This window comes from Acinonyx jubatus, chromosome B2, assembly GCF_027475565.1.
Source record: "Acinonyx jubatus isolate Ajub_Pintada_27869175 chromosome B2, VMU_Ajub_asm_v1.0, whole genome shotgun sequence".
NCBI classification, from domain to species: Eukaryota; Metazoa; Chordata; class Mammalia; order Carnivora; family Felidae; genus Acinonyx; species Acinonyx jubatus.
In genome coordinates this window covers 56,349,753-56,593,217 of record NC_069385.1, presented here as the reverse complement: position 1 = coordinate 56,593,217, position 243,465 = coordinate 56,349,753, and the positions used below count along the sequence as shown (strand labels likewise).

Here is a 243,465-nt window from a genome sequence, read left to right as displayed (position 1 = left end):
AGAATCCGAAGCAGGCTCCAGGCTCTCAGCTGTCAGCACAGAGCCCCATGCAGGGCTTGAACTCATGCACAGTGAGATCATGACCTCAGCCAAAGTCGGCTGCTTAACTGACTGAGCCACCCAGGTGCCCCTGTATGTAAGTTTCTTATCACTAACATATGAATACTAGTTCTATAGAATTTAAAATAAGAAGTCTAGGCACAAAAATTGGTTTGGGGAATGCCTTTTAGGCTCCCTGGTGTCTTCATGCTGTGGAGAAAGGTCAGATTGAAAGATTCTGAGCACTATTTGAAAACTGATATGATGCAAGGAAGTAACTTGCACAGAAGTATAGAAGGAAAAGCACACAAGGCGTAAGTATATGTATATGTATACTGTCTCCTCTGCCAAAACTCTGGCTAACACAGCTTAAATTGACATAATTGTTTCTCCCTTTATTTCTCTATGGGCATCCTAGTCTGCTTTTACTATTTGGACAAAGCCTCGATGAGATATCAAAATTCAGACAGAATAGGTTTTGTGAAAATAAAACAAGACCTGAGGGAGTCACTGGTTTTAGAAGTGCATAGCCTTATATTTCATATCCATGTCTGCCATGGTTGACATCAGTGTAGACTTTCTTATTGTATGGAGACCATTGCTCCTTCTGTCAGGTCTCGAGGCAGACAGTTCTGATCAAACATGGATTATTAAACAAAAACTCAATTATATTCTTTCTATACCTAAGTTCCTGTCATTAAATGTTGCATTAACCTTTTCATTGATCAGTTTGACAACCAATCTGATTGACTTTTAAAATTTATTTCTTTAAAAAAATTAATAAAAAACTTTTAATAATTAATAGACTTTGTTTTGTTAGAGCAGTTTTAGTTTTACAGGTGATTGAGCAGGTGGTATAGAAATTTTCTATATATCCCTTTATCCCTTGCTCACAGTTTCTCCTGTTATTAACATCTTGCATTAGTGTGATACATTTGTCACAATTAGAGAACCAATATTGATACATCACTATTAACAAACTTTACATTACGATTGTTGTATAGTCCTGCGGGTTTTGCCAAGTGTATGATATCATGTATCCATCTGTGACATGATAAGAAATATGTATTTGGGGTTTTTTTCCTAGTTCCTCATACAAAGCTTCTAAAACCCTTATATGTAAAATCCTGAGACCTAGGGGTTTTAGGGGCATCTTTTGTTCTAATGTTTAGTCTTTGACCCTCAATTCCTGACATAGAACTTCTGAAACCTTTGTGATTTCCTGAGGGATGGGGATGATAAGACCATCGCATACAGAGCTCCTAGATCCCTTGGAATATCCCGGGTGAGAGGAGCATCTTTTGTTCTAATGAAATGACTCTGGGTAGACTCCTGCATAGCTTCTGGATGGGACCTAGTCACCAGCAAGACCCAAGCCATGATTAAAAGCTTAGAACTTCAACCCCACCCTCCATCCCCTGGGAAAGGGAGAGGGACTGGAGACTGAATGAATGATTGATCTTGCCTACATGATGAAGCCTCCATAAAAAATCCCTAAACTAAGGTGTTTGGAGAACTTCCAGGTTGGTGAGCACATCCACATACTGGAAGGGTGATGTACCATAATGCCACAGGGACAAAAGCTCCTGCACTAGGGAACTTTCTGGACCTTACCCTGTATAAGTCCTCATCTGGTTGTTCATTTATATATTTTATTATATCCTTTATAATATACCAGTAAATGTGTTTCCCTGCATTCTGTGAGTCATTATAGCAGATTATCAAACTTGAGGACAAGGTCATGGGAACCCCAATTTATAGCCACACCAAATAGATTTGTGACCCTGGGGCTCACTGCTTGTGATTGGCATCTGGAATAAAGAGATATTCTTGTGGAACTGAGACCTTAACCTGTGGGAACTGCACTAACTCTGGGTAGTCAGTGTCAGAATTGAATTGTAGGACACCCTTTTGATGTCTAGAGAGTTGGAGAAATGGTTGGGTGGGGAACACCCATCCCCCACCCCCCCCCACACTTGGTGTCTAGTGTTGAGTAGAAGAAATAGACTTTCCTTTAGTAATGTCATGAACCCACCATTACAGTATCATACCAAATAGTTTCACTGCTCTCCTGTGCTCTAACCATTCGTTGCTCTCTTTCCTCTCCTCCCTAACTCCTGGCAACCTTTGGTATTCTTTACTGTCTCTATAGTTTTACCTTTTCCAAAATGTCATATAGCTGGCATCATACAGAATATTGACTTTTCAGACTGGCTTCTTTCACTAAGATATATGCATTTAAGGTTCCTCCATGTTTTTTTTTAAAGTCTTAATAGCTCATTTTTAAAGTCACTGAATAATATTCCACAGGATGGATGTACCACAGTTTATCCATTTACCATTTTATGAGTATATGGTTTCTTTCAGATTTTGGCAATTATGAATAAATCAGGGCACCTGGGTGGCTCAGTGGATCAAGTGTCTGACTTTTGATTTCAGTTCAGGTCATGATCTCATGGTTCATGAGTTCAAGCCCAGCATTGGGCTCTGCACTGACAGTGTGGAGCCTGCTTGGGATTCTGTCTCTCCCTCTGTCTCTGCCCTTCCCCTGCTCATGCTCACTCGCTCTCTAAATAAATAAATAAATAAACTTAAAAACATTTTAAATTATCAATAAGTGTGCTATAAACATTTGTGTGCAGGTTTTTGAGTGGACAAGTTTACAACTCATTTTGGTAGATTTCAAGGAGAGCAATTGCTAGATTGCATAGTAAGACTATGTTAGCTTTATATGAAATTGCCAAACTGCCTTCCAAAGTCGCTGTGCCATTTTCCATTCCCACCAGCAATGAGTGAGAGATCTTGCTGTTTCACATTCTTGCTAGCATTTGGTATTATCACAGTTTTTTATTTTAGTCATTTTAATGGGTATTTTTTTTTTTTACTTTTTAAACTGACTCAGTTGATTCATTTGTTCAAAATTAATAACCAAATTGGTTATGCACTGAACAGGTGTTTTATATCCTGGCTAAATACAAAACAAAAAACATGTCAAAGCGAAGGGATATGATCTTTCATATTATTGCTGCATTGTTGCATGCCAAAGCTCACAGTCTTAAGAAATGGTTTAAACAGTGTCTAAGTATTTCTAAATTCATGGAGAAGCTCCATAAAAAGAAGTTGGATCACATTTGATTCATCAAAAAATGAGCTTTTACCCCAAAGGTAAAACTACTAAATGAAAAGTGACCCAGAACTTTAAGAAGACAGTGAATTGTGAAGGCAGTCAAAAGCGGTGGGGGCAGGGATTGGAATTTTGGAACCAGCAGCTGGATTTGAACCATGGTTTTATATTTAATAAGCTGGGTGAATTCAAATCATTTATTAAACTTTTCTGAGCCTCAATACTTGCCTATAAACCCAGGAAAATGATTCTTAGTTGACAGGATTATCTTGACCTTTAGAGACCATGTTTTTGAAAAATGTCTGACATCAAGTTTTTGGTAGCTTAATTGTACATTTTTCCTATCCCCCTGATAGTGCTCTGCACATGGAATAGGTTCAATAAAAATTATTAGAATTTCAATCATCGAAATTCCCTAGCCTGATGAAATAATTGAAATATCCCATGAACACATGAAATAGCTAAGAGGTAGTTTTATATTTTTGCCTGTTTTAAGTAGATGGAATATAGCACACATACAAGACTGATGTTTCAAACAAAATTTGTAAACTGCAAGACTTTGGCACATGCTAAAATTGCCAGTGGTTTGGGGTTTCCCTGGAGTAGCCAGAAATGAGATATTGGCTTCAAAAGCAAACTCATGAAATATGCAGTAGTATAGATTCTAGAAACCGGGCACTTGGCAGAGCTAAGTTACAGTAATTTACCATCGTGGGGTTGGCAGAAACATGCATACAGTGACTGTAATGTCAAAAACTAGAGGCCTGACGTTCCTTCTGTCTATTCTTCCTCATGTCACTTTCCTTTTAAACTAGAAGAGTTGCATTTGTGAATTATTTGCTTTAAATATTAACAGCAACAAGTAAAGGCCCTAGATGAAACATGTCATAGGATTTCCTAATCTTTTGGGAAGTTATTTCAAAGAGAATGAATTTATTATAAGGAGCTAAGTGTAACAGAATCATGGTTTTTTAAAAAGTGTGCAAAAATGATCAGAGAAGTAGTTCTGAATTCACAATCGATTCCCAAAGAAACCTCAAACCGGGGCCCAGGTTGGCTTCTGAAAACAAAACTGGGCCTTGGGCCTGGGCAGATACCCCAGAAGAGCAGTTTCAGAAGACTGGTTCCAACCACCGTGACGACTGCTCTTGTGTTTTGTTCTTTCCCTTTTGGGACTTTCTAGAAATTCACAGACCATTGAACCTTGTCTCTGAATTCCCAGTTCAGCACCTCTACTTTTAGAGAAGAGAAACACAACTCTGAAGAGGACACTTTGAAAGGTACTGTTTTTTGTGGTGTGTAAATAACTTCTTTATGAGAGGCATTTGGTGGTTATAAAGGAAAAGTTGCTAATGATAGAAAAATAATTTCTGGGGGTGCCTGGGCGGCTCACTCAGTTAAGCGTCTGACTTCGGCTCAGGTCATGATCTCATGGTTCATGAGTTCGAGCCCCACTTCGGCTCTGTGCTGACACCTCAGAGCCTGGAGTCTGCTTTGGAGTCTGTGTCTCCCTCTCTCTCTGCCCCTCCCCTGCTCATGCTCTGTCTCTCAAAAATAAATAAATGTTAAAAAAAAAAAAAAACCTTAAAAAAATAACTTCTGGCAACTCTTGATAACAATGTCATTCGTGGTATAGGTAAGATTTTGATGGACAGTGAAGCCATGCCTGACTTTTAATCTATATCTGGTGAAAGCGGAACTTCAGTCATAGAGTTTCTACTGCGCAGTATCATTCTGTTATGTGATTAATCCTCAAAAAGGGCTAGTTTTGGAGGCAAATGTGAGGTCCAATAATAGCCAGCCTGGTAATTGACATCAGCTAGAAACAAAACCCAGAGCAACACATTATGAAGATGGAATAATAAAATAAAGTTGGGAATAATGACCCTGCCATCCGGCATTAATTGATGTGCAAAAGCACTCAGAGTTCTCGGGAGAAAAGAATCATATAAATGCAAATTATTATTATTACTACTACTTAAATTGTTGTCATCAATTCATGAAAATAAGACACTTCCTGAGTTTCATGCATATATAAAACCTAATAAAATATTTGTGAGCCCACTACCAGCAGTTTTTATCATTTGGCATAAAAAATGGTAAACAACATGAAATATATGTTTAGTCCAAGATCAAAGATATTTGGTACAATCTAGAACCACACGAAATGATTACGATGGTATTTGACTTGAAATCTACAGAGACCCTCACACACTTCCATGGGAGAAAAGGTTGTGCTTTGACAAGGTAAGGATTTTAGAGTCACTGTGCCTCTGAAGTATGGGAAGGATAGAAATACTTTGGATAAGCACATTTTCTGACAGAACACCAATTTGGTTTACACACCATGTACAAAACTATTCTTATGCGGTTGTAATGCATGCCACCACAAAGGGATTTCTTAATATTTTTTTTACATCAACGGCACTGTTTCAAGCTCTCTGAAGAGAAGTATAATGAATATATTATAAGCTCAGAAAATGGCATCTAAAAGCAACAAAGCATCTCAAAGTGACTCAGGAAATCTTGCAGATTACTTCATATAACAGTTTGAATCAACAAATAAAACTCCAGTACCTAGAAAATTTATGTTGAATAGGGAAAAAAATCTAGTAGAAAATATTGCTATTAATGACCATTAGAAGATGCCATATGATGAAATCATTAAAAATGCCTTGGAATTTGGTACTTACATTATTAATGATTAATGTGTGGGTATGTGATTCTCGTGTGTTTCAAAGTGAAATTACAGAAACGTTATTCTGCAGAGCAGTTAGTCTCTATCTCTGTTATGGCTTTTGTTGTTTGCTATCTTTTGCCTATCTATGTACAAGTCATTTCTTCTTCTAAGTTGTAAATTTCTGGAGGGTACGAAGTGTGTCTGATTAATCTTTCACATCTCCATGGTACTCAGCACGTGATTTCCATGTACTTGGAACTCAGTAATTATTGGTTGATGGAATAATTGAGTGCATTTGTTTCAAGTACTATTATTCTCCAATAGAGGAAAGACTAAATATTTAAAAATGTTGATATTTGGAGCACTTGGATGGCTCAGTTGGTTAAGGCGTCCAACTTCAGCATGGGTCATGATCTCGTGGTTTGTGAGTTTGAGCCCCACATCAGGCTCTGTGCTGACAATTCAGAGCCTGGAGCCTGCTTCAGATTCTGTTTTCCTTTCTCTGCCCCTCTCCTGCTTGTGCTCTTTCTCTCTCTCAAAAATAAACATTAAAATTTTATTAATTTTGTTTCATAACTTAAGTTATTATGAATGGGGAAAATAACAGAAGAAATATATACCAATATGTTAATAGATGTTGTGTTGGAGTCGTGGAATTATTGTCTTTTTTTCCCATTCCAATTTATTTATAATATGGTCACATTATTTTTCTAATAAGAGGCATAAATAACCACAAAATGACGCTTAATGTTCTACTAGACTAGATCACTTTATTAGAATTATGGTGACCTCTCTGCCATAATAATGACACTTCATTCCCCTGCCCACCCTCATACTCCCCCCTCCACCACCTTCCTCTCCTCCGCCTTCCTGTCTAGCTGCTTTATGATGGAACAGGAACAAGTTGGAAAAGATAGGTTTGGAAGGAGGGAAAGAGATGGTGGCTTAACCCTGAGATGTATTCATTCATTCATTTAGAAACACTGAATGGTTTAATGGTGAAAATTGCCTGGGGTCAGGGTGCAGTGGAGGAAGAAGGCAGAGACATCAATGTCAGAGGCAGGGGCAGGACCAGCCATACTCTTGGGGCCATCAGCCCAGAGTCCTAGAGACCAAGGGGCCAAACAACATTGCAGTCCGTCCAGAGAGGACTCAGAAGGCAGAGAGAGGCTAAACATGCTCCTGCTCTGCCGGGGTGCCTTGTAAACTTGCTTCTGCACCTAGAGCAAGGAGAGAAGCAGAAAGGCCGATGGAATTATTTTAAATGACTGTTTAAAATGGGAAGAAACTACTTTTAAGGGTCAGGATCAAGAATTTTCTGCTATCACAGGGGAGACGGTATGAGAACAGGATGAAGTCAATAACAGGCTAAAAGAAAGGTGTGTTGGGGCTCTTGGGTGGCTCAGTTGGTTGAGCGTCTGACTTTGGCTCAGGTCATGATCTCACCGTTCATGAGTTCAAGCCCTGCATGGGACTCCGTGCTGACAGGTCAGAGACTGGAGCCTGCTTAGGATTCTGTGCCTCCTTCTCTCTACCCTTCCTCTGCTGGCTCTCGGTCTCTCTCTCAAAAATATATAAACATTAAAAAAATAAATAAATAAAATAAAGGTATGTTTTGCACATATCTGATCAATGTTTTCTCATTTTATATCTGCTGCATATTTTATTCATTAAAAATAATTTAATGAACACTTAATGGTTTTTGCACAGGAAAAGTATAATTAGAATAAAAGTTTGGAAACTGGCTTCAAGAGTGGTTAGAGGAGCTCAAACTATACAAACTCTATTTTTGAGAAACGTGAAATACAAAAACTGTTATCTTATTTAATGGAATTACTCTCAGGGGACACAATAATCCTTTGCATGTTTCTAACACCAAGAGTCTCTAAGCTAAATCAGCTTGCAGATTTTCAACCCATAGAGTGATCTTGGAACCTGAAAACTAATAACCGTGCATGGCTCAAACTCCCTTCAACAATATCAGCGGGAAGAATGTGGCTTTGAAATCATGTAAAGATATGATAGTTCTGTATCATGCAGAAAAAAAATGACATGTAGGAAAAAATGATATTATCACAGGTCTTTAATTTTATTTCTTGAGAAAACTGTTGATGGCACTGCATAGTTGAAGTCCAGTTGGCACAGGGAGTCAGTGTTAAAATTCAGATATGGATTCAGGGACAGATGCAATTACTTTCCCTCTACTCAACAACTATTTACAAAGCAACCACCATGTGCAGGCATGGTTCCTAAACAGATATAGACCAGTGGGGGAGTTTGTAAAGAAAATTCTTTTTTCTCAGAAAAATAGATATTGTGCTCATCCATTGGCTAAACTTTTATCTCAGATGAACCAATTTATAGCCCATAGTTATACCCTGTTCTTCAGAAACGTCCACCAGAAAATATCTTTTGTATCTTGGGGACCATACTGGCTACTATTTGAAGATGCCTCATTTTACAGAGTTTCACTGTACATAAAGTTTTATTCCATCTTAGAAAAGAGAGAGTGAAACAGCACTACAAGGGGACACTAAATGAATTTACCTGTAAGTTGGGGAGCTGGTGCATCAAGCCCTCTCAGTAAATTTCTGGTGAGATCTCAAATGAGACGTGGAAATATCTGAAGTGATATTGGACAGATTCAAAATTGCAAGGAATGTATTTTAAACTGCATCAAAGAATGTTGGCCATGCTCTTTCATTACATAAACATATAGCCATTTTAATAGAGTTATATTTAATTACACATTTTACTTGTAAACCACACTTAGCTCAAGCTAGTTGCTGATGTTTCTGAAGAAGAAAGGTTCATGTTTAGGTAACATTCCCTGGACTATCACCAACAAATACAGCAGATGTGTAACTAGCATTTTGGCTTTGACTTTTCTTTCAGTTCAGATTGGGGGCATTTTAGTTGTCTTCAAATCACTCAGCGCCATTGGTCAGTGTAGCATGACAAATGCAAGGACACTGATTTGGAAGAACTGGCTTAAGTTGAGTGTCACCATTTACTGTGATTCAGCCTCTCTGCTCTTTTTCCATAAAGTGGGATTCTCCCAAGAAACAAGCAAATGAAATCATATGTAGGCATGCTGTGTAATCTATGAAGTGTTAAACCAATGTAAGATATTGTTTTGTAATTGTATAATTTGGGAGATAATTTTATATTTAATGAAAGTGGCAATCACAAGTTAGAGGGTTCAAAATATCTTGTGTTATATCAAGTGGAGCTAAAATCCTACCATAAAATTATGTAAAAACAAATAGTTTTGGAATCCAATAAATAAAATTACATTTATTAAGATCACTAATGGCTGAATTGAAATACAGTAATGGGAAAAATTATACTTCAAGACACAAATGATCAGTTCTTCAGGGAGGAAAAAAACTCCCTGTCAATCTTTAATTGCTAGCAGATTTTAAAACTAGTCAAATTTAGCATAATAATAAAGCTTCAAATTACTTTGAAACCATGCTGATGTTATATGCAAAGGCACAATCCAGCATTAGAATGATGGTAATACTCACAGTGAGATGACTGTAGGAGCTAAAGTAATATTTTGGTCTTGACACATCTTTTCATTATTGTAAGATTTTTTTGAACCTGAAATAATATGCAGTTCTATCAAATTAAACCTATATTTTATTATCTATAGGATACTGGTGTTTATTTGTAATTTTTATTGTTATATACATATTGAAATTTTGGTAGAATGAATAAAAATAATGGAATTGGGCCCACTGATGGCCCACAGTTTAGTAAGCTGTCATTTCCTAAAAAATATTAATTTGGGAACACCATTTCAGAAAGATAATTTCTTCTATAACCATATGTAGTATAACAGTGTGGAACCCAGTTGGTACAATCCAATACCACATGTATATTTATGCCCTTGGTCAAACCAGGAGTCTCAAGTATATGATGTATAATGTATTTCTCTTATAATTTGTACTGTCTGCTTGGTATGTTTTTCTTATGGCTCTTGCCAGCTTAGCTGGGGGATTCCACTTCGTAACTATTCTGTCAAATCAATTCTGTCCTTCTGCTTCTGTGCAGTGTAACAAAATGACATCCAGAGCTTATCCAGATGAGCAGAGAGCAACTGAATTGCCTTCTGCTCCTTTGTTGAAGAAGAGAGAAAATTCTTCAACCAGTAAGTGCTGAGAGCGCATCATACTATGCTTTATGGTAGATTAATTACAGCACCATGAGTTCCTAGGGGGTGCAGAGTCCGGGGCAAATCATATGGGTGCTTTTGTACAGAGGTCAAATCAAGTTCAGACGAGGAGCTCTCGGGGATAATGAGAAGCCTCCAAATATCCGGTTGAAGTGAAGGCTGTACAAACTGGGAACTTTTTGGCGACTGAGATGAAGGTGTTCGTGGGCTCATTTTAAGCCACTTCTTTACCCCCTCAGGCTACTTCTCAGGGTCCTTCCTGACCACAAAATTTAGGACAGAAAATCCCAGCCACCCTAATTCCTTTAGGTCACAGGGACAACCCCTGCCCAGGGCAAGCTTCATGGGCACACAAAGGGCGTCAGACTTGCAAAAGCCCTGCACTTGGTTCACTGGTCTACTTTCTTGGTCTTAAAATTCTTAATACTATACATACACAAATCTCGTGTACAAAGCCATAAAGCATTTTTAACAAAAGAAAACAACCAGTTCCTCATCTTATTATACTTTTACCAGTGATAAATGAATCAAAGGAATTTAAGGCTGGAAACAATTAGGCTGAGATTACAATGAGCCCAATTTTTAATAGAAATTAAAATTTAAATGCACTGTGATATTGCACTTCAGGGGTACTTTTTTTTTTTTTTTTTTTTTTTTTTATATCTCTGGCTTCTTCTTTCCATCTTTGCTGATCAGAGGATTTTGAGATAGTAAAATGTGCTTGCTAGACTTTCCAAACCAAACATGTGGAGTATCTATATAGAGGTTACTCTAGAGTTTTTGGTATTTTGTTGTTGCTGAAGTGAGAACAACAGAGTGTAAACCAAGATATTGGATAATAGGTTATCTGTTCCTACCGAGGAGGGCTGGTTCCAGCCTGACACACAAGTGTGAAGATGGTGAGGTTCATCTCTGTACCTCCTCTTTCAACATCCCTTTATCCTGTTCTGTTTGTATTCCTTTCTCCTCATCCTAAACATGGTTAGATTTCTTGATAACTCATTTGTAAATTCTTCTTCTCCCTTCACCAACACGATTTGAGCCAAAAATTTACATCCCATTTCTGTGTGGCTTTGTTCCCAGTGGACTTTCCTGGTCAGATAGCATTCTGATAATTAACCCCTGCTAAGTTATCTAGCTGGTACTAACTTAAGGTGTGGATTCTCCTTGGAGAGCTCTGGACTTTAATATTTGAGAGCCTTCAGTTGTACCTAGCAGAGGGTGGCTATTGTGTTTGCTTGTGTGATGGCTGCCCATGATGGCTGTGCATGTCTGGGAGGCAGAACCCCTCTGACTATTCTTTCAGCTCATGCTGAACTTAACGAGCTCAGTAGCTCATCCAGACTAATGATTCAGACCTTGTCACATCATCACACTTAAGGCAGATGCTAATGTACAGAAAAGTAATGTACTTTACATAACCCCAAATACTTCTTCCCTCACCCTCCTTGCTGACTTTGCCTCCTAGGTCACTGAGAACGTAGAAGTAATTATGAGAGAACTTTCACAAGCTCCCAGTACATCTCTCACTTGCCAGCAACTGTGCTCCCACTTATTTTCTGCCTGCTCTCCTTCCTAATGGTTGATTGTCCATGTTCCTATTTAAGGTCACTGGATCCTATTATCACTCACCTGTTCAAAGTCATCCCTCCAGCAATTTACCCCTCTTTTCTGGACCAGGCCCATCAGTTTACAAATATACTATTATTTCTCTTATGTTCAAAACAACAACAACAAAATGTCCTCTTTCTTGACCCCACTTCCTGCTCAGGAAGTTTCTACTTTCTGTCACATCAAAACAGCTTGAAAAGCTTACTTATACTTGCTCTTCCCACTTCTTGCCTCTCATTTCCCTTCAACCTACTTTAGTCGAGTGTTTGTTCCCAATCACTCCACTAAAATTGTTCCTGTCATGTTCACCAGTGACCTCCATGCTGCTCAACCCCGGGGTTTATTCTCAGCCTTCATATCACCTGACCTGTCAGCCACATTTGAGACAGTTCACTGCTCCCTTCTCCTTGAACACTTTCTTCACTTGGCTTCCAGGCCCCCAACGCTCCTGATTTTCTTCCTACCTCAGTAGCTGCTCCTTCTCGTGTCTTTTGCTGCTTCTTCCCCATATCCCTGTCCTCTGAACAATGGAGCACTCCAAGGAAAGGTCCTCCAACATTTTTTCTTCTGAATCTACACTTGGTCCCTTGGCCATCTCATCTACTTTCATGGCTTTAAGCGTCATCTGTAGGTGACATACTCCCCAAATCTTTATCTCTAGCCCAGACCTTTCTCTAGAACTCTAGACTCATCCAACTATTTATTCTACATCAGTGTCTCATAGTAGGCATCTTGTGCTTGACTTTGATCTCCCCTTTCAAGTCCACTCTTGTCCCCCTTTCCCCCAGGCTAGTCTCACTAGGCTAGCCAATGTAATTCTATTGAATAGGGCAGATCACACCGTGCTTCTAGTTAAAATTCCCCAGTGACTTCTGGTCACTTTCAGAATAAAAGTCAAAGTCCTTACTGTGACTTGCCCAATTACCTCTTTGCCTTCTCTCCCTAGTGCTCATTCCGCTGTAGCCATCCTGGCCATCTAGCTGCTCCTGCTCATGTTTAAGGGTCTCCTCGTTTGCTCTTCTCTCTGTTTCCCGCCGATTGCTCATTCCCCAGATGTCTGCATGGATTGTTCCTCTGCTTTTTTTCAGGTCTTTGTTCAAACGTTACCTTCTCACTCAGGCCTTCTTTGACCATCCTATTAAAATTACAGTGCTCCTTCCCACCCACCTTCCCTAATTTATCTTTAGGACACTCTGACTCCAGCCTTTTCTGTTTTATTTTACTATCTGGTTCTCTCACCCCAAGAATGCAAGTTCTATGAGGGATGGAATCTCTGTTACTTGATACATCCCTAGTGCCAAGGTCAGCACCTAGAGCCATTGTAGGTGCTCAATACATATTTGTTAAATGCATGATGATTTATCTTTCTACCTAACAACATGGCCTGCACATGATCTCCAGAAAACGAGTTTTCCAAAGATAGGGATCAGATTTGTGACTGAGGATCTGTTAGCTCTCTTTACAATGCTGAAGGGACTGCTGTAAGGCAGACTCCCGTATAGTTTTTGTTGTTGTTGTTTTTTTTTACTTTGAGAGAGAGAGGGAGAGAGAGCAGGGGAGAGGGGCAGAGGCAAAGAGAGGAGAGAACCTTAAGCAGGCTACATGCTCAGCTTGAGGTAGGGCTTGATCCCAAGATCCTGGAATCATGACCTGAATTGTCACAACCTGAGCCAAAATCAAGAGCCGGTCAACCGACTGAGCCTCTCATGTGCCCTGGCAGACTCCTATGTTTGTGTGGTGAACAGAGCATTCACTGTGAGTCCCTCACTATCCAGCCAAACCACTTACTCCTGCTCGTTCGGCTAAGCATGTGAAATTGAAATACCACAGAACGCTTTTACTATTTGTTCATGGGTATTCTTTTTACTCAGTAATTATCATGCAGCTTTGTTTTTCATGAAATGCCTTTTTAAAAATATGTTATTGTAAAGACGAAGCTGATAGATTACTGCAGCAATAAAGTAGACTTCAAGATTGACATGTTATCATCTCTTGCATTTATTCTACTTTCCACTCATATTAAATAACTTTACATTTAAAATAAATAATTGCTGCCCACCACAAGACTACATCTTGCTTTCCTCAGAGGCTGTAGCAAAAAGTGAATTCTGGAAACACTGATGTGGACGGTGGCAACCTGCTCTCATGCTGAGAGTACGTTCTGGCTGCTTCTTGAGAAGCAGTGCCTAACTCAATAGGGCAAGACATAAGATTTGAATAAATCTGAGGAAATATTCGAGAACGCAAAATTTCATTTCCCAGTTCTGACACAGAAAAGGACAAACTTCCCATAGTTATTCATCTCCCCCCCATTTATTCCAATAAGAAATACAGAGAAATTTGTAAACTTTATTCGCAACGCAAAAGTTGAGATGAATAAAGCAGCTGGCAGCGGCACCTTGCCTCAGAGTCTGAGTTATAAAAATACTGGTGAGCACAATTTACTGTATTTCATCTGGGGAATGATGAAGAGAGTCTTTTTATAATTAAAAAACTTCACACTTCAAAGTCATTTATCACAATACGGTCTGGAGTTCCGAAAATGTTCTGTCAGGGGTGATTTGGGTAGTTTTGGACTTGACATTTGATAGAAGTTGGGTAACCGAATATCGTAGTGGTATGTTTTCCCTGTATATACTCTGTCATTCAAGGCATAGAGTTTATCTGCAATGTCACTTCCAATTAAAACTGAAAACAGGCGGGAGATGTAACGATGCTGAGCAAAGAGCAAATATAATTTCTTTCTCCTCCAAGACACATATCGACAATCAGTCTCTGCTGTGAGGGTCACCTACGAAAACGTAAGGCCACAGAGAAGACAAAGATTAGGAAGCAAGACAAGTTCTGCCACTTCTTTTTTGCCCCAGTTTTAAATAAATTTCACTGGCTGATTTTTTAGGTTAAAAAAGTTCACTGACCCACAATATATGGTAAAAACAGAGAAAAACTACTATATATATTTATACTACATATATATGTACATATATATATATATGCACATATAATTTATAATGCAAACAATCACAATGTTTTGCCCGTTTCCAATTTAACTATTTTAAAACCTGCCTTTTACTAAAGTGAGAGCTACCTGATGTGAAAAACTAATAAAGTTGGCTAATGGTTAGAGAAGTATTTCCAAGTCAGCCCCCCAAACTGCAGACATTTAACTCTAATTGTTTCTGCAGTACAAAGCACAATGTGTTTACCTATTCTGCACATGTATATGATTTTATATTTGTATACACACATGTATGTTGCATGTATTAATCAATACACCATAATAGGTAGAATCCATTGAAATGATTACCTTTCAAAAGTACCAGACACAGTAGCAGAGTAGTGACAGTAAGGTTGCCACTTTTTTTCTCTTTTCTTTTTTGCTGGAGAATAACTGGAATCTATTAGCATTTAAAATTTTAAGCATCACTTACTTTGTAATAAGGGCAGACTTTTAAATTCTTGGTGTTTTTCTAAACCGTCAAAATGGCAGTGTTTACAGTCAAATCTCAATTAATCATATTTTAATCCCCATATATGCAGTTAAGCAGAAGAAAATTTAAGAATATCTATCATAGACTCCTTTCTGTCATACACAATGCCCATCTTCTTCATGTCACTGGACCTGTACAGGGACAGTCATCAGCAAGGGTCAAACAGAACCGGGAAGTCGTGTATCCTGCAAAGTACATTCCAGAGTTGGGTATAAATTATTGCTCTGTCACCTGCTGTTTTGTTTGTTTGCCTGTTTTTAAACAAACGTTGTTTGGGAGAGGCAGTGTTCACTGTGGGGCCCAGTTATCCCTTACCTGAAAAATGCCTTCCTCTGTGGGTCTCAGGGAGTCCCACTCGGGAGAATCCAGGAACTGGAAGGGGAAAATGTAATGCAGAAATTCGCCGTCAACGGTCACTCGAATCCTACCCAAACACAAAGAACGTCACTTATGAGAGAAGGAGAAAGCAAGCACATGATTGGGGGCAAGTGCAGAGTGCAGTATTTCAAATCTCTCATAACCTTTTTGGCTTTTAAAATTTCGTAGGATGAATCTTAAACTCATGCATGCTAGTAAGTGACAAAATCTGTAAGATTCATGGACTGATATTCCTCACACAGTTAGGATTCTGGAATATTGGTGAAATTCATCAGAAACTATGTCACGGTGTACCTTGATGACATGGGCCCATCTGTGTGCATACGTTATACTTCCAGAAAAAGTTTCAATGCGCTCAGATTTTAAATTTAGTAGAACACTGAAGAACATAAAGGAGTACTACTGTAAATGCCTCTGTAAACTAAATGTTTACACTTCTTAAAGACATGAATCATCACATTATTGTTTCCTCCCCCAAACTTTGTTTTCAAAATTTACATACAAATATAAATATAACATATATGTATGTGTATATATACGTCTATATATACACATACATATATATGTATATATATATGTATATATATATGTGTGTATATATAGACGTATATATACACATACATATATATGGTGCACCCCCTGCTTGTAAAAAGTGGACAATTCTAGAATTCTCCGAAAAACATCGATCATTATAAACCTTAAATGTTCTGTATTACCTAAAAGAGCACCCTATCAGAGACTATTTAAAGTACTTTGCATGCCAACATAAGTATTCTGTTCATTCAAGCTGGCATCATCCTCTTCCTGACCCTCTGTGATTACCTTGGAAACAAACAGCACATGCAGACAAACCCATTTGTTCATCTTATTTCTAAGAAGAAATATTAAGGCTCTAGATTATATCCTGCTTCAAGTAAATAACAGCATGCACTCTAAATGCCTACGTATGTGTCATGGGGTTTCTCGTACCTCCCAGTGCCACATATTATCCTCTGTTGAGATGCAAAAGTGCAGCAGAAAGAAACACCAGCTAGTAACTAACAGAGGAAATAACTGAGATAGAGCAAGCAGCAAGAGTACAAACCTTCCCGAAACAAGAAGGGAGAGCTTATCAATGGAGGTTTTCCCCTGCATGGCGTAACAGTGTTCCTTTTCCAAAGTAACCACTTCAGAGCTCAGAGCAATTGTTCTGAAGACAGGCAAAGAGGTCCCCAGAGGCTGGAAAAGGGAGCTGTACAATAGCTGGAATTCGCGAGAAAAAGTTATGCTGCGAACTTGATAGGCAATGTGGACAAACTGCATGAAGCAGATGACGAACAGTACAAAATTCCAGGAAAATATGTCGGCTGCACAGACGTCGACCCAAGCCCAGACGGCAGAGCAGAGAAAACCCAAACCCAGCAAACTGAAGACGTAAAGGAGCCCAAAGAATCCACTGCCACCCATGAAACCTACTACAAATAAAATACTGGCGAGATGATAAATGGCTCCTTCGGCCTCTTCTTTCCAGGTGCTGCAGATTGGGTGCTCATCTATTAGGTTCTTCCATAAGCTTGAATTTCTTTCCATGGCGGTACTACTGTCTGGTTCACTTTTCCGTTGACGTTGAATGATATCGAAGCAAGTAATTAAGTCCTTCACTTTTCCATCATCAGAGTTTCGCAAAGTCTTTAGAAAACCCGCAAAAGCCTGGGCAATGGAGTTATAGTGATTAAGGGTTTTGTGTGTATGGATCTTGAGAAACTAAAAATCCCATGCTAGCTTCTTTAAGTTCATTTGGGCTCCTGATTTAGATCTAGTCCAAAAATGTTTTGTGGTTTCCTGGACAAGAAAAAAGGAAGGATCTAATTACACAAAAATCGAGAGGTATATTTAATGAATCACCAGCATTCAAACTGACATCCTATTTTCTGTGAAGTTGGAATATATTAAGCATGAATGCTGTCAAATGTTAAGTTTCTAGGATATAAAATTTATATATTTAGGGTTATGCTTAATAATAATAATAATATTATTTACAGAATTTTAGTATTTGTTAGAATTAGCTACCCACATATTTTCCTAGGAAACTAGGTGCTATAATCAACTAGTCTTCATAATAATAGCTCGGTGTACCTCAGAATCACTTATGACAGTGACTAAAAATACAGATTCTAGGCTGTTTCCAGGCATATTGAGTCAGAATCTCTGAGGGTGAGGCCTATGTGTTGGTATTTTGACAATGCCCCCCACATGATTTTGATGTATCAACCCATGGCATTTCATGGCCCACCCTTTGAGGGATAACTGTTTGACAATGTTATTTTCTCTTTACAAATGAAGAATTCAAGGCTCAGAGAGGTCAAGTAATTTATCCCAGGTCGCACAGTGGTTGGGGTAGAGCAGAACTTCAGCACATAAGCCTGTATGCTGGATCCAAACATGTGGCCTCTCATGAAAGATATTTTAAGTTAGGCACTGTAAGGAGCCCCTGATAAAACAATAAACATAAGAAACACGTGATTAGGTGTTGGATTTTAAGAGCATAATAGTAGACTATGAATATGTTTAATGAGTTAGATAAAAAATATTTGAGAAATGTAAATTCAATTCTACTTTACTGTGTTAGAGCCTGTCTCAGGTCAAAGGTGGCGTCCATGTAACTAAATAAATATTAAAATTCCTGCTACTTACACATTTATTTACCAGATGGTCAAAAAATGTTACCGACTTGTTCCTCTGCGCATATATTCTCTACCCTTTGAGCCATATGGTAAGAATGCTAATGTGTGATCTGAGTCAGGAGGGATTTAACCAGGATGATGGAGCTGTAGGATGTGCATCATTTACCACTAGGTTTCTTAACAATAAATAGTTTCGGTGTGAAGCATTCATTAGCTTGAATTTTTAAGTCATAATAACATTCAGAAGCCTTGAACTTGAGTGCTATATTTAGTGTTTTTATTTTGGGGCTAGATTATCTCCAGAACACCTGTTAATGAAGTATCAGATAGCACAGATCTTGTCTCGTAGGAAAAAACAAAACAAAACACATAGACGTGAAAATGACTTAGCTGAAGTAAAAAAGGGAACCGTAAGTATGATCACCAACAGGACTGGAGATAGAAATAAAGGAGCCGCTGTTGTTGGTTTTTCATCTTGGACAGTGATTCTTTTCTCAGCAAATAACGACTTTAAGAACACTGCCAGGTGAATCATTACAAAAAGAAAAACCAAGAAAACAACAAATCTATAACTTACACTGTTATTTTTACTTAAGCTACTTTCCAAGGCACTTTAAACATCTCATGGCCCCTAATTACTGCCTCCCCCTGTCACTCTGTGAGATGATGAGGTTCGGGGCAGACCAGCACCCTGAACATGTTTAATTTCTCCTCTTTAAACACAACACAAAATTATATATACTACTGGATATTCACAACAAAGAAAACAAATTTTTAAACACAATGAGCAGTGAGAACGGCAAAATACCAGACTGCAAATGTCAGTCTCCCTGCTGTTTTACTTTTAAAATGAGGGTGTTTTAAATTAATCAGTTCCTCAGGATACCAAACGTAGCCACTAAAGCCAATGTTAAAAAGCACTGCTGGCAGGGCTCTGAACTTCGGTTTGAACTTCCTTAAAAATTTATAATCCTCAACAAAAATGTTAAAATGATGCTAATAGAAAAAGGCCATGCAAAACCCTTGTGGCAATTCTGAAAGGAGCTTATGGGAATCTTGTGCCCTGAAGACCCTGACTTGGGGGGATAGATTGGGCCACCTGCATTCCAGGACCGTGACCCATTATGATCACAAGCACCGCGCTTCCGGCCCTTTCCAGTGGCTCCTATTTCCGAAAGCTGCTACCAAACCATCCTCCTATCCTTGACACTGTATCGCTCAACTCAGAGTGCTGACTTGCCCTGATTAAATTACTCCACACCCAGCCTTTCTCCACATGGTGTTTTTATTCAGTCACCAACACAGATGTATTTTATTAGAAGAGAAAGAACTGACAGGGGCAGGTGACGGGCATGAGTGTTCCTCTGACATGTGCCAGCAGTACTATAGGAACGCCGAACATGATTCATCAACCAGCTGCCTGCTTGAAAGGCCTGGAGGCCTTAAGTCATGTTTTTGGGTAAATAAACGCCGAAATGCCAGAGGGGCAAGATGGATTTCTCAGGCAAAAAAAGCCCATCTTCCCTGCAAAAGAAGCTAGCGCACGGACATACAAAATGATGGAGGCAACATTAAGTGCAAATAAACACAGCAATTCCAACCTGCCACTTTTCTACTCTTTAAATCGTATGGCCCTGAGTTATAAAGGAATAAGGAAATTTAAAGGAAGGTACAAGGGTGCTACCTGAAATGTGACATAAGCTTGGTGCCAAATGATTAAGACTAGCTCAGAAATTGCACGTATCTGTTCAGAACTCGTACATTTATTATCTCATTGCATCACACTTGTTGCCACGAGAGAAGCAGAATCTAAATCATCATGCCCTGCTTACAAATGGAAAAAGCAGGCCACAGGATTGTCTGAGTAACTGGCTTCAGGCAAAAGAGGCAGTAAGTCATAGCAGCAAGGGAGAAGACCCTCTCCACTCAGCTCCCTGTGCTCTCCACCAGGAAGTGCAGCCTTTTAAGGCTATGAACCTGACATGAATGTATTGGGAGACAGTGGGATATTCCGTCAGGACGGGTTTGCCAGGAAAATAATAATTCTAACAGTGAATATTTAAGATCTTCCATATCCACTCGCACTGCTCAATCCATAATGTTTAGGGTAGAGCCAGGGAAATAGACATAGAAAGCCGCTCATGAAATAATTTGCTCTATTATTCAACATTGACTGACCACCTCTCCTAGACTCTGAAATTCTTAAGGGGCAAAGACAAATGGTTTTGTATTTCTGATTCCTGGCATGCAATGAATGTTGATTGAATATGCTGGTTTCAAGGTGCAAGGACTCTGCCTTCTCCGTTCCTACTCTCTATCCAATTTAATGAATGTTGTAACATCTTCTGCCACCCAGGGGAAAAGAAGCAGGGAATATTTCAACATCCAAGACAGTTCAGTACAGAATCACTAAGGAATTGGGACACTACTTATTTAAATGTCTGGCACAGCTCCAGATTCATAGGGGAATCCTTTCGTCTTCCTACAAATTGAGTTCCTTTAGAGCAGCTGAATACTTAATCTGATTAAAAACAACAACTCTCATAGCTAGTGGTATTTAGTGTTGGTTGCTAGGCAACTCAGAAGATAAAAATTCCATCAATATTCTACCAATTAATTGGAAGAGGTCCTAACTTTGGCATGTGTTTCATATGCAAAATCATAATTTACTTAAAGCTGGTTTTCTCTACTTCTCCTCAAGGAGGTACATTTACTCAGGACTTATGTGCCAGACATACTTAAAAATGATCTCATTTAATCTTCACAACAAGCCCATAAGAAAGGTATTATATCTCAATCTTACAGATGAGGAAATTAAGACTTAGAGAAGGTAAGTAAATTGTTCAAGGTCACACTACTAATATTGGTTCTAAAATTCCACCCAGTTCTGCCTGATTCTGAAGCTCACAGTCTAAACCACATTTATTATTCTGCTTCCACAGCACTAGGATTTAGAAAACATAGGCATTAGTTTCCTCCTTGCCACCTAGGTGAACCCAGGCATGTTTATTCATTAGTAAAACAGAGGTAATATCACCTATTCTGTCTACTCTGACGGGTGCTAGAAGATTCAAATGAGAAAATCTATATTAAAACTTCGTGGCAAATTTTAAAATAATATAGACATGGAATCACTGTACTTGTTGCTTATATTTTACAGAGCTGAGCCATTCGCAGAATATAGTTTTTAAAAACTTTCTTTCACCCAGAGGATTACAATTGAAGACAGACATACAAATGTTACTTTTAGCTGCTACCCAACTTTACATTTTAAATTATAAATTTACTCATTCCTGCAGGGGCGATCTCTTATTCTTCTCTATCTGTGTCCTGACCTCCTACTGCTGGTAGATGTAGTCCCATAACCAGCCCACCCTTGAGTCTTTACTCTCCCATGGCCAAGAGGCCAGTCTCTGGAAGCCAACAATAATCTTCTACCCATGATTAGTGTTCCGGGCTTCCCAGCAGGTATCCTCAAACCACTTACATCAGAATCACCTGGGTGGCCTGGTAGACTATCCCTTCCCTGGCCCCATGCCAGAATCACTGAGCTGGGAAGGACCTGGAAATACACCTTTCTAATAAGCTCCCAGTTGATTATTATGCACACTAAAGTTTATTCTACATTCTACCTTTATTCTACATTGTTCCTGAATGATTTCTGAATTATTCTTGCTTGTTTGCAGGACCTCAGCTTTGTTCATTCCTGGCTGTGCTTCTATGCTGATTACTCTGTGTGTTTTTGATCCCTCACTGTCTGCCCAGGGTGGTAGTCCTGGTGTTAGGGAACCATTCTGTGTCTAGTGTGTTCAGTTAGCATTATTACTTAAAAGAAAGGTTCTAGTCTTAGCTATGCCCCTAAATAGCTGTGTGACTGTAATCTTTCTAGACCTGTTTCCTCATTGGTAAAATGAAAGAGTTGGACAAAATAATGTGAGGTCCCTTTTAGCTTTAAAATAACATGACTCTAGATGATAAGGAATGGGAGACTTTTTCTAGCATGAGTTAAAATACAGAGCTGAGTGGCAGAACTGAATTAAGACTGTAGATCTTAACACCAGGGTTGTGAGAGGGGCCCCACTCTCAAATTGCTTACTTAATTACTTACAGCCTGTGCTGGGGCCCAGGCACTGGCATTTTCTGATGTACAACCAGGGTGAAGAACTATCAAGGGGGTTGAGTGAGAGACACCAGAACATTCTGTGGAGTAAAGGATCTAATTTTAATTCACTGTAAAGGCACATTTTCTCCTTCTGTGTTCTCATTTGCATGCTTTGCTCAGGTGAGGAGGCATTTTCCTTCCTCAGCACTCATCATTCCAAGAGGGCTCCAGGCTGGTGGATATTCTGCAGTAGCCTTTCCTTAACAGGGTGGCCTGAAGTGCACCTTCTAGCTCTGAATGTTTATGGCCTTTGTTACCTGTCAGCATGGTTTCCATCACGTTATATTGACCATTATATGTATTTCCCTTTTAAAGCATCATAATTTGTTTACTCTTTTAGTCAGGGTACATATTCAAGTAATTTTCTAAAAGAAGTGAATAGTATTTTATTTTATTTATTTAAGTTTATTTATTTTGAGAGAGAGTGTGTGCACGCTAGCACGGGCAGGAGAGGGGCAGAGGAAGAGGGAGAGAGAATCCTAGGCAGGCTGTGTGCTGACAAGGCACAGCTCGAACTCACAAACTGAGACGTGACCTAAGCTGAAATCAAGAGTTGGACGGACACTTAACTGGCTACCCAGACACACCAAGCATTTTAAAATATCAGCTTTAATGTTTGGTTATTTTATGTGTGTGTGTGTATGTATGTATGTGTATATACATATATATAGAAATATATATGGAATTTCCCTCTGTCTAGAACACAGCGAGTCCTCAATAAATGTTCATGGACTGATAAGGACAAAAAATGCTTGGGTATAAAAGCCGTGTTCGGAATACAGTTTTGGAACAAACAGGAAGCCCAGGTGAGATCTAACCAATACCTGAATCAATGATTTATTTGTTAGACTAGAAAGAAAGGAAAGCATATATTATACTACGAGGAAGAAGTGACAGGAAGAAGTGTTTCTATTGACATAGAGGAACAAAGAAGGGTTGAAGACCCTTTGGAATTGTAAGAGATCCCAAAGTTCAGAAAGAAATTAGAGGAAAGGGGAACACGGTTTTATCCTCAAGTAACCTAATACTCTTGGTCTAGCAACATAGTTCACAGCAGAAGATAAGGGGGAAGATGGAAGGATCTTTAGCAGTTACTATTACACAGAACAATACTTAAGAAATAATGGGGTTGGCAAGATTATCTAGAAAGTGAGTGCAGAGAGAATTGAGAGTTGAAATTAAATGCCCATGATCAGAGGGCTTAGAACTCTAGAGGTGTGCTGTCCAATATGGTAGCTGTTAGCCACACGTGACTGGTCTGAATTGAAATGTGTCATACACATGGATTTCAAAGACTTAGAGCAAAGATAAAGAATATGTCATTAATAACTTTGATCTTGATTATATGCTGAAATGATAATGTTTTAGAAATGGTCGGTTAAATAAAACATCAAAAGTTAATTTCGCCCTTGTCTTATTTTTCAATGTTGCTACTAGAAAATTTAATATTGTGGGATGCCTGTGTGGCTCAGTTGGTTAAGCATCCCACTATTGATTTTGGCTCATTTCACGATCTCATGGTTTGTGGGTATGAGACCCACACTGGACTCTGTGCTGACAGCGTGGAGCCTGCTTGGGATTCTCTCTCCCTCTCTCTCTGCCCCTCTCCTGCTTGTGTGCATGCATTCTCTATCCCCATCTCTCAAAATAAGTAAACACACAAACAAACAAATAAATAATAAAATTTTTTAAAAACGAAAATTTTTAATTACATATGTGGTTCACATTATATTTCTCTTGGACAGTGCTGGTCTAGAGCCTCTCACGTAACAGAAAAAGGAAATGAAAAAGATTTGGCATGACACTGTGCAAACAGTGCATATGTATAATGTATAATATAAGTGCATAAATATGGAAGAAATATCTAAGATTAAGAACAGAGTTGATATAAATGTAAATGATATTGGCTACAATATTCATATGCTACAGTCATCAGATGTTATCCATGGCATAGATATCACCATCTGGTTTCTGCCTACATAGGTGGCCAACCCCACTATAGCTCTTGGCCTCTTTATCCTACCAAGGAAGTCACTACTTTTTCCTCTTGCCAAGCAATTATATCACAGTTTTATTTTTCACTGGAAATCTCAGACAGATAATCTCCTAAATTTCATAGTGGAGACTGAATTGTGGCCTTCTGGATTTCATAGGGTCCATACCAGCCTTTGCTTTCATATAACATATGAGTTTCTTCATGCACCATTAGGCTCCTTAGGCTAGAGTATGCCTTTGACCTTCCATACCAATGAGAGGTTGGCTTCTCTTGAGACTTGAGAAAATTAGAAAACATGCCTACAGTCTACGCTGGACTTCCCTGCTTCTCACGTCTTATCTAAAGTCCATTGATTAACTCCATCTGTGTCTGACTTCTCACTTTATCACATAGGCAGAATTGTAAGATGGTGCTCAAGATTCCTATCTCATTCGTGCACACATGCTATAATCCTTTATCCTTGAGTGTGGCAGAACCTATGAATGAGATGGGACAGATGCTTTCTTGATTAGATAACATGATACAGTAAATGATGCTGGAATAGTCACCTGTGATTATATTAAGTTACATAAGACTGTAGAACTGGAGAGGGACTGAAAATTAGAGATACATGTTCCTACTGGCCTGGAAGAAAGCAAACACCATGTTGTGAACTGCTTATGGGAGCAACAAGACAAGGGATGGTTGGCAGGCTCTGTAAGCTGAAAGAAGTCCCCAACTAACAGTTACCAAGAAAATGGGTATGTCAGTCTTACAACTGCAAGGGGCTTAATTCTGCCAACCATCTGAAAAGCTTGGAAGAGGACCCCAGACTCTAAAGGGGAGTGCAGTGTGCCTGAAACCGGGGTTGTAGGCTTTCAATGCCCTGAGCAGAGGATCCAGTTCAGCCATGCTTGGACTCCTGATCCACAAAACCTGTGTGATATTGAGCACCCAGGGTAGCTCAGCTGGTTAAGCATCCGACTTTGGCTCAGGTCATGATCTTGCAGTTTGTGGGTTCAAGCCCTGCATCAGGCTCTGTGCTGACAGCTCAGAGCCTGGAGCCTACTTCGGATTCTGTCTCCCTCTCTCTCTGCCCCTCTCCCACTCGCACTGTCTCTCTCTCTGTCTCAAAAATAACATTAAAAAAAATTAAAAAACAATAAAATAAAATCTAAAAAAAACCCAACCCAAACTGTGTGATAATGGATTTGTGGTGTTTTCAGCCGCTAGTTTGTGGTACTTCGTTACAAAACAGTAGAAAACAAAACACACACACACACACACACACACACACACACACACAATTATGAGTACTCACTATGCACAAGGCTTTTCATTAATCTAATAATCTACATTTTATGATGGAGTTGGAATACAGATCAACGGAGCAGAAGACACTCAATCCTGGCTAGATTTAAGTCTGGACAATCAGATAAGAACAGTAATACTTTTAAAGAATAGAGTGTGGAAAACAAGACACTGAGAGATGCCCTGGGAATTACATTTATTCACTGTGGTTCCCAGGACTATATTATAGGTTCTCCCTTCATGGAATCAGATAGCCCCAACACTATAAAGCCTCTGGTCACATGGGCAATTTCCAGAATCATTATGTCATTCATTCACAACCTCTAGAATTCCTGGAATACCACGTTTCCTTGGGTGACTTCCAGCTTCGTCAGTTCTTGGTCAACTTGAGCCATACATATGGACTTGATGTCTACAGACAGGGCAAATACTTGAGGTCTCAGACACATCTGGAGAGTCACACTCAAAAGACAGACTACACTCAGACAGCTCTGTAATTCTTCTCATTGTGTGACTCCGCCAAGTTCAGAGGAGTTGAGCAATGGGGAATTAATGCAGTATCTAGTTGTCATCTTCTTTAACCTCATTTACTGCTATTACTACTACTATCACCAGCATCTAACAGTTAACCGAACACTTACTATGTGCCAGACACATTTCTAAGAATTTTTAAATATTATGAATATTATAATTTAAAATATTAAAATATTTAAAATATTAAAATATTATGAATATTATGAATTCCCACGACTTTTTGAAGTGTACAGCTTTATTGTTCCCATTTTACTGATGAGAAAACTGAGGTACAGGGAAGTTAAGTAAGTTGCCTAAGGACACACAAGTGATGCAGCTCAGATTCACTCCCAGGCAGACAGATGCAAATAACGCAACCATTTGCCCTTTTAGCCACTGTGACACACTGCTTCATGTACAGTTTGGAGTCTAAGTATCTGGACTTACTGGAACAAATCAAACATTCTTGGTTTCTCCCTTCTGTTCTAGATTCAATGAACTTACATATCTTCTTAAGAAATTACAATTTTTGAGCAACACAGATGGATGGGAAGGTGGGTCCTATGTTGAATCACTGTGCCCTATAACTGTTGATTTGAAGAAACAACAGTAAACCGATTCTTCTCACGTATGTCATTTGGTCCCTTGTAATAAACAATCCCCGGGGCGCCTGGGTGGCTCCGTCAGTTAAGCATCCAACTCTTGATATCAGCTCAGGTCATGATTTCTTGGTTTGTGAGATCAAGCCCTGCACCGAGATCCGTGCTGACAGGACACAGCCTGCTTGGGATTCTCTCTCCCCTCTCTCTCTGCCCCTCCCCCCACTCTCACACACACGCTGTTTCTCAAAATAAACATTAAAACAACAACAACAACAACAACAACAACAATCTCCATGCTCTGCTTCAAGCTCTTCTGACTTCTCCACAGGCTAGAAATGGCATGAGCAGGCCATTCCTTTCTGAGCAGCTGCTACCAAGTCAGGCAGAAGTTCACCGGAGATTCCTGATGAAAACACAAGACAAGCCGGACCCATGGATCCATGAAACAGTCTCCCCTTGATATGAATCAAAGGTAGACACTTCCCCTTCCCTTTCTTCCAAGTGACTTCTATGCAACAAATGAACTCACTTTTCTTATGTTTATTTAGTTCAGGTCCTCATGTTTCTTCCTGGCAAACATGCCTATCAAGTTCATGTGACCCAGCTAAATGGCTATGGTCATTTTTTTCTGGCTAAATAAGCAGGTGGACCACACACCAGGGTCAGTGATGTTTGAAACCAAACCACCCACTACTAGTGCGAAAAGGAGCACGTGTGCAGGGTATGGTGATTTCCTTTCAAGGTGTTTACATGGAGACAGGAGCTTTCTCTTTGACTGTGGGAGACTGTTCCCTGTTTGGTCCTGAATCCACATGCTCCTCAATCTTTCCATTTCTTCTCTTTCTTTCAGCCTTGTTATTGGCTTTGTAATACTTGAAGTTATTCCAACCATAGAGGTTTCTTTTTTTGCGGCACTGCCTGTGGATAAGCAATGTGGATTGTTCCCTTATTTCTGCTGCTCAGGAAATACACAAATTCTCTTGATTCTTTCAGAATGTTTGATTATTTCAAGTTTCTCTTCAATATTGAAACTTTCCTTTTGCATGCACTATTTGACATTATGAATCAAGAGGCTTAGACATTCTTGGTATGTTAAAGGAGTGTTTTTTTTTGTTTTAATTTTTTTTAACGTTTATTCATTTTTGAGAGATAGAGACAGAGTGCGAGTGCGGGAGGGGCAGAGAGAGAGGGAGACACAGAATCCGAAGCAGGCTCCAGGCTCTGAACGGTCAGCACAGGGCCCGACGCGGGGCTCAAACCCACAAACTGTGAGATCATGACCTGAGCTGAAGTCAGATGCCTAACCAACTGAGCCACCCAGGTGCCCCAAGGAATGTGTTTTTATACAGAAAAGTTCACAGGTGCAAAGGAATAGCAAAACACAGGATAATGTGTGGTGAACCAAGGTAGCTGGTAGATGTTTCAGGTATATGTGTATTTGTGTTTTGTGTACTCCTACCTAGCTTAGGTCAACTGGCTATAGCTTAATGTGTCCACCTGGTATTCTGGCTGAGTAAATGATGCATGAGCAAGCACAAAATGTGTGCTATCCTCACATTGTTCCCTGTGATTTCAATTGCATTGGCATTGATGCTTATTTTCAAAACAAACATAATTGTGTTATCAACTTTCAAATGGCCAGGAAAATATTAGGAATATGCAATAATTCAATAAATCCCTGCCCTCCCGGAGCTTGCATTTTAGTGAAATTCAAATGTTGCTACAATTTAAGCCTCCTCTAAATTATGAGATCTATTTTAAATAGCTAAAAATATCTCTGATATGCAAATAAACTTAGGCTACTTAAAACTCATTTAAAGTCAGTTGTTGCATACTAAATTTTTAAATAAATACTGTACTACATTTTAGGAGATCGTCTAAAGTCTTAAAAATCAAATGCAAACAAGCTTGTTTTTTAGAATATCCACCAAAGATTGAAAACAAACAAACAGGCAAACAAACCCTAGAACATTGTTATGTGTCCCTGGAGTAGCACGTAACACATTAATACATATGTATTAATTAATACATGATCGATATCCTTCTATTTGTATAAATGAAAATAAAGACATAGAACCATCTTAATGTCAAAGATGATGATTTCTGGATGGTGGGATACTACTTTACTTTTGTCTTTGTATATATCTGGATTGTCTTCATTCTTTATAATAATTTCATAAAACAATAAGGTGATTTTGTATTAATTTGAAAAATTTTAAATACAAAAATCCCGAATAATTAAAACCCAGGAACCCAACAACCAGAAGTAAAAAACATCACTGTCTTTTAACAAATCTTTTTTATAATAAAAAAAATTTCACAAAAAACTGAAGATCACCATGACTATTCTCAGGTACCATTCTCCATCCACTCACTCCTTATATATAATTGTGTTTACCCTTCCAGTCCATGCAAAGTAATTTTAAAATTGCAATTTAAAATGAAATGCAAGATTAGAAATGTATTTTATGTGTTTTTTCCCAGATCCATACTTAAATTTTTTTTCTGATGAATAATTTTAAACATATATAAAAACAGAGAAAATACTATATAATAAATCTCAATACACCCATTACTCAGATTCAACAATTATCAAGATTTTGCTACACAGAGTTTTTGAAATTAAAAGCAAAAATTGTAACTACTGTTTCATACTATAGTTTGCTCAGTCCATAAACACAACACCTACTAAGGGAGACAGGGAAAATGACGATTAATTGTGCTCATACTATGTGCCAGGCACTAGGTCTTCCATTTACTGACCCTTTAAGGAGTCACAAAAACTGTGCAACTTTAGTAGTTTTATCAGCATTGCTGAGAGTGAAAAATGAGGCTCAGAGCAATGAAGATTTTTGCATAGGCTCAACCAGTTGATTGTCTTTCTAGAACCCATTTCATAGTGTGTGTAAGAGTCACCAGAGATTATGATTCTGTTGAAGAACACAAAATGAGAATATCTCACTTTGGGTCTGTGTGAATCAATCCCTGTATTCTTTGGGTTGGAGGAGGATCCAGTATTGATGCAGAGGCTTTAAGTCAGCAACTTTTGGTTATTTATTTAATTTTTAAAAATACCTGTTAAAACTTTTACTTTAAGACATTTTCCTATAACTACTTAGATAAAAGAGAGAAACATTTCCCCTTTTCCTTTAAAAAGTCAAATTAATGATTCAATATACTCTTGTAAACTCTTACTCTCTATAGCTCATAATCACTGTTGACCAACAACCACAATTGGGAAAAACAATTTCAACTGCAATTTGCAGGCTTGCAGATCTATCATGGAGATTTCCAAAGCAGTTTTGAAACTTCTTGCCTGCCATGTTGCTTACGTGTTGTTACACTCATACATTACAGCAAACACTTCATAACCATCCCAACGATTCTTGAGCTTGACTATTTTAAGATAAGCAGATGTGAATGCTCCAGTGGGTCAATGCTATTAGTCAGTCTTGCCATAAGAAGCATAAGAGTTTGGTTTTCCATGACACATTTTTATTTAATGGCATAGAATGTCACCGTTTAGAAGCACAGGATGCACAATGATTCAGCTATTTTGAGACACTGTGGAGACTGCAGAAACTCAAGTATCCAGTGCCTCCCAGTTTATGTGTATAAAATTTTAGGACAGAAAACTGTCTTACTCTAGATTGCGACTTGTATTTGTATCCTAAACTCTCCAGTTTTGACGGAAGGAAGCCTTAAAGATCATCTGGGATCAGCCAGACTTCTTCATTTTGCACATGTGGAAAGAGAGCCAATTTCTGTTTTATTTATGTCTTCTTTCATGTAGTCCTTGTTTGGTTTTCTTTTGCCACAAAGAACAATGCCAAGTTACTGTAGTGTACTGTCACACAAGGGACATGAGCATGCACCAGTCCCTGGTAACAGAAAAGAAAACAGCCACCACCAAACCTTAATATAAGCAGAGACCAAGAATTTTTCAAGGCTGCCGTTAAGATGCAATTGCTCTGTCCAAGCTTACAAATTCAAAATACCTAACTACAAGAGTTAGAATAAAAAGTCCGGAAGGGAGACTTCCCATTCTTGCCGCTGACTAAATAAAATTAAATTATGTTCAAAAGTGGGCTTCTAATTCTACTTTTCCATTTATTATTCACATGTAGAACTTTTTCACTTTTTGCAAATGTCTTCTGGCTAAAACCAAATTTTTTTTTTTTTTTGCCATAGTCCCATTACTGTGCCTTTAATCTTTTTCTAAAATACAGACCCTCAAAATGTATTATACCTCTGTAAACGACCTTGGTGGTGGGGTAATTTAGTGGTTTTGTTACCCCCCTCCTTTTTTTCTTTCTTTTTTTTTTTTTTTTTTGCAAGGAGAATCCCCAAATAGAGAAAACAGGTCAGCGTGACCTTTTTTGAGGCAGCTTTCCAGTGTTCCCAATTCAGTGTGAAAACACTGACCCTAGTCGGGCCCTTTGCAGACGAGGGACAGGAACTCCCTACCGCTGCACGACTTCCCCAAGGTGAAGCCTAAGACGGTCAGGGATCCCCTTGGACCAGCTTTTCTCCCTCGGAAATGCGGTCTCTTTCCTTGGGCTCCAAGGTGTCTGGGGCAAGAGTGGGACCAACAGAAGATCCGGGGGAGAGACTCGCCCCCAGGGCAGACGACAGGAGTTCCCAGCGGCCGGCGCGCGCGGAGCCCGCAGCAGCGGACCCTCAGCCGGCGGAGCTGCGAGCGGCGCCGCCCGAACTCCCGGGCTCGAATTGGCTTGAGCGGGGCCGGGCGCGGAGGGGCGGCGCGGAACACAGCGCGGCGAAGCAAAAGCGCTCCCGGGGGTCGGCGGCCACAGAGCCCACACCCCGGGGCGGGGCCGGGGTGGAAGCCGCGCCAGCAAAGTTGCAGCGAAGCGCGAAAGGTGCGATGGTGCGGACAGCTCCCGGGAGGCGGCAGCCGACGCGCCCCGTGGCTCCCCTCCTTACCTTTCCTTCCCCGGCCCTGCGCCGAGCTCCGGCCTTGCGCCCTCAGAAGTTTCCCAGCCGAGCACGCTGGGCCCGGCTGGCCGGCGCCGAAGCCCCGAGCGCCCGGCTGGCGCGCTCCTCGCCGCCCACCCGGCCGCCGCCGCCCGCCCCGCGCCGGGACGCACAGTGACCGAAGCCCATTCCGGTGCGGCGCGGCGGCGCGGGCGGGGGCCGGGCACGGGCGCGCGCCCCGGGGCGCAGGGGGAGGGCGGGGGCGGCGGCGGCCGGCGCGCTGGGGCCGGGGCGCCCGAGCTTCCCGGGAGCAGGCGGCGCGGCCACCAGCTTGTAGGACTGCCGATAGACCGGGCGGCCGCTGCGGACCAAAGTTTGCAAAGACGGGTTTCCCCAAGTGGACACTGATCACGGTTAGAAAATAAGCCTAGCATTCGCTGTTCTAGGCAGAGAGCGTTGGAATTGATGACTGGGATGAAAAGCAACTCTTTGTGTGCCCTCTCCTTCCCGCACGCCCCACCCCCCACACCACAAACAAGATGAGATAAATGACCACAGTGGGGATGGAAATTTGGGGTGTATAGGACAAAGAAAGGTTAATTTCTTTTTTTAGAATTAAGTTTATTTTGGGGCGCCTGGGTTAAGCTTCGGACTTGGGCTCAGGTCATGATCTCACGCACTCAGGTGATGATCTCACGGGTTTGTGGGTTCGTGCCCTGCATCAGGCTCTGTGCTGACAGCTCAGAGCCTGGAGCCTGCTTCAGATTCTGTGTCTCCCTCTCTCTCTCTGCGCCCTCCCTGCTGTGAGCTCTCTCTCTCTGTCTCTCTCAAAAGTAAATAACATCAAAAAAAATTTTTTTAAATAAAAAATAAAATTAAGTTTATTTTGAGAGAGAGATTGCAAGTTGAGGAGGGCCAGAGAGAGAGGGCAAGCCACAATCCTGAGCAGGCTCTATGCTATCACATGTCGGGGCAGAGCCCAACCCTCATTTGACTGAGCCACCCAGGAGCTAGGGAAGGTTAGCTTCTTGATTCAAATCAGTGGGCTTCTCAAAAAAAGCAAATGGGTGAAAAGCATAGACAACCATAGAAGGAACAATTTAAAAATACAAATGGTTTTTAAAAAAAGTTCAAATTAGTATTAAACCAAATGCATGCAATTTAAGGCAAAGCTCAAATGTATTTTTCCTCCTATGAAATTAGTGAAGTTTTGTTTTGTGTCGGTGATCAAACCATAGGGTGGTCCGTGAGGGACCAGCCAAACACATAACTTACATAGGGATTTCTGGTCCCTTCTCTTGGCACCCTCACTTGCCCTTCGTATAACCACAATGGGGACAGTCATTCCAGAAACAAACATTTGCTGAATAATCAATGTCTCTTTCTGTCCCCAGAATAACTGCAAAAGTAGTTAATATAAACTGTAAAATTAACCTCCTTTAACTGTGCTGAAACTGAGGGTAAAAAAAAAAAAAAGCCATATTCCTACACACTATACATAGTTAGAAAGCAGTCCACTGCTATGTCTTTGCTCTTACCTTCATTCTAGAGATTTACTCAGAAATGTTGAAATAATAGTTGGAACTGGATCTAGTCCAAGATTTCAAATATGTTTATATATTTGAAATATGGCCAGGGAAGTGAGAAGGTCACAAGTTTACCAGATGTACTCTGGGCTTAGACTTCACTTCTTATTTAGTGTTGCACATCACATTTTTTAAGGATTATGTTCGATTTAAAAACTCAGAAGCAGCAAGGATGTGCTTGTATGACAGATGCTACGGTGGCCCCATGATTCCCGCACCTAATGGTTTCACACCTTTGTGGGATCCCCTCCTTTTGAGTGCAGTTGGGACCTGTGACTCACTTATAAACAGTAAGTATAGCACAGGTGATGGATGTCACTTCTGTGACTCATTTACGTTACAAAAGACTCTCAGTAGAGACTGCCATCTCTGGCTTGATGAAATAAGTGGCCTTGTTGGGGAAGTCCATGTAGCAGGAACTGTAAATGGCCTTTAGGAGCTAAAAGCAGCCTCCAGCCAATAGCCAGCAAGAAGTCAGGGCCTTCAGTTCTACAAACACAAAGAAATGAATTCTGTCAACCATCTAAGTAACCTTGTAAATAGAATCTTCCCCAGTCAAGCCTCCAGATGTGAGTGCAGACCAGAGGATACCTTAACTGTGGCTTTGTGAAACCCTAAGCAGAGGATCCAGTTAAGTCGTGCCTGGACTCCTGACCCACCAAAATTGTGAGTTAATAAATGTGTGCTATTTTAAGCCATTCAGTTTGTGGTAACTAGTACAGCTTATATGTGTTGTTTAGATATTCAGCATGTTAGTACACATGGTATTGTGCCTTCCTTGGAAAATTTTGTGTTAAATATTGCTGCTCTTTTGCATCCTGATTTTTCTGTTTATTATTCTTTCACATACGTATCCCTGCCTGGATCTTCATTGCAGAGTCTCTCTGAAACAAAAACTCCAATGAAATGATACCCTATAGATCAAGCACAGGTCTAGGGCTCCCTAGGATTTCCAGCTGCATTTTTTTTTTATTTTAAAAATTTTAATTTAATGTTTATTTTTGAGAAACAGAGAGAGACAGAGAACGAGCAGTGGAGGAACAGAGAGACAGGGAGACACAGAATCCAAAGCAGGCTCCAGGCCCTAAGCTGTCAGCACAGAGCCTGACGTGGGGCTTGAACCCACAAACCATGAGATCATGACCTGAGCTGAAGTCAGTTGCTTAACTGAGCCACCCAGGTGCCCCTTTCCAGCTGCATTTCTACTTCAGAGATTACGTGTCCACAATCTATAGGTTTCATCCCTTCAGGTCCTTTGGGATATTCTCTTGGCTAAGCCTCTGAGGCTGGACAGAACCACAGTCAACTGAGCTCATGCAACTCAGAGTTGCAACACCAGTGTGAGGAATACTGTGATAAAGAAATTAGGAGCAGATTAAGTACTGAACCAGGATTCATTTAATCCACTTACTCTGGGAAAGCTTTAATATGAGGCTTCCAGAGTCTTCCTCTTTCCTCCTCCTTGACCTCAAATTGTTCCTCTTCTAAACCTCAGTCCCCGAGATTTGTGCATTTGCTTGTGAATTGCCCCTGCGTCCAGATGTGAATCCAGCCTGGCTTGTTCACCAGCCCTGCTTCTTCCTTCCTCCTTCCCTCCCTCCTTCCTTCATTCCTTTCATCTTTCCTGCCTTCTTTCTTTCATGATTCTTTCATTTTTTAATCCCCATATAATTGTGCATAGGTCTCTTTCTCTATATCCTCTATATTCCTTATTTGCTTTTTATTTTATGAATCTTTCATTATACAAGTAATACATTAATAGAACATCATATACTAATGTATATTGTGTGGCATCAAACTACATTTGTCAGCTCTCTTTCTCAGGCAAAGTAATTGGAGCTTGTTTTTCCTTTCCTACATAATCATTCTTTAAAACTACTGCATGATTTTATCATATTATTAGTACATCACAATGTATCTATCCCCTTAACAATGTTTACCTTGTTGCTATTATAAGCAAATAATGTGTGCATGATTCCTTGGTCACATGAGTGATGATCTGCCCAAGGTAGATACCAGAAGTGGAATTCTGGGTACGATCATTTTATGTTTTAATTTCTTGTATTGAGGTATAATTGGCATATAACATGATGCTACTTTCAGATGTACAGCACAACGATTTGATATTTGTTTATTTTGTGAAATGGTCATCACAATAACTATAGTTAACATCATCACCATACACAGTTACAGAATTTTTTCTTAGGATGAGAACTTTTAAGCTTTACGGTCTTAACTTTCAAATATGCAATAAAGTGTTATTAACTGCAGTCACCATGCTATAAATTACTATGTCCATTCTAATTTTATTAACTACTGACAAATTATCCTCCAGTGTGGCCCCGGAAGCTTACACTCCTACCAACTATGTCGGAGAGAGCTCCTTTGTCCATTTTCTTTTCTGCACAGCCCCGCTGACACTTGATATTACCCGACTTAAAGATTTTTGCTCTGGCTCTCCTATTTCTTTTCTCCTATTTTCTCATCCTTTTCTTCCTCCTCCTTTTCTTTCTTCCCCTCTCTCATTTTCCCCGGCTCTTGTTCTCTCTCTCTCTCTCTCTCTTGCTCTTTTGTTTCCTCTCTCTTTTTAAAAGTTTTATAAATTTAATTTGTAAACTCATTTATTACTTAATGAAGATCATGAAAAGATGTGTCCGCAAATGTTCATTTACAAAGTCATTGTCAAAGGCTGCAGCATATTCTGTTTCACTGTGCCACCATACTTTGTTTTAGTTGGGGTAAAGTACGCATTACATAAAATTAACCATTTTAAAGTGTACAATTCAGTGGCACTTAGCACACTTAACAATGGTATACAACCACCACCTCTATCACATTCCTAAATATCTTCATCATCCCCAAAGAAATGGGTATGGGGATCCCATACCCACAGAACCATCACTCCCCATTTCTCCCTTCTCCCAGCCCCTAGAGACTACTAATCTGCTTTCTGCCTCTAGGGATTTACCTATTCTTGATAGTTCCTACAAATGGAGTCCACAATATGTGACATCGTATGTGTGCTTCTTTCACTTTGCATAATGCTTTTGGGGTGCATCCCTGCTGTAGAGTGTATCAGTACTCCATCCTCTTTATGGCTGAATAATGTTCCACTGAACGGATATGCACCCATTTGTTTATCCACTTACCAGCTGATGAATATTTAGGTTATTTTCACCTTTCGACCCTGGAGAATAGTGTTCCTATGAACATTTGTGTATAAGATTTTGTTTGTGAATATCTGTTTGTAATCCTTTTGGATTCATACCTAGGGTAGGAATTGTTAGATCATATGGCAAATTTTTTGTCTACCTTTTTAAGGAATTGCCAAACTGTTTTCTAGAGCACATGAACAATTTTACATTTCCACCAGCAAAGTCTGAGCATTCTTATATCTCCACATCCTTGACAACACTGGTTATTTCCTGTTTTTTTTTTTTTTAAATTATCCTAGCAGGTAGGAAGTAGTGTCTTGTTTTGAAATGTATTCCCCAATGACTAATGATTTTGAACATCTTTTCATATGTTTTTGGCCACTTGCACACCTTCTTTGGAGAAATGTCTATTCACGTCCTTTGTTTATTTTTAAATGGGTTGTTTGTCTTTTTGTTGTTGGGTTGTAAGAGTTGTTTCTATATTTCAAATAATGGACGATGCCTATCAGATATATAATTTTCAAATAATTTTTCCCATTTCGTGGAATCTTTCCACTGTCTAAATGTTTGTGTCTATTGTGAGGCAGGGGTCCAGTTTCATTTTTTAAAAGTTTCTTTATTTGTTTTGAGAGAGAGAGGGCATGAGCAGGGGAGTGACAGAGAGAATTCCAAGCAGGCTCCATGCTGTCAGTGCAGAACCATGAGATCGTGACCTGAGCCCAAGTGGGACGTGTAACTGACTGAGCCACCAAGGCGCCCCCTAGTTCAAAGCACTTCTTAAAGATGTCTAGACTTCACCTTCTTACTCTTCCAGTGCTCTTCTTATAGAAAGTCCTCGAGGCTTCTCTTCTGTGTGCACATGTCTGAGTCAAGGCTGTCAGAGCTGCTTCCAGAGCTGAAAGTAGCAATGTTTTTAAGTGGGTAGGAGCCCACGAGGCCCTAGGGCAGCAACAGCTGGGCTGGGGATTTGGTCAGGAGAATAGGAAACATTTTGAGGTGCAGTCCTGCAGAGTGAGCCATCCTGAGTAGCTGGATGACCCCTCAGCACCCATAAGAAACCTCAATCCTTTCTGTTTCTGTCTGAAACAAGTGCTGTGTGGTGTGCGTAGCCTGTTCTTTAGTTTGTTTTTGGCTTTTTCCCCCCTTTGTTTTTCCAAAGCTTTGTGAGTCATCTCTGTTTGAACATGCTGCTGGAGTCAGTTCCTTGAGAGATTTGAACACTCCAGCTTTTAGGCGAAGGTCACATCTTGTCAAAGAAGTCTGAACATTTTTCCACCCAGAAGCCCTTAGGCTCTGTGTTTCATAGTGGGAATACCTGCTTGGAGGAGATTGGGGATCTCTGAGGCATTCAAGATTCTTACAAGTTTACTGAACACTGATACCTGGAGAGGCTCTGGTTAGTTTAGAATTTCCACATTGAGATATTTCCTGAGACATGAACAGTGAACTTCTGCATGTCCCAGTGAGGCCCAGGCAATTTTCAAAGTTTTACTCCTCATTTCAGGATATATCCTTATGTCTCATTAAGAATATGCCATCATTATCATTATGTAAGTTTTTTCCTGAAGAAGACCTAAAATCAAGAAATTAAGGATATAAATGAACAATAGTTACTTTTTAAACGGTAAGTGAAACTTATTGCTGTAAAGGTTACAGTTTGATCTAGACTGTCATTATGGAGCTGATTAAAGAAACGTAAACACTGATCTATGAACGCATGGGTGAGAACCAACTGTAGGATATTCCTGTTCCAACTGACCAAATAAAAAATTAATTGTATTCAATTATATCTCAACAAAAAATTTAAAAACAATTGTAAAGAAAAGAAGGGAGAAAATGACAATAGTCAATACATGAAGAATAAATAATAATAAAGAAATGTATTTAAATGTTCCCTTATCAATTGAATTGGTTCAGATATATTCATTTGCCAACTAGACACTTTTTCTAATGTTTATTTATTTTTGAGAGCGAGAAAGACAGAGTGTGAGTGGGGTAGGGGCAGAGAGAGGGAGACACAGAATCGGAAGCAGGCTCCAGGCTCTGAGCTGTCAGCACAGAGCCTGATGTGGGCCTCGAACTCACAAACTGTAAGATCATGACCTGAGCTAAGTCGGACGCTTAACTGACTGAGCCACCCAGGTGCCCCACCAACTAAATACTTTTTAAAGTATTATAACCATTCTAAAAGAAAGTTCTTCTGTGCATCCTGTAAGGACGATAAATAGCTCTAGTTAGAACACAAATCTTAATGTCTAGGTCATATAAGCAATTGTTCTTTCCCAGAAAATTGGATAGCTAACTGCTGTCCAACCTCTATTTCTCTTCCTTGTGTCAGAGAGGTTCTTAGAAAAAATATGAGGTCAGCAGTTGAGGTCCAGGTCAGCATTTGTGAAGAGGTCTCATTCTGCTCCATGGCAAAATCCCCACACTCAGCCAGTCTTTGTGGCCAAGAGCAAATGACTGGGGTGGCACTGCCATTTATGGGACCTGGGAAGAACTGAGGTTTTCTTGGCTTGGTTCATGGTAGGGGGTAGAGATCAGAGTTGTCCACGTCTGTCTGTGCTCCTCAAATCACTATATCCGTTGCAAATTCATTCATTCAACAAATATTTATAAAGTACCACCCTGTGGCACTGCTCTGGACACAAATGGGCTGTCTCCCAAATCCTGCACTATGGCTCTCCGGTCCACTGTCATGGCATGGCCACAGTTTGAGGTTGGCAGCTCATTCCAAAATCCAAATTCCAAGGAAAATATACTCAGGAAAGCAAGTAAATTAGCCTTTAAACATATTCTGCTTACATCTCATCTTTTTTTTTAATTAAAATTTTTTTTTAGTGTTCTTTATTTTTTGAGAGAGAGAGAGAGAGAGAGAGAGAGAGAGAGAGAGAGAGAGTGCAGGGGAGAGGCAGAGAGAGAGGAGGACAGAGGATCGGAAGTGGGCTCCACATTGACAGGCTGACAGCAGCAAGCCCGATGCGGGGCTTGAATGCACAAACCACAAGGTCATGACCTGCGCCAAAGCTGGACACCCAACCAACTGAGCCACCCAGGCGCCCCCCATATTTTTAAACCTGACTTGAATCACTTGATATAGTTGCTTTAAAGTATGGGAATAGTGAGTGGGGCCTGTCTAATTCTGCCTTATAGGTGATAGTGGGAATGGAGGCACAATGCAAAGAGAAAAAATTATTATGTATAAGTGTCTCACCACAGTAAGCCCTCTGGTAGGCCTTGTTTTTTGCTATGGTTTTAATTAAGAAAGCACATTTTAAAATTCAGTAGCCTTAAAGGATTTTTAAATTACAAATTATCTCTGAGTTCCAGAGGAGAGAATTAATGTTAAGAGTTAGTAGAGAAATGGAAAAACACTGAAAAATATAAATACAAATAAAAACACCACCAACTAGAGTGAAGAGAAAACAAGACGATGGAAATGTGGATTCCTCTATAATGACTTTAGATTTTGAGGGGATTCTTTTTCAGTATTTTTCTACATTCCATACACAATTCTGTTTAGAAATTATAGATGAAAACTTTATTGTTTAGATGTGTGGGTCTTTCTTATTATACTTTCATAAAGTTTAGTAAAATGTTTATATTGGCATGTTTAATCATGACACAACCATGGGGCGCGTGAGTGGGCCATCCGAGGGCATCCCACTCTTGATTTCAGCTCAGGTCACAATCTCACGGTTCATGAGATTGAGCCCCCTTGGAACACACAGAGCCTGTTTAGGATTCTCCCACTCCCTCCCCAGTGTGCACTCTCTCTCTCAAAATAAATAAATAAACCTTTAAAAAAAACACAATTACATGACTAACAATTGCAGAATGATAAAGCACAGTAGACCTTCCCAGAAGGTCATCAAAATTAAGTGGGACTGAAGCACAAACTCTATAAACAGTTCTGAAATTAGACTGATAAATTCTCCATTGGCCTGGTGATTAGGTGTGGTGGGCCATTGTTGAATTTTCAGATTAGCAGAGGCTAGAGGGGCCTTACAGATCCAGGGCTTATCATTCATGTTAATTTTTGTTTTTTTCTTCTTAGGTTTTGTTTTGTTGTGTTATGTTTTGTTTGTTTTTTTGAGGGGGTGCAAGTGAGCAAGGGGCACAGAGAGAGAGAGAGAGAGAGAGAGAGAGAGAGAGAGAGAGACAGAATGAGAGAGAGGGAGAGAGAGAGAGAGAGAAGCAGTGCTCGCCCAAAGTGGGGCATGGGCTCACCCGATGCAGGGCTCAAGCTCATGAACCATGAGATCATGACCTGAGCCAAAGTCAGATGCTTAACCAACTGAGCCACCCAGGCACCCTGTTCTTAGATTTTAATATTAACCATACCTCTGAGGCTGTCATTAAGATGATAAACTGATCTAGCTCATTTCGATGTAGTGTATCATTAGATTTTTTTTTTTTTTTGGCTTTTTTTCCTTTCTTTCTTTTTTCTTTTTCTTTTGTTTTGCTAAAGAAAGGGGGAAAAATCTGACTCCTTTAAAGTGCCATACTGGATTGGACCTGGAGAAAGTGTCAAGGATTTCCTGTCCAGGATTGCTTTCATTAAGTGAGATGATGCAACTCAAGCCCATAGCACAGCATCTGGCATGCCAGCTACTTCATCATTACCACTCCCGCTCTTATCCATGTCGCAAACTGTTATATATCTAAGTTTTGTAAAGAAACATATATGTAGTAAATATATGGTCTTCTTTATAGTGTTTATCTTATTTTGTACACTTTTCTGCTTTTTCTTCTTTTTTGTATTAAGTATATTGTATGTATAATCTGAAAAAAAAAAGCAATGAAAAGGAAAAGAACCCTTTAGAAAGAACAAGACCACAAGAAAGGATCCTGGGGCGCCTGGGTGGCTCAGTCGGTTAAGCATCTGACTTCAGCTCAGGTCATCATCTCGTGGTTTGTGGGTTCAAGCCCCGCGTCGGGCTCTGTGCTGACGGTGCAGAGCCTGGAGCCTGCTTTGGATTCTGTGTCTCCCTCTCTCTATGCCCCTCCCCTGCTCATGTTCTGTCTCTCTCTCTCTTTCAAAAATAAACATTAAAAAAAAAAAGAAGAAGAAAGGATCCTGCCTTTATTGTGGTCCAGCAATTTGAGTAAATGGTCTCTTTTACAGGCCCATTTATACAAAGGTGAGGGGCTGCTCTGGTGGCCTCAGGTAGATGGGACCAGCCCTGGGGAACATTCCTCTGATTGTGCCCTGCTGACCTCCTTCAGACAGGTAGGGGCTTACGAGGTGTGCCTTATATACTTCGTCCAGGACTGGAGGGTAGGTGTGGGTACTCTCACTGATGTTCTTGAAGCCCTGCACAGGAAACCAGTACATTAGGCTGGTATCCGTAAGGCTGCCTGTAGAATAGTCACTTTCCCTTGAAATGAGTGTCTGAGTCTCATTTCTCCATCATTAAATGAGAGGAAGACAGTAATGTCTGGTTCCCCTTCAGAACAGCATTCCAGGAATCGGCTGAGTGATATCTGTAGCTAGCCTCTGCCAAAAACCTCTCAGACTCTCCTACAGCTCTTAGTCATGCTCCCAGTGGATTCCTAGAACCATGAGATGGAACAGAGCTCAGGAGGCCCCCATGCAGCCCTGTCTTCAAGGAGGGCTGCCACCAAGCTACATAGATGTCCCGGCTGATTCCTCCTCAGCTTCCCTGCATGAGTTATTTGTCTCTAAAACCCAGTGGAGTCAATAATGTCCTTTCTATCCCTTCCTAAATCTTTCCACTCTTAAACCGAAGCCCTCCTGGGACTTTTTTCAAACCAGTTCCTTAGTCTTTGGATTTCCTCCAGCTTCTTTGTATTCAGTTCAAGTTGAGGAGATCCAAATGCAGTGTTTCCTCTAAGAGATGCTGAGTAGTCTTGAGCAGAGTAAAGGACAATTTGTCTCCTTCACTGCCATGCAAGAGTGATTGTAAGCAGAGTGAACATGTAGAGGGAAAATAGGGGCTTCTGGATCCATGGGAAACTGAGAGTAAAATTCTGTTTCACAGTCTTACCTGCTGGTGTCCATCGGCAAGTCATTTACTTTGCTTTGCCTCAGTTTTTCACAGGCAAAAAGGAATTACTAATACTTCCTAAGGTTAACTGTGAGGAGTTAATGAGACAGTATATGTAAAGTGCTTGGTTTATGTTGTACATGTTTTTTATACAAAACTGGCTTAAATACAAACCAGTTATTTTATCTGGTTTTCAACAGAAGAAATGTGATCTGTTCTAGAGCCTGGGAAAAAAACTATAGTGGAATTACTGAAAAACAAAAACAAAAACAGAACTGTCCTGTATATTGAGATATGTTCAAGAATAATTTTAACTATCTTTATCTTTTCACCTTAAATGCTGACTTTAAAGTCAAGCTCCATGCTAAGATCCAACTTCCCCAGCTAAGAGCTTACCTTACAGGGGTGTCTGGGGGGGCTCATTCAATTAAGCATCTGACTCTTGATTTCGGCTCAGGTCATGATCTCACAGTTTGTGAGTTTGAGGCCCACATCGCTCTGTGCTGACAGCACAGAGCCTTCTTGGGATTCTTTCTCTCCCTCTCTCTCTCTTCCCCTCCCCTGCCTATGCTGTCTAAATAAATAAATAAACAAACAAACAAACAAACATTAAAGAAAAGAGCTTACTTTACAATTGCACAGTTCTCAGCAGTTTACAAAAAGTTGCGATGACCCATTTTTTTAAGCCTTAGTGATTTTGAAACCATTGCCCCAAAGATAACACTTACAGTCTTCAAGGAGGGATAACTTGATTTAGAAATATCTCCTTTAATCCCCAGAAATCCCTGTGAAATAGGAAGAAAAAAAAAGAAATATGAGCTGTGTTTGAAGTAGTGAATGCATAAGAGATAAAAGGCATATCCCCAGATTTTTAGGACAAAGTAAAAAGTTTGTTGCAAATGAGTCAATGTCCCTGAGATCTAATAACAAACAAACGAAGAAGGAAACAAAAGTTAGGATCTTTCCCATATGTCCATCAAGATAAATAACAGGTAGCAACTGCTATTATAGGACAGGTGCTACTCTAAGCAGATTGCATATATTGGGGTATTTAATCCTCCTATGAATTTATGAGCAAGTATTGTTTCCATCCTCACTTTCCAGAGAAGGAAGCTCAGGTACAGAGATTAAGTAGTTTTCCAAAGGTTTTATAGCACATGTGGCAGGGCTGGATTCAAACCCTCTTGGGCAGTGGGTTCTAGCAGGCCACACCTTTTGCCCCTGTACCACATTGCTTCTCTCTAGTGTTGCTGGCTGGGAACTTCTGGCACAGCCCTGACTTTATCCCTGACCTGGGGAAGCAGCATAGTACAGTAGTTAAATGCACATACTTGGGTGTCAAAAAGATTCATCTTTTAATCCCAGCTCCACCACTTAGTGGAGAAGCAGGAAGCGGCAAGCAATTGCCTTCCTGGCTCCCTGCATCTGAAACTGTGGCTGGTGAAGAAACTGAGGTTTAAAGGATTAAGATATTTAGAATAGAAACTATGTTCCATACCCAAACACTGAGTTGTTTTGCCACTTTCCGAGTCAGCTTGCTGTAGTCAAATCATCATGTGTTCAGAAAGCTTCCTGGACATCAGCTGTCTCAGATGCACTAAGTGTTTTTTGTTTTTTTTTTTAATCATCTACTAAGCATACATGGATAAGGCAGTGTGAATTATGGAGAAGATTCATGTATTAACACTTTGAGTTACGGCTAATTCAAATGAGATAAACTCTTATTGTTTCCTCCAATTTGCTGCATAATCTTCATTATCACTTCCAGCATAGTTACAATGTGCATGGAATTAGTTAAGCAGCCAGTAGGAATAGCGACCACTTGGTGGGTACTCAACTTTGTGCTAGGAGCTTTACTTAAACTATCTCATTCAGGTTCTCAATGAGGTTGGTAGGTATCTTGATCCTTCTTTGTTGATGGGAAATTGGGGCATAGAGAGTCTCCAGCAGATTGCTTCAGTTCCCAATGTAGCCTAAAGTGATGGCGGCATTGTAAAAACCTTGAATCATTCTGATGCCCATGTGTGTATATTTCACTGCAATCCTCTGCTGCTTCCCAAAGAATAGATAAAAGCCAGGCTATGTTTATAGCTTCTGGCTTGCTATGCTGTGACTTTAAAGGTCGGTGTCTAGTATGTATCTAATACCTCTTTTGTTACAAAATTTGCATAATTGTTGATGCCCCCTTCTAAGTATCCTGCATCTCCAAATTAATCTCTAATCTGGCAGATTCCATTGTGTGATCCTCACTAAAAAATACCTTCAAACTGAAAAAATAAAAACAAAACAAGAGGCCAAGAGGTTTATTTATGGTTCTCTCCAACGCTATTATGCAGAAAGGGAAATCAGGTGATACCTTTCTTCAAATGTGGACAAAAGATTAGCTCTGATCAACTCAGCCTCTGGCTCTGAGTTATTTCACAGTTGCAGGGGCAAAAATTTTTGGCTTGAGGTTAATCACATTTGGATGAAACATCGAGCTTTATAGAAATCGTCCCCAGATTGTTGTTCTTTCTGGCATATTAATACAACTAATTCATTAGAAGAATGAGCAAAAGCCATTCTTGCAGCAAAGCAGGGCTTCCTTTGATGAAACAGAGCATCGCCACAAGCTGTTCTCTGGAATCCGGGGAAGGGCTGTATTAGTCTGTGTTATGCATGTTTTGCTTTTGAATCCCGTGGCCCACAACAAGTACATGATGGTAATAGATGTTTAATGCAACAGGGAAACTAGTTAGAGGACAGCAGTTCCAAGCTCTTCCTGGTTCATCTTTCACATACATTTTTTTTTCTGAATTACCAAAATAACACACCCAGAGACATATGCACATTCACACACCATTTCAGGCCATATGAATTTCTTCATTATGTTCACTAACCAAAATGGATGTTTGAGAGAAGGAAGCACAAGTGAACCGATCCACAGTTCAACGTTGTTGCCATTTCCCCTCCATCTTGGAGGCACGCAGACACAAGTCACATCTGGTTTTCAGGTGTGCAGACGGGCAGTGGCACTTCTCTGCTAGCACTGAGCTGACACAGGAGACTTAGAGAGCAAAGATGGGTGGTGAGGGGTGGTGAGGAAGGTTGTTCCTCCTTGCAGTCTTTCAGGAAACCCCAGTTTCTTATGGAGCAAAAGAAAACAGAACTTGTCAACATGCGTGTGGCCCTATGACACATTCCTAGAAGATAAGTCTTCCAGCAAGGTAAATTTTATCAAGTATATATGGTGCATGATTCTCCTGATGAATTAGGATTATTGGCTTAAAGAGTACATTGCAGAGCTCCTGGTGGCTCAGTCGGTTGACCGTTCGACTCTTGATTTCGCCTCAGGTCATGATCTCATGGTTGTGGGACCGAGCCCCGCATCAGGCTCTGTGCTGGGCATGGAGTTTGCTTGAGATTCCTTCTCTTTCCCTCTGCCCCTGCCCTGCTCTCTCTCTCTCTCTCTCTCTCTCAAAACAAAACAAAACAAAAAATAGAGGTACCTGGATGGCTTATTCTGCTCAGGTCATGATCTCACGGTTCATGGGTTTGAGCCCCGCATCCAGCTCTGTGCTGGCAGTGCAGAGCCTGCTTGAGTTTTTTTCTCTCTCTCTCTCTCTCTCTTTGCCCCTGCCCCTCTCATAAGCTTTCTATCTCTCTCTCTCTCTCTCGCTCACACACACACACACACACACACAATAAATAAATAAACTTAAAAATAAATAAATAAATAAATAAGTAAATAGTCAGTTGATCTTTGGGACTAGAGTGGACAGCTGCTCTTGGGAAGCTATATTAATTCTTAGGTACAAGGGTGCATTATTTGTTCCTGTGGAATAAGGTTGACTAAAAGGTACAGTTATGTTCTAGGAGGGACAAGAGAACTGGGCCAGAGTCACAACAGGAGGGTATGACAGGTAGGGTTTGTGACAGCTGCAGGAAGGAAACAAGTGAAGTAGGGGCTCAAGAAGATACTCAAATGTAAAATTATCCTTCAGATGGTCCTGGGTATGAAACTCTTGAGTTAATTCTGCTTATACCATATAGAAAAACAAGTTTGGATCAGACAAAGGAAAAGTCAGGAGAATTCATCTCAACGGCTAAAAAACAGGATTATGTAGACTACCTCTCAATTGTGGCTTAAAAAAAAAATCCACACAGAATGGCTGGTTATTCAGCTCCTTTGGGATTCATCCCCAAAACTCTTTTTTTCTTTCTTGATCTGCACAGAAATCAATTTAAAATGTTGAATTGACATGTTAAGTACCAATCTCGAATTTAACTGAAACTATTTCGTGCCTTCCTGAAGCATAATAATCCATTATGTTGTTTTGTCTTAAATATGGAAGACCAAAAGAGGCAGAAATTTAAAAAAATAAATAAAAGCTTTTCTCAAATTTTTTTTACCATGTCAAGAACAAAGGAATGAGGGAAATTGAGATTTGTAGGATTTCTGGTTAGTACTTGAGCTACTTAAGAAGATACCTTAGGAGCACCTGGGTGGCTCAGTAGGTTGAGCATCTGACTCTTGATTTTGGCTCAGGCCATGATCCCAGGGTCATGGGATCAAGCCCCACGTTGGGCTCCACACTGACCGTAGATTCTCTCTTTCTCCCTCTGCCCTTCATCCCCGCTCATATTCTCTCTCTCTCTCTCTCTCTCTCTCTCTCTCTCTCTCTCTCTCTCTCAACAAAACAAACAGAGATACCTTAAGTTGGGTGAGGCCACACAGGAAACCCCCCATTATTTTGTGCCCTTTAGACATGATGGGGCTCCCTCATAGGAGATCACCATGCCCCATCTGAATTCACTGAAGTGACAGAGTTTATGTCAAAATGTGCTCCGAGTAATGTATGTGTCCCTACAGAAACAGCCATGTTTCTGGGTGTGCTTTGCCCTCCTTTGGCTCTAGCCTCTCCACCCCATGCTGGGAAAGGCAGCCAGTGAGTGAGGGAACAAGGAAACATTCCATTTGCTTGTGGTAGTGGAGTGAGTGAGGGAAGGATCTGCCCCCTCCATTCAAAGGAGCCTCTCTTAAAATGTGAGAACTGTCTGCTTTCTACCTGGAGCAGAGGATCTAGACCAATTAGACATTCAGTTCCCTAGGCTTTGATTTTCATTTGTTTTCAGCCTTACCATAATCCAGTGAGGGACGTGGGAGCTGGCAAAATGGAGTACAGAACCCTGCTATTTATTGACCATGAACCATGAGCTGGGTACTCTGCTAGGACCATGCATACAAAGTAGCTATAAAGAGGTCCCTGTTCTGAAGGGAGTGGCCTGCATTCTAGGGGGTATATAGTGGGGAAAATGAGACCAGAAATTGCTGTTAGTATTGGTATCCTAGAAAGAGGCTGAGTTTGGACATAAGGATTCAGACTGAGCAAGAAGATAGGGGGGTTTGGTGTTTTTCACACAAGGAAAACGATTAGTTATAGATGTTTTAGTCTAAAAAGTATTTGAAGTGTGTACAAAGATAAAACTACCATGTATTTTCCCTAAAACATATATATAAGAGGGATCCAAGTTATCTAAGAAGGTGTATCAAATTTATGTTGGCAATGCTGAGTTCACTTTTAAATGCTTTTAATTAACTAATAAATGGATCAAAATAATATTTACAAAAATATATGTAAGCTATGGTTTCATCCCTGGGAACTTAAAAAATTCTGCTATGAAAAATGTCAAGTGTATACAAAAATGAAGAGAAGGATATCACGAACCCCTGTACCTCCATCTACCTTCATCAGCTATCAGTATACGGCCAGTCTTATGACCCCCACCTATTTCATTACTTTAAAGGAAATTCCTTCATATCATTTCCTCCATAAATAATTTAAAATGTACCTCTAAAAGATAAAGACTTGTCTTTAAACATAATACCAGAATCAGATCTAAAATTAGTCATAATTCCAGGGGGCGCCTGGGTGGCTTAGTCGGTTGAGCATCCGACTTCAACTCAGGTCATGATCTCGTGGTTGACGAGTTTGAGCCCCATGTTGGGCTTTGTGCTGATGGCTCGGAGCCTGGAGCCAGGTTCGGATTCTGTGTCTCCCTCTCTCTCTGCCCCTCCCCTGCTCATGCTCTGTCTCTCTTTGTCTCGAAAATAAATACACATTAAAAAATTTTGTTTTGGTAAAATTAATCATAATTCCTTAATATCAGTGTCTAGTTTGTGTTCCAATTTACCTAGAGACCTTTATCACAGATATGGATATTGTGGTGTCCTAATGCTGCTTGACAAACTGCTCCAAAATATGGAGGCTTTGAAAAAGAACCTGTTGTTATCTCTCATATAGGAAGGTTTTGACCATCAAGTCAATTTCCTTAGGAGGATTCAGATATTTCATTTATTTTGAGTCAGTCTTGGTAAGTTTTCATTTTCTAGGACTCTGTCTATTTTACCTAAGTTTTAAAATTTGTTAGTATACAGTCACTCATGATACTCTTTTGTTATGTCTATAGTACCTATAGTTATGTCTCCTTTTTCATTCCTATTATTGTTTATTTGTGCCTCTTTTTTTCTTTATCAGTCTTAGCAGAAGTTTGTCAATTTTATTAATCATACTAAAGAACTGACTTCTGTATTTGTTAATTTTCACTATTGTTAATTTGTTTTCTGATTTTTAATTTCTGCTTTTATCACTATTATTTCTTACCTCCATCTTTTTTTCCTGGATTTATCTTGCTATTCTTTCACTAATTTCTTAAAAATTTTAAAAATGTTTTATTTACTTTTGAGAGAGACAAAGCATGAGGAAGGGAGAGGAGCAGAGAGAGAGAGAGAGAGAGAGAGAGAGAGAGAATCCAAAGCAGGCTCCAGGCTCTGAGCTGTCAGCACAGAGCTTGACGTGGGGCTCAAACCCACAAGCCGTGAGATCGTGACCTGAGCTGAAGTTGGATGGTTAACTGACTGAGGCACCCAGGCACCCTACATTCACTAAATTTTTAAGTTGAATTCTTCGTTCACTAATATGTGGCCTTTTTTTCATTCCTAATAGATGCAGCAAGGGTTATATATCTCTCCATTGTTTTAGCTGCATGCCAAAATTTTTGATATATAGAATTTTCATTATTATTTAGTTTTAAATGGTGCCTACTTTGTTATAATTTCTTCCTTGAGCAATTATTTAGAAGTGTATTTCTTTATTTTCAAATATAGGATATTCCTGGTTATTATTTTGTTGCTGGTTTCTATGCTATGAGTTTGTCTGATACCATTCCTTTGAAACTTGTTGAGACTTACTTTATGGTCTATATGGAGTTATTATTTTTTTTTTAGTATTTATTTACTTTTGGGGAGAGTGCAAGCAGGGGAGAGGTGGAGAGAGGGGGACAGAGGATCTGCAGTGGGCTCTGCATTGAAAGCAATGAACCTGATATGGGGCTCAAGCTCATGAGCCACAAGATCATGACCTGAGCTAAAGTCAGATACTCAACCGACTGAGCCACCCAGGTGCCCTAAATGGAGTTATTTTTTATTACATTTTTTTTTCATCTTCTTCCACTCATTGCCAGTTATCTTTGCAATTTCCTGGGAGGCAGGGGATATTTCTAGTTTATCCTTCCAATGAGGGTATACCGTTTGGGTCCTGGGTTTTATCTCTGTCCCCACCCCCCAGCTCCAGAAGGCTGTGCATACCAAGGCTCCTGTTCACCCACTTCAGGAAAAACCTGCAAGATGAAAGCCACGTCAGTGCTCCCTCCTCTCTGCATGCTCCCCTTTCGTTTTTTGACCTGAGTGTTCCTTGCAGTCTATTCTAGCCAGTTTGTCAATGCATTACAATGCAGTATCATTCAGTACTTTTTATTGGTCGTGAACCTCATCTGCCATACGTCCATTAATAGAAGTCTGTACTAGCATCTTCTTTGATCACTGTCAAATTCCTGTAACATGCACCAAGTAACATGTTCAAGGAGCTGAAGGCTTTGCCATGTCCTAAGACAATCACTGGAAACACTGTTAGGGAAACATTTTAAATAAAATACATAGAGTAAATGTTCTCAAGTATTAACCACCATCTCATAAAGGAATACACACTGAAAAGAGAGGAAAGATATGGTTTAAAAAAATTTTTTTTAACATTTGTTTATTTTTTAGAGACAGAGAGAGACAGAGCATGAGTCGGGGAAGGGCAGGGACAGACGGAGGCACAGAATCCAAAGCAGGCTTCAGGCTCTGAGCTGTCAGCACAGAGCCCGATCTGGGGCTTGAATTCACGAGCAGTGAGATCATGACCTGAGCCGAAGTCAGATGCTTAACTGACTGAGCCACCCAGTGTGCCGAAAAGATATAGTTTTAAGTTCCATTCAAAATCATAAAAAATATAGCCAATAAATCCAAAATGACTCCTCATGTTTCCCAAAAAGATACATAGAAGAATTCATAGCACTGTTTTTCCTACCAAAAATGGAAGAAAAATGGGAATGCAAGCTGGTGCAGCTACTCTGGAAAACAGAATGGAGGTTCCTCAAAAACCTAAAAATAGAACTACCCTATGACCCAGCAATTGCACTATTAGGCATTTATCCATGGGATACAGGTGTGCTGTTTTGAAGGGACACATGCACCCCCATGTTTATAGAAGCACTATCAATAATAGCCAAAGTATGGAAAGAGCCCAAATGTCCACTGATGGATGAATGGATAAAGAAAATGTGGTGTATACACACACACACACACACAATGGAGTATTACTCGGCAATCAAAAAGAATGAAATCTTGGCCATTTGCAACTACGTGGATGGAACTAGAGGGTATTATGCTAAGTGCAATTAGTCAGAGAAAGACAAAAATCCTATGACTTCACTCATATGAGGACTTTAAGAGACAAAACAGATGAACATAAGGGAAGGGAAACAAAAATAATATAAAAACAGGGAGGGGGACAAAACAGAAGAGACTCATAAATATGGAGAACAAACAGAGAGTTACTAGAGGGGCTGTGGGAGGGGGAATGGGCTAAATGGGTAAGGGGAACTAAGGAATCTACTCCTGAAATCATTGTTGCACTATATGCTAACTAATTTGGATGTAAATTTTAAAAAATAAAAAATAAAATTAAAAAAAAATGGAAGAAAAAAACCCAACAAATACCTATCAATCAGTGGTAGGATAGATATATAAATTGTGCACAGTAATGAAAATGAACAAACTGGAACCACAGGCAACTATAGAAATGAATCCAGCAAGGTTGAATGAGATAAGCTCAACATAATAGTATATAAAGTTGTGTGGTTCTCTTTCTATGAAGTTCAAAAACAGACAAAACAAGTTTATTGTGTTACAGTTCAAAGTGATTGTGACCCTTGAGAGAAGGTGAGTGACTGGGATGGGCACAAGGGGACTTCTGTGGGTCTGACCATATTCTAGTTCTTTATCTGAAAGCTTGTTACATAGATGTGTTCAATTTGTGAAAATTAATTGAACTGTCCACTTTTTATGTGTGCACATTCCATATATACACTTTAATAAAATTTACGTTACAAAAAAAAATCCAAAATGAAACATAAAAAGCCATGAATCAGTACCTGATACTGCTCTGGTTTAAAAAGAAAAAAGGGCTGTGCTAACAAACTGTTACCATAATGAAATTTTAGTTGTTTAATGACTTCTTCCAGAAAGCGTGGGGCCTTGATCTTGGAAAGTGGGAATAGGATAAGTGGAGATACTTTTCCTTTTAAGCGTAGAAAAACACTGCTTTCCCCAAGTAAGTTACACCGTTGAATTCTGGAACACTCTTCTCATTTGGACATCAGAGCTCAGAGCTGTGGTAACTGATCTTTTATTTTGGTTATTAATAATATTAGAATACCATCAAATTTCAAGCCTGGTTCTAGGTTGTTTTTATTTGATTTCTGCAATGACTCATCACCTGAGTGCAGTGATCTCTCTGGGAACCCTAAATTATTCCTCTGCATGAAGCACAAAGAAAGATCTAAGTGGCTTCCCTGCCCTGCTCTGGCCCTCTCTGTAAAATCTTTGCCACCAATAAAGTGTCATCATTTTATTAAGAAAGGCAGTGGGTCATTTCATTCTAGATCTATGGTATGTCTCAGGCTAGAGAAAAATCCCAAGTTGTCTAAAGAAAAATTCCAACTCCGTTTACTCGCCAAGACTTGTCAGTAGATTCCTGGATTCCTTACAAGAATTTTGGTTCTTCATTTTAATTTATGCCCTTCTTTTAAACATAGATTATCTCTTGTCCTGTTGTTTGTCAAGATTCTTACATTTTTCATTTTAACCTCATTTTCTGCATCATAGGCTTCCATTCTGAGATGGAGATAAATCACACTGTCCCAGCCTGTTTGTAGTGTATTAATCATCCAGTTCTCTTCAATGGGCTCTTCATCTGGTTGCCTGTTTTACATCTGTTCATTCTTTTCTCATACAAGATGCACAGACTACTCCTATTTTCTATTTCCTTTTAAAATCTGTTATCAAATAGTGTATTTTTCTCCACAACATTTCCATTGATTGAAGACATCAGAAACTATTTTAATTAGAAGGACTCCATAATTTCTATTTAATTATTTCTTTGCATGTTGTAGTATTTCATCTCTTCCCAAACCCCTCAAGGAAAGCAGCTCCCGCAGTGACCTCTTGAGCTGACTTTCTGGAACTTTCCTTCTCTGAGAACAGGCAGGTCTCAAATTTCCTCAGGGCAGAGATTACCTCATTTCATTTATCAGCTAATCCCCAGGTAAATCTAGGGATTCTTTTGTTATGGTAAGATATAGACAGAAATTGATTTGCAAGGCAACCCTCCCCCCCACCCCCCAAACCAAAACAAAAAAACAACCAAAAACCAAAAACCAAACAAAACAAAAAAACCCTTGTATAGTCTTAAAACAGTATGTTAGGAGAAACTTTTTGTTCAAAAATGTATATCTTTTCTGAAGACTCAGTTATTTCTGAAGTGAACATAAACTATAATTTTTACTTTAGAATTAAGCTAGAAACTATTATTAAAGTCATAGAGAAATTCTGCTACTGCCTGTTACATTACTTTAGTCATATCATAATAACCATGACCTCATTGATATAATCTAATATTCCTTTGCATTTTGGGTTATGTTTTGACAGTGGCTTTTATTTGTATTTTCTAAAAGATAAGAGATTGTTGTGTTCTCCCACCCCCACCCCAGGCAAACGTTTGAAGGCTATTATTGGTATGTTTCAAGACTAAGGTTTCTATTGTTATTGAAATAAACAGTAACATTATAAGACACACTTGTGAGTATTCTCAAACTCTGTATCTACAATTTGTACATCTGGGATTTCTTGGGGAGCTTAATTTTCTCTGTTCTTTCCATTTCCCTGGTTCTCCAGCTTTTCTGTTAAATGTCAGTGTTCCTAGGGATCCATCCTTGGACCTTTTCCTTCTGTTATACACTCTCCTTGTGCCTACAGTTATCACCACCACCCACACCCCCTGACTCCCACATCTCCATATCTACTTATAAGCCTCCAACTGATGGTTAGTCCTGGAAGATGCTTCCCATTGGATCTCAACACCTGGGAATGGGTGGTTCTCTGGACTCGCTTACTTGCTTTTAACCTAGGGTCTCAATGAAATATATGCTTAATTGTACTTCCCTCTACTTTGCAACTGGGAGGTCCAGGGCAGAGTTGGTGGCCTATCTATAGTTGTTGCTTAAGGTCTGTCTGTTGACTTTTGTGTATTAACCTCACCTCTCTCTTAATTCTTTTCACCTGAGTTTTTCATCCATTTATTTATTTTTATCCTGCTATAATGTATGTATTTATATAGCTTTGTTTCAGGATAGTCAGTGTATGAATATTAAGTAATATGATATGTTATAGTAGATAACACATATGTTTATATTGCATATATATATACCGTTTCTGAATATCTCCATCCTGATGATCCATGTAGGCATACCTTTATTTCAACATGCTGGAAATGTATCCCCTTCCTAAAATTATCTGCCATGATCTAGTCCAACTAGTCTCCCAAACTAGTAGTAACCTTACTCTGACTCCTTTCTCCCTTTCCCACCATCACATCTAATTAGTTATTAAATCATCCCAATTTATTGTTGGCTTTCCTCTCCATCCCCATTGTCACTGTCCCAAGTGGATTATTGTAACAGTCTTTTGCCACTCCACTTAATTCTGTGTTCTGCTTCCAGAACAACCTTCCCAAATATATATCAGATCTTGTTAGTGCCCTAGTTAAAACTTTCCCTATCTCCCCATTGCCTATGCAATAAGTGCAAAAAAACTTAGTGTGATGAACAAGGCTCTTGATGGTTTGAACAGTGAGCTCTTTTCTCTGATGGGAGCTTATTCTCCCTTCTGGGGGTCCACCACTTTCCTGAGTTGCCATTTGTTCCAGGTTGAATTTCCTTGGAAGCAGACTCTGAGACAGAGATTGGAGTCCAAGAGTGTACACAGGGTGTGGTCTTGGCATCACCACCTCTAGATGAGAAGGGAAGAAAGCAGAAAGGGGCTGAGAGAGAAGTTGGGCTGTGACAAGTGGTATGTTGGAACTTGTGTGCTTGGAAATTGGCAAATGTTATAAATCAGGGCTTCCCCCTTCTCCAGAGAGCCCAGTTTATCAGCTAACCTCTGACTGCAGTGCAGTCTCAGTCAAGGCTTCCTCAACTAAATCCACAAAGTGTGGATTGATGTGAGGGATGTGAGGGAGCTGGACATCTATAGCCCTGTGTCATCAGTCATGGGATGTGGACTTCCCCTGGAAGGGGACATGACCTTAGGCAAACCCTCTTCAGCTAAGGCAATTCCAAAAGAGGGCTGGCAGCTAAAGGCTGTCTGTAGGCTCCCCCACCCCCAGAAATGGGGAAGGCAAGTCCTTCAAAAGAAGCTTGCCTCAGGTTCCAAATGGCTTCCTGTTTGCAGCATTCTGGGCACTACTGGCTTTGCTGGGGTGGAAGCCACATGGCAGAGCAAGGCTCAAGTGTGAGATTGGCCTTTGGCTCTCATAGCCTGGCAGCTGTAACTGGTAAAGGAGTTTTTGACAAAGTCAGATGGCATCCCTGGTCTTCTCTCCATCCCTTGAACTAAGAATTTAAGAATTATGGATTGTCACTCTCCTTTAGCAAGCTGTCCACCCCAACGTCCCTTAATTCATCCACTTTTTCACACTCTTTTATGATGGTGGTTCTCAACTGGGGACGATTTTGCCCCTGAAGGGACATTTGGCAATGTCAGGAGACATTTTTATTTGTCACAGCTGTGGGAAGGGGTACTACTGGCATCTTGTGGGCAGAGCCAGGATGCTCCCAAACACCCTACAACGCACACACGGGACAGCCCTCACAACAAAGAATGATCCAGCCCCAAATGTCAATAGTGCTGAAGCTGAGAAACTGATCTATGGCAATATCACTCAATGGGCACTTCATGAGTGCCCCCTTATGACCCTGGGGGAACCGGGGAAATGCATTGTTTCACCTCTGCAGTTTCTGAGACATCACAGTTGCCCAGCAGCCCCTCCCCAATCTTTCAATCATGGCTGAATTGTTACTGCCTTTTACCTTGACCAGGCCAAGTAATCAATCTCAGATTCAGCCCTATTTCTCTGGGAATCTATTGCCTGCAGCTGTTCCCTTGTCGGTTAGGATGCTGTTGCAAGAAACATAAACCAACTCACCTTGACTTAAATAGAAAAGAAATTTATTGGGAGAATATGGGGTAACTCACAGAAGCACCAAGGGGGCTGGATTCTGGTATCCCCGTTGAAATCAGGTAGCCCAATTCATCTGTATCCTAGCCACCTAAAATTATACTACAAAGTCGTTCCAGTGAGGACACTTCCACTGGCTCCCTGAACATCGACTTGCACAGAGTGTGGATTGGACAGAACGCTGCGACCCTGGTGTCAGGCCACTGCAGCCCCTCAGCCCCTCCACGCTGGGTGCCCCTAATACTCCTCTTGCCGCTGCTGGAGAAAATACCCTACTGTTCCTGCTTCTCCGTGTCCCCCGTCAAAGTCTGGGGCAGGTGTCTGCAAATGACGCTGTGAGAGTGATGATCTGGCAGTTTTAGCTGGGATGCTGGGAGGTGGCCTTCACCTGTGACCTGAACTTGTAAGGAGGGGAGTTTCCCAGACACGAAAAGTGTTTAGGCGCTAGAGAGCAAAACAGTGATAACTTACAGGTGAAAATGGTGTTAATTCCTCCTAACATTTGTGTACACTTCTGGCCATTTTGTTGTGAACATGTCCAATAGTGAAAGCTTACATGTATATAGGTCTCTCTATTTTTGCCAATGTATCATCTCAGGTTAATTTATGGGTTTCTGACCCTGTCATAACTGCTCTTCATTACACACACACACACACACACACACACACACACACACACACACCTTGGTGTGATAGCCAAATTCCTCAGTATAAAAATAGGTATGTCTCCTAAAGATCTTACCTTTATTATTCAAATCCATTTCAACATATGTTAGCGGTGCCAAAACAAACAACACTGAAAATAGTTTCCTAATGAGATAAAAGTAGACGGCATGACTTTTCATTTCTGTCATTGATTGTGTGCTTTTCTCTTTTATGAAAGATAAATCCATATGTAAAGCTACATCGAGGCAGAAAAACAAAGAGACTCTTTTAAAAAGTTCTTAGTTTTAGTGTAACGTTTTTTTTCTCATTGTCCCTTGATGAATATTTCCACTCACCTTTTCTGACAACATCTGAGATGAAATGTTTTGTGCTTCAGAGATGAGCCAGTGATACCCTGACAGGGCTCTGCAAGAGTTTCTTGTTAGCCTGTCTTATAAAGTACCAGCATTGTCTAGAAGGCTCAGAAATTGCCAGTATGGTAGGGTAGTTCCTTTTTTTAAAGGTGAGTTTAATGAGGCCTTCTGAAGGAACGATCCACCAGCAGGTCCATGTTGACTTTCACGTGAAGATAAGTGACAGCCAATTTGCCTGTCACTGTTAGAGATGTTTGGCTGTGTTGGTAAGAACCCATTTTTATAGGTTAACATACCCAGACACAGGATTACTTTTTCGGCATTGCTCAAGGTGTCTTACCATACTGCCATCTATCATCTGTCCAGTTTTATAGATGGAGAAACTGACTTGTAGGAAAAGCAGACCACAGACTCAGAATTAAAGGTCGAAAGTTAAAAAACAGTGATCAAATGAAAAAACCCAGTGCTTTTCCATTTATAAAGACCAGTGCGGGATGGAAGAAGGGGAATCTCTATCAGTCAGAAGCTGGAGATCACCAGCCCCAGTTTAACTCATCAGAAGAGCAAACTTTCTTCAACTTCTTTTTAAATAAACTTATTTTAGAATAGATTTAGGTTTATAGAAAAGTTGCAAAGATAATATAGAGAGTTCCTATATACCCCACACCTGGTTTCCCTTAATGTTAACATCTTATGATAGTATGGTATATTTATCAGAATTAGTGAGCCAATGTGATATACCATTATTAATGAAAACCAATATATTTTATTCAAATTTCCTTAGTTTTTTAAAAATTGAGATATAATTGACACATAAGATTATATTAAGTTCAGGTGTACAGCATAATGATTTGATATTTGTATATATTGTGAAATGATTGCCATAAGTCTAGTTAATATTATTAACACATAGATACAGATTTTTTTCTTGTGATGAGAACTTTTAAGATCTACTCTTTTAGCAACTTTCACATATACAATACAGTCTCATTAACCATGGTCATTATGCTGTACAAGACATGCCCATGACAATTATTTTATAAGCAGAAGTTTGTATGTACATTTTGACCAGTTTCACCCATTTCTCCCACCCTTTCCACCCCTGCCTCTGGTGACCATCAATCTGTTTTCTTATATCTATAAATTTGGCATTTTTGTTTTTGTTTTTGTTTTTGTTTTTGTTTTAGGTTCTACATATGGGTGAGATCAGATGGTATTTGCCTTTCTTTGATTTATTTCACTTAGCGTAATGCCCTCCATCTCTGTGGTCACAAATGGCAGGATTTTCTTCTGTCTTAAGGGCTGACTGATATTCCATTGTGTATGGGTGTGCATATGTATGTATATATGTATGTATATATACATGTACATTTCATGTCTGTCTACTCTTCCTACAAGCGAGTTTTTCCATCCATAAAACTGGAGTGATGATGTATGGCAGTGTGGAAAGATACCTTGAGCAGTAACGGAAAAACAATCCTGTGTGTGTATACATACACCACATTTTCTGTATGCATCCATACTTAGGTAGCTTCTATGTCTTGGCTATTGTAAATAATGCTGCAGTAAACATGGGGGAACATAGATATTTTGGTGTTTTCATTGCCTTCAGACAAATACTCAGAAGTGAAATTTGTGGATCATATGGTAGTTCTGTTATTGATTTTTTAGTTTGATCTAGTCCCACTGTTTTATTTTTGCTTTTGTTGCCTTTGCTTTTGGTTACAAATCCAAAAAGTCACTGCCAAGAATGTCAAGGAGCTTACTGCCTCTGCTTTCTTCTAGGAGTTTTATGGTTTCAGGTCTTAATTTTTGTGTATGGTATAAAAAAGTGGTCCAGTTTAATTCTTTTGTATGTGGCAGTCCAGTTTTCCCAATACAGTAGTATATTCTTGGCTCCTTTGTTATAAATTAATTGACCATAGGTATGTGGGCTTATTTCTGGGCTCTCTATTTTGTTTCACTGATCCACTTGTCTGGTTTTAGGCCAATACCATACTGTTTTTATTACTATAACCTTGTAAGATAGTTTGAAATCATGATGCCTCTAGCTTTGTTCTTTTTTTTTTTTTTTCCCAAGATTTTTCAAGATCATATTCAGGGTCTTTTGTAGTTTCATACAAATTTTAGGATTATACATTCTATTTCTGTGAAAAATGCCATTGGGACTTTGATAGAAATTGCACTATATTTGTACATTGCTTTGGGTGGTATGGACATTTTAACATATTCATTCTTCTAATTCATAAGCATAGATTTTCTTTCTATTTATTTGTGTCTTTTTCAGTTTCTTTCATTAATCTCTTATAGTTTTCAGTGTATAGAGGTCTTTCACCTCTTTGGTTAAATATGTACCTAGTTATTTTATTCATTTTGATTCAGTTGTAAGTGGGATTGTTTTCTTAATTTCTCTTTCTAATATTTTGTTATTAATGTATAAATACAACAGAGTTTTATATATTGATTTTGTATCCTGCAACTTTAATGAATTCATTTATTAGTTCTAATAGTTTTTTGGTGGAATCTTTAGAGTTTTTTTATATATATAATATCCTGTGACCTGCAAATAGTGACAGGTATTTAAAAAAAAAAACTTATTTTTAAGTTTATTTATTTTTGACAGAGACAGAGTGCGAGCATGAGTTGGGGAGGGGCCGAGAGAGAGGGAGACACAGAATCCGAAGCAGGCTCCAGGCTCCAAGCTGTCAGCACAGAGCCTGACACGGGCCTCGAACTCACGAACTGTGAGATCATGACCTGAGCTGAAGTCAGACACATAATGGACTGAGTCACCCAGGCGCCCCGACGTTTTTTTTTTTTTAAATGTTTATTTATTTTTGAGAGAGAGAGAGACAGAGTGTAAGCAGGGGGAGGGGCAGAGAGAGAGAGGGAGACACAGAATCCGAAGCAGGATCCAGGTTCTGAGCCATCAGCACAGAGCCAGAGGCAGGGCTTGAACTCACGAACCACGAGATCATGACCTGAGCCAAAGTCAGATGTTTAACCGACTGAGCCACCCAGATGCCCCAAATAGTGACAGTTTTACTTCTTCCTTTCTGATTAGGGTAACTTTTGTTTCTTTCTCTTGCCTACTTGCTCTCGGTAAAGCTTCCAATAGTATGTTGAATAAAAGTGGCAACAGTAGGCATTCTTGTCTTGTTCCTTTTCTAAGCTAAAAGCTTTTCATTGTTGAGTATAATGTTAGGCATGGGCTTGTCACATATAGACTTTATTTTGTTGAGGTACTTTATTTTGTTGAGGTTTCCTCTATACCCATTTTGTTGAGGGTTTTATCACAAATGGATGTTGAGTTTTATGAAATTCTTTTTCTATATTTATGATTTTTACCTTTCATTTTGTTAATGTGATGTAGCACGTTGATTGATTTGCAAATGGTGAACCATCCTTACATCACTGGAATAAATCCCACTTAATCATGGTGTATGATTTCATTCTAGGTCATTGGATAGGTTCCTTGTTAAAGTTGCACAAAAAGAAAAAGGTTCCATTGAGCCAATAGATAGCAGTGATTGTGCCAGTGATAGCGAAAGTCATCCTACACAATAAACCTCCTCTCATCTCCCTCACACCAGCCACAAGGGTTTTCAAAGGTAAGTGCAGGTTTATTTTTCTTTATATTTTGTATTTTCTTTATTATTTTATGTTATATTACAGTATTTTAATCATTTTTATATAAATGTTTTTGAGTTGTGGAACGAATCATCCGAGTTTCTATGATTTCTTATGGGGAAGTTTGCTTTGATATACAAGTGCTTTGCATTACAAGCTTGTTTCTGTAATGAATTGTGTTAGCAAACCAAGGTTTTGCTGTATTTGGAGAATCCATAGTGCAGATCCGATTGCACCATAGTTGCTAAGAATCAGGTGTGCTGCATGCAGCAATGAATGGCCTCTTACCTTCCCTTTCCCTGTATCTGCGCTTTTCTTTCCCATGTCCTCACACAGCTCCTGCCTTACTCTTAGGTCTGTCCTCACAGAGCCCTCTCATGATCACCAGACCTGAAATGGCCCCTGCTTTCCTCTATGCCCGACCCTGGTTTAGGTTTCTTCACAACATTTATTCATTTATCACATTATAAAAATATGTGTTTTTTTAAATTTTAATTGTCTGCTGCTGCCTCCCTGACCTCTGTGCTACAACATATGAGCCCAGTGGGAGCCAGGAATCTATCTGCTTTGCTCACCACATTATCAGTGAGTCACTGCTTACTCAATTAAAATGCCTTGCTTCATTTTTGCAATATATAGCACTAGTGATTTGGTAGCACAAACTACTTTTCAACTTTATTTTCATGAGAAGAAATTCAAGAAGGCTATATTCTAGCTCATGTTTTTGCACTAATTTTTTTGTTTGAGAGTTCTTTTTGTATCTAAGTATATTTTCTTTTCAAGGTTTTTTAAAGTTTATTTAGAGAGAGAGAGAGAGAGAGAGAGAGAGAGAGAGAGAGAGAGGAAGGGACAGAGGGAGAGGGAGAGAGAGAATCCTGAGCAGGCTTTGTGGTGACAGCCCAGAGCCAGACATGGGGCTTGATCCCACGAACCTCGAGATCATGGCCTGAGCAGAAACCAAGAGTTGGACACTTAACCCACTCTTGGTTTAGATAGTTACATACAGGTGCACCTGTTATCTAACTATATTTTAAACATTGTACTAATTGACAAATATAGAAGACATATATCAGAGTTTCTCAGAGATTGGGATTTGGAATGTTTTCTTCCTCATGTTTTTTTCTCTATTTTTTGTTTAAGAATTTTTTATTTTTAAGTAATCTCTACCCCTAACATGGGACTCAAATTTACAATGCTGAGATTAGGAGTCACATGCTCTACTGACTGAGCCAGCCAGGTGCCCCTGTTTTATTTCTTGTTTTGTTTTATGTTTCAAATATTTATTTAGACCTTCAAACATTGTACATGATCTAAAATATTCAATTTTAATATTTTAAATATTAAATATTCAATTTTAACTTTATAGTAATTATATAAAAAACCCACTGTTCCTAAGGAGCCAGCTTGCAAAGGGCAGGGAATAAAAAGCCAGAAGGTGATATTAAGATGGTGCCTTATTCACCATATTCAAAAAGGAATGAAAATTGCTTAAATATAAAAGAAATCTTATCTGAGAGGAAAATAAAGAGTGACTTTTCTAAAAAGGAGACATGTTTAAACCATGTCTACCGTAATAGTGGAGATGTAATACTGACCCTGATAATCATACCATGTTCATTCTTTACCAAATTCTTTAGGCTTTTAAATGTCATTTTCTTGTATTACTTTAACCAAAATCATGGTCAGTCCACCATCTGGACATTTTCATAGTGATGACACTTGGATGCATCTAATCAAAATTCAGCAACTAACTGTTAAAAAAGTAGAAATAAAGCCGCTCCACTGCTCATGCTCTTTCTGCCTCTCTCTCTCTCAAAAATAAACATTAAAATTAAAAAAAATTTTTTCAAATGTTTATTTATTTTTGAGAGAGAGACAGAGCATGAGTGGCGGAGGGGCAGAGAGAGAGGGAAACACAGAATCCGAAGCAGGCTCCAGGCTCTGAGCTGTCAGCACAGAGCCTGATGCACGGCTTGAACTCACGAATCGTGAGATCATGACCTGAGCCAAAGTAAGACATTTAACGACTGAGCCACCCAGGTGCCCCAAACATTAAACATTTTTAAAATAACTGGTTTATTCTTTTTTTAAAAGTTTTTATTTTAATCACCCAGTACTCATCATGACAAGTGCGCTCCTTAATCCCCATCACATATTTCACCCATCACCCACTCACCTTCCTTCTGGTAACCATCAATTTGTTCTCTGTAGTTGAGTCTCTTTCTTGATTCATCTCCCTCTTTTTTTTCTCTTTGCTCCTTTGTTTCATTTCTTAAATTCCACATATGTGTGAAATCATATGGCATCTGTCTTTGTCTGATTGACTTATTTCACTTAGCATTAATATTCTCTAGCTCTCTCCATGTTGTTGCAAATGGCAAGATTTCATTCTTTTATATACATATATATCACATCTTCTTGATCCATTCATCAATCAGTGGACTCTTGGGCTACTTCCATATCTTGGCTATTGTAAATAATAGGGGTGCATATAAATATAGGGGTGCATGTATCCCTTTTAATTACTGTTTTTATATTCCTTAGGTAAATACCCAGTAGTGTGATCGTTGGATCCTGGGGTAGTTCTATTTTTAACTTTTTGAAGAACCCCTGTACTATTTTCCAGCGTGGCTGCACCAGTTTACATTCCTACCAACAGTGTAAGAGGATTCCTTTTTCTCTACATCTCCACCAACACTTGTCTTTCTGGGTTTGATTTTAGGCATTCTGAGAGATGTGAGGGGATATCTCATGGTGTTCTGATTTGCATTTCCCTGGCAATGAATGATGTTGAGCATCTTTTCATGTGTCTGTTGGCCACCTGTATGTCTTTTTTGGAGAAATGTCTGTTCATGTCTTCTGCTCATTTTTTAATTGGATTATTTGGTTTTTTGGGTGTTGTTTTATAAGTACTTTGGCTATTTTGGATACTAACCCTTTATTGGATATGTCATTTGCAAATATCTTCTCCCATTCCATAGGCTGCCTTTTAGTTTTGTTGATTGTTTCCTTTGCTGTGCAGAAGGTTTTTATTCTGATGTAGTTCCAATAGTTTATTTTTGCTTTTGTTTCCCTTACCTCAGGGGATCTAGCCTAGAAAAAAGTTGCTATGGCCAATGTCAGCGAAATTACCGTCTGTGCTTTCTGCTAGGATTTTTATGGTTTCACATGTCACATTTAGGTCTTTAATACATTTTGAGTTTATTTTTGTGTATGATATAAGACAGTGGTCCAGTTTCATTCTTTTGCTTGTAGCTCTCAAGTTTTCCCAACTTCATTTGTTGAAATGAATGTGTTTTTGGAATTTCCATTGGATACTCTTTCCTGCTTCATTGAAGATCAGGTGACCATAGGGTTGAGGGTCCATTTCTGTGTCCTCTACTCTACTCCATTGATTTATGTGTCTAATTTTGTGCTAGTATCATACTGTTTTGATTGCTACAACTTTGTAATATAACTTGAATTGTGATGCCTTAACTTAGCTTTTCTTTTTCAAGATTGCTTTGGCTACTCAGGGTCTTTTGTAGTTCCATACAAATTTTAACATTTTAAAAAAGACTTTGTTTTAAAGAAATTTCTATACCCAACGTGGGGCTCAGACTCGCAACCCTAAGATCAAGGCCCAACTGAGCCAGACAGGCACCGCCATGCAAATTTTAGGATTGTTTTTTCCAGTTCTGTGAAATATGCTGTTGCTGTTTTGATAGGGATTGCATTACATGGGTAGATTGCTTGGGGTGGTATAGACATTTAAACAAAATTTGTTCTTCCAATCCATGAGCATGGAGTATCTTTCCATTTCTTTGGGTTGTCTTCAATTTCTTTCATCAGTGTTTTAGAGTTTTCAGAGTATGGGTCTTTCATCTCTTTGGTTAGGTTTATTCCTAGGTATCTTATTATTTTTGGTACAACTGTAAATGGGATTCTTTTCTTAATTTCTCATACAGATGTTTCATTATTGGTATATAGAAATGCAACAGATTTATGTGTATTGATTTTGTATCCTGATACTTTACTGAATCCATTTATCAGTTCTAGCCATTTTTTGATGAAGTCTTTTGGGTTTTCTCTATACATGGTATCATGTCATTTGCAAATAGTGGAAGTTTTAGTTCTTCCTTACTGATTTGGATACCTTTTTTTTCCTTTTGTTGTCTGTTTGCTGTGTCTAGGACTTCTAATACTATGTTGAATAGAAGTGGTGAGAGTAGACACCCTTGTCTTGTTCCTGACCTTAGGGGAAAGGCTCTCAGTTTTTCCCCATTGACGATGATGTTAGTTGTGGATTTTTCATATTCGTTGGTTTATTCTTATCTACTAAGAAATAATAGAGAGATGTGATAAGTTTAATAATTTCAATGTAATATGAAATCTACAATGTATATTTAAATGTTCATTAAAGGAGCATGGCATATTGGTGAGTGCTGATTTCCATTTCATCTCTTTGGTTGGTTATCATTACAAATAATAACTTATTGGACATAAGTTATTTTTCTTATTACAGCTAGGAATTGGAATTACATGAACAGAATAGGAATAATAAGGGGGAAAGTTGATAGGAAAAAACTCAAATGAGATTAATTTATACTGTGAATCTCATAGTAAGAAATAAAGAATAAAACAAACTGGGTATTTCTGAGAAGTCTTAGAAATCACAGTCCATGCAGGCTGGTTCTGTTGCTGCCTGTTAATAAGCTGGCCACTTTCTGAACTCAGATTGAGAAAGTCATTATTTTTCTTTGTTGGTTGTAATTCTGCTGATGCTGGTACTCTTATTATAGCAGTCCTGTAACTCAGTTGGCTAGGATTGATTTGTAGACTCTGGGTCTTTATAGATAACCTTTAATGACCTTGTCAGATTCACAGATCCTCATTATGACCAAAGTCCAAAGTGCTTCATGAAACAAAATGTTTTGGCACAAGCTTGTGATTCTGTGAACACTGGCCTGAATAGAGTTGCCCTGCAATGAGAGACCATTGCTACCTAAACCAACAATTTTCCTTGAAAACCCAGTGTAAAATGTGTACATATATGTATTTGTTTCTTCTCCAGCAGGGCACGTCTCGCTCCCTATTCCTGCATTCTCTGTACTCCAAGGAAATTAAAGCATGCCTTGAATTCTGATAATGACTGCATCAACACACAAAAAAAATGCTAAATTGTATCCATCTCAGTGTTGACACAGATTGAGGTCTTTTATAGCTTTTACAGCAAAATTGAATTCCTGCATAAAAAAATTGTTTCATGCAATAAACCTTTTACCTTTTACCTTTGGTTACTTCTCATTGAATTTAGAGAATTATGTTTTGAGAATATGAATGTGTTAGTGAAGAAAATAATGTTTTGAAACCCAGAGGAGCATCTTTTTATTGGTATTCATAAAAATCAAGTTCTTATTTCCTGGAAGAGGAAAGCAAATGATGACATTCCCTGCAGTAACTTCATCAATTAGTTCATAAATTTCCCTGAGTATCCACCCACAGTGTGTAGAAGCCTACTTTACATGCTCTGGAGCATTAGGAGAAAAATACTGGAGGAGGTGTTTTGCCCCCAAGGATTGTAATTTTTCTTAATATTAAATGAGAAACATATAAGAACACAATGTTTGTGTGTACATACACACATATCTACGTTATCTATTTTCATCATCATCGTCATCATTATTGAACTTCTGCAGCTAAATACAGAGATTATAACCAGGGGTGCTGGTTGTGTTTAGGACAAAGGGGAAGAACTGGGTTGGAAAGTGCAGTTAACATAATTTTTAAAAGTCTTTGCTACTATTGTCATAGTCCTCTACTTCTTCCTTTTCAAGGCAATGCCTTAGTTTGACCATGTATCAGACTTTAAATAGACATAGGCGACTCTCCTACAGCAAGAGTAGAGAAAGAACTTGCAGCAGGAGAGTAACAAAGGACCCACTCAGACCTTCAGTGTTCCCCTTTTTATTTTACGAAGGACTGTAGTCTGGAGTTGACACTGGCAGAAGAATTTGTGATGTCTTTTAGTGTACCCACTATTTTTTTTTCCAAGGTGTCTTACTAGTTGGGATCTAAAGACCAAGCTGATATTTCAAGGAGGACCTCTGACACTTAGTGCAGAAGCCACTCCTGTTTTATAGAGCTGTCCACCAGGATACTTGTAGCTCTCCCCTGCCACCTAGACACCTAGACTTTCTTAGGAACATCCCAGGATACCAGTACATTTTTCCAAACCTGGAGCCTTGAAAAAAAATAAGACCTTGAAAAATCTTTTCCTTCCAGTAGGCTTCTTGTCTCCTTATAAAAGTAACCACCCATTTAAAAAAAAACTTCAAACTCTACATAGTAATAGCAGTGGAGGTGTGTGTGACGCCTTCAGATTCACCAAGACCTTACTAAACCAGAGGCATGTTAAACCTGCCCATCTACATCCTCTTCACCTTATACAAGACGTATAACTTAGGGAAGCTTAGGATCAAATTTAAAGCTGTCTGCTAAGTATTTTATCTGAAAATATTGTGCAAAGTAATCACTTTTATGTATATATAGCCACATTTAACATCAAAACACTTTTTCAATTTTTGTTTAATCTCTCAAATACCTAAGTAAAATTGACAACTTAGGAAAGATCTCATGTTTACCCTATGGTTTTGCCTAAATCCTAGTCCATTGTCAATGTATTTAAGTTTGAAAAGGACGGAAGTGCTAATTGGCTTGCAAAAATTACAAAATAAGTGCTTTAGAAACTCATGGGAGGAATAAAACTTCTGTTTGGAAAATATTCAAGGAAAACTTGATGGAAGAAAGTTTATTTTGAATTTTGCCATCACCTTGTGGACATATCTTTTATCTGTGCAATGCTTCTCCCTTCCCAGCCCTTCTGTATCCATTTCAAGATGGCAGTTTGTGTGGAATTTTCAACAATGGTCAAAGGATGGATATAATGAAAGGTGTGGTGTTGAAAAAGTGCAGGTTGGGGATGCCTGGTTGGCTCAGTTGGTTAAGCATCCAACTCGTGATCTTGGTTCAGGTCATGATCTCACAGTTCATGGGTTTGAGCCCCATGTAGGGCTCTGTGCTGATGGTGATGGCACAGAGCCTGCTTGGGATTCTGTCTTTCCTTCTCGGCCCCTCCCTTGATTGTGCTCTCTCTCTCTCTCTCCCTCAAAAATAATAAAGTTAAAAAAAAGTTTAGGTTGTATTTGTAGAAAGGATAGGATGTTTTAGCTGAAATATGTCAGGTTTATGGTGTCAGGTTAAAGGAGGGGTGACACTCAAGTATGAAGAGCACAGGTGATAAGACCTTTCAGATCATACAAGTCTTTGGGAGAAGAAAGACCCTTTCTCCCACCACAAAAAGCAGACTGCAGACTTCTCTGCCTGCTTCCATTATGGTTTTTAATTTTTTAATTGTTTTAACGTTTATTTATTTTTGAGACAGAGAGAGACAGAGTGTGAGCAGGAAAGGGGCAGAGAGAGAGAGGGAGACACAGAATCCGAAGCAGGCTCCAGGCTCCGAGCCATTAGCACAGAGCCTGATGTGAGACTTGAGCTCACAAACTGTGAGATCATGACCTGAGCTGAAGTTGGATGCCCAACTGACTGAGCCGCCCAGGCACCCCTTTATTTTTTTTTTCAGAGGGTGAGGATATTATTGTAAGTCTGTGGATTTTTAAAAAACATAGTATCATCAGCCACTGATAGGTATAAAATATCTCATTATTTTATAAGAGATTGCAAAATGGTGATATTCTAGCTCTATCATGTCTTTGTCATGTATTAACTTACAGAATGCCAATTTTATTTTTTTCTCCTTCATCCATTTGGTCACCCTATGAATTAACTAAGTTCCCTAGAAACCAAAGTTTGAGGCAAAGTTTGCATGCTAAAGTTTTATTGGCAGATGCAATTCAAGGACAGCATGAGTGAAAGAAAAAGGGAAGCGAGGCAAGGAAGGAGGAAAAGCAAATGCAAAGAGGCATGTTACTGAGCTAGTCTAGCCTCCCAGGGATATACAACTGGTTGTCTGGTCACATAGGACATCTTCCAGAGGTGTGAATCATTACCTCTTGGAACAGTCCATAGGGAGGAGAGGAGGCAAATCTATTTGCTGATGATTTCCCATATCGTGTCTCTCATTGGTCAAAACTCAGAGTTCACTTCAAGAGCTGTCAACGCCCCTAACCTTGGAAGTTGAGCTATCAAACTGCCCAGGGCAGTGTTTGGGGAAGCCAGGTCCCATGCCTTAGTGTTTAACTCTATATCTGGGCCCAGAAGCAGATGGAGGAGGCAGCATCTTTATGCTCATGCTATCAGGTTGACCCGGGCACTCGGTGCCCCACAGCAGAAGATATGGCAGCCACATCCTCTGAGCCCAGCTCTTACCTCAGGGGAGGCTGAGACAGTTGCTGTGTTAGAGCAGGCAACAATGGTAGTGGTGGGGATGTCCACTGAAGAAGGGCAAGGTGAGGTACAGGTGAAGCTGTGAAAATATGGGAAGGTGCATAAGCCCAGCTTTACATTCTCTGGAGTATACTTCATACAAAAACCAGTAGGATAAATGCTTGGCTTTTTCCCTTTCAGACCATCTTTTAGAATAGTGAATTGGTTCCATAGATCCTATGATTAATGAGGTAATCAATGAGGTTCTTAATTTTGTTTTCTTTTTTTTAATAAATATTTTTAGGTTTATTTATTTATTTTTGAGAAAGGGAGAGCATGGGCAGGGGAGGGGGGGGAGAGAGAGAGAGAGAGAGAGAGAGAGAGAGAGAGAGAGATTGAGAGAATCCCAGACAGGCTCTGCACTGTTCAGCATGGAGTCCCATGTGGGGCTTGAACTCACTAACCTTGAGATCATGACCTGAGCCGAAACCAAGAGTCAGACGCTTAACCAACTGAGCCACCCAAGCATCTCTATTTTCTTTTTTTTAAGGGTGGGTATATAATTACAAATCAGTGGGTTTTTAAACTTCTTAATTGATTTATTTCAAACCACTGAAATTTATATTTCTCATAAATGCGTATTTTATAGGTGTCCAAATTGTCCCTCTTTGGCTAGTGAAAGCCACTTCAAATTGCTTCCTTATTCTTATTGACTTGTCTCCAAAAGTCTTTGAGAGTTCTCTTGCTCTTTGGTATGACAGGATATCTTATACGCTTCCTGTCTCAGACCTGGAAATCAGCCATTTCTGCTCTGGTTCATTTTGGTGGGAATGGTATTAAGAACCCAGATCTGGGCACTGAGGGTAAAGTAGGAGAATACTGAAGATAAATCCAAGTGTTAGGAAGATTCTATTAAACATTTCAAAGAATAGAAAAAATAAATTCTCAACAGGAAAATTAAAATTTTGACAAGTGCATATAATGGAAATGGATCTATATTTTAAATCTAGCAGAAAATTCAAATTTTTCCTTGAGCGAATTGGCAGACTCCTATTTAAAAACTCCTTAAGGAACACCTTTCATTCAAATGATCAATCAACATTATTTTGGTACCTTCTGTTTGCAAATTATTTAGGCCCTTTGAGTGCTTCTAGGTTCTTTAAAAGCATTCACGGGTCCTGAGGATGGGAGCTGGCAAACAGCCAGGAATCGGTGTACATATGTTTTACAAAGGAAGCTTAGTTAAGTATAATAGTAAGTATAAATGGGCCCGAGGAGAGTGGGGTGGAAGAGAAAATTGATTTATTTAGCAAACAGCCACTTACCTTCCATGTGGCTGGGCTCTGCCATGGAGAGTTCAAAGGTAAATTTATCTATCTATTTATTTATTTTTATTATTACTTGTATTTATTTTATTTTAATTTAATTCCAGTATAGTTAACATACAGTATTATATTAGTTTCAGGTGTACAATCTAGTGACTCAAAAATTCCACCCACCATCCAGTGCTCATCATAACAAGTGTCCTCCTTAATCCCCATCACCTATTTCCCCTGTCCCTCCCCTTGCCAACCTCCCCTCTGGTAACCATTATTTTGTTATCTAAGAGTCTGTTTCTTGGTTTGCCTCCTTTTTTATCCTTTGCTCATTTGTTTTGTTTCTCAAAGGTAAATTTAAATATAAGGTTTATCCCTCTACATATTTCTAGATAATTTGAAAGTAAGAGAAGAAAATAATTAAAATACTGCATCCTATGACGAGATGGACCTGGGGTAAGGCTTCTGGGAGAAAGAAGCATTGAATTTGGTCTTGAAGAGTGACTCCCCAGGTAGAGAAAGGCTGTTATTCTGGCAAACAGAGCACTCAAGCTATAGGAAAAAGCACATGTCAAGCCAAAGAAAAGGGGCAAGAGAATATCCCAAAGGAATGGCACAACATTTTGTGCAGGGTATGTGAAGCAGGCCTGTGAAGAGGAGGCGAGCAAGGGTGGGCAGCCTGGAGACGCCTTAAGTAGTCAGATTGACACTGGGGTCATATGTGCCACGCCATTTGAGAAGTAGATCAGATTGAGTTCACGTGGAAAATATCATTTACGAATGTGATTCTATTATTTCCTTCGTAGATAAGATGTTGATCTTGAAACAGCTTTGGAGCTTAGATGGACAGGGCAAAGACCACCGCGTTCTGAACAAGCCAGTGGACACTGCGAGGACAGGGGTTCGGGCTGGCGGTATGGGGAATGCAGTTGGGAGATATGTGCTCCAGACAGCCATTAGGGTCCCAGACCTTTCTTTACTGTAGCTCTCATCTCATCCACTGTAGTTCCTCTCTTGACTTCCAGTCCTGACTCCTGAGTGACTTTTCATTAGGAACTCTCTTTTCCAGCTCCTGACTTTGCTGGTGATTTTCGAGTGGCCTAATCTTCTAGGACAAGGATCACTAGTTACTAGTGCAAGCAAGCCGTCTTTGGGTCCTGAACTCTCACCTGGTAGATCTTTGAGCTGATAAGAGTACAGACCTATAGCAGGGTTTTAAGATGGATCCCTTTGAGGATAGGAACTTTCATGCAAAGCTGAGTTTAAGGTCTGACAAATAAGGCTCTGTGGACAGTGTCACACTATTTGTATTCGGATAATCTAAGTCTCATAATAAAGACACTCCAAAATAGCATGAATTTAATGAAACAATATCAATAATAATAATAATAATAATAGTTTTTTAATGTTTATTTGTGTGTAAGAGAGAGACAGAGAGACACAGTGCAAGTGGGGAGGGGCAGAGAGAGAGAGGGAGACACAGAATCCGAAGCAGGTTCCAGTTTCTGAGCTGTCAGCACAGAGTCCGATGCGGGGCTCGAACTCACGAACTGTGAGATCATGACCTGAGCTGAAATCGGACACTTAACCGACTGAGCCACTCAGGCACCCCACTAGTTTTTTTTTTTTTTTTAAGTTTCTTTCTCTCATCTAGTCGTTTCAAAGTGAGTGTGGCAGGTCAGTGTGCTAGCTTTGTTCATCTCAGGACCCAGGTTGGTTCCAAGTCATGGCTCTGCCATCTCCTGGCTGATATGCCTTCAGCTTCAGTGTGCATAGGAAGTCCCCAAGGATTTTGTTAAAATGCAGATTATATTTTAGAAGGTCTGGCATGGGACCTGAGATTCTGCATTTCTAACAGTTCCCTGATGATGCAGTGCTACTGTTCCCTGACCTCCTTGGGGTAGCAAGACCCTCGGGCGTTATTATTGCCTACATTGTCAAAGCTGAGCCACTGACACATCCGGGGTCTGCCCCACAAGAAAGGGAGAGGCAGGGTGGCAGAGGTCCCTTTGATGACTTGGAGGTGGAACATATCACATCTGCTCACATTCCTTGGGTGAAATCTCTATTACATAGCCACACTTCACTGCAAGAACATCTGGGAAGTGTAATCTTGCTGGGCAGCCGTGTGCACAGCTACAATTCTATTACTTTTGAAGAATAAAGAGCAGATGTTGGCAGACAGCTCCCAGTCCCTGTCATATTACTCTATCTCAAGTTCTCTTGTGCACCTCCCAGAGACCAAGGAAGGTGAGGCGTACCCAGAGAGGTGTCCAGGATGCTTTCCAGACCTGCACTTCACAGCATTCTTTCTTTCAGCACCTTCTCGAATCCTCTGGAATTTCCTGAGTACAGAGGTGGTCTCTTTGGGAGAGAATGCATGAACAGACTTTCTTTCTACTTTCATGACTTGGAAAGTGGACAAAATGACCAGATTATACTTCAAGATTGACGTGTTTAATGCTTCCTGTTTTGGCGAGAATAAATCGATGCTTCAAACCCAGTATCACATCATCCCAGCAAAGACAGTCTTGCTGGGCTGGATCAACTGTGCCTGCAGGTTTTCCCATCCAGTGAGTGAGATAAAATAATAAACGAGTCCAGGCCATTGGCAAGATGCACAGGCAGTCTGAGAATGAATCATAATCACAGTACATTTACAATAAAGCCCCAGTTTATATGCAGACAGACAACAACATTAGATGGTCAAATAGCTCAAGGATGAAAATGAAAATTGAATGAAAAACTTATTGTTTATGAGGGATGATATTTGTCCTACTATTTTTATTTACCTGATTGAAAAGTGTCCAGCTTATTCACTGAAGGAAAATTTCATTTCCTGATACTCTTCTCAATACTCGAGCAAATGAAATAGAATTAACTAAAAATGGAATGATATAATCTGCTTTAGCCAAAAGGCTAGAAGGGCAAGGAATGATTGAGTAAGCACTCCATGGCTACTCTAATATGTCCCGAATAAATGAATGTGTAGCGAGAGATACTAAGCGACTCTCTGAAAAAAAAATTAAATATGTATATTATCCCCTCAAAGTACAGACCAAGGGAACAATGAGCCTTTAGTTGGATTTTCTCCCCGGCATGGTATTTCTATGCTGTCTTTCACTGAAATAAAAAAATCTCAAAATAAGAAGAAACCCTGAAATATTCCTTTTGAAATCAAATAAGGCTATTGCATGCTTGCATTAGCCCCAACAGTTGCTTCCAATTATTGTGACCAAATTGTCTCATCTGCGTTTTTTAGAGAAACAATATTTATATTTCAGGAGGAAAACTGAGAATTGAATCATTTTATGTAGATGTTTGGGACTGCAGCAGCAGTCTAGAAGAGACGGAAGAATTCTCCCTAGATTATGAGTCAAAGGATGCAGATTTAAATCCCAGCCACTTTGTTTTCAAGTAATCACAATAATGATGACAATAGCAACAAAGAGGATGCTGATGACGACAATAGCCGGCATCTGTAGAGCCCTTACTGAGGACATGGCACACTGTTCAAAAGCTTTCATGTTGACACATGAATTGTCCTAGAAGCTCTTTGAGGCAAGTAATATTATAAACCCCACTTTACAGATGAGAAAAAATGAGGCAGAGATGCTACTAACCGCCCCCCCCCCCCCCACCGTCCGAGGTCCTATAGCTAGTATAGCAGACAATGTTCACCCAAAACCTGTTTCTTCCTCCTGGACACAAAGCCAACCTGACATTTCCCAGCCTCTTTGGCACTAAGAGCGGCCCCTGGACCAAGTACCAGCTGATGGAATAGGAGAGATGTGTGCCATTTTTAGAAGCTGGTGTGCCCCCCCCCTGCCCCCCGCCATGCACCTGCCGCTGGCTAGATGAAGATGATGATGAGGCACTGGGGGGTAGCAGAGCCATGGGTGGAAGGGGTCTAGGTTCCTGAATCACTCCCATCAATCAGGAACAGCCTCCTTGGAGAATAACATAGATGAAAAACAAACCTATACTTTGTCTGAACTGTTATACTTTCAGGGGTCTACCTGTTACCATGGGATAGCCAGCACTAGCTAACACTGCAGGAAGTGGTGGAATCTGAATTTGAATTCAGGTAGTCTGGCTGCAGAGTCTACCTTGGTTCTATCACTTAACCTACTTCTCTGTTTGAAAAATGGCAGTGACTGTTACAAGCCTTTTCTCCAGGCTTCTAAGCTGACATCCTGAGGTCTTCAGAAGAAGACTGAATTCTGTAGAGTTTCTGAGACAATCTAGGACAGGGTAAGAGGTGCCCAGTGAGGTGTTCTGCATTCTACCCAGAGACAGAGGCTGGCCATATCTAGGGCCATGATACTTTCTCTCTCTGGGGACCTTAGTCATCCATCAACTGGGCTTCTCTGTAGGCTCTAGGATGTTCTTCCTGCTATTCCCCATCTCCAGATGAGATGTCTTCTGGCCCAGGCCAGATGCAGGATATCCCTTCTCTGTAATGTGTGCCATGGTTTTCACTTGAGGGGGTTTGCATGTTACATGGCCAGTTCAGGGGCACCTGGGTGGCTCAGTCGGTTGAGCGTCTGACTTCGGCTCAGACCATGATCTCGCAGTTCTCGAGTTTAAGCCCCACATGGGGCTCACTGCTGTTAGCACAGAGCCTGCTTTGGATCCTGTCTCCCTCTCTCTGCTCCTGCTTCACTTGTGCTCTCTCTCTCTCAAAAATAAATAAACATTAAAAAAATTTTTTAAATGCTGCTTGTCCTAACTCCAGTCCTTCCCACTATAGCTTTTTCCTATCTCCCACTTGTCTGCTGCTGAGAGCCCAGTGTAGCATAAGCCAACTTGCCTGGCTTTTCACCCTAACAGTATTTGTCCAGTCTACATGGAAGGGTTATTATAAGGATGATTGTAGGTATACAAAGGTATATATTTGTGTCGCAAATATATAGCATGAAATTAGTAACATGTTTAAATCTTTAAGTTCCATGTAAAAGAGGCAATTTTATTTTTTCAAATAGATATTATTTGAAGAAATCACCCAAATATATTTTAAATTATAGTTTTTAAAATTTGATTTTGCAGGTAAAATTAATCAAATACACTATGTGTTACATGAGCATTTTAGAAAGAAGTGAAGTGAATACTGAATATGATGTTGGAGTATAAAAGTAATTATCAAAGATCAAAATTGGAAAGTGTTAATAACTGAAAATAACACATTCACTGACAATTCTTAATGGCAAAGACTGCTGGTTCCTTTGTGGTTTCTTTTATGCTGAATTATGGCACTGAAGCAAACTGTTAATTACAAAAGGCGGAGATGAAGTCTTCTCGACACAGACCTATAACTTTTGGTTGCTCATCTTTGGCAGATGCTGTCCTGGGGCATCATAGGATCTACCCATGGGGTTGAAAGTATTTCCATATACTCACTTTAGTTCATGAGGAAAGAGCTGTTTTCTATATCCACTCATTCTGGTTGATTTTCAGGAATCAGGTTTCAGCTTCCAGGTAAAGCAAATTCAGAATGAATAAAGTAGAAACACCAAGATGGAGAGGGTGCTTTTTATAATATATTATATATAACAACACTTTATTTATATAATAAGTGTATTAAATATTATAATATATCAGATATATTTTTATTTTGGAGCATTTCTTGATTTATAGAAAATTGCAAATATAGAACAGGGAGTTCCTATATACTCTTCATTTGCTTCCTCTGATGTTAACATCTTACATAATCTATGATATATTTGTCAAACTAAGAAATTAACATTGGAATACTCTTAACAAAACTGCAGACCTTATTCAGATTTAACAAGCTTTCCCACTACTATCCCTTGTCTGGTCCAGGGTCCCGTCCAAGATGTCCTGTTGCATCTGGTTGTCATGTCTCCCTGATCTCCTTTGGTCTGGGACAGTTTCTGTCTTTCTTTGTTTATCTTGGCCTTGATAGTTTTGAAGAGTACTGGTCAGGCATTTTATAGATTGCACCTCAGTTGTGGTTTGTCTGATGTTTCCTCATGACTAGAGTGGGGTTAAGGGTTTGGGGGACAAATATTAAGAGGGAAAGTGTCATTCTCATCACATCATATCAGAGAGTACACATGATCAATTTGGCTTATCATGAGTGATATTAACCTTGACCACCTGGCCAGGGTCATATTTGCTAGTTTGTTCCTCTGTAAAGTTACTTCCCCCACCTTGCCATGGTCTTGTCCTTTGGAAGCACATAGAGATGGGAATTGGAGGTGTGGGGGAAAGAAGATTAAGCTTTATTTACTTGAGGCCGGAGTATCTGTATACATTAACTTCCTTTGTAAGGAACATTTTAAGGAAGATTTGTCTGTTCTCCTACATTTATTTCCTCAATCACTTATTTTTATCAGTATGGACCCATGGATATTTATGTTACACTTTGGGTTATAACCCAATGTCATGTTATTGATTTCTTTGCTGAAATTATTGCAGCTTTGTCCACTAGGAGCTCTTTCAGATTCATTCTTGAGTCCCTTTAACATGCCCTGTCTTTTAAATTTGTATTTTTTTTTTGAGCACTTTCTTCCTTTCTGGCACTGAAAGATTCTTCCCATTGATCTTGAATTTTCATTGCCTAAAATTAGCTATTATTTTAAGAAACCCTGGTTGCTTTTATTGGAGAATCATGTCTTATATTTAATAGTACTCTAGGGGGACCTGGGTGTCTCAGTCGGTTAAGTGTCTGACTTTGGCTCATGTCATGATCTCACAGCTGGCGAGTTCGAGCCCCACATCAGGATCTGTGCTGACAGCTCAGAACCTGGAGCTTACTTAGCATTCTGTGTCCCCTTCTCTCTCTTCCCCTCCCCCACTCATGCTCTCTCTCTCTCTCTCAAAAATAAATAAAACATTTCAAAAATTAAAAAAAAAAATAATAGTACTCCAGATGCTTTAACAGTGTTCTCTACAGAGAAAACCTTGGCACAAAGTGGATCCACCTTGGACCCAGACTGGGAATTAAAACACAGTACTATTAAGTGGCCCTCCAAGGGGCTAGTGGGCATGGTTCCACAGGATTTGAATTGTGTGTGAGGTATCAGAGACACCTCTTCTTGGCCTCTTAGAATTGATGCGGAGAAATGCGAATCCTTTTTGCCCAGGCTCTCAACAGGAATTAGGATGCCAAAGATAAATATATCTAAATCAAATATGCTTTTGTGGTTGTTATCTGTGATTGTTAGTCTTCCAGAATTAATCTTAATGCCACTATCCCAATAGTTGTTTCAGTTAGAAATCTCTTTTCTCAGACATAAATTGTTGTTGGAAGTTGTCTGTGGATGTTATAAACAAAAAACAGACTGGAGATATCCTGTGGAGATTATATGTTAGAGAAAGGTTGAGAAATAGTGAATTGTCGGCTAGTAGTAGAGAGATGATATTGAAGAAAAATTGCTGACTGATACTAATAAGTAAATGACTTTGGTCACAGTGTTCCTTAAAAAAAGTCAAGTTTACTATTTTTGTAGCAGGGTAACCTATTGATATATAATTTTTATGCTTTATTCATACTGTTGTAGAAGAGTCAAATAATAAAGGACTAATTCCCACTCACTCTTCTCTGATACTGTGATATAATAAGAAATATGTATTTGGTCCTTGTCCTCAGTTCCTGGCACAAACTCCTAAAATATTTAGAATTTCCTGAGTGATAGGGATGAGAGGAGCATCTTTGTTTTCATAATAAGCCCCTTTCAGCCATACCTGTTTATGCTAAGAGCTGACCCCTTGAGGATGAGGGCTGGTTCTCAGAGGTGCCAGCCATACCATTAGAGGGTTAGAACCTTCAGACGCACCCCCTGAGGACAGGAGAGGAGCCAGAGAGCAACTTCATCACCAATAGCCAAAGATTTCATCAATCGTGTTTACGTAATGAAGCCTTCATTAAAACTTTAAGTGATGGCGGCGGGGGGTGAGGGGGGCAGGGTGCAGTGGGTGTGCGCCTGGGTGACTCATTCGGTTAAACGTCTGCTCAGGTAGTGATCTCATGGTTGTGGTCCCGGGTCAGACTCGAACAGAGGCTGCTTGGGATCCTCAGTCTCCCTCTCTCTGCGCATCCTCCATTTGCACTGTCTCTCAAAAACAAAAAATAAATAAAAAAAAAATAAAAGACTTTAAGTGATGGGGTTCAGAGACCTTCCAGGTCAGTGAACAAACACATCATGTGTTGAGAGGCTGACACACCCAACTTCACAGGGATAGAAGCTTCTGTGCTCTGGACTCTTCTGGACCTTGTTCTAGGTACCTCTTTATTTGGTTGTTTATCCATATATCCTTGATACTAAACCAGTCATACTAAGTAAAATGTTTCCCTAATTCCCGTGAACCATTACATAGCAAATTATCTAATCTAAGGAGGAGATTGTGCGAATGAACCTCTGATTTGTAGCCAAGTCAGTCAGAAGCCTGGAGGCCCAGGACTTGCGAGTAGCATCTAAAATCGTGGTACTCTTACAGGACTGAGTCCTTGATATATAGGGTCTGATGCTAACTTTTGGCAGTCAGTGTCAGAATTAAATCAAATTTTAGGACACCCAATTAGGGTCCAGAGAGTTGAAAAATTGGTTGGTGTGGGTAAACATCCCATACATTTGGTGTCAAATGTATTGTAAATAGAGAAATGGTTTTTCGTTTATCCCCATTTATTCTCTCTCTGCTTTCTTAACACACACACACACACACACACACACCCTCACCCCCATATATTAGATATTAGATCTTTGCCCTGGTGCTCTGGGATCCATAGCCCCTGGGAAGAATTAAATTATTAAAAACTGGAGCCCAAACTCTGAGGAGTAAGGATTTCAACTAATTGTCTGAAAAACAGAGAAAAGAAGGGACTGGGATGGAATATCTAGAAACTATATTATCCTGGAGTTGCCTGAACTGTGATGCCCGGGATGTGAGGGGGTGGAGTGGAATGTCCATACCTGAGCTTGTGGGCAGCAGGAAGCACCACTGAAAGGGACACCACCGAAGAGTGCCTGGGCCCCAGGAAAGGAAGCAATAGTGAAATAGCAGCCACATACTGAGAGCTTCTTGCAGGGCTCTTCCATAATTCTAGGGAGAGCAAGGAACCTTGAAAATGATGACAGTATATATCAGCCTTGGTGAATGATGGATGTGGGCCAGAATTGCTTTGATTAGAAAAGTAAGGACAAATTACAGCATCTGAACTGGAAGAATGGCTATCATGACTCACAGGATTCAGCTCATAGTTGTTCTCATGACTATGATTTACTACAGTGAAAGGATACCAAATGCAATCAGCAAAGGGGAAAAGTACATGGGGGGAAATCCAAGGAGACCAGGCGCAAGATTCTCAGGGTCCTTTCCCAGTGGAGCCGCATAGCATGTGCTTAATTCTCTCAACCATGAGTTATGACAACACATGTGAATGCTGCAAACCAGGGAGGCTCATCAGAGACCCAGCATCCAGGGTTTTTACTGGGAACACCCTCTGCTTGGCAGATGCCAAAATCCAGACTCCCAGAAGGAAAATATGTGTTTTCCATAAACCACATTGTTTATACAAATAGTTCAGACAGAGTGAGACACTCTTATCAGCTAATGGTGGGAGCCCTTCTAAAATCGAATGTCCCAGACATTAGACAAGGGTCAAATTAGCAGGCCTTTTAAAAAAATAGTATTAGGCATCGTATATTAACTTCTTTCTGTACAGCATGATTTAGATTCTGTTTGGACAGAACAAGTTGATAGAAGAATCTTTGCATAACTCTCTCTCCTCTTTGGAATATATGGATACCATTGGTGGTTTTGACTGGCCTTTTGTCTCAATTGTCCCTTCAGAATTTTTAATTTAGGGAAGTCTCTGGGTGACAATACAAAGAGGAACCTCACTGAAAGAAGATTTTTTTCCTTATAGTTCCTAAGAGGAGGACATGTAAGGGCATGCCATGCCTGGCAAGCCCACCTGGGAAAGCACCAGGTAGGGTTGGGAGGCAGAAGGAGTGAAAAGAAAGCACAGTACAGAGCCCTTTTTTTGTTTCCTGCAGGAAAGACAAAGTAGGGTAGGAGGAACAGTTTAGAATTAGCTAGTGTGGATAATCTCAGTGGGCTCTGGGCTATATGGCTTGTCTCTGGTATTCTGATACCTGGCCCTGGGATGATTTAGGGCAGAGGAAGTATTGGCTTGGTGTGTGAGTTAGATAAAGGGGGTGGTTGGGAATATGGACTTGGAATTGGTTGGTTTGTATATGCAAAGCATGTTTGCAGGTGAGTTATTTATTATCTCTAGGAATTAGCTAGGCCTAGGAGGGACATTCTTTTCCCAGCCAGCAAGGCCTTTAGGATGTTGAAATATCATGAAATAAAAAAATAAATAGGGGCGCCTGGGTGGCTCAGTCGGTTAAGCGTCCGACTTCAGCTCAGGTCATGATCTCACGGTTTGTGAGTTCGAGCCCCACATCAGGCTCTGTGCTGACAGCTCAGAGCCTGGAGCCTGCTTTGGATTCTGTGTCTCCCTCCCTTTCTGTCCCTCCCCTGCTCATGCTCTGTCTCTCTCACTCTCAAAAATGAATAAAAACATTAAAAAACAAACAAACAACAAACATGATTACTACACATTTATTCCAACTTCTTACTTGTACAATAACCATACGGCCATTGGACCAGTTAGCCCCATCTGTCTCCATACATCATATTACCACAAATAGGCAGATCCACTTACAAACACCAAGAAAGACCAAGAGTATTGTTGGTACAGTTAGTGACAACCAGGCATTGTCCTAGAGTCTTAAGGAAAATGATTTATTAACATTCAATGAAATGTTTTAGGAGTGTTTGAGAAGATGATTGGAAAGAGAGGAAGAGAAGCATTCTAACTAGGTAGAGGCTAACTATTTGGGTTGCGTGAACCAGAGTATAGACTGAAATAAATCCAGTTGAGTTAGGGCAAGGGGAAGGAGAGTATATCACCCATTGTTCTTAGATGAGTGAATTGAGATGCAGCTGGGAATTACCTTTTGTGTTGAAAGATGAAGGGTTCAAAATCATATGGGAGAAAGAAGAGTCTTGTATCTGAGAGTGAGAGAATGAGAATGATTAAAGAAGCCTAGAATAATGTGCAGGTAGGAGGGTCAGTGATGAGGCTTGTAGAGAAACAAGCCAGGAACAAATAGGGGCTAAATGCTAAGAATAAAAGAAGTGAAGACAAATCCTCCACTCTTGGCAATGTGAAGATTGCATGGCAAAAAGGTAGGAACAACCTAAGTGTGCATCAATAGACGCATGGATAAGCAAAGTGTGGTATATATATACAATAGAATATTATTCAGACATAAAAAGAGTGAAATTCTGATAAATTCATGGATAAACCTTGAAAACATTATGCTAAGTGAAATAAGTCAGACACAAAATGACAAATACTGTATGATGCACTTACATAAGGTACCTAGAATAGGCAAGTTTATAGAGACAGCAAGTAGAGTAGTGATTACCATGGGACTAATGGGGAGGAAGGAATAGGGAGTTATTTTAATGTGTACAGAATTTCTGTTTGGGATGATTATAAACTTACGGACAGAGATAGCAGTGATGGTTACACAACATGTGAATGTACTTAATGACTCTAAATTATGTACTTAAAAATGGTTAAAATGATAAATTTTAGATTATGTATATTTTACCAGAATAAAAGCAAAAGAAAAAAAGGTGCCCACAAATTGGACAATCTAGAAGAAATAGTTAAATTCCCTAAAATATACAGTCTTCCAAAACTAAATCAGAAAGCAATGGAAAATATGAACAGACCAATTACTAGTAATGAATCTGAATCAGTAATCAAACACTACCAAAATATAAAAGTCCAGGCACTAATGGATCCACAGGTGAATTCTACCAAACATTTAAAAAGAGATAGTAACTATTCTCCTCAAAGCTTCCAAATTCATTCTATGAGGCCAGCATTACTCAATACTAAAACTAGACAATGACACTACAAAAAAAAAAAAAAAAAAAAAAGGAAAGAAAGAAAGGAAGGAAGGAAGGAAGAAGGCCAGTATCCCTGATGAATATAGATGTAAAAATCCTCAACAAAATATTAGCAAACCACACTCAAAAACACATTAGGAAGATCATTCATCACAATCAAGTGAGATTTATTCTGGGGATACACAGATGGTTCAATATTCACAAATCAATCAACATGGTACACCACATTAACAAAACAAAGGATAAGAATCATATGATCATCTCAGTAGATGCAGAAAAAGCACTTGAGAAAATCCAACATTTTGGTATCCATTTACCAAAATCCATTCGTAGTAAAAACTCAACAAAGTAGCTTTAGAGAAAACATACCTCAATATAATAAAAGGCCGTATATAAAAAACCCACAGGTAATGTCATGCTCAATGATGAAAAACTGAACTTTTTTCTATGATCAGGAACAAGACAAAGATGTCCACTCTCAAACTTACTCAACATAGTCCTGGAAGTCCTAGCCACAGCAATCAGACAAGAAAAGGAAGTAAGAGGCACTCATATTGATAAGGAAGAAGTTAAACAGTCATGATTTGCCGAGGACATGATACTATACATACTATACCCTAAAGACTGCACCAAAAACCCACTAGAACTAATAAACAAATTTAGTAAAGTTATAGGATACAAAATTAATGTACAGAATTCCATAGTGTTTCTATACACTAATAGTAAAGAATCAAGAAAGCAATCCCGTTTACAATTGCACCATAAAGAATAAAATACCTAGGAATAAACTTAACTAAGGAGGTGAAAGACCTACACTCTGAAAAATTATGAAACACTGATGAAAGAAATTGAAGATAACATAAAGAAATGGAAAGATATTTCATGCACATGGATCAGAAGAACTAATGTGGTTAAAGATGTCCATACTACCCAAAGCATCTGTAGGTTTAATTCAATTTCTATCAAAATATCAATTTTTTTTTACAGAACTAGAACAAATAATCTTGAAATTTGTATGGAACCACAAAAGACCCCAAATAGGCAAAGCAATCTTGAGAAAGAAGAACAAAGCTGGAAGTATTACAATCCCATATTTTAAGATATACTACAAAGCTATAGTAATGAAAACAGTATGGTACTAGCATACACACACACACACACACACACACACACACACACACAGATCAATAGAATAGAGTAGACAGCCCAGTAATAAACTATGCTTGTATGGTCAATTAATCTAAGGAGGCAAGAATGTACAATGGGGAGAAAATAGTCTCCTCAATAAATGGTGCTGAGACATGCAAAAGAATGAAACTGGACCATTTTCTAACATCATCCACAAAAATAAACTCAAAATGGGTTAAAGACCTAAATGTGAGATCTGAAACCATAAAATTATTAGAAGAAAACATTGGCAGAAATCTCTTTGACATAGGCCTTAGCAACGTTTTTCTAGATAGGTCTCCACAAGCCACAGAAACAAAAGCAAAAATATTGAGACTATACCAAAATAAAAAAGCTTCTGCACAGCAAGGGAAACCATCAACAAAACAAAGAGGCAACCACTGATTGGGAGAAGGTATTTGCAAATGATATATACAGTATGGGGTTAATATCCAAAATATATAAAGAACACCAAACTCCCCCAAACAGTTTGATTAAAAATGAGCAGAGGACCTGAATGGGCATTTTTTTCCAAAGCAGACATACAGATGAGCAACAGACACATGAAAAGATGCTCAACATCACTCATCAGCAGGGGAATAAAGATCAAAACCACAATGAGATATCACCTCACACCTGTCATAATGGCTAAAATAACAAAGGTAAGAAATAACAAGTGTTGGCAAGGGTGTAGAGAAAAGGGAACCCTCACGCACTAATAATGGAAGTGTAGATTTGTGCAGCCACTGTGGAAACAGTATGGAGGTTCCTCAAAAAATAAAAAATGGAAATACTATAAGATTCAATAATTTCACTACTGGATATTTACCCAAAGAAAATGAAAACACTAATTTAAAAAGATACATGGACCCCTATATTTATTGCAGCATTATTTATAGTAACCAGAATATGGAAAAAAAACCTGTGTCCATTGTTAGATGAATGGATAGGGAAGATGTGAAATAGATGGATGGACAGATAGATAGATAGGTAGATAAATAGATATAATGGAATATTACTCAGTCATAAAAAAGGATGAGATCACACCATTTGAGGCAACATGAGTGGACCTAGCGGGTATAATGCTAAGTGAAATAAGTCAGTCAGAGAAAGACAAATACCATATGATGTCACTCATATGTATAATCTAAAAAAAAAACCCAAGTGAATAAACAAACAAAAAGCAAAATCAGACCTATAGATACAGAGAACAAACCAGTGGTTTCCAGAGGGAAGGGAGTTAAGGGGATTAGCAAAATGGGTGAAAGGGAGTGGGAGGTATAAGCTTCCAGTTATAATGGCATGAATAAGTCACAGGAATAAAAGTCACAGCATAGGGATTATCATCAATGATATTATAATAGTGTTTTATGACAGATGTTAGCTACACTTGTGGTGAGCAAAGCATAAGGTATAGAGGAGTTGAATCACTATGTTGTACATGTGAAACGAATGCAACATTGTGTGTCAAGTATTCGAAAAAAAATTAAAGAAAGACAATTAAAAAAACACGAATGAATGGCAGTTGAACAATGACTCTGAGATGATAGCATGAAGAACAAGATGGGTAGTGGTGGACTCTGAGAGATGTGGGAATTTGATGGTTGGTAAAGCTGATACCAAGGTCATAGACTGCATTCATATGGACCTGTAAGCTTTCTTTACTGGACATTGACTATTCCATTACCCCTAGTTAAGTACCATGTGAATGCATAGTTTGGGTCTAAAGAAGATGGGAAGGAGGACTGACAGAACAATATAACTTTATCATTGCTCCTGAAGAATAAAAAAATACACTGTGACAGTGAATCAGGAGGTTAGGGTGTGTGTGTGTGTGTGTGTGTGTGTGTGTGTGTGTGTGTATGAGGGAGAGAGAGAGAGAGAGAGGGAAAGAAAGAAAGACTATTCACTTAATGGTAGTAATAAAACCATTGGGTATACCAATACGAACAATAAACCAAAAGGCTGGCTGTTTTTGTGGAAAAAGTTCTAGATTAGGCAACCAGATCTGTGAGTGCCAGTTTTCTGTCTTAACTGTGTGACCTTGGATGAGTCACTTTGCCTTTGTGAATCTGTTCCCTAAATTGTCCTTTATTTAAATCCAAAATAAGGAAATTATTCACTTTATTTCTATTTTTTTGTAGTTATCCTTAAATTTTAGAATTCATACTTGTTCATTTTGTCCAATGTTGATACCCAAATCCAAAGGTGAATCTTCAGATCTTTGTTGTCATAGAGTTTGCCTCCCACTAAGGTGTTGAAAATACCAAATGCTGGCTTTGCCAGATCTATCTACTAACAAGAACATAAGCATGTGACAGAATCCTCACCTGCGGGTTTGAGGGGAAGTCGGCTGGATACAAAAAGGGCCCCTACCTGGCAGCAAGAGAAAAAAGAGGAGCAATGCTGCTATTCCTCATCTAGCCCACTCTTCTTCAGTAGGGTACTGTTAACGGCTGGAGCAGCCATCTTGCAAATATGAAGGGACACATTGGAAATCCCAGTCAAAACCCTGACGACTACGAGTGGAAATTCAGTAAGAGCCTAGATCCTCTGAGTCATTTCTGAGCTACTGAAAAAAACCTTGAACTGTCTATCTTGGAATTTCTTGTAATGATCCCCATTATATAAGCCACTTTTGGTTGGGTATTTTGCTTTTTCCAGCCAAAGATATTCTACACGATGCAATCCACTTCCTGAAAAATGTAAGAACCTTATAAAATAGAAACAATTCAAAAGTGACTACAACACACCTCCATTAAATCTACAAATCTGCTCCTTTGTGTACCTACACCCTGCTTCTGTTCTGCTACAGTGGATGACTGTCCATGCTCCTGTATAAAGGCTACCCCTCCATTTGTGCGTGAATGCCATCCTTTTCTGCTTGCTCAAGGATATCAGTCTCTTTCCTCATTGTCAGCTTTTTATTCACTTCTGATTATTCTGATCATCACACAAATAGAGGGTAATATATAAACCACATCTTCTTTATCCATTCATCAGTTGATGGACATTTAGTTTCTTTCCATAATTTGGCTATGGTTGAAAGTGCTGCTCTAAACATTGTGGGGGAGGGGGCAGCAATGTGAATGGAACTGGAAGGTATTATGCTGAGTGAAATAAGTCAGTCAGAGAAAGACATATATCATGTTTCACTCATGTGGCACTTGAGAAACTTAACAGAAGACCATGGGGGAAGGGAAGGGGAATAAAATAGTTACAAACAAGAAGGGAGGCAAACCATAAGAGACTCTTAAATACAGAGAGCAAACTGAGGGTTGATGGGGGGTGGAGGAGAGGGGAAAGTGGGTGATGGGCATTGAGGAGGGCACCTGTTGGGATGAGCACTGGGTGTTGTATGTAAGCGATGACTCTACCCCCCAAAACCAAGAGCACACTGTATACACTGTATGTTAGCCAAATTGACAATAAATATATATATATATGTGTATATATATATATATATATATATAGAGAGAGAGAGAGAGAGAGAGAGAGAGAGAGAGTAATATCTTCCATTCAAAACAGAGCAGAACAAAACAATAAAAATCTGCTTGACTTCCTTTCCCATTACAGTCACTACTCCATTTTCTTACCAATGCACCAAAATTCTTTGAGATACCCATCTATACTTCATATTCTCCACTTGACTTTCTCCTCTCTTAAGCCCCCTCCATTCAGGCGTTTTTCTTGGCCACTCTTCAGGGACACTTATCAAAGTCACCAATGACTTCCGTGTCACCAAGTCCAATAGCTATTTCTCAGTTCACGCGTTGTTACTTTCTCTTGGAAACATTTTATTCACTTGACTAACTTTACCCATCTCTTCTGTCTTTCTACATACTGGGGCTCCTTCTCAATCTGCTTTGAGAGTTCCTTTCAACTTCCTGAGCAGTATTCAGAACTCTCAGGGATCACTATTCAGAACTCTCCATTTACATTCCCCAGGTGATTTTCTTTCATTACATTCCATCACTACAATGGTGAATCCCAAATATCTTGGATGAGAATGACAGCTCAGTATATCCGACTGTCTAGTAGACATCTAGGTTTAGTTGTCTAAGGGGCATTTCAAATTTAACATTGTTGAAAGCTGTACTCTTTATTTTCCCCTTCTAACTGCTTTTCTCATTCCTCATCCTCAGCAAATGGTCTGGCCAAAACCTTGGAGTCATCCTTGATGCATTTTCAAAAAATTTACATTCTATATCGAGTCAACCAGCAAATGCCTCTTGGTGCCACTTCTACTGTTATCTTCCTTGTCCAGACCACTATCAACTCTCACCCATATTATTGCAACAGATCCTCAGCCACTTAAAGATTGAATCTGGCTATGAGTAAATTGTTAAAAAAAAGTACTCTCTTCTTGGCCTAGAATTGTCCAGATAGCGGAGGGTACTTAATACCACAAGAAAGTACGGAGGCCAGCTGGATGTAAGATCTCTTTCCCAGCATAATCACAAGGATTTCCAATTGCTTCTCTTTCCTGACATTGTTGTCCTTCCCCCACGTAAGTGAGTGAAGACCGTAAATGCTGGATCTACATTTTGGGTTTCCTCAAAGATGGCTCCTGATTCTTAACACTACTTCACTAGGACAGGCATGTGACCTCCTGTTATTCTCTCCACGTTTACAGTGCTACAGAGGATGTGCCAAAGATTGTCTTGGTTTGACCTTGATTTCTCCCACTTTAATAAACCTGAGGGAATCGTAAATTGCAGGGAGCAGCAGGCAGCCATAACCTGACCCTTGCTTGGTCCCTCGCAGAGCAAAATACTGTGGCACTCATTAAATATTCAGCAATCTATTCCCAGTTTAAAACAAACAGAGTTGATCTGTTCAGACCATCTAGTGGGTCTTTGTTACAACTGAAGAATGACTTTCCGGCTTCATTAAACATTTAGGCTATTTCTTGGCTTGGTGTAGCTGCCGTAATCGTGACAGCAGATCGAGTGTGGCCATGTAGACTCTCTTTAATGCAAGGAAACTTCCATTATATTCTTACTGATGATCTTTGGCAAAGATGACAGGAGGGGAGATGGAAGCATCAGAAAGCTAAGTACAGAAAACATCCCAGAAAATTGGCATGTGTTCTCAAGAAACAAGTGTTAGAGCTATCTAATGTGTGGGATGTTTGATGATAACATCATTACCACTTATTTGTTTTGAAATGCCTTCCCTTGCTCCTTAGTCTGGATGAAAGTACAAGGGAAGTTTTAGCTAAAACCATTCCTAAACTCCTGCCAGTATTGTTACTAATGATGACCTAAAAGATACTACAAATGTAAGCTCTTCCAGTACCTTCAACTTGCTGCTTTGCATTTACAGCAGTTTGGTCCTCCATCAATAAATATTTTTTATTTTGTCATATTAATTGTTTTAAGAGCCCATCTCTGGTTATGGTTATCAACTTCTGCTTTTGTAGCATGTGTTCAGATGTCCTCAAGTAAGTGTTGAGTCTGTTGGGAATTCAGAGAACCCGTATTCCCATTGAGGTGGTTGAACGATAAAAATGGGAACTACTATATATATTTGTGAAGTGCTTTAAAGTTGTGCTACTTTTTAAAAAAAAATTTTTAATGTTTATTTATTTTTGAGAGAGAGAGAGAGAACACAAGTGGGGGAAGGGCAGAGAGGGAGTGAGACACAGAATCTGAAGCAGGCTCCAGGCTTCGAGCTGTCAGCACAGAGCCTGATGTGGGGCTCAGACTCATGAACCGTGAGATCATGACCTGAGCCAAAGTCAGATGCTTAAGCAATTGAGCCACCCAGGCGCCCTGTGCTAGCTACTTAAAAAAAAAAAATTATGAGACACCTTTACATTTTTCTTCCATCCCCCCAAACCAATGAAAATTTAAAACATTAAATATGAATTCATTGTAAATATAAGGTAAAAAAATTTTGTTTTCCTTATGTGTTCTCTCTCATCCATCAACCTGTTCTAGCCTTGTAGCTTCCTCCTCATGCTGCCTGAGAACCAACGTCTAAAAGTCTTTGTTGCATATCCCCCACTGCTTCATGTTTTGCTCAAACTCTGCCTGGGAGCAGTGGCTTTTTATTGGTTTTAATGTAGTTTGTCATAGAACACATTTCACGGGATAACTCTCAGCTTTGGTGTAATTCTTCTGCATTCTTCTGGTCCTTAAATACCATTTAGTCATGAAATTTCAAGCTGAATCTGATCTCAGGGATTGTCTATCTAACGTACTTATTTTATGGATGTGAATCTAAGGTTTAGACAGGCAACCGGCCCAGCCTTGAAGATTGTTTCAGCTCCTTCTCAGTTTTCTCAACCTATTTTCTTTCCCCTGGGTTAAGATTTTTCCTATTTGTTGACCTTAATGATGTTCCACTTTGTTCCACTTACCATGACCTTTTTCAGGGTATGCCTTTCTGGGTTATACACATCTTTCTTCCCTTCTGTTGTATCTCCCCAGCTCCAGCTCCATCATTTTGTGTGTGGGTCGGGGGTGAGAGGAGGTTTGACTTTTTATACCCACATCTTGTCATCTTCTGCCTTAAACACATCTATCTATCTATCTATCTATCTATCTATCTATCTATCTAGAGAGCTGGAGAGAGGGGCAGGCTGGGGGAGAGAGAATGAGAGAGAGAAAGAGAGAGAGAGAGAGAGAGAGAGAGAGAGGAAGAATCTTAAGAAGGCTCCACTCTCAGTGCAGAGCCTGATGTGGGGCTCAATCCCACAGCCCTGGGATCATGATGTGGGCTGAAATCAAGAGTTGGAGGCTGGACACTCAACTGACTGGGCCACACAGGCACCTGTTAAACACATTTATTAAACCAAGAACAAAAAGTATATAAACAATGTCCCACTTCCCATGAGTGTAGAATCAAGAAATGTGTTGAATCTTTGTCCTCATATAGCTGGCTACAAAGTTTTCTATCTATCAGATCTCCATACCTTGTTTCCATTTTTGCTTCACACCCAGCAAGGAGCCCAACACCAGGCTCACGCTAAAGCCTGTTTGATCAAGACAGGAGCCCAGATCTGGAGCTGGCCTCTTAACCAACTGAGCCCCCCAGGCGGCCCCACCATACCCTATTTGTATGAGCCATATGTAACTAACACACAGAAAGTTGCTACTAAGAAACTGCGCAAGTTTCCTCCTGCTTCCTTCGGTTAATGTCCAATTTTACCATTTAGATTTTATTCTTTCTACTTAATGCTTGTGTCACAGATTTTTTTTTCACATTCTATCTAAAGTATGTGGCAAAAATATTCACTGGCTCAGCTCCCATGCATACATCTTCAGTAAAGTCCCTTTTTTCCACTTTCTTTTGTGGTTTTGCATTTTGCTTTGTTGACTCTTGCTTCAGATTCTCTGGGTTAAGATCCAAATGGCAAGCCAGAACACCAATTTCTTCATTTGCATGGAGACATAAAATGTCTAGAATCAGCATCCCCTTCCCTGTACAGAATTGGCTAAACCTCACATACCTGGCCCCTTGACTAACTTTTTTTAGACTTTGGGCTGAACAAAAATTTCCTGAGCATGTTATTCCTGCTGTCAGATTACGCTACAATGAAGTAAAGTACATTAGCCACATTCCAGGCCCAGGGCTGTACCCTGGTCATTGTGATAGGGCTTTGCCAGCTCCGGGCACATGATGTGAAATAAGAGACCCTTAGGTGTTTATTTAAGTGGATCTATTTTAATTTTCAAATTCCTAACAACATTTTCCCAATGAATATTTGGGTTCCTTATTTCCTTTTTGCTTGATTTCTTTCCCAGTATATTTATTAGCTTCCCTCCAGCAGTGTGTTTTCTAGTTCTTAACTCCTGTACCTCCTTTAAAGGACTTATTCTGAGTTTATCAAAATACATAGCAGTTCCTGGATCCAGTATTTAGTGCTGTCTGTGGTCTCCAGTTTTGCATATTCTCCTTATTTGCCTTTACCGTGAACACTTGCTGGCTCTCCTTGTTTCATCGTGCTCTTCATCCTGCTCTTTGTAACCTGTCTGCCCTCCATCTGGACGAAGACTCTGGGCATAAAGGAAGTGGTCTCAGGTTTCATGGCACAACAGCAACCTTGCCCTCCACTTATCTGGTTTCCGAAGCACATGTCCGCTTTCAGTCAGCAACTTAGAACATCACCTAGAACTGCAGCAGGCTTCTACACCAGCCACTGGAGTCTACCAGCTTCTAACCAAGCTTGCCACAGGGAAGTGCCATTTGGTCTGAGGCTCCTGCTGGTGCTTCAACTTCCTCCGCTTGACCAGAAGCCAATGGACTTGAACCACGATGGTTGGTTTGAGGTGGTTTTATTAGTGGCCACTGGGAGAACTCAGTGTCATGGAGGCCACTTCCCTACTCCCTGCAAATCAGCCATCAGGGCATCTCCCAGCATGTGGCTCAGTGTCGCCTCTATGAGATTATGTGTGAGAAGTGCCCTTTAGGATTCACCGTTAGCACTTCCGTTGCATGTTGTCTTCCATTGTTTCACAGCTGATCGTGGAGTTGCTCATCTCCCCTCTTGTGCCCTCATTAGATGATAAATTCCAGGCATGCAGGCCCCGACTTACTCATCTCCACATGCCTCCCGCCTACAGCACTGTGTCCAGGGAGGAGTGGAAGAAAATGTCTGTAAAAGGAATTTCATGGAACTGTGATTGAGAACATACAGAATCTTTTAGGGGTGGTCATGCATCGTTAGGCTAGCAAAGGACCTTTCTGTAGCCGTGAGAGGTTTGGAAATCTGTTCTCAAGTTCTTGTAGCAGGGGACACATCATGTTTTGCAAAAGTATTTAAAGGAAAGGAGACTGCGTGTTCTGATTGAGCCATCTGAGGATATACACATGCAAAAGGCAGGAGTTGATGCAGGGAAGCAAAACCCCCCCGTCTTGCTTCATCCTCAACCATCCCCTTTCTCTCTGTTTTCCCCCAAGTCCCCAGTTTGAGCTAATCTTCTTAGGGGAACTTTTTAGCCCTGTTTAATCAGGAGACAGGAAATGTGAGGTGGAGAGAGGAATTTACAGGGGGAGGCATGACATTCTGAAAACTCTGTATGTTCTTTGAAATATATTAAAATACAGATTCGCATTTTCGGACCCAAAATATCCGGGTTGCCTTGAAGGAGGATTAGGAGTGTCACAGCAGGGATGCAAAGAGAAAGATTCAACATCCACCCTTTGACATCTAGAGGAGGGCTTCTGGGTCGCAGAAAAGCATTCGTTTTGAAAGTCAAGTTTTGTGGCGAGAGAATTTCTTTAGCACCTGTCAAGAGCCATCCTGCGGACTAGATCATAATAAAAGGCAGGGATAGAGAGAAGTCAGCGTATGACAGAAGGTAGGTGGCATGTGTGAAAGAGAAGAGAAAATGAGGAGAAGCAGGCAGTGAGGCACGGTGTCGTAACCACCCCTCTTTGGGCTGATGTCCGAGCAACCAAGGTGAATTGGCGGAGACAAAAGTAAAGGGCTTTGTGCCCTGAACGTTCTGGATCCCTGGGAGGTTGGCAACATCGCCTGTTGGCACATCTACCAAGGCTCACCCCTGAAGGAGAAGTTGTCGTGACAGATGGGCCCGAGGCGGCGCCCAGAGCTCCACAGCCTACCAGGCAGTTTGCAGGGAGCCAGAGGTCCCTGAGAGGCCCACTGCAGAAATTCAGAGATCTGGGGAGGACTGCCTGGAGGCGGAGGTCAGGAGGAAGAAGCTGCAGAGGAAGGGGAAGTGGCCAGCACGCTGGAGCCTGGTGGCAGATGGTAGAATGCTGTTCCCAGCGGGCAGGTGGATGGGCCCATTGAGCCTCAGCAGTCACTGGTGTAGGGCCCAGACCAGATCTTTACTGTGACCACGGCCTGGCCCCTGGAAGGAAGGTGAGAGATAGATCAGCTAGAGGAGAAGAGTGCCTTTAGTTAGTGAAGCCATTCGCACATTGAAGCCATGTGGGGTAAATAGTACTTTTATTTTGTGTCTGAAGACGCTGCGGCTCCAGAAGTTGAGGTGATTTACCCAAATTCATCCAGGGGCCAGCAGACTCCGGTCAGGATTCAGCACTCACCCCCAGCAGTGCAACCAGGTGCTGAGCATCACTTTCTCTGCTCCATTGAAGCTTTTGATGTTTTCTGGTTTCTACTTTTAGCTGTCTTGCTTAATTTGGAAAGATGCCCAGAATTCCTCCCAGATGCACACCCCAAACAAGTAAAATGCAACGTGGCTTGGTACTGTGGTAATGACTCAATCAATTACCTTAAAAATTTTTTTTAAAGTTTATTTATTTTTGAGAGAGAGAGAGAGCACGAGCGAGGGAGGGGCAGAGACAGAGAGGGAGACACAGAATCTGAAACAGACTCCATGCTCTGAGCTGTCAGCACAGAGCCCGATGAAGGGCTTTAAGTCAGAGAAAGGTGAGATCATGACCTGAGCCGAAGTCAGATGCTTAACCGACCGAGTCACCCAGGTGCCCCATCAATCAGTTACCTTTTAATAAAAATGCTGCAGTAATTCCAAAAAACAAAAAACAAAAAAACAAAAAAAAAAAAACCCCAAACTCCACATGGGACAAAAGTGGTTATTGGGGGAATCCCTTGATGAGTTCTCTCAGTTGATTTTATGACTCACTTATTTGGAGCTTATTGGATTTACATTTTATATTCCAAACTCAAAAGGAAATCGTTAAACATAGCAGAATGTTGAATGTTCACACTTCATGCCTTTTCCATTTTTCTTTGTTTTTCATGTGGTCAGAGCCTGTGATAAAGACCTATCACAGTACCTATATTTTTCTCATTAACCAATGTAGAAACTCTGTTGCTTAATCGGGATTTTGTCATATTTTACATTTCAAGTTTTTCTTGGGAGTTAAAAAAATATATACGCTTGTCATCAGACAAAGCCAACACAGAAAGAGGTGGCAAAGGAGTTAGCGCGTGTGGCCTGAGTGGGAGGCACCTGTGGTCTGACTGAGGTCAGGGGAGCTTAGAGAACTGGGTATGGCAGCTCATCCCAGGCCAGTACACAGACCCCCCGCTCCCCACCTCCTCTCCACCAGCATTTGCCCAGTAAGTTCAGCCGCAAAGTAGGTGACACTGGAAGTGGAGGGAGGTGCGTGGTGACTGTACACAAGTGTGATTAAAAGCCACTCCTGGGGCGCCTGGGTGGCGCAGTCGGTTAAGCGTCCGACTTCAGCCAGGTCACGATCTCGCGGTCCGTGAGTTCGAGCCCCACGTCAGGCTCTGGGCTGATGGCTCAGAGCCTGGAGCCTGTTTCCGATTCTGTGTCTCCCTCTCTCTCTGCCCCTCCCCCGTTCATGCTCTGTCTCTCTCTGTCCCAAAAAAAAAAAAAAAACATTGAAAAAAAAATTAAAAAAAAAAATAAAATAAAAGCCACTCCTTTTATTCTGTCTGGAGACAAAATAGCTTCCTAGATCAAATGTTTATGATTTGAACTTGAAATGTCATTGGTGGAATATGTATTTTGCTTACAAATGAGACTAAGGGAGTTGTATGGAGGCTTCCGTAAGTCAGACATAGGGGTTTGGGAATGTATTGACCCCTATCAAAGTACAATAAACTTGACATTAATAATTCCTTGCTGGGTTTTTTGAAATTTCTTAACTTTTATTTAGATTTGAAAATATTGGGAAGGACTAAAATGACATATGTAGTGCTGGACTGTATTTGTCCTTGGGTACCCACATGACATGTAGCATCTGTGCTCCATGGCCAGACATACTGCTCCACCTGGGTTTTAAAATACAGGGAGCAGAGTGGGGTGCCTGGGTGGCTCAGTCCAGCTTAAGTGTCCAGCTTCAATTCAGATCATGATCTCATGGTTCGTGGGTTCGAGTCCTGCGTCAGGCTCTGTGCTGACAGCTCGGAGCCTGGAGCCTGCTTCGGATTCTGTGTCTTCCTCTCTCTCTGCCCCTCCCCAACTCATTTGTGCACGCACACGCTCTCCTTCTCTCTCTCAAAGATAAATAAACATTAAATAATAATAATAAAATAAAATATGGGGAGCAGAGTTTGGTAAACGCCTTGGCTGGACATTAAAGTAAGACAGTAAGACTTCATATCGTGATCCCAAAAGGATTAAATCCACATCACTAGGGAGTTCAATTTAATGAGTCTTAGAAAATAGATGATCACCTTTCTTAAGGAAATGTATAGCATCCTTCTAATACATGCAAATTCAACAGAAGTTAGAATATACCAGGATTTCTCATTTAGCTGATTTTTTATTTAACGTAATTTCAAACAAATTTAGGCATATGATAATTACAGCAGGATTGCAACAGTTTTATAGAAATTGAGAATTATAGAATTGTGAATTAGGAGACAAGAGAAAAAAAATTCTCACACATCCCCCTAAGAGCTAACATCATTTTGGTGTGTTAATCATTGATTCCTCAGCTGACCCCCCACATGGGAATCACCTGGGAAGCTTGTTACAGTGCAGATCTCAGGTTCCTTCTCTGAGTCAGAGTCACTGCAGGTAAGACCCCACAAATTTATATTTTTAACAAGCTCCCAGGGTTGATTCTGATTTGCAGCTGGGATATTAGCTTGTTTAGCTACTCAGGGGATAGTTTTACCACCAGTTCATCTGGAGGGCTCATTCCAGGCTTTGTACACAGATCACCTCTGATGAAGGCAATGGGAAGCCACTAAAGGCTCCAAGCAGGAGGTGACCCAATCTTATTTGCTTTTAAAAGCTTATTCTGGAATCAGTTCATATGAGGGGAGGCAGACTTGGATTCAGGGGGACTGATTATGAAACATGGTGGACACAGCTGAGGCATATTTAGAAGGTGGATTTGGTAGAACCTGGTGATGACTGAATTTCACAAGGAAATAGCAAGACATCTTCTAGACTCAGGGAATAATATAGATGGTAAAGACTACTCATGGAGATAGGGCACACAAGAACTTTATTTCTCTCAAATACTTTTTATTATAATTTATTATTTTTCTCTCAAATACTTTTATTAAATTTTCTCTCAAATTATTGAGAGAAAATATAATTTATTTATAATTTCTCTCAAATACTTTTCCAAAAGGTGGTATTTAAATAATGTATTTTAGTTTAGGCAAAATATAACTGCCATTATATTATAATGAAATCTTTAAGAGGGAAAAGTAGTAACTTCACAGTGGAGAAATCAGGTAGACTTCACCTTAACCAAGAGATCCAAATTAATGTCACCAGGAATGACACATATCCATACCATGTACCCCTGATGTGATGCAGTGAGAAGGGCAGAGCATCACATCTGGGGTATTCTTACCAAAAGTACATAACCTTGTTTCTGTAATGAGAAAACCTCAAACTAAAAATGAGGGACATTCTACAAAATAACGGGCCGGTCCTCTTCAAATGTGTCAAGGGCAATGGAAGGCAAAGAAAAAGAGGCACTGTCATTAACAGAAGACTAAGGAGACATGACAGCCAAATAAAATGTGGAGCCTGGGACAGAAAAAGGATATTTAGTGGGAAAACTGACAAAATTTGAATAAGGTGTGTAAGTTATTTAATAGTGTTATAGCGTGTGATGGTCCCCAGGTTTTGATAATTATACTATGATTATGGAAGATGTTAGATTTAGGGAAATCTGAGTGAAGGGCGTATGTGTTTTCCGCTACTTTAGCCACTTTTCTGTTTATCTAAATTACAAAGTTAAAAAATTACAAACAACATTCATTTTTGTAACAATTAAAAAATATAGAGTAAAAGACACCTTTAAAGGGTTTACAGCTTCTGTGATAAAGTCACTGGTGCTTGAAACAATGTGTATGTAGAGTACAAAATCTATGTGAATTGGTTCCAGTTCCTGTGTGTCTAGTAATTTTCCTCTTCACTAGTTTGGACTGGTTTAGGCTACAAAACCTCTGTATTTCCACTATCTTCATCATTGGTCTCAGCTGAACCTTTTGATATTGTGGGATTCCTGGGGGTAAATTCCTGTGTGACAGGTGAGGCCACATAACAGCACTCCTAGGCTGAAACGCTGAGATCAAGAGTGAAAGGCAAACTGTCCGCAATATCTATTCCTTAATTTCCCTTCTGGAAACATCTCTTCCCAGAACTACCTTCCTACTCTGACCATTCTCTCCCTCACTGAGTAAACCTGAAACCCACTTTAACCCACTTGTTATCCCTCACAGCTATGGAGGGATAACTTGGAAATAGCAAAATCAACTCACAAGTTCAGGTGTTAACAAGCAAGGAAGCCCCTCCTAGTTTTCTTCCCTCTCAAAAGACATTTGCATTTAACAACTATCCGGGATGAACTGGAGGGAATTTTACACTCTGAGGCAAGACCAGAGCAGTGCAGAGCTGGGTGGGGAGTTGCCAGTGTTTCTGGAGTCATTCAGGTACGTGAAACTTCTGGAGCTAAGATTGCAGGGATCTTTGCACTCTGGAACTGGCCTGTTGTAGGGCCAACACCTAAATGTCCTGGGAGAAGTAACATGAGGTTACCTGTGTTAACTTCCATTGTTTTTGCCAGAATTGAGGCTTGTTATGTTTTGATGCTGACCTTGTTTTCAAGTTAACCTTGGTTTGACTCTCTCTTCCTTTGATACTTACCAACACCATTAATATTTTGGGACCAGAGAACAGTATTATATTTTCATTGCCAACTCAAATGTAAATCGTGTTCTAAATCCCATATTAAAAATAAATTTTTTTAATGTTTATTTATTTTTGAGAGAGACAGAGACAGAGTGTGAGTTGGGGAGGGGCAGAGAGAAAGGGAGACAGAATCCGGAACGGGCTCCAGGCTCCAAGTTGTCAGCACAGAGCCTGACGCGGGGCTCGAACTCACAAACCGTGAGATCATGACCTGAGCTGTAGTGGGATGCTCAACCGACTGAGCCACTCAGGCACCCCTCTAAATCCCATATTACCATTAAGGTAGTTTGTTTACAATTCCTAGTGTTATTTGGCATTAACCTCTCCCACAAATGGCCATCAGGACATTTTCTCTTGAACAGTAGAGATGGTGATAGCTTTCTTAGTTGTTTACCCAGCATTATATGAAGCCTCCTTGCCTTTGTGTCCCCTGCCTGCCTTCAGCTGATGCAGTAAAGAGTCTGCCCGAGGCCCTGGGCTTCTTAGCAGAGAGAAGCCTGGCAAGTGGATTCAGGGCATTATTTGCAGGACCGGTACCAGAGTCTGAGCCTTAGGAGCAGACTCAGGAGAGGGAGAGCTGTGCCCCGAGAGCTGAACTCTGACTGCTCAAAATAGTCCTCATAGTCTTTGTCCTCCAAGCCCGAACCTGATAAGCAAGCTTTAATCTCAATTGCTCCCTGTCACCTGCCTTTTACTTGACACTGCAATTCTCCAGGTGGCTATTCCTGGAGGGTGCTTATCCAGAGATTCATTTCTTCCTTTTTATCTCACTGCCAATGTTAACTTTGACTTTATGGAAGTATAATTTATAAGCCATAAAATTCGCCATGTCAAGTGTGCAATTCAAGGACTTCTTTTGTAGAAGTAAGAACTTTTTTACTGGGTTGTGCATCCATTGCTGCAATCCAGTTTTAGAACATTTCAGCATCCTAGCAAAATTCCTTTATGTCCGTCAACCCCCAACTCCAGGCAACCTCTTATCTATGTTCTTCTGTGTTAATAGAGTGTTAATATAGACCTTTTTTTTGCATTTCATAGAAGTGGAATAATATGGTATGTGGTCATTTGTGTCTGGCTTCTTTAACTTAGCATAATGTTTTTGAGGTTCTTCCATGAGGTAAGCAGGTCAGTGCTGATGGCAGGTTCCTACTACCCCAACCTCAAAATTCCTTAAAGCTGCTAAGACCACCTGCTCGTTAGGTGGTCCTCCCACTTCTCTTCCTGTTCCCCTAACGTCAGTTTTCCACGTTATTGGGTCTGATCTGTTCTTCTCCCTGCTCAGCATGGATGACCTCACCTGGGCTCAGCTGCCTGGCCCTGCCCTCTCCAGTCCACCTCACCACATTCAGGTCTTGTTCAAATGATACTTCCTTAAAGGGGTCCTCTCTGACCTCCTTGACTAAAATAACATCATTTGTCCTGAACTATTAGCTTGCCCTGCTCTGTTTCTTCATAGTTTATTAATTCTTTAAATTATATTTTCTGTTTATCTTTAAAAATATTTTTGAGTTATAATTGCCATATAACATTAGTTTCAAGTGTACGTGATTCAATAGATGTTTACATTGCAAAATTATCACCACAGTAAGTCTAGTTAATACCCATTATCATACTAACATATATATTTTTTTCCTTGTGGTAAGAACTTTTAAAATCTACTTTCTTAGCAGCTTTCAAATATACAGTGCAATGTTATTAACTATAGTCTTCATGCTGTTCATTATATACCCAGGACTAACTTATTTTATGACGAGAAGTTTGTGTTTGTTGACCACCTTCACCCATTCTGCACCCTCTGCCTTCCACCCCATCTCTGGCAACCACCAATCTGTTCTCTGTATCTGTGAGTTCATTTTTTCTTTTTAAAGATTTCACTATTAGGGGTGCCCGGGTGGCTTAGTCAGTTAAGTGTCTGACTTCAACTTGTTAATGATCTCACCGTTTGTGAGTTTGAGCCCTGCATCGGGCTCTGCTCTCAGCACAGAGCCTGCTTCAGATCCTTTGTCCCCCTCTCTGTCTTAGGCTGTGGCGGGCTTAGGTGATAGATACACTCCAGAGGTTAATAGGACAAAAAATTGAGAAGCCGTGCTTCTAGAGGATTTAGGGAATGGATGCCAGTGGGTGGTCGGCAACCAGAAGCTAGTAAAAAAAGATCTCTGAAATAATGAAAAGAGTTATTCCATCCTGAAGCCCTTTTTGAACAATTGGTATGTGGTGACCTTGGAATGTACTTTCTCAGGTAATGTCTCATCATCATTGATACATAGTCAAGACATTAGTTATGTCTAAGGATAAGAGGAATATTAAGTTAAAGTAAAATCATATTATTAGACATGATTTTATAAGGAGAGCTGAGAGAGTGCCTGGAAGTGGTTGGGGGCAGTCGTTTACTGTATGGTATGTGGGGATTGTCATTAGGTGTTATCATGTAAGGGAAAGGCTTACTAGTAGAGTGAATACGTAAGCTTGAATCAAGGCCATAGTGAATTCAAGGATAGTAGAATAAGAATAATGAAGGTTAATGAGAGCCTTGGTGAGCTAATGTTCATTAAGGCAAGGCTTCCTCCTCCAAATAAATGGATGAGTAGGTGTTCAGCAGCGATATGGGCAGTTTGTACTAGATACAGCTAGTGCTCTTGGTTGGATGAAAAGACTAATGGTTTCGTTAACTACTAGTACTGGAATGAGTGGGATGGGTGTCCCTTGAGATAGAAAGTAGACTAAGGATGCTTTTGTTTTGTGACGCAAACCGTTAATTACTGTCCCTACTTAAGGTGGAATGGCTATTCCCAGATTCACTGAAAGTTGTATGGTAGGTGTAAATGAGTGTGGTAGTAGGCCCAGGGGTTTGCTGGGTCAATAAAAGGATGAGGAATAGAATATTAGGGTTCAGTTTTGTCCTTGATTTTGTCCTATGATTATGGATAGTTATTATTTGTTTTTTTTTTTAATATATGAAATGTGTTGTCGGATTGGTTTCCATACAACACCCAGTGCTCATCCCAAAAGATGCCCTCTTCAATACCTATCACCCACCTTCCCCACCTTCTCACCCCCCATCAATGCTCAGTTCTCAGTTTTTAAGAGTCTCTTATGCTTTGGCTCTCTCCCACTCTAACCTTTTTTTCCCTTCCCCTACCCCATGGGTTTCTGTTAAGTTTCTCAGGATCCACATAAGAGTGAACACATATGGTATCTGTCTTTTTCTGTATGGCTTATTGGATAGTTATTATTTGGTCTGATGTTAACTGACTTAGTCATTGTTTGATAGCAATTAGACAGTTGTTGATTAGCTGGTTAGGTATAGGGGACATAACGAATAAAACTTTAATAGATAACCCTATCATTATTGGGGTACTGAAAGAGGCACATAGATTTTCATTTACTTTTTCTCTCAAGAGGTGAGGTACTCCAGTGTCGTCGTCGTTTTTAATTCTGAGCTTGATGGGTAGTAATGTTTTGAAATGTTTAGTTGAAATATAACAAATAGGGTTATAATGATTGATATGAAGGTGATAAATTATGTTGATGTGTCTAGTTGTGGCATATCATTAAAAAGAGGCTTAAACTCTGTCTTTAACTTATAAGGTTAATGCTATTTAGCTTCTTAATGACATTACAGTACAGTTGCAGATCATTTTTCTAAGTGTTTTAGTGGCATTAATTCAGGAATGATTGGTATAAAACTGATTTAACCCACATATTTCTGAGCACTGCCCATAATATAGGCCTGGATGTATAGGTATTCTGGTTGATTTAATTGTCTGGAGATGGCATCTATTTTTAGGCCTAGAGAGGGATGGATCATGAGTGTAAGATGTCTGCTAATGAGATTAATATTTGGATTTTTATTTCTATGCAAAAACAACTTGGTTGTCAACCTTTACTCGTTGTAGTTCTCCTGGTGTTAGGTGTTGTGTGGGGATCAAAGTTTAAGAAGTCAAAGAAGTCAAGAAATAGAAGTCACAGTTTAAGTCTTCATAGTCTGTATATTCATAGCTTCAGTATCATTGATGGCCCATAGTTTTTACAGTTAGTGAGGGGTTGTTGATCTCAATTAGGATTAGGATAGTCGCTGGTAGGATAGTCTATATTGTTTCTACTTCTTGTACACCTATTGTATTTAGGTTAATTTAGCTGTTAATATTAGTGAAATGATATAAAGAACTAGAGAGCTGATTAAGAAGATGATTATGTATGGTTGTTAAAGTGTAGGAGTTCTTCTATGATGGGGGATGTTGTACCTTAGAAGCCTAGTTGAATGGATATGCCATGGAGATATAAAGAACCTACACCCAGGAGAGCCCGGGTGGCTCAGTTGGTTGAGCATCTGACTTTGGCTCAGGTGATGATCTCCCAGTCTGTGGGTTCAGGCCCCACATTGGGTTCTGTGCTGACAGCTCAGAGCCTGGAGCCTGCTTTGGATTCAGTGTCTCCCTCTCTCTTCCCCTCCCCCACGTGTGCTCGCTCTCTCTCTCCCTCTCAAAAATAAATAAACATAAAAAAATTTTTAAATGACTTACACCCATAATTTAACTTTGACAAAGTTATGTAATTTTTACTAATATTTCACTTTTGAGAAAGACATAATGGTTATGGTATTGACTTGAAACCATTTTGAGAGGGTTCTATTTTTTCCTTTCTTATTTTAGACTTATATAAGTGGGTTCTTCAAATGAATGATATTGTAGAGGGTAGCCATGTAGTCATTCAAGATTAGTGTTAGTTAATTCCACTATTGCTACTTCTCATTTAGATGCAAATGCTTCTCAAATTATGAATATAATTAATATTACTGCTGTTAGGGAGATAAATAAACCTAGAGATGGCGTAGTATTTCATGTTGTGTATGCATCTGGATAGTCAGTGCAATGTCAGAGTATTCTTGAGAGGCCAAGAAAGTGCTATGGGAAGAAAGTTATATTAGCTTCAATTTCTATGATTGTAAAGAGGCTTTTGCCCAAGTATGGTTGAATGTGTAGCCTGAAAATAATGGGAATAGTGACTAAATCTTCCTATGATGGTGAATAATGCTCCTATTGATAATACATAGTAAAAATGTCTTACCAAACGTATGTGTCCTGGAGAATAATGTCTAGGGATGAGTTGGCAAAGACAATTCCTGTTAGACCTCCTACTGTGAATAGGCAGATAAAAGTTATAGTATGGCTAGTAATCATTTAATGTTTCTATGAAGGGTTTCTAGTTAACTAAATACTTTTATTCCTGTAGGGATGACAATAATTCTATTAGCTGATGTAAAACATGCTTGCGTATCAACATCTGTGCCTACTGTTAATATATGATAGGCTCATACAATAAAACCTAGGAATCCAGGAGATATTATCACTCAGACTATTCCTATATGTCCAAAAGGTTCTTTTTTACCTGAATAATACATCATACCACATGAAATTATTCTAAATTCAGGGAAGATAAGAATATAAACTTTGGGATATCTGGAGAATTGAAATCAAAATAGGTATTGGTGGGGCACCTGGGAGGCTCAGTCAGTTAAGTGTCTGACTCTTGATTTCGGCTCAGGTCATGATCTCACAGTTGTGGGATTAAGCCCCATGTCGGGCTCCATGCTGGGTAAGAATCCTGCTTAGGATTCTCTCTGTCCCTCTCCCTCTGATTCTCCCCTGCTTTCTTTCTCTCTGAAACAACAACAACCACCACCAAACAAAAAAACTCAAAGTAGGTATTGGTATCAACTTGGGTTGCCTCCTCCTATAGGATCAAAGAATGTGGTGTGTAGGTTATGGTCTGTTAGTAATATGGTAATTCAGACTAAGACTGGATGTGATAGTAGTCGCAGGATGGTTGTGGTTAGGAGGGATCCAATGAATGAAGGTGTTGGGTATTGAGATATAGCTGGGTGGTTTTATATTGATAATTATGGTAATATGATTGATAGCCCCTAAAATTGAGGCTACACATAGATGCAGAGAGAAGATGTTAAATTGATTGAGGCTTCTATGTGAGCTAGGTTGCTGGCTAGGGGTGCTTATACTGTTCAACTGGTTCCTGTACGTGCTCCAACTGTTGGTGAGTAAGAGCAGAAATGATGGTGGTTATAGTCAAAGCTCATGTTATTTATTTGGGGGAATGCTTTATTAGGTGCTCTGATTGTTAAGGGGACTAAACAGTTCCCAAATTCTCTGATTATAATAGGTAATACTCTAAAGAAGATTACCACAAGTGCATGGGCAATTGTGAGTACATTATAAATTAAGTCATCTCCCGATAAACTCCAGGTTGGCCAAGTTACATATGGGTTAAAAGCTTCAGGCAGTTCCTCCTATTTTAGTTAATGAACCAGATAGTAGGTATAGAGTGCTGATATCTTTTTGGTTTGTGGAGAATAGTGGGCAGTTTATGAACATAAGTAAAATGGCTGAGTAAGCAGTAACCTCTAAATCTAAAGTCAGAGGTTGAGTCTTCTTTTTGTCAAGCCCTGTGGTGAATATCCTACTGAATTACAAATTCAAAGAAGCAGCTCCAACACTGCTGGGCTTCTCCTGCCCTTTCCCCCCCACCCCAGATGGTGAGAGGCGTAATTGAAGCCAACTGATTAGGGTATTAACCACCAACTAAAATTTCATGGGGTGGAAACCCACCAATCTAGTAAGGTTTTAGCTTAAAGAACTTGATTTGCATTCAATTGATGTAGGATAGAGTTTTGCAATCCCTGTACTTTTTAGGAATTAAGTGAATATACTTGCTTAGGACTTTGAAGGGTTTTGGTCTTTTCTAACCTAAATTTCTAGTCCAAGATTGATAGGTGCAGGTGGGAGGACTGTTGTTGATGTTATAATTAGTGGTGTTAAAAGAGTTAATCATTTTGTACTTTCAAAATGTCCTTTTATGTTGTTTATTGATGGAAATATAATTAGCGATGTGAAGTTAATTGCATGTAGAAGTACAGATTGAGCAGTGTTATAATGGCTATTAATGTTGGTATAATAAGATCTTTTTTTTTTGTCATTTCCTGGATAATTATCCATTTGGGCAGGAATCCTTAGGAGGAAGGCCTATTGATAGTATGGTAGTGAAGATTAATATAGTGATTAAGGGTATTTTGTTTCATATATATGAGAGTGATAGTGTTGTGGTGGATGAATTACACATAATATATATGTGGTGAGTGTCATCGTGATGTCATTGTAAGGTATTATTCATCTCATGTGGGCAACTGATGAATAGGATATGATTTTTCACAGTTGGGTTTGGTTAAGCCCACTTCATCTTCCAGTTACAATTGATGTAATAGCTATGATTAGAATTAAGTTTGGATTAATGGATGGTGAGATTTGGCATAAGACTGACATTGGTGCAGGGTTTTGTTGTATTAATAAAATTAACATGAAGATAAGGGAATTCCTTGTGTTACTTCAAAGTAAAAAAAAATTTTTTAATGTTTATATATTTTTGAGAGAGAGAGTGAGCGAGCAAGGGAGGGGCAGTGAGGGAGACACAGAATCTGAAGCAGGCTCCAGGCTCTGACCTGTTAGCATAGGGCCCAATGCAGGGCTTGAACTCACAAACGGTGAGACCATGACCTGAGTCTAAGTCAGACGCTTAGCTGTCTGAGCCACCCAGGCACCCCTCTTGTGTTACTTCAGGTACTTAGAAGTGGAAAGGGGGAAGTCCAAGTTTTATAATGAGAGCTATTGTTACAATGGCAGATGGATGCTGTAGGATTAAAGATTTTTGTAATTGCTCATTGTCCATAGTATATTAAGTTAATAATGGCCATTATAAGCAGTATTGATGTGGTTGCTTGTGTTAGAAAATATTTAGTAGATACTGCTATGTCTCAGGGGTTAATCGTTTAATTCTTAAAAGTAGTTTGATTCCTATAATTCCAGAAATAAGGTCTAAACATCTATTATTTACATTTACTCTGTCAAGGAAATTCTTTGTCAGACATATTTTTGGGATTGTGATGCCATACCTGGTGTAATTATAGGCAAGGATATGTATTCCATACAAAGGGCTAATGTAATGATAGAAAGTTTTTTCACAAGAGATATATCAGTTAGTTGTTTTGGAATTGTGGGTAAAATGTCCGGATTCATGGGAAGGTAATGGTTAGTAGGAGGGTTTTGATAATAAAATTAACTGTATGTAGTTCTGGCATGTAGTTCTGGCATTCCTAAATGTTTCTAGGAATATGATTGTTGTGAAAATGTTTATTAGGATGATTTTGGCCTATTCTGCTAGGAAAAATAGGGCAAAAGGGCCTTCTGCATATTCAGTGCTGAAGCTAGTGACTAGTTCTGATTCTGAGGCTCTGTTGGTTTCTGGTGGGGTTGAAATGAATCATATCATGGCTAGGAGTCATGATAGAAAAATTAATCATAAGAATTCTTGATTAGTGATTAATGTTGGTAGTATAAACAATCCATTTATTAACAGTACTGATAGTAAGATAATTACTAGAGTTACTTTATATGAAATTCTCTGGGCTACTGCTCCTACAGCTCCAGTTAAAGCATATTTGAATTTGAGGCCCATCCAAGTCAGAGGATGGAATATATAACTGAATTTGACATAGCTAGCATGAATAGGTTCTCCTAGGTTTATATTGACTAGTGGATATAGTATAGGCAGGGGAATTTATATTGTTGTTGCTATGGTGAGGGCTAAGATTGGTTCACTCATGGATATGGATATTGATGATGTTAGCATTTCATTGGTTCTTTAATGAATAGTTTTATAGCATCAACAATGGGTTGTAATAGACCATGAGGGCCAATAATTTTTGGTCCTTTGCAAAGTTGTATATATTCTAGCACTTTTCATTTGATTAGTTGAGGAATGCTATGGCAAGTGGGGTTGGGGATAACCAATGAGATAATATTAATTCTAAACATGTTGTTAGGAAGAGGAATTGAACCTCTGACTATAAGGGTTTAAGTTTTACACAATTACTGGGCTCTGACACCCTACAAAAACCTGTTCTTGGGCAGGGAATATGTAAATTAACTAAATTAAGATTATACAATCTATTAGTTTGAGGGTACTTCAAACTAATGAAGTAGGCTTCAGTTTTCTTGTCCTTCCATATTGGGAGAAATTTATAATAGAAAGGAACTAACCTGGACTACTTCTGGTCTGAACTCAGATCATGTAGGATTTTAATCATTGAATAAATGAACCATTTATAGTGGCTGCACCTTTTGGATGTCCTGATGTAACTGATAAACTCTATTGTTGATATGAACCCTAGAATAGGATTGCACTGTTATCCAAGGGTGACTTGTTCCGTCAATCAATATCTTGCATCAATAAGTGATGTAATATTTTGATTAGTGAGTCTAGATTTTAATCACTCAAAGGTTATTTTGTTCTTTAAGGTCACTCCAACCAAAACTGCTAGTCCACTTAAAGTCTTGTTATCCCTTATCACCTGATACAGTTCTATAGATCCCTTAACTTGTTTTTACTTTTTAAAATTCTTTTTTCTTTTTACTGATCTGTTTGTGTCAGTTCCACTGTACTTTCTTCCAGGTCACTGACTCTTTTGTCTGCTTCATCTAGTCTGCTATTGAATCCCTATAGTGTATTTTTCAGTTGTTGTATTCTTTCGCTTTATAACTTCTGTTTGGTACTTTCTTATACTTTCTCTTTGTTGAACTTCTCTTCATGTTCATCCATTCTTTTCTCAAGACTGATGAGCATCTTTGTGACTGTTACTTTGAACTCTTCATCAGGTAAATTACTTATCTCTGTTTCAGTAAGGTTTTATTCTGGAATTTTAGCTTGTTCTTTTCTTTGGAACGTATTTCTTTGTTTCCTCATTTTGCTTACTCTATGCTTCTTATTTTCTTAAATATTTATTTATTTATTTTGAGAGAGAGCACAAGCAGGAGAGGGCCAGAGAGAGAGAGAGAGAGAGAGACAGAGGATCCCAAGCAGGTTCCACACTGTCAGTGCAGAGCCCCATGTGGTACTAGATCTCAGGAACCATGAGATCATGACCTGAACTGAGTGAGATCAAGAGTCAGACACGTAACAGACTGAGCCACACAAGCACCCCTCTGTGTTTGTTTCTATATATCAAGTCAAAGAGCTATCTCTCCCAGTCTTGAAGGAGTAGTCACAGGAAGACTGGAGATGTGTTTCAGTCTGCTGTCTGTGTAGTACCCTGGGGGTGGTAGCCTACCAAGGACTGTCTCGCCAATTGTTTTAGCCCCGTGGGGTACAGAAACACAAGCCCCCCTAGCCACAAGAGCCAGGTGTTCAAGGGGCATTTTCTGTAGGGATTGCATGTGCCTGTTGGGTTTTAGTGAGTGGGGTTACAGGAGAGTGCTGAGCTGGGATATGTCTGCCTGCTGAATTTAGTGAGGTAGGCTGTGAGGGAGCATGGTATCTCTTTTTATTTCTTCTTTGACCCATGATTGTTCAGTAGCATGTTGTTTAATCTTCACATATTTGTGAGTTTTCCAGTTCTCTTATAATTGATTTCTACTTTCATATCATTGTGATTGGAAAAGATGCTTGATAGGATTTCAATATTCTTACATTTAAGACTTCTGCCCTAACATGACCTGTTTTTGAGAATGTTTCGTGTTTTCTTGAGAAGAATGTGTATTCTAGTGCTTTTGGATGGAATATTCTGTACACGTCAACTCCATTTGGTCTAATGTGGCATTTAGGGCAGTGTTTCCTTAATTTCTGTCTGAATGATGGATACATTGATGAAAGTGGGGTATTAAAGTCTATGAGTGCTGATGCATAGGGGCACTTGTGCCCCAATGTTTATAACAGCGCTTTCAACAATAGTCAAATGATGGAAAGAGCCTAAATGTCCATCAACTGATGAATGGATAAAGAAGTTGTGGTTTATATACACAATGGAGTACTAGGTGGCAATGAGAAAGAATGAAATATGGCCTTTTGTAGCAATATGGATGGAACTGGAGAGTGTTAATGCTAAGTGAAATAAGTCATACAGAGAAACACAGATACCATATGTTTTCACTCTTATGTGGATTCTGAGAAATTTAACAGAAGACCATGGGGGAGGGGAAGGGGGAAAAAGTTACAGAGAGGGAAGGAGGCAAACCATAAGAGACTCTTAAAAACTGAAAATAAACCGAGGGTTGATGGGGGGGGGCGAGGGGGTGGGGAGTGGGTGATGGGCATTGAGGAGGGCACCTGTTGGGATGAGCACTGGGTGTTGTGTGGAAACCAATTTGCCAATAAATTTCATATTAAAAAAAAATAAAGTCTTCTATGATTAATGTTTATTTCTGCCTTTAGGTCTGCTAATCTTTGCTTTATATATTTAGGCACTCTTATGTTTGGGTACATAAATATTGAATATTATATCCTCTTATTATATTGACACCTTTATCATTACCTAATTGCCTTCTTTGTCTCATTACAGTTTTTGTCTTCAAGTCTATTTTGTCTGATATAAGTATAGCTACCCCAAATTTCTTTTGGTTTCATTTGCATGGAGTATCTTTTCTCATTCTTTTACTTCCAGTCCGTGTGTGTCCTTCTCTCTGAAGTGAATCTCTTGTAGGCAGCAGATAGGTGGGGTTTTTAAAAACTTTTTATTTGAGTGTTACATGTAACATGTAACGATGTTACATTAGTTTCAGGTGTACAAAATAGTGATTCGACTTTTTTATATATTATGCTATGCTCATCAGGAGTGCAGACTACCATGTGTCACCATACAATACTATTACAGTATCATTGATTATATTACCTATGTTGTGCCTTTTTATTCTCATGACTTATGATTCCATAAGTAGAAGCCTGTATCTCCATCTTCCCTTCATTCTGTCCATCCTCCTACCTACCTTTCCTCTGACAACCATCAATTTGTTTTCTATATAAGTCTGATTCCGATTTTTTGTTTGTTTAGTAGATTATACATGAAGTGACATTATACAGTATTTGCCTTTGCCATTCTGACATTTCACTTAGTATAATATCCTCCAGGTTCATCGTATTGTCTAAAATGAAAATACCTCATCCTTTCTTATGACTATGTAATATTCCATTGTATGTATATACCACATCTTCCCTATCCCTTCATCTATTGATGGACACTTACATTTCTTTCATATCTTGGTTACTGTAAATAATGCTATAATAAACATAGGGTTGCATATATATTTTCTGATTGATGTTTTCATTTTCTTTGGGTAAATAACCCAGTAGGGGAATTATTGAATCATAGGATATTTCTATTTTTAATTTTTTGAAGAAATCTCATACTGTTTTCCACAATGAGTGGAAATTAATTTCCACCAACAGTGTATTAGAGTCCCTTTTTCTTCACATCCTCACTAACACTTGTTATTTCTTGTCTTTTGGATTTAGCCATTCTGATAGGTGTAAGGTGATATCTCATCGCGGTTTTGATTTGTATTTCCCTGATGATGAGTGATGTTGAACATCTCTTCATGTGTCTGTTGGCCATCTGTATGTCTTCTTTGGAAAAATATCCAGGTCCTCTGTCCGTTTTTTAATCAGATCATTTGGGGGTTGTTGAGTTGTAGAAATTCTTTATGTATTTTTGATATTAACCTCTTATCTGATATATCATTTGTAATTGTCTTCTTCCATTCAGTAGGTTGCCTTTTTGCTTTGTTGATGGTTTCCTTCACTGTGCAAGAACTTATTTTGACATAGTCCCTTTATTTTTTGGTTTTGTTTCCCATGCCAAAGGAGACATCTAGAAAATGTTGCTAAGGCCAATGTCAGTGACATTACTTCCTGTATTCTTCTAAAGGATTTTTATGACTTCAGGTCTCACATTTAGGTCTGTAAACCATTTTGAGTTTATTTTTGTGTATGGTGTGAGAAAGTGGTCCAGTTTCATTCTTTTATATGTAGCTGTCCAGTTTTCCCTAGGACCATTTATTGAAAAGACTATCTTTTCCCCATTGTATATTTTTTTCCTCCTTTCTCATAGATTACTTGGCTATATATGCATAGATTTATTGCTGGGCTGTCTATTCTGTTCTATGGGTTTATGTGTATCTGTTTTTGTGCCAGTACTATTCTGTTTTGATTACTATATCTTTGTAGTATGTCTTGAAATCTGGGATTGTGATGCCTCCAGCTGATCTTCTTGCTCAAGATTGCTTTGGCTATTCAGGGTCTTTTGTGCTCGTATACAAACTTTTGCATTATTTATTTTAATTCTGTGAAAAATGCCATTAGTATTTTGACAGGGATTGTATTGAATCTGTAATTTCTTTGGGGAGTATGGACATTTTAACGATATTCTTCCAATACATGAGCATGGAGGATCTTTCCATTTGTGTCATCTTTAATTTCTTTCATCAGTGTTTTATAGTTTTCAGAGTATAGGTCTTTCACCTCCTTGATTAAGTTTATTTCTAGGTTTTTATTCATTTTAGTGCAATTGTAAATGGAATTGTTTTCTTAATTTCTTTTTCTGCTTTTGCACTATTGGTATATAGGAATACTACTGATTTCTGGGTATTAATTTTGTATCCTACAACTTTACTGAATTCATTTATTCAAATAGTTTTTTGGTGGAGTCTTTTTTTTTTTCTATGTATAGTATCATGTCATCTGCAAATAGTGACAGTTTAATTTATTCCTTAACCATTTGGATGCCTTTTTTTGGTCTTATTTCTGTGGCTAGGACTGCCAGTACTACATTTGGAATAAAAGTTTGAAAGTGGATATCCTTGTTTTGTTCCTGATCTTAGAGAGAAAGTTCTAAGTTTTTCACTACTGAGTATATTAACTGTGGGGCTTTTTTATGTATGACCCTTATTATGTTGAAGTGTGTTACCTCTAAACCCACTTGTGAGAGTTTTTATGATGAATAGATGTTGAATTTTGTCACATGATTTTTCTGTATCTATTGAAACGGTCATATGATTTTTATCCTTCATTTTATTTATGTGGTATAACATGTTGATTGATTTGCAAATATTGAACCATCTTTGCATCCCTAGAATAAATCCTATTTGTGGTAAATGATTTTTTAATGTATTTTTGAATACAGTTTGCTAATATTTTGAGTATTTTTTTGCATCTGTGTTCATCAGGATATTGGCCTATAATTGTGTGTGTGTGTGTGTGTGTGTGTGTGTGTGTGTGTGTGTGGTATCTTTGTCTTGTTTTGATATCAGGGTAAAGCTGGCCTCATAGAATGTATTTGGAAGCTTTTCTTCCACTTCTGTTTTTTGGAATAGTGTGAGGAGAACAGTTATTAACTCATCTTTAAATGTTTGGTAGAATTCACCTTTGAATCCCTGTGGTCCTGAACTTTTATTTTTTGGTAGTGGTTTAACTAACAATTCAGTTTTGTTGCTAGTGACCAGTCTCTTCCAATTATCTATTTCTTCTTGAATCAGTTTTGGAAGATTGTATATTTCTAGGAATTTATCCATTTCTTCTAAGTTGTCCAATTTGCCATATAATTTTTCATGATATTCTCTTACAATCCTTTGTATTTCCATGGTGTCCATTGTTAATTCTTTTTCATTTCTGATTTCATTGTTTTGGGTCCTTTCTCTTTTTTTCTTCATGATTCTGGCTGTTTATTAATTTTATCTTTTCAAAGGACCAGCTCTTTCATTTTTTCTATTGTGTTTTTTAATCTTTACTTTGTTTACTTCTGCTCTGATTTATAATTTCCTTCTTCTACTCACCTTGGGCTGTATTTGTTCTTTTTCTAGTTCCTTTAGGTATAAGGTTAGATTCTTGATAATCTTTTTTTGTTGTTAATATTTTGTTTTTAAGTAATCTCTACACTCATCATAGGGTGCAAACTCACAACCTCAAGATCAAGAGCCACTTGCTCTACTGAATGAGGCAGCCAGGTGCCCCAAGGTTAGATTCTTTATTTGAGCTTTTACTTGTTTCTTGAGGTAGGTCTATATCACTATGTATTTGCCTCTTAGAACTGCTTTCATTATGCCCCCAAAGATTTTGGACCATGGTGTTTTCATTTTCATTTCCTCTATGTATTTTTAAATTTCTTATTTGATTTCTTCACTGACCCATTGTCTGTTTAGTATCATGTTATTTAGCCTACACATGTTTGTGTTTTTTTCAGTTTTTTTTTCTTGTGATTGATTTCTAGTTTCTTACCCTTGTGGTTAGAAAAGATGCGCAGTATGATTTCAGTCTTAAATTCTTAAGAATGAATTCTTAAATTTATTGAGACTTGTTTTGTGGCCTAATCTATTCTGGAAAATATTCCATGTGCACTTTAATTTTTTTTTCAACGTTTATTTATTTTTGGGACAGAGAGAGACAGAGCATGAACGGGGGAGGGGCAGAGAGAGAGGGAGACACAGAATCGGAAACAGGCTCCAGGCTCTGAGCCATCAGCCCAGAGCCTGACGCGGGGCTCGAACTCACGGACCGCAAGATCATGACCTGGCTGAAGTCGGATGCTTAACCGACTGCGCCACCCAGGCGCCCCCATGTGCACTTTAAAAGAAGGTGTATTCCATTGTTTTTGGATGGAATGTTCTGTATGTATCTGTTAGGTCCATCTGGTCTAATGTGTCATTCAAAGATACTGTTTTCTTATTGATTTTTCTGCCTGGCTGATCTATCTACTGATGTAAGTAGGGTACCCCCTACTATTACTGTATTATCACAAATTTCTTTATGTCCACTAATATTTGCTTTATGTATTAGATGCTCCAGTGTTGGGTACATAGAGTATTACAATTGTTATATCCTCTTGTTGGATTGATTCCTTTATCCTCATATAATGCCCTTTTGTTGTCTCTTGTTAGAGTCTTGTCTTAAAGTTTGTTTTGTCTGGTGTAAGTATTTCTACCCCAGCTTTTTTTTTTCCCCACTTCCATTTGTGTGGTAAATGTTTTTGTTTGTTTGATTTTTGTTTTTTGGGTTTTTTTTATCCCTTCACTTTCAGTCTATTTGTGTATTTAGGTCTGAGGTAAGTCTCTTATAGGCAGAATATAAACAGTTGGGGTTTTTGTTGTTGTTGTTTTGTTTTGTTTTACTCATTTCACCACCCTGTGTCTTTTAATTGGAGCATGTAGGCTATTTACATTTAAAGCAATTATTGATAGGTATGTACTTACTGCCATTTTGTTAATTGTTTTCTAGTTGTTTTTGTTGGTTCTACTCTGTTCTTTTCTCTTGCTCCCTTTCTTTGTAATTTCTTTTAATTTTTTTAAGTTTTATTTATTTATTTTTGAGAGAGAGACAGAGTGAGTGGGGGAGGGGCAGAGAGAGAGGGAGAGAGAGAGAGAATCCCAAGCAGCTCCACGCTGCCAGCACGGAGCCCGATGTGGGGCTCAAACTCACACACCATGAGATCATGACCTGAGCTGAACGAAACCAAGAGTCAGACTCTTAACCAACTGAGCCACCCAGGCACCCCTCTCTTTCTTGTAATTGATAAGTTTCTGTAGTGTTATATTTGGCTTTCTTTCTCTTTAATTTTTGTGTATTCTTTGATAGGCTTTGGGTTTTTGATTACCATGAAGTTCATATATAACATATTAACTATATAGCAGTCTGTATTAAGTTGATTATCACTTAAGTTCAAAAAATGTTAAAAAAAAATGTTTTACTCCCTCCATGTTTTATGTATATGCTGTCATATTTTATATCATTTTATTCATAATTTTCTTACATCTAATTATGGCCACTTCTTTTTCCTTAAAGTCCCTTTAACATTTCCTATAAGGCTGGTTTAGTGGTATAAACTCCTTTAACTTTTGTGTGTCTGGGAAACTCTTTAGTTTTCCTTCAGTTGTCCATGATAACCTTGCTGGGTAGAGTATTCTTGGTTGTAGGTTTTTTCCTTTCAGTACTTTGAATATATCATGCTACTTCCTTGTGGACTGCAAAGTTTCTGCTGAAAAATCAGCTAATAATTTTATAGGGTTTCTCTTGTATATAATTTTTTGCTTCTCTCTTGCTACTTTTAAAATTCTCTCTTAATAATTAAAATATTAAAGATTAAAGATAATGTGTTATGGTGTGGACTTCCTTGGCTTTATCTTGTTCAGAACTTTCTATGCTTCTTGAACCTGAATGTCTATTTTTTTTCTCATAGGTTAGGAAGGTTTTCAGCTATTATTTCTTCAAATAAGTTTCCTGCCCCTTTTTTTCTCTCTTCTCCTTCTGGGACTCCTATAGTGTCAAAGTTTATTTCCTTGATGTTGTCCAAAAGATCCTTTTACCTGTCCTCATTTTTTTCTTCCAATATTTTACTTAAACTCAAGTTAGTTAACTTATAGTGTTATATTGGTTTCAGGAGTAGAATTTAGTGAATCATCACTTACATATAATACCCAGTGCTCATCACAAGTGCCCTCCTTAATGCCTTTCACCCATTTAGCCTGTCCCCCCATCCACCTTCCCTCCAGCAACACTGTTTGTTCTCTACAGTTAAGAGTCTCTTATGGTTTTCCTCCCTCTCTGTTTTTATCTTATTTTTCCTTCCCTTCTCCTATGTTCATCTATTTTGTTTCTTAAATTCCACATATGAATGAAATGGTATGTCTTTAACTAATTTCACTTGGCATAATATAGTCTAGTTCCATCCACATTGTTGCAAATGGCAAGATTTCATTCTTTTTGATGGCTAAGTAATATTCCATTGTATAAATATACCACTTTTTCTTTATCCATTCATCAGTTGATGGACATTTGTGTTCTGTCCATAATTTGGCTATTGTTGATAGTGCTGCTATAAACATTGGGGTGCATGTGCCCCTTTGAATCAGTATTTGTGCATTCTTTGGGTAAATACCTAGTAGTGCAATTGCTGGGTTATAATATAGCTCTATCTTTAACTTTCTGAGAAACCTCCACACTATTTTCCAGAGTGTCTGCACCAGTTTGCATCTCCAGGAGCATTGTAAGAGGGTTCCTCTTTCTTCCCATCTTCACCAACATCTATTGTTTCCTGAGTGGTTAATTTTAGCCATTCTGATAGGTGTGAGGTGGTATCTCATTACGGATTTGATTTGTATTTGTATTATGAGTGATGTTGAATATTTTTTCTTGCATCTGTTAGCCATTTGTATGTCTTCTTTGGAGAAATGTCTGTTCATGTCTTCTGCCCATTTCTTGACTGTATTATTTTTTGGGTGTTGAGTTTGATAAATTCTTTATAGATTTTGGTTACTAGTCCTTTATCCAACATATCATTTGAAAATATCTTCTCCTATTCCATCAGTTGCCTCTTAGTTTTGTTGAATGTTTCCTTTGTTGTGCAGAAGCTTTTTATCTTGATAACATCCCAATAGTTCATTTTTGTTTTTGTTTCCCTTGCTTCTGGAGATATGTCTATAAAGAAGTTGCTATGGCTGAGGTCAAAGAGGTTGCCGCCTGTGTTCTCTTCTAGGATTTTTATGGCTTCCTATCTCACATTTAGGTCTTTCATCCATTTTTTAATTTATTTTTGTGTATGGTGTAAGAAAGTGGTCCAGTTTCATTCTTCTGCATGTTTGTGTTCAGTTTTCCCAGTACCATTTGCTGAAGAGACTGTCTTTTTTCCATTGGATATTCTTTCCTGTTTTGTTGAATAGGAGTTGACTACACAGTTATAGGTCCATTTCTGGGTCCTCTGTTCTGTTACATTGATCTATGTGTATGTTTTTGTGCTGGTACCATACTGTCTTGATGAGTACAGTTTTGCAATACAGCTTAAAGTCCAGAATTGTGATGCCTTCAGCTTTGTTTTGCTTTTTCAACATTACTTTGGCTATTCAGGGTCTTTTGTGGTTCCATTCAAATTTTATAATTGTTTGTTCTAGTTCTGTGAAGACTGCTGATGTTATTTTGATAGGCATTGGATTGAATGTGTAGATTGCTTTGGGTAGTATAGACATTATTTTTTAAAATTCTTTTCTCTTTTTCCTGTTAAGCTTAGGTGCTTTTCATTACCCTCTCTTCCAGATCCCACTGATATGTTCTTCTGCATCAGCTAATCTGTTGATTAAATTTTGTTTTAAAATTTTTAATGTTTATTTATTTTTAATAGAGAGAGAGAGGGAGCATGGACAGGGGAGGGGCAGAGAGAGAGGGAGACACAGAACATGAAGCAGGTTCTGGGCTCGCGGGGCTAGAACTCACAAGCCATGAGATCATGACCTGAGCTGAAGTCAGACACTTAACTGACTGAGCCACCCAGCTGCCCTAAATTTTGTTTTAAATTTCAGTTACTGTATTCTTCAACTCTGATTCATTCTTTTTTTGTATTTTCTGATTTCTGCCAGTCTTTCCTCCAGCCCAGTAATCATCTTTACAATCATTACTTTATATTCTTTATCAGGCATATTGCTTATCTCCCTTCCATTTAGTTCTTTTTCTGAGGTTTTGTCTTGTTCTTTCTTTTTGAACATATTCCCCTGTCTCTCCATGTTGCTTGACTTTCTCTTTTTGTTTCTATAGATTAGCAGAACAGCTGCTTCTCCTAAACTTGAAGGAATGATCTTAGGTATGGTCATCCCCTATATAGACTGTGTGCTTGGTGACTTTTGCTGGCTTTCTGGAGCTGTGGACGGTGTGGGCCAGGGGTCTTAGGGCTCTTTGTGCTGTAGGCACCTGGAAAAACAGCTGAAATTGAAATGGGGGCAAGCCGAGGGTCCCAGGGCTCTATGAACAGAGGGCACCTTGACAGGATAGCTGAAGCTAAAGTGGGTTTAAACTGAGGTTTCCAGGATTCTTAGCACAGAAGATGCCCTGTAGCAGTGGCTGTAGCTAAGGTGGGGTATAGGCTTGATGATCCTCCATGAAGCCAAGGTGGGGTATAGGCTAGGGTATTCCATGCAGGGGGCAACCTGACAGGATAGCTGAAGCTAAAGTAGGCATGGTCCAGAGTGGTCCCTGGGCCAATATGCCCAGAGAGGAGAGCTGAAGCCAAGGGGGAGCAAGCTGGGGTGTCTTGGGTGCTCAGCACAGTGGATGCCTTGGCCAGGTGACTGGAGCCAAGGCTGACATGAGTGGGATTGTCTCTGAACGGAGAGTGCCCTGGTGGGGTGGCTGGAACAGGCACAGGTGGGGTAGGCACAGGCGGGGTAGGCACAGGCGGGGAATTTCCAGGGTGCTTCATGCAGGGAGCACCCTGGTGATGTACCTAGATTTGAAGCAGATGGAAGTCAGAAGGTACTGGAACTCTCTGCATTGGAGGTACCCTGGAAAGCTGTCTGAAGCCCAACTGGTGTAGGCTTGGAGTGTTCCAGAGTGCTTTGCTTTGCACCTTGGTACAAAAGCTGTTGCTATAATGATTGCTAACCAGGGGTTTCCAGGCCCTGTGGCCACCTTGGTGGAATGAGTAGGCTGATGTGGGCTAGAAGCCCAGGGCTCACTGACAGGCAGGCTTATTAGGATGCCTGGGCTGTACCCTGGTCTGTGCTTTGAAGGTGGAGGGAGAGTGTAGACTATGTCTAGCAGTTCCTCTCACCTAGAGATGATTCCAGAAGCTCTCTTGCTGTTTGGCAGAATTCTAGGGCTGGTTCTTTTATATGATAGCTATTCTTTTAAATTGCAGGTTTGTTTGTTTTGTGCCCATGGACAGATAGATCTGCTCCCAGTCCCTCAGCACCATCCCTCCCCACTACTGTTTGCAGCAGTGGAGGGGTCCTTTGCTACCATCTCTTGCTGTTCTCTTTTGCCATATTTTGTTGTGCAGAAGCTGTTCAGTTGGCCCTAGTTCTTCTTCAGGAGGAATTGCTCTATAAATAGGTATAATTTGTTGTGTTGCATGGAGGAAGTGAGTTCAGTGTCTGCCTACATCACCATCAGACTGGAATTCTAGATGGGTCTTGTAATTTTATCCATTCAGTCACTCTCTGTCTTTTGACTGGAGAATTTAGTCCATTTACATTTAAAGTAGAGCAACAGGTATGTACTTATTCCATTGTGTTAATTGTTTTATGGTTGTTTTGAAAATCCTTTATTCTTTTCTTGTTCTCTTCCTCGGTGACTTGATGATTTTCTTTAGTGGTATGCTTAAATTTCTTTCTCTTTCTCTTTTGTGTATCTACTGTGTTTTTGCGTTGTGATTACCATGAGGCTTACATAAAACAACTTATAACAGTATTTTAAGTTGATGATGACTAAGTTCAAACACATTCTAAAGCTCTACAGTTTTTTACTTCCCTCTGACTCCACAATTTGCTTTTGATGTCACATATTACATTTATCTTGTGTAGCCATTAATATTTTTTGTAGTTATGGTTATTTTTATTACTTTTGTCTTTTAACCTTCATACTAGTTTTATAAATTAACTCACCATTTTTACATTAGATTATTCTGAATTGTATAATATATTTACTTTTGCCAGTGAGATTTATACTTTCATATGTATTGCTCTCACTAATTAGCACCTTTTCCTTTCCTTTCAGCATTTCTTAGAAGGCATTTCTAGTAGTGATGAACTCTACAGCTTTTGCTTGTCTGGAAAACTATATCTCCTTCAATTCTGAAGGACAACTTTGCTTGATAGAGTACTCTTAGTTGACACTTCGTTTCAGCACTTTGAACATATTATCTTGCTCCTTTCTGGCCTGCAAAATTTCTGCTGAAGAATATACTCATAGTCTTATAGAGTTCCCTTGTATGACAAGTTGTTTTTCTCTCTTTGCTTTAAATATTCTCTCCTTGTTGGGGCGCCTGGGTGGCTCAGTCGGTTGAGCGCCGACTTCGGCTCAGGTCACGATCTCGCGGTCCGTGAGTTCGAGCCCCGCATTGGGCCCCTGTGCTGACAGCTCAGAGCCCGGAGCCTGTTTCAGATTCTGTGTCTCCCTCTCTCTGACCCTCCCCCGTTCATGCTCTGTCTCTCTCTGTCTCAAAAATAAATAAACGTTAAAAAAAAATTAAATATTCTCTCCTTGTCTTTAACACTTTAATTATGTGTCTTGGTGTGGATCTCTTTCAGTACATATGTTTTTGAACTTTCTGGGCTTCCTGGATCTTGCTGTCAGTTTCCTTTCCCAGGTTGGGGAAATGTTCAGCCATTATTTGTTCAAATAAATGTTCTGCCCCCTTTTCTCTCTTCTTCTGGGACCCTATAATGTGAATGTTGGTCTCTTTGATCTTGTCCCATAAGTTCTTTAAGCTTTCTCATTCTCTTTTCTTTTTGCTGCTCTGATTGGATGAGTTCCACTGCCCTGTCTTCAAGTCCACTGATTCTTTCTTTTGCTTTATCTAGTCTGCTATTGAACAATGTAGTGTGTTTTTTTTTTTTTTTTTAGTGTAGATATTGTATTTTTCAGTTCTGTGACTTCTGTTTCGTACTTTTTTATATTTTTTCTTTGTTGAAGTTCTTACTGTGTTCATCTATTCATCTCTCACGCATGGTGAGCATCTTTATGACAGGTACTTTGAACTTTTTATCAGGTACATTACTTACCTCTGTTTCATGGAGGGCTTTTTCTAAGGTTTTGTCTTAACCTTTTGTTTGGAAGGTATTCCTGTTTCTTCATTTTCTTTGACTCTGTGTTGGGTTTTTATCTATTATTTAAAATAACCACTTCTCCCATTCTTGAAGGGGTGACCTCATGTTACCTTACTATTGAAACCTATTGTTCAACCCTGCTCTAGCTCTTGATTGTCTGCCAAACCTTTGTGATTGTCCAAGCAGCCTACTATAGTCTTGGTGGCTTCCAGTAGGTGAGGGTGTACCAAGATCTCTCAGTGCCCTAAAGGAGAGTATCTCAGTCAGCACCTAGATTCAGGCTGATTGGAAGCCAGACACTCAGACAGCAGCTTTTAAAATAGGCCATTATTCCTCTTTCAGGGGAAGACTGGACATTTCTGTGTGCTCCCTCTGTGCTGATCCTTGGGATAATAGCCAGTTAAGAACTGTTTCTTTGTTTGCCACCATTAACACAAGAACACAAGCCCTGTGAACACAAGTACCTCTGGCCACGAAAGCCAGGCTATCAAGGGATGTGGTATGGCCACAAATGCTGGAAACTCTGATGATATGGGGCAGGACAGAGGCAGGAAGATGATGACACCTGCCAGCCTCCCTGGTCTCCAGAGGGGATTGTAGTTTTCCCTTAGATGTGTTTTTAATGAGAAGTTTGCCCCTTAGGCCACAGTGATGAAGATAAGCTAATAGGCCTCTTTCACAGAAATACTAGAGGTGCATTTCAGACTGCTGTCTCTGTGTTGTGCCCTGGCGAGGAGGGAGCCGCTTAAGAACTGTTTCTCCATTTGTTGCAGTCCTATGAGACTCACAAATGTAAGTCCCCCAGGCCACCAGAGCCCAGTGTGATCAAGGGTTGCCTTAGGCAGCAGCTGCAAAATCCACGGCACCAGATGTGTGAATGAATGCCTTTCCAGGAAATACTGGTGACACGGAAGGAGGCAGAAGGAGAGTGTGAAAATGGCTCCCACTGGCCTCTGTGGTCTTCCGAGTAGTTCAGTAGGCTGCTATGTGTGTGTTAAGTTAGAAGCCTGTCCCTCCCTCAGGACAAATCTTTAAGATAAGCACACAGGTGTTTTTCACAGGAAGACTGGGCACTTTTCAGTTGGCTTCCTCTCTGCCGAGCTCTGGGGGTGGCCAGAGCAGTCTGCATGAGCCCTTTAAGAACTGTTTCTTGGGTGTGTGAAATGGGTGAGGCCGTCACAAGGCATAAACTTCCAAAAGTTTTGGGGATGTCATGTCCAACATGGTGACTATAGTTAATAGCACTGTGCTGTACATTTGAAAGTTGCCTAGAGTAGATCTTAAAACTCTTAGAATTTTCTCTATTCTCATGGACTTTGCATCTTTCAAATTAAAACTGTGAGTAGACTACAGAAAACAAAAGTACTTCTCATTTTGCTATAGCCTCCGGGTCTCATGGTCACAAACACCATTGGCTGTCAAAGCTAGATGCTTTGGGGGCTCGTCTCTTAGGTACAGATCTTAAAAGTTGGGGTGCCAGATGTGGGGTCCAGACCCTTCACTCCTCAGGAAGAATCTCTTGAGTTGTGAGTTCCCCCTGGGTGGCCGTGCTGGGCGTGGGGGGTGGGTAAGGTAAGATTGTGTCTCAGCCTCTCCTGTTTCGATGTGTGTTTTCTCATTTTCCCAATTCATAGGACTTATCTACTTGTGTTTCTTTTAGAGGACATTATTCTGTATGTAGCTGTAGATTCAGTGCATCTGTGGGAGGAGGTAAGTTCATGACCCTCCTATGTCACGATCTTGAACAAGAACCCTCTTGTTTATGATCTTAGTACTACAATAGTGGGTAAGAGTACAGACTCCAGGGTCCAGCTGCCAGGGTTACTGCCCTGCCTGTTCACTTCCTGGCTGGGGAACTTAGGTCTTTGTCGAATGGGGGTAAGGGTAGCAAATGGCTTGTAAGGTTGCTTGAGGACAGAGTGCTTAGGGCTGGGGGGCACTGGGGACTCAGCAAAATAATTTATCCTCTGTCTTCTCCATCTGGAGGGTCAACTTCTTGAGGGCAAGACTTTTTTTCTTGGCACCCCTGCCCCCTAGAATGAATGGATGGAGACTATGGCTAAATATTCCGTATTCATTGGCCTCAGCCCTCATCCCACTGGCCTGACTATTGCATTCCAGTCCGATCTCTGCTTTTTTTCTGGGCCCCTCACAGCTTTCAATCCTGTCTTTCATGCACCTTTGGGTCTTTGTAGCCTTTCTGGTCAATGGCTATGTTGTCTGTCCCAGGGAACTCCCCAAGGCTGGTGAAACTGTGTATAATACACAGACCGGTGACAGGCTTTCTTGGGTGAAATTTAATCTTTCCAGCGAGCAGCACCATTTGTGTGTAATTGCCGAAGTTCTAGTGGGAGTATTAGGACACAGTAATTGCCAAATTTTACACTATTCCAGGTGTGTACACATGAAGCATGGTAAATGTGACTATTTCACAAAAGCCACAAATGCTCTATGGTGTGTGTAGCAAGGCCCTGTGATGAGGCAGTTAGACTACCTGTGCAATGTGTGCAGCTTTGTTTTCAAAACACCGTAGATCAGTGTAAGACAGAGCGGAGGGGCAGAGCACTGGACAGAAGGTGGCATCTAATAGGGGAGATACCTGAGATTTGGGAAGGAGCCAACCTCATATACTTCTAATGTTTAAGGCTTAAGAAAGCTACCTGCAGGGGTGCCTCAGTCGCTCAGTCGATTAAGCATCTTTGGCTCAGGTCGTGATCTCAGTTTGTGTTTGAGCCCCCCACATCAGACTCTTCTGTCAGCATGGACCCTGCTTCAGCTTCTCTGCCCCTCCCCCACATTTTCTGTCTCAAAAAAAACATTAAAAACAATTTAAAAAAAAAGCTACCTTCAGTTTGTGGGCTCAGTTAACCAGCTAAAATCTAGATGTGAGAGAACTCGCAATTAGAGACCAATTATTTGGTAGGCATTTTTATAAGTGTACCGTATTGCTTATTTCTCATAATTACCACTCACTGAGAGTTGGGATTTGAACCTGGGCCTGACTGACTTCTCCTGAAGCTGAGACCCTACCCACTGCATTTTCACTTTCCACTGTTAAGTAGGAGACCTCATCGGCAAAGTAGGGCTGGATTTTGTGCCAGCTTGACAATGCTCTGGACTGACTGGGAACAACCCAGTTGTTCGTACCTCAAATGACCCAACTGGTCTAAGGGAGAGGCTGCCTCTAGCTTATCTACGCAACTGTATTTTTTTCCCCTGCCATGCTGGTCAGCAGGTGCATGGCAGCTAGTGTTAGCATCTCTCCCGGTAGGTGGTGGGTGGTGGTGATGTCAGTCTGTACGTGCTGATAGCGGGCGGCACACTTTTCTCGGGGGGAGGGGGATACAGTGCATCACATGTTCGATGACAGCCACACTGTATACATTTCTTATTGAAACTCTGATAGAATACCTGATTCTAGATGAGAAAGTAGCCACCTTTCAGCTAGGCTTGCTATGTAGTGATATATACTTGACAGAAAACGGTGTCTAATTTCAGACCTCAATGTGAAAGGCAGAGCTCTAAAGAAAAGCACAAATATGTATGACTGGAAAATCGGACTTATCTGGGGAAGTACAAGTTAATGGAATAACGAGGTGATCTTTTAAACTTTTTTAAGGTTAAGATACTTCCTACAAAGTAGTGGTTTTATTTTAGTCATCTGATGAAGCAAGACAAAGAAGAAACTGTTTTCTTCTCATAAATTAGATCAGCATTTCCCAGACTGATGCCCAAAGGAACAGTGTTTCATGAGATGTTAATGCCTTGAAATGTTATGAACTATACTTTGAGGAATGGTATATCCTCCTCCTAAAGACGTGGGGTGGCAGGGGTGAGGGACCGAAACTGTTTAAGTCTGTTCCTAAGTGGTCCGTGGGGGGAAACAGCTTGGGAAATGCTGAAATTTCTGATTTTAAGGTAAGTTTGGATAAATGTATCTGGGTAGTTCACTCGTGTGATCTCTTAGTTTTATATGCTAGGTACTCTGATGTCCAGGATAGTTTGTAACCAAACTGATAGGTCAATAATCTGAAGCTTCTGGTCTGCTGCTTTTTAAGAAGAGGTGTCCAAAGCAAAAGAGCCCTGGCTCCGATGATCGGCTGAGTGGTTAATACAGAGGAGAGTGAGCCTGCCTCTAATGGCCGCATCACAATAAACCAGGGAGCCGGAATGGATGCACTCAACCTCTTCTCAGGGCTGGCCTTCTAGGACTTCCTTGTTTGGAAACTAACTTGTACGGAAAGGCGCACTGCTTTTCCAACACAAAAGTGATGTGATCCAGAATGCCCCTCAACACAAAGGAACCAGAAATCAAGCCTCCCATTCTTAAATAACATTTATTATTGTTGTAAAGAAGTCTTTTTCATGAGAACAGCTCTCACATTTAAAGCTATATTGGTTACGGTTACAGAAGCACATTTCACTGAGTGCTCTATATGAAGTGTGCCCGACTACGGCTCTGAATTCAGCGATCTATTATTCACGATGTGTTGGCTGCCATTTAGCTATTTATCCAAACATGCCTTTTTGATTTTTTTTTTTTTTTTTTTTTTAAAACATGTGCCTGCACAGGGTGGAAAAAGAAACGCCAAGGGCTTGCTAAAAAGGAGAAGCCTAAAAAAGATAAAATTCCCGCAGCAGTTCTGTTCAACTGCAGTCTGTGAGTGCGGGAATAGTGTCCACGTGGGGAAGCATGATGCCCAGTGGTTTCTCCGGGTTAACGGTGTGAAAGCCCTTGAGGTTTTCCCCGGCTGTCAGGAGGGAGTGGGAAATTCCATTTACTGAATCCAGTCGATGTTCAGGCACCGTGCTATGAATGCAAACATATCCGAGACTTCTTCTATCACTTTGGCCGTGGGCTTCCCAGCCCCGTGGCCTGCCTTGGTGTCCACGTGGATAAGCAGGGGGTTGCTCTGCTTCCGGCTACGGCCCACGATGTACTGAAGGGTGGCAATGAACTTCAGGGAGTGGAGTGGGACCACGCGGTCATCGTGGTCGGCAGTGAGGAGAAGCATGGACGGGTACTGGATGTCGTCTGCCTCCGGTAACTTCACGTTATGCAACGGAGAATATCTGAAAGACAAAGGTAGTTTCGTGGGGCCAGATATCTAAAGCAAAGTTGTTTGTTCGCTAGGCTCATCAAGGAGGACTGGTGGGCCCAGTGAGCGAGGCAGCGTAGCAGCTTAACTTCTCCAGCGATGGCTGCAGCTAGCTGGCACACGGGGGACCGCCACAGACCCTGCCTGCATCGTCAGCTGGGCCCTAGCGGGCTGCGCTGTTGGAAACCGGGCAGCGGTGTCATGTATTTGCTCGCGCTTTGGAAGACTGTAAAAAGCAAAAAACTCACGGGGCTGTTGAAATGACCGTAACTATATATGCACACTTACGGTCTTGAATGATTCCCATACTCTTTAGACTTACTTTTTCGCGACTACAAAGCGGACTGACTTTAAACCACTGATTGTGGACGTCATAGGTGCAAGCCTTTCTTTTGTTGGAAAACTTTGAATTTCAAGTTACAGCTTTTTGCCCCTTTAATATCTATGAAACTTTTATTCCAGGCTCAGCTTGGCAGTCTTGGGAAGAACACGGGTCCCCTCTGGGCCTCTTGCCGGCTCTCACAGGCCAGCAGGAAGAAATGGCCTTTGGCCGATGCTGATGGAGTTAGCGGAGGAGCAGAGAGGAGGCGCCTTCTGAAGCACAGCCTTCCAGGTAAGCTAACAAAAGGGTTTTAAGAATAAAAGTGTAGCCAAATTAAACAGTAATTGATAGTAGTTAGGTGAGCAAGATGTCTTATTTTTTCTTCACATCTGACTCAATATGGACATCATGTCTTGCAGAGCGTTCGGTATTAATGAATACCATCAACTATTTTAGTAGAGTTTTATTTGGAGGGTGAATAGTCAAAAACAGTAAAATTTCTGCTCACTTAACCATATCAAGACTGAGAAGTTCTGGAGGTAAGCCTCCCAACAGAAAAGAGGGGGGTGGCAATGGATCAGTTTTCTGGTTCATTTAAGAGTTCTTGGATCAACCCCAGATAAGGGTTAGTTCTCGGGGAAAAAGGTTTGGAAAACTCTGCCTACTCAGAATACCAACCCCTACCTGTGAGATTCACACACATGCCACACTTATACATCAAAGATTCTGAGAAGTTCTGTAGAACATTTATTGAAGCTATTCCCAAACTTGGAAATTCAGCTCCTTCATTGGGGAGACCCCCTTTAGTCTCCGGACGGTGCTTCATGGGACACGCTGCAGGGTTTGAGCAGCTCCTGGTAAGGCCCCCTCTGGCTCAGCTTGTGGTGTAGGGCTGAGCTCTCTGCTCATTTGGGAACAGGAGGTATGAGGAAACTACTGCCCTGCGAGTGCCAGTTTGGAAAATTAAAGTCTAAAGTAGGAATATCCCAGACATCTTGAGAGAAAAAAATACTTAGAACCTTCTTTCCCCCCAAATTAATTTTAGAAGTATTAAGTTCCATTGAATATTTTGTTGCCTTTGATAAACAATTCAGTCAGTATTTTCAACTGAGTTTAGATGGGACTTCTCTCCCTACGTGTGTATTTTCTTTAATTTGAACTAGAGCCTCTTTAAATATTCAGCTTTTACTGGTATTTGCCAATGAGGTTATCTGTGTGTTTAAAAGTATTTAACGAAAAAACTTTAGTCATTTTAGCTGAATCTCTAAGTGAGGAGCTAGCCACAAAAAGCACTGAAAGAAAAAGTTTTTGGAGAAATTATTGTACTGAAATTTAAAGTTGACTGAGAAGGCTGGGACAGGGGACACAGAGCTCTTCCACCATCCTAAGGGCAATTCCTAACTGCTGCTGATAACGGTCTCCAAACCCCTAAATGTGGGAAGTGAAAAGAATGTAGCTTGCAGTCTGGAAGAGTCTAAACACCTGCCATTTTCTCACTGTTCTTGCCAAAGTGGTTGAAGGCGAGGAATGAAGCTGTGCAATACTTTCATAATGTGATTTGTAGTTTCAAATATACATGGTTACACTGAGAGAACAAAATAAGTTTAATGTACTTGCATACATCTCTATTTCCTTCTTAAAAAATTCCATATATAGATGTAAAGTATGATGACACCTTTTTCTATTATTTTGTGATTGCTAGGATAACAAATTACCATAAGTTTGGCAGCTTTTAAAACAACACAGATATCTTTTTTTTTTTTTTTCCTTAAGAGAAAGAATCCTGAGCAGGGAGCCTGCTCAGTGCAGAGCCTGATTCATGGGGCTGGATCCCATGACCTTGGGATTATGACCTGAGCTGGATGCTCAACTGACTGAACCACCCAGGTGCCCCACATAGATTCTCACAGTTCTTTCGGTCAGATGTCTGGGCTGGCCCAACTGGCTTCTCTGCTCTGGGTCTCAGCTGAAATCCAGGTGTCGGCTGGCTGGGCTCTTATCAGGAAATTCTGGGAAGTAAATCTATTTCCAGACTCATTCAGTTCCCATGTGGTTACAGGACTGAGGTTTCCATTTCTTTGATGACTGAATGATGGCTGGGGACTGTTCTCAGGTCCCACAGGCCCTTCCCCCATTTTCAAAGCCAGCAATGGCAGATCTAGCCCTCATGATTCCAATCTGACCTCCCTTTCTGCTGCATTCCCTGACTCCAGCCAGAGAAAAGTCCTCTGCCTTTAAGGGTTAGTCACTAGACTGGGCCCACTTCAGTAATCCAGGATTATCTCCTTATTTTAAGGTGAGCTGACTGGTGACCTTAATTTAATCTACAAAGTCCCTTCACAGCAGCACCCAGATTAGTGTCTGATTAAAGAAACCAGGGGACAGGAATCTGGGGTGGGGTGGGGCTTATAAGTCTGCCTATCACATCTTTGTAGTTTGTTGTTGTTAAAGATCAAAACAAGGAAGACACATAGGTATTCCCATCACTTTCCCTACTTTTGCAGTAAGTTATATGCAAATATGAGAAACTGTAGAGGACAAAGAGTCAAACACTTATCTTTTTGACTCTGTTCAGTAGTATAATATCACACGGTTAGCAACACACACACACACATATACACACATATACGTATACGTATATCCGTATATATACGTATATGTATATATATCAATATGAATTCAAACCTTACTTGATAAGCCATTCGAAGTGTTGTTTGCTGTCTGAGCACCCATAATCGGTGGTCCAGGCATGACCAATGGTATATTTATGGAACTTCAGCATGTCCATTACTCCAACTTGGGCAATAACACAACCGAAGAGGTCAGGACGCTGATTTGCACAAGCAGCTGAAAACCAAGATAGAAAAGGGAGGCAGTCTATCATTAAACATCTAAATAAACAAAAACAAAATAACACTTTAAATATTTTCAGAACCATGGTTATCCTTTTTCCTAGAGCACAGGAAGAAACCATCATAAATCCCCTGCCTAATGGCCATAAGCTTTTCTCCCTCCTTTCACTATATCTGAGGGGTAGGGTATTCTCACCAGGAATAGAGCTTTATTCCCCAAAGTAAATCTCAATAGGGGAGTGTTATTTGGAAAAACTCAAGGACTTCCTGGAAAATCTGTGTCTCCTGCTCCCTTTCTTTTTTTTTTTTTTGTTTCCACAAAGAAAACTTGTTCAGGATCTATGACATAATAAGAAATATATATTTAGTCCCTGTCCCCAGTTCCTAGCACAGAACTCCTAAAACTCTTGGGATTTCCTGAGTGATAGGGGTAAGAAATAACTGGCCCCTTTCAACCATACCTGAGTTTATGCTAAAGAGGTGACTCCTGGTGGCTCCCTAGATGGCTACATGGTGGGGACTGGTGGCCGGAAAAGCCAAGGATGTGATTGGAGAGGTGGATCTTTAATCCCCACCCCTGACCTCTGGGGAGGGAGGGGCTGAAAATTGAATAACAGCTAATGATTTAATCTATCATGCCTGCACAATAGAACCTCCGTAAAACCCCTTAACAGTGGAGTTCAAAGAGCTTCCAGGTTGGCGAACACACTGAAATACTGGATGGGTGGCATTCCCGGAGAGGGCATGGAAGTTCTGTGAGCACCCCTCTACCCCATCCCCTACTCTATGCATGTCTTCCATCTTACTGTTCCTCAGGTCTATGAACTGTTCTGGCAGATTCTCAAACCTGAGGAGGCAGGTATGGGAACCCCAACTGATAGCCAGTCAGTCAGAAATACAAGAGGCTTGGACTTGGGTGTCTGAAGTGGGGGCAGTTTTGTGAGTCGGAGTTCTTGCCTTGTGGAGTCTGTGCTGACTGTGGGCAGTATCAGAACCGAACTGAGCTGTAAGACATCCAGTGGGTGTCTGGAGAGTTGGAGAATTGGTTGATGTTGGGGGAAAACCCCACACACGTGGTGTGGGAAGTGTCGTGAGTACAAACTGTTCATACAGCCCAAGGCAGGGCCTGAAACCCAGAACGGGCTCTAATTAATCAACTAAACAGTACACATTCTTGTACTGTTTTAAAATATTCTTCTTTGTATACTTAAGTTATATAAATGTATTTCTTTGTTTTGATAATTCAACAAGTGTTTATTGAACATCCTGCTGTGTGCCGGCACTGGAGATATACCAGTAAATGTTTTAGTGGGAAAGATAAGTGAACAAGCAATTCCAGTATGGGCAAGTCTGGGTGCTATGGAAGTGGGGGGTAGGGGTACCCAACCCGGTGTAAGGCAGATAGGGAGGCTTTGCAGGGGAGTCACATCAAAGCTGGCATGACGAAGAGTTAGTCAAGAAAATCTGGGCTTTTCCTGCCTCTGGCAAAAAACCTAGTTCGCACCCTAATTCTGATTTCAGTCCTCATTCATAATGCCAGATCCTGAGTCCTACCCTGGGGGACCCTGATTCTCTCACTCAGATGTGAGAGGGGCTTTTCATAAGCCCCTTTTTAATAAGCATTCAACACATTGACAAAGGGAAATCCAATTCTGCAAGTTCCTCATGGGACCAGGTTTGCCAAAAGACATAAACCAGTTCCTGAATATCAAACTGAAAACATAAAGGAGTTATTGGATGAAAGAGTAAATTATAGAACAATTCTCCCACTATTAGAATCAGATGGTATTTTCAATATCCCTTCTCATTAAATCTTAGATTTGCCCTTAATGCTTCTCTTTTACACCTTCACATACAATCCACGTGCAAATTCAGTTCACTCAAATTCAGGACACACCCAGAATCTGCTCCCTTCTTGCTACCTCCATCGCCACACTCCAGGGCCACGCCACCACTGGGCCTCACTGGGATGGAGGCCTCCTCCCTGGCCGCCTGCCTTTCTGCCCTCACCTCCCCTTCCGTCTGCCCTGATTGATCCCATCACAAAATAAGTCAAATTATGACACTCCCCCAAAGGCTTCTTATTTCACAGAGTAAACTGGGTCCTCTACATTGGCTACGGGGTCCTGCCTGCTTTCGCCTCCTGCCGTCTCTCACCTCTCCTGACCCTCTCCCTCGCTCACCATGCCCAGCAACAGACGTAGGCCTCTTTACTGTCGCCAGAATGCTCTGTGCTCTTGCTGGCCTCAGGGCCTTTGGTGTGTTGTCTGCCTCCTCCACTAGAACAAAAGCTCCGTGGGGTCAGAGGTGGTGTCTGTGTTGTTTGAAACTGTATCCCTGCCCTGTCTAAATTTGAACAAATTATTTTGGACGTATGTATTTTACCTCCATGGGAAAATTTTTTCACAAGACTGTATTCTATTTTTTACAAGACTACCCCTCTTTACAAGAGAGGTAAAGAGTAAAAACAGGTAGGTATTCAGGTTTTGCAATGACTCAGTATATTTCAAGGATAAGGAAACTGAGTGAATGTGCTGTCCTCCCTGAACCCTCTTCCAAAACAGTGGATTTTCACATGTGTTTTTAACTTGTGCCTGTAAGTCCAGCCTACATTTGTACAACAGCCCGTCATATCCTAATGACGTTGGGTGTAGGACCCTAGCAGGCAAAGCCCATAAATGTTCGTTACCAAGTGAAATTTAACTACCGAAAATTAGGACAAGCTACTTTGAGGCAGTGCCACTTACAGGTGAAAGGAGACTCTAAAACCATAGTGTCGGGGTGCAACCCCAGCATCACACACTTTCCAGCTGTGTGACCCTAGGCAAGCTACTCAACCTTCAGTGCTCCTGAGTCATCAGGAAAACGGGACTAACCCAATCCCAGTCAGTTCCTGTCTCTTGGGCTGTGTGAGTGTCCCATGAGAATATGCATGAGAAGAGCTCAGCCCTGGGCCCAGCACAGGTGCTCAGCAAGTGAGAACTAACAGTATGAACTCGCTCATTACTGTTACGCTGTGCATCCATCTGTATGCTACCTCATTTTCTCCATCTCTCCTCTCGCTGCACCCACAGCACAGGTGTTCAACAAATGTTTCATGATGATCATGCAAGTTCTGAGTAGCACAACCATAGGGGTTATCAGGCTCAGTCCCGTGATGGCTGAACTCTATAAACCTGTGGATCCGTGTGGGGACAGGGTCCTACCCAGTGTGCAGCGCAGAAGAGCTCAGGGCAGACAGGTGGGACAGCTTTTCAGGCTATCATGAATCAAGTCTACGTAAGATGGGTTCAGCAGTATCTTTTTTTTTAATGTTTATTTACGTTTCAGAAAGAGGGAGAGAGACAGAGTGTGAGTTGGGGAGGGGCAGAGAGAGAGACACACATAAAATCTGAAGCAGGCTCCGAGCTGTCAGCACAGAGCCTGATGTGGGGCTCAAACCCATGAACTATGAGATCATGACCTGAGCTGAAGTCGAACGCTTAACCGACAGAGCCACCCAGGTGCCCCTCAGCTGGGTCTTTATGTGTCATTTATCAGGTACCTACTCCAATACAAATGGGTTTTGTTATCTTTGGACCACTGCTCCCATCCATGAGCCAAGTAAATCAAGAGCTGTCTACAGTGTATCTGAAAACCCCCAGAGTGTTAACTAGTAAGTACAATAAAATCCAGTTCTCACCCACTAAGAGGCCTCCATTTGAACCTCCATTAATAGTCAGCCTCTTGGGAGATGTGTAACCTTCCTTGATGAGATATTCTGCAGCATGCTGAAAGTCATCAAAGCAGTTCTGTTTGTTTGCCAAGATACCACCTGCAATGTGCCAAAGTGAAAGACTGGTTAAGAAACAAAACATTAAAAAAAGACAATTTTAACCTAAATGGAATTCAAATGATAGGGCAGAGTTTCAACTATTGATCACTTAAACACAATGGGCTGACACCACATTAAGAATATGCATCATGGAAATCCATCAATACCACAATCACCAAGCCATACGGTGGATTTGTATTTTTCTAAATACAATGGCAGTGCCCCAAAGAGAAGAGATGATCTGTTATGTCAGAGAACCATGAGGACCAAAGTATGAAAGCATGTAATCAGAATGAACCTAGGTTTTGGAGAAGCTGAACTTAACCTCGAGCTGTGCTCAACCCTTTCTGAGCTCCACCTAGTGAACAACGATGGGGCTGTGTGTGCCTCCCCCACCCGGGGACGACGGCAGTGCTCTGCACAGGTGTGCTTCTCAGCCCTCTCCCCTTTGCAGGAGACTGAAATCCTAACGATGAGAAAGAAGTTCTTCGGTTTTGCTCTTAATTAAGGAATGTAAGCAGGAATTAGGTGGGAAAGTAGTGCTGCAGAGAGCAGCCTATTACAGTTCCTCAGTTCTTGAATGAAGATCTCAGACATCTCCCCAGAGAATCCGGATTTCCTCATCTAGAAGTCATCCAATGTATACAACCATGCAAATTATGTAAAGAGAGGAACATTTGTAAGGTCTTGGAATATCTAAAAGTGAAGGCCAAAAGTCAAAGATGTACCCTCAAAAGAACAGATGTCTGAAATAACTGCCTATGAAATGAACAAGAAGCAGGCATAGCTCTAATTAGATATCTGAGATTAACCACTTCTACAGAAATTCAATTAAAGATGAAGCAGTGCTGCGAAGAAATTTTTTCATATCAAAACAAATGTTATTAAAATTTTAGTCAGAAATTATCAGTGAATTAGAACAGCTAGGATTACTTAGTTTCCAGAAATAATATCATTTTGGGTATATGACTATATTTTCTAAAGAGCACTAAATTTTAAACTCCATACATATACAGAACGGAATTTAGATATATCAATGTTCAGTATACTGGGGTCTAACTGGAAAAGTACATTTCTGGTCCTATGCCTAAATCTGGAGAAGTTTATGAATCAGTTTAAACACGGCACAGATCGTCTACTCTTAGCCTCCCTCAAGCTCCAAACTCCACCCAGGGCTTTTGGACAATAAGTTGGTTCTAATTAATACAGAGATGAGAAAGAGCACTGTGCCTATCATACATAGCATGGTAGACACCTGGCGACCAGAGGGGTTTTATGGGGAAGAATCTGGGTTCTCCAGGAGAGGGCCACAGGACCAGGAGTCCACGTAGGGGTGTATGTGAGTTAAAACAAACGTTGTCATTAGTAAATCAGGTGTTTCAGGTGATCCAGACTTAGCATACGGATTTGGGATACGAGTCAAATATATGGTATGTAGAGATTTTCTTATTTGATCAATCATCTCTTAATATCCCAGTATGATTTTAATGTAATTAAACTCTTAATATCAGGTCAGGGTCAAAATTACACAATGACCATTGATAAAGTCTTTGGGGATGACACATGGGAGTAGTTGACCTAATGATGGCAGGCAGGTCAGGAGCCCATTTGTTAATGAGAAATACTCTTGCTAAGATGCTCAAATAATTTATCTGATGTCAGCCCTTGGGGTGCTTGGTGAATGTTCAGTCAGACCTGGCCTTTCCTACATCTTGACATGTAACAGGTACTTCTGAAAAATCTCTTTACAGATCTATCCTCATCATTGCGGACTGGATTTGATGCAGAAAAGGCCTCAAATTTGGGAACAAGTAGATATACACAGATCTGCTGTTCCTACTGTGGGAAAAGACCCCTTTAACCTGGGGCTGCTGACCAAGCACTGGTGGCCACCTTTGTCCTAGCAGGCTTTCTCATAAATGATGGTCAAGGGTCAAGAGAGGGGAGAAACCTGGGGCTGTGAGGGTGAACGTGTGTTCCTGCATCCTCCAGCTATTGGTTGGTCTATGAATTCCAGATACACAAAAGGCTGGGAGAAAGGATGTACCCCATATATAAAGAAAAGGAAGAGTTAGGGCTTTAAAAAATTATTACAGTCTGGAGAATGAAGTTTCATATAGAAGCAGTATTCTCAGCCAACTGGAATACACGTTTCAGGAGCCCAGAGACCAGAGCCTAAATCATTAAAACCAGAAAAGACAAAGGACGGAGCTCCTGGGTCTAAAACCTGCCCATCATGGAGTCACAGCAGCAAGGCCAGGAGGATGCTACTTCTCAGCAATCATAGGAAAATCAGAGAAAACAAGGAAAGAAATGCCCAGGAAGCTCTATTTTAGATTACTCTTTTTCTTTTAAGAGAAAATGACCTATTTGAGAGAGCCAAATAATGCCACACAACCAACCTGGTATTTACTAAGAAGAGACAGAATAAATACCAAAAAGTGCCCTGCAGATTCACTTTTGACAGTGATAGATAAAAATGTACCTAGTGCATTGCTAAAAAACAAAACAAAAATGAAAACAAAACAAAAAAAACCCCACCAATTCTGATTATGGTCTAAAAGGAATGTTTCTGAAAAATACATACTTCATTAGATTAAAATAAACAGATTACAAAGGGAAACAAAATGTGAAAACACGGACTTGTTTTTAGAGGGGCAGTGGTGCCTGCAACATGTTTGAAAATACCTTATTTTTCACTTGTCTAGCCAAACACTTTTCTGCTCCTGACCCCGTCAGCTCATTCAGACGTAGCTTTTGCTATGCCATGTCTGTGTTTCTGTAGAGAAAATACTTCACCTTTATGCCACGTCTCTCCGTATTCGCCGCCTCCTCTGATGTTGGCCACTGCAAGGACACCGCCCATGTGTCTCACAAAGATGAGCCTGGACACACTGAGAAACAGAACAAACAGTTAACCTTCTGTTAACTGCCTGGTAAGGACCATGTTGTCTCCCTCCATCAAAAAGAAAATGTATCCCTGAAGACATTCCACATGTAAAATACTGAAATAGGAGATTCATATTTTTGTATTATTTGATTAAAGTGAAAACTATAAAAGTTCTGATTAATGTTTAACTGCAAAGTTCATATATTTTCATGAACATTCGGTTTATCTCATTTTTCTATACTGGTAAATATTTTACTATACAAAGTGGGAATACATAATTCATTTTTTAAACTTTAGAGAGAGGCAAAGGAGAGAGGCAAGTGGGGCAGAGGGGCAAAGGAAGAGGGAGAAAGAGAGAGGGAGAGAATCTTAAATAGGCTCCACAGTCAGCATGAAGCCCCATGTGGGACCTGATCCCACAACCCTGGGATCATGACCAGAGCCAAAATCAAGAGTTGGACGCTCAACCGACTGAGCCACCCAGGCACCCTGGTAATACATGATTCACAATGCAAACAGAGAAAGAACCAGAAGCCCTCATTTCATACTGAGTCCATCTTTTAAACAACCGTATTGGCAAACTGAGTATCACCAGCCACATGACACAGCCCTGGTGTGAATAGCTCTGGGCTGGCAGGAATCCCTAGTGGTGGTCCCTGCTCCACTGTTTCTGGTATCTTTCTCCTAACTATGCAAGTTGGAAGAAAGAAACCTCTTTAAAATATGGGTTTTAAAGAGTGTTTCCAGTTTTACAGACATTAAGATGCTAAATTAGGTAACACAAGGTGTGAGAGAGGTAGAGGAGACTAAGGACACAGGCCAGAAAGCAAGCATGGAGGTCTCAGGGCTGGAGAAGGTTTTCTGGAAATAAGCACTAAATAAGCACTATAAATAAGCACTAAATAAGACACTATAGCATAAAGTTGCTAGGAGAAAGAGTTAAGTAAGTCCTTTGGGAAATTTGGATTTTGTTTTCTCTTCCTCTTTCCAGTCTGACCCTCACAGTGCTGAATGACATCTATTTGCTGTTAGCTAAAATTAATTGTGTTTTGAGAAATGTTCATGAAAATTTTATCGTTCTCCCCTTTTAGTAAGTGGGGAAATGCAGGTCTCTGTAACCTGGGACTCTAGATGGCCTGAGTGGTAATTTCCCGAGTCTTGAGGATGCAGAGAAAGGGAGTCTGGGGAGGCGGTCATACCACACGACTGGATTGGCCAAATGGATTTCCAATCGTTTGGTCTTCTCATCAAAATTTTTCATGCACCCTTGATGGTCTCTACGGAAGCTCCCAGCCTATCTGCTGGGTCCTGGGATAAAAATGGTACAGGGACCCTCCCTTATTCATCTCTCAAATCCCCAAAGAGCAGGATTAATAACTATTTGTACAAATGAACGAAGATAAGCAGTTTTAGCTACAACAGATCAGCGGAGAAATCCATGTTGTCTCTATCTAAGTCCCACTGTAGCAACTAAGGGAAGCGAGGCTCAGGGTGCAAGTCTCTGACTTGTTCACTGAAGCTTGGATTTCATCACTTTGAGTGATAAAGAGGGGCACACAATGACATGGCAGCCCACCTGTAGCTCAGGCCCTGCCTAGAACAATGGTTGGTGCGGAGGCGGCTTGCAGGACGTAGAAATAGCACTGTCGCTGGACAGTGAATGAAGAGCAACCATTACTCCACTCATCTGACTGGCTTCCCTTCATTTTATTCACATAATGATGCCTCACAAATCCTCTGAAAATATTGGTCTACGTGATGATTTTACAACTTCATTAGCTTGTCACTAACAAAAGGATAAAATCAAACTCTTTAAGCAGATATCCAAGGCAGTTCATAATATCAAGTATTTCAGGACAGGGACGTGTTTCATACTTGATCAAGTCCTAAGTACTTAGCTGTCAAAGGCTCAAAACAAAGTAACAGTTTCCTTGTCTTCAAATTTTGGGCAGCTATTTGAATCTACTCTGAATTTATGTCCTGGTAGTCACCTGTCCATACATTTCTTCCTGAATATGACCAGATTTCCTATGAGGCTCTATTTAGAAGTTGGCTTAAAGCTGGTCTTGCTGGTAGGAGACTCCTCGTTTTTACCAAAAATGTTCACCACAAACTCCGTTTTATACTGTGAATCGGATACTGAAATCAAGTTTGCAAATAACTGACAGAAGATGTTTAAATAATAGCAAATGTACCAGTGCAGATTTTCCCCCCTTGAACAATACTTGTTGGTAAATCATCACATAAACCGAACAGTTTAAAATGAAGTAACAGAATATACAGAAAATATACTGTGGTAGAATGTTAAGATGGTCTATTTTAAGACTCTGTGCTGCTGAAAAATATAATCATTAGCTGAAAAAACATTCCCTCTGAAAAGAATACTGAGGACAGTGGCGTGACAGCAAATGATAAACACTGAAGGTACAAGCTTCCTTTCTGTAAGACCTCAGTTGATGCTAACCTTCTGTAGCCTGGCAGCTATATATAGCCTCAGCATCTAGTTCTCAAACAACCCGTTCACTGAAGACATAAAATTAGCTTGTAAACGATCCTGAAATGCCTGACCCAAAGTATACATACTTAACACACAACCCTGCTCCTCCACAAAAACAAGCAAGAAATATACAGTTAAATATACTTAAAAAATGAGTTAATAGTCTAGTCTCTGGTCTCTTCCCACTCTATGGTGAGGATTAAATATACGCTGAAGTTCCAAGAGTATCCTCTGCTTACCTGTAGTTGGGTGTGATAGATATGTTGAAGCCGCCGTAGCCATATAAGAAAGCAGGATGAGAGCCATCCAATTTTATGCCCTTTTTATGTACAATGAACATTGGAATCTTTGTACCATCCTTACTGGGGTAGAAAATCTAGAACAAAAGAAAGTAGAGTAGATTTAGTAGAAGTTAGTCAACAAACACTTGCATGCTTTTAAATGGAAAAACGTGCAGGTAGTGAATTCTCTCTTGAAGATAGAGAGGAGCACAATGGATATCCAGTACCATTCACTGGCTATTTAGTGGTGAAGCATCTTTCAGTTTTTATGGAGATAGTGTGGAGTCAAGTGTCTGAAAGTAGGGACACCTGAACTTGAATTCTTATTCCACAACTATCTAATCAGGTGACCTTGGGTGAGCCATTTATTATTATCCCCTGGCCTCAGCTCTTCAGCCCCTGATGGGGCCACTGTGCCTACTGCATGGTCCACGGAAGAGAACAGGCATTCAGTTCTCTACTCCTTGTCACCCTCCCAGCACCGGAAAAGTCAGATCTGGCCATCCTACCAAACGATTCAATTTGGGGAAACTTTTCTAGGAAACAAATTTCATATTCAACTTCCTCTCTACATGTTAAGACAACTCTTCATTTCTTCTGTGTTAAGATATTAAGTAACTGTTAGCAACTACAAAGCATATATTAGGTTACAGTGTAGAACAACAACGATAAAGAAATCCTATTATTCCTGGTTAAAGACATTTTCTCCAGCATTCTTAATTAAGGCTCATCAAACTTGCCAGAGTCTGGGCAACCTTGGGCAATTTCAGTCAACATTTCTATATTCATTACTTCTTGGATAAAAGGAGTAAGAGAAAAAGCATAAGGAAGAGAACATTGACTGCTAGTCAAGTGATAAGCCATAGAATAACTGATAAGCCACCAAAAGCTGATAATGGCTTCTTCCAGACAGAAGACCTGTAAACAGCTTTCTGTTTGGGCAAACATGGTGTGTTTACCCCAAATGACACCTGGAAAGTGTTCCAGTTCAGAAACGTCTTGCTGACCTTCCATGGTACACTCAAGGACATAAGCCTTTGCGCTCTGTGGCTTGGAGCCATATTTTATCCAAAGCTTTTTAAGGTAGTTCTATTGTAGGAAGTTGCCACAAAGTCCTTGGAAATCAACCAGGGGTTGGGAGGTAGGGGTGCAGATTTAGAGAAAAGCACTACAGGGCCACCATAAATGCCTGCAAACTTGGTAGTTTTTGGAACCCTGCCAAGAAATAATAGCAAAAAAAGAAGCATTTGTTTTTGACTTCGGAGACAAATACTGAGACGTAAATTTGAGAGTTTAGGAATCATGGACAATACTCTGCAGGGTTCAGAATTATCAAAAGGGGCACACTTTAATTTAAAGTTGTTAGAGGCCAGTTAGCAGCCTCTAATAGAGTGTAACTGTGTGGGTGCTACAAGTAAATGCACAGTAAGAGGAGCAAGTTCCAAGTCCAAGTTCCAAGTCATTGGCTGGGGCTAATGAACTCAAGTGTAGGGCCTTCAGCTCAGACTTGAGAATTTGGAGCAGGGGAACAAAGTGTCTCGCACGATTCTTTTTTTTTTTTCTTTAAATAAAGTTTATTTATTTTGAGAGAGAGAAAGAGAGAGCAGGGGAGGGGGAGAGAGAATCCCAAGCAGGATCCCTACTGTCAGCACAGAGGCTGATGTAGGGCTTGATCCCACGAACTGTGAGATCATGACCTCAGCTGAAATCAAGAGTTGGACACTTAACTGAGCCACCCGTGTCTCACGTGATTCTACCTTAAATGAGTCATCTGTTCAAAAATAGCATTCCCTCCAATTTACACCTATCCTCAAACCCCTGATCTCTCTCCAATCCAGCTCACCCGTCCTCAGGCAATACCCTCGTCTGAACCCCACTCTTCACCCAGTCAGCAGGGCTGATGGCCCTCTAGTCCCCACTAAGCTGACTCTCCTTCTGTTCTTAGAGTTCCCATCTTGTTGCTCTTGCTATGGTACCACCCTTCTTGTGGCCGCCTGTACATCTCCAACACCTGCAAGTCTCCCCTGTCTGGCTCCAGGACAAAGGAATCCTTTTAGAAGATACCATCAGAAGCACAGAGTCCCCTTCGGGCCGTAGTTGCAAAAATATATCCAAGCTTAAGCCTGTGTCATTCGGATGTTAAAATAACAACATTTTGAACGCTGTCCAAAAGTGAAAGGGCACTGTGAGATGATCACAGTGAAATCACCTTCAAGAAAACTCCTTACAAGAAGGCTATTTCCGACTTGAAATAAATATACACACCATACAGATATGCGTGTATACAGATTTTATCACATCTCTACACACACACACACACACACACAGCAGTGTTCTATGCCATTTCTGTTTATGGAACGGAAATTGACAATAAACCTTAACCTGACTCTTCAATAAAAGGGCAAATGGAATCTTGAGTCTCTTCATAACCATGGAATGAATCCATGTGAACATCTTAGAAACAGTCATTAAAAATAGCCCTGCCATTTTCCATCATATGCTTTGTACTTCTTTGACTTAACTGAAACTGATTTCCTCTTAACGCCGCTTCCTTCAAAAACTTTTAAGATGCTTTGGGGTTGTCTTTCCCACTGCTCTGGATTTGCTTGGATAGAAGGAGAAGCTGGCAGACTCCTTATTTACATTTACTTCTCAAACCCAGTCTTAGTGGGTGGGCCTCAGCATCTATGACAAACATGTTAAATATGCAGTTTCCCAAACTGCATTCCCAGAAATTCTGACTCCATAGGTCTGGGGTGGAGCGCTGAAACCTGCAGATTTAGCAGGTCTCCTACCTATTCTGGCACAGGTGGATCAGGGCTCAAACGCTAGTCACACAATTTACTTTTATCACCCCCTCTCTCCTTGTCACCTGTGTCAACTAAAACCAGGTGTGTCCCCACCATCCCTGACAATTCAATACGGGAGGCTGTATTTCTCTTCCCCCTTGTTTTCGTGCGATTTTCTTTAGTGACTTTCACAGTGCAACTGAGGACCCATCCGGCATCCTGTCCTTACAGATACCTTAGCTTCCATGCCACGCTGGCCACTTGTTCAGATGTTTGCTGTTGTCCATTACGTGCCAGGCACTGGACAAGACCTGGCTAACTTCTTCCCTCATGGGACTCGAGGTGCATGGAGACAAACCAACGGGCAGTGCAAACACCCATCACCTGGCTCTGTCTTTGCCCTCAGAACCTGAGACTCTCTGCAAGGAACCCTGATGTTCCCCCTGTGTGACTCCAACTTGTTTTTCCACCACCTCCTTCCCACCCTTACTCCTGGGGTATCTGTTTTCTTTTTTTTTTTTTTCCCAACTCTTACTACAACATTCAGTCCCTTATATTCTCTTGCTTTGTCAGCTTCACTTGGGCTTTCTTGCCCAACTTGAGACCCTTAGCAGCCCTCGTGGTGTCACTATGCCTGAAATCCTCTAACGCTAACCTAGCCCCCCTGCATCCCTTCTTCTTCTCCGAGCTGCTGGCACTCAGAAAATGTCCACTCACTTTGCTGCCAATCAGTAATACCTGAAGTCATGGGCTCTGAAGTTATGCTTTAGGTCTTTCTTTTCCCTTCCCCTAACCGAGTTCCTTGCTTCTCCTTCCTTCTTTTCCTCCCTATGTCTTTTCCTAAATGTCCTCCTTATACCCTTTTTTTGTGCCTAAATCAACTCCAGAGTAGCTGTTCCCAACACTTTCCATTTTCTTCCATTCCCAACACCACCCATTTGCATCCCCTACTCTTTGTCTTGCCTGTCGTCATAGAGGCCATCTGCTTGGAGTTCTTAAAAAACCTTCTGCCAACTTCACTCACCCTCTGAAACTCCAGAGAGAGATTCCAGTCCTTGACAACCCCCCACCACACTTCTGACTACCACAGTGTTTTCTTTTTGTATTTTCTCCCTTTCCTTGGCATGCAAACACACTCCGACTTCTCCTATCCTATGTAACACAAAACGAAAACCTTCTGCATTGCCCTATGTGCCCCTAGAGCTAAATTTCCATTTGCCTCTTCCTTCCTGATCAATCATCTCCACAGTAACCCACACCCCCAGCTCACGCCTTCCAACCTCATTCACTCTTGTCTCCACCACCACCCTTAAAGGGCATCAGCGAACGTTTCTATCTTTCTCCTTGCCCCTCTACCTTCACCTCTGCCTCGGTGGTGCATAACCTTCACAAGTTTTTCATAGGCTTATAGAGACACATCTATTCGTACATATTCGCACATATTCGGGTTATTGTTATATGGCGATACACAGAATCAGGCTAACATTGGCCTACAGTGTACTCCTCCTCTCCTCACTTAGCAAGATATCATGGAATGCCTTCCACGTTAAAGCACCCAGACTTGCCTCATTAAAAGAAACCACAAAAAATGAAAAACAAAACAAAAATGGCAGCCTAGTATTTCATATAAATGTACACAAATACATTTAATCACTTCCTCACTGATGGATATTCAGACTATTCTTTTTCTCTAATCAACAATGGAATAAATCCCTTTTAGATAAATCTCATATACTCATTCTATGATTTCTGTAGGATATATTCTTAGAAATGAGATTGCCAGATCCAAGTATATGTCCATTTAAAAATTCAATATATTCTGAAAAATAATTCTCTAAAAACAGTGTATCAATTTAAGTCCTTAGTGACAGCAATTACCTCAGTGTACATTTCTTATCAGCAGTGGATGTTAAAATGGATTTTAATTTTTGCTGGTCTAATGGGCAAATGTTACCATTTCATAATTGCTTTAAGATTAGTTTTAAATTAGCAAACATTTTCATTTTAGTCATTTTATGTCTCTTCCTCAGAAAACAAAGTGTATCTGTTCTTTTATTGTGTTACTTTTCTGATTAGTTTATAGAAACTATTTTTTTTTAATGTCTATTTTTGAGAGGTGGGGGGGGGACAGACTGTAAGTGGGGGAGGGGCAGAGAGAGAGGGAGACACAGAATTGGAAGCAGGCTCCAGGCTCTGAGCTGTCAGCACAGAGCTTGACACAGGGCTGGTACTCACAAACCAAGATATCAGGACCTGAGCCGAAGTCGGACGCTGCTCAACCGATTGAGCCACCAAGGCATCCTGAAACTATTCTTCCATTAAAGATACTACCTTTTTTCCCCCTGCCATGTTTTGCTTGCATTTCTTCAAAGCCTATAACCTGTCTTTTAATTCTCTTTGTGGTATCTTGAATATATATACCACATATATAGACAGAAGTTTCTCACCCCAAGTTATATAAATATTTGTCTATATTTTCATTTTGAGTTTTCACATTTATATTTATAATCCAAATGGAGTTTATTTTTACATATGGTCTTTCCCCCAAATGGCCAACTATTATGTACCATTTACGGAAGAATTATTCTTTCCCCCACTGTTCAGAAATGCGATTTTTTAACTGGTTTCTTCCCAGGCCTCATCTGTTTTGATCTCTATCTGGCAACTGCTTTGGGTTCTTGGGCACAGTATCTCTTGGGTCCTTCTGTATTTCCCTAATTCTTTTCCAGCCTTCCTAACCAATCCCGACTAGCTCTTCTTCTTCCCACCACATGCTACTGTTTTCCATACTCAGTCTCTTCTTTTCTCTCTGCAAACCCACCTCTGCCATCTCAGAGAGCTTTAATAAATTACTCTCTGCTACGGACCTTCAAGATCGCACTTGCAGGCCACACGAGGGGCTGTGATCTCACATGGCAGGTGGCCCCTCTCTACCTGCAAGACACCATGCCCTGGGTATACGTGGGATGTACTTCCTTGGGGTTCTTTTATTTTGGTTAGTAACAGTGCTCTCTCATTTCTCTCTCTTTTCAGCCACTCAACTGCTAACTCAGAATCTGCTCTTGTGCCAAGGACCTCTCAGTCCTTTCAGTTCCCACAGCCAGGCCTCCCCTCCACCATCTGTACTGGTGGACCTGCTCAGGGTTCCATACAGCACTAGCCTCAAAACCAACTGTCTCCCTGACGCCTCTCATTTGCTAAAGTGGCACTATGGTAGGAATAGAACCTGAAACTACTATCAGTAACATACAAAAATTAGAATGTAATATATGTATATGTACAAAAGCCATTAGTGCCTTATGAGTAGACAACTGCCAAAGTTTATTTTTTTGTAAATTTTTTTTTTTAACGTTTATTTACTTTTGAGACAGAGAGAGACAGAGGATGAACAGGGGAGGGTCAGAGAGAGAGAGAGGGAGGGAGACACAGAATCTGAAACAGGCTCCAGGCTCTGAGCTGTCAGCACAGAGCCCGACGCGGGGCTCAAACTCACAAGCCGCGAGATCATGACCTGAGCCGAAGTCGGACGCTTAACCGACTGAGACACCCAGGTGCCCCACAACTGCCAAAGTTTAAATCCATGTGTAATTCTTCCATTATTTAATAGCCTATTGCCATGACAATACTTAGGTTCAAGTTAAAAAGCAAAACGACTTACTTTTTCCCCCCTCATACCTGTAACCAAATGAGAGGGCGCTGGCAATACACATCCATTGTTTTTGAGTGTCCACTGTGGGCACAGCCCTTTAATGGAATGCCAGGGCTCTTATAGGATCCTTAATGGACAGGAAAACAAAGTGCTCACACAAGATCTAACAGGCGGCTACTTGAGTAACAGAGAAAGTCTATCATCCAGCGGTAATGGCTCGTCATGTGAAGCTGATGGGCCCTGCCTTCCCTTCTTCCTGTCAGCAGCAGAGCAAATAGGTTGTGCAATAGAGCCAGTTCCACAAGAAGCCCGCGACACCAATGTAACAGGGTCTGTCCTTGGGCACACGCTTCCCCTTAACAGACTGCAAGTACCACCGAAGAAGCTCCTGGGAGATCTCATAAGAGGGTCTACTTAAGCATGTGGCCACATGAAACCTTCATCAGGGACAGCACAAGTCAAAATAAACATCATGACAGCCATTCAAAGCCAAAATAAACATCACGGCAGCCATGCAAAGTCAGTTAGTTCTAAACATTAGTGAGCCAGCCAAAGGTTGCTCAAACACTAGATTAAGAAAGCTTCCCTCCTTAATTTTATTTCTCTCCCCTTTAAAACTTAAATGCCTCATTTTGGAGACTCTCACAGCAGTGTAATAATGTTACTCCACATCTTGAACCGAGAACATTCAGCACAACAAGGCAATGAAGGTCTACATTCTCTGTGAAGCCCGCGCTGTTTGTCAATAGAGGACAGTGACGGGTCTTTTCTGAGCAGTCCCAAGACCGTGCCACTTGGTTGAAAAAAAGCTGGTATCAATTCTTTCTAAGCCCCGGGGAGTTAATAAGATAATCCCAAATTCTGGAGATTTGCAATGTTTTAGATACAAGGAGAGACTGTCACTCTGGGACCTCATAAGCTGGTCACCCTCTCTTATTATATGAATGACAAACCTGAGGTCCATGAAGATAAGATACCTGCCAAGGTAACGCTGCCAGTTTATGGAAAATTACCACCATGCTCTCCTAAGTCCCTGGTCCAGGTTTTTTTCCTACTCTTATCACAAAGTAATTCACTGTGTTATTACTTCCTTGTAAATATCTTTATCGGGTGTAAACTATCTAATATTTTGCAAATGTTAGAAGCTTTGGCACTGATTTAATAGATTTTTTTTCCTCTCAAGACAATGATCACCAGTCTCTAGGGAATCCAGAGGACAAATATTCTGCCAGAGATACTGTGATTTATTGGCTTTTCTGTTTTTGTTACCCTCTTGAAAAGGAGACTCATTCAAGCATGTCAAAAGCCACATTTCAGATACAGAGGTTATAATATTTACTATTTTTTAAAGCAAAAAGGTCTTCTTGGAAAGATAATCCTTCTCCAAGCAGTCATCAGTGTTACCATCTTGAAGGCAGATTACTAAAATAATAAAAATCTCAGTGTATCTGCAATGTCATTCTACTAAAATAATTCAGTTTCAATGATATTTTTAAAAGTGTAACAGATACAATTAACTTCACAAATGAAACACAAAAAATGCTTATGACAATCCTAAAGAAAGCAACCCCAACCTTCTAAGCAATCAATTAAATTTAAAGCAGATTCCAATTCTGTATATTGAAGCCCATATTCTAATGAATGATTATTTAACAGATAAGATCTCACAGATCCTCAAGTTGAATTCTTTAAATTAAAAAACTAGTATAGAAAAGAGACAAAGGGTTTCTACTTATCTAAAGTATATAGTAAACAAAACAAAACAAAACACCAGAAATGACTACCCTTTATTGTCAAGTATGACTTTCCAGAGGCGCCACCAAATATAAAGTAGTATCACTCTGGAAGCATGCTTAGGCATGAGATGATGGTCACTGAATACATGCCCAGTTGTCTTAGTGTGTAGTTAAGAGATGGTTTTTGAAAAGATGAAATAAAAACATTTTCCTTTAAAAAAAAGTGGAGCAAGGACACACAAACGAATCAAGGAAACATTACTGTTCTTCAAGAAAACATCAGTTATGAAAAGACTAGCCATCTCCACTAAAACGATCACTTTTCTTGAGATGAATACCTTTGGTAATAAAATCAATTTTGCTGAGACATTCAAACATGGGCAACCACTGAAGCTTCTGAAAACAATCTTCAACCCACATTTGTTCTAGTTCAGATCTGGTGCTATCTGAAACAAGTGCCAGGGCTCTCAGGATCACCAGTAAAGGGACGTGCTCAGAGACGACAGAGGAAAAGTAAACTGCAGAGGGCGGGCCCTTCAGAGAGAAGAATGTACCGTGATAGCAGCTCCTTCCTAATTTTAGGGCCTGACAGGTTAAAAGGAGAATGTTCATAAAAGGGTGCTGAGCCTCCTTTTTTATCAGAGTTGACAGAGGCCACTTGTGTGGCCTGTGCTAAGTGTGGCAAATACATGTGACAAGGAGCAGAGCTGCTCAGAAATATCATGGTCAAGGCAAACAGGGATCAAGACATTCCATTTCCCAAATTGAGCAGAAGGCCATCTTTTTGCCTCCATTACCTTGTAAGATGAGTATAGGAAGGGCTTCCCAGGGTTTTGAGGGGGCACTGCTCATTTCTGTACTGTGCTTAGGTTAAAAATACCCGCCTGGCATTAGAAGGGTGTAATCCTATCTATTTTCCAGGCATTTAACGTTGGAGAAGCGGGGAAGAGTCACCTTTGGGCAGAAAATATAAAAGGAAATTTCTATTCCAGGTCCTTTTTGTTTGCTTTTCGAAGGATGGGTAGACATTTTTCTAACACTGGAGATTTAAAAACTCCCATGGGGGACCTCCACAGTAGCAACATCAGTCTATTTAAAAACCTATTTTAACTTTTGGTACATTTCTTGAGCACCAACAATGTGCTAAGTGCTATACTGATAATCTCTGCAAAAATGCATTCAGCTCTCAAAGGCTGGCCATCTGTTCTTTGGAATAATAAGCCCACTCCCAGTCTCAAACTATGGAGCAAGAAGTGAAATAGAAACTGGAAGATTCTGAACACAAGGAAAGAAAGACAGTGGCACAAGTAGATCATGGTACTTTGAAGTCTGTCTGGAGTTTAGAGGCATTCTGGGCTATGATGAATAAATATGGCTTGAGCACAAACATACTAGCCATCTTCAGCTCCACTGATCTGACCTCTTTGTGGTCACTGCAAACACAATCAGACCTTTTCATAAATGTGAAGGACCTACTGCATGCACAGGTTCAGAGAAAGCAGCCTCTGTTTTTGTAACAGGCATTGTTTCTGCGGGTGCTCTCACAGAATGCATAAATTGCCGGTAACGAGGCTTACTACGGTGGCATTTAGGCTGCACGTCAAATGCACATGTGTTTGTTTTGTTCTTTATGAAAACAGCATGAGGACTCCATCACCAGGGGTTAGGAGCTCTGCACCGCTTGCATTCAATGAACATTTGCTGAATGAATAAATGGGTTAGAATTGCATATCAAACACTCTTTCTGATCCCCCCAAAACCTATACCAGTTCACCTCAGTTCCTAAGCCTCAAAAGGTATCCTGAATGCCTCTAGCAAACTATCTTATCCCTGCCTGCCTGTCTCCTAACAGGACTCCCACTTCCAGTCTTTGGGCACTTGTTACCAGATTAATCTCCCTGAGATTTAAAAAAAAAAAAAAAGAGTGAGAACCTTCCTTTTAATCTTGGTCACTCCCCTACTCAAAACATGCAACACACCCCCATCCTCTATAAAATGACTTTCATGTTTTAGACCAGATATTAAATCTCTCCACCCTCTGCCTTCAACCTTTCTGAATCCTTCCCAACTGAAACAGTCCTCTCCACCGAAAGTGCCCAAAGTTGGCACATCTCCAGATGCCCAAAGTTGCAAGGGTTTACAGACTAACGCACAACTGAAAAAAAAAAAATTTCACTGGCTCTTAGGAATTCCCTTATTTGACCCCCCTCTCATGCTCCTACCCAATGTAGGCATCCCCAAAGCTACATCTCAGGCAGGTTCAGCCTCTGCTTGGCTATTTCTAGTGGTAAGAAAGAAATTTACAAGAGCACAAATGACAGCTTATTTCACTTCCGGAGCCTCTCATGTTGTTACAAAGTTCCTCCTTACCTGCAACAGCAGAATAACTAAAAACACAGGGAATAAATTAGCCAATGCGCTGGAGATAGAACCCAGGGCTCATAAATTTCCATACAGACTATCATCTAAAGTTCTATACTTTTATTTAAAAAAAAAAAAATTTTTAACGTTTATTTATTTTTGAGACAGAGAGAGACAGAGCATGAACAGGGAAGGGGCAGAGAGAGAGGGAGACACAGAATCCGAAACAGGCTCCAGGCTCTGAGCTGTCAGCACAGAGCCCGACGCGGGGCTCGAACTCACGGACCGCGAGATCGTGACCTGAGCCGAAGTCGGCCGCTTAACTGACTGAGCCACCCAGGCGCCCCTAAAGTTCTATACTTTTAAAAACAAATACTAAAGTGCCTGCCAGTTAGTTTCTGCATTTTTCACAACAGAATTTTCTTTAGCCCTTACTTCAGTCAAAATAGATGTTACTTATTTTACTTGATTTAAAACATTTAAGCAAGTCTAACCCTGAACCAAGCACTACTGTTAAGAGTTTATAAATATTCCCTCATTTAATGAGGTCTATACCATGAATACTCCCTTTTTTGGGGGGAGGGGGGTCGTCACTCAGACCAAGAGAAGTAGCTAGTCCAGATCATATATCTTGTAAGTGACAGAGTCAGGATTTGCATCTGGGCCGGCTGACTCCAGACTCCATGCTCTTAGCCACTATAAATAAAGGATCAGCAAATCCCCTGGTTCCCCTCCAGGGACCCCTCCCGAATCCTGTGTGGCACTGCTGCTGTGCCCTCATGTGCCCCCGTGGGTCTGTTACCTCTCTACAGCTAGCACGGTGCCTGAGAGTGAGCCCTGAGACAAGTGCTGGATGAATGCACAAAGAAAAATGCTCACACTGGACACTATGCTTCAAACAACACACCAAAAAGTATTTTAAATGGCAGAAATTGAAATAAAAATCCTTATAAATAAAGCAGTCAAGAGTTTGGCGTCAAAATGCTTATAAGCTGAAAAGTAATAAAATACAAATGAACTCTGGTTGGGGCGCTCAAGAGACTGTATAAGCCTGTATGAGGTCACAAATTTCCAACGTATTACTAATGAAAAATATTTAACACCTGACATTTTCTTTATGTGTAGCTGTTAATCTGTTAATTCAGCAATGCGAGGGCGGGTGGGCTTCATGGCTCTGAAACCGTTTAGTTATGGTCATTTACTGCATGGGACTGCACCTGTGTCATAAAAACCCTGGAAGAATACATGAAATCAATTTCGAATTCTCATTAACTCAAAACTAGGGTGGACCACCTATTTATTTTATTGCCTTAGGAAAACAAAGTTAACAGGCAAAATGCTGACAAGACAAATTCCAGCTAGAATGTTCAGAAATAGAAGAGAACCACAGAGCTTTAAGGGTCTGTGACTGGTAGCTCAGCATGCCTTCCTTAAAAGGGTGGACTAGGAAAGACAGACAGATGTTAGTGAGGGGGAAAGAGCAGTGTTTGTGCAATCAAGCATTTCGTGGCGGGGGGGGGGTGGTGGTGGTGGTGCTGGCACAGAGCTGTACACGGCCGACAGTGGCCCTGGATTAAGGGCAGTCCTGACAAAAGCCCCAGAACCAGGAAGCAGGCACAACTGTCCAATTGCCATTCTCTTGTCTGTAGGTATCCAAGGGGCAAGTGAGATACAGCCGAACACTGTGAGGAGCAAATGCACACAAACTCATTGCACTGCAGAAAAACGAATGACTGGAATACTAAAGAGGTGAATTTGGAAGTACAATTCTCTGGCATAAAGACATTTATGTGAGTGTCTGTTGGACACTTCCAGTGCAGCTATTATGCTGCTCTGCTTCTATCTAGCGTCTCTCAGACAATGCAAATGCAAATCACCAAAATAAACCCCACTGGTGAGCAAGAGGCAAGAAAAACCTATCATAGAGGATTTCAAGTCGCTTACAGAAAAATCCTTAAGAAGCTCATGAGCACCTCAGTGCATTTCACTCCCCCACACCGGGAAACATGGAGCCAGAAACGGGCCCCTGCTGGTGAAGGCAGGCTGCAAAGAGGTGGTCAGTGAGAACACGTGCAACGAGAGGCCTCCAGGGGCATCACAAACAGCTGCTGGAGGCAACTCACCAGGGGGCAGAAAGAGAGGAAGGGGAGCAAATGAACACCAATCACAAGGTTCAGAAATCCTGCTGTAAAATTACAGGCATAACTTCTTTGATTTACATTTTATGCTCTGCCGTGTGAAATGTTTCAGATTTGTGCAGTAGAATCGGTAGCAAAAATCGTAGCAGTGAAACCGTACATAGTATTTTTTTTTTGATGGCTGTGAAATGCCTCCCTCCACCTTGTTCATCCCAGCAGTGTCATGACAGAAACACAGCATTTTAAAAATGCTTTAAATTTGGAAATAGTATAATTTTAAATATGCATACAAATACACACATACCTTTTTGTGTATTTTTTTAATGTTTATTTATTTTGAGAGAGAGAGAGAACACGAGTGGGGGAAAGGAGGTGAGAGGGTGAGAGAGAGAGAGAGAGAGAGAGAGAGAGAGAGAGAGAGAGAATCACAGCAGGCTCTGCACTGTCAGCACGGAGCCGGATGCAAGCATCAAAGAACCAAAAGGCAAGATCATGACCTGAGCCAAAATCAGGAGTCAGATGCTAGTCCGACACTTAACCAGCTGAGCCACCCAGGCGCACCCCCCCCCCCCCGCCACCTTTTTATTATCACTTGTAACCAAGGTAGCGAAATACCAAAGTGGAAGGAAACTGCAAGTTTCAGATGAATAACTGAATCATGTTCGTAGAAGATCTGGAAAAGAACACTGCTGTTCTGATGATAGCATTAAGGATGGCACACAGGGAACTTGAGGACTATGAAACATCAGGGGTGTGTATAGAAAAGCTGGCTACAAAACCAGCACACTGAGGACAAAAACTTTCATCTAGTGAAGTTCTTACATGATCTCTACTGCCTAGTTACTAACACCTAAAGCCCAGGGCTGCAAGGAGACTCCTCACTCCCAGACAGCCGGGCTCAGTGGCCCCACTCACAGCCTCTTCAGTCTGCTGCTTTCCTGGCAACCTCCCTAGTCCTTAAATGTTGTGCTCCCTTAGGTCCTCTTCCCCCTCTACATACACCGCTGGGGGTTTCAAGCTGTGCCCATGCATTCGCTGACTGCCAGCACTGCCAGGCTTCATGACTCTCCTTGACTCCTGACCCTATCTCTCTGAGCACCCGGCAGATACCACATGTGTGTCCAGAATAGTCCCTTTCAAGGGCTCCCTGCTGTAGAGGGGATAAAATCTCATCCCATTTGGATGCATACCAGGCCCTGGCGGTTTTGACCTGTCTACACTTCCAGGTTCATCTCCTGCCAATAGGCTCCAACCCTGGTGCTGGCGGTGCCTCTGCTTTTGTACAAGCTCTCCTCCCTCTGGTGCCCTTCCCCTGTCTGCCCAAAGCTCCTTTCCTGGAAGCCTTCCAGGAGCAGTCTTAGATGTTCCTCCTCCTCTGGGCTCTCCCTGGACCTGGGACCACCTTTCACAGAGTTTCTCCCACCATCAAATTGCTACAAATGTTTGATCACATCCTCATTTCCCCTAGTAAATCCTATTGTTCCTTATAGTGCCAGCACTCCCGGATACAAGATAGCAGCTTAATAAATCTCTGTGAAATAATTATTTTCATTTACACAATCTTCTAGCTTAGAAATTCCAGGTTATTTAAATTAGTATTAGTAGAACTATCACCCTCTGCCTTCTATGAGGCACTGGGACTTTTGGGACCTCACTTAGGCAAACACAGGAAGGGAATACATTACAAGAAACACAAACAATGAGGACAAGAACCATACATACAAATCAATGAAACTCTTGAGGACTGAAGAAGGAAAGGGAAAGTGAACGCATGAAACAAGAGGCTACTTTAGAAAACATGCTAGAAAAGCCAAAGGGAGAAAAGTAAGCTTCCAAAGTCTGAAAACATTAATTAAAAAAATCCAAAGGAAGAAAAAACTCCAAAGTAATGATCACAGACCTCATAAAACATAGCAAGGAATTGGTCAACTGAACTTACATGTTAGTAGAATTGCTTTTTTATTGTTCAGCTTGTCTAAAAGTTTCCTGGACACTTGCAAGCAAGCAAAAAAAAAAAAAAACAAAAAACAAAAAAACAAAAAAAAACAAAACAAAAAACAAAAAACAAAAAACCACAATGTGTGCCAGGAAGATATAAAAAAAATTAAGTTTGATGCTCTAAAAGGAGGGGTAGTATGATTTCCTGCTTTGGTCATAGACCACGACCCAAATACACTTAAAAGACTAGATCGTACAAAAATTCCATAGAAGTGCAAATGGTAATAAACATTCATTTTCTGACACTATTTGCTGGTTTTGAATAGATAGGACCAATTACCTCTGGAAGGGAGAGGGAGATGGTCTGATAGCAATTTTACAGACAGGGAATGATCCATTCGTATAGGTTTCTGGCAGTGATAACTAGACCATTTCAAAGTGCATCATTTATCAAGGCATCTCTTATTTATCTGCAAGTATTTATATGTATCTACTCTGCTCTGGGCTCTGGGGACACAGCAGTGGGGAAAACCACTTTCTGAAGGGAAGAAAGAGGACCACATAAATGAAAAGACAAAGCTGGATGCTGGAAGAGGGATTGGGAAGGGCTGCTATCTTACACAGGTGGGAAACAGAAGGGATCTGGGATCTGTGCAGTGGAGGGAAGTGAAGGAGTGGGGGTGAGCATTCCAGGCAGAGTGAGGGGGTGAGTGTGAATGCAGCTGAGTGCTGAGCAGGAGAGGACAGGGGCCAGCCTAGGGGCGGGGGCATTACTCAAGGCTGGTCAACTAGCAGATGAACATAATCCTAAGGGAAATGCTATTTATTAAGAAGCTACGTTCTCCTATGAAACAACAGCAGTCTCTTCCTTTGGACCACTGATCTCAGAACTGGCTGCCCTGCCTGAGAGCACCGACCCCAGCCATGAAGTCTGCCCGCTAATGTATCAAGAACAACATAAATCATTTCCCCAAACTGACCACACCACACATTCTCAGTACATGTAGTATGTTGACGAGAGGCTGTAACTCACAAATGTCACGGCAAGGGAAGAGTTCTGTTTTTCCAATGATGGAAGAGCACCGTGGTAGAGGCGATCTAGCCCCAGTGTCCTCTCCCCCCCCCCGACATGGGCTGTGAATGTGGAGAGAACAGTCATGGGGGTGGGGAGGGAGACACAGCTCTCCAGCAAGATCTCTGCTTGCAAGGGTGGGTGAGGGAGGTGGCCTGAAGGGGTAGGACAAAAAGGCACATGGATATGGAAGTGCTGGAGCGAGTGGATGGGGAGACTGAGGAGAATAAAGACAGGGCCCGTGCCTGCCGTGCTGGGATGCAGCCCAGGGGTCACTGGTGGCCGGTGAGCCCCGTGCTGCTCGCAGCATTGCCCTGCCTCCTAAGAATCAGCAGGGCAGACCTGCGGGACAGGACTGCACACATCAGCCTGGAGTTATCAGCAACTCATGCCAAGTGGAAGCTCAGCTGGCAGTTCTGTATGGTGTTTTTATTAAGTAAAGTAGGATAATAAACGTTACTTAAAAAACAGTGTTTTCAGGACACAAACTGTCCTACCGTTTTGAGTCCACTAGAAAAAATAATGTCCATGGAGAAAAAAAGGTAACGAGTCACTAAGCTTTATATGGCTATTTATATTTTTAAACAAGATATTTGGAAAAATGAAAGCGTAGAAATAATGGAATGGATTTCTACTGACAGAATTTCAGGTGCTGTGGTCAAAGGATGGGGCCAGGGGCAGAGGCAACCTCTGTGCTCCTCCAAGGCCCCACTCTGCCTTCTCTGGGGAGGGACATGTGATGTCACCAGGGCATGGCTATTCTCTCTGCTTCCAGCACGTGGAGGGCGGCCATCACCCTCTGCTACCTCTGAAGCTGGTGCATCCCCATCACGTGGTTGTTGGCCAATGATACGTGGCAGTGGAGGAAGGCTAAAGGGCTGCAGGGCTGGGATGCGCTTTCTTCTGTGTCACAGGGACAGCCAATGCTCAGTGGGGGAGGCTCCTCAGAGGGCCTGCAGGTGGCCCTGGCGGACAGTGTGTGGGATTTCTGACATCAGGCCTCTGAGACTGGGAAGGTGCTGGTTAACTGCAATGGCCCAGCCTATCCTGACTGATACAGAAAACAGCAATCAGGAAAGAGCTCATTTGTAAGAAGCAGAAAATTCTAAATTCTAACACTCGCTATGTGAGAGCCTTCCTGCCCCTACACTGGGTACAGGACAAAAAAAAAAAAAAAATGCACGTGTTTCAAAAGTTCAAAACCACTTGTTAATATTCAGTTGAAACTCAAAAATTATTTGGAAAAAAAACCCAAAAAATAGGTAAGAAGAATTCAGGTCTGAAGTGGGCTCCCAGAAGGAAAGAAAGGAGGAGCTGGTGTTTGGGAATTGCAGCTCTCATACTTCCTCTTTCTCCCTTCCTTCCCAAAGGGAAGGAAGGGCCTGCTTCCACGAAGGCCAGGCCTTCCACCGGGGCTTGGGACCTCCTCACCTTCTCAAGGAACTTGGCCTCTGTGGTTGTTCCCTCCTCCTGGAGCCAACCAGCCACACACCAGAATAATCTGGTTTCTCCCCCCTTCATAAGACAGGCCCTTGACCTCGTACACCCCTCTCAGCCCATGCAATTAAACGTCTCAAGACTGTCTACACACACGGTTCCTCGCTTCCCTCTCCTCTCCTCCCTTCTCCCTGATCCTGAATTCAATGCCACAAAGGGAGGTTCCATCTTTAAAATGTCCTATGAAGTTAAAATTTGATTTTTTTGGATTGATTTGTTTTCTTAGCACAGCAGTATTCTACAGGAAGCTATTCTACAGGAAGAAAATGACAAATCTGAAAAGAAATCTGAAGGAGGATGAAGGGGGTAGGGTGTGAAGACAGAAACCACAGTTGTTAAAAGAGATATTCAGTTAACCTCACAGGGATTATTTTTTTTTAAACATTTTTTTTAAGTTTTAATATGTAAGGCTTTTCAGATTACAACATTAACACAAGACTTCTAATTGGCATAATAATGCAATACGATAATGTATGAAAAGCAAAGCTAAGCCCCCAATCACTCAATCACACCCACCCATAAGAAATCATTAAATGAACACCACGCATGTCTTCTCCCCTCTTCCTCAACACACGCCGTTCAGCCACCAGTCTGCCCCACTCTTCCAGAAAGTGTCCTTGTCAAGATCACCAATGAATCCACCTGGTCAAATCCAAGAACTCTTCTTCCTTATTTGACCAACCACACTGAGTGTCGTCTGCCACTGCCTCCTTTTAATACCCTTTCCTTGACCTCCTGGCTCCCCTGGTCTGAGGTTTGCTGGTTTTTCATGTACCTCCTTGGCTACTCCTTCTGGGGCTCCATGCTGGCTCTTCTTCCTGCAGCGAACCCCTGGCTGTGAGTCTCCTCAGGGTGCAGTCTTGAGCCTCCCTCACTCTACTCCATGTGATGCTGTCCAGATTTAAACAACACCCTTATACTGAAGATGCCCACACTTTAACTCCAACTCAGATCTCTCCTTTGAGCATGAGGCTCAAATATCCAACTCTATACTTGACATTGCCACCTGGCTGACAATGTAACATGCACCACAAACTTGACATATCCAAAATATTTTTCCTCCCAAACGTGTCCTCCCTGACCCACTGCCAACAACTTTTTGCTGCTCAGATGCGGAATCTAAGAGTATCCTTGATGTGTCCTTTTCCCTCTCCCCTCCACGTGCAATCCCTGAACGTGTCCTGTTGATTCTACCTTCCAGATGTTTTTCAAACCCACTCTTCCCCATGTCCATAGTCTCTCCTTTGGTCTAGGCCACCTTAAGCCTCCCCCAGTCTACTGCTACAGAGGTCTTCCAGCAGTCTCTGCATCCACATCTGCCCCTTGGATCTCTTCTCCATAAAATGGAAGATGGCTTTCTTAAATCAGAATAGGTCACATTCCAGTGTAAGACCCTGCAGGGACCCCCACCACACCTGGGATCCTCAACAAATCCCAACATGACCATGAGGCCCTGTCCTCCCCCTCTTACCACGTATCTTCTCTCAGGTCCTCTCTGAGACCAAGTGCTTTGTTCTTAGGGTCTTCTTAGCTCTAACAGCTGGGCTGCTCTACCCGAACTTCACATGGTTAGTTCCCTCCTATGTAGCCTTTACGTTTCCACTGTCCTTACTCAAGGGCACTTTGGTTGACCACTTGATTCACGCTGGGCCCCTCCGTCATTCCTGGCAGCAATCCTTATTTATTTTGCTCATGGCTCTTCCCCCAAGTTAAAATTTTCACATTTATTTTCTGTTCACTTGGGTTTCTTTCTTTCTTTTTTTTTTTTTTTTGCCTGCACTCCTCAGAGGGGCAAAGACCACAGCTCTCCAGGTCACTGCCACATTCCTAGTGTTTAACACAATGCCTGGCACAGATTAAGTTCTTAATAACACACAGACTGGATGAATGAGAGTGGTTCTCTTCCCCATCCCACCTCCCACACCAGTGCTAACAAATTTCTGATGGTGGGCGAGGAAGACACCCATCAGAAGCTGAAGATGTACTTGGAGGAGGAGGCAAAGTCCAGGCAGGGGCGTAGAGGTCACGCCGGCAACACCCGACACTCGTGGCCCCTCCTATCTCCGAAGATTCTGAACAATGGTTCAAAGTTGGCACTTCAACAGTCAAATCTGCAGATTCTCAAGCAATGTGCCAACCACAGTTTAGAGTATTTATACTCTTCTCTGTTCTTTTCCAAATATTTAAATTAGCTTTGTGCACATTAAACTTTGGAGCTGAACTAGAAATATCCTATGCAAAACACGGAAGGCTCCAAGGTCCTGATGAAGGCAGCGCACGCACAGTGACTTTTACTGCACCCTAAATGGTTTTCTGTTTTGAGTGTCAATTTCAGAATTACCCACTACCTGATGTGGGATCAAAGAGCATATTCTCTGTTTAAAAATATGTTTGCACACACATTAATATTTACATCTACTCAGATACATATACATGTATACAAACAAATGCAGCTGGAGGCAGGGAGGACACAGGTGTCTGCTGTTACTTAACTCAGCAGAACCAACTAGCAGATGATTTTCAATGTGTTAAGAATTTATATTGGCTGTACTTATCAATACAGCTTGAGTAGACAATTTACATTTCCTTCTTTTGAGACATTAACCAAGGTAGATGACAAGATTTCTCTGGGACCTTTATAAAGCCCCAGCATTTTATATCAATTCCTGTGTGAGACCCAGGACTGCCTACCTCAGGGGGCTCAACTGCTGGAACTGGGACAGTATGGTGATGAAGCCAGCCCAGCTTCTCAGGGCAGGGAGTACCCTGTTTAGGAGCATTGCAGCACTGGAGACCAGACATTAAGCTCCAGCTACACCACTCTATGATTAGGGAGAACTCATCTAACTTCCCCACACTGCAGGCTCTTCATCCTGAAAACAGACATCATGAGAGTACTGATTCTCTGAAGAAATGAGATGATGTGCTGAGAACACGGGCATACAGCCTGGTATAGTGTGTGTACACATCCGTGCTATATTTCCAAGTAACAGCTGAATATCCCCTCTCCCTGTTTTTTGCTTTAGACTGAGATTCCAAGGGCAGGGACAAGAAGCTTCTATAGAAGTTGGGACTTAGCTGAGTACTCAAAACGTGTAGAATTTCAGACAGTGGAGTAAAGAAAATGAGCAGTGCCACAATGGAGCACAGAGGAAAGAGAGCCAAGCGGAGGAAGTACATATGGTGGTCAAGGACTTGGTTTGGAGTTGAGCCTTGATGGTGCTGAGTATTTGGGAAGAGGACTTGGTGAGGCAGCACCTTAGCAGGGATGGATGAAGGAGGGCATCAAGAGTTGGGTAGAGGAGCTCACACTTGACACAATGACCAGGAATCTGTGTGTGTCTCTGTTTAGTACTCTCACAATGCCTTCCAACTGGCAATATTCTGCCATCACGTTTACCACTATTATAACATTTCTAATCTACCACTTAAATTCAGTCAGCCCTGGGAGTGAGTGGGGAATGATCAAGTCTACTTCTCTAAACTTAGGTCGATACTTGACCCCAATCAAAAAGTTATACTTGGGGAAATGGAAAATGTCCTCCTTCTTTGTGGACCAGTGAAGTTAGGCCATAATGGTTTTTCCTCCGGGGAGATAATAGAGTATCTGCAGTGCCAGGTTTATTTTTACTCACTCTATCATCCACCAGCCATCAGTGTGATACAGGCAAAGGGGAGGGGAGGGAAGAACTGTGTAGCAGGTGGAGAGACCACCGTAAGCTCCTATGTTCTCTTCTCCCCATCTGCCTAAAAGATAGAGCACAGCAGGAAGCCAAAGAACACTTGTCTAAGTGGCAGCCTACATAAAGACATACCCCTGGGGTTTAGAAGTGATACTGTCACAGAAAAGCAGGAGAAAGATTACTCCAACTCTCTTCTATGGAGCCTTCTCCAATGCAAAGAAAATCAAAGCAATTTTCAGGTTCCAGTTTCTAGACATCCACCTAATCCTCTATTAATTTTTAATCTAGCTTCACCAATTAAGAAGGCAGATATAGTGGACAGACACTGGAATAGATGTACTTGTCTAAGGAAAAAAACTGAGAAGGTCATCTGCTTTGGGCATAGAAGTGTCTTTCCAGGTTCACTGCACAAGAAGCAAAGGTCCTGGGCTAGCGTGTCCAAAGGAAATCTGAGCATATTCTTCTGAATTTGAGTTAGAAGAAACCTGATGCCAGTGCTGGCATTAGGGCCAACCCTGAATAAGATCTTGGGGGAAGTCCAGCAGAGATAAGAGGACAAAAGCAAAACCATACACACTTCAAGTTTTATTTCACTTTAGAACATACTTTAAATGGAGTTTCAAGCTGCAGTATGGTGAGCAACATTTAAGACTTACATAAAACTCCTCAGACTAAAATACAAATGTATGTATGTATGTATATGTGTATATATATTATATATATATATACACACTTATATATATATATGATACAAATAGATAAGGAAATTAGAATGTCAATTAACATGCAGTAAGAGATTAGAAGTGAACAGTAAGATAAATTGTAATATTTATAAGTGATTTTAAACATATATTTATGGGCCCTTAGTGTCTTCCCTTTTACATAGAGAGTATTTTTATTGTTCAACCCGCGCCACAAGAGTCTACAAAGTAGTCGCTGGATACTTACATGATGTAGAAACATACTTTTAGAGGTAAGGGGCATAGGAATTTAGAAACCTTTTAGTCTATTTTAGTTGCAAAAAAAACAAAAAAAAAAAAACAAAAAAAAAAAACCAACAACAACAATCGAGCTACAGAGAGTGCACCTAATTTATCCTGATAACAAAATGTGCAGATTAGCACAGTTGTGGAGTTCTGCCTTCTAGTCTCAGCTCTGTCAATTATTTACGGTGTTACTTTTGTTCAAACACATTGACTTTTAGTTTCCTCATCTCTAAAATGAGAGGTCTCAATTATATGAACCCTAATGTAAATGCAATTGAAAGGCATACAACTTTGCCCACAGCCCAAAACACATTAGTGGAAGAACAGACCACCTAGAAAAAGCAAAGAGGCAGCTATGAAATTAGAGACTTGACTCCTCCCCAAAGGCTGATCTGTGATGTGCAGGTCCTACTGAGCAGGTCCTACAAGGATGGCTTGTACCCACATCCTTCATAGGAGGATGGTTAGGATTTGGTTTTCCCAGTCAAAAAGATGATGCTAGCACGGAGTCAAACCTCTGGAGAGTCATCTGGCCCCCAGCTTACCTGGCTTCCTCATCCTGCCACAGAGATAACCCCTGACACTTCATCTTGATTCTAATTCCCAAGAGTCGTATCTCCCCTTGCATTACAGTTGTGCTAGAGTCAAGACCAGAGTTCAGGAAGTACATATACTCATGTTCTGGAAGCAATATTAAAGGTCTTTCTTCCTGGGAGAAGAGCATCTTTAAAGGGTGCTTCTCTCTTTGTAGAGCGTGATTTCTGCTGTCCATAATTACATTTGAACATGGACCCTTTTCAAAAGTCTTTGTTTTTCGAATCCTGACCCTGAGATTTAGGTACCTGGCCAGCAGGTGGCGTTTAGGTTCCTTGGTCTCAGGGTCCAGACCAAAAATTTATGCTGAGGGCCTATTTTGTCTTGTGTGACAGACTGCTACTTGTTCCTCAATATCTATTCTCCTGTTTCTTCAAAAAAAGTCCCCAATTTTTAGCTGCACACATTTCTTTCCTGGGACTAAAACAACATCTCTAAACCTCCTTGTGATACACGTGGCCACACGAGTACTTTTTCACCAATAAGACAAAAGCAGACATAACACATGTCACCATTAGCACACATGCTTATAAGACAGCTGGCATGTACCTTCCGTCCCCCTTCTTCTTCTTCCCTACTGCTGCCTTCCTGTTGGCTAGAAAGTAGACATTAATATGGCTGGATGGCCAGCAGCGTTCAAGGACCACGAAGTGATGCTGGAAACAGAAGCCACATGTGACAAAACAGCAAGAGAGGAGGAGCTTGGATTCCTCACACCTCAGATGCCATGTCAGCCCTGGACGGATTCCTCCTGCACTTCTTTTATGTGAGAGGGAAACACACATCTCTCTTCTTTAATCCATGGTTATTTTGACGTCTCCTGCCGCTCACAGCTGAATCTAATCTGAATAACATGAGATTCAGATTCATTTTTAAAAACAATTATTAAAATGACAAAGGTAAGTGCCATTAGCACATATGCCATGATTCATAGATGATACCATGCTATTGATTTAGCGCTGATAAGAAGGAAGTTACTTGCTACTTTGTTTTCTAGAAGATAATGAAATAGGACATTCTTTTGGCAAGCTAACTGCTAGCAGTAGCCTGAAATCTACCCACCTGCACATGAGCAAACTTTTAGGGATCTCAAAAGCCATGACTCTGAGAACAATGTAAACAAAATGTGAATCTACTTAAGTGGCTTTATTACATATAATAGCAAACTCAGTATTATCTGTAGATATCTGATATATTACAAATTGTGTATGTACTAAGGATGAACAAATCTCCAGAGTATAGTCGTGACCTATGGTACTGAGTTTACACGTAGCCTAATCCCCGACATTTAGGGCCTCTAATACAACATTACTAAAGAACAATAAACCTAGATGGGCTTCCAGAAGCAAATCTGAGCCATTCAAATTAAATCAACACTTGTTCACCTCATTAATATCTCGGCAAAATAAGCTGAGCAAACACCCCTGATGCTGAGTCACCACCACGTCCCTGAGAAGAACCAACCAATAGGGCTTCCTTTTCCTGGCCGCCCATGCTTTAAGTCACCAGGGTGGGTGCAGGTGTTTTCCTGGTCCCCATCTCAATGCAAACCCCATTTCCTCAGAGTGAAGTTCAGAGAAGCTCTGAGCAAGTCCAGCACAGGCTTCGCTTTCACCCACGTTGCCCTAGTGAAGCCCCACAGAAGGCTCAAGAAACCTCCCCAGGCCTCTCCTTACGGGACTGGCTGCTCAATTCTCAAAGCCACCTTGTGATTTCTACTGAAAGAGGGTTACATATTGGCAGGTCGCTATACAGTAATGTCCTCTTAAAAAACATGGAAGGGGATTTATTTACGGTGGTATGGGGACTGCAGGAGCTATTGACTTGGGCCCCGGAACTTATTTCTGTATTATAAGGTAACAAGGAAGCAAACTCTTTATCACCCCTTACAAATTACTTTAACACAGCTGATACCAAAAGGGGAAAGAGACACACACACGTACCCTCAGAATGTGAACATTATGCCCTCCGTCTAGAATGCCGGCATGACAGAGATCTAGAAGGGTGGGGATCTGTTCATGCAAGAATATCCCACTGCGAAGCCTAACATCACACAGAACCTTGATGCACAGGCGCTAAATCATCACCAACAACTGGCTTGACTTAAAGCAGTTTCCTAATCACATGCAAGCACAGTGACCTCTCGAAAAGTTCTTTATGAAAATGCTCCCCCACTCACTCTTCCCTGACATTTCTGAAGATTTCTGATCAATACCTAACTGTGAGAACACAGCACTAGAGAAAAACATCATCGCCAGTCCAGTGGTCAGCTCACTGAGGACGCGGATGAGTCAATATTCAAAAACTGTGATGCGCCATGCGCTTAGCATGGAACTTAACAAATGTTCAAAGACTAACTAACGTTCTGAGCACGTGTTCTCTCAATGGCAAAGTCTGTATATGCTAGCAACCACAAATCAGTGATCACCAAGGTTAGAAAAATCTACACTGAAGAAAAAAATTCCCAGTCCTTCTACCCCAAAGCGTCTTGGTAAACCCAAAGAATTATTTAATTTTAACATTTCTTCTCAGTTACACAGCAAATCACCTTTGGGATGTTCCTGATGTTTCATATGCATTACTTCAGGTAAACCTCAGAAAAGTCCCTACTAAGCACCAGACAACAGGAAGTAAGAGAATTCAATCTGTTAAATACTTAGAATTCTTACTATTTTCCTACTATATTGTTTGCTTTCACCCATAAAATTGGACCTTCCTTCCAATTTTTTGTCTTTTATGAAATGCAGAAACTGTTGATAATGGAGCTTATTCATAGTACACTCAGTTCACTGTTCTTTTTCAGGTCTATAAATTTTGTCTTTTATTTGGGGAGGAAAAAGGCCAATCTCTCAGCTGGCTGGGCAAAAATGAGATACTGAGAAACCAAAAGGTGCATCTTGCTACACTACGTATCATGCCACATTCAACCACAGGGCAAACACTATTTCATCCACAGGTGACAAAAGGCAACCTCACTGCACAGGATACTGAGAGCATGATTTCCTTCTTTAATTTGCTGTAAAATTATGAAAGGAACCTGCAACAAAAAGGCGGAGGCAGTGTCTGAATGAGGGTGGTGGAAAACTGGTCAGGAGTGTCCTGGGGAACTGGGAATCATGGAAGCACCCATCCTTCAAAGCCCTACCCAATTTCCACCCCTCCCCTGAAGACATCCTTCTCTGCCCAGCCAGGGTGGTCTTTAACACTGCAGCACTGGCTGAAGGCTGCACCTTCCCCTTGCTCACTGAGAGAAGGTGTCTGACCTTTCAGATCTGTGTGTCTCAACTCTCCATTGAGTTATAGTCTGACTGTAAATTTCCTGGGACAATGCCTTGTCTAGAAATTTTCTGTATTCAAACAGTACCACCAGCATTGAAGGTCATGTCATACTTGCTGACAGACTAAATTTAACTACCACCTCCCTATTACCTCACTTTTGTTTAAAGTGAAACACATGGCTGATTATAAATGTAGACAGATTTTTTCATGCAAATCACTGATCACCAAACTTATTTTATAAATGTAATTTTTAAAAAATGTTTTTACTTTTACTTTTGAGAGAGAAAGAGACAGAGTCTGAGCAGGTGAGGGGCAGAGAGAGGGAGACACAGAATCCGAAGCAGGCTCCGGGCTCTGAGCTGTCAGCACAGAGCCTGACGTGGGGCTCGGACTCACAAACCTCAAGATCATGACCTGAGCCAAAGTCGGACTGAGCCACCCAGGGGCCCGTTATAAATGTAATTTCTAATGTTCAGTATTTCAACTTTTTTTTTAAAAGATATGGGCACAGAGGTTCTAATCAATATTATGTGGATGTGGCATTCACAATAAAAAAAAAAAGAAAGAAAAATTCAAGATTAGTCAATTGCAGATTTGATAAATCTATCCAAAACTAAATTTTTACGTGTACCCCCAACTGGAAGAGAAACAGTTTTTCCAGGATCTGATTTTCAAAATTATATTTCTGATACACATCAATTTTCTACTCACAGCTGTAGTCAGAAACGGATAAAGGCTGTAACAGACAGCAGCTTTGTTCTATGTCTGTTAGCAAAATACAACACCATATGGTCAACCCCACTCCCTGTCCAAATTCAAGATGGGTCCTGAGTAAATACATAGCAAACACGAATCGTCCTCTGTGGGTTATATAGCCATGTGTGTCTTTGACCCTTCCTTTTTCCTAGGCTTGGTCTATCTCACCAGCTCTACCACCGGGTACATGGGCAGAGTCATGACCACCGTTAATTGCATGGACCAACCATGCAGCATAATCTGTGCCACAGTACATGCTCCAAACCATAACATACCTCACAGAATATAAGAAGGAACAACAAACAGCCCAGGGGAGCTTTTAAAATCACGTATGGAATAAATACAAACAGTAGACTCAAGAGGAATCAAAAGTGACATTACCCTAAAGTGACTAAAAACAAAAAGATTTTTTTTTTTCTTCAAAATGCTGTGGTTTTTATTACACCCCATCAGGATGTTTTCCATTCATGTACAAATCCCCCTCTAGGGCCTGCTTTTACAACGGCGGGTCATTGTTGGCAACACCACTGAGAGCCTAATCACAGTGTGAGAACATCTGTCACGCTCCCATTTCATGTCAAAGCTCTGCTGATACACTTGAATCTAAACCACTGCACAATGGATTTTAAAATGATACGAGTCTATGGTTTTGTGACATCAAAGGGCATTTCAAAGGCACCCCTAAATGATGAAAGAATTCTATTTTGCTAACTCAATGCAATATGTCTGATGAGTATAATCAATAGATATAAAATCTCCTATTGGCATTATACATATATTCGGCCCACAGACACATCTCTACTCTCTAAAAGATGGGAATAAGGAACAGTGCATCAAGATCTGTAATGTAATGTGTTCTGTCCAGTTACCACCCTTTTTTTGTTTTTCAAGTTTATTTATTTATTTTGAGAGAGAGAGCCCACGCATAAGTGGGGGAGGGCAGAGAGAGACAGAGAGAGAGATCTCACACAGGCTCTGCACTGTCAGTGCAGAGCCCAACTCGGGGCTTGAACTCGTGAACCATGAGATCCTGACCTGAGCTGAAATCAAGAGTTGGACGCTTAACTGACTGAGCCACCCAGGCTCCCTATCCAGTTACTGTCTTAAAATACTTACCATCTTTTTTTCCTTCCTATACTGCAGCAGTAGAAACAAAAGGTTGTTTTTGAGTAGCTCAACATCAGGGAAGTTTTCTTTGTGAGGCAAAGAGTTCAGTTTTCCAATGATACAAGCAACCAGCATCACCCAAGTGCATCTCTTCCCCAGTTAAATGTGGGACTGTCAGGCTATGTACCTGGCTGAGAGATTCCTACTCCAACCAAGCATTTGCTTAATTGTAAAGTTTTATCTTTTCACTTCTAAATGAAAACAATACATAATAGGTGATAACCAGCTTCTTTGTGTATCCCCTATAGAGAATGTTACTATTACCAGCACGGAAAAGAACAGCTACTTGACAGAAGAAACAACCCCAACCATCCTCACTGTAAGAAGAGTGTTACTTCTCTGTAAGAAGCCGCCTCCCTGGCAGCTGCCGTTATTACAGGTGCCTCGCCCTCACCCAAACTCCAAAGACAACCACATATTTGAGCACTAATTATTTGTGAGAGGCTGGAAAAGAGAGGAGAATAATGTGTCATTTTTTAATAGAGAGCTGCAGGGCTGCATAGTAGCGATGAGAAGACAAGGGGCTTGTCTTGGGTGACTGAACAAATTCTAGGGCAGCCATGGCCGCACCCCTGGGGGCAGAGGAGTGATGGTCACTGGGGGCCACTCGGGCATCCCTGGCATTACTGATAGGAGAGGCAATGGTGTGCATTGGTGCGTGCGCACACCCTGGCCCTGGGGATACTGAGGCAAAGACTAGACATAGGCCCTGGGGAGGTCAAATGTTACATTTGATAGGAGCAAACACTCTAGACGTGGAGAAAAGGGATAACAGCAAAGAACGGCAGCTTAAAAATGATTTTTAAAGTCTAATACAGGACTAGGGTGAATTAGCGAACCATGTAAGTGCCAGACGGGCTACTGGCTCCCACAGGATATCTCCCCAGGCAACGGCTCACCTTGAAAATGAAAGAAGCAGCAAGCCAAAATAGATACAGAAGACTAACAGTCTGTTATATTTATTTCTAATATTGATTGAAAAAAATCAATTTATATTCTATGTGCCAGACACTTAATATACATCATCTCAAATAATCCTATAGGAATCCTGTAAGAGAGATATCATCCCTATTCTACAGCTAAAAAAAAATTGTGGCAGAAAGGTTAAGTGACTCACCCAATGTCACCCAACGAGTATATGCACATTTCAGGCCTGACAGAGCTTCATGACAAAGGACCTGAGCATCTACTGGGAACATTCTGATTTTATAAGTGCTTTTTACCATAGACCAGGGACCAGCAAACTCTTTCTCAGAGGGACAAATGGTAAGTATTTTACACTTTGTGGGTCATAGAATCCCTGTTGCACCCCCCCCCCCCCCCCCGTTAATGCACCAAGACAGCCATCGACACTACGTAAACAAATGAGCATGGCTGTTCTCCCATAAAACCAGAGGCCAGTCTGCCAACTCCTGTTCTAGAATGAGGGTCGACAAACTGCAGCCCTGGACCAGGTCCAGCCCACCATGGGTTTTTGTAAACAATGCTTTATTCGTTTATGATCTAGATCTAGGCCGTCATCTAGAACGTTTCTAGATAGTTGAAGGGTAACTCAAGGAGCTAAAATAATGCCCGAGTTTCACAGAAACATTCTCGGGAGCGTCCAGCTCTTTGTTCTAAACTTCCTTAACAAACAGTGTTCTGATTCCTAATCTGTGGCCTGTGTGATCCAGCCCTCCAGTGGGAGAGCCCTGATACACACCTGCTACCTGACAGGTGACCGACCTCTCACTGCAAAGGAACAGTGACATTCTACATCCTCAATTAATAAGTCATCAGTTTCTGGAAGACTCAATGCCTTTGGGGAGCTAAAAAAACAGAAACAGAGACTCTTAACCTGAAAGGATGGGTGGTCAGAGACTGACAAATCAGTTAATATGTTCATTCTAATTTTTAGGAAGTGTCTCCTCTGTGCCAGTGGAAATACATGTGAACGCCAGACGGAAAAGACTGACTCGTAGCACTTGAGTACTTTATGTGCAACAAATCTATGTTGTTACTTGTGACACCACAAGACCTGAGCTGAACTGTAACCCACTCTCAAGCAAGCAGACAAGTGGTGTTGCTGTGATAGCTACTGCAGTAAGATGAGGACCCTGGCTCATCTTGTTGAGAGCAGCAGCTACGGGAGCAGAGCCCACGAGCTCTAGGAGGAAGGGACTGTGCTGGCTCAATGCCCAGAGAGAGCAGGAGCTCCAAGACCTGTTGTCTATATTACTATGGATTACCTCCATGGCTCCTGATGAACTAGGGTGTGAATGGCCTGGTCTGACAGCCAGATTTTTCTAACTCTCATGTTATCAGGATCAAATGCTCCATACCTGGACTGTCTGGTAATCGGAAGCATCGATCCCTTTCACGGTAACCTCTCGGAAGACTCGTGGCTCCAGCTCCTCTTTGGTGAGGTCACAGTGATAAATGATACCTAGAAGGAAGCGGAAGTCCTGATTTAGTCCACAAGCTCACTGACTGCAAGGGGGCAAGGGCACACAGCACAACTGGATGCCATGAATCACAAGAGAGGAACATGAGTTGGGGACCTGCTGCCATGTGAGGGTCACTGTGCCAAGAGTGCTTATTAGAACAGTCTGTGCATGGAGTGTTCACTTTTCCTCACTGCCACCACACACAGCGTTTTGACGACCATCATCTGTCGTATACATTTTAGAAGATTCCATAGCATTCCATGAGTATGAGAAGAGGTAAAAACTGTAAGAGTGAAAACTTAACAGGTCTTCCCTATGCTGGGTCACTTAGGAATGCAGGTCAAAAAAGACGGCGAACTTCATGTAGGGCCACTTCACCTTGAGAGGTGAATTAAGATGGAAAACTCAAATGACTGGCCCCAAGTCAACAACCAGCCAGAAGCCTCCTGATGGGAACTCTGGGGCTCCTGACACCAGATACCCACCTGTCCGTGCACACACACGTGGACAGCAGTCAGGGACCAGAGATGACCAGGTACCATTTTAGAGCTACTTTAAAAATTTTTATTATCCCAGGAATTGTGCACAACACAAATGAATGAATGTACACCAAGAATGCCAGCTTATTTAAACACTAATTAAAAATCCATTTCCTGAATTTAATGCTATTACACTTTAACACTTAAGAACTAAATCAAAGAAATAATAAGACGAGTTGTTACTATTTGAAAACTGCAGTGGTTTATGAAACAGAATTAGTCACCCAGAGTGGCTGGTGCGGAAACAGCCCTCCCACACAATACATTAAACATACACTGTCAGATAGATGAAAAAATCGATTTAGCGATCCCAATACTTGCTGGAAAACTTGAAACTAAATGGTACTCCCACAGGGTACATCTGAAGTGACTGATCAGGTATTAAAATGGTGGCTCTCTTTCTTCTCAACTCCTCTGTGCATGTATTTCATTAACAGATGAGAAGGGATACTCTGTACCCCCAGTGGCAAAGAGTAACAGTTTACACTCATTAACAGCAAGGCTGCTGATCCCTATGAATGTCACTGCAATTCTCATGCTTACAGACAAAATTATTTTAAGGTACTATAATCGGAAGTATGATAAATGTTGACAGAGAGAAGATACGTAACATGACCCAAGTATTGGCTTTCCTGGTTTAAGTCATACTTGGGTATTTATTAAAATACATCTTCATACATACAGTACTTCCAAACTACGCCCTGGGCATACATTCTAATGTACCAGATATACTGATTACTGTCCTTGCCTAGAGGAATGTAATCTTGAAGGCAAGGCTATTTTCAGATATATGTTAATTTTTGAATAGCTTCTTGATCCATACTTGTTTCCCTTCCTCAAAACACACAAAAAAGTCCAAATCCTTGAAAAAAAAAACCCAGACAAGCAAACAACTAACAAAAATGACTGCAGACCGAGCATGTGCTATTTGAGCACCTGCCTCACTCTGGTATCTCTGCAACCTGTACTGCAGTGAATGAGAAAGCACCTGGCAGCCAGGATTCCGGCCTCTGACAGTTGCTGGGCCAGTGACCTTAGACAAATCACCAAAGTATTAGAATGCAAATTCCTTTGTGAAAGACAATAAATAGGAAATGTACTCTAAGCTCCTGTTTATCTGGGGGTCCCTGGGTGGCTCAATCAGTTAAGCAGGTTCATGAGTTCAAGCCCCTCACTGGGCTCTCTGTTGTCACTGCCCAGCCCACTCAGACCCTCCGTCTCCCTCTCTCTCTCTCTCCCCCAGTTGCGTGCACACTCTCTCTCTCAAAAATAAATAAACATTAAAAAAATAAATAATACAAAAAAATGCCTTTTATCTGGAAAAACTACTATATCAAATCCTCTAACAGCAGAATGAAACAAGTAGGCAACAGGGGCTGGCTACTACTGTTCAGAGAAATTATGCCAAATACCTGACTTCTATCCTTCAGTCCTGTGCCAAAGTGGCACCTGGGAGGAGACTGGGTTAAACTTGAAGGTACCAGTGCTTAATATATTTGATCAACACTTCCTTTTAACAGATCCATCTGGGTTACCCCAATGTGCCTATGGCACATTCACATAATGTGAATCGCTATAATCTAATGATGTTTTGTGTCCTGTCTGATTTGGCTTGGTAAGCCCAAGGAAGGTGGGGTTTGGAGAAGTCATCTTGGAATCATAAACCAGAGAGGACTGGTTAGGTGATCTCTAGGAAATAAATTTCCACATTTCAGGGTGAAAGAGAATTGGGTTATAGAAGAAGTCCCCTGAGGCCAGGGGCGGTGTCTGGACTTGAGGAGATGGGTCTCCTGATGAAAGCAGTGGTTTAACAAAGCCATTCCAGTAACAGGAAGGAGGCGGGGATGATGAGCTCATATATCCCCAATAATCCAAAATAAATGTAAAGGGGTAAAAGAAATGGGAGTAGGAGTTAAGAGGAAGGGATGACTCTGGGGGAAACTGTGAAAGAAAAATCCAAGGCTCTGAAACACTGGTGTGTACAGAGAGGGCAAAAGAACTTTGGAAAAGATGATCTATACTGACCCACCTGTGTAGGGTGGGTTTTAAAGTTATTAAAAGAAAAAAAAAACATAAATGTAAACTAAAACAAGTCTTGAAAATGTCTGCACTCCTTGGTATTTACACAGAGGAGCTGAGAAGTTATGTCCACACAAAAATCTGCACACGGATGTTTATAGCAGCTTTATTCATAACTGCTCAAACTTGGAAGGTGCCAAGATGTCCTTCAGAAGATGAATGTGTAAATAAACCTCAGTACATCCAGACAATGGAATATTATTCAGGGCTAAAAGAAATAAGCAATCAAGCCCAAGAAAAGATACGGAGGAATCTTAAATGTAGAGTAGTAAGTGAAAGAAGCCAGTCTGGAAAGTCTGCATACTACTGTATGATTCCAACCATATGACAGTCTGGAAAAGACAAAATTGTGGAGACAGCAAAAAGATCAGTGGTTGCCAGGGGTTGGGGGAGGGGTGAAGAGGGGGAGGATTTTTAGGGCAGTGAAAATATTCTATAGGATACTATTATGATGGATACATGTCATTATGCATTTGCCCAAACCCACAGAACGTACAACACCAAGAGTCAACCGTAATGAACACTAGGGACTTTGGGTGATTACCATGTGTCAGTATAAGTTCATCAACTGTGACAACTGTACCACTCTGGTGGGAGATGATGATGGGGGAGGCTGTGCATGTGGGGGCAGGAAGAATACAAGAAATCTCTGTACCTTCCCCTCAATTTTGCTGTGTACCTAAAACTGCTCTAAAAAATTAAATCTTAAATTTTTTTTGCCCTTCCCAAGGCTTCTCTGCTCAACCCGTTTCCTACCCCCATGCACCTCGGACTTGCTGTACTGGATTATTACAACGTGCAAGTCTGTCTGGAGCTAACCTTAGGCAACCCTCTGACGTTCCATGAATACAGAATTAATCAGCACAAACCACTAAGTGGTTTGAGCCAGAGGGAATAAGTGTATCGTGTTCCAAATTGCCCCGTATCCTCATTCTCTCCCAAGTTTGACTCAAGGTACAAAAGTCCTAAGCAGCTTGGGCTCAAGACACACAGTCTTCACCATGAGCCTCCAGGAGAAACAAAGTCAGCTCGTGCGCAGTGGCCAGATGCACCCATGTCCTAAACAGCTGGAGTCATAGTTAATTTTGGCCCCAGGGCTTTACTTATAATTTGGTATCTCTGTTGTTTACCACAGTAGTAGATAGCTAATCTTCAGAGACCAGGGAAAGACAGCCTCTGAGCTGGTATGTATGTGCATGTATGTATATGTGTGTGTGTGTGTGTGTGCGCGTGTGTGCGCGCGCGAAAGCAACGCCGATAATTGTTGCTTTCGAGAGATCCAGTTTACTGATCTGATGGGCCAGAAGGCCTAAGTCTGGAAGCCCTGTTCTCTCATTTTAGGTATTAAATTGCATTAAGGGGAGAAAAGAGAAAGATGGAGACAAAATGAGTAAGAAAAGATAAAGGGCAAGAACAAGGCATTACAATAACAAAGCCTGTCGAGAAACTGCCCAGCGGTCCAGAACTATTGAACCTCTCAAACTTCACAGCCATAGTCGCAGCTAGTATTTCATTCCTTGGCACAGAACCCATCTTTTTATTCTAGGACAATGAGCCCTCTCTCCCCCAGGTAGTGATGAACTTGTTCCTGAAATAAATGGTCACATGGAGTCACCGAAGGAGGTTTACTGGCCTTTGGGAACTCTGGCTTTTATTAAGAATGGGTGAGTCACCCCTGCCCCATTCTCCTCATCACCCTTTGTCCGTTTAAACTGTTTAAGCTATGAGATTTTCAAAGTAAAATTTCTGGAACCAGCGTAAATTGGGGAAATACATCACAGAGCCTGCAGAACGGCAATCTGGAGGAAATGGATTTTTTTCTTGGTTCCTGTTCACTGGCAACCACTGTACCCTCAGGCCCCAGGGCAGGACAGACGTGATGCAGGATTCCCCGACACAGGGCTCCTGACCTGTCAGTTTGACTCCTGGCACTGGCCCTGGTTTCCACAGGGCTGTGGGCACTTTTCCTCACCCCCCTGGGTCCTCTGAAAGGCACATGGGACAGTAAAGCTTGCTAGGTGTTCCGGGTATACCAGCAGATCTATTTATAGAAGAACATCACTCTTTTGGTTTTAATAACCCTGACAGCAAGCTGTCACGACGAGAAGACTCCTTGTGATTGCCTGCTCCGTGACTCTGAGGTGCGCACGTGTGTACACAAATGCACACACACGCGCGTGCGCACACACACACACACACACACACAAGTACATGCACCATCACTGTCATCTGGCTGAACCCCACGAGGAAGAACCACTTCGGCACCTGCCTAGCTTTCTCCCCTATGTCTGCTTACTTTGCCAGGGACTGAACCATTGCCACAAAACCAGACAGGGCTGTGAAGGAGCTCGAAATACAAACAAGGAAAGTGCGGAAATTTTTTCAGCCAGATTGCTTTTAAGATAGGGTGTGCTCGGTCAGCAGCAAGCTGCCAACAGAGCCAGGCTCCTGGGACAAATCAGAGTATGTGTGTGGCTGTGGTTACAACAAAAACCGTGCAGCCAAGTGGAGAAGCAGGAAAGACCAAAACAGCAAAATGAGCGTGACCGACTGAAAAAAAGTTAAAAAGACAACTATGTTTACTTTGGGGAAAATCAACCCAGACCATGGAACGCAGTATCACAATTTATAAGCATTTTTTTTTCTTTTTGCCTTGAACCCAGTAACAAGTTTTTTTCCATATGATGTAAGACTATACCCTCAGAATTATATTTTAATTTGGTTTAACAACAACAAACATCACTCTCAGTCTGTTTTAGAAAACAAGTTTTTAATGTCATATGGAACTATAGATTTTTATTTTACGTTTTTAAGTTAATCTGCACTGCGTGTGTCCTGATCCATATAGACCAAAGTTTGAATCTAAGGTTATACTTGTTCATACTAATTTTTTTAAATCAACCCAGGACAACAGTTGGTCCTGTCCCCAGAACACAGACTCAGGATATAAGATGAATGAGTTTGCTGTTTTAGCACTCACATTTCCCTGTGTTCTAAGCATCTGTTTTACTGTTTTATTCTCATTATGTAATTCTGGCTATAATACAGCATATGTGATTTTCAATAACACAGCATTACATTTCCATTTCCCAAAAGAAACCCAAACATTAGTCTGATTTTTAAGCTGAATAACATTGGTGAAAAGACTCTCTCACCTGGAGATAAAAAGGAAGTAAACTGATAGAAGATTTCAGTGTCCTTCTTCTGACCGCTGTACCCCACAACACTGCCGACCTCCAGTGGGAAGGTCTTGAGGAGAGCGCCCGTGGCCAGGTCGTGGAGCTGCAGAACGTTCCTCACATCATGGAGGTAGCATAACACCAAAAAGTTAGACCTCACACAAGCTACCCATTCTGAAAAGGGAAAAACAGATAAAAGCTTACTTAGCTTTGAAAGTAACGAGAAGCATAGTTATTTCATTGAACAACAGCTCTTGAGCTATTATCCATTGTGCTATGCAGCAATGCGACTTGCAAAGTGATCTTATAATTGACTTTAATCATTCATCTAACTCCAGAATATTCCTTTAGTAAATGATTGTCACTGTCATGTCTGGAGGAAACAAAATATTCTATGAAAACTTCTGTGATACAAATAACCCTGGCCTACTTATTTTGTGTCCAATCTCATGGTAGGGGAGATATAAGGAAAACAACAAAAACCAAGTCATGATCCACGTCTGCTGGGAATGTTTATTTGACGAAAATATATTATGCTCTGCGTATGTGCCAGATACCCTGCAAGGCACTGGAGAAACAGGCAGGAAGATGATGTCACTTCTGCCCTTAAGACACAATCATACAAAAACATAAGTAGTAACATGTAAGCAGAGGTAAGTGAGAAGTTGGCTGGGGACCCAAAACACAAGAGCCCTCAAGCGAGCACTGAACTGCATCTTGAGCACGGGGGTATGAGACAGTGGGTGGCTAGGGTGGTGTCAGAGACAGGACAGCTCTCTGGGGGATGAGGCGGTGGGAGGGCAGGCAACTCAAGATGACAGCCAGAGCTGGGAACAGAGAGAGAAGAGGAATACAAACAACCACTAGGGAGGGAGGCAGACTGGTGAGGAGAACAAGCGACATCTTGTTTTCAAGAAGGAAACTTCCATTTGCAAGAAGAAAAAGGCTGCTTAGTGTGGGGTCGGTGAAAATGGTGGTGGTGGTCTGCCGAGGCTCTGGTGAACCAGATCGACAGGAGTTTAGTTCTGACTTGGCCGTTCCCGGGGAGTTACTGTGTGGACTGTAGGGTGACAGAAATAAAGATGGTATCCAGGAAGGAAGCCGAACAACGGAGGTATATGGAAGGATGGAGGGGAGACGACGAGGAACACTACTGCCATGAGCCTGTCCTATCACATCAAGCTGGGACAAAGTCTAGGGAGGGAAGAAAAGAAACGAAAGGCATTTCCCAAGAAGAGTCATCAGGATGTGGTAACTGTGGGGAGATGAACAGTAAGGCGGAGAATTGAGTCCTCCTCAGCTCCCAGGGCTGCAGCTTCAGTAATGGTGCCGTCGGTGACAGAGCAGGGACAGGAGGTGAGCTGGGTGATGGGGAAAGGAGAGAACGGGAGGGCAGGCGGACAGCACCACCCATCCTGGTGTGCACAAGATCAGCTTGAGGTGAGGATGGGTCCTCCCAGAGGGAGAGACGCTGGAGTAAATGGAAGCAAGGGCAGGGTGGCAGGTAACCGCTCAGATGTGGAAAATACAAGCCTTTCATGGTGTGCGGTGAGTTTCTTGACATTTACTACAACCTAAGAAACTAGCAGTTCATGCTTATAACGTTATTATCAATATGAATAAGACATTGGCCAGAGGGAACCCTTGAGGATCAGCCGGGGCCTCAATGGTGCTGGGTTGTTGGGATTAGCACAGTAAGCATTTCTGCCAAGTGAGGACAGAAGAACTCTTATATCTAAAAGTAATTTGCTCATTATCCAATGCAATTTTTTTTTAAAGTGCCTCAATCAAGTGTTATATTTCAGGTGGCCTTAATGCTTTAAGAAGTACGGGGGTGGGGGGTGGGGGGGGTGGGGAACTGAAGTAAATTATTTCTGTCAAAGAATAATCACTCTGTGTTAACTGCAAGCACATCAGAATTATAAAACGGAGACTGAATAAGAAAATGACAAGGTGATTTGCAGACTGTCATTAATAAAAGCTCTGACTTTATGACTCATCGCTAGTTTTTATTCTCAACAGGGCATTCTGAGCTAATGATATATAGCAAATTCAACAGCGCTTCTCTTTGAATTGATGAGTTCTAGTGAATATTGAAGGTTTCCCCTTTCTAGTCTAAAGAACTTATAACCTTTCAGAAGGAAGATTATAAAAATATATCACCCCCCACCAACCCTCGCAAAATCCCCAAGCACTGATGGTACATCTCATTAGATCTACAAAGTGAAAGAGGATGTCACCTTAAGACATACTTAAAACCACTTCTTTGGGACTTTAAAAGGCAGAAAACTCACATGCCTTGGCAAATATTTCTATCTAAGATAGCTTTCTACATGAGGATCGTGAGTGCAACCTGACTTGCACCTGAAAAATGCCAAGGGCACCTTACATGAGGATTTATAACACTGAAGGCTCACCTGGACCCACCAAATATGAAGTCAATTCACGTGGGTACTTAGGAAGCACTCACTAAACACTGGCTTTTACTATCCTTGGACAGACATTCTGTCTCAGTTTGGACAGAAGCCATCAGCCTACCAATGTCAATACAAACCAGATTCCTCACATCAACAACCAAACCCCTATTCCTTGGCTCATGGATCCCTGAACCAAATATACATGAGGGTCAGAGGGAGAATGGAAGATTTTGAGGAGAAAGGTGGAGGAATTTCCTTGAAGAGAGCTCCTGCCATGCTCTAAGTCCCCCTCCCTATTAGAGCTTATTACCTTGTTAGCTGATGCCTAATCCAAACCTGAGAAGCTAAAGGGACTATGGCTGAACATCTAGAAAGCAAGGGGAGGGGCCACCTAAGTAGTTCTGGGGAATGGCCCAGGATGTGCTGCTGCCTCAGAGTTGCAGATGTGGGTTTTGCAGGAAAGAGCAGGCATGGGGTCATCTTGGCTCCTATCCAACAGAGATGCCCAGAGCGGTATGGAGACTCAGTACACAAGATGGTGGTGGGGTGCAGCCAGATGCCCAGGGGCTGAGGAGAATCTCAAGCAAACACCCAGAGTATTGCTTCTTCCAAAGCCAAGGGCCTAGCAGGAGGCCATCCCTGAGATGGTCAGTCGTAATCACCTGCCCACATTCCCCTTCTCCCCCTGAGCAAGGCCAGGTATAATGTGCTAAGCACAGAACGTACTGGCTTGAGCCAAGGGAGAAAGAGTCCCTTACTTTTCCAGGATACGAACCTGGACCTAACACTTGTGCTTTAATTCACTGGAAACACATTAAGAACTGCTTTATTGGCAACAGAACTGCTTTGCATATCTCAAAAGAAGTTATTTTCCTAATTTTATATCTTATACCTTCACATTTTGGGATGGCCCCAGATTTTGCCCTAGTCAATCCATTAACACAAGTTCACCTCCAATGAGTAAACTCTTCATTGGCTTGAAGGTACAGGGACTCTCCTTTTGTGTAAAAACCTGTAGCAAAATTAGTGAGCCTTATTCTAATCAAACTGGCTTTCAGGCAATGAATAATTTATAAAGCAGCATATCATTTTTCGAAAATCACAGAGAAAAAGAATAAAAGGGAACTTAAGGGCACTCTGAAACAATTGATAAAGAAGGGAGGGTCTCAGGAGGCTAATGTAGCTCACTGCACATAGCAGCAACTGCAATGGATTCCAATTAAATATGACAATAGTCTATTCTTTTTTAAATTTTTATTCATTTTTGAGACAGAGAGACAGACAGACAGAGAGAACATGAGCAAGGGAGGGGCAGAGAGAGAGGGAGACACAGAATCCAAAGCAGGCTCTAGGCCGTAAGCTGTCAGCACAGAGCCCGACACAGGGCCTGAACCCATGGACCATGAGATCGTGACCTGACCCGTTGTCAGACGCTTAACTGAGCCACCCAGGCACACCCTGTCTGTTCTCTCTTCTAATAACAGGACTGTAAATCCACTCTGAGATCTACAACAGGTATAATACAAACAGCCAAAGGTTATTCAAAAGCTAAAAGCTAAGAATTCTAAATAGTTTAAAAAATTAAATATTAATGATTATTATCAAACAATAATTACACAGAGACAACTGATATTTAAAAAGACTACCTTTGAAAGCCTGGATTCAGGGGCACCTGGGTGGCTTGGTCGTTAAGTGTCTGACTCTTGATTTCGGCTCAGGGCATGATCTCACAGTTAGTGGGACTGAACCCCTGCTATCAGTGCAGAGCCTGCTTGGGATTCTCTCTCCCCCTCTCTCTCTCTGCCCCTCCCCTGCTCACGCACATGTGCACGCGCTCTCTCAAAATAAATTAAATAAAAAAAGGAAAGCCTGGATTCATACCCCCACAATTTTTACGAAGGCCCTGCATGACATTGTACTAGCCACAAAGATGTCGTCTAGTAAATACTTGGTTACGCTACTTAGACACTTCATTCTCAAAGACTGAAGGCTGAAAGTTCTTTGCCTTCTTTCTAACAGGTCACCAAAGAATGAGAGATGTAACAATGTGTTCACCTTCTCACCAAAACCCAAAGCGCGCAGTGTTCAAGTAGTATGCAATCTTACCTAAGACATCTTTCTCGTGCTCAGGCACAAGCACTTTCCACTTAGACTCCTCAGGATCCGTGAAGTCGATGTTGATCAGGCGATAGTTGGGCGAATGGCGATTTGTCTTGAAGGTGAACAGCGTCCCCTCATTGGTCACATAGTCATATTCTCCTTCAAAGTTGTCGATCAGTTTCACCCACTTCAGGATTCCTGGTGAGAGAGCAAGCATCCCTGTCACCTCTCCTATGTTTAAAATGGTGTGGTTTACATGTGGCGAAGGGAGGGCAGGTTTTCTCTGTCCACAGAACGTAAAGCAGACAAAATATCTGAAAAGATCTAGGCCTTGAGAAGGAGCAAAGACAAGTGCAGGTAAATTGTAAGGTTTTAAAAATATGAGGAAAATATTTTTCATGAGAAACCTGAAAGAGACTAAAGGACTTCTCCTCTCAGCCCTCTGCCCCAGGTAATCTGATAAATTCTCTTCTACCCGAATATCTCAAAGCCAAGCACTTCTTTCTACCCGGACTGCCACTACACCATCCCACATCATTCGCCTCCATGTCTTCGGTCTATGGCGGCGGCTCCCAACCAGGATGATTTCACACACCAAGACATGCACACCCACACACTCATACCTAGACATCCCCCTCCACACACACACACACTCAAACCCAGGTACAAATACAAACACAGACACACATCCTCCACAGACACCCCCCCCCACACACACATCCACACCTTAAATGCCATTTATAAAAATAAGAAATATAAATAAATAAAAAACACTGGGAAGACATGTTTCACAATGTATCACATGCAGATATTCAGAGAGTACATTTTAAAAGTTTTATAAACAAAAGAGCTCGATGATTTCTAAACTACTGAAAGGCACTGCCAGATCTTAGCTATTCTCTAATTAATCTCCTACCTTAAATTTCTCAGTGAAATTGCTATATTAATTTGGTAGTTCATTTTTATCCTTGAATCTTTCAAGGTGATTGTCTCCTTCATCTCCATAGCATAATATCTTTATGTGATATGTGGTTGAATTAAATTTATCAAGAAAAATATACTCCCATGGAGGAAAGAGATTTTTTTTTTTTTTTTTTTTGGTCAGACATAACTGAATTAAAACCCCAGCTCCATTATTTAGTTGTGTGACCTTGAGCAATCTCTTTATTCTCTACTAAGCTTTATTTTCTCAACTGTAAACTAGGATGAGTAAGTAAATTAAAAAATTAGCGTAAAGTGATTACTAATACCTACCCCACAACAAAAACTCAACAAATATTTAAAAATGAATGACCAGGGGTGCCTGGGTGACTCAGTCGGTTGAGCATCCGACTTCAGCTCAGGTCATGATCTCACAGTTGGTGGGTTCAAGCCCCACGTCAGGCTCTGTGCTGACAGCTCAGAGCCTGGAGCCTGCTTCGGATTCTGTGTCTCCCTCTTTCTCTGCCCCTCCCCCTCTCGCATTCTGTCTCTCTCTCGCTCTGTCTCTCAAAAATAAATAAAAATTTAAAAATTTGTAAAAAAAAAAATGACAGAATTAAAACTAATAATAAGATAAGTAAGCTAAATAAAATCTATAGCTTTCGAATATGCCAGCAATAACCAGTCAGAAAATATGGGGTGAGGAGGGGGCCTCTTGTACAATAGAAGCAAAATTAATACTTAGGAATGCACTTAACACGAAATGTGGAATCTATATGAAGAAAGCTCTAAAATCTTCCTAAGAAATCTTAAAACAACAACAACGACAACAAAACCCTGAAGAACTAGAAACACATACCATACCTCTAGATGGGAAGACTCAATATTTCAAAGGTGCAAATAATCCCAGAGGAAATCTATAAATTTAACATAATTCCAATCAAAATTCAAATGAGATTTTTAGGGAATTTGACAATATCATCCTAAGGTTCATTTGAAAGAACATACACGTTAAAACAGTCATTTTTCAAAATAGAGTGAGGGGGAACTTTTTGCACCATGATGCTCTGAACAAGCCTCTCCCCCACCAAAGGTAACCATCATTCTGAATTTTACATTATTTACTTTATTTTTCTTTGTTCTTTTCCTGCTCCAATATGTATCCATGAACACTACAGTCTAATTTTATCTTATCCTTGAATTTCATGTATGGTGGAGTCATACAACATGTATTCTTTTGTGTCTGATTTCTTTCACATGACATGTTTGTGAGATTTTTCCATCCTGTGGTCATTGCGAGTGACTTCTGGCTAAATCCGATTGTGCTCGAAAAACACACTGTATGATTTTTAATCTTTTGAAATTTGCTAAGAAAAACTTTTAGGGTCTAATTATTTTTCCTTTAAGGATTTTTCAGTTCCTGTGACTGAAAAGAATGTATATTTTGCAGATTTTGGGTGTGATATGCCAAATATGTCTATTAAGTCATATGTTAATCACATTGTTCAAATCCATGTATTTACTGATTTGGGGAGCCATTTTTTTCTAGCAGGCAGAGAAGAGGTCTTAAAATGTTCCTCTATGATTATAGATTAGATTTGTTTAATTTCTACTTGTATTTCTGTTAATTTCTGCCCTCTGTAGTTTGAAAGCATGCTGTTCAATACATACCAAATTAGAATTATTATATTTAAATAAAACCCAATTGAGCTCTTTATGGTTATGAAGTTTTAACTTTAGCAATGCTTTTTACTTTTTATTTTTAAAGTCTACTTCGATGTTAAGACAACTATGTGATTTTCATAGTAACATCTTGGGCAAGTTGTCCTCTGCAGAATGACTGGTCCCAATTATGTCGTTTATCATTTCTGAAAAGATTTTTTCTTTTTCATCTCTCTTAACGAGTCATGCGTCCCACTGCTTGGTGGGAAGTAAAATTTCTTTACATCCATATTCTATTTCATTAATTCTCTCTTCAGCTGTGTCTAATTTCTTCAACCTAATAACTCAATTTTTTAACATTAATAATCATATTTTTTACAGAAATTCTACTTGGTCTTCTTCCACTCTGTTGGGTTATTCTTTACAGGATGTTGTTTCTTGCTTATGCTTCCAAGCTTCTTGTTTATTTTTTGTAAAAGTAGCATCACATTGTTTACTTTTTAAAGTGTATTTAAATTTAAAATGTATTTACGTTAGGATATGATAATTCCACTCGGTGCTTCTGTTGCTCTATTTCTCATGCTGGTGAGTTTCTTTGTCTGATTTGTGATTTCTTTGTGTGTGTGTGTGTGTGTGTATGTGTGAGTTTTGACTGTGAAATGATTTCCCTTGAAACAATATCTATGGGAATTCTTGGAGGCCTGAGTTAAAGTAGCATTCTTCCAGAATGCTACCGTATTTGGCTTCCGTTTGCCTGCTGAGAGGCAACCAATCTGGGAGCGCTTTAAATTAAATTCTTAGCCTGAGGATTTTTGGACCTCAGAGGGGACAATCAAGATAACCTGTACCCATGTCAGCCTTTCTCATGTTTTAGGAGAATTCACATCCTGCCTCTCCCTCTCCTTCCCTAGTGCTAACATAAAGACAGGTGGGTTTTCTTCCCATACCCTCCCTTTCCCCCACCTCTTGCTCCCAGCTCCACCACTGGTAGTTTATTTCTTAATCACCATTACATGGAGGATATCTCTCGTTAGATTCTCCAATATGGAGAACCAGAGGCCTTTATCTTCTATCCCCCTTGCCCTGTGTGGCCATCAGATGGAAACTTAACCTGTAAAGCCCAGGAACATTCTGGAACAATCCAGGATTCCTGCATTCATCTTGTCTTTGGTCTCTATGGTTTCTCTTTTTTTGTGCCAACTTTGCAATATATTTAAAAAGATATTTTATAAGCTTTTTACAGCATTTCAGTTGTTTTAATTGGCAGGTTACTCAGAATATATAATTTGCTGAACTCCTTCAAAGAGAAATCCTTACAATTAATTTTTATAAAGGTTATGCTGTGAATTTAAGTTTCAATTTTCTTTTCAGTAACAAACTGCTAACCTCAAACACAGGTGACCGCTCAAAGATAATTTCATTTTAATTTACATAAAACAATGCTTTAAAAGGGGAAAAACCCAAAAACTATTCCTTAGAAGACTAAGTAAATAAGTAAAAAATTAGCTGGCAACGCAAGAACTGCAGGTAATCAGAAAGGTACATTTGTTTATACTAAGAATGATGAATCACAATTTTCTGGACTATGACATTTGTAGACACAGAATCTTGGTTCAGAAAAATGTCAGATTCCTTAAATGTCCCCCTGACAATAAAACATTTCCTGATGTGCAACCTTTACTTCTCAAAGGAACCATCTTATGGTTTCTGCCTGAAAAGGTCTTGCAGGCATTATAGTGATATTTATTTCGACCCTAGCCACCCACCCCCAACACAAAAAGTCATTGAAATATCTACTAAAGGCAATACACAGAAATTTCCTTCAGTACCTCTGTATAATCAGGTGAGCCTGAAGATGTGGCACACTCGTTTTAAATAATGAAGCCCCAGGGAACACCAAAACAACAAAGTTTGTGGTCATTATCTACCATCAAATCCTGGAGTATTAACCTGAGTCATAAATAAATACTACAAGTCATAAATTCATTTGAATTTAGGTATGTGGCTGGATTTATACAAATGGGATTCAAAGTACTGGCCCCCATGGGGCTGCATGTTTAAAATGGCGTTCACGGAATCTTTTTGCTCTCCTGAAAACCTTGCTCCTCAGGGATTTGGCACAAAATAATTCAAGAGAAATGGTATTTCAGTTGAACAATGGGGCTCACTCAGTTTTGCTATTCGCAAGTTAGAACGCTATTGATTTAAATGGAAAATGGAAAAATTACTCTTAAAAAAGAAACATGGCTTAACTCCCAAACTGTCTCACTTTTACCATCCTTTCCTGAGGTTCTTTTTTTTGTAAGTGGCATTATTCACTCTGACGCCAACAGAATTCAATTCCCAAACTTCTCCCTGTGTAAGTTAAAATGACTTTTTATAGACCTGATTCTTGGTGGGAGAATGATTTGTTTGCTGAGGGAAGGTTAGCTTAAAATAAGTCATCTTATGCTTTCCCTAGAGCAAACTCATTACTTTTTATTGCTTCCTTTTAAAATCAATGGTATTAACTTTGTTTCATAGAAAATGTTTTGTAAGCTCTCTAGCAACAGGAGCTAAAAGTGCTTTTATACTTTAAGAAACACTATACAATAACAATAAACAAATGCAAAGTGAAGTCAGGCTCTGAAACTTGGAGGGCAGAACGCTGTTGTTCTCCTTGGCCTGACACCTTCCTTCCACCCCAGCTGCCTCACAGTGACAGTCAGAACACGGGCTTGGGAGTGTCAACTGACCTGAGTCTGAATCTTTGAGGGGCATCAGGGAAGTGAACTGGCCTCCCCATCCCCAGTTTCCTGGAGATAACAACATGTGCTCCTTAGAGGTTGTTGAGAAGACTAAATGAATTATCTACAGTTGTAGCTCAGAATCTGGCACGCAGAAAGTGTTAAATAGTCAATACTTACTACTATTCCAAATAATCCCAACATTCTTCAAATGGCAAAAATAAGCTAAATGTGGCTTCTGAACAGCATGACTTATTAATAGTGAACTTTTAAAATCTAATTTCCATCTGTCACAGCACGTAGCTATTTTCCTAGAATAAGCCTTTAGAATCACTAATTTTAAAATTAGAAAAAAATACTAGTTTTGTCACTATTACTTATATTTTTATATTTATTTATATTTTACTTCAAAATTAATGTTTTGCTTATTTTTATGCTGTCTTTTGATGTTCCAATTCTTTTTGCTTTTTTTACATTCCCACTCTGAAACACATACTATTTTTTAATAACTCCCTGCCTTTCACAGAAGCCCTCCTCGCCTGTTGGGCTGGCTCTTAACACTCAGCTGAGTTTGCTAAACTTTGGACAACTTGTTTGTTTCAAGTTTCCCAAATTTATTTCCCCATTTCCACACCACCCCCAAAAGATGCCCAAGCCCCGTAAGGCATGAAACATGAGTCAGCGTTGTCTCAGCTACTGAGAAACAAGAGGTCACGTGCCCGGCATTAGCTAGAGACAGCTGAAGGAATAACTTCAGTGTCCAAAAACACCGAGCTTCCTTGGTATGCATAGCATGTAGTGTAGATTAATTTTTTATGCAGAAGAGAGCCATTTTTCATTAATGACACGGAAGCACTAAAACAAAGACAGGCTGAGTGCTGAAAACTTCATCAGTCTAAAAGGATCGAATTTTCAGCAAAAAAGGAAAAAGCAGAGAGACAGGTTAGTGAAAGTCTGGATGAAGTAAAGATAAGCTGGTATTTCCTTACAAAAATCAGTCATGTCAGCACCATCTGTCGTTTCTGCCAAATGCTCCATAAATGCTGAGATAGGAGCAAAGACCACTTCAGGGCTGTCCTAAGACGGCTACGTTGGCATGCTAAGTGTGTTACGTTACTAACAAGCACCTTAGACATTGATAGTGCTTTTCACCTAATAATTGCTTCCTAAGGATTCTATTTCAAAACTTCTAACACACGTTTAAATGCATTCAGAATAGGGCCAAATGGTCAGCATCTCTTTTGTTGCTGTTCACCTTAACAATAGGAAATAAAGGATCTGAACTTTCACAGAAAAGTGAAAGAACCAAAGAGAGACGGAACAAAAGAAAGAAAACAGAGGGGAAAGGGGGGGGGCGTTTAGAGTCTTCAGACCGCAGAGATGTCCCAACTGTGAGCCTGCGCTGTGTGCTAGGTCACAGCACTGCTGATAAGCCCTGAAACTATGCACTGGCGACCTCACAGAGACCATCCAGCAGGAATGACGGCGCAGAGTGGGGCACCTGATACATGCTACACGCGTGCTTTGTAACTAAATATGTAACACTTACCCAATCCCACAGTTTAGACTGAGACTTACATATATTTGTTGACAGTGTGAGACAACAGAAGCAACCAAATTTTAAAATAGTGGTCTCAGACTTTTCCAGTAAAAACATTTAGAAATATAAGTTAAATATTTATACTGAACACCAAGATAAATATGCATAAAAGTATGTTGAAAACCATCATTTATATTTTTAACGTATAAATGAAATTTTAATAAAAGTTTTTTAAGTCCACATATTTGAAAAAAGAGCAAATCTAAGGCCTGATACTTAACTATAATATAGAAAATTTGTAAAAATTTATTCTGAATTTAGTTGATATGAAGTAACTTTATATATATGTTGACTCCTGAACAACGTGGGGGTTAGGGATACCAACAACCCACTGCAGTCAAAAATCCACATATAATTTTTGACTCCCCTGAAATTTTACTAACATTCCACTGTTGACTAGGCGCCTTACTGATAACATAACCAACCCATTAACACATATTTTGTATCTTGTACGTATTATATACTGTATCCTTAGAATAAAGTAAGCTAGAGAAAAGTGAATATTAAGAAAGTCATAAAAGAAAATACACTTATAGTACAATACTGTATTTATTATTTAAAAAAAAACCCCAAATATCCACATTTAGTGGACCTGCAGAGTTCAAATCTGGGTTGTTCAAAGGTCAACTGCATATTCAAATTGGATAATAAGCTTAGGAAATGAAATATATATATATAATTTTGAAAATTCTTAATTAAATACAGAAAATATAACTACGAAAATCCAGACACAAATCATTTGCTTCCAAGGTTCAGGATGATTAATTTCAACTAATCTGCAGGCATGAATCACATTAAGAATCACAGGAGTCAAGACCCAGCTGTCTTTTCTCCTGCAGACTATTAAATTGTCACGCCAGCCTGGTGTCCTAAGTGGTTCTTCACTTTTGATCTTAAACAAGGAACAGAAAAAGAGAAAGAAAAACTTCTGCCCATACAATATACACAACTGGAGAAACATGGTCTGTACTTATTCATCATTCTCAGGGTTTCATAAAGGATAAAAATTTAACTAAAAAAACTTTAGTAGGAGGCCAGAAAAGAGAAGATTCAAAATGCTTACAGGAACACGACCAGTGACTTATGGAGGATGGCTTATAAAGCAGGGCCACTTGAGCACCATGAGCCATAAACAACAACATCATTCAAGACAAACTGGTACCCACCTTCTAGGAGTCTATATGAAAGAAAAAAATTATCTCACGCTTGTTAAAATGGTAAAGAAGGCTTTATTCAGGACTCCCGAGAGAGGTGTTAAGACTACAGCAATAAGAGAGAGAGAGATCAGGCTTAACTCCAAATACAAAAAAGGGAGCTGGGGATTTATAGCCAATGAGCAGAATGGACAGAGGGGTGGTCACTAAGAGGACACATGTAGTAGGGGGGATGCTAGTGAAAACAACCTACTAATATTCATGGTGAAGGCAGGTCAAGGTAATCAGATATCACATAGGGGAGGAATGAGGAATTTGATCAGATATTAAGGGTGATCAGATATGGAGGGCAGGGGATTCTCTTTAAACCGATTTAGTGAGATTCTTGCTACAACTGAGCTGTGCTGGCCCAACAAAGGAGAGGAGGCTGAGGAACCAAGGCTGAGGATTGGTTGAGAAGAGGGCTTAGGGAAGTCTGACTAACATCTGGCCAAGGACAGACTCCTTGTTATCTGTCAGGCACTGTTCTAGGTGCTGGGCACTCCAGGGAGCAAGACAAAGTCCCTGATCTCATGCAGCTCACAAACACTCACACAAAGTGTTTCTGTTGTTGTTGTTTGTTTTTGCACAGTGAAAAAAAGAAATAAGAATAGGGGAAAGGAAGAGAAAAGCCAACTGCAGAAGAAAAGGTGTCAACCCTGTTGGTAACCCAGTTACCAACTGCTAGGGCAAAAATCCCTCCTCCCCCAGAGAAAGAAGATAGCAACTCAGAACATGTCTCTGGCAGCCAGAATATCACAGAGAAGGGAGTGTGATATATATAGATTTTTTTTTTTATGTTTGTTTATTTTTGAGAGACAGAGACAGAGTGTGAGCGGGGGAGGGGCAGAGAGAGAGAGAGAGAGAGAGAGAGACACAGAATCAAACCAAGCTCCAGGCTCCGAGCTGTCAGCACAGAGCCTGACATGGGGCTCAAACTCGTGAACCCGAAGATCATGACCTGAGCTGAAGTCAGATGCTCAACCGACTGAGCCACTCAGGCACCCCATGGAGGGGAGGGGGTGTGATATTCTTTGGAAGACATTTGCTTAGCTGTTTGGAACACCTAGGAAATTGTTTAAACAAGCTTCTAAGGCCTAGATGATCTGTCTCCTGCTGTTTCTACACAATGGTAAATGGGGGAGGCAGAGGAGTTTCCTGCTCAGAAAGGTCAGGAAAGGAGCAGCCACCAACCTGAAGTGCAGTTCCTGTGGAAAGGCCATGGGCGCCTTTCCAGATGTGTTCATATTATTAAGTAAAAATACTACACATGTAAATGGCGGAAATGAAGTTCTCCAAAGAGAGGCAAAGGGTAACAGGTTGAGAGATCAGGCAGAGTGGTGAGCAGGAAAATGGTCAGCAGGTTGGGGAAGAGAAACAGAAATTTACAAGACAAATGTAAATGACAAAGGAATCTAGTTTCAAAGGGAACTCCTTTAACTCTCAATATTCTAAGACTTTTTTTCCATCCTGTATTTATGTAGTTTTGTTTTCTCTATGTGTTTTCCCTATGATAGTATGTAGCCATTGGCCACTTTTTTGTGCTTTTTGTGATTCTCATTTTGAAATGCACAGGGGTAGAGGATTTTCTTGGGAGACAAAGTTCACAGAAAAGTTACAAAGTGCTACCTAAGTGAAATTATTTAGTTTTTCTGACAAGCAATTTAGCCCTGCCCTAATAAACAAAGAATTAATTTACATGAAGATGCTGAGAATTCTCCCTGCCTTTAAGGTAAAAAGGATTAAACTCATAGCAAAAAGGCTTTAGGTTATAAAAGGGATATAAATTTCAGCAATATAAAATGAAAGATTTCAGAGGTGTCTGAGTGGCTCAGTCCCTTTTAAGCCTCCGACTCTTGATTTCAGCTCAGGTCATTATGTTCTGGTTCAGTCTGTGGGACTGAGAACCCCGTGTCGGGTTCTGTGCTGACAGCATGGAGCCTGCTTGGGATTCTCTCTCTCCCTGTCTCTCTGCTCCTCCCCTGTGGGTGCATGTGCGCTCGCGCGCGCTCTCTCTCTCTCTCTCTCTCTCTCTCTGTCTCTCTCTCTCAAAAATAAATAAATAAATAAATAAATAAATAAATAAATAAATAAATAAATAAATTTTTTTAAAAATGAAGGATTTTATAACATTGGATTCAGTTTTCAGTCACCGGGTATCCAAGTCTAACTCATCTAATAGTTAACTAGCACATTTAGCATTTAAGTTAAATGTTAACTATTCTTCCCCTAGTTTAAAAGTATAACAAAAATGGAAGAATAGGTAAGGAAAGAGCAAGAAAAAGATCCCTGGCAGTAGTCATGGTTACCAAATGGGCATATAAACTCCCAAAATTTCAATTATCAACCTATACAATTAGACCATTTCCCACATAGTCTCACACTTAGAGGCACACCTATTTACATTTTTGTCAATGAAAGGACCTTTTTTTTTATTATGCATCTGGTTTTGCAGAAAATAAGTCAACACCAAGATCTATGTTTAGAGTAGCTTTGATACTGAAGATAACCATTTATCCTAGTCTCTATCTATTTTACAGTGTTACCCAAAACCAAAGTGTCCGGATTCCAAGTCTTCCTCTTTCAGGCAAGAAACGAAGGAAAAAAGGAAGGAGGACTCCTTGAGAAACTACTATATGCCAGGAACTCTGCTAAGCCCAGCCCCAAACCTCTTCATTATTCTTCACAATTCCTCATGAAGTAGGTATTACTTCCCCATCTGTAGTCATGGAAATAATGGAAACATTGAGAGAAAACATTCCCATGCCTGGTTCACCAGTTATTTAGTTATAGAGCTGAGACTGAAATTCAAATCTGATTTGAAAGTGTTCTGGTTATTGTTCCAATATATCCAACTATAATTAATAGAGGTTATTTAAACATTTTTAATGATCACTATCTCAATATGCTATGTGTTTCCTGTTATAAACTAAATATGCTTTACTTAATGTCTTCAACAGTTCAACTGACACATAGTACTTGTTTCTTTAAACAGTCATAATCCTATCACTGACTCATAATGAACAAGCAATTAATTTAAAAAAAATAAAACACAAAAAAAACAAGATCTCTCTGATCTTGTCCTATGCAACTGAGTTTGAACCCAAGGATGGAAATGGATTTCCATGTCATTGTATTAGCAATGGCCAATCACTGTAACTGTGGAGAGCTTTCAGAATCCCAGGGCTGCCATTTGAAAGAGTAACTACTCTGAGGTTTACGTTACCCACAAACTTAATGCTAGTAAATCAATAACTAAAAAAAGATGGCAGGTCCAGCTACCCCCAGAATTTAGCAGCTATTAGTGGAAAACATTCTCTAATGCGTTCAGTATGCATATCAGTGTATATAAATCAACAGCTTCAAATCCACCTATCCTATTATACACTTCAAAGTCTATAGGATATCACATATTTTTCTAAGTGCCTCAATGAATGCCAAACACTGGTCAGTTTAATAACCTTACCAGAAAATGAAATCAGGTTAGTGTTGTAAGACTTGTTAACTCTATTCTTCTCCACGTGATTTTTCCATGAGGTCACCGTGATGGTGTTTTTGACAGGTCAACTTGGCTAATGTCCTGAGTTAATGAATAAGATACTAATCTAGGTGTTATTGTGAACGTATTTTGTAGATGTGATTAAAGACCATGATCAGCTGACTTTAAGCAAAGGAGACTATCCTAGATAATCTAGGTGGGCCTGATTCAATCAGTGGAGCTGAGGCTTCTCTGAAAAGGCAGAAATACTACCTGTGGACAGCAGCTTCAGCCTGTGCCTGAGAGTTCCAGCCTGTTCTTCCTGAATTTTTAATAAACTGGAGAAAGGCTAAGTCCTTCCCACCATCTTGGACTCACACAGGAACACTGTCAGGATGACAGCACAGAAACAGCTAGTCACTGCTCCTTTCGGATTTCATTCTTCAGAGGTCCACTTCTGGGTACACCTAGACTCGCAACTCAAGTGAATAATTCTTGGGTGCTGGCTTTGCTCCTGTCAAAGAATGTGAAAACTAATGTGGCTGATCCAATTTTCTTTTGAGATCAAAATGGGTGCATCTTCTCTTTTTTTAACAGAAAAACAAGAAACCAAACCCACACGTATCTTCATGAAATGGATATATATTTCACACCTGAATAAATCTGTGGACTTCATGCTGCTGTACCTGTGAATGGCGCTCTGCAGTATCTAAGAATGTCAGGATGTCGATCTTGCTCAGGGACGTTTAAAAATGATGCAATGCCCGATCAATAAGAAAAAAAAAACTGTCTATTTTCTTATCATAATGTAATACAAAATTAGGTACCAATAATGAAGTAATCTAATTAATAATTAGAAATGTACTCAATATTGTATAGTTTGAAAATCTGTGTCACCATATCTAAAATATATTTATTTTACATTAACCATAACACAGGGTGATTAGTTTGGTGTCCTTATCTGAGTGCCAGCATATCTGTAGAGTTGTTGGGTCTGGGAATTCTCAGCACAGTACATTAAGCAGCTGGAAAGCTTTAATGCTCGAGGATGGTGCTGGCATGACATAGATGTTCAAAGGGAACAACATTTAAAATGAGCCACCTCCACAATTTGTAACTAGCTGGTATATGCTTGCTATCATGATGTAGAAGGCTTTCCAGGAAGCAAAACTAGGCTGTTATTGTGCATGGTGCTGCTCAGTGCTAAGAAACTATAAGAACCTGTTAACCGGGCAAATTCTCACTGGTCTCTTACCTTAGCCTGTGACAGTTTGCACCATTACATCTAGACAATTATAATGCTTTACAGACCAAAGGGCTAGTTTCTCCTTAACACTCTTCAACTGCAATATGCACAGGACATTTTCACATTCATATGCAAAGCATATGGTTAACCTCAATCTATGGAGAAAATGCTAAAGCCAACAAAAAGTTTCATTCAATTTTTCTTCATTTTATGGAACAATACTGAAAAAAAAAATATGAACTGAGATGATGTGGTTGAATGGAAGGTTTCTTGGGAAATCAATTAGAAGACCAAAATAATTGCTTTTTTAATTGAGCTTTCTGGAATAATTACCTGTTTGAAAGATAACCTACCAGTGATGCCATTGGATTCCTGCTGTAGGTCACAGTACCAGAGTCGGTTTACTGGATCACATCCCTCCCTTATTGATAATAAGACATAGCGACCATCGTCAGACAACTAGGAAGGAAATAAAAACAGTGCAGGGAGGGGACTGATTAGAAAATATTTTCTGCGAAAGCACGGTTAAGTAAAAACTAAAGGTTAACCTCAAATGCAATACGTTCATTCCAAATTTATGTGTGGCTAAGAAAGTTAGAAAAAAAAAGATGAACATCAACTTTAACTTATTTTACTCTTACATCACAGTTTAAAAAACAGTGAAATATTTAAGTAGAAAATATCAATAGATAAAACTGAATGCCATGACTCAATGTGATTTTGATTTAAATTTATAGTCTATTCTTTAACTGAAAATACACGCAATCTGTCATTTTGAATATCAGTATCTCTGACTTTGAAATTTTGTCACGGGTTACAGATATTAAAATTGTCGTGAATGAGTGAGAATTAGCAAAATGGGCATGATGCAGTTTATCTGTGGTGCACACTGCTGGCATCAGCCAGTTGCTGTGGAACAACTCTTTCTGTGTATCTAGTCACCTCTACAGCAAGATGTCGAAGATCAAAAGCCTGTGCTTCTGTAGATTTCCTTTACAGAATCAAATAGGAGAATCTCAGGCAGCAAAAAGAATCTTGGTAAACTCATAAAACAAACGATATGTTATGATTTTGAGTTGTCAAATTGATATAAGTGGTATCAAACTCTCTCTCTCTACACACACACACACACACACACACACACACACACACATCCTTTTGTAACTTTTTTCAACAGAATTAAAAAAATTAGTCCATGTCAATATATGTATATTTAATTCATTTAACTGCTATGCAGTATTTCAATCTAGAAATATACCACAATTAATTGATCCATTTTCCCACGAATAGATGTTTTATTTCTATTTTCTTCCTATCACAAGCCACACTTCAGAGAAGTTTTGAACACGTTTATTTGTGGCCTTATGTGTGTTTCCAGGTGTATAACTAGAAGTAAACTTGCTCAGTGGTAAGACACTCACATACTCAACTTTCTTAGATGTGGCCAAATAATTTTCCAAGATGATTGTACCAACTTATATCTTACATTTCACAGTGAGTAACAGTTCCTGTTTTCCATATCCTACTGTGATGGCTAATTTTGCATATCAACTTGGCTAGACCACGGCACCCAGGTACTTTGTCAAACATTACTCTGGATGTTTCTGTGAAAGTGTTTTTGTTTTTGTTGTTATTTATTTTTGAGAGAGAGGGAGACACAGAATCCGAAGCAGGCTCCAGACTCAGCTGTCAGCACAGAAGCCAATGCGGGGCTTGAACCCATGAACTGTGAAATCATGACCTGAGCTGAAGCCAGAGACTCAACTGACTGAGCCCCTGTGAATGTGTTTTTTAGATGGGATGAACATTTAAACTGGTGGACTCTTAAAAGGTGATCACCCTTCATAATGTCGGTGTGCCTCATCCAATCAGTCCTGAAGGCCTTAACAGAAAAACAGTGACCTTCCCAAGCAAAAAGGAATTCTGCCTTTGCACTCAAACTGAAAACTCAGGATTTCCAGCCTGCCAACCTACCCTTCACAATCACATCAGCCAAATTCTTTAGAAATAAATCTTTCTCCTATAGGTGTATACACACATTCTGTTGGTTCTGTTTCTCTGGAGAATCTTAACACGCTTACTAACAACTGTTAATATGTTTTTTCAACAAATAGTTGCTAAGCAGCCATTATGTGCAAGACATTTAAACATAATATCAGTGAACAAATCAGGGAAAAAAAGTTACATTCTACTGGAGAAGATAAGTATGGAATTATGTAGCATATTATAAAATGATGAATGCCATGGAGAACATGAACAGGTGTAGGTAAGGGAGGCAGGATGTGGGGAGAGGAACTGTAACTTTTTAAATATGGTAGTCAAGGTAGGCCTAAGAAAGTGTCTTTCCATTCTGTTCTGCCTTGCATTGTTTCAGATGAGAAGTAATTTTCTATCTTTTTCTCACTGCATGTAATTTTGTGTTTTCTTCTTTCTGGCTGCTCGTGGGATTTTTTTTTTTTTAATCTTAAAACTAAGATTTTTATCTTAGGTTTTAATGCAAATTAATAATGGGCTTTGCTGTAGTAGCTTGAGATTTGTTGAACATTTTGGATCTGTGGGTTTGTCTATTTTATCAAATCCGTAACGCTTTTGGCCTTTTTTTTTTTTCCTCCTTTATATTTTTGTGTCCCTTCACTTTACTGTAGGACTTCAGATACACAATGTTAGATCACTTAGCACTGCCCCATAGGTCAGTGGGGCTGTGTTCATTTTTGTTTCAGTTTTTTTCTTTTTGGTTTATTTTCAATTGTCCTGTTTTCAAATTCACTGACATTTTTGTAGTATCTAAACTGCTGTTAAGCCCATAAAGAGCATTTTTTGATTCGGATGGTTTATTTTCACATCTAGAAGAATGTTTGGTTGATTTTTGAATTTTTTGTTTCTTTGTTCATTATACTGTTTTCTTAAATCCTTTAAAAATTACTTTATAAGTTGTTTTTTAAAATTTGTTAAACATTTTATTTATTTTTGAGAGACAGAGACAGAGCATGAGCAGGGGAGGGTCAGAGAGAGACAGAGACAGAATCCAAAGCAAGCTCCAGGCTCTGAGCTGTCAGCACAGAGCCTGATGCAGGGCTTGAACCCATGAACCGTGAGATCACGACCTGAGCCAAAGTTGGAGGCTTAACTGACTGAGCTACCCAGGTGCCTCTCAGTTTTTTTTAAAGTCTCTGCTCATTATCCTGCCTGTCACATCGAGATCTGTTTCATTGGCTACTATTTTCCCTGGTTATAAGTCACATTTTTCTGCTTCTTTACACACTTAGCAACTTTTTAAAATTGGATTCTACACATTTTGAATGTGGTCTGGATTTTTTTTTAGTGTTTTGTTTTTGTATTCCTTTAAAAAGTTTTGAGGCAGTTAATGTGTTAGTGGTGGGTCAGCTCGATCACTCGGAACTTGTTTTCAAGCTTTGCTGGGAAACATCTACAGCCTCACTGCAAAGGCATGGCCTCTCTGGGGTAGCCAGTGAACACCCCAGATGTTCACAAGGTCTTTTCACTTTGGTCAGAAAGCGACAGTCTCTCAGACCTGTTACTTGTTGGCTTATAGCACCCTATAAGCTTGAATCACGAAGTTTCATTCTATGCATATACTTAGTAGTCCACAAAGACACAAAGGGATACCAAGGCAGATTTCTGGAACTTAGTGGTAGTTCCCTCCTTTTGGTACTCTGCCCGCAAATTCCAGTGGCTTCAGTCTTCCTGAATTCTTTGGATACCAAGTTCAATGAGACTGCAGTACTCTGTGGGTTCTTCCTTCCTTGTGCCAGACTCCAGAAAATAGCTCCAGAGAGGCAGAAATACAGGGCAATCACAGCATTTGTCTTTCTTACAGATGATAGTCCAGCAATGCCTGTTGACCAATATCTGCAAATGAATGCTTTATTTTGTATAGTTTTCTAGCTGTTTATGGCAGAAGGGCTGCTCTAGGACCGGTTACACCGTCATGGCCAGAAGCAAATAACTGTCATTATATATATAATTTTTTAACTCATTTTTTTAAAAAAATTTTATGGGGTGGGGGGTGGGGGGGAGAGCGAGAGAGAGCACAAGCAGGGGCAGGGGCAGAGAGAAAGGGAGACAGAGAATCCCAAGCAGGCTCCATGCTGTCAGTGCAGAGCCCAACACGGAGCTCAAACTCACAAACTGTGAGATTATGACCTGAGCTGAAATCGAGACTTGGGACGCTCAACGAACTGAGCCACCCAGGTGCCCCGTTAACTCATTTTTAATTCTTTATTGTATAATTACACTTTCTTTTTAGAGTATATTACTGTGCATGATTGAAATACACAGATATAAAAATTAAGAATGTAATTAAGGTAGAACTAATTTAAAAGAGAATACCCATAATTAATAAAAAAACATAACAGGGGCGGGATTCTGTCTCTCCCTCTCTGCCCCTCCCCTGCTTGTGCGTGTGCTCTCTATATAAACAAATAAACATAATACAAAAAGTTTTAAAAAACATAGTGATATATTTCTTTCTGTCTCATTACACAGTAAGGTATTTTTACTGTTTCTGTTTTCTATTCCAATAATACTTCTGTGAACTACCTGCAGCCTTTGGGGTATGCTTCTTTTCTTTCACGTAGAAGTGAAACCATCAAAAGTTCACTCTGACTTGTTCTGCTGCCCCCATCACGCCCACATATGCTGATTCCTTCTATCAGTGCAATGTGATAATACCGAGCGAAATGTCATCTAGACGAGAGTGCCTGATCATGGAACACTTAGGATTTTACTTACCACCGGCAGCAAGTGCTTAGACTTGTAGGAATTAGGTTCCAGCTCTCCAAAAATGTCCATCCACTGTCTATCTACAGGGTCATTTTGGTAGACCAGCTGTTTGTCAATTTGGTTCTTTGCATTTATAAATTAGTCATAACAGCTATGCATGTCTAAAATGCCCATTGTTTTAAACACCTGGCAGCACGCTGGATGTCTTAAGTTAAGCATCGCTTTCTCAGAAAAAATCATTTTAAAGCACAGACATAATTTGTACTTGTGAAATAGAAGCGAGATTCCAAAGAAGTTAGTTTCATCAAATATTCTAGAAAATCCTGTTCAATTTGGCTGCTCTTTCCTGGTGACATTTTTTTTTTCTGAGTTCAGAAACAGTTTCCTTTCACAAACATGAATCATACTTTGCTGTATGGGTTTTTGCCACAAATTATACATAATACCGAATGACTCTAGGTACATTCTCTTCTATCTTTTGCTGGCTCCTTATAGTCTTTTCAGATATCGTCAGTTTTGGAGAATCCTTACATAAATTTCTGATTTCCGTTAATTCTTTTCTCCATTTTCATCCTCACTGTATTTCCAACTTACCTGTCATTATGTTTTAAGTGGGTCTCTTGCAAAAGAACATTAGATTTGACTGAGTTTTAAAAAAAACCCAACTTCAGAATTTGTATTCCATTTTCATTAATTGTCATGCTGAAGTACTGGCTTCCATGTTAATTTTGAGTATTCACCTTGCTTTCCCTTATTTCCTCTTCACACTGTATTAATATAAATTTCTTTCTTTCGTTCTTTCTTTCTCTTTTTTTTTTGAGAGAGAGAGAGAGAGAGAGCAAGAGCTGGGGACAGTAAAGAGAGAAGGAGAAAAGTGATCTTAAGAAAATATTTTTTTAATTTTTAATGTTCGATTTATTTTTGAGAGAGAGAGAGAGAGAGAGAGAGAGAGAGACAGCATGAGTGATGGAGGAACAGAGAGAGGGAGACACAGAATCTGAAGCAGGCTCCAGGCTCTGAGCTGTGAGCATAGAGCCTGATGTGGGGCTCAAACCCACGAACCATGAGATCATGACCTGAGCTGCAGCCAGACACTTAATTGAGCCACGCAGGCTCCCTTTGAGGGAGAAAAAGTCTTAAGCAGGCTCCATGCCCAGCACAGAGCCCAACATTGGGCTCAATCTCATGACCATGAGATCATGATCTGAACTGAAATCAAAAGTCGGACACTTAACTAAGCTACCCAATCGCCCCAATACAAATTTATGAACGTTGTCCCTTCTTTGACTTTGGGAGCTATATAACCTATTTCTAGGTTTTTACATACTTTCCTTAAGCTTTTCATATACATAGTGAATGAACTCATGACTAGAATTTTAGTTCTACCTTATTTTTATTTTTAATGTTATTTTTTTAACGTTTACTCATTTTCAAAAGACAGAGAGAGAGCACAAGCAGGGGTGGGGCAGAGAGAGAGGGAGACACAGAATCTGAAGCAGGCTCCAGGCTCTGAGTTGTCAGCACAGAGCCCAATACAGGGCTTGAACCCACAAACCATGAGATCATGACCTGAGTCAAAGTCGGATGCCTAACCGACTGAGCCACCCGGATGCCCCAAGTTCCACCTTATTTTTAAATGGTCCTATATTAATGTCATCAAGCAACCTTATATCATAACTTTATTAAATGTAATGAAAAGAAGCCTCATTAATACTTCAGAGTTTTGTTCTCTTGTCCTTTAAATCAGGACAGAATTTTTATAGCTTAGTGCTTAAAGTATCGCAATCATAAATGGTGGTTAACTGAGTTGTAGTGATTCAGCCAACAGAAAGACAGGGCAGTAAAACTCACTGCCAGAATCGCACCAAACCTCTGATGAAAGTTGTGTCTCAAGCACATCTAATGAGGTTTTCTCAGGATTTCTGGCTGAACTAAATATTGTAGCAGTTTATATTTAATCTAAGGCAGGAAACCCCAAGGTACATTGCTGTTGGGATGCCAATTAAGTCTCTCTTTTTCACCGTAACTCTCTTTGTCACAGTCCAGTGATGTTCCATAGCCACTAAACAAATCTGCTAAACTGGAAACTCTGAATTTTCAAATGCTCAAGGTCTCAGATTTCAAAATCAGTGTCATTTCAAAATGACAGATTTCAAAATACGTGTCATTGTTGCCCCAAAATATATAGATTAGAAATACACCTTGATCCACTAAAATTGTAGCAATGCATGTTTAACCACGGCTTCACATTCAGACTACAAGGCAATTTAAAAAATGTATTTTGGAGCTCACTGGGAGGAAAAGAGAAAAATACTATTGATGAGGAGGACACTTAAATCTCAACAGAAAAAAAGTAACTTTTCTGAGATCCACATAAAAAGAAAACAGAAAAGCAGGTGAGTCAAGGGCCCGATCTGGCCTTCACGAAACACTACAAATTCCAGTTCACAAAATACCGTTTTTTTTCTTTAGATAATGATACCAGCAAGAGTACTGTGTTCTCTGGAAGCAATTAATCTGATTCAAAAGCACTGACTTGTTGCAACGAGGCTGGGATAATGCCAGTGTGGCCAATTATGAAATACATAATTCTTAATTCTGTGCCTTCCACAGCTTCCTTCTACTTTATGTCTATATTGTTTCAAACTAATTTTCCTTAAGTCAAAATGATCTTACTTCATGAAAATCTACCTTTTATACAAATAAAAATTAATTAACTAAAAAATTCAAAGAATCACTGTAAATCAAGTATTTACATTTGTGGATATTAAATCCAGTAACTAACTGCATTCCATACAATACCAACAGGGATGAAAGCTATCATTCTTTCTTTAAATTATTTTTAACGTCTGTTTATTTTTGAGAGACAGAGAGAGCACAAGGAGGGGAGGGACAGAGAGAAAGAGAAACACAGAATCCAAAGCGGGCTCCAGGCTCCGAGCTGTCAGCACAGGGCAAGACTGCAAGATCATGACCTGCGCTAAAGTCAGATGCTTAACCAACTGAGCCACCCAGGTGCCCCCATAAATAACCATTCTTTACCATGTAGCTTTTCATTATCCATAACCAGGAGAACCTTAACAGACAGGAACAAATGCAAAAGCCACCCCAGCCACCACCCCTTGCTCCTGGGTGGGTGGGACTAGAGATGGCTAATGTCACCACAGTGGTCGGTTTTCACAGGAGTTGAGGTGCCCAACAACTTGCCATCCCCTTTCCCAAAGACACGATTTAACTAACATGCCACCAACACAGCCATGCAGTATTCAGGGAGTCAGAGCTGAGGCTGTTTATTCTCCTAATATCTACTGAGACTCTGCCGCTGCTGACCAGGTTCTGAAACACACAGATCAACAGGGCCTTCAAGAGCTCATGCTCGGGTAGGAGCACTGATAGCATGAAGTGCAAAGTGTGGCGGGAGTGCAGAGAATGCAGCTAACAGGGAGGGAAGCTGGAGAAAGAATGAGATCTGAGGAGGATATGGGGGTGGGATGGCCCCAAAAGAGAAGATTTCTCTCTTAAAAGAGAAATAGAATTCCCCTCAAAATGGTTGCTTGAATTTTACCCTCTTACAACCGCCTCACTGGTATAGCTATCTGGCTCACAGAGCAGTACTTGACAGGAGCTACATAAACTCATTCTCAAGTGCACATCCCGCCAATGGACATCAGCATGTGCAGTGGATGCCGTGGTCTGCTGGGTGCTGGGATGCTCAGCTAAGAACCTCTAGGACTGTCCTCCGGTCGGAGAGAACCACCTTTCCCAAGATCGAATTCTTTCGGGTTCTTCCCACAGGCAATGACTGATTAATGCAAGGGTATGAAAGCCCAGACCCCTCAGCCTCCAGTCAGGAAAATGCTGAAGGCCAACCCAACTGGAGAGCTCCCTGAAGAACTGGCTGAGGTCTTTGTAATGACTGCACACAGTTCAGCCCCTCCTCTTCTGCTCTCACTTCCCCAGCACAGGCGGAGATTTCCAAAGCACTCCCTTTCAACTTCCGAGTCTGCTTCCCCAGGAACCTGACCTGTGGCAGCATGCAAGGCACCACAACACCCTGTACACACACGGTGTGTAAACTAGCACAGCCCACCACTGCTGTGCTTCCACGCACTCCCTAGGCAGAGGCAACAAGCAGTGCATTTCTCCCAGTTCATCAGCTAGAAATGAAACGAGTCAGCAGATGCAGAACCAGATTATCAAGCTGATCCCTGATAAGGTGCTCACCTAAGAATGCAGCGCAGGGCTGTGAATCAACTAGGTTGAGAACTCCCAACCCCCCTCAGATCTAGCCCGGAGGCAGCCCTGATCCAGGAAAATTCCCAAACAAGGAGGTCACAGGAGCGTGGAAAGAAGTGTTCCCTTCTAACTTCTGTGGTTTCTCATTTTGGCATATTTTATGCTAACTGGAGAAAACCTTTGTTAAGTGTGGGCTTCTGTTTTTGAAGAGGGTACCCAGTAACAACTGCCATACTCACTGATATTTACCAAAATGGCATAAGGTATGGGGTTTTCAGACTATACTTTCATTAAAGAAGCCACAGTCATTCACGAAGAAATTTTAATTGTGTATACTGTGGTGTTAAGCTACACGGAGATAGTAGTATTTACCAAGGAAACTCTTGACAGACACCATTCAAACTATAAGATGGAGTATGTATTTCATTATTTTATTCTGTTATGTTATATGCTGCTCCAACAAACACAAAACTCACGTGACTCAGCACATTCAGGAATATAACTTCCACAAACCCAGGAGCCATTAACATCACAGAATTTAGAGAAATACGCAGCAACCAGAATACACCTCGGGGGAATCTAGTCCCAAATAAGAATGCCTAGTGTAGGTGTGACGGTAATCCACTCAGAACAGGGTCTGGGTCAGGCTGCTCCGTATTTACAAGACGTCAGCAGCTTTACCATCCATTCATTTATAGAAAGAAGTGTGATGGGGTGCCTGGGTGGCTCAGTCGGTTGAGTGTCCGACTTCAGCTCAGGTCATGATCTCACAGTTTGTGAGTTCGAGCCCCACGTCAGGCTCTGTGCTGACAGCTGACAGCTGACAGCTCAGAGCCTGGAGCCTGCTTTAGATTCTGTGTCTCCCACCTCTCTCTGTCCCTCCCCCATTCATAGCTCTGTCTCTCTCAAAAATAAAAATAACCATTAAAAAAAAATAGGGAGTGTGAAACAGAAGCTATATGACAATAATAGTTTCTCCAGAGAACGGGATGCTTAGTTTCTCCAGAGAACGGGATGCTTATACTTTATTTTAAGCAATAAACCTGTATTATTATGTATTATTATTACCAGCATCATAAAAATGTTAAAGTCACTGGATTTGGCTATTCTCAGTCTCAATACTATACAATAAGAACAGCTGGGCTTTCCAAATGACCTGAATCAACTAGCTTTTCTTCATCTCATGTTAGGAGAAAATGGACAGAAGATCACTTATTAATGTTTTAAACTCCTAATCATTTATCTACAAAGTTGTCTTTCAAAATGAGAGGACACAGAGCTGGTATTTATATATAGGGAGAGAATAAGTGGACTTTCATCAAACAAATTACCATTTTCAAAGAACGACTCATGAACGATCTTATGCTAGAGCTACTGAGCTCCAGTCATGTGGTCTTGTGTTAATAACCGAATCTCCACAGACATGAAATTTCTTTGCTACATATAATAATTTCCATTTAGAACCCAGGAAGTAAAGAAAGGTTTTTTTTTCATATTTTGAATCTACATGCACCTTTTCAAACTGGGGAAAGTATTCTTTTTTATGTATTATGATAAAAGAATTGTGTATATAAAAAAAGTATGCTAAAAAGCAGTGGGACTTAAAATTGTCTGGAAAGTTAACAAAAGGAGTGAAAATGGATTTTAATAGCCTTGAGAGTTAATCATGTGCCTTCAGAGCAGGAAAAATTTATCAATTTTATTTCACAGTCTCCTTTGGATTCCTCTCATAATAGTTGTGAATCATAACATCATCTCTTTAATATTAAGTATGTTTTCAAAACTTAATCTATGAAAACTTTTAAAGGTCAAACTATCATCTACATTTATGGATGTCTTTTCACTTAGGGAACTGATTAGGGATTTGTAAGAAAAACAGGAGACAGATTCGTACAGAACAACAGGAGTAGTCTTAAGCTCATGTGGTATGTGTTAACAAAAACATTTTCAACAGGCAGTCATTAAACCAGATTTCGCAGCTCTCCCAATACAATGTGGTACTACAGCAATGGGGGAATAACAGAAATCGACCCAAATACTATCCGATGTGTTCCTCAATATGCCACAAACAGATGTGACACAGAACTCAAGGAAAAGAAAACGCATTCAAAGTAAAATGAGCAATGTGGGTCTTGACATGATGTAGCTGCCATTGTTTCCAATCTACCTGGTTGTTTGTCTGGCAGAGAAGCTTGATTACTTAAGAATGTGCCGTTTGTTTTCTTTTCTCCCTTACTGATCAAGAGGGGTCAGGTGAGAAGTGACTGATCAGCAAATCCAACCCTACTACTACATAAACCAACCAACTCCAGTCAGGAGCTAGTTCATGTATACAGAGTAGCACCGCTTTCTAGCTTTTTACTCACATTCAGGTCTTTTGTGTGGTTTCCTGACTTTTCTTCCCAACCATGCTGCTGGGATTTTCCCGCACGCTAATCAGCATGATGGATATTATCACGCCATGCAGTGCTGATGAAAGAGAGGACACAGGTGATGAGCCGGGGACATGCCAAGTCTGGTTAGGAATCCACCCCAGGACTGATATAAAGACAACCACTCAGCCACTCCCGTGACGAACAGAGAGAATCATCAGTCTCTGGGAGCTAGTAGAGAGTGCATGGCTCTCTGGTACAGCACAAGGAAATGAAGGCTCACTAATGACACACTCTGACAGCCTCCAGCTCAATTACTGAAGTTAAGGTCAAGAGGACAACAGTCCCTTAAAAATGACACACAAACTGAACATGGTGGGAATTGTCATGAGCCCCTAAGCCCCTTAGTAACGTTTAAAAATGTTTATACGTAATGGTTTCCTATAACAAAAACATGTTCCAAAAGGCCTGAGCATGCCCGTCTCTGCTCCCGAGCACTGCCTGGCCCTGGCACAGTGCTGCACCCAAGGCAACGGCTTATTGGGCATCTGGGGAATGAATGCAGGAACTGGGCTGACCAGGAAGAAAGCTGCTGGACAACTGCTGCTCCAAGTCCAAACTACCCAACGAAGACGGGGCAGGTGAGGCAGCATTCCCTGAGGGACAACTGGACAATTACTGTGTAGGCTTCATCAGGCAGAGCTAGATGCACACCGGGCCTCGAGGGTCTTCATGTGCCTAGACCTCAGCAGGGGGAGGGAGGGGGAGGAAATTAATGTTGGCTTTGTGCCCACAGGGTCAAGCATCAGGCAGTGATTTTACATGTTAATGTAGTATAACATGTGTATGTATAAAATAGTGCAACATATACGTACGTTTATAATACGTGTATAATGTACGTACAATATATAAATGTCCACACAAATAGACACATATTTGAATTATTAGGGATCACAAGTAAACATATAAAAATGGCAATAGGGATATGTGATAAACATTAAGATTAGGATTACCTTTGTGAAAAGAAACTTTTTTTTCAAGAATTAGCTATGACAGAATTAGGTTCTCAATATAGAATTCAGCTAGATGGTCACAAAGAGGCTGGGCATTTTCTCCTTAATCCTTCCTAAAGGTACCGGATACATTTTCAGAATCTTCATCTAGAGCACCCTCTGCTGGGAAAAGTGCCTCAAAATCTTGATTTCCTTGTTCCCCCAAATGCTCTGCAAATCTTTAAAATAAAATAAAAGTAATTTTTTCCTGATCCGGTAGAATCTTCTAAAACATGACAATTTCTATTGTCCCACGACCCTGCCTTCCAACTAAAGCCTCACAGTCTATGTTAAATAATTGACACCACTGTCCCTTGAAGGCAAATGCTAGACAGGTTTCACATTACCCCCAAGGGAATGAGGGAGCTGAGGGGACGGAGGGCCAGAGGGCCTTGGCTGGCAGGTGAGGAGAAAGAACAGTGGTGACCACCACCCACCTTCCAGGATGGGGCAAGCCCTGGATGTCACTTTCCCTGGAATGAGAGGCACCGGGAAGGTAGCTGGCCTCCAGACATCTTGAAAGGTCTCTGCAGAATAAGGATGGAAGAGGGGAGCTGCAGAGAGGCGCAATCCCAAGGGAACCCTGCTGGGAGCAGAAGCCTTGGGAGGCAACACAAATGTGAGCCAGAGAGTTTATCGTCCACATCACAGAACAGAATTGAGGGGATCTCACTACAAAAGGATGCCATGAGGGAGGCGGCACCAAGACACCCATCATGACTGCAAGTAGACTGTGGCAAGGAGATGCTGGCAAACAGCTCCAGAGGAGCAGAAATCCCCTTCCCCTCCTCTGATTCCTCCTCCTTGCATGGCCGCTGGAGAAACTAATCCATGATGAATAACTGAGGTGAGATACCTGGAGTCACCGTCATTGCTGGGAATGGCCTCACCTGCACAACATCAATTTCAATGTTCCAGTGTGATCGTCCTCCAAAGTTTCCCTCTGCCCCTTCATATTCCCTCCCTCCAATTCCCCACCCCCATCCCCAAGCAACCACTGACTGTTTTGTGCCATTATAGACTAGTCTGAATTTTCTAGAGTGTTCTACAAATGGAATCCAACACCGTGTACTCCTCTTTTCTGGCTTCTTTCACTGAGCATAACTGAGATTCATCCCTACTGTTAAGTGTATCAATAGTTTGCTCCTTTTTACTGCTGAGTAGTATGCCATCATAGAGATGTACCACAATTAGTTCATTCATGCACTTGATGATGGATATTTGGGCTATGCTAGTTTGGGGCTACCTTTAATAAAGTCTTAATGTGAAAAAAAAACAAACAAACACCAAGCTGGGGGTTGAGTAGTCCCTCCCCCCCATCCCCCATGTGCTCACCAAACTGGAAGGAGGGGGAAGAAGCATGTCAACTGGAGAGACTGCTTTGGACTACAAACAGTTCTAATACCCAAAAGCATCCACAAAGTTATGGGTTCTGTTGGATAGAAGTCAGTCATCCTGGGGAGAGGTGCTGTCACAGGCAAGGATGCAAAAACTAAAGCCACTTCCTGATTACAGGTAATGGACTGCTCAAGCAAGAAAGACCTGTTCCTGCAGGAAGGCAGAGGAGCTATCAGTGAAGGAAGAGTCATAAGGAGATAGTATCAAGGATAAAAGGGAAGTCCTCAGTGAACCTGGACTGCAGCAGCCCAAGGAAAGAAGGATGGCAGCTCACCAGAGAAATTCACACACATCCACACACTCAGCCACTCACCCCAGAGGGCCCTCCAACCGTACCCACAATGCCCAAACTGCTCTCACATCCAGCAGCTACCACCTCGCCCAGGAAGCCTGCCTCAGCATCTATGAGATGTTGTGCTAAATCCTCTAGCCCAGACTTTCAGAGCTAAAAAAGCCCTGGAGGAAATGAAGGAAACATATCTGGAGAGAAGTGATGTACTCAGGGCTACGCACACAGGACCAGAATAAAACCTCCTACTTTGTGTTACAGCACACCATCACCATAACACCAGCTCTGCTCAGATGCTGGGACAGTGTTGAAGGTATTAACCAAACACAAGGTTCAAAATGACGATCTTAAAAGCAACTCCATGAAAAGTGAAAGAGCAATGCAGCACAGGCACTGGTGCATGGTTATGAAGCAACCAATGCTAGCAAGTGGCAGGGTGACACCTGTTGTAACGAGACTCCCCTGGCAGCTGCAGTACAGCTTCGAGGGAGACCACATCCAGCTTGTGTTTACTAACCCCGCTCGCTCTCTTATAGACTTCCTCTGCATCATCCACTTTTGAGGTTCTGATCCAACATCAAGTTCCTTAGGACTCACCATATAGGTCTTTAGTTCTTGTTTTTTTTAACAACTTTAGTACCTCTGTGCAGTAGAGATGCATCCCTTCAGTCACTGCTATCCTTTCAACAATTATTGTTGCTGTTTTTGCAAGAGCTCTTTCCTTTTGACCAAAGAGGCTGAGCATGTGTGGTTAGGAAGACACAGGCTGTGGAGTCTAACACACTCAGCAGGCAGTTCCAGCCACAGGCTTGCAAGCTAATGCCTCTAGCAGGCATTTTACTCCGTCCATGCGATGGAATGATCACCTCCTTCGCAAGGCTCTGGTAAAGATTATATCAGACAATTTATATAGAGTGAACGTCTTTTTAAAGAACGGTAGAAGGATCACCTCAACTACTAAAATCTGCTTTTCTTGTCACTTGCCCGGTAGAACTGAATATACATATGTTGAATACACAGATGATAGATCTTCACTGTATTTCTTGAAAGCTGGATTACTCACAATAACGCTACGGAATGCCTCAAGCACCCATCAACAGATGAGTAAATAAAATGTGGTGGGCAACACAATGGATTATTATTCACCATAAAAAGGACGGAAATTCTGACTCGTGCTGCAACATGGATGAACCTGAGGACTTTATGCTAGGCCAAATAGCCAAGTCACAAGAGGACAGATACTGTATGATGACATTTATATGAGGCACCTAGAGTAGTCCAACATAGACCAAAAGTAGACTGATGGTCAGCAGGGGATGGGGAGAGCCGGGGAGCCAGGAAGCTGGGAAGCTGGGGGGTTACTGCTTTAGCAGGCCCAGTTTCAGTTTTGCAAACTGAAAAAAGTTTTGGAGACAGATGCTGGTGATAGTTGCACAATGATGTGAATGTACTTCGTGCCACTTAACTCTATGCTTAAAAATGATTAAACTAGGGTCGCCTGGGGGCATGGTCGGCTGAGCCTCGGACTTCAGCCGGGGTCATGATCTCATGTGGTTCATGAGTTCGAGCCCCACCTCAGGCTCTGTGCTGACAGCTTAGAGCCTGGAGTCTGCTTTGAGTTCTGTGTCTCTCTCTCTCTCAAAAATAAACTTTAAAATATTGATTAAACTAGTAAGTTTTGTTATGTCTATTTTACCACAATTTTTTTTAAAGTAAAAAAAAAAATTGGGGCACCTGGGTGGCTCAGTTGGTTAAAAGTCTGAGGGTTGATCTCAGCTCAGGTCATGATCTCACAGTTTGTGAGATCGGGCTCCATGCTGATGGCATGGATTCTCTCTCTGCCCCTGCCCTGCTTGTGCACGCTCTCTCTCTCAAAATAAATAAACTTTAAAAAAAAGTAAAAAAAGAACCTAACTGCTTCATCCAAACGCTAAGAGAGATCCAAGCAACTTGAGTTGCACATGTATTTTACTATGAAGTTTGTTTTCTTTTAGACCACTATGCTAAATCATATAAATATTCTGGCATTTATTTCCAGTACCCATGTTACTGTATCAACCAAATAAGATTACTTTAATTAAAACAGTTCTGCTGTAATGAAATTATTAGCTTTGAAGCATAAGAATTTCTCTAGAAGAGTATGTCTTTGATTTTATGAAGAATTCAGAGGGAATAAAACTGATTATTAAAATATACTATTTTAAGTTTTCCCCATCAATACCTTCCCCCCCACAAAAGGTAAAAAGAAACACATGAACTGACATTAAAATGTTTTGGAGCAGCATATTTATCTCCCTAATTGTTACACCTGGATGACAGTAAAGATGTGTATTATTTTATAAACAAACACCTATTATCCATAGTAACTAGAAGACTTATGCAGGAGGAGAAGCTGAACTAAGAAGAAAAGAGTAGAAGCAATCTCCACATAGAGTCAGAAAAGCCATTAAAAATAAATAGGTGAGAAAAATGACAACAGCAACTACAGACGGAAAGCTCATGGGAGGCGGCACTTAAGTGAGAAAGAAAAAGCATGAAAAAAGGACACAGTCTCAGAGAATGTAACTCCTAGAAATTCACTTTTAACACACTGCATTAAAGTCTGACAAGTTTTGTGGTTTTTTTTCCTATGAAGGGCCAGAAAGTGTTCCCAGCTTTGTGGGTCGTGGGCCTTTTGTAGCAGCTACTCATCTCTGCTACTGAAGTCTGAAAGCAGCCACAGACAGTACGTAAAGAAATGGTGTGGCTGTGTTCCCTGTGTTCCTCAAAAATTTTATTTACAAAAGCTGGCAGGAGGCCAGGTTTGGCCTGAAGGCAGGCAATAGTTTGCCAACCCCTGGTCTACGGAAACAAAATAAATAAATGTAAGGACAACTTGGAATAAGGTGTATCAAGGCACATGAGCTCAAATACTGTGGATTCCTATTCTACCCCCTAGTCAATCAGACCCATGGGCTGAAGTTTAAATATAAAATGTTCCTTTTTTACCAAAAAAGGTAAGTGGTTCCATGAGCTAAAGACTTCCTAGTGGATTTCTCACTCCCATTAAAAATGGGCCGACAGCCCACCTATATCAAAACATTTAGAATGTTTTTTTCATTTAAAAAATATTTCTCAGTATCCAGAAATGAACTAACAAGAGTTACAATTTTACTCCAAGCACCTCTAAGTTTTTCCATAATTGATTCTCAACATACAGAGTAAAATCTAGGCCAGTAACTTCACAAACTTCAGTACAGTTGATTATGGTCAAGACCCCCAAGGTATACATCAACTATCTATATATATGATGGGAAAATGTCCAAAAATATACATTTTAATGTAAAAGGTGAATAAAATATGAAGAGGCAAGCTGTGTAAAAAGGAAAACACACACACTCTTGCTCCCCACATTCTCACTTAAACAAAGAAAATGTTTGGAAGGATATTCTCCTCGCCTCTGAGAAATAAGATTCCGAATTTCAAAATGTTTGTGTTTTGCTTTATGTGATTCTGATTCTGTACTTTCACATTTTCCACCATAAGCAGGTATGGTATTAAAGTTTTCTGTGGTGGTTGCAGTTAAAAGGTTTGTCACTTTCAAAACTAAAAGTCAGTTTGAACACCAATATTTTTAGGAGAATATTCACTCACAGGACTTATCCATAAGGATCACAGAAGAATATTTATATACACAATTCATGTGACATCATTTTTGTGGGGCAATTTCACAGTAGCACAATACCTCAGCTCCACCCATCCATTTGGGCTCATCAGGAAACTCAGCACACAAAATATCTTCTGACTGATCAGTCCCCAACACGTGGTAACAGAGTTTTTGGTGGAGATTGGTGGATGTCTCTGTACCTGAAGAAGTTAAAAATGTATACACTGAAGTGGCAGTTGACAATTTTAAGAAAATCTATTCCACTGGTATTGTACAATGCTAGAAATATTTAAAAACTTACTTATCTGGTCACAGGATACAAAGTTAACATGTAAAACTTAATTGCTTTCTTATACACCAAGAATGAATAGTGGAATTTGAAGTTAAAAACACAATACCATTAGGGACGTAATATACACCATGGGACCATAGTTAGTAATAGTAATACTGTATTGTATATTTAAAAGTTGCTAAGAGAGGACAGGTTAAAGTTCTCATCACAGGGGGCCTGGGTGGCTCAGTTGGTTAAGCATCTGACTCTCAGTTTTGGCTCAGGTCACGATCTCAGGTTTCGTGAGTCAGGCCCCCATCGGGCTCTGGGCTGGCAGTGCGAGCCTGCTTGGGCTTCTCTCTCTCCCCCAGTCTCCCTTCTCTGCTCACGCTGTCTCTGTCTCTCTCAAAATAAATAAATAAACTTAAAAAAAAAGAAAAGTTCCCATCACAAGAAACAGAATTTTATAATTATGTATGGTGATGTGATACATGTTAACTAGATTTAAATGATCATCATTTCATAATATATACAAATATTGAATCATTAGGTTGTATACATAAAATATGTCGATTATACCTCAACAAAAAAAATTTTTTAAACACATTACCATTTACATAATACCCCCTAAAATAAAATGCTTAAGTACAAATCTAACAAAATATGTGTTAAGACTTATATGAGAAACACTACAAAACTGATAAAAGAAATCAAAAAAGAACTAAATAAAGGGAGAGATGATCCATGTTTATGGATAGGAATACTGTCATGTCAATTCTTCCTCACTTGACCTACAGATTCAATTTAATTCCAATAAAAGTCCCAGCAAGTTATTTTGTGGATACCGATGAGTTGGTCCTTAAGTTCATGCGGAGAGGCAAAAAACCCAGAACGGCCAACACAGTATTGAAGGCAAAGAACAAAGTTGGAGGCTGACACTACCTGACTTCAAGATTTACTGTAAATAATCGAAACAGTGTGGTACTGGCAAAAGAACAGATAAATCAATGGAACAGAGTAAAGAGCCTAGAAACAGACCTACATAAATACAGTCAACTGATCTTTGACAAAGGAGCCAAGGTAACACAATGGAGCAAAGATGGCCTTCTCAACATATGGTGCTGGAACAACTAGACATCTATGTGGAAAAAATGAATCCAGACACAGACCTCACACCCTTCACAAGAGAGAATTCAAGTTGGATCACAAATCTAAACATAAATGCAGAACTATAAAACCCCTAAAAGATAACATGGAAGAAAATCTAGACGACCTCTGGTTTGGCAAGGACTTTTTAGATACTATGCCAAAGGTACCATCCATGAAAGAAAGAACCAATAAGCTGGATTTCATTAAAATAAAAAATTTCTACTCTGTAAAAGACGCTGTCAAGAGAGTAAGACATGTCACAGATGGGAGAAAATATCTGTGAAACACACATCTGGTAAAAGGACTATTACCCAAAATTTACACAGAACTCTTGAAACTCAAAAATAAGAAAAGAAACAATCCTATCAAAAAAATGGGCCAAAGATCTTAACACAAACTTCACTAAAGAAGATATGCGAGGGCGCCTGGGTGGCTCAGTCAGTTAAGAATCCGACTTTGGCTGAGGACACAATCTAACAGTTTGTGGGTTTGAGCCCCACGTCGGGCTCTGTGCTGACAGCTCAGAGCCTGGAACCTGCTTTGGATTCTGTGTCTCCCTCTCTCTCTGCCCCTTCCCCGCTTGCACATGGTCTCTCTCCCTCTCTCAAAAATAAACATTAAAAAAATTAAAAAAAAAGAAGGTATGCAGATAGCAAAGAAGCATATCAAAAGATGGTCCACATCATAGGTCACCAAGGAAATGCAAATTCACACAATAATATACAACTATACTCCACACGCCCCCCCCAGAACAGAATAACGATAGCAACACCAAATGCTGGTGAGGATGTGGAAAAACAGGAACTCTGATTCATTGCTGGGGGAATGCAAACTAGTGCAGCCACTTTGGAAGACAGTTTCACAGTTTCTTACAAAACTAAACATATTCTTCCAATACAATCCAGCAATCACTCTTTGGTATTTACTCAAAGTATTTGAAAATTTATGTCCACACAAAACCTGCACACAGATGTTTATAGCAGCTTTATTTGTAACTGCCCAAACTTGGAAGGTACCAAGATACCCTTCAATAGGTGAATGGATAAATAAACTGTGTTACATTCAGACAGTGGAATACTATCCAGTGCTAAAAAGAAATTAATTATCAAGCCATGAAAAGACATGGAGGCAACTTAAATGCATATTACCAAGTGAAAGAAGCCAATCTAAAAAGGCTACATAGTGTACGATTCCAACTATGTGACATTCTGGACAAGGCAAAGCTATGGAGACAGTAGAAAGATTAGTGGTTGGGGCACCTGGGTGGCTCACTCGGTGGGTGTCTGGCTCTTGATTTTGGCTCAGTCATGGTCTCATGGTCATGGGGTCGAGCCTGGCCTCGGGCTTTGTGCTGACAGCGCAGAGCCTGTTTGGGATTCTCTCTCTCTTCCTCTCTCTCTGCCCCTTCTCCGCTTGCTCACTTGCTCTCTCTCTCCCTCTCTCAAAATAAATACATAAACATTAAAAAAAGAAAGAAGATGAGTGGTTGCCAGAGGCTAGTGGAGAGGGAGGTGAATAGGTGGAATACAGCATTATGAGGCCGGTGAAATGGACACTACAATGGTAGATAGATATCAAGTAGCATACATATGATTAATCAATCACATTTTACATTTGTCTAAACCTACGGAATATACAACATGAAGAGTGAGCTGTAATGTAAACCCTGGACTCTGGGAGAGTATGATGTGTCAATGGAGGTTCATCAATCTTACCTCATCTGGAGAGGGATGTTGATAATAGGGGAGGCTCTGCATGTGGGGACAGGGGAGGTACGGGAAATCTCTGCACTTCCTCCTCAGTTCTGCTGTGAACCTAAAAATGCTCTAGAAGGTAAAGACTTTTTTTTGTCTTTTTAAGTTTTGGTTGGGCATCACTCTGGAAGTAATTCACACATATCTGCTGGCTTTGGAGGCTGTTGTGAGACTGAATGATTCTTTTTTTCATTATGAAAAGGCACCAAGCTTTCAGGACAATGAAAAAGGTAATACCATACATAATATAAAAGAAAGTTGTACAGAACTTGGTGACTTTCCATAGCTTTCCCAGGAAGCACATGGTCAGAATTGTTGAGCCTCATTGTAAGTCCCTCCATCACACAACCTGAGTGGCCGTTGAGGTCCTCGTGACAAGAGGGCAGCAAATTACAGCTGGCAAAAGATGGTACCTTTCTGAAACCAATCACAATAACTAATCTTCACTATTTTTGCCACTGAAAGCTGAGCCTAAATAATAATTTTCATGTTTTTCACAAATAACATTGTTCTCTAACAAGAAATGGCCAGTGAAATACTTTTTTGGTCTCCCACCTGTAAAGACCAACCAAGACAACAGGAAAACACTCCATGCCAGAGATGGTAGAGCATGAAGAAGGTGGTGTTGAAAGCTTGTATCAGCAAGGTTCAAGGTACCTGGCCCTTTCTATCTGGGAAGATGAAGAGTAAAGGGGGAAAGAAAAGAGACTACTTGAACACAATAGGATCTCTGTGCAAGTGAAAAGAAGAACAAAGGTATGTCCTGCAAGTTAACAAGGAGGAAAATGTCACGATGCATCAACCAGGTGACCCATAACTCCTGATCAGAGGAAGAGATACGATCACCACAGTAGGAAAATTTCATAATCACTCAACGTCATTAAATAAATTGGTTTTGCAGAAAACAAAAAAGATCCATCTTCTCCATGACTCCTTGGGAGATATAACACATCTGTAAAGGACTGATTGCAATAATGGCTCCGTTTGTCATGGGTCCTTATATCTGTTTCTCCACCCCTTGAACTGGGGCTGGTGGCCCCATGACTTGCTTTGGCCAACAGAATGCAGCAACACGATGCAGTGCCAGTAGCAAACCTAGGCATCAAAAAGGCTTGTGCCTTTTGGCTCTCCCTCTTGGAATCCTGCTGAGCTGCCATGCAAACCAAGTGGCTAGCTTGCTGGAGGATGAGAGACCACATAGATCAGAACCCAGGCCCCAACACAGGAAACAGCCAAGCCGAGATCAGCCAACTGATCCACAGCCGAACATGGAAACATGACAGAACTCAGCTAATCCAGCAGAACTGCCTGGCGAACTCACAGGCTCACAAGCAAAAACAAACAAACAAACAAACAAACAAACCCAAACATGGTTATTATTCTGAGCCACTAAGTTTTGGGGCAGTCTGTTACACAACTGATACAACATCCTTTGAGGAAACTGGGTTCTACACCAAACAACTTCTATGTAGGTTTAGCTTTTAAAGTCATATGAAGTCACACTTCTAGTTCACGAAAAAGGTGCTTCACCTGATACCTTAACTTACCATCACTTTTTCCATCCTGTTGGGGATATGAGTTGTAGAACATCCCCTTCCCATCATGGGTCCAGGCCATACAGCTGAACTTGACTCTCTCAAGCACATCTGGAAGCTCTTTGGCACCATCAACTTTCATGAACTTGATTGTCACCCAGTCTGAGCCGCTGGCACTCAGACCATAGGCAAAATATTCACCATCTTCACTGAATGCATAGCCTATGGGACACAGGATAAATCCTCAGTGAACTTGGGGACACAACCCCTAGCCCTGCCCACTGCCCTCCGTGCTGTCTGACAACGTTCTCTGCCAGATGTGCAACAGAAGGAGCAGGAAACCTGCAGTGAGGAACCCAGAGGGCTGAGCCCAGGCCTTACAGGGATTCGCCTCACGAGCTTGGACAAGTGTCCGAACCTCTCTGGGTCTTAGTTTTTTTAACCTGTAAAATGACATCTTGGATTATATGACCACTAAGATACTTTCATTGTTTATATTTCTATAATTCAATAAGCAGTTCGGTTAAAAGCAGAGCTCATCTGAGACTTTCAACATATTTTATTTATACTCTAAAGAGGAAGGGGAAAAAGAATAAGGAAACTACTTTTAGAGTATTGACTGGATTATGACACGTAGCACGTAACAGAACTAAACGGAAGCCGTTAAGTAATTTTTGGAATGGATTCCAAACTATTTGAAATCACTCTTTACAACCTCATTTTCTGAGCATTGCTGGCACTCAAGGATTAACATCCACACCACCTGACCAGCACAAGCCCAGGTAAATAAAGCCCAAGGGTTGCAATGAAGGCTCATACAGTGCATATTCCAAAAGTGACCGTGAAAAAGAAAAAGCAACACCATTTATGAACTGTTACGCATGTCCAATTCTTTAAGTCCATGACAGAATGTTCTAATCACTACAGAATATGTGTTGAGAAATTTTATATGTTTATATCAGCTTTTATAAATATAAAGTAGGTATAGATAGCATTTGTTACCAGATACTGACACTAGAGATTTCCTCTTACAATGTTTGCTACACTTTACTAGGGATTGAAAATTAATCCTCAGAAACTCAACTATTTTCAGAACTGCCCTACTATTTGACATGGAATTTCTATTAGTGGTAAATAAGTTTAAAATTTCACAAAATCTCCTTATTAATCATTTTTGATTCCTATGAAGTATGCAAGCTCATCTCTATATAAATACAGAGAAGAGTCTAGAAGGTGATGGAGAGAAAATACTTCTTACTCTATATAAATTATTTCTATATAATGAAATTTTTCAAGAAAAATTTAAATAATTGATTTGAAATGTATAAAAAAATCACATGCTATCAAAACAATCAGTATGTTTACCCACACTGTAACCTCCCTATAATATCATTTTCAGAAAACTTGAAGACTGAGGCCAGGTCCCATGTCTAATTTCCCTTTTCATCTATCAGGACCTGTATATGGCAGGCATTCCATTAAAATGTTACTGGAAAGAATTTTCAGAGACTCTCCTATAATGAAGTTCTTCTGGATGAGTTACAAGACAGACTTTAGTTAAAATTAAATGATATCCTACACAGGATATGTTCTTACATACCGAACCAGTGTATTAACTTCATTTACAAGTGCAAGCTCAAATTCACGGGAGGATATTTTTGGTTAGCTGGCTGGCATCTTAGTTTCAATACTGATTACTTTCAACACGAGTTAGGTAAAGGACCATCATTTACATACACAGCCTATTTAGGAAGAAGAGGGGAAGACCCATGAAGTGGCTGAGTGGCTCCACAGAAGGGTCTTCTCAAAGCGCTGCTACAACAGGGCCTTTTGATTCCCACCTAATCGATTACAGGACGACCGTGTTCCAATTGCTCAATTCCGCAGGCTGAACCCCCACCTGTGCTTTCTCTACAAAACAGAGGATGCTACAGCCAGGGAACTGCAGGGAACAGTCAGGGAAATGCTGAGTCAACTTCATTAAGATCTAGGATACCAACGAGAGATGATTCCCAGAGTATACAACTATTAAAGCATAGAACCAGAGAAGAACCAACTTCCTTCCTTAGAACCAGTGCTCGTGGCACAAACCAACAGTAATGGTTATGGACTGTGGAGGTTATCTTGGGGTGGAGTTATTGAGGAGACATGTGGTCACTACAGGCCAAACTTAATGATTTGGGTTTTAAACTTGCATCTTCAGGCAACAGGGTATCAACCGGTCTAATTTCTACAAGACTGTTTTTTTTTTTTTTACTTTTAATTCTAAAATACTGACAGCTAAAGTTTAAAACTCTGATCACTTCCTCCCCACCAAGGAAAGAGATCTTGTAAATATTCTTTCCTATTTTATATTTATAGTCGGAACATTCTTCGTAGAGCTTAAATTACTTACAGAAGATTTTTTTTTCTAAACACAGATAGGTCTCAGGGATGTTAGAAGCAATGATGTTGGTACTTAAATATCTCAGAAGCCCTGGAAGCTAATTTGGGTCCAGTGTGAATTATTCTCCAGTTCTGCTTCATGCCACCAAAACACGTGGCTACTCATGTATTCCAAAGATACTGTGCAAAAATTAGCTTTCCTGATACTGCATGTGCATCTGTTGCACAATATGGTCCATCCCGTCTGGTATTTCAGAGGTGAGGGGACTGCAGCAACGTCAGAGCCGTGAGCGAAGGCCCTGGGACTCCTGTGGGCTTGGCTGTGTAGCACTCACCTCGGAGAGCCACCGTGCCATCGTCAGAGAGTATGTTGGGGTCGAGGAACACTCTGGCTTCACCTTCTAAGGAATCCTGTACGTATAATACTCGCTGGTTCTGCAAACCTGTATTGTAAAAATAGAAATACCTGCGGGACAGAGATGGTCTTTATTTAGCAGTAGAGTTTTCCACTTGTGGGGTACAATCAAATACACACAAGCAAAAAGAAAAACAACACACAAGGGTTCAATTGCAAATGGGCTATGCCAGGGACATATGTACGTGGGGACTAGGATGGAAGGTCCCACCACCTCCCTGTGCCTAGAGTTAGTTATCTGAATTGTTTTAGGTACTCAAATAATTTATCATAATTCTGCATATTAACTAAATGGGAACAAATAAAGCCTGCTTCATTTGCTAAAATGAAAACTGATAATCAAAGAAAGCAGTAATTTTTTTTCTTTTCAATGGAAAAGAACACAGGTTTTCTAAAATGAAATGCTGGATCCTTCCCTCGGCAAGCCGCTAGGGCAGGGGTGGACAAACCCTTTCTGTACTGGGCAAAACTGCAAATGTTTTAGGCTTTGTGTGCCATAGAGTCTCTGCTGCTGCTACTCAATTCTGTAGTTGTATAAAAGCAGCTATGGATAATATGTAAATGAATGGACAGGTCTGTGTGCCATTTCAATTTTATTTACAAAAACAAGCGGCAGAGGGGCATGTAGACGGTACTTTGCTGATGTGTGTGTGTGTGTGTGTGTGTGCGCGCGCACGTGCGCACTTGTGCACATGTGTGAAGGTGGCGGAGGGGGGGGTCTAAGAAATTCTCAATAAATTTATGATGATGGTTCCAGAGACTTAAAAAAAAGAACAAGAGAATATGTCTAAGTAGGTGTGAAAGGGAGAGGAACAAGAGAGGTGAATTAGTGATAGGTGCCGCCTCCTGGCCATTTCCATTCCTGGGTGAAAGACACCCATACAAGAAAATCCTTTCTAGCAATATAAGCCAAAGGGAATCTTAGAGGCAAACGAATCTCCACTGCCATCTGCAAATCATCCTATCTCACCAATTACTAGCCATAAGACAACAATAACTTCCTATAATCTAGATTTTTTTCCCTAGGAAGTATCTCTACTAAATTTCTTAATTATAATTTTAAGAATATGGACAACAGACCAAAAGTTTTTATTCTCATACTCAAGCACAGAAATGATTTGACTTGAGAGTGAATTAATTCCATCAATGGCAAGTTATTTAGAATTTGTATTTCAAGATTTAAAGAAAGCATTCAATTAGACAAGTAAAAAGAAAAATAAAAGCAACCTCACATACCGTTTTCCTTTCTTGAAGTGGCAACTATACTTGGGATAATCATACAGTTCAGTCATTCTCTCTTTGTATAAACCTCTGATAGGACATTGTTCAAGAAATGGAACAGTAATCTTGTTCTGGGCCTCAACAAAAGCCTATAGAGAAAATTTAAATGGAAAAGGCAAGTCAGACATAAAATTTTCCATATGGAATTTTATCCACTGATATGTATCCATGAAAGCATATTTTTCCCTCAATAAATGATAACTAGTCCTTTCATGGCACTAACTACATACTGTTAACTCATTTAGAACTCACAATTATCTTATGGAGAAGGCTCTATTATCAGCCCAACTTTACAGAGGAGAAAACTGAGTTTCAGAGTAGATGAAAAGCTGCCCAACATCAGACAGCCAGGCAGGGGCAGAGTTTACTCTTGAATCTGTTCCCTTAATAAACACAGTCTGCTGTACTAAGATCATGCAGTCAATCGACTACGTTCACACACTGCCAAGGTGCCAGCCTTCCTAGTCAGTAGTCTGAGATCCCACAAACCATCAGAATTAAAGAAACATATACAAAGGTGCTATTTTACCAATTTTGCTTTTGCCTATGCTCTCTTCCTAAGGCCTCCTACCTTGTCAACTTCGGAGAACCTTGTTAAAATTTGAAACTGAAGAATATTCTTTAAAAATTGGAGAATGGGTGACATTAGATAAGAATATCAACAAAAACAGTTTGTAAGAAGGGCAAGAAATGGTCTGCAGGAAGTCAGGGGACCCTGGCAGCAAAGGGAGGGCAAGGGGCAGGTTTCACAACAGATCAACTATACCCAAGCCTACCCTGTTTGTAAGTGAGCAATTAGAAAGTTCTTCATACTATGAAAACTCAGACTCAGAATATTCACCTCTGGCTATTAGTAAGAAATGAAACAAGAATAAATATATTAGCTCTAAATTCAGTTGAAGGTTCAATCTGATGTTTACAAATAGGTAACTTCTCAGAGGAAAACTTCAGGAAATTAAGAACATAATATATTTTGAATGACAGATGAAAATGCGCTATCATTGGCCTCTACTTTTGGATGGATCATCAAGGTCCAAGGGCCCACCCTAACTCAAAATGGTCTTCAAATGGGATCTCCTACAATAACCACCAACTGTGCTCTGGAAAACCATGATTCTGTGTTCAGAGAAAGCTGTTCTAAAATTCACTGATATTTATAATGTGCTTGAGAATATGAGAGAAAGAGTAGAAAGTAGGACTAAAATAATGAACAACCCTTTTTGCAAGATGATCCATTCAAGAAAAAAAAAACTGTTATGGGGGTACCTGGGTGGCTCAGTCGGTCGAGCATCAGACTTGGCTCAGGTCATGATCTTGCAGTTCGTGAATTCAAGCCCCACCCTGGGCTCTCGGCTGTCAGCACAGAGCCTGCTCTGGATCTTCTGTCTCCCCCTCTCTGTCCCTCCCCTGCTCGCCCTCTCTCCCTCTCTCTCTCAAAAGTAAATAAACATTAAAAAAAAAACAACAAACTTGTTATGGGTCACATTTCTTATTTCATTCAAACAGAAAACAAATGTATTGAGTCCCAAAGAAATATAATGCCAAATGCTTATTGCCAAGGAACTGGCAATTCACCCTGGCCTGCCTTCCTATGGCACTTAAGCTAACGATAGTTTCTATACTTTTAAAGAGTCGGAAAACAAAAACAACCCAACAGAGGCCTATGTGGCTCTCAACATCTGAACCATTTAATACATAGTCCTTTATAGAAGAAGTTTGCTGATTCCACTGCGCCTCATTAAAAAGAGTGTCAAAGAGGAAACGGGCTTTTATTTTGGTTACAATATCAGTGTACAGCCGCAAAGCCACTCAGGGGCAGGACTGTGGAGATCACAAAGTGTGTGCAAGAGCATTACTGATTTCATGATGGAAGGAAATGCCTTGTCTACTTTACAGACACAGAAACTGAGGCATGCAGTATTGAAGTCACCCGGTCAAGGTGAACAGTGAATTAGCAAGAGCACTCAAGCAGAATTACAGTTGACCCTTGAGCTACATGGGCTTGAGCCAGGCAGGTCCACTTATTTGTGGATTTTTTACAGTACTATAAATGTATTTTCTCTTCCTTATGACTTTCTCTGTAACATTTTCTTTCCTCTAGCTCACAATAGTTTAAGAACACAGTACATAATACAAAAAACACACAAAATACATGTTAATTGACTGTTTATGTTATCAGTAAGGCTTCCAGTCGACAGTGGGCTATAGGTAAAGTTTGGGTGAGTCAAAAGTTATAAGGGAATTTTCGACCTCACGGGGGGTTGGCACCTCTATCTCCTACATTGTTCAAGGGCCACCTGTACTCTATTCCAGTCACAGTAGGAGAGGCTGAGGCCGGCTCCATGCCTGATTCCGGATGTGGGATGAGTAAGAGCAGACACCCGGGGGAGAAAGGAAGCCAGGCCTCCTATGATTTTCCCCCCGCCTGTGTTAGGTGGGGCTGGACAGGCACGTCAGGGTCCTGGAGCATCGGAAAGGACTTAAGAAAAACCTCATGTGCATCAGCACTGATCTTGGCATTGTGGATGGAGAGGTGACAAGTCCAGGACAAGCTCCCTGCCTTCGTGGCGCTAACACTGTACTGGGGGAGACAATACACAAGCCAGAGGGTTACAGAGAATGGTTAGTCCGAAGGCCACACACAGGGTAATCATGAGCATCTGCAGCCTGTGCTGGTCCTGAACTGTATGCCACCTGCCCGGGATGAGGCCAGGACAGAGCCTGAGAGGGAGTGCTGTGAGCAATGTGACATCGCTGTGCCATCTCTGCTATGTTTTACAAAAATATCAATCCATACCAGTTTGGAAATTTAAAAACCAGTCCTTCACCACAGAGCCTGGGAAGCACTGGGAAGGAGGAGGGAGGGTGGCCAGGGAGGCCCTTCTGAGGCAGTTCTGAATTAAGGTAGGCTAGGCGACAGGGAGCAGCCATGCAAAGACGGGAGAAGTGCTCCAGGTCAAGGAATGGCAAGCGTGGGACCCTGGGAGATGGGAGCTCCCAGGTGTGAAGGAGAGCAGGGAGGGCAGTGAGGCTGGGAATGAGTGACAGGGAGCAAAGACCCAGGCGGGAGCTGATGGTGCGGCACCTCATCACGCGGCACCTGGTGGCAGTTATGAAGTTTGAATCTTCATTCTAGGGGCAAACAAGCTATGACTGGGAAAGGAGGTAGTTACAAAATCTGGCTTATCTTTTGAAACATCTACCCTTGCTTTGGATGAAGAATAAACCAGGGAAGCAAAATTAGAAGTCAGGAAGGTGGGCCAGTGGTCCAGGGAGAGCTGAGGCCAAGTGAAATGGCTGGTCTCCAGAAGCAGCAGGAACGACCACTGTGATGGGGCACAGAGAAAAATGGGCACCGTGTACGCTCGTGTGTGGATTTGATGGCTATTTCCCGGAAGGGCCTCATCAGACTGCTCTAGCTCCTCGGGGCTCCCACCCTGGGATCCCAGTGTGCTGAGGCTCTTGGCTGGCCCCTCTTCTTCCACTGGAGGGGCCTCTGAGGAGGGCACTGTGCGGGCTCTGTGTCCCTCACCCTTCTGGTTTGTGTTTGTCTGAGGCTGATCGAGGCCCTATTCAGGCTCTAGTAGGACCAAGGTGGGCCCAAGACACACAGGTGTTCAGTTCCTTTGCTTTGGAAAGGTGGAACCGTCTTCTTCAACTGCTCCTTTATCTTGCATCACTTCTTTTAGACGTCTCGTGGTACAGACACAACTGCGGCCACCGAATCCATCTCACAATGAAGCAGACACTTTGGCTTTTCAAATGTTCATAAGACTGTCATGCCAGGCATAATGCTACTAAATAATGATACAATTCTAGGACTATTACGACCAATTTTGTCACCCCACCCATCCACCGATGATAGTCAACCAATTACTCTAAACAGAGCAGTTTTTAAAGACTATGTCCTTCCAAGTCAAAGACCTACACGTAAAACCAAACTGGTCAAATGCCTCAGAGTCTCAAATTCTTTATAACTTGGGCAAATCCTTCTCATGCTCAAGACAGCAAATGTTCTATAAAGGGGCTTTGTGAAATTTAGGGTTCTACAGACTGTCAATATGATTTCTGGTATTTTAATCAGGAAACACCTTCTTGGTCACTTACGGATTTAACAGTTTGGCTTCTTGGTCTAGAAATTAGAACAAATTGGGGGAAAGGGAGAAAAGGGGCAAGAAGAGACGAACAAAACTGGAGGACATCCATGATGATAAAGAAGCGGGGTGAGGAGAATTAGAATTCTCTTCGTTCCTCAAGAAGCTTTGGCGTCCACAGTCGATTACAGAGTGTTGTCCAAGTGACTGGAATCTGAAAGCCCATTAATGACACCTGCAGCTGAGCCTCTGAAGAAGATCAACAGTTTGGATTTTATAGCAATGAATGGATGTGAACGCACTGAATAGCTAGCTGCCCAGGACTAAGAAACTTGGCTTATACCTCCCTCTTCCCTTGAAGATTAGAAAGCTCCACAGCAAGGCAATGTTTCAGTTATACACACGGAGTAAATTCTAGAGATGTGCTGCATGGCACTGCGCCTGTAGTTAACAATACTGTACTGTGCACACAAAACTCTGGTAGGAGCTCATCTTTTTTTTTTTTTTAAGTTTATTTATTTTTGACAGAGAGAAAGAGAGACAGAGCATGAGTGGAGGAGGGGTAGAAAGAGGGGGAGACACAGAATCTGAAGCAGGCTCTAGGCTCTGAGCTGTCAGCACAGAGCCTGACACAGGAGCTCAAAATCACAGACCATGAGATCATGACCTGAGCTGAAGTCAGATGCTCAACCGACTGAGCCACCCAGGCGCCCCTGGTGGGAGCTCACCTTAAAGTCTCACCACCATGAAAGAAAAGGAAAGAAGAGCTAGCTGGCAAAGGGTCACTCAGGTTGGGAGCTGGAGATTCCTTTACCCTGTCTTCAGAAAGAATTTCTTCAAGTTGTCCTCACATGCACTGTATTTTAATCCACAAAATACCTCACATCCTTTAATAAGCATAACTCATACATATATGAGTAAAAATGAAGCATACAGTTACTTACTAACTAGCTGTATATATATAAAACACCACAATTAACATAAGATTAAACAGATGAATCAGGGATAAAGGGAAATGCTACAAGAGAATAAAGGAGAAACTATTTCCAGGATGAGGCAGGGGTGAGAGAGAGTGGGGCAGGCAGGTGTCAAGATGACCAAGAGGGAGTCTTAGGTAGGACATTAACTTGCACACGGCTATCAACCTCCACTCTTCCCAAATAAACAACAAAAACTAGGAATGGTGCTATCCATCACCATCATCTGAGGAGTTTCTGCTGCAAATTATACACACAGACATATGCATGAGTGTATATGACCTGGTTAAAGCAACTTTCAGGGGCTTCTGAAGAAAACAGGTTGGTGTCAGAGGAAGGTCTGGCAGAACAACACGGTCCCAGCCATGAGGAGGCTGAGTGCTTCCTGGAGGCCAGAGGGAGATGCACATGTGGGTCCCCTCTCACTGCTGGGAGTATGGCAGAATTCAGATATGACTCTCCAAGTGCAGAGACACCCTTATAAAAAAGAAGGTAAAGCTCATCCATGAGGCTCCAGGACTCAGGGCCCGGAGATTTGGACAGTCACACAGCAAACTGAAGGCAGGTCATGCCAAACAGAAAATTAAACGCAGCTGCTTCAGGAAACAGGTCTAGAAATTGAGACTATAAAGGAATGGAAATAATATATTTTATAAAACTAATATGAGAAATATATACAAAGAGAGAGAGAGAAATGAGTATCCCATATTTTCCAGTACTCACCGAACATTTTTAAATAATTAGCAGTACCTCAGACAACAAAGGAAATCATAAATTCCAAGAAAAAAAGGAGATTCAGGTCACAGTAAAAGCACAATGCTACTTTCTTTTCCCGGCCCCATAAACCCATTACTTACTTATTCCCCAGGAGGAGAAAGAGTGAATTCAAGTGGTAAGAGCCCCAACTCTATGGGGCTTGTCTTTTAACATTAAAACCCCAGAGTGGGTGCACCTATTCTCTCTGGGACTGTCTGCCCTCAGGCAAGGAAGGCTCACACTGAGCTTCCAGCTGCATGTGATTAACAGTACAGGTGGGGCCTTCCAGAATCCCAGCCAGGTCTCTTTTCCACCTCCTATGCCCATCCCATATGGGCAAATCAGTTTGACCTTACAGTCAAGTCTTGTTCTCAAATCCAGTCACTACTAGGAAGTCCATTCAAAGCTGAAACTTGAACTCCATTTGGCTTGGTCCTTTGGGGCACATGCTACTAACCAGAAACCTGGCAAGGACAGACAGTAGTTCAAATCTAAACCTAACTAAAAACCTGATCATGAAGAAGTTAAATGCATACACATCCTCTCTTAAATAACTATTTTTTTTCAATAAGAGAATCCAAACAGCAACAATAATATTTAGAAAACAAGAAAAATAAGACTATTAAAGAGTTAAAATTCATGAGATGTGGCAAAACATTTGAAGGTGATATCTGTATCTTGGTACCCTTGAGAAGTCCTACTGATAGAGTGGGGGAACAGTGTGTGACTTCTATTGGCCATTTGAGCACCCCAACCCTCGATCCAGGGACTGATCCAGGGCCAAGAAGAACACCCATACAGGATGAGGCTTGCACTGGGTCCAAGGGCTTGTTCTGTGACTTATGCACACAGTGCTGGTGTCTGGGTGTGCCTTGTCCTGAAGGACAGCAATCACACTGTGACGGTTGAGGTATGTCTGGCACAGGTGAGGTGCTCTGCATTCGAATAAACAAGCTGGGTCTGGAAAGTGACAGTTATGCTTTCAGGATGTTTGTGTTTTACCCTCTCTCTCCATCAGATTTTACTGTTTTTGAGTACCAGTAGATTGCACCATCTGTCATATGACGTTACTGCTACCTCTGTCTGTATTCTAATTATGCTAACTCCTTTCTACATTCTTTTTTTTTTATTAAAAAAAATTTTTTTTTAACATTTATTTATTTTTGAGACAGAGAGAGACAGAGCATGAACGGGGGAGGGGCAGAGAGAGAGGGAGACACAGAATCGGAAGCAGGCTCCAGGCTCTGAGCCATCAGCCCAGAGCCCGATGCGGGGCTCGAACTCACGGACCGCGAGATCGTGACCTAAGCCGAAGTCGGACGCTCAACCGACTGAGCCACCCAGGCGCCCCTCTACATTCTTTATATAGGAAAACCCTATCGGATCGCCTGGGTGGTTCAGCTGCTTAAGCGTCTGACCTCGGCTCAGGTCATGATCTCACGGTTCGTGGGTTCAAGCCCTGTGTCAGGCTCTGTACTGACAGCTCAGAGCCTAGAGCCTGCTTCAGATTCTGTGTCTCCCTCTCTCTCTGCCCCTCCTTCACTCATGCTCTGTCTCTCAAAAATAAATAAATGTAAAAAAAACAAGAAAGTGAAAAAAACAAAAAAAACCCCTATCCATTTCTGTAAGCAGTCTTTCCATCCATTCTTCTCTATAGGCAAGTCAATAAAGGAGTCATGAACCCAGGCAAAGCAACCAGAATCCTTTTTCAGTGACAGGGATGCATACTGGCAGACAGAAGTTATCTTATCTTATGGGATTTGGGACCATGAGGACTGAGTAAAACTGAAAGAGACAAGGCCCATCTTTTCCTACCACATGGAAGAGGCTACTGGAAAACAAAACAATCAGAGAAAAGCAGATGACCTGAGAGACAGAGAAACAGGTTTCCAGAAATATCATGTGCACTCCTGGATCAGGCTGTGCCTAAAGGCTCTTACACCCTGGTTGCCAATCACAGCCACTTTGCTCCTTTTTTCACATGAGCTGGAATGACTTGGGTTTCAAGTACCACTAATCCGGCATCCTAACAGCTCTTCCAGGAGTCCTGCCATCTGCTGAGCAAGGTGAGGCTGGTAGAACATGAGCAGCCTAGGAAGAGGAGGAAATGACCCAAAGTTTGCCCAAGTCCTGGTGGGCGGAGCTGAGAAAGGTGTATCTACACGAATGGTGTCTTATCAGTACATGAGAAAGTGAAATGAAACTAAGCATTCAAATCAAAGTTTTAAAGTAACAAAAGAACATGAGAAGAAATTAACTAGAAAATTAGAAGAGTATAACTTCTAAGTCCTCGAATGGCTTCTTTTAAAAACAAAATTTAAAAAGGGAAAAAACAGACTCAACCAAAGCTCTGGCTAAGCTAATCAAGGAAAGGGGAGAAATGTTGCAGAAACTCAATATTGGAAATGATGAAGAAATATAGCCACAGACAGGGAGAGTAGAGTTGAGGACATAAGATATATTACACTAACCCCATGCTGGTACATTTTAGAATCTCAATGATGTGGGCAATGTTCTAGGAAATACAAAGGATAAAAATCGATCCAAAAAGAAAGAAAGATCTGAACAGGGCAATAACCATGAAAGAAAGTGGAGGAAAAGAGCCTAAGAATTAACTGCAACAAAAGAATTTGTCCCACATAGCTCTAAATTATCAGGCAGATAATTTCCATGCTATTTAAAGTGCTCTACAATAAATGCAGTGGCAAACATTTATCAAGCACTTACTTGTGTCTACCATTTTGCTGCATGGTTCAAAATTATCACTTAATTTTCACCACAACCATACAGAGTAGTTTGCTCCAAATTATAAATCAGAAAATTGAAGTTTGGAGTGGTTAAAAAATATGACCAACATCACATCTGATGAAATTGTGGCGTAAAGATTCAAACCTGCCTTTCTACCTCCGAAGCTGCTCATTAAATGGTCCTACCCACTGCCTTCCCATGAACATGCAGGTTCCAAGATCTCTAAGGGTTCCCATTAGTTGTTGGGGGGAACAGGGTAGAAAGAAAATCTTAGAAGGGAGACAAGTTAGGAAGCTACTGAATGTCTAGCACAACGGCAATGCATGCCTGAACCAGAGCAGTGTCAGTAGGAATTTAAAAAAAAAAAAAAAAAGAAAGAAAGAAAGAAAGAAAAAGGAGAAAGGCATGAGATTTTATAGAGGCAGAACTGGAATTCCTAAGAATCATGTGTATGATTAAACAGACAGCTGACAGAAATGGTCAGTGCCGTACAATATTACGTAGGAGAGTCCCTCAGGTCTTTATTCTAACACTTGCCTTGATATCGCCCAATGAAAACGTCAGAACCACAAACACTGTCCCTCCGATTTATAAAGATGCTATAAACAACAGTGAGGCATCGACTAGGACTTTGACTGCTTGAAAGTGGTGTTACTATCAAAGGTGTTACCACCTTTCTCTAACCACGTCTAAGCATTCTCTAGGGCAGTTTTCCCAAGCTTTCTGGACCTTAAGAATTATCTGGGAGACAGAGATTTCTACTGAAATCAGATGCTCCAGAATTACAGTTTGGAGACCTATATTTTACTAAGTGCCTAACAAAGGTGGTTTTTATGACTAAGTGCTTTGTTCCCTGGAAATGGCAGCATGGGGTGGTGAGTGGATTTTAGACAGCTAAGTTTGGGGGCAGTGGGGAAGAGAGGCCGGGAGAAGTCAGAGTTATCTCAGTTCTTCAGTTGTTAGCTCTTTACCAATGGTTTTCCCAAACATATCTGAGACCAGCATTTCTCATAGGAACACCATGATGATTAAAAATCAAAGTCAAGTAACTGCCCACAGGCAAGATGTCATTAAATGTATTCAAGCACGTTAAGCATTTTGTCAGTGGTCTGGGGTCTGCTTTTCTAAAATGAGACTCAGGATGTGTCTGAGCCTCTTTTCAGCACAGAACTCTAAGCAGCTCGAAGGTTAAGTGGCTTGCACACCCCCAATCGCTGGTTCTCCTGTGCTAACACGTAAATTCCATGCCGGCAGGGGCCACATCTGTCTGGCTTTTGACAGAGTGTCTGTTCCTCCTCCCAGTTTGATCTAATGCTTGCCACAGTGGACACACAGGTAAGCTTGGATAGGAGAGGAAAGACAGGGAACAGGGAAGGGAACGAACACATATGGAGAAGGGAGAGAGGATGAAGCCAGCAGACCTGTGGCATTTCGGGTCGCCGGCATCCATTCTCCCTTTCCAGTGTCCTCCCTTCTTAGCAGACAGTAATTCCAGGTAGCTTCCTGATGGTACAAAAGCCAAAGAGGGTCCCTGGGGCTTCTACAAAATTTCCCATTACCACAGTTCGGCCAAGGAGTGAGCACACATTTGGAGTTTGGCCAATCAAAACTCCCTCTCCTGGGAGAGTCACTAAACAAGGGACAGGCAGTTGAAAAAGTGAAGATCATTTATGCCATTAGCAGTGCTGGGTGAAAATTAGAATTTCTGCACTAGAACTATCTGGTTCCTGTCTGTGCCAAGCCTAGCCCTTCAGTCTACCCCAGGAGCTGGGCTCATCCTTGCCATAAATTCCCTATTTGCTAAAGCTGGCCAGAATCCATTTCTGCTGCTTGCATCAAAACCCTGGTTACACGGGTGCCTGGGTGGCTCAGTCGGTTAAGTGTCCGACTCTTGATTTCGGCTCAGGTCATGATCTTACAGTTCATGGGTTCGAGCCCCACATAGGGCTCTACACTGACAGTATGGAGCCTGCTTGGGATTCTGTTTTTCTCTTTCTCTCTCTCTCTCTGCCCCTCCCTAGCTCATGTGCATGCTCTCTCTCAAAATAAATAAACCCTGGTTATATAAGGCATGAGAAAAGAGAAAAAAAGCCAGTAGCACTTAGAAAAGAAGATGGTCCAGTACCAGCAACTTCCTCATACTTCCGATGATTATCCCATCCATACATCAAAAGGAAGTTGTTTCCCTAATTACATATTTCCACTGTGGATTTATAAGAAGTGTATTTACAAACTACAATAAGGAAAAACATTTCCAAAGGAGGTGATGAGTGAGATATTTAGGAACCTGAGATAATATGTGGTAACATATTTACCTAAAGCGCCTCCTGTTTCCAATCAAGAAGGACAGCACAGTAGTAATTCCCAATCCAGGTCCTACATGGAACAGTAATGAATGGGTGAACGAGTGTTTCACAGGCCAGCTTTGCCAAGGGCGTTCACAAGGCCCCAGTTAAAAGAGGTACTACCAGATAGTTTGAAGGTAATCTCTGCCCTAGTTTAATAATCATGCTTTAGAACACGGGAACCTCACTTAGAAGTCACAGTCCCATGGAAAAATACCAACGCACAGAGCGTGAGCCTCTTTATCTTAAACACCTAGGATTCGAAAGGAAAATCCTTCTTAGTTTTCTGGATGAAAATAGAAGAGTCTTTGAAGTTGGACATTCTGACTAAGCGGCTGGAGCACTAGCGTCTGAAGGTCTATATCCCGCTACGGTTACGCAGCAGTGCCCCAAGCTACACCATCTTTGTGCAGACCTCTGCCAGGTACGGAAAATGAATTCTTCCGTGCATTTTCTGAGGTGAAGGTCAGTAAAACCTTGGAAGTGATTTCGATAATACTCATTTTATAGGCGAATAAAATGAATCCAGGCTAGGTAGCCTGCCATGGTCATAGAACAAGAAAATGGAAGGACAAGAGCTCTGATTTGTGTGTTCTGGCTTCCAGTCCCATTTGTCAAATATTCTCTGCCTCCACACTGCTTCCCAACAGAAGTAATATGAGGAGTGCCTGCAAGCGCACAGGATGAAGAACTATCCACGAAAAGGATATTCAGTGTGTCTTAAAGTCTTCAAAGAACATCATAAACCCAAGCCAATTAATTTCCAGTGAACTTCATCTGCTGTCTTTTGGCTCAGAGACTAGCCCTTTAAGCACTGGAAGTCCTGGGAGCAACCTTCAACTCTGCTGGCTCTGCAGCCTGACAGCGCGGTGGCCTGCTGTAGAAATGCGACTGGACAAATGAACTCTGCTCACCCAGCTCCAAGCCACTTCTTCCACAGGTTGGCTCTGGTTCCATGCTAGGGAAAGCCCAGTGTCCAGGGAGATCTGGGCCAGACTGGTACCGGAACAGAGCAGAAACTCCTCACACTACATACGTTTAGGGTTAACCTTTAACAATGAAAACAAAAGCTAGCAAACGAACAAGAAAACAGACCTCACAATAGGCAGGAAGGATGCCTGAAAGCAGGTGCTGACCTCCTTAAACTTTGTTCTCCATTGACCTCTGTGACACTAAAATACCTACACTGAAATCCTAGGCTGCTTCAATATCCTAGAGATGATCAGAAGTCATTTAAGATTTAAATCTTCCCTGCCAGAGAAGGAAACAGTGTAAGGACAGGGGAAGGGAAAGATAACATGTCCAGGTTTCTTACTCTGAAAGACTGAAGGACCCCTGCTCTCCTCCCTACGTTTCTCAGCCTCTTCTCAGCAGGTGTAATGAGCTATCTCCAACTAGTCAGCCCAATGGGAGAATGGGAAGGGAGAGCAAATAATGTCCTAGAGAAGACCTATGTTGTGTATTCCTTTGATCTTCTCTGACACAGATGGCAATTTTATTTTATCAGAAGGAATGAACATAAACTAAAACAACTGTTTTGTTTTATTGTTGCTGGTTCTCACTAACGTTCTTCTCTCGTGAGATCCACCAAGGAAACAGAGCTGTTTGCTGTGGCTCTCATTTTGCCTAGGGCCACTCTCAGGGAGAAAACAAAATTAGTCCTTAGGTATATGCAGATCATATTCTACACTTAGCTACTGCTGTACCAAAGTCCCAGGACAGAGTTTCTGTGAAAGGCAGATTTGACAATTAGTTACAATTAAGAGGGCTATCCCTTGAAAGGTATAAATCCCTCCATTCTCTGTATCTCCCCTTCAGTAACTCAGTAACAACTTCTGGCATATGCAACTAAGAAGTTGGAGCCACAAAACGTGGGGTAAGACGGAGAGCCTCCTGAAGAGCCTACAAGGACACTGCTTCCGTCTAGACCTTGGGGCTGCAAAACCAAGCCCAATGATGGAGAGAGAGGAATTTATCACACTATCAGGAAGGGGAGCAAACAGGGTGGAATGACTGCACCGCAGTGAGTGGAGAGGCCAAGACAAATACTCGTTTAGTAGTGTCAGAGTGACCTCAAAGTGAGACTGCCATCTCAGCTGTGAGAGCAATGGAAGCAGAGTCTGGGGACTTGGGAGTCAACGCAGGGCCAAATGGCAGAGCAGTCTGCTGGACAGGACAGATGCAAGTCTCCACCACTCCCCCGAACATGTGGTCCACGTGCACAGTGAAGAACATAGGGTTGGGAAGTTTCTGGATTTGAGGAGGTTGGTCTATGTTGATGGGCAATATTACCGGGTATGGTGACAAAGGAAGAGGGTCAGCTATGTGACGGGGCATGTGGAGTGACTCCTGGCCAGAGGAAGAGAGGGAGATGGCACATGGTAAAATCTGAAATAACAACTGACCAGGGCACCCCTGAAGGGCCAGGACACCAACGAAGAGGAAGAAAGAGGTTGAGAAAAGCTACACAGAGGGTGGGGTTTGGGGTTTGTTTCTTGTTTTTAGGAGGGAAATCTAGAAAGTTAAAGATGAGGATGTCAATCATGTGCACGTTAACGTCAGTGGATGGAAGACGGGAGCAGAGCCTCGTTATTAGATTGAAGGCTCAAGTTGACCTCAGCATCAAATACGGGTGTGCAGGAAGACTGCTCCAAAGTGCCTCCTACGATCTACAAAGGACATGCTGGAAATGCCTGTTGAAAGGAGAGTAGGAGCTAACTGCCTGTTGGGGCCCGCCTATTTAGTCTCCAAATCATTTTTAATGACTGCAAACCTCCCTCTTTAGCTCTTTATGCTGAAAACTTCCAAGGTCACCCGGGTGTTCCACTTACACCAGTGAGATTTCACTATGGTTCAGATGCTTCAAGAGTCATACTTAGCTCCTCTCTAAAGTGCTTTTAACCCAGAACTTTCCCTTTATCTGATTTTTGTTGTTTAGTTTCTATCCCTATATAGATTCTCCTACAATCATTTTACAAAGGTCGTTTTTAATGTTGTAACCATTTGGAGCACCGCAATTTTTATCCTCGCACTTAATATTCTACCACAAGCACTTTTTCATGTTAGCACGCAATCTTTATAGCCCAACATTTTAACAGATGCACCTATTACTTCATTGAACAGATTCAACATATTCTACTTAAACACTACACTATTGTTGGAAAATTTTCACTATTAGAAATAACGCCCTGGGGCGCCCAGATGGCTCAGTTGGTTAAGCATGTGACTCTTGGTTTCGGCTGAGCTCATGATCTCGCATTTAATGGGTTTGAGCCCCACATCAAGTTCTGTGCTGACAATGCAGAGCCTACTTGGGATTCTCTCTCTCTCTCCCCCTTTCTCTCTGCCCTTCCCCTGCTTGTCCCCCCCACCTCAAAAATAAATATACTTAAAATTTTTTAATAAAAAAAAAGATATAACACTCCAAACTGAGCCTTTGAGAAATCTCTGTATTTTCAAAGTGGCATTATTACTTTCCCAGTAGGCACGAAATCTCTTTCTCATTCCCAAGTGTTTGTTTTTTGTTGCTCTCAGATGGGTTAATTTCTCATTACTGATGGTACATATAAGAGCTGACAGTTTTGTATTTCTTTTGTACATACTATTTTATACATAATCACTTTATGGAATCATTAATTCTGGTAAGTTTTCATTTGTTTCCCTTAGGCTTCCTAGATACATGATCATATAATCTACAATTCATGATTTTTACTTTCTTCTCTCCAAATTTTGGTTCATATTTTCATGTACTGATCAAAGCTTTGTGAACATATAAGAATTGTAGTAACAGAGACATTTAGCCTAGTATTTAAGGTGCTGTTTTGAATGAGATGTCACCTTGATAAAGCACTGTAATTCCAACTGTACTTTTAGATTTTAAGTTTTTAAAGTTTACTTACTTATTTTGAGAGAGTAAGCAAGCAAGAACAGGGGAGGCACAGAGAGACAGGAGAGGGAGAGAATCCCAAGCAGACTCCGCGTGTTGTCAGTACGGAGCCTAATGTGGGGCTCAAACCCACAAACCATGAGATCATAACCTGAGCTGAAACCAAGAGCCGGACGCTTAACCGACTAAGCCACTCAGGCACGCCTTTAATTTCTTTTTAATATTAATTAGGATAATTATATAGCTTTATTTAATCTATTTCTATATTAAACTCTTCCTTAATTCCTGTGATAAATTCAACTTTCTTTTAAATCTACTAACATTCATTGATAATTCTTTATACTCACAAGAAAGGTTGGTCCTTACATCTTCATTGTCCCACACAGGAGCCACTAGCCACATGTGGCTATTGAGCCCCTGAAGTGTGGCTGCTGTGAACTGATACATGCTAGGGGTGTAAAATAGTCACTATATTTCAAAAACTTCATTGCAAAAAAGAGGAATATATTTTAATAGTATTTTATATTGATTACCTGTTGAGATATTAATATTTTGAAAATACTAATTAAATATAGTACTATAAAATAATTCCATTTGTTTCTTTGTACTTCTTAAAATGTGGGTACTTGAAAAGTTTGAATTATACACGTAGCTGGTATGTATCTACTGGGTAGGACTGGTCTGTACAAAGTATCTCAAGTTTCCATATCAAGGTTGGATTTGCTTCAGAGAGTCAAGTGAGTTGTTGTATAGGATCTTTTACAAACTGGAGCATTTCTTATAACATAGGATTATATGGGCCTTGACAGCTTTAAGGGATTCATCTAGATTCAACAACCTCCTACTTTTAAGTTACAAGTCTGCTCTGATATTCTTTTATAAGGGATAAAGCCTTAAATGCCAGTCACTGTCAGGAATGGATAACCCATATTACATACTAGATTAAATCAAAGACCTCCTGATAGCATTTCAGAATTTAGTATAAAAGAGCTACAAATGTTCTTCACTTCCTGACTGGTTTTTCTTTGTTTTGGAGGCTATGTGAAGATATTCCTCTTTACATCAAGGTGTGACTAATACACCTTTGTGTACATGTGTCTAACCATGAGCAGGAAATATTCGCGCTGCTCTTCTGCTCGTTAGAAAAACACATTAGAAAAAAATAACTCCTCAGAAACCAGATGATATTACTGGCCTTGGTCATTAACGAACCTGTCTGGAAAGGAGGGAGATGGGTGTGTGGGAAGACTGCAGGGAGGAGGCAAAGGTTCAAAGCCACTCTGACACCGGAGGGCAGCTGTCCGCACAGGCCAGTGTGGGCACAGCGGCCACAGCCCATGGTCCCCGCAGGAGGATGGCCAAGTCCACGGCAAGCACTGACATGAATATATTCCCCCCAAAGCTATTACACCCAGAGTCTTTTCCCTTTTATTAGTTTTTAACATAAAGTTGATAACCACCTAGCTACCTCCACACTTATTAGCTGAATGACCTTGGGCGTGTTACTTAATTACTCAGTAACTCCATTTCTTCATCTGTAAAATGGGGAAAATAAAAAGCTCTGCTTTAGGCTTTGAGAATTAAATGATAGGGGATGCAAAGCTACGGATGAAGTGCCTGGCACACAGTAAGCACCCAATAAATGTATACCATGAAAATAATAGCGTATACTCATTAGCTTCTAGCAAATGTGAACTGTAAGATCACTAGCAAAGTTTTTCATCTACTAATAAGTGGCTTGTCAACCACAGGACCAGCCAGTATCAATTAAGGAACAGCAAAGCATGTGTTCATTAACACACAAGCAAAAACTGGGTCACTCTGACACTACTGAATCCCTCAATCACCATCAAAGCCTGAAGAAATTCAGGTTGTAGCCAATACCTCAAAGTAATCATCACAGAGACAGTCTTTGGGGCAGTTTTCCAAGAGATGCACGCAGGAAGTTCACTCCTTTCCTGGTGCTTCCCATCCATTACAGGTTAGGTAGCTGCCTGTGACTCTCCATTCCCAGGCTCCATCCCTGTCTCGGCTCAGGGCAATGCCAAGTGATCAAGGTCATTCCTGGCAGGGTCAAGGTAAGGAGGCAGCCCCACATCTGCTCCCTAAGCCTCCTAGCCTTCCCTGCAGAGTTAGAGCCCCACCCACTCTCAAAGATCCCCATCTATTTCTCATTGTGGAATCTCTATCCATCCACCTTTGTAACTAATGTTTCATGAAAGAGAACTGAAAACCCGAATACCAATAATTCTCACCCATGAGACCTTTGTCTTTCTTGAGGAGTCAGTCGGGAAAGGGAGATAAGAAGGACTATAGGTATAAGCAAAAACCATTAGAAAATCTCAAAATGGTGGTGTACTTACTTCAAGGACAAAAGGTAGGGATGAGGTTATAAGGGTTTCTACAGTGAGCCAAAAAGGACACACCTGCTGGAAAGAAGAGGAAAGGGTGGAAGAAAGGAAAGCAGGCAAACTGGTGCATGGGAACGAAGGAAGAAGAAAGAGACGACATGAATTTTACTCCAGGACCACCTCTTCCTGCCTCTACTTTCTCCTCTTGCACAGACTACCGTGCCTGGCTAAGCCCTTTGCCCCATTCCTTTCCTCGTCAAGCTCTTTCCCAAGGATTTAAAAGTGGTGGAATCTGTTACCCCACAGACCGACCAGGCAGGAATGGGAGGTGGGAATGGGAGGTGGGAATGGGCAAGGGGAGAATCCCAAGCCCACTAGCCAGACCCACATTGGGAGGGAATGCTTTCCTGGCAAATCTGAACTGCCTTGGAAACCTGAGTTGACTTCTCCAGAGAACACCGGTATTTATGGTGGCAGGGGACCACAAGACATAGGAGGAGCTAAGACATAGGAGGAGCTAAGACATAGGCTTATTGGCGGCAGGTCTGGAAAACCACCCAGAGTGCATTTAGCGTTGCTTTTTTAAAAAATGGAAATGTACTCTGGGATTCTAAAGAAGTTCAAATAAATTTCCGGAATAGTGAGCATATTAGAAATAGCATACATATTCCCATGCACTAAGTAATATGTAAATATAGTTATAAATTAAGAGTCAAGGAACTTGCCATGGATTGGAGAAACACGATCCCTTCACCCAAGCAAACTTGATTAACAAACTTACAGTATATGTAAGGATGAATCCTACATGACAAGATCTGGGCACTCCAAGGACAGAACATCTGTGGGACATAGCACTCAGGGGTACTTTCATTAATGGAATGAGACTTCAGCTCAAAATACTATGTGTTTCTCCAAAAGAACAGTAAAGATTTGCATTGTTAGGCAGAGCAGAAAATTCTCCCTTCACCCCATTACTTCCATAAAATATAAGAATGTTCTTATATTTACAATTTGGTTCATTTTGTTTTTGTTGCATTAAAATCAATAAGTGATCCAAGACCAGCACTCAGTTTTCAAGACCTGGTATCTGTTCAACATACAGTTGACACTTGAACAACAGAGGTTTGAACTGTGTGGGTCCACTTGCACATGGACTGTTTACAGTATAGGACTACAAATGTATTTTCTCGACCTGACGATTTTAATACCCTTTTCTTTTCTCTATCTTAATTTACTGAAACAATACAGCACACACTACTTTTAAAAAATGTGTGTGGACTGTTTCTGTTATTGGTGATGCTTCCAGTCACTATTAGTAGTTAAGTTTTTGGAGAGTCAAAAGTTGTAGTTGGATTTTCAGCGGGGGGGGGGGGGGGGGGGGCTTTGACCCCACCCCCACCCCTCCTCCCACACTGTTCAAGGCCCAACTTTATAAGATTTTTTTTCCTTTGGAAAAAATATTTTAGGCAACGTTTCATTCACATAGTTTTTCTCTAAGTTTTCATTTTTACTTGGTAAAATCAGTTTTTTTCTTTCTCATATTTTCCTTTCAAATTCTTGCTTCATCAGTGTTACCATAAACCATAAACATTATTGCAAACATTTTCTTTTCTCTGGGACAAAAAATGCTTTCATCTTTTTTCCCATGGATCATTTGACAAAAAGTGGTAGCACCAACAGTTATATTCACCATCCCACAGCAGAAAACACAGGAAGATGCCAGAAAGGAAAAGCTATAGCTACTGAAGTCTAGGGTTTGGGGCAAGGTACTAAGACCACCTTATCTTTAATTATAAGCCCCAATTACCTTTGTCTGCTCGCTGTCTGGATCTTCAAGCCAAGCATAAGGGTCGTAAATTTTATGTCCATGATAATCCTGTACCTGCAAAAGACAAAATGTGGTTTTGGACAATTAGAGTCTAACCCCAATTAAATTAGTATTTTCTGAATGTAACAGAGGAAAAATAGGATAAGGATAGGCAAAATACTCCAATTGGCTCACTGGCAATGTGTCTGCCCAAATTACCACATGAACCAAAGCTGGCAGGTTCTCAAAGGTGTCAAGCCACCCATCATGAAAAGAATGTTTTAGCTGGAGAAGGAAGAAAGATGAAAGGTCAGAATAGGGAACTGCTCTGTCTGTACAACACAAAACAAAGGCCTGCCGCTGTGCTAAAGAAACTTGAAAATGTGTGGTCAGTGGCAAAGCACGGAATCACACAATGCACCAGGGATGCAAGAAGGGCATGTTTGTGAAGGAACCACCACGCACGTGCTGATTTGCTTCTTTTCTGTTCTTGCTGAGCTTACTAATGATGAGAAAATCTCTCTGCTATATATAACATGATTGGTTTTTGTCTTTAAGTCTAAACTGCCAAAAAGCAGGTTACCAACGTGCGGTAGAATGATTCCAGTTGATAGCAGCTTTAAAAAAGCTGACGTAAGTGCAATGAAAGAACATTTCTAAAACTGCAGCCTTTCTTCCCTTTTGTGTATTGTTACAAAATGCTTACAAAAAGAGGCACAGAGGCATCACCCATTCAGACTACCCTGGTATTTGAAGAAAGACAACTGCTTAGTACAGCAGGGCCCAGCAGAGGGGAAGGCTTCAAGGAGCTCCCGCGGGCGGCTGAGCATCAGAGACACCTTCGAGCTCCTGAAAAGCCCAAATTCCTGGGCCTGGCCTCGGAAACTGACCCACACACTACAGGAGCAGTCGGGAGTCACCGCTTCCCAGGTGATTATGCCTAAAGAAAATTTCCAAAGGTAAAAATCATCACAAAATCTCTCCATTTCATACTATCCTGATTAATGTCACTGAAAGCATAGGGACATCTCTCCAGTAAATCTCTTCTGAGCAACTCCAACATTCCTGTTACAGTTTCTCATAGGTTTTTGGGAACAAGAATGCCAGGATCTCAGATGAATTTTTAATCTGTCTCCTTGCTTTGTCGATTACATCGAAAGGTAAGGGCTATTCCCTAATAGAGGCAAATAATCTCCCAGAAAAGGAAAATCTGTTGTTTCCCCAGCTGGTCTAAGTTCCAGTGTGGCTGCTGGCCAGTTTAAGAAGGACCTCTTGGTGCCTAAAACCCCAGGCTTTCTGCAAAGGGCCTTCATCTCTCCTTATCTGGTACCAGATGAGAGAACACCTGGAGAAATGCACACCTGGAAGCATGGTCAGTTAAGGCGGAACACTCAAAAACTGTTCTCATTAAACAACTGACAAATACAGGTGACATAAAACCAGACTAGAATCTCTCCTGACAAATCCTCATAAAATCACCAATTTTGAACCCTTAAGAAAACGCTCTCTAAATATTAGCTGATTGTGGGACGCCTGGGTGGCTCAGTCGGTTAAGCATCTGACTTCGGCTCAGGTCATGATCTCGCTTGGTTTGTGGGTTTGAGCCCTGCATCAGGCTCTGTGCTGACAGCTCAGAGCCTGGAGCCTGCTTTGGATTCTGTGTCTCCTGCTCTCTCTGCCCCTCCCCTGCTCACAGTCTCTCTCTTGCTCTCTCAAAAATAAATAAATGTTAAAAACAAAAAAAATGTTAGGGGCGCCTGGGTGGCTCAGTCGGTTGAGCATCTGACTTTGGCTCAGGTCATGATCTTGCTCGGTCTGTGGGTTTGAGCCCCAGGTTGGGCTCTGTGCTGACAGCTCAGAGCCTGGAGCCTCCTTCAGATTCTGTGTCTCCTCCTCTCTCTGCCCCTCCCATGCTCATGCTCTGCCTCTGTCTCTCAATAATAAACAAACGTTAAAAAAAATTTTTTTAAAAATGTTAGCTGACTGTTACCACTCAATGAAAATTTTGTATCTTTTCTTATCTGCAAGTCTTTCACATTTTACACACATTGAAGTGGTTTTAAATATGCTTAAAACAACCTTCTTTTCCTCTGACAATAAGAAAGCAGAAAAATTTAGAGTTGTAAAGGATCTTCCAGTCCAACATTTTTAGGAGCAACAGCAGGCTCAAGATGGCAACGTGCCCAGGGCCATACCGAGTTCAGAACCAGAGCCGGGACTAAAAGCACACTGCCAACAGCTTTTCCCCAAATATTCCTCAGAGGTGACACACCAGACACTTTAAAAATGTTCCTCGATCATGATGTTCCTAAAACTCAGACGTATCCATTAACTTGTCATAAGAAAGCAGAAAAGATTCACAGGAAATCACGTTAGTTTTGTCTAATACTAGATCCAAAGCAACGAACATTCGCTCACTATCCACACTATGGTGCCCAGTGTTGTAAAGCAACCTTGTGAGAGGGTGGATGATATTCCTATTTTTCAGATTATGGAATGCAATTCAAAGAGGTTAGCAGGAGAGAGTGAAGGCTGCAGATTTACGGCTCACTTGGAGAGAGCCGTGCCATAGACTTCAGCCATGGTACCTCACTGTGAAGCTATTACCAACTCATTTTCCAGGTGAGGAAACTAAAGCTGGAGAGAGCTAAAGCAACTGTCAAAAGTCAGGTGGCTAATAAACAGTAGAACCCGTGACCCTCTTTGAGCTAACCCCAAAGCCTGTGGGGCTTGCTACTGAACTACAACGGGTGTAAACTGGCAGGCCCACACCTGGACCCTAACTCAGAACCTCCCGAACGGTGTGTATGGTCAGGAAACCGCTCCATCTTCCCAGAACCAGCATTACCATCTGAAGCCAATTAAGGGCAGGTGTTCAGCAGGCATTTTTAAACAGGACAGGAAACTGATTCTCTCCAGGGCAATCCCACAGGCAATCCCAGGAGCCTCGTGCCACCACTGTACTCCCCTGCCCCCCCTACTTTTTCTTCTACAAGACCGTACCCTACAGATGGGGTGGTCTCGTAGCCATATCCCCTGAACTCAAGTTGGGCAGTACGTGGTTCTCCTTATGATTTAAGTTTGCCAGCCATTCCTCATCTCCCCAAAAGCCTTTAAAAATACAGCCCTGATAAGGCACTGTTAGCATTCAATATTTTACTTGTACCATTCAATAGCTCACCTGCTGACTTCAGGATAAACCGCAGAGTCCTACACAAAGTAGGCAGAGCCCATCAAACCTGGCCCCGCTTTTTTTTTTTCTTTCCACCCCCCACCCAAGCTTATCCACCCATGGATGGTCACAACAGCCTTACTGCCATCCTGCAGACAGTGCAAGTCCACGAACGTCCAGCCCTACATGACCATGATTTATTTTGGTCACACAGCCAGGAATGTCCTTTCTACCTTATCCAACTGGCCAACTTCCAGGCTCAATTCGCATATGATCTCTTCCCCTGATGGAAATTAATCCCATTCTTCTCTGTGTTCTCCACTCACCCTACACACTCTTCTAACCCCTACAGCAGGCCTGAATTTCCTGACAGCACATGCTGCCAGTACAGACAATGGCATTGCATTGGAAGCATCATGGTTTCCAAGTTTCTGCTCATTAGGGCGGAAATTCACCAAAAACGGTTGTATGCTCCAACCCCACAGGTCAACAGAAGACTGCCTGGTATTCGGCTGAAAATGTTCAAGTGACAGAGAGGGAGCTACAGCAATCTCTAACACCTGCTGGAGAGAGACAAACCCAACCTAGAAAAGAAGGCGACAATTTCAGCCAATGCCTAAATCTAGCCTAAGGTTTTAGTCATCAGGACCCTGTCACAGTAAAAAGATACTTACTCCATGTAGGCTATCGGGGCTGGGATACGTACACCGTGGGATCCACAGAGTAGGGTCCAAGCCAGACCTGAGCTATATTCCCTTGGCCATGAGGCTTAGGGTTTTCGTGAGTTCTCCGATGAGAAGAAACTGTAGGATATCAAAATCTGTGGAACCTTTTGAGTTAATTGTTCGTAATCTTTTGGACGTCTTCATAAAAGCCTCACTTAACCCTTTCAAGAATGGCAGGATTTTGATAACCCAAATAGGGAAAAACTAAGCAAGAAGCAATCTCAACTAAAAACACAACTAAAATGACACTTATCAAGTCACACAAACGATAGTTCTTTCTACTTTTAATCTATCCTGAAAACTCAAAGATCCTTAAGAACCGAACTGACATAGTCACAGGTCTTCTGATTACTGAAGTCTGGCACATTGCAGGGCCAGACTGTCATGGGAATAAATGAATGATGATAGTCTTACTGCAAAAGTCAGTCCTAAGCCCTGTGATTGGCCAAGCCAGTACTAACATTTCATATATGAGAAAGAAGGCCCATAACAGGTAAGCGATCTGCCCAAAAGCATCCAGCTAGTGAGTGACAAAACCAGCACTAGCACTCAGGTCTTCTTACTTGGTCTGCCCTCTTTTCCATTCCAGCAGGATCACTTTACTCCCATACACAAAGGGAACAACCCTTTGAAACACAGGAATACAGCTTCTTGGGCTGTTAAAGTAAATTTAATAAGCAAGCAGTTGAATAGACTGAGAAAACATGGTTACCAGATGGCCACTGGTCAAAGAAACCATGAATGCATCAGTGCCACTTGGAAGTCTTAATTTAAAACAATATGTCCTTTACTTTAAAGCCTCAGTACCTTTTAACCCAAAGTGAAATGTGCTTTGAAGTACAGACGTTCTGGCATAAATCAGGTCAGAGGAAGCAGAAAAACAACACAACCACCACCACAGATCTATATATACAAAAAATTTTTATTCTGATTCTATTTTAAGTAATCTGAGATATTTGGCTATTCCTCAGAGAATCAAGCCCACATTTGGATTCATTCCAGTTCTTAAGATGCCAAATTGATTTTTACACAAAAAGAGTGTTTGCCCAGATTTCCACCCACTAGATCTCAACAGTTACCCTGAGCTAATCCACAGCTTATGTAAATGATGGCTAACCCTTCCACTAAGCCAAACAAACTCATTCTGAAAAAGGCCATCCCCTGTCCCTTCTAAAGCCCTCGTCTCACCCGCACCAACTCCTTCTCTTGTTTAGGAAAACTTGGATCAGCACTGAAACACTACGGGGTCACCGCTCCACCCTCCCCATTCCACGGTCTTGTGTCTGCAACCCCGCACCACACGCCCGGTACCCGGCCCGGGGCACGGCAGGCGCTCGAAGCACGTTTTAATACCGAATGAATGAACTTCAAGGATTTTAAATTTGGAAGTTTAAAAAGTTTGCCTTTGTTTTTGAATTTTACATCATCTACATACATCCACACTTTCTCCTACCACCATATTTAAGCAGGAGCCTCCTCCAGTCAAAAAACAGTGACACGTTCTGTCTTCCCCATCCCGTCAAACGCCCATTCCTACCTGGGTGTCTGCCCTTGACCCCATTGATTTTTAGGAGGCGGCCAAGCGGCGACTGGCCTCGGGCTCTGCCGCCTCTAGGCGGCCAGTGACGGCCACCATGGCCCCCGCGGCTCGGGAGGAGCCCGGCGCCCCTGGCCCGTATCTCGCAAACAAAGGCCGAGGGGGAGGGGAAGGACGCAGGGGGCGAGGGGCTGCGGGGAGAGGGGCCGCGGGCGGCGGCACACGCGGCGCCCGCGGCGGGCGAGGGCTGGGGTACTCACGGCGGTCTCGTCGCGATACACGTCGGGGTACTGGAAGGACAGCATGGCCAGGGGCGGGCGTGGGGCGGCGTGGGGGCGCGGACTGCGGGCGCGAGCCGGCCGGGCTGGCCGCGGGGCGAGGCTGGGGCGCGGGCAGGGGCCGAGCGGGCGGCGGCGGCTGCGGCGGGCGGCTCTCGGCCAGGACTCTCACGACCCGACCGGCGGCAAGCGGCGAGGACGTGCTGGAAGCAGGAAGCAACTGTCGGCGAGGCCGGGAGCCCCTCCCCGGCGGGCGGGCCCAGCGGCGGCTGCGGCGGCAAGAGGGAGCGGGCGGCGCCGTGCGTGCGCCGGGCCGGGCGCACAGCTCCCTCTGCAGGAGCGCCGGCCGCGCCCGTGCCGCCCGGGCACACGGGCCACCCCGCCGAGGCCGCGTCGCAGCCACGCCGGCCCGCCCGCCCCGGGCTACCCGGTCCGGCACCCGCCGGAGACGGACCCGCGCGGGCCGGGGACACCCGCGCGGGGTACACGTCCGGTCTCGCCGGCCGGGGCCACCACGCCTCCACCCTCCCCTTCCCGAAGTCCCTCGCTGTCAGTTTAGCCGTTGCCGAGCTTGAGAGCGAACAGGCGGGTTTGCTTATTAATCGATTCCCCCATCTTCCTGTTCCTGGGCGTGGTGGGGAGGCAGAGAGAGACCTTGGCTCTCTCCAGCCTTAAGAGCAGTGGGCTTGAGGTGGCCTAATTTTTACTGGCTGCGACTCTGGACTTGGAAGGGAAGGGATAATGGATCATGATAACCATG

The 243,465-nt window shown here is 41.0% G+C and overlaps 3 protein-coding genes and 2 pseudogenes across 3 annotated transcripts; 1 reads left to right on the top strand and 4 right to left on the bottom strand.

The window, feature by feature from the left end:
• Window positions 1-13,614: 13,614 nt before the first annotated feature.
• POPDC3 (popeye domain containing 3) lies at window positions 13,615-31,902 on the bottom strand. Its single transcript, XM_027057180.2, has 4 exons — window positions 31,674-31,902; window positions 16,588-17,324; window positions 15,441-15,549; window positions 13,615-14,425 (listed from the first exon to the last, which is right to left on the bottom strand). Exons 2-4 carry the CDS (start codon window positions 17,070-17,072, stop codon window positions 14,144-14,146), a joined length of 876 nt encoding a protein of 291 aa, XP_026912981.1. The 5' UTR covers window positions 17,073-17,324; window positions 31,674-31,902; the 3' UTR covers window positions 13,615-14,143.
• On the top strand, window positions 19,519-172,645 carry LOC113598747 (translation initiation factor IF-2-like). Its single transcript, XM_053223354.1, has 9 exons — window positions 19,519-19,625; window positions 23,029-23,134; window positions 31,160-33,916; window positions 60,552-60,704; window positions 126,099-126,249; window positions 163,268-163,365; window positions 166,186-166,316; window positions 167,835-168,898; window positions 172,552-172,645. The coding sequence occupies exons 1-3, from the start codon at window positions 19,519-19,521 to the stop codon at window positions 32,087-32,089; spliced, it is 1,143 nt and encodes a 380-aa protein (XP_053079329.1). The 3' UTR covers window positions 32,090-33,916; window positions 60,552-60,704; window positions 126,099-126,249; window positions 163,268-163,365; window positions 166,186-166,316; window positions 167,835-168,898; window positions 172,552-172,645.
• LOC113598749 (cytochrome c oxidase subunit 1-like) lies at window positions 102,766-103,562 on the bottom strand (annotated as a pseudogene).
• On the bottom strand, window positions 103,638-104,629 carry LOC128310972 (cytochrome c oxidase subunit 1-like; annotated as a pseudogene).
• Window positions 124,856-242,859, bottom strand: PREP (prolyl endopeptidase). Its single transcript, XM_027057176.2, has 15 exons — window positions 242,688-242,859; window positions 236,994-237,068; window positions 217,985-218,118; window positions 216,669-216,799; window positions 213,961-214,170; window positions 209,318-209,439; window positions 191,857-191,962; window positions 178,684-178,875; window positions 174,137-174,334; window positions 168,259-168,362; window positions 138,251-138,387; window positions 135,424-135,518; window positions 132,493-132,624; window positions 128,649-128,805; window positions 124,856-125,610 (listed from the first exon to the last, which is right to left on the bottom strand). Exons 1-15 carry the CDS (start codon window positions 242,730-242,732, stop codon window positions 125,316-125,318), a joined length of 2,133 nt encoding a protein of 710 aa, XP_026912977.1. The 5' UTR covers window positions 242,733-242,859; the 3' UTR covers window positions 124,856-125,315.
• Between the last annotated feature and the right edge of the window lie 606 nt (window positions 242,860-243,465).

Excerpts from the sequence above, each read along its gene's own strand:
- POPDC3 (XM_027057180.2), bottom strand. The coding sequence starts at position 17,072 with ATGGAAAGAAATTCAAGCTTATGGAAGAACCTAATAGATGAGCACCCA. Across the intron at positions 15,550-16,587 it reads TCCCTTCTTGTTTCGGGAAG|GATTCGAGTGACCGTTGACG; the intron begins GTTTGTACTCTT and ends GTGTTTGGGTAG. Across the intron at positions 14,426-15,440 it reads CAGAGGAAGGCATTTTTCAG|GTGACCCTCACAGCAGAGAC; the intron begins GTAAGGGATAAC and ends ACGTTTTCGTAG.
- LOC113598747 (XM_053223354.1), top strand. The coding sequence starts at position 19,519 with ATGAGTGTTCCTCTGACATGTGCCAGCAGTACTATAGGAACGCCGAAC. Across the intron at positions 19,626-23,028 it reads GCCTTAAGTCATGTTTTTGG|AACACAGCGAGTCCTCAATA; the intron begins GTAAATAAACGC and ends CCCTCTGTCTAG. Across the intron at positions 23,135-31,159 it reads GGAACAAACAGGAAGCCCAG|TCGGGCCCTTTGCAGACGAG; the intron begins GTGAGATCTAAC and ends CACTGACCCTAG.
- PREP (XM_027057176.2), bottom strand. The coding sequence starts at position 242,732 with ATGCTGTCCTTCCAGTACCCCGACGTGTATCGCGACGAGACCGCC. Across the intron at positions 214,171-216,668 it reads TGGCACGGTGGCTCTCCGAG|GCTATGCATTCAGTGAAGAT; the intron begins GTGAGTGCTACA and ends TGTGTCCCATAG. Across the intron at positions 178,876-191,856 it reads GGAATCCAATGGCATCACTG|GAATCCTGAAGTGGGTGAAA; the intron begins GTAGGTTATCTT and ends CTCTCTCACCAG.